This window comes from Rhinatrema bivittatum, chromosome 5 (assembly GCF_901001135.1).
Source record: "Rhinatrema bivittatum chromosome 5, aRhiBiv1.1, whole genome shotgun sequence".
In the NCBI taxonomy this organism is placed as follows: domain Eukaryota; kingdom Metazoa; phylum Chordata; class Amphibia; order Gymnophiona; family Rhinatrematidae; genus Rhinatrema; species Rhinatrema bivittatum.
In genome coordinates, this window is record NC_042619.1 from 88792907 (window position 1) to 89081264 (window position 288358).

At 44.2% G+C, this 288358-nt stretch overlaps 2 protein-coding genes across 7 annotated transcripts; one reads left to right on the forward strand and one right to left on the reverse strand.

Moving 5' to 3' along the window:
* The first annotated feature begins 14771 nt into the window (after positions 1-14771).
* Positions 14772-221684, forward strand: NUP58 (nucleoporin 58). Of its 6 annotated transcripts, none has more exons than XM_029602562.1 (16): positions 14773-15192; positions 32565-32710; positions 40066-40215; positions 46364-46498; positions 57842-57961; positions 59393-59417; positions 63504-63569; positions 77874-78048; positions 84867-84941; positions 129170-129249; positions 130763-130881; positions 170832-170914; positions 185643-185844; positions 189950-190048; positions 212238-212333; positions 220680-221684. In XM_029602562.1, exons 1-16 carry the CDS (start codon positions 15083-15085, stop codon positions 220847-220849), a joined length of 1851 nt encoding a protein of 616 aa, XP_029458422.1. In that variant the 5' UTR covers positions 14773-15082; the 3' UTR covers positions 220850-221684. The 6 variants fall into 6 exon arrangements, with proteins under 6 accessions (XP_029458425.1, XP_029458427.1, XP_029458422.1 ...); XM_029602563.1 differs by having other exon boundaries at positions 14774-15192; positions 46373-46498; XM_029602565.1 differs by lacking the exon at positions 189950-190048 and having other exon boundaries at positions 14772-15192.
* Positions 221685-222963: 1279 nt separating this feature from the next.
* LOC115092356 (piggyBac transposable element-derived protein 3-like) lies at positions 222964-224715 on the reverse strand. Its single transcript, XM_029603157.1, has one exon. The coding sequence runs from the start codon at positions 224713-224715 to the stop codon at positions 222964-222966; it is 1752 nt and encodes a 583-aa protein (XP_029459017.1).
* Positions 224716-288358: the final 63643 nt, after the last annotated feature.

Below are 288358 nucleotides of genomic sequence, written 5' to 3' on the forward strand. Positions count from 1 at the left end.
CTTTTGAAAGGCAGCACTTGAAGAATAAAGGTTATTCCGATGCGGTGGTGGCTACCTTATTGAGGTCGCAGAAACTGTCTACATCCTTAGCTTATGTTCGGGTCTGGACAATATTTGAAGACTGGTGCGCGGCTCGGGTAGTGGATCCCACGCGGGGATCGGTTTCCGACATCCTAGGTTTTCTTCAGGCAGGTCTTTCTAAAAGTCTATCTTGCAGTTCCCCCCGGATCCAGGTGGCGGCACTGGGTTGTCTCAGGGGTAAGGTTCACGGGATATCCTTAGCTTTACACCCTGATGTGGTGCATTTTCTTCGGTGGGGCTAAGCATTTGCGTTCTTCGCTTCGTCATCCTTGCCTTCCTGGAACCTAAACTGGGTGCTTTCGGCCTTATGTTCACCGCCTTTTGAGGGCGACGCTGAAGGATCTTACACTAAAAGTGGTGTTTCTAGTTGCGATTTCTTCGGCTAGGCGAGTATCCGAATTGCAGGCTTTGTCATGTAGGGAACCCATTCTTGCGGATCTCTGATTCGGGGGTGTCTTTGAGGACTGTTCCCTCCTTTCTGCCAAAGGTGGTGTCTTCTTTCCACTTGAATCAGTCTATTGAGCTCCCTTCTTTCCCCGAGGTGGAGCGGTCCGATCCTATGGCACGGGATTTACGGAAACTGGATGTTTTCAGGGTGCTGCTGCGATATCCCGAGGTTACGAATCCTTTCCGTGTGTCTGACCATCTTTTTGTGTTGTGGAGTGGTCCGAAGAGAGGAAGTGCGGCCTCGAAAACTACGATAGCTCGATGGCTCAAGGAGGCCATTGGGTCGGCATATTTGCTACGTGGGAAAACTGTTTCCAGTGGGCCTTCAGGCTCATTCTATGCGGTCTCATGCTGCTTCTTGGGCGGAATCTTTTCAAGTGTCACCTCAGGCAATTTGCAGGGCGGCTACTTGGAAGTCGTTGCATACTTTTGCAAGGCATTACCGTCTGGATGTCCAAACCTAGACTTCGGGTGGATTTGGTGAGGGAGTGCTCCGAGCGGGACTCTCTGGTTCTCACCCTCGGTAAGTTGGCTCTGGTACATCCCAGGTGTCTGGACTGATCCGGGTACGTACAGGGAAAGAAAATTAGTTTCTTACCTGATAATTTTGATTCTGATGCGATGTGTTGACGGACATCGGTATATAAGAGAATTTAAATAAAATAAATAAATAAAATAAATAAATAATTTTCGTTCCTGTAGTACCATGGATCAGTCCAGGGACCCACCCATGTCTGTATGTATTCTGAAGTAATGGAGAGTCCGCTCGTATGTTCCTTTTAACTGAATATTCGTTATATTATATTATCGTTCATTCCTTTGGTTCTGAGAGTTCTGTTCCAGTTGGGGGTTTGGACTCGGCCTTTATAGGCGAAGTATAGTTAAGTTAGGTAGTTTGGTTGTTCCATTCTGCTTTGACATTACGTAAGACTGAGAGGCTGTGGGTGGCACCCTGGTATATGTGGCAGAGCCCGTCAAATCTCGCTCTGTCTCCATCTGCTGGTGCGGAGGCAAAACCCGGTGTCTGGACTGATCCGTGGTACTACATGAACGAAAATTATCAGGTAGGAAACTAGTTTTCCTTTGAGATTCTGTGGGGGGTGTGCCTATTATATGTATGTCACCCCATTTGCAAGTGGTCATGTAAAGATCTTTTATAATGATTTCACTGAATTATGCTCACTAATAAATAACTATTCCCAGAGAAGGGAGTTGTCTGATTTTTGTTTCCCACAGCGGGCACAGAGCAACCAGCGTGGCTGCAACTCATCCTTCGACAATCAGCACAAGCCGCAAAGCAACCAGAGCGTTCGGCAGATGCAAGTAGCTGAGCACAAAGACTCTGGGGCCGATGCACTAAAATGCGTTCAACCTAGCACACAAGTTTACACACTTTTTATACCGTGCTAGACTAGCACCTGATTTAGGAAGGAGATTAGTGTGCCCAAACCAGGGGCAGATTGCAGGAAAATACCTGCCCTGGGAATTTTTTCCAAACTGGCCCATGGGGTACCTGACGCCGTCAATCACATTCCTTGCAGCACATGTGTCAACACCCAAAAGCATACCAAGTCAATCCTGGAAACTAGTAGAATTGAGTGAAAATATCTCCAAAATAAACGTCATCTTTTCTAAACAACTAAGAAGTTGAAGACATTCTAGATCAGGGATGAGCGGAGCTGCAGCCCCTGTTCCATCCATGCAAATTGATTGGGGTCCCGTATACATAATTCTTATAGAGATATATCCTGGATTCTTGCTTTGGTTCTTGAACCATTTGCAAGTAATGACACTGCCAGTAGTGTCAGACACTCAAGCAACAAGCAATAAAACAGTGGTTATAAGTTTAGTGTAATAGGAAGATTAGAGGTTAGATAGGGGAGCAGAGTAAAAGTAAATAAAAAAGGAGCTGCTTTTCTGTACTTTTTTAAAAGTAAAAAAAAATCTCTGCGGGCCCCTTTGAAGACCGATGCCTATATGCTTGGCATCAGTTTTCATAACCAGCTGACTGCAGTTATGAAAACCGAGGCCGAGTTTATCGGCGTTGGTGTTCAAAACCGGCAGACCACCTTTAACCGCAGGGTCGCATTAGCAAAGAGGCGCTAAGGTTGCGCTAGCGACCCTTGTGCCTCCTTGCTAGTGTGACCCCCTAATTTGCGTATTGCATGGCGCCCCCCTTGCGGGTGCCATGCATGTATTAAGAAAGTGGCAGCAACTGCTATTTAGCCATATAACTATAGTATTTATCTGTGGACATTTTAAAACTTTTCATAAACATTTTTTCCCCTTTTTAGAGGTTTTAACTGGCAGCGCAGTAGCACTGGAAACTTAACTCCAGCTCTGACCCACAGCTGCTTCCAGTGCTAAAAAAGGTGTGCTGGCCAGATGCAGTCTCTCTGCATTAGGGAGTACTGTTTAATGTCCTCATTTGCATGGGATTTCAATGTGAGGGTGCTAAGTAGTTCTCCCATTTAGAATCACACATTTTCTGTGCCCAAAACTCCTTGCTGCATTGGCAGTAAGTTTTGCACACAAAATGCACGTTGAAGTTTAAGCAGAAAGGAGTGTTCGGCTGAACTCACCTTTCTGCATTGGCCTGCATAAGAGCCAGCAGGTGCAGTGGGGGAAGGTTGAGTGCAAATGGTATTAGATATTGTTAGTTGTCCTGTCCTTTAGTGAGAGGAAGGATGGGGAAGGGATAGCTCTTACTTTATGTTAATGTAATCTACATCTTATTGTATCTAATATTTCTGCTTTTGTTTTGATATATTTGCTGTGCATGTATGAAGTATTTATGTATTTTAAATACATAAATATGAAGTATTTATGTATTTCTTACTGTAAGCCACCCTGGGCCCTTTTTGGAGGAGGGTAATATATAACTCAAAGAAAAAAACAAAATGAAAGAATACATATGCAGCAATTTAAATAATTTTATGTAAAGAACACAGTTTAAAATCTCAAAACAATGCATGCAAATAATTTCCTTCATCAATCCCACTAGAAGGCCTATGCACATAGTCCCCTGAGCTCAGATTTCCCAGTTTCCTCTGTCTGTCATCTAGGCAGTTGTGTGGATCCTTTCTCACTGGTGCCCTGGTCTTCCTTTGTGTCAAAGGAATGAACGAGGTGTGCTGCACCTCTACAGGTATCGATGTCTCATCCATTGATCCTTTAGTCAGAGGCTCTATTCCAACATCCTATCAACATCCACTCCAGAATCCTTTCATTTGTTAAAACTATCTTGTTACCATGTACATTCTAAATATAAAAAAATACTCTAGCATTAGGCAATATTTACACACAATAGGAAAAAACATGAAAATGAAACAAAAATCCAAAATGTACAGCAAACCTTTGCCAAGTATAAGGTCACAAGAAAAAAAAGAGAAAAACAAAACTGAAGCAAAAAAGAAAGGATGAGATTTATTACTTATATCAGAAAACAGAAGAAAAAAATTCTCAACAAACTAAAAAAAAATCCCAAATCCCTATTAATTTGCAAAAGGAATACTACAGAATAGGGATGTGAATCGTGTGATCGATCGTCTTAACGATCGATTTTGGCTGGGGGGGGGGGGAATCTGATCGTCTTAGTTTTTTAGGTTAAAAAATCGTTTTATCGGGGGAGGGCGGGAAAACCAGCACACCAAAACAACCCTAAAACCCACCCCGACCCTTTAAAATAAATCCTCCACCCTCCCGAACCCCCCCAAAATGCTTTAAATTACCTGGGATCCAGTGGGGGGGGGGGGGTGTCCTGGCGCGATCTCCCACTCTCTGGCCACGGCTGCGTTTAAGAGAAATGGCGCCGGTAGCCCTTTGCCCTTATCATATGACAGGGCAAAGGTAGCGCCGGCGCCATTTTGGTTCCTGTGACCCGACGTCACGAGTGCAGGAGATCGCTCCCGGACCCTCGCTGGACCCCAGGGACTTTTGGCCAGCCTGGGGGGGCCTCCTGACCCCCAAAAGACTTGCCAAAAGTCCAGCGGGGGTCCGGGAGCGACCTTCTGCACTCGGGCCGTATTGCCAATATTCAAAATGGCGCCGGCGCTACTTTTGTCCTCACTATGTCGACATAGTGAGGGCAAAGGTAGCGCCGGCGCCATTTTGCCCTCACTATGTCGACATAGTGAGGGCAAAGGTAGCGCCGGCGCCATTTTGAATATTGGCAAATCGGCCCGAGTGCAGAAGGTCGCTCCCGGACCCCCGCTGGACTTTTGGCATGTCTTGTGGGGGTCAGGAGGCCCCCCCCCAAGCTGGCAAAAAGTCCCTGGGGGTCCAGCGGGGGTCCGGGAACGATCTCCTGCACTCGTGACGTCGGGTCACAGGAACCAAAATGGTGCCGGTGCTACCTTTGCCCTGTCATATGGTAAGGGCAAAGGGCCACCAGCGCCATTTCTCTTAACGCAGCCATGGCCCGAGAGTGGGAGATCGCGCCGGGACCCCCCACTGGACCCCAGGTAATTTAAAACCTTTTCGGGGGGTTCGGGAGGGTGGGGGATTTCTTTTAAAGGGTCGAGGTGGATTTTAGGGTTGTTTTGGTGTGCCGGTTTTCCCGCCCTCCCCTGATTTACGATTTTTGACGATAAATTGGGGGAATTGTTATTGTATCGCGGCTCTAACAATTTTTGACGATTTAAAATATATCTGATGATTGTTTTAAATCGTCAAAAAACGATTCACATCCCTACTACAGAACAAAAGAATACACCATCATGGACTTCCGGTGATGATGTCACTGGCAAGGGAGGAAGCGATTTGAGCTCCGGGACCTCCCCGCCGGCCTTCCCTCGCAAGCCCCATGCCAAGGCAACGATACCTGCGGCACTAAGATTGGGAGTGCTTTTGCCATCGCCAGGCCCCTGCTGCAGCCACTTTCAGCGCTTGAGAGCAGCGGATGGTGGCAGATTTATCTGATTGAGCTGAAATTTTACAGAGAGTACTTTTACATGGATTGGAAAAATTTTGGGGGTTGGGAGATGAAAAATATTTCAGGTCACAAAATCATATACAACTAAGGGCCACCCTAATGTACATTCAAGACCCGGCCTCTAGAATGGGTCTCAGTATTGGGCCCAAGCCTAGGCTGAGTCCCCAGCACATCCAGGCCTAGACCTAGGCCCTGACATCGGATCTGGGCTTAGGCCAAGGTGTTAGGCCTGGGCCTATGCAAGGCCAAGGCATTGGACTGTCTCTAGGCCTCAGGCCAGCCGCTTCTGTGGATCCCCATGGACAGAGTAAGTGGGAGCTTAAGAATATCCTGATTCTGGCAATTTTTTGGGGGTGAGAGAGATGAGGTACAAGGTGGCCTGGGGAGGGCCCATTTTGGTTATTTTGTTTCATTTTATTTTTGCTTCTGCAAACTATAGAAACAAATATTAAATGAAATGAAACTCGGGGTAACACCCCCCCCCCCCCCAAAAAAAAAAAAAAAAGAAAAAATAATCAAAATATTTTTTCCTGGACATCTTTACCTTGGAGCAGTTGTGACAGGCTCTGAGCAGAAATCTGGTGTGGATTTCTAGTAAAAGAGAGTATTCTCCATACTCCTTGTTTCAGTGGAAGTTAAATTTGTGAGAGAAGTGGATTTACATTTAGCAGCAGATCAGTAGTGAAGACGTTCTGCATCAAGGAAGTAGCAGAAGCTGTACCAGTGTGAATTACCAGAGGATTCTCATTGGTGAAAACACAGGAGTGAAAAGATTCTTATTTCATTCTTTTGCAGGCAAAATGCCCTTGTGCATTTAGCTTGTATTCAGGTATCAGAAGAAGAAAGTTTGTGGCCTGAGATCTTTAAGGATTATCCTGATAGGGGTTTAGGAGAATCAGAGAAAGCTGTCTGCTAATGATTTGTACTGTATATGTGACTGTTTGGATTTATGTCTGGATATAGCCACCAGGAGCTTTGCTTTTGTGATTTGCCAAATTTTGGATCAACATTTGCTAATGTAGAAAGTGTATTTTTCCTGTGTAGTGACTTTGCCCTAACCTTTGCACCAAATCTGCCATTATATTGTGGAAGAGGATTAGATAGGGAACAGATTTATTTCAGGGTTAATTCAGGGCCGGATTTTAATTTTGGGCTCCCATAGGAAATGGGGAAGGGGTCCCCCCCCCCCCCCCCGAATTAATTGGAAGGTCGGGGTGATGACTCCCAATTCACCCCCTCAAGTCATCAGAATTATAGGAAGAGGGAAAGGAGGAGGATGTGGGGGGGAATTATTAGGAAGGGAATGGTGAATAAAACGGAAAATGTCATAATGCCTCTGTATCGCTCCATGGTGAGATCGCACCTTGAATACTGTGTACAATTCTGATCGCCGCATCTCAAAGAAGATATAGTTACGATGGAGAAGGTACAGAGAAGGGCAACCAAACTGATAAAGGTGATGGAACAGCTCCCTTATGAGGAAAGACTAAAGAGTTTAGGACTGTTCAGCTTGGAGAAGAGATGGCTGAGGGGGGGATATGTTAGAGGTGTTTAAATCATGAGAGGTCTAGAACAGGTAAATGTGAATCAGTTATTTACTCTTTCGGATAATAGAAGGACTAGTGGGTACTCCATGAAGTTAGCATGTAGCACATTTAAAACGAATCAGAGAAAGTTCTTTTTCACTCAATGCACAATTAAACTCTGGAATTTGTTGCCAGGGGATGTGGTTAGTGCAGTTAGTATAGCTGGGTTTAAAAAAGGTTTGGATAAGTTCTTGGAGGAGAAGTCCATTACTTGCTATTAATTAGTAGAGATGTGAATCGTGTGCCAGATCGTCTTAACGATCAGATTCGGCTGGGGGGGAAAATCTGATCATTAAGATATGTGAATTGGAATCGTTTTCGATTCCAATTCATATCGCTAATTTTTTTTTTAGGGAGGCCCGCACCGCTAAACCCCCCCCCCCCCCTCCAATACCTTTTAAAATTACCTGGTGGTCCAGGGGGGCCTCGGGGAGAGGAGAGATCCAGGGGGGCCTCTATAGGGGCTGATGAGTAAAGATGGCCGGCGCCATCTTTAAAGATGGCGCCGGCCATCCAGTGCTCCTACCATGTGACAGGGGTCGGCCAATGGCACGGATAACCTGTCACATGGTAAGGGCAAAGGGGCATCGGCGCCATTTTTTTTTAGAACAGCTGATGCCTGGGAACGGGAAATCTCTCCCCGAGACCCCCCTGGACCACCAGGTAATTTTAAAAGGTTTTCGGGGGGTCGGGAGGGTTTGTTGGTTTTTTTTTAGCGACGCGGGCCTCCCTAAATAAAAGTGTCGGGAGGGTGGGGGAGGCTAAGGGGGGTTGATTTAAAGGGTCGGGTGTTTTTTTTTTTTTTATCGGGCCATCGGCGCCATTTTAATTAGTGGCAGCCAAAATGGCGCCGATGGCTCGAGAGCGGGAGATTGCGCTGGGACCCCCCCCCCCCACTGGACCACCAGGTAATTTAACATTTTGGGGGGGTTCGGGAGGGTAAGGAATTGGTTTTAAAGGGTTGGGGTGGGTTTAGGGTTGTTTTGGTGTGCCGGTTTTCCCGCCCTCCCCCAAATAATTCCCGTGCTCTATTTAACGATACAATACAAATGCCCCTGACGATAAATCTGGGGCATTTGTATTGTATCGTGCACTCTAACGATTTAGGACGATTTAAAAATTATCTGACGATAATTTTAATTGTTCAAAAACGATTCACATCCCTATTAATTAGGAAGGAGGAATAGCCTAGTGGTTAGAGCAGTGGACTATGAACCAGGAGACCAGGGTTCAAGTCCTACTGTCACTCCTTGTGACCTTGGGTAAGTCACTTTATCCTCCATTGCCTCAGGTACAAAAAACTTAGATTGTAAGCTCTCTGGGGATAGAGAAATACCTATAGTACCTGCATGTAAACTGGTATGATATCTCAATTGAGATCAAATGTTGGTATATAAAAATAATAAATAAATACTCAAGTTGATTTAGAAAATAGCTACTGCTATCAGTAGCATGGGTTATATTTCATTTTTGGGTACTTGTAGCCTGGATTGGCCACTGTTGGAAACAGAATGCTAAGCTTGATGGACCCTTGGTCTGACCCAGTATGGCATGTTCCTATGTTCTTATGAGGCACGAAGGACCTAGTGGTTAGGGCAGTATGCTGTGAACCAGAGAACCAAGGTTCAAATCCTACTCTGCTCCTTATGACTTTGGATAAGTCCCTTCACCCTCCGTTGCCTCAAGTACAAACTTGGGACCTGATTTACTAAGACTTTTCTCCCAATCTGTATCTATGGGAAGATTGCTTAGTAAATGAGGATTCTAGATTGTAAGCCCTCTGGGGATAGGGACCTACCTACAGTACCTGAATGTAATCCTCTCTGAAGTGTCTGAAAGGAAGAATATAAATCATACAAATAAATAAAAATACCCTCTCCTCCAACCTGCTTATTATATAGAGCTGTGGCACCTTGACCCAGCTGCAGTAACTTTAGAAATGTAATTCAGCATGGGTCCTCCAGCTGCCTGTCACATGCTTAAGACCCTGCAGCAGCTCCCACCACCTCCTCTCACATGAGTTTCCTTTTATTATTATGAAAAACTGTGCTGAGGTGGGACAGAGGCAGGCCCTTGAGGGCTTGATGGGTGGCTGGAGGCCTCATGCTGAATTTCATTTTTGAAGTTGCTGCTTCCGCCAGATCGGGTCATTACCACTCTAGGTAACAGGTGGCTCAGAGACAGGCCTGGATAGAGGCAAGGCAGTGACAGCAACCTGTGGCTCCTATCAAAATTTGGCACATAGACTGTGGTCTGTCCCTAAATCTGGGCCTGGGTTATTTACCTCTTTAAATAGTATTATGATTAGGGAGCAACATGAAAGTAACTGATAGCAGGTTTAAAACAAGTCTAAGAAAATATTTTTTTCAGTCAACATACAATTAATTTGTGCAATTTATTGCTTCAAAGGATGCTGTCAAGGCTAATAGCACAGCCAGGTTTTAAAAAGGTTTGGACATGCTTCTGGAGGATAAGTCCATTAACAATTATTGGCCAAGCAGATGTGGAGATTGTTGCCTTTTCTGGGAGTACGCAACAGGAAAAGGACCTTCCTATCAGGAACCAGGGTAAAGATCACAAGTGACTCGTATTGATTGGACACTGTCAACGACAGGCGGTTGGACTGGTTTCAGGGCCAGTGCAAGAGTATTTTGGTGAGCTAGGTGAACCTTCAGTCATGCACCCCTTGTCCCCTCCCACATTTACCTAATGGCTGGAACTCCAACACAGCACTGTCTTCTTTGGCAGTACTGGCTTCCCTTCTCTGGGCCTTATGCTGGTGGGATTTTGCCATACCCAAAATTTTGGAGCTCTAGCTGACCACCTAGTTTGCCTAATGAAAGCACCAGTCCTGGTTGGATTGACCATTGTTCTGAAACAGAATGGCATTTTTTATGTTCTTACAGAGGTAATCAGTTAGTTATGCCCGTGGATAGATTATTTATTTTTTATTTTATTTTTTATTTAACAAGTTTTATATACTGTCATTCGGAAACGTCAAAATAACGCCATCATAACGGTTTACAAAATAAGGTTATAGGGATAAAGGGGTTAACAAGGGGTGTAAAAACATAACATATTATTAGGCTTAGTAGTAAACAAATTCATGCTTAAGATCAAAACGAGTTCATTCTTATTTTAGAAAAGTATAGTGCTGATATTCATTTAATCATGAGGTTGTAATGGAGGGCAGTGATGCTTAGTAGAGATGTGAATCGTGTGATCGATCGTCTTAACGATCGATTTCGGCTGGGAGGGGGAGGGAATCGGATCGTCGCCATTTGGGTTTTTAAAATATCGTGAAAATCGAAAACCGGCACACTAAAACATCCCTAAAACCCACCCCGACCCTTTAAAATAAATCCCCCACCCTCCCGAGCCCCCCCAAAATGCCTTAAATTACCTGGGGTCCAGAGGAAGGGTCCCGCTGTGATCTTCCACTCTCGGACCTCCGGTGCTTGTAGAAATGGCACCGGCGCTACCTTTGGTTTTTCCGTACGGAAAAACGATTCGCGGCAGGAGATCGCTCCCGGACCCCCGCTGGACCCCCAGGGACTTTTGGCCAGCTTGGGGGGGCCTCCTGACCCCCACAAGACTTGCCAAAAGTCCAGCGGGGGTCCAGAATGACCTGCAGTCGAATCATGTTGTCTACGGCCGGCGCCATTTTATTTATTTTTTATTTTTATATACCAATGTTCCTGTATAATATACATATCGCACCGGTTTACAGTGAAATCAAACTGATGCCTCTTGGGCAGCTTACAATGAAACATAAAAACTAACAATAAATAACTTGGACTGCCTCTTGGGCAGCTTACAATGAAATCAGAGTAACAATAAAGTACTTGGACAATAAGGAACTTGCAGAGAACTTACAATGAACAACAAGGCCTAATTAAACTGAGATATGGCACTATAAGAAACGTAAGTACAGAGGGAGAGGGGAATCAGGGTGTAAAGTGTCATTGTATTCCCCTGGTCTTAGTTCTCCGGAAGGCTTGGGCGAAGAGCCAAGTCTTTAGCTTCTTTTTGAATGTCCTGTGGCAGGGCTCTATGTGGAGATCCGGAGGGAGCGAATTCCAGAGAGGAGGGCCCGCCGTGGAAAGAGCGCGTTTCCTCAGAGACGTTTTTGCTGGCTGGGTAAGAAGTGTGTTCTTGTACGCATATCTGGTCGGTCTCTTAGAGGAGTGCTGTTGGAGTTGATAAGTAAGGTTGAGAGGGGAGATGTTGTGAATGGCCTTGTGTATCATCATAAGGCTTTTAAAGTGAATTCTATATTTAATCGGCAGTCAGTGTTGGTGCTGTAGGATGGGGGTGATATGCTCCCTTTTTTTAGTGTTTGTGAGAATTCTGGCTGTGGCATTCATGACCATCTGAAGTGGTTTGATGGTGCAAGCAGGGAGACCCAGCAGGAGTGAGTTGCAATAATCCAGTTTCGGGAGGATGATGGATTGAAGTACCAGGCGGAAGTCACGGTGGAGAAGAAGTGATTTTAATTTTTTTAGTACTTGCAATTTGAAGTAGCATTCTTTTGTGGTGTTGTTAACGAACTTGCTGAGGTTGAGTCGGTTGTCTAGTAGTACACCCAGGTCTCTCACTTGGGTAGTGCGGTCAATTGAGATGCTGGGACATTGGTTGGCGGTTGTGGGGAAGAGCGGGATGTAGTTTTCTGGAGCTATAAGAAGGATTTCAGTTTTGTTGGTGTTTAGTACCCGGTTGAGGCTGGAGAGTAGGGTGTTGATTGCTGCGAGGCATTTGGTCAAGAAAGACAAGGTTTTTTGAAGAGAATCCGCTATAGGGATGAGTATTTGTATGTCATCCGCATATAGGAAATGCATTAGCTTGAGGTTGGTTAGTAGTTGACAAAGTGGGAGAAGATAAATATTGAACAGAGTAGGTGACAGGGATGATCCTTGAGGTACCCCCATCTTTGAGTCACAGGGGTGAGACTCTTTACCTTGTATGACCTGTTTTCCAGAAACGATTTGAACCAATCTAGCGCTGATCCTGTGATTCCAATGTTGGCTAGACGCTGAATGAGGCAAGAGTGATTCACGGTGTCAAACGCTGAGGAGAGATCCAGTAGTGTGAGAAGGAACGGTTGGCCTTTTTCCAAATTAAGGAGAATGGTGTCTGATAATGTGGCTAATAGGGATTCAGTGTTCCTGGACTTACGGAATCCGAATTGGTTTGATGTAAGGATGTCATTTTCTTCTAAATAATCGGAGAGTTGTCGGTTTACCACCTTCTCCATGATTTTGGCAATCAAAGGAAGGTTGGCTATAGGTCTGAAGTTTGCTGGGTCTGTGGGCGGAAGGTTAGGTTTTTTGAGGAGAGGTTTGAGCATAGCCATCTTAAGTTGGTCCGGGACTTGGCCTTGCGAGAGCGAACGGTTTATGAGATCTGCTAAAGGTTTGGAAATGATGTTAGGGATGGAGAGCAGCAGATTGGAACGGATGTAGTCTAAAGGGTGTGACGAGGGTTTCATCTTCTTGAGGATGCTCTCTATTTCTAAGGCCGACGTCGGTTCGAAGGTGGAGAGAGCAACTGGGGTGGCGTTAAGTTGTTGGGGGGTTGGGTGCGATGGTTGAGAACTGGAGGTGGAAGTGAGATTCGGGTGATGGGAGAGCCCTTTAAGTGGGGTGACGAGTGAGGTAATTTTACTCTCGAAGTAGTCAGTCAGTTCATTGGCTTTGTTAGTCGCTTGTTCATCTGGAATGATGGGCGTGGCTGGTTTAGTGAGGGCTGAAACATAAGAGAACAAGGCTCTTGAATCGAAGACGAAGTGGTGGATCTTTTTGGAGAAAAATTCTTTCTTGGTTCTGTTGATGACATTTCTGTATGTATTAAGGCGAGCTTTATAGGCTAAGAGAGTTGTTGTGGAAGGGCTTTTCCGCCATTTGTGCTCCTTACCTCTAAGCTCTTGTTTGAGTGACTTCAGCTCGGGGGTGAACCAAGGTTTCCTGTTGTCTTTGCCCGGATTGATAGTTTTAGTGGTCAAAGGGCACACTTGATCTGCAACCTTTTTAGTGATGTTGATCCATGAGGTCGTGGCAGTGTTGGAGTCTGTTAGATCCAGGTGAACTAGTTCCTCGGTTAGATGTGCGCTAAGGAGATCTCTGGAGCAAGGTTTCCTGACTGATATTGAGATTGAGGGTGTTGTTTGTGGAGGGTGCTCCTTGATCTCTAGCGTAGACGAGATGATTCGGTGGTCTGTCCATGGTACCGGTAGGCAAGTTGGGATGGTGTGGGGCGAGATTCCTTCATTTATGAAGGTAAGGTCTAATGTATGACCTGCTTTATGGGTGGGCCCATTAACGATTTGTCTGAAACCCATATGGCTAAGTGAAGAAAGTAGGGTTTCACAGTTGGTGGAGCGCGGTTGAACATCGACGTGGAGGTTAAAGTCACCCATAAGGATGGCTGGTTTACCAATATTGAGGTATTTTGCCGTTAATTCAATAATAGGTGATGGGTCTGTCTCCAGTATTCCTGGAGGGGCGTAAATTAATCCGATTAGCAGATGTTTTGAGTTGAAGAGTGCAAATTCCAAGTTGTCTAAGGTGTTTGTAATCTGGAGGGTCAGGCCTAACTCTTTTTTTGGCTGCGAGGAGTAGCCCTCCTCCTCTTTTTTTGAGTCTCGGAATAGAGAGGAGGTCGTAGGTCTGTGTGGGCAGCTGATTTATAAGGACGGTGTCTGAGGTTTTTAACCAGGTATTTTTGCGCAAAATGGCGCCGGCCATAGACAACACGATTCGACTGCAGGAGGTCGTTCCGGACCCCCGCTGGACTTTTGGCAAGTCTTGTGGGGGTCAGGAGGCCCCCCCAAGCTGGCCAAAAGTCCCTGGGGATCCAGCGGGGGTCCGGGAACGTCTTCCTGCATGCGAATCGTTTTTCCGTCTGGAAAATGGCGCCGGCGCCATTTCTACAAGCACCGGAGGTCCGAGAGTGGAAGATCACAGCAGGACCCTTCCTCTGGACCCCAGGTAATTTAAGGCATTTGGGGGGGGGTTCGGGAGGGTGGGGGATTTATTTTAAAGGGTCGGGGTGGGTTTTAGGGTTTTTTTAGTGTGCCGGTTTTTTCGCCCTCCCCCTTCCCCTGATTTACGATTTTTTGACGATTAATCGGGGGAATTGTTATTGTATCGCGGCTCTAACTATTTTTGACGATTTAAAATATATCGGACGATATTTTAAATCGTCAAAAAACGATTCACATCCCTACCAGCAGGGCTGGCGTGTCCCAATAGGCAAACTAGGTGGTTGCCTAGGGCACCAGCTATTACAGAATGGCAAAGAACGGCCATATGGGGGCCGCGAGCAGAGCCTATCCTGCTGGCAGCCAAGAGAAGTAGAGACTCAGTGGGCCACGAGCAGCACCCATCCTGCTCAGCTGCTGAAAAATTCAGACACTGGGCAGTATCCATCCTGCTCGCTGCCGAGAGAAGCAGAGACATTGCAGGATGCAGGCAGTGCCCATCCTATTAGTGCCCCAGAGAAGCAGGCAATGAATGGTGCCTCTTTTTGTGTTTGAATGAGAGAGATTGTGTGTGTCGGAAAGAGTGAGGGTGCCTGTGCGAATGAGTCAAGGAACCTAAGTGTCTGTAAGGGAGGGGAGAGAGGTAAAAGGCAGAAGGTTCGCCTAGGGTGCCTAATACTCTTGCACCGGTCCTGCGTACCAGGGTCTGGTATCTCCTCACCTATCTTTTTTTTTTTGTAATATTGGCTGCGCAGGTTGCCTTGGTCCCTGTCCCTTTAAGACGTTGGCCGTGGACTCGGGGTTATTCAGTATCCCGTCATGCAGTGGGGCTAGTGAGTTCTCGGAAGCGCGCGGTGGACGCAGTTTGGAGCGTTGCAAGCGGCGCCTATTTTTCTCCTTCTGCTGTGCTCAGCGTTGCGGTGCTGTTATTTGCTCCGCGCCGCAATTATTGCGGCTTGTGACGGGGATCCGGCGCCCAGTCACGCTCCGGCTCCCCGTCACGTCCTGCGGCTGAAAGGCGGCGCCAAGGCTGCTTGCAGCGCTCCTGGCCCAGACATGGCCACCGGTTTCTCCTTCGGGGCCGGTACGGCCACTGCCACCCTGGGGGCTTCGGCGGCGGGAGCAGGCACTGGAGGAGGGTTTTCTTTTGGATCAGCGATAGCGAGGTGAGAAGGGGAAGGTTTCCTGATTGGGTGTAAGTAAACGGAATAATTAACTGTTAGGAGTTGCAGTAAGACCACGAGCCCAAGTTTTGAAGAAGCTCAGTTTTTGTTAGTTGTTTCCTTTTAGGATTTTTTTTTTTTGGAATTTTTTTGCAAACTGATAGCCGGGGTGGGGGTCTGTGACTCCTTCTTTGGTCTGAGGACGTTTTTTCTTGGAGCTAGTGTCAAGGCTTTGAAGAAACTGAGTAAGAATATGCAAAAATGGAAAACTAACGTGTTTTCTGATGGTGAATTATTAAACTAAATTACATTTTTTCAAAACTCGTTGTAGGCTGTTTCTTGTTTTTTCTTGGAGAATTGCTGCAGACGTGGTGGAAAATAGTGAATTTTGTCAGTTCTTCAAAGATTTGTCTTAGTTTTGTTTCAAAAATATTTTAGTTGTAGTAGAGCACGTTTTTCACCTGTTAGATTTTTCTGTTTAATACTACATGAAGGTATTTGCAAAAACAGGTATTATTGTTTGACATTCTTTTAGTTGATTTCCTAGGAGCAGCATTGTGGGGTTTTGTTTTTAATTTTGTAAATACAAAATCTACAGCAAATGAAGTCATTGTTCTTGTCTTAAAATACTGTGGTCCAGAGTTCTGCTTTCAACAGAAATAAATCTCCATTATTTTGTCTATGTTCAGATTAAAGTACTTTATCCATCTACTTCATAAGTCTTTCTTTTTATTGTAATTTCTAGACGTGTAGGTAGGTGTTTTTGTTTGGAGTATCACATGGACAAACACAGGAATAAAGTATACTATTTTATTTTGTTTATTGGATTAACTTAAAGTCCTCTCCTCTCAGTGCTCCCAATGCATAAGCGTTGGCAAGTTAAATGTAAGACATTGATAAAACAGGCTAAGAAAGAATTTGAAAAGAAGTTGGCTGTAGAGGCAAAAACTTTTTAAAATATATCCGAAGCAGCCTGCGAGGGAGTCAGTTGGACCGTTAGATAATCGAGGGGTTAAAGGGGCACTTAGAGAAGATAAAGCCATCGCGGAAAGATTAAATGATTTCTTTGCTTCAGTATTTACTGAAGAGGATGTTGGGGAGGTACCCATACTGGAGAAGGTTTTCATGGGTAATGATTCAGATGGACTGAACCTAGAAGATGTGGTAGGCCTGATTGATAAACTGAAGAATAGTAAATCACCTGGACCAGATGGTATACACCCCAGGGTTCTGAAGGAACTAAAAAAACGAAATTTCAGACTTATTAGTAAAAATTTGTAACCTATCATTAAAATCATCCATTGTACCTGAAGACCGGAGGATAGCTAATGTAACCCCAATATTTAAAAAGGGCTCCAGGGGCGATCCGGGAAACTACAGACCAGTTAGCCTGACTTCAGTGCCAGGAAAAATAGTGGAAAGTGTTCTAAACATCAAAATCACAGAACATATAGAAAGACATGGTTTAATGGAACAAAGTCAGCATGGCTTTACCCAGGGCAAGTCTTGCCTCACAAATCTGCTTCACTTTTTTGAAGGAGTTAATAAATATGTGGATAAAGGTGAACCTGTAGATGTGGTGTACTTGGATTTTCAGAAGGCATTTGACAAAGTTCCTCATGAGAGGCTTCTAGGAAAAGTAAAAAGTCATGGGATAGGTGGTGATGTCCTTCCGTGGATTACAAACTGGATTAAATGGACAATTTTCTCAGTGGAAGGGCCTCAGGGATTTGTATTGGGACTCTTACTTTTCAATATATTTATAAAAGATCCGGAAAGAAATACGACGAGTCAGGTAATCAGATTTGTAGATGATACAAAATTGTTCAGAGTAGTTAAATCACAAGCAGATTGTGATAAATTGCTGGAAGACCTTGTGAGACTGGAAAATTGGGCATCGAAATGGCAGATGAAATTTAATGTGGTTAAGTGCAAGGTGATGCATATAGGGAAAAATAACCCATGCTATACTTACAGTGTTAGGTTCCATATTAGGTGCTACCACCCAAGAAAGAGATCTAGGCGTCATAGTGGATAACACTTTGAAATCGTCGGTTCAGTGTGCTGCAGCAGTAAAAAAGGAAAAAATGTTGAATTATAAGAACATAAGAAAATGCCATACTGGGTCAGACCATACAATTCTGGTTGCCGCATCTCAAAGATATAATTGCGATGGAGAAGGTACAGAGAAGGGCGACCAAAATGATAAAGGTGATGGAACAGCTCCCCTATGAGGAAAGACTAAAGAGGTTAGGACTTTTCAGCTTGGAGAAGAGATGGCTGAGGGGGGATATGATAGAGGTGTTTAAAATCATGAGAGGTCTAGAACAGGTAGATGTGAATTGGTTATTTAGTCTTTCAGATAATAGACTAGGGGGCACTCCATGAAGTTAGCATGGGGCACATTTAAAACGAATGGGAGAAAGTTCTACGTCACTAAATGCACAATTAAACTCTGGAATTTGTTGCCACAGGATGTGGTTAGTGCAGTTTGTATAGCTGTGTTTAAAAAAGGATTGGATAAGTTCTTGGAGGAGAAGTCCATTACCTGCTATTAATTAAGTTGATTTAGAAAATAGCCACTGCTATTACTAGCAATGGTAACATGAAATAGGCTTAGTTTTTGGGTGCTTGCCAGGTACTTATGGCCTGGATTGGCCACTGTTGGAAACAGGATGCTGGGCTTGATGGACCCTTGGTCTGACCCAGTATGGCATGTTCTTAAGGTACAAGACAGATAGTGGTGAAATGATACCAGTCAGAGGAAATGCCAGAAATGTAACAGGGGTGCCTTGCGGAGGATTGTTCAGCAGAATTCTTCCAAGTGGCCACAGCCAGTGGCTCACAGAAATGCTCTCAGTCCTTGCTAAAGCAGCTTTCTAACCTTGAGCTGTGCAGTAATGGTGTCTCTGCAAGGAGCGTTTCCTCTGAAACGACCCTTGTACTCAGATAATGACATTTTGCCATTATCTGTCTCGTACCTTTCTCTTAATTGAATTTGCTGGTACCTTATTTTTCAGAATCACTGGACTAAAATTTATTTCACACGTCATCTTCTAGTTACATCAGTGTTCTCTGGGCCTCTGTCCCTCCCGATGCAGCCCATGTGGCGAAACATGGTCTGTGCCAGGGGACCGAATCCTCGCTATAAGGATTTCTGAATAAAAGGTGGAAATGCATGCTCTGTTTTCCAGTTTTGTGATTAAATTCATTACAAGGATCCGTGATTCTTTAGCCTTATACCAATTCTATTTATGGTTATCCCCTTTACGTGCTTACTTTTGTGACGCTTGCAATAGGGCTACGGATCCAGTGGAGTCAGTTTCTTCAGCCCTTCTCCACCACAGTCCAACTTATGGAACCGATGCGAGAGGACATTCGTTGGTGGCTACAACCAGAAGCATTGCAGGCTGGTGTTCCACTTTGGCTCCACACCAAGTGATTCTCACAACAGATACCTCCTCCAAGGGTTGGGTGCACATTTACAGCATTAGAAGGCACAGGGACTCTGGTCCCTCAAGGAAAGCACGTTTCAAATCTGCTGAAGCTCAGAGCGATGCATTACACAGTTGCACATTCCAACACCTGCTTCTAAAGAAGAATATCATGATCCATATGGACAATCAGGTTGCCATGTTTTACATCACAAACAGGGAGGCACCGGATCATGGACCCTTTGCAGGGAGGCTCTGCTAATCCAGGAATGGGCCAACTGAACTGCCGCCATCCTACAGGCAATGTACCTACCAGGTATTGCAAACATGGAAGCAGACATTCGGCAGAATATTTCCCCCGCACAAATGGTCCCTGTTGCAAAAGGTAGCTAATGGCTGGGGCTGCCCATTGGTTGACCTGTTTGCCACAGAAAAGAACCGGAAAATGACTTGCTTCTGTTTCATTTGGCCCAGCCCTCATCAGGAAGTTCAGGACACTTCTCTCATGGAAAAAGGGCCTACTGTATGACTTCCTAACAATACTTTTTTTTAAAATTCTTTATCAGTTTTTTAGCATACAGTGCGAAAAATAGTTTAGATCACTATATCAGCAAACTTAATTTCCACAAAAAGTTATAAAGAAACAGAAGAGACTGAGACATATAATATGGAACAATTCTGTTAGACGGTTACAATATTAGGAGAAGTGTAGCAGCTATTTATTCAATTATTCACCTGGTTGGTTAGGTATTACTGGCAACTTCTTTATACTCTCTAAATAATTTCTCATTTGTTCAGGTTTATAATAGGTAAACCTTTTCCCTTGATGTTGCATTAGACATTTACACGGATATCTAATGTTAATCTGTGCCCCAATCTTTCTGGCTTCTTGACTTAATCCAACAAAAAATTTTTCTACGAATCTGTGTATCCTTTACAATATCAGGATATATCTGTAGTTTTTGACCGAGAAACACTTTATTTTGATTTTTCAAAAAGGTTCTTAGAACAAAGTCTCTTTCTGAAGGAAAATTGAAAGAAACTAATAAAGTACCTCTCTGTTCAATTTGTTCTTCTGAAGGGGTTTCTAAATAAGCTGTCAAATCTAAATCAAGATTAATATTAGGGTAATCTTTCTTTCCTTCATTTCCATTTCTTACCAAAGGAATAAAGTAGATTTTTGAGATTTGTGGTAATTTATCAGGAGGTATTAATACATCCTTTAGATATTTTTTAAATTGTTCTTTGAGAGAAATCAATTTAACATTAGGAAAATTAAGAATTCTCAAATTCAAATATCGCATTTTATTCTCCATATTTTCTAACCTCCTTCTTAATCCTAACTCTGATTGAATCATTGTTTGTACCTTCTGAACAGATGTTATCTTGTTTGTAATCTCAACAATTAGCTCTACATTTTTATTTATCCTAGGTTCAATCAAAGATAACATTTCTTGAGAATTATTCATTGAGGTGACTAGTAAAGATATTGATTTTTCCATTGTTATTGCTTGTCAAATTGTTTCCAATGTAATTACCTTAGGTTTATCTATTTTAGGTATAATTATACCAGCACTTACCATCCCTACTCGGCAGGTTTCGGAAATCACTTGGATTTCCCCTGTCAAATCACCTCCCTCCTCCTCCATTGATTTTCTTGTAATTCCCACAGTGACTCCCTCTGCCTCCAGAATTCCTTTGGTACCTTCCCCAGGGACCTGGAGCAGTCCCTGTGGGTTTCCAAGAAAAGGGGATGGGGGGATGACCGGTGCACCTGGGGACAAAGATGTTTGTCCAAGAGGGGATAGGTTTTGTTCCTTCGCCAAACCCTCAGTGGACTGTTCTCCCGGTGTAGAAGCTGCAGCTGGGGTAAAGAAACCTTGTATTTTCGTTTGGATAGGGGAATTTTGGGCAGAGGCAGTGGACTCTGTCCTCAATCGCCCCTTCCGCTTAGTATGAGGCATAACTAAATAATTAACAGTAGATAGAGGCTTCCTACCAAACTCTTCTTCCTGAATTTCCCCAGAGTCTTCTGATGAGGAGAAAAACATTCAAAACACAAAACAAGCAATTTAAAAGAGAAAACAATAGAATTTATAAAAAGTCCAAAACAAAGTCGAAAATAAGTTGCGTGCGCCCAAGGGGCGCGCATGGCTTAGGCGATGCGCCGCAGCTTTACCGGGTAATAATGCCCAGCTGGAGTGACGTCACACGGGAGGGTGGGGCTTCGGGGACACCGTCGGGGCTAGGTCCAGCGAGACCTTACCCCCGGAGCACTGAGCAGTTCTTTTCACCTCCTTTTTGCAAGTTTCACGAAGAATTCTTTCTCCCCCTAACAATACTTTTTTAATATGCAAAACTGTTTAAAAAAATGTGTACAGGACCACACTAAATGTTCATAGCTTGGGTAATAAAATCCCAGGCTGTAACTTAAGGAAGGACAAAAAAGGGGGAAGAGTAGCTCTTTATGTCAAAAACAATATTCAAGCGATTGAACTGCAAAGAACATGGGATAGGGAAGAAACATTTTATGTATAGTCCTAAAAAAAAAAAAAAAAGGCTTCCATTTTTACGGGTGTGGTCTACAGACCTCCGATTCAGACAAAAGAACTGGGCAGAGATCTGATCAGACATCCAAAAGGTGGGAAAGAAGGAAGGAGTGTTGCTCTTTGGAGATTTTAATCTGCTGGGTATAGACTGGAGAATCCCTTCTGCAGAATCTACAAGAAGTAGAGGGCGTGGATGCCTTACAAGAGGCTGAACTCTAATGGTAATGGAACACACAAGGGATGGAGTTATACCTGACCTAGTGCTTAATAACGAGGATAATGTCTCTAACGACCAGGTGATCATCAGATGGTATGGTCTGATATCGCAAATAGGATACGGAGAGATTACACTAAGATCTGAGTTTTGAATTTCAAAAATATGGTCTTAATCGAAATGAGGAAGAACTCAGACTGGGAGAAAACATGGGAGATGGAACAGTGGAACAAATTTAAAAGGAGCTATTACAAAGGCAACAAATCTATATATTAGAAAAGAAAACAAAAGTAAGAGGAATAAGAAACCAATGTGGTTCTCAGAGGAGGTGGCTGAAAGAATAAAGGCAAAAAGAACAGTATTCAAGAAGTATATATAGGATCCCAAAAAGAGGAGCACAGAGAAGAATATCTGAATCTGAGGGAGATGAAGAAAAGTCAGGAAAGCAAAAGGTCATGCGGAAGACAGGCGAAGAAATGGCAGAAATATTAAACAAATGCTCCAGCTCAGTGTTTACTAACAGGCCAATACGGTACAGTGCGCTACGGTGGCGCGCACTGTTAACCCACGATTGGACGTGCGTTTTTGAGCTAGCTTTACCCCTTATTCAGTAAGGGGTAATAGCGCATTGAAAATGAGCGTCCAACCCCCCCCCCCCCCGAACCTAATAGTGCCCGCAACATGCAAATGCATGTTGATGGCCCTATTAGGTATTACCGTGCAATACAGTAAGCAAAATGTGCAGCCAAGCCGCATATTTTACTTTAAGAAATTAGCGCCTACCCAAAGGTAGGCGTTAATTTCTGCCGGCGCCGGGTAAGTGCACAGAAAAGCAGTAAAAACTGCTTTTCTGTGCACCCTCTAACTTAATATCATGGCAATATTAAGTCGGAGGCCCCAAAAGTTAAAAAAAAAAAAAAAAAAAAAAAAATGGGCCCTCGGGTCGAAAACCGTACACTCAATTTTGCCGGCGTCCTGTTTCCAAACCTGTGGCTGTCAGCGGGCTTGAGAACCGACGCCGGCAAAATTGAGTGTCGGCTGTCAAGCCCGCTGACAACCGCCGCTCCTGTCCAAAAAGAGGTGCTAGGGACGCGGACCCTAATTTAAATAAATTACTGTATCGCGTGCACAGGAGAGTGTCCCATGATTTTTACTGTATCGGCCTGTAAAGAAGACCCTGGAGGAAGGCCCGTTGCTGGTTGACAAGACCATAGATGGGAGTGGAATAAACAAAACTCATCCTTTTACGGAAGAGAATGCATGGAAAGAGCTAGGAAAATAAAGTGGGCAAGGCCATGGGGCTGGCTGAGGTACATCCCAGGATACTGAAGGATCTCAGATGTGCTGGTAAGACCACTGAAATGGGATTGGTGCCGTGAGATTGAAGGTGGTGGTCCTGCTTCACAAGTGATAGAGAGGAGGCTGGAAACTACAGGCCGGTTAACGCCACCTCTGCAGTGAGAAAATTAATTGAGACTTTACTGGAGGAAAGGATGATGAACTATCTACAATCCAGTGGGTTGCTTGACCAGAGGCAGCATAGATTCACCAGGGGATGGTCCTGTCAGACAAATCTGATTCAGATTTTTTGAGTGAGTAGAGAATTGTATCAGAGAAAAGCACTCTGTGATTTACTCGAATTTTGATTTAAGAGAGTTTGAAGTCTGGTTGAGTATTTGACATTGGGATTCATTGCCAAGAAGTAAGAGCCATGCATCTAGGGTGCAGTAATCCAAAAGAGCTGTATCTGATGGGCAGTGAAACACTAATTTGCACGAACTGGGAGAAGGGAAGTTGGGGTAATAGTGTTTGGCGATCTGAAGGTGGCGAAGCAATGTGACAAGGTGATAGTTAAAGCTAGAAGAATACTGGGATGCATAGAGAGGAATAACCAGTAAGAAAAAAAAGAGGGTGGTGGTGTTTTCCTTGTGGAAGGCTTTGGTGAAGTCTCACCTGGAGTACTGAGTTCAGTACTGGAGCCTATACCTCAAAAAGAATTGAAACAGGATGGAGGCGGTCCAAAGAAGGGCAACCAAAATAGCATAGGGTCTGTATCGGAAGACTTACAAGGAGAGGCTGGATGATCTGCTTATGTATACCCTGGAAAAGAGGAGGTGCAGGGGAGATATACAGACCTTTAGGTATCTGAAAGGTTTTAATGATATATGAATTTCAATTCTTTTCCTTTGGACAGAAAACAGTAGAACTAAGAGTTATTAAATGAAACTCCGTGGGGGACGACTCAGAACCAATATCAGGAAATATTTCTTCATGGGAAGGGTGATGGATTCCTGGAATGTTCTTTGAGAGGAGGTGTGAAGACGAAAACAGAAAAAGAATTCAAAGGGGCATGGGATAAACATTGTGGATCCCTAAAGGCTGGAGGATAGAAATGAAGAAAAAGGTTCATGGGGTAACCTGCTTGGTGTTGGTTACTACTCTTAACAATATGCATGGGGATAACTACCCTTAACCAATAAGCCTTGATGCTTTCGATGCAACTGCAACATTCTCTGACAGGGAGGGGAGGGGAATTGGATTCAGACAACTAACTTGGTCCCAGACTTTTACGTATGAAGTACTGATATGCATACATAAAGGGAAAAGCACAGGACTACTTCTGCAGCCAAGTCCAAAAGCAAAGCAGGTCAAGTAGCATTGTCTGAATTTTCAAGAAGACTCCTCATCCGGCAAAAATGTTTTGTTAATATATAAAGCTTGGGGGTAACCTGGACGGAGTGACAGTTACACTCATGTTTCTGTTAAGGATAGTAACAGATTAATACAAACAAAAAGCACACTTTGAAATGTTAGTATGCCAATGCAAGAAGTAAGATGGGAGAGTTAGAGTATATAGCAGTAAATGATTGACATAATTGGCATCACAGAGACCTGTTGGAAGGAGGATAACCAATGGGACAGTGCTTTTATCAAGGTACAAATTATATCGCAATGATAGGGAGGATCAACTTGGTGGGGGTGTGGCACTTTATGTACGGGAAGGTATAGAGTCCAACAGGATAAAGATTATTCAAGAGACTAAATGTTCAGTAGAATCCATATGGGTAGAAATCCCATGTGTTTTGGGGAAGAGTATAGTGATAAGAGTATACTACCGTCCACTTGACATAATAGTCAGGCAGATGATGAAATGGTAAGAGAAATCAGGGAAGCTAACCAATTTGGCAGTGCAGGTTTCAATTACACACAAACACGAAGAGCAACAACCCTGCACTTGAGCAGTTCGAGTCCAACACACTAGTGCAAGAACACATCAAAGTTCCACATAGATCTCTTTAGAAGGTGTATATTTATTCAGCAAGCTTATGCACGGCAACTCCATTGGTTTCAAACAGCAAACATCTTATAGAGCTCCCCCGACACGGACCAGTGTTTCGCCTGTTGGACTCTATGCCATCCCAGACATAAAGCGCCACACCGCCTCCCGGGTGCTGCTCTCTGTTGTTGTGATATAATTTGTACCCTGGTATAGCACTGTCCCATTGGTTGTCCTCCTTCCACCATGTCTCTGAGAGGCCAATTAAGTCTGTCTTTCACCGCTATACATTCTAATTCTCCCATCTTACTACTTAGGTTTCTGGCATTAGCATACAAACATTTCAGTCTAACTTCAGTTAGCCAACCAGAGTGACTCACTGCTCTCTTGATTAACTAATGTTGGTACCAAATCACACTACCTCAACACCTTTCCAAGGTGAGTAACTGAACTGAACTTTTCAACTTTTTATTTAGGTATACACTGCTCCTAGCTTATTTCTAGCTTCTGGCTACTTTTCTCTCTTTTTTTTAATTAATTAATTAATTTATTTATTTATTTTTTTAATATACAAACACTCCTTCTGCTTACTAGCTGCCTTACAGACTATTTAAAAATACAAACAGTCTAACTTCTGTTTATTTGCTGCCTTACTGACTATTAAAAGCACACACACTAAATAATATTCCCAAATAGTTAACTTTGCCCCAGTACTTTAAAAAAAAAAAAAAAAAAAAGACAATGTCCCAAGCAAAAACTTACTGATTCCTTTCAGCCACCAGCAAGGTGATCCTCTCCTCTCAGTGCTCCCACTCAGTATATATTTCTTCAGTTTTTTTAAATCAGTAATATAGCTTCAGAAGAATACTACAGTAGTTCTGAATATTCTTTAGTTTAATTTGAAACATTATGAGGAGAATTATTATACAACACAGAATAGCACAATCATTAAATAAACCATAGCAGTAAAGGAAATAATAAAATGGTCCTGTTCAAAAGTTTGCATACCCTTGAATGTTTGGGCTGATAATATACACTCAAATTGACCTACACAGGTTGAGATGGCAATCAAGGGTAGAATCCACACCTGTTCCTTGTTTGATTGTAATTTGTGGTTGTACATACATAGTCGATGGATTTCTTAGCTCTTGAGAAACCCTTCTGCATGTCATCCAGGGCTGCACTGACTTTGGTGGTTACTGGAAGCATGGGGAAAGCAAAAGAACTGTCAAAGGATCTGCAAGCAAAAGTAATTCAACTTTATAAATCAGGAAAAGGATATAAAAACATCCAAAGATTTGAAAAAGCTGATCAGTCAAGAAGTGGAAAATTTATGGGTTCTGTTACAACTCCCAGGGAAATTTGTTGGGACACAAAGAAAAACCTGCAGGCAACTTCTACTGAAACAAAATGGTGTTTGTGTTAAAGCAGGAACAATGAGGTTCTTGAACAAAAATGGACTGTATGGTAAAGTTGCAAGAAAAAAGCCATTGCTGCACTAAATCCACAAAACAGCACGCTTAAAATTCTCCAAACAGCACCTAGAGAAGCCTCAAAACTTCTGGAACAAAATAATTTGGAGTGATGAGACCAAAATTGAACTTTATGGCCACAATAATAAAAGCTGTTTGGAGAGGAGCCAGCAAGGCCTATGATGAGCAGCACACCATCCTTATCGTGAAGCATGTATCTCTGTTTTGGGTGGTGTGTGAGCTACAGCGGCACAGGGAAATTTAGTCAAAACTGATGGCAGGATGAATGCAGCATCTTATCAGAAAATATTGAAGGAGAATTTACATTCATCACCCAGGAAGCTGCACATGGGGCACACTTAGACTTTCCAACCTGACAATGATCTGAAACATAAGGCCAAGTTGACCCTTCAATAGATGCAGCAGAAGAAAGTGAAGGTTCTAGAGTGGCCATCACAGTCTCCTGACCTCAACATTATTGAGCCACTTTGAGGAGAACTCAAACATGCAGTTCATGCTAGGCAGCCAAAAAATTTACAGGATCCGGAGGCTTTTTGCCCAAGAGGAATGGGCAGCTTTACCACATGAGAAAATAAAATAAAGGGCCTCATTCACAACTATCACAAAAGACTGCAAGCAGTCATTGATGCAAAAGGGGGCAATATGCGATATTAAGAACTAAGGGTATGCAATGTTTTGAACAGGACCATTTTATTTCCTTTATTGTTTTGTTTAATGATTGTGCTTTTCTGTGATGCATAATAGTTTAATTTGAAACATTAAAAATAACAAATGTTTTTTGTCTGATCACTCATTTTATTAAAATGCTCCACATCTTACAAATTGTCAGGGGTATGCAAACTTATGAGCACAATTGTACATGTGTTTTGGCAGAGTTGCTCTTTTACTTCTGTCACTGCCACAAATGGGAACTTGAACTGTCTTTCTCCTACTTCCTCACCATCTTTCTCTTATCAGCTGTTTCTTCTTTTTTTTTTTTTATTGGCATTTCTTCTTACGCCATAGTTTTTCTCACATCTTCCAATGCTTGCATACCCCTTCACTTCATTTCTTTCCTACCCTTCCAACCATTTTTTCTTTGTTTTCCATCCCTTCTGCTGTTGCTTTCTATGCCTCTTAACTCCACCCTATCCTTCATACCATGTAACATTTCTTTGTTCTGCAGCATCCATCTCCCCCCTCAGGTAACCTAACTGAGCAACAGGAGCTCATTTCTCTGCTGCTGACCATTATGTACATTCTGTGCCAGAATGGCAAGCATCTTCAAAACTTGCAGACCAGCACTTTGTGGTGGCTTATTTCATGTATCATGATATGTGTAGTATCCCAGTGTGTTTCAGAAATCAGGACCAAGTCTTGAGACTGAACTAAACATATTAAAATGCTGTGCAATGGTCAGGGTAGCTGCTATCATGCTTTTTTGATCTACCTGTTTAGCATCCTGAACATTTTACCCCTGGTGGCTTGATGATGCTGTCCCCAAAACCTGAAGTGAAGCATAAGCAGAACTGTACTAGTAGGAAACATAGCTAAATCTTGCTCAGGACCACTAGGATATCTCTCTCAAGGATATTAAAATTAGTAGCCAGGAAGTGCTAGCAGTGAGTCTTAAATGCTCATGGTTCTGGCACAAACTGTACCTATGGGACAGGCTCCGTCCATGACTCTTAAATCCTGAATGGTGACTATGCAGCAGTCTGCGGTTACATTTACAGTGTGTTACCTCACTATACTCATCGTAGAAGAAATATCAGTCAGTAGCTCAGCACAGGAAAATATTGAGTACTAGGGGACTGGACTCCTAATGAACCAATCCTGAAGCAGGCTAGAAATACAGTAGCATAGTAAATGATGGCACAAATGCAAAACTCTGAACTAATCGGGGAATAGAATATGTGATTATATTTATCAGAATTAGACATTTGAGTAAATGATTTCTGTTCCTAAAACTATTTTTTCATAATTTCTCAAATATTTTATTAAAAATTCTTCTGTTCCACAAAATCCAAAATGTTTAATACGGACCTCAACCGTACATTCATAAAATATTTACAGACATATACAAATAATAAAACAGATCAGATTTGTAACTTAACAGGGATAGAGTTCCATGGCAATAGCGCAGCAACTGAAAAAGCTCTCGTAGCTGGATTTTTTTTGCAATCTTGCTCCCAGCTGATCTTTAGTAGCTGATCTTACCTGAAAACTGAATGCCAGATACTTGTTAACATAGTGAACAAATGATGTAAGTTTGTATTTTTATTTTCTTGGTGCCATTTTGAAATTTCAGTAAGAAATTGGAGTTAATTTTTAACATACACATTAGCATTTAGCTAGGCACAAACTATATAATGTGATTTGTTTACATCTGAGAAACAACTTTAACTGGGAAGCATGTTGATCATATAGGTCTCCCTGTGCTTACATAGTAACATAGTAATGATGATAGAAAAGGACCAGATGGTCCTTCTGGTCTGCTCAGTAAGCTTCTTATGGTAGTATCTGCCACTTCATGCAGGATACCCCCATGTTTCTCTTAAGCGTAGTAATTGCCATTGTGTGCAGTTACCCCCCGGCCTTGTGATAAGGGTAGTAATGTTTATAATCAAAACCAAGCAACTGTCAAACCCATAACAAACTTACAGTCAATGAAAATATATTTATTTATTTATTTATAATTTTTATATACCGACATTCTCGATACACATATCAAATCAGGTCGGTTACCATTGAACAAAACAGTCGCGGTAAGGTGTTACATTAAACAGAGTTTTTGAACATAAGAACGTAAATATTAAACAGTTTCTGAACAAATGAACTGGGTAGCCTATGACCTTGTAGCCTATGACCCAATGAACTTGTAGCCTATGACCCAATGAAATGGGTCATAGGCTACAATGGGTCATAGGCTACAATGAATATTGTAGCCTATGACCTATTCTATACAAGTGTATTTTGTCCTGTTTTGTAAAATAGGTTTTGATATAAAATTTAAATCAGTTTTTTTAATATAATTAAACACATTTGTACTGAATAAAAAGTGTGTGTATGCCATGTGCTGCTTAAGTTAAATTATTTCCATATTTTCCCCATGTTTTTCCTTCCATTCAAAATTTTTGGGGAATTTATATCTTTCTAATTAAAATATTAAGATCATTGTATGGGAGTTTTGAAAATGGAGCTGTTTTGATGGACTCCAAGAATGTGTGTGTGGGTGAGCTTTTGGAATGGGTGTGAACATCATTCTGAATACTGAAGACCAGATATGAGACTTAAGGAGGCTGCAAAAAAAAGAACATCGCAGTAACTAAAATGTAAATAAAAGCATGAATAATATAGCTTGGTAGAAATAGTAAATAAAGTGGTGACATGGATAGTATCGCACAGCTGATAAAAAGCAGGTACACAACTTTTTAAGAAAAATGAAACCTATAAGGTGCTGTTAGATCCAGGATGACATGGTTATAGAGCAAATTAAAGGAAATATTGGACTTTAGTTTGGAACTTTTGTGATCTTAGGATGAAATATTTGCTAATTGAGAGCAAAGAGACTGTTTAAAATGAGCAGTGCTCTACATTGTTTATGCACTTGCTGGTGTATAGAACCAAATTCAATTCATTATTTCCAAACATTTGATATTTAGTCATCTATATCTTCATGTAGTCTTAAAAATTTGTAGATCACCTTTCTTGATTACAGATCACACCAGGGTGTGCCCATTCATTAAATGTTATGAATTACTAATGCATGATACATAACAAAAAGAAATTGTAGATCATATAAAATATCAAGGACATTCCAAAGAGGGAAGGAAGTCGGTACCTACAGTGTGCAGTGTTAAATACAGAATAGGGAAATAATAAATCAATAAAGGTCATATACTCAAAGGAACAGCAGGGTCAGTGGTTAAAACAAAGATTTTATTTTTCCAGGAACATAGAAAATGCTTTTTAATTAACACAGAGAAGTTGAACAGAAATGGTTATATGCATTTCTTTACCCTGGCTTGGGAACTTTTGTGGTTCATTAACTCTTTGTTGCTTAGTACTAATAAAATTGAGCAAATAGCCTTTATCTTTTTGTCTATAAAAGTTTAGACACATCCAGGTAAGAATGAAAAAAAAAAATCTAAATTGTTCTAGAATGACCATTTGGGTAGAAGACAGGGAGAGTGCTTGTGTGCTCACTTATATGGAGCTTTAGAGGACTTAAAGAGGGGAGAATACAGGCCAATGTACAGAATGGTAAAACTAAGAACATAAGAAAATGCCATACTGGGTCAGACCAAGGCTCCATCAAGCCCAGCATCCTGTTTCCAACAGTGGCCAATCCAGGCCATAAGAACCTGGCAAGTACCCAAAAACTGTCTAGTCCATGTTACCATTGCTAATGGCAGTGGCTATTCTCTAAGTGAACTTAATAGCAGGTAATGGACTTTTCCTCCAAGAACTTATCCAATCCTTTTTTAAACACAGCTATACTAACTGCACTAACCACATCCTCTGGCAACAGATTCCAGAGTTTAATTGTGCGTTGAGTGAAAAAGAACTTTCTCCGATTAGTTTTAAATGTGCCCCATGCTAACTTCATGGAGTGCCCCCATGTCTTTCTATTATCTGAAAGAGTAAAAAACAGATTCACATCTATCCATTCTGGACCTCTCATGATTTTAAACACCTCTATCATATCCCCCCTCAGCCGTCTCTTCTCCAAGCTGAAAAGTCCTAATCTCTTTAGTCTTTCCTCATAGGGGAGCTGTTCCATTCCCTTTATCATTTTGGTAGCCCTTCTCTGTACCTTCTCCATTGCAATTATATCTCTTTTGAGATGCGGCGACCAGAATTGTACACGATATTCAAGATGCGGTCTTACCATGAAGTGATAGAGGCATTATGACATTTTCTGTTTTATTCACCATTCCCTTTCTAATAATTCCCAGCATTGTTTGCTTTTTTGACTGCCGCAGCAAGCACACTGAACCGACTATTTCAATGTGTTATCCACTATGACGCCTAGATCTCTTTCTTGGGTAGTAGCATCTAATATGGAACCTAACATTGTGTAACTATAAGGCATGGGTTATTTTTCCCTATATGCATCACCTTGCACTTATCCACATTAAATTTCATCTGCCATTTAGATGCCCAATTTTCCAGCCTCACAAGGTCTTCCTGCAATTTATCACAATCTGCTTGTGATTTAACTACTCTGAACAATTTTGTATCTGCAAATTTGATTACCTCGCTCGTAGTATTTCTTTCCAGATCATTTATAAATATATTGAAAAGTAAGGGTCCCAGTACAGATCCCTGAGGCACTCCACTGCCCACTCCCTTCCACTGAAGACTGGGGTAACCTGAAAAGACCAGCCACAGTAACAAGTTTTACATCAAGCATTTGGCAATTGAGTGTTCAGAAGACAGCTTTGGTAGTTTTGGTAGCTATTTGGATTATTACAAAGGTTGGTAATAAAACATGGAGGGGGCCTGAGTGTTGGAGTAAGTATGGGACTTGTAAGAAATGGAGGAACTTGACAAAGTTTTGAATAAAAAATTTATTCTGCAGATGGTCAAAGTTGGACAGCTCGGATGTATCCTTAAGAGTATGACAGAAATAGCCAGGCAGACTAATTTGCTCTTAAATGTTGTCATGTTCATTTATTGCAAGTGTTTGCAAATCTGTCCTGTTGAACCTCATAGCCAGTTGGATTTCCAGGATATCCACTGTGACTGCATGAGATTTAATTTTGTATATGCTGGACCTCTGCTGTATGCAAGGTCATCTCATGCACATTTAACATAGCTAATCCTGAAAATCCTATTGACTGTGAGGTCATCAGGATAGGTTTGAGAAACCCTGATTGTATGTCATGCTGAGAGGAAATATAAAGAGGTATTTTACCAGGAGAATGGCTTAACTGTAGAGCTGAAGACTAGTAATACAAGGAAATTTTAAACATACTTGGTATAGATATAGAGAAGTGGTAGAGGTTGGGATGGAGGCCAGAACTGTTGGTTTAAATAAGAAATTTTATATCTGCATCTACCCAAAAGTGGTAGAAAATTGGAGAGGAAGACAACTGATCAAGCTGGATGAGTCAGTTGATCCTTACCATCTCCTATATTACTGCGTTACCTTAAGTGAAAAATGCTCCAGTTACATGGGTGGAGATGTTGAGCTGAAATGATCAGGTAAAACAAAAATCTAGAATTGGGTGTGACATGTTCTGAACAGTAAATTGAATTGTAAGATTTAGTTAAAAGTAAAACTTTTTAATTCTTAAAGCATGACCCGCTACATGAAGTAAAAAGGGAAAAACAGGTTTTTGTCAAGTTGCTTATGCTACCAAGGTATCTTACTCAAATGAGAAGATTGCTATGTGCTTATTCAATATGTTTTATTACTAGTAACCCTGCTTCAACTGGAGGATTCAGTTTTGGTACCCTTGGGTCTACTACTACTCCATTAACCACAGTAGCAGCATCCAGTGGATTTGGAGGTGGACTTTTTGGAGCAAAACCAACTACTGGATTTACCTTAGGAACTAGTACAGGTATGGAATATCTGGTTTTAATTTTAATAGTTTAAATTTGAATTTTAAAGATCTACTTATCTTCCTGCTAAACTGTTTCATTTTCTACTCCTTCAGTGCTCTGTTCCTCTTTGACAAATCATATTGAACCTATTCTGATAAGTTTTACATACTTTACATGTAGGTGAACACTTGCAATAAATGTTTAAGTAAAAGTTATGGCATCAACAGTTCTTTTTCCACCTGTTTACTACTTTCGCACTTCACATGCTTCATTGAATGTGTATGGGAGGTGAATTAGAACACAACAAACCCACAAAGGCACCAACATGAACCCTTAATAAACAATGTATGGATCTCTCATTTCTACAGTTGAGGAAAGTGTTTACTTACTGTAAATGGTAATCTCTGTAGATGGTAGAATAAATTGGCCATGATGTGTATGTGATTTTGTCTTATGGCGCCAAACAGATCCATCTCTTTAGCTTAGTAGAGCTTTTATTACTGAGCATATGCAGAGTTCCCTTGCCTCATGAGTCCCTCAGTCGATTTTAGAGCTCAAAGTAGGTAGGTAGTTGACTCTTCAGGGAGGCGGGCAGGTATTAAGCATGGCTAATTCATTCTCTGTCTATGGAGAACACTATTTATGATAAGCAAACTTGCTTTCTCCATTGACAATTAGGGCTGAACTAGCCATGATGTGAGAAGTCCCAAGCTAAGGGTTGCGTACCGGAGTACTTACTGAATAAAGCAATCCAGCTCCTCCTTGGACAGATGTACAAAAACTGTGTCCCCAAAAATAATCTCTTCTAGATAAGTTGTTTGGTCGGTAGTGGACATACAAGTTGCAGCTTTGCAGATAATTGCAAAGGAGGCAGCTCTCAGGAGAGTAATGACATGATGAGCCTTGACAAAGTCTATTTTGAAGGCCAGCCAACATGTGGGAGTATACAATACAGCCCACTAGCCAGTTCTACAAGGAACAAATGGCAACTGCTACTCCTAGACTAATGTGATCGTAGAACATAGACAGCTGAGAAGTCTGATGTGGTGGAGGTCTTCTCTAGTAATATGCCTTGGCCCTTTCACAGAGCAGCAAATGAAGGAGCTCTGTCCTCTATGTATGTGGTGTGATTTTGGTGAAAAACAGAGACTGCTTGAGAAATTCAAGATGGGTGTATTGCACCATTCTTCTGTGAAAGCATTGTAGTCGCCAGCTCGTCTAGGCAGAGAGCGACTAGGAAAACCACCTTCCAAGTAAGATGCTTCAAAAGGCCAACTTTAGCAGCTCAACCTAGAGGTCCTATAATACCAAGAGGTCTTGAAACTTGAGGTTTTAATATCCACCAAACCCTCCATAAATTGATACTGCTCTCTCTTTTTTTCTTTGGTATTTCTTGTACTTGGAAAAAAACAGTAGTTATGGCGCTAAGGTGCAGTCTCATTGTTGAAATAGTGAAACTCGATAGCGAGAGGGAAAAATGAGTACTGAAGCAGGTCTTTGTAGAGTAGGTTAAGGGACCCAGAGACCTGCCTGGCACCAGGATGAAAATATCTGCCAACTAAACCTATACACCTCTTTAGGGTATGGCTTCCTTGACAAACAGAAAATGCTCTGGAACTCTTTATACAGTGAAAAGAGGAAATTAGCAAACATTAAATACTCTTGTCATCTGCTTGAGGAAGAGAAGATTTGAGGTATAGATGCTTCCCCTGCGGTAGGAGTGAGTGCTTGATTTTCCTGAGGAGACTGAAGGAGCAGCAACAATTAAATGAGGAAAAAACACCCTGACCATGATATGCTGTGACAATAAGGAAAAGCCTAGCCCAATCCTAAAATACATTCTGAACTGTTTTTGCCACTAATTACAGTTGTGGAAACACAGAAAGTAGGTATGCTCCCATGTTAGCCAAAAAGGGGCTGGAGCAGAACTTTGTTCATTCCATCAGATGGAACCAGTTGTTGCTTTTTAGTGTGAAAAGGTTGTGGGATGAGGAGCCAAAAGGCCAGCCTGTCTGTTAGATTGGGAGACCCTGTAAAGGTGATCCACTAATGCAGGGGTGGCCAACTCAGTCCTTAACAGCTACAACCAGGCCTTGTTTTCAAGATATCCATAATGAATATGCACAAGATTTACATATGGTGGAGGCAGTGCATGCAAATCTTTTGTACGTATTCATTGTGGATATCCTAAAAACCAAGCCTGTTTGTGCCTTTTGAAGGACTGGAGTTGGCCACCTCTGTGCTAATGAGTCAGCAACTTCAGGAGGGTCTGTTCCCTGAAGTAAGACTTCATGACTGAGAGCCCATACTTAATCTGCTGAGATTCTCAGCAGAAAGTCATGGACCTTGTGCCTCCCTACTTGCTTCATACGCCCATGTGTTCCAACCCTTTGTGGAGGCACACCTAGCCAGTCAGGTTTTCAGGATTGCCACAATGAATATGCATATGAAAGGTTTGGATACATTGGAGACACAGTGTATGCAAATCTGTTTCATACTTATTCATTACAGATATCCTCCAGGAGAGGGCTGGGAAACATTGTCATAGAATACCATTTAACTATTAGTATTTGGATCAACAATCTCATTCCTTGCATGAGATGGGAGAATACATTTAGCACAAACCAGAATGGCTTGCAACTCCAATAGGTTTATGTGGAAAATTGTGTTCTGTAATAGACTATGGTTCCTGAATGGAAGGAACTAGTGACACTGGATAAGGGATAAACCTGAAGGGGGGGGGGAGCCTTATCACCAACAGGTTTAGCTACTAATGAAGGGACATCAGCATGGAAAACCCAACATAGAGCATAAAAGATGTAGCATAACTGAATTCAGTGAGCGCAGAGGCCCCAGTAGAGAGTGCTCTGGTTTAGGGGCATAAGCAGACTACATTTATTTATTTATTTATTTATTTAACGTTTCTTTTATACCGATGACCGTTTGCACATCGCGTCGGTTTACAGCAAACACAAACCATTGGGCGGAGCCCTTACATAAAACAGAATATAGTGAGCTAGGTAACATATAACAAATGTTTGGGAGGAGCCCTTACATAAAACACACAACCACGGTTAGAAGCCATGGGTATATGATAAGTACTTGAACTATAACAATAATTATATACACAGTTGGTGCGCAGTACAAAATCGATAGGCAAGAGGCGTTCAAACCAGGATATCAGTGTAACATTCGTAGAGTAACATTCCTAGTGGGGAATTATGTAATGGGGGGTGTAGTGGAGTAAGCCTGCTGGAAAAGCCAGGTTTTAAGCTTCTTTTTGAAAGCGGGGGTGTAGGTCTCAGTGCGAATATCATGGGGAAGTGAGTTCCATAGCGTGGGGCCGGCAAGGGAGAAGGCTCTGTTCATTGTGGATGTGAGCTTAAAAGATTTGATAGATTGGGCTTGGAGTGTTCCTTGGAGTGCTGGGCGGGTAGGTCTCTTGGAAGTACGGGGTAAAAGGGGAGGGTTAAGCCAGTTGAGGTTGGAATTTAATAGACACTTGTGTATGATCGATAGAGTTTTATAAAGAATTCGTGACTGTATGGGGAGCCAGTGTAGTTGCATGAGTGTGGGGGTGATGTGTTCTCTTTTCTTTGTGTTTGACAAAATCCGAGCGGCGGATTTGACAAAAATCCGAGCGGCGGATTTGACAAAAATCCGAGCGGTGGCTCAAAACAAGTATTGACTAGATCTGATGGAAAGAATGGGAAAGTTTTGCTTAAACTCAATAGATAATGTAATGCCTTAATTATATATGTTTATAAGGATAAAGATCTTTGTCCCTAATTTATATTCTTGCTTCAAATCTACAAATGAAATCCAAGATTACTTTAAAAGAGCTACGGAGGTCTCTGAGCCTGGGGGAAGATGTTGACTTAATAATTTCAAGATTACTACAGAAACATGGTTTGTATGGGAGAATGACAAGAAGGGAAGCTCTGTTGAAGAAAAGCTATATGATCTGCCACTTAGTGTTTGCAAATAAACACTTAAAGGACATTGCATGCATGTGGCATAAGGTTTTATGGTCTGAAACCAAAGTGAATCTTTTTTTGATCTCAGTGCTAAGTGATGTGCTGTGTTTTACACCAAACATTGCCTGCTAATACCATCCCTGCTGTAAAGCATGATGGTTTTGAGTGTTATGTTGTGAGGGTGCTTTGCAGCAACAATGATAAAGAGGTTTATGAAGATTACTGGAAAAATGGATGGTTCAATGTATAGGAAGATCCTGTCGGACAACCTTTTCCAGTCTGCCATAGACCTGGGATTGGAGAGAAGATTCACCTTTCCACAGGACAATGATCCTAAGCAAATGCAACAATGGAATGGTTCAGAAAGAAAAGTGAATATCCTCAAGTGCTTAGTCAAAACCTAGACCTAAGTCCAATAGAAGATCTGTGGCAGGACTTGAAGACTCTGGCAAAAATGTGGAGAGAGTGCAACAGCACACTAGACATACAAAAGTCAAATGTGTGGCAGATACTTCTTAGATCTGTTCTTAAAGTAACTTCTCAAAAAAACTCCTTTTTAGAAAACCTGAAATGTTTTGATGAAGATTTTAGTCCTTTATTTTCCTCCTGATGCTGCCTCTGGGTGAAACAGACTATATCAGGGGACTGACCGCTACATCTTTGATTGCTGTTTGAATACACACATAGTTAATTATTTACACACATAGTTTATTGAAATGAATTGTTACCGCACTATGATGGCACATGATTAATTTGTAATCTATACCACTCACATTTTCATTATCGTGCCTTGCTGTAAACCGTTGTGACGGTTGTCTTACTTAATGACGGTATAGAAAAGTTTTTAAATAAAATAAAATACTTATAAAGGATTTGATATTCATTGAAACCTTCCAGTATTTCTAAAGAAGTTTTTTGAGAAGTTACTTAACAGATCCAAAATTTGAAGACTGCAATCCAGACTATCCCCCAGCCAACTTGAGCTTGACCTCTTCTGCCAAGAAGAATAGTCAAAAACTGTACCATCCTGCTGTGCAGAATTGGTAGACATTTATCCTAGACCACTCATAACTGCTGTTACTACAAAAGGGGTTTCTGCCAACTATTGTCAAGGGGTTTGAAGACTTTTTTGTACAGTCAAGACTTTTTTTAAATTACTTTTGGAATATTTCTATAATTTTTCTTTCACAATGAAAGTAGAGTGGTATAGATTGTTTAAAAAAACCAAAACAAAACCCCAAAACAAACAAAAACCTTACTTTAATGCTTTTTGATGTCTGTCTATAAGACAGAATGTAAAAAAACATACAAAGGTATGAAGACTTTTTTGCAAGGCACTGTAAATCAGAACCAATAGAAAATCCTTAAAGGGTACAACTTATCAATTAGTTCCCTACAGTTCCATCTGCAGTTCTGCACAAAGGGGCCTGCTTTGGTGCATTCCTTTGGCTGACCTGGGCAACATCCCACCTATAGCATGCCCTTGCATCAGATGAAAGGCCCCAGGCGACTTTGCCAAATGGGTGGATTATCTTAGTCCAAGGAACGCGCTTAGTGCTGTGCAAAATTACAGTTAAAGCAGATAATTTGGGGGTTGCCCCAGAAAGGGGCTAGTCTCACTTCATTATTTTTTCATCAGAAATACTGTGGCCTTCTCACTGCTGGAGCTTTCAAGACCAAATTTGTCCCCCCTCCCCCCCCCTCTCCCCTTCAGCTGCAATTGCTGCTTATATTTCTTTTGTTAACATGCTGTGATGTGTATCTGAAACCATGTTAGGAGAAACCTTAGGAGCCTTGGGACATGTGTTAATGTTCTGATGTGCCTGAAGAAAGTTAGCTACACCTCTTTAAAGTGTAGCTAAATTAGATCAAATATTACAGCTTTCTATCTCTGCCACAAACTTGCGATATTTGACTTGCATATTAATATGCTGATTTGCATGCAAATCTCAATTTAATACCACGTTGCGCTGTTTTTTTGAGGGAAAGATGATGCACAAAATTTTGAAATTACACACGTTACCTGTGTATTAAAGCATTTATTGCATGGTAAAGCCTTACCTCTGCTTGGTAAATCTACCCCTTTGAGTATAGTTCATAAAAGGCAAATCTCTAATGAATACTGAAACTCTCCAACAGCACCTGGCTATTGCCATTTTTAATTCTCTTGATTATCTTACAACAATCTTATTCATTTTTTTTTTTTTTTAAAGACCTGTTTGGTTTTGACATGAGAACAAATCTTGTCTGTCAGAGTGGCCTGCAATTTTCCCCTCAGTTCAATTAGACTCCACTAAAGCCTTTCCTGAGCTTCTCACTTTATGTAAACTTTCTAGCCTTTGCAATTTGCTGTTTTGAAGAGGGACATAGTGTAAACTTTCAAATGTTTGAAAGGATTCGGTAGGGAGGAGGAAATTCAGTGATGGGTGCTCATGATGTGAAGTTGCAAAGGGACTGTAGGGAAAACAAGATACTTTGAGAAGGCGGTGTCAACTTGGGAATGGAATGCAGGTCTAGCATTGTAAGGAACAGCCACATCTGTTGCAGTTGGACCCAGGTAAGAGAGAGAGCATTATCCTTAGGACCCATATTAGGGAACTCCAGGCCCATTGAGTTAAGATTACAAAGAGAAAACAAAACATTTTTAGAAAAAATCTAAAAACCTGGCTCTTCAAACAAGCTTTTCAAAAAGAGGAGAGAGAATAGTAAACCAAAGAAGCGCAAGGTACAATCAAAGAGCACCCGCACACACAACAGTAATCACTAAGTGTGCAGTTTTAAGTGAACCCTGCAGTAAAGGATAAAGTTACAATTATAGAATGAGTCCTGTACTCAAACTGCTATAGAAATTGACCTGGACATGTTTTACACTCTTCTAATAATTAATCTTGTTTAAAAACTGTTACCGAACCTTATGGCACCTATGTAAAATGAAAGATTATAATAGCATTACTTTTATGTGCCTTTATGTAAACTGTTGTGACGGTACCCACCTTAACGACTGTATAGAAAAGACTTAAATAAATAAATATTAGTTAAGATAAATGTGTGCTGAGATTCATTGGTGCTTTTTTCATTTTTTTTAAGGACATTTTATACACCAGACTGAAAATACAATAATGGGTAAAGCATCAATGCATAGTCACTACTCAAATAGCTTTTGCACATTATTTTTTTTTTATCTTTATTGAATATTTTCTGCTCTGGACTGTCAGTTTTTGACTACCTTAAGTCTTGTTCTCAAACTTTTATTGACCATGTAAACAAGTCTATTTGTGTAAATCCACTGAATATAAATTTTGATGGGAGATATTGGCATTACCATTGTATAAATTGGCATATATTTCATGTATCCTTAAACTGTAGAATTTCTGAAGACACCTACTTTGTTTCAGGAGCTCCTGTCAGTACATCTGCAACTTCTGGTTTCAGTTTGGGGTTCAGTAAACCTGCAGCTTCTGCCACGCTCTTTGCTCTGCCTATTACTTCTGCCTCAGCAGGCGGGCTCACTCTTTCATCTGCTCTGACGACAGCTCCAGCTACAGGTGAGGTGCCCCTGAGGACAATTGAAACAATATTTGTTTGCAAAGATTTGGAAAACTTGGTTTGTGTACTCTGAGGATTGTTAAAGATATAAACTTTAATGACTATTTTACAAATGTTATATTGTGATTAGTCCCAGAATACTCTGGAGCATGCTTTTAGATCACATGATTTAATCTCTTCTGGAGAGAGAATTTTTATATTTTTCCCAGGACAAGCAGGATGGTAGTCCTCACATATGGGTGACATCACAGAATGGAGCCCAATCACGGAACACTTTTGTCAAAGTTTCTAGAACTTTGGCCCCTACTAGGCATGCCCAGCATGACACTAACTCTGCAGCCAGCAGGGTTCCCTCTTTAGTATTCTCTTTTCCGCGCAGTAGTAGCCACGCAGTTAAGGAGCTCTGCAAGGATTCCTGACAGGAATTTTCCTCATGGAATTATTTAAAGTTAGATTGCCCCACAGGGGTTCCTCCGTTAACTTTTTCAGTCATCTGTACTCCAGTAAGTTTTTACCCGTTTTCCGTCGATTACAGTCTAGTTTAGCCCTCGATTTTTTTCTATGGCCATGGCGTCGGGGTTCCGTCGGTGCCCGGACTGTACTCGTACCATGTCCATTACAGACCCTCATAAAGTCTGTGTAATGTGTCTTGGACGAGAGCATGATATCTTGACCTGCACCAAATGTGCCCTAATGACACCAAAAAGGTCACAAGGCCAGAATGGAGAAGATGGGACTTCTCTTCCATACTCAAACCCTGACTCCGTCCATTGCATGGACGTCATCTGAACCGGCACAGTCAACGTCGCACCAGCATTGACCACCGACCGGTGACCGTCTGGCATCGACAACTTCTCGGCCTTCGACACCCTCTTCTCCCCCTCAGGACTGAGGGGATCGTAAAGAGAAACATCGCCACCGGCATCGAAAGTCTCGGACCATAGAGGGAAAGAAACCATCGACCTTGCCATCGTCTGAGCCACCGTCGAAGAAACCCCCCATCCAGAAAAGGCACCGACCTTTTCGGCGACCAGGTCACCGAGGCACTCCTCGCCCGACAGGGCATTGGGAGCCGTGACTCCGCCTTTAACGGTGGTCCCTCCGGTATTGCCTCTGCCTCCTTCTTCTGTTCCAGAGCCGGGGCTGCTTGTTCCAGGTCTCCGAGAAGAACTGGACCGGATGGTTCAGGAGGCCATTGACAAGGCTATGCACCGACTCCAGGTTCCCCCGGCATCGGTACCGATAGTGGAACCGGCTACTGACCCGATTCCAGCAGCCTTGGCACAGCTGCTATTGAGAATGGAAGTGCTTTATAGCCGCTTTTCCACCGATGGACCCCGGGTCACCGATGGCTCTGGTGCCCTCCCTGCTTACTTTATCATTGGGAGGAGAAACACCGTTCTGCATTCCTCCATCAGGAATTCTGCCTCAGCCATCGAGATCGGTGCCGATACCTCCATCAAGCCATCCACCGATGCCCTCGATGCCTGCGCTGGGGCCTTCATTGCTTTCATCGGTGCCTCCGGTTATTCCTTTGGAGCCTAGACCGGGACCTTCAGGTATCCAACTCCCCCGTCCCTCTCCAGTTCCTAGAGGGACAGGTACTGATCCTTATTATACCTGGACTGATGATTCCTCACCAGACACCGATGACTTGCCATCACCTCCTTCACCCACTGAGAGTAGAAAGCGTTCTCCTCCATAGGACCTTTCTTTCATAAATTTTGTGAAGGAAATGTATGAATTGGTCCCCTTCCAATTACTAACGGAACAGGACGACAGACATCAAATGATGGAGTTGCTTCAATTCCTGGATGCGCCCAAGGAAATCACCTCCATCCCTATCCACCAAGTTCTCCCAGATCTCCTCAAGAAGAACTGGGAACATCCTGGCTTCATTGCACCAGTCCACAGGAAAACTGACTCTGCCTATTTGGTGCAGTGAGCTCCAGGCTTTCAAAAGCCTCAGTTGAATCACTAATCTGTGGTGGTTGAATCTGCACAAAAGAGAGCGAAAAGATTGAAACCTCACACTTCCTTTCCCCCTGGCAAGGAACAGAAGTTTTTAGATACCATGTTTAGATACCAATGTTGATCCTCCGATTCTGCTTACCAACTCTATATGACCCAATATAATAGGGTCATTTTTAAGAAGATGCAGGAGTTGACAACCTCCATGCCTCAGTCAATTCCAGAACAACTCCACACCCTAATTAACAAGGGTTTGGAGGCAGGAAATCATGAGATCAGATCATGTTATGACATCTTCGACACTGCGACCAGAGTATCTACAGCAGCTATTTCAGTGAGACGATGGGCTTGGCTCAAGTCTTCAGACCTTCGACCGGAAGTCCAAGATAGGTTGTCTGACCTTACCTATATAGGAGACAATCTATTTGGCGAGCAGATTCAAAAGACAGTGGCTGAATTAAAGGACCATCATGAGACTCTCAAACAGCTCTCTCTGATACCTTCGGATTATCCTTCCAAACAGCCTTTCCGGAAGGGCTCTAAAAAGTCTTTCTACAGACCAAAGAAGTCCTACCCGCCAGCAGCCAGATGTCATTTTACGAGACCATTCTTCAAATCACAGTCTCGTCAGACCCGAAAACAAAAGCCACAGACAGCCCCCCAGCCGGGCCTTGCTTCTGGCTTTTGACTCTCACGTAGAGAGCAGCAGCCAGATTCCATTACCACACATACCAGTGGGAGGACTTATGCCATTTCAACAACATATGGCAATCAGTCACCTCGGACCACTGGGTCCAAGCAATAATTGCTCAGGGCTATCATCTCTATTTTCTTTCCATCCCACCGGATTCCCCGCTTCTAATGGCATGGAAAACATCCGACCATTCATTGCTCCTGGAGCAGGAGGTCTCCCTCCTACTCCAGTCCAAAGCAATAGAACTAGTACCATTCCCTCAGCAAGGTCTCTGGTTCTATTACCGGTACTTTCTAATACCCAAAAGATCGGGAGGTGTTCGTCCAATTCTGGATCTACGAGCCCTCAACAAGTAACTCCAGAGAGAAAGTTCAAGATGGTAACCTTGGGCTCGCTTCTTCCTCTTCTACAAAGAGGAGACTGGCTCTGCTCTCTCGACCTCTAGGACACATACACTCATATTGCGATAACGCCATCTTATTGCAAATACCTGAGGTTTCTCGTAGACCCCAAGCACTATCGGTATCGCGTGCTTCCATTCGGCCTAGTGTCTGCACCACGAGTCTTTACAAAATGCCTCCTCGTGGTTGCCGCTTTCCTCAGGACTCAAGGTGTTCATGTATACCCCTCTCTGGAAGATTGGTTAATCAGGGCTCAGACTCAGCAAGCCGCTTTGTCATCCCTACATCTCACCTTAACCACTCTAATTTCACTCGGATTTCTAGTCAACTACGACAAATCCTGCTTAGTCCCATCTCAAACCTTATCGTTCATTGGGGCAGACTTGGACACCTTACAAGCAAAGGCTTTCCTGCCTTGACAACGAGCCCTTACTCTCGTGTTTCTGGCGCATCAGCTGCAGTCTCAACGCTCGACTGCTCATCGTTTTCTCATCCTCCGAGGACACATGGCGTCCTCAGTTCAGGTCACCCCAATGGCTCGCCTGGCCATGAGAGTCATGCAGTGAACCCTAAGGTCGCAATGGACTCAATCCCTTCAGCCCCTGTCGACCATTGTCCACATCACCGACTCACTCCGTCTGTCTCTCGCCCGGTGGATGAATCAAATCAATCTTCTACAGGGCTCGCCCTTTCAGGCGCCAAACCCTCACATAACTCTAACCACCGATGCTTCCAACTTCGGGTGAGGAACCCATGTGGCCGATCTCCAGACACAAGGTTCTTGGTCTCCAGAGGAAGCCAAACACCAGATAAATTTCCTGGAACTACGAGCAATTCAAAAATGGGTTTATCCTCAAATAGACCTCTTTGCATCACCCCAGAATCGCAAAGTAGGCAATTTCTGCTCTCTCACTCTCAGCCAACATTATCCACCAAGAGACGTGTTCTCCCTCTCATGGGTAACTGGTCTCCTATATGCATTCCCTCCACTTCTCTTGAAGACTCTCGTGAAGTTACGTGAGGACAAGGGAACCATGATCCTGATAGAACCCCACTGCCCCCGCCAGGTGTGGTTTCCAATACTTCAGGATCTCTCCATTCGCAGGCACATTCCTCTGGGAACAGACCCGCTTCTAATCACTCAAAATGATGGGTGCCTCCGCCACCCCAATCTGCAAGCCTTGTCCCTGACTGCATAGATGTTGAAAGGTTAATCCTTCAGCCGCTTAACCTTTCCGATCCATTCTCTCGTGTCTTGATTGCTTCACAGAAGCCTTCCACGAGAAAATTGTATTCTTACAAATGGAACAGGTTCACGTCATGGTACCTGTCCAATCCCACAGTTTCTAGACTACCTCTGGCACTTGTCAGAGTTGGGTCTTAAAACTTCCTCCATCAGAATGCATGTCAATGCGGTGGCCACCTTCCATAAAGGTATCTGGGGTGTCCCTATCTCAGTACAATCCCTTGTAACACGCTTCTTGAAGGGCTTGCTTCATCTCAAGCCTCCACTGCATCCTCTGGCCCCTTCTTGGGACCTTAACCTGGTTTTGGGTCGGCTCATGAAACCACCATTTGAGCCTCTCCAATCCTGTGAACTTCGCTATCACATGGAAGGTGATTTTCCTTTTGGCAATCACTTCAGCTAGCAGAATTAGTGAGTTACAGGCCCTAGTTACCTATTCGCCTTACACTAAACTTCTGCAGGACTGGGCGGTTCTTCGCACTCACCCTAAGTTCTTGCCTAAGGTAGTATCAGAGTTTCATCTCAATCAATCCATTATACTACCTACCTTTTTTCCCAGGCCCCATTCCAGTCCAGGCGAGCAGGCTCTGCTGCATACCCTTGACTGTAAACAGGCTCTAGCGTTTTACCTAGACCGTACAGCTGCCCACAGAGAGAGCACTCAATTATTTATCTCTTTCCATCCTAACAAATTGGGGCAGCCAGTAGGTAAGCAGACTCTTTCCTCCTGGCTAGCGGATTGCATTTCCTTTTGCTATCAGCAAGCGGGCATTCCACTTCAAGATCGTGTTAAAGCACACTCTGTGAGGGCCATGGTGACTTCAGTAGCACACCTAAGATCGGTGCCGCTTCCTGACATTTGCAGGGCTGCTACCTGGAGTTCTCTCCATACTTTTACAGCCCACTATTGCCTAGACAAAGCCGGAAGACAAGATTCCATCTTCGGCCAGTCTGTCTTGCGTAACCTATTTACGACGTGCTGTACCAACACCCTTCCGCCTGCCCGGTGGGGTTCAGGATGCCATCCCCAAAATTCTATCCCAATTGTTGTGCATGTTGCACTTCTTGGATACATTTGGTGCATGTCCGGACATCCTTAGCTCGGTAGTCACCCATATGTGAGAACTACCATTCTGCTTGACCTGTGAGAAAGCAAATGTTGCTTACCTGTAACAGGTGTTCTCACTGGACAGCAGGATGTTAGTCCTCACGAAACCCGCCCGCCACCCCGTGGTGTTGGGTTCGTTTTCTTATTATATTTTTCGGCACTGCCTGTAGCTTTGTAACCAGACTAAAGAGGGACCCCTGCTAGCTGCAGGGTTAGTGCCATGCTGGGCATGCCCAGTAGGGGCCAGTCAAAGTTCTAGAAAGTTTGACAAAAGTGTTCGGTGATTGGGCTCCATTCTGTGATGTCACCCATATGTGAGGACTAACATCCTGCTGTCCTGTGAGAACACCTGTTACAGGTAAGCAACATTTGCTATTTCTACTTTTCAGGCACTTGAAAGCGGATTACATTCAGATACTGTAGGTATTTACCTGTCCCTAGAGGGTAAATAATTACCCATTTCTATATTAGTCTTTATATATTCAAACCACTAATGAAGTCATCAGTATGAAATGCGTCATTCTTTATGGAGGTTGGGTTTTCAGATTAGAGGGCAGGAATTTTTTCAAAAATGATGTTAATATTGTATGGAGTACAGGCACGCATGTGCCTAAGAAATGTCTGCTTTAAATAAAATATCCAAGACTTAAAATACTCAAGTTTTACAACCTGGCTTCTACATTTCCTTGCTGCTTTGCTGCTTTATTGTATTTTACATATTTTTCAGGGTCTACTGGCTTCACATTAAACTTGGGCAGTACAACGGGCACAACTACATCTGCATCAACAGGTCTATCTCTTGGAGGACCTCTGACTAGCTTAGGAAGTACCCCATTTCAGGCTGCAAGTACCTCAACCACAGGTATGAGCTTATTTGGATTGCTTCCTTTCAAGCTTGTGTAACATACTGCAAAGATTATTTTACATTTCTTTATGTGGCAGTCTTATTTAACTAAAAGTTGATTTCCCTTTCATGTTGCAAAACCTCTCTGAGAGACTCTTATATTAGTTTATCAACATATTGACATGTTTTTTTTTTTAGTCCCTTTAGCAAGAAATCTGCTTGATAGGAAATATTATTGTAAAAGCCATGTAAATAATAGACATTTTGTAACCTTCTGAACTACAGGATGCTTGCCTACTGCCCAGGAGGGAAGGGTTAGGTCTGCCGTCATAGTTGGTGATTCGATTATTAGGAATGTAGATAGCTGGGTGGCGGGTGGGCGTGAGGATCGCCTGGTAACATGCCTACCTGGTGCGAAGGTGGCGGACCTCACGCGTCACCTAGATAGGATTTTAGACAGTGCTGGGGAGGAGCCGGCTGTCGTGGTACACGTGGGCACCAACGACATAGGAAAATGTGGGAGGGAGGTTCTGGAAGCCAAATTTAGGCTCTTAGGTAGAAAGATTAAATCCAGAACCTCCAGGGTAGCATTCTCTGAAATGCTCCCTGTTCCACGCGCAGAGCTCCGGAGTCTCAATGCGTGGATGAGACGATGGTGCAAGGAAGAGGGATTCCGTTTTGTTAGGAACTGGGGAACCTTTTTGGGAAGGGGGAGTCTCTTCCGAAGGGATGGGCTCCACCTTAACCAGGGTGGAACCAGACTGCTGGCGCTAACCTTTAAAAAGGAGATAGAGCAGCTTTTAAACTAGAACAAAGGGGAAAGCCGACAGTCGCTCAGCAGCGCATGGTTCGGAGAGATGTATCTTTAAAGGATACTAATGATGCATTAGAATTAGGGCATCCCGACAGTGAGGTTCCAATAATTAGAAAAGTAGTCCAAGTGCCTGTAACTAAAAACTCACCTGAGCTAAAAAATTCTAACTTATCCCTATCAATTAAAAAGCAGAATAAAAATACAAACAAAAAACAAACTTTGAAATGTTTGTATGCTAATGCCAGAAGTCTAAGAAGTAAGATGGGAGAATTAGAATGTATAGCAGTAAATGATGACACAGACTTAATTGGCATCTCAGAGACATGGTGGAAAGAGGATAACCAATGGGACAGTGCTATACCGGGGTACAAATTATATCGCATTCCCTGTACGTACTAGGATCAGTCCAGACCGTGGGTTATGTCCCCCGTCCAGCAGATGGAGTCAGAGCAAACTTCCAAGGGTGCTGACATATAAGCCTGTGCACCCCCTAGGGATCCCCAGTATCTCTCTGACTCCAGCAGATGTGAGTGGGGGAACCTTTGCTTCCCCAGTGTGTGGCCTCTGCTACATTTTTTTTCTATCATCTTTTCTTTTTTCGGGACAGGATCAAGCAGACCTGGGCTTCTAAATTAATAAATAGACAAAACAAAAAAAAAAAAAGGAAAAGAAATTTTTCTTCTCACTTCAGGGAGGCTTGAGCCCCTGCCCGGGTCTCTCAGCCCTGGTCAGCGTGCCAGCGGGACTGGGTTTTTTCTCTTGCCTGCCTTTTTCTCTCTTCTTCTCTCTTCCGGCGGTGAGTGTTATCTTTTCTTTACAGGTTCGCCGTCGGACGGCTCAGGTGGATGCTGGTGGGGCCAGCCTCTCCCCTTCGGCGCGCCGCGATTCGCACCCCCTCCCCCTCGGCCCCGCGACGTTTCCATTCCCCGGGGCCGCGGCAGCAGGGAAGTCTCATTCCCCTGCTGCTCCTGAGGGGAGGGTGTGTTGTTGAGCTTGGGCGGACGAGCCCGCTCCTCCCGCGGCGCGCAGTGCTCGGCTCCGGCCTAGGGGCGGTCGCTGAGGGGACTCTTCTTCCCGGCCGCGCGCCATGCAGCGCCTTAAGGGATCTCCCGGCGCCGACCCGGGGCAGGGCGGATCGCGAGACGGGTCCTCCGGGGTTGTTCTCCCCGGGGGAGAGACCGGACCAGCTTCCCCGACTTTTTCGCCGTCAGGCTCCGATCGCCGCGGCTCCAGGGGAAGGGCCCCGCCCCCTTCTTTGGCGGGAGCGGCGGCCATTTTAGAGCTGGAGAGCGCGGCTGACTCGGAGGCGGAGGAGTCTCCACATGGTTTTTCGCCGCGTTTCAGGCCGATCCTAGCTCCATCGCCCCCCCCCCCCCATCGCTGCGGGCCCCTCCAAGGACCTCTCACTCGCCGTGCCTCCACCAGCAGGGGGGTTTACGGCGGACTTTGTCCTTTTGATGCATCAGGCGTACCTCCAGAGCCTGCAGCCGGCGGGGGGATCCCCAGGTGGTGCTCCAGCGAACCCCACGCCCGCGAAGATTCCCCGACTGGTGGGGGTGGGGGGGGGGGCAATCCAGCGCCCTCGGGGGGCGGCCATAAGACGCTTCTGGCTCTCCCACCCAGCGGAGTGGCTCCAACGCAGGATCCTGGGAGCGACCCGGCTTCGACGGCTGACGATGATTCGCTCCTGGCAGCGCACCTGGAGTGTGACGACCCAGGGGTGCTCCGGATCTTCCGTAAGGAGGAGCTGTCTGACCTCATCCCACACGTTCTCCAGGAATTGGATCTCGATCCGCCCGTCGAACCGCCGGGGCCCCCAGCCCCCTCCGTAGCCTCAGCTAGCTCAAAAGGGGACCCGGTTCTGGCGGGCTTACGTCCCCTGGCGCGAACGTTCCCGATTCATGAGTCTTTCCTCCATCTTTTGGTGCGGGAGTGGGACACGCCGGAGGCATCTCTCAGAGTGGGCAGAGCGATGGACAAGCTCTACCCTCTCCCCGGCGATTTCTTGGACCTGCTTAAAGTACCCAAGGTCGACTCGGCAGTCTCTGCCGTCACTAAGAGGACCACGATTCCCGTGACAGGGGGAACGGCCCTCCGGGATGTACAGGACAGAAAGCTAGAAGTCTGCCTCAAAAAGATTTTCGAGGTCTCGGCGCTGGGGGTCCGTGCTGCTATTTGTGGCTCTCTTACCCAGCGAGCCGGTCTTCGGTGGGTGCAGCAGCTCCTTACTTCACAGCAACTACCACCGGAGGAAGCGGCGCAAGCGGACCGGCTGGAGGCCGTCATTGCCTACGGGGCCGATGCTCTCCACGATTTACTGCGAGTCCTGGCAAGGACCATGGTTTCGGCTGTTTCCGCCAGGCGCCTGCTGTGGCTTCGAAATTGGGCGGCGGACGCTTCGTCCAAATCCAGCCTAGGGTCTCTACCTTTCAAGGGTAGGTTCCTCTTCGGTGAGGATCTTGACCAGATCATCAAATCCCTGGGGGAAAATTCCGTACACAGGTTGCCCGAGGACCGCCAGCGGTCTTATCGTCCGTCTACTTCCTTCTCCAGGAATCGGTCCCGCTCTCAACGGCGATTTCGGGGCTCCAGGTCTCAGGGTCCGAGAAACCCCTCGAACAGGTCTCAGTCATGGACCCGGTCCTTCGGGGCCGTAGACCACCCAGGGACTCTTCGGCGCAGGGCTCCTCCGGCAAGTCTACCCAATGATGTCAGGCCGGCTCACTCCTCCCTCCCGAGGATCGGAGGACGACTAGCCTGGTTTTACGAGGAGTGGGCCAACATCACCACGGACCAATGGGTCCTAGATATTCTAAGGCACGGCTACGCTTTGGATTTGCGGTATCTCCCCAAAGAAAGATTCGTCTTCTCACCCTGCGGGTCAAGTCACAAGCGCCTGGGAGTACAAAGCACACTGGACCGGCTCCTAGCCCTGGGGGCCATCTCACCCGTCCCCTCCGGAGATGTGGGCTCGGGTCATTATTCCATTTACTTCGTGGTGCCCAAGAAGGATGGATCCTTTCGTCCCATCTTAGACCTCAAGGAAGTCAACAAGGTCCTCCGGATACCCCGGTTCCGCATGGAAACCCTTCGCTCGGTCATCGCGGCAGTTCATCAGGGGGAGTTCCTGGCCTCCCTGGATCTGACGGAGGCCTACTTACACATTCCGATACACCCGGACCATCACAGGCTCCTCCGCTTCAAGATACTGGGGCAACACTTCCAGTTCCAGGCCCTCCCCTTCGGGTTGGCAACGGCGCCCAGGACGTTCACCAAGATAATGGTGGTTGTAGCGGCCGCGCTCCGAAGAGAGGGGATTTTAGTACATCCATACCTGGACGACTGGCTCATCCGAGCGAAGACCTTCTCTCAAGGGCAGCAAGCAGTCGACAGGGTGGTCGAATTTCTTCAGGCTCTCGGCTGGGTAGTCAACTTCGGCAAGAGCAGTCTCCTCCCGTCGCGGCAGTTGGACTTCCTAGGAGCGCGCTTCGACACCGCTCAAGGCAAGGTCTTCTTGCGGCCGGACAAGGCCCAGTCGCTCAGGGAGCAGATTTGCAACTTTGCCTCTCTTCCAGTCCCAACAGCGAGGGACTATCTGCAGATCCTGGGATCGATGGCTTTCACCATCAACCTAGTGCCGTGGGCCTTTGCACACCTGAGGCCTCTACAGATGGAGCTACTCTCGCGGTGGAAACCGGTCTCGCAGGACTATCAGGCGATACTACCTCTTCCGCCGGCGGCCAGACTCAGCCTTCGTTGGTGGCTGGACCCCAGGAACTTGGCACAGGGGTGCCCCCTGGAGTCGCCGGAGTGGATTGTGGTTACTACCGATGCCAGTTTGACCGGCTGGGGGGCCGTGTGTCTCCGAAGCTCGGCCCAGGGGCAGTGGACACAGGAACAGACGGCCTGGTCGATCAACCGCCTGGAGACCAGGGCAGTCCGGTTGGCGCTCATTCAATTCCTGCTCCTTATCCGACAGCGGGCGGTCCGCGTTCTCTCGGACAATGCGACCACGGTAGCCTACATCAACCGTCAGGGAGGCACCAAGAGCCCGGGTGTGGCCATCGAAGCGGCCCGTCTCATGGCCTGGGCGGAGCGGTTCCTCGACCGCCTGGCGGCCTCCCACATCGCAGGCGTGGACAATATTCAGGCGGACTACCTGAGTCGGCAGACGCTGGACCCAGGGGAATGGACTCTCTCCGACGAGGCAATGTCGCTCATCACTCGGCGCTGGGGAACACCCGCCATGGACCTCATGGCAACGTCTCGCAATGCAAAGGCTCCGCGGTTCTACAGTCGGAGAAGAGACCACGGGGCGGAAGGAGTGGACGCCCTGGTGCTACCCTGGCCCCCTCATCTTCGGCTGTACGTCTTCCCTCCGTGGCCTCTGGTGGGCAAGGTGGTGCGGAAGATAGAAGATCATCCAGGGCAGGTCATCCTGGTGGCGCCAGAGTGGCCGCGGCGTCCGTGGTTTGCGGATCTACTCAACCTGGTAGTGGACGGACCTCTGCGATTGTCACACCTTCCGCGGCTGCTCCATCAGGGTCCGGTATTTTCGGACCAGGCGGAACACTTTTGTCTCGCGGCTTGGCTTTTGAAAGGCAGAGTCTCCTGCGCAAAGGATACGCAGTAACCGTGGTAGACACTCTTCTCAAGGCACGTAAGACCTCCACTTCAGTCGCCTACGTACAGGTCTGGAAGGTGTTTGAGGTATGGTGTGCCGGGCAAGGAGCATCCGCGACCGCACCTTCGCTCCGTCAGGTCCTGGCCTTCCTCCAGGAGGGCTTGGAGAAGGGTCTCTCCTACAACTCCCTGCGTGTGCAAGTCTCTGCTCTAGCCTCCCTGGCTCGTACCACGGGAAATCCAGATCTTTCGTCTCATCCGGACGTCTCGCGCTTCCTCAAGGGAGTCAAGCACCTGCGGCCGCCGGTGCGGCACCCCTATCCCTCCTGGAATCTCAACCTGGTTCTCCGGCTCCTTGGACAGGCTCCCTACGAACCACTGCGGCAGGCCTCCCTCAAGGACGTCACACTTAAGACGGTGTTCCTGGTTGCCATAGCCTCGGCGAGGCGCATCTCCGAGCTTCAGGCGCTCTCGTGCCGGGAACCGTTTCTACGCTTCACGGACTCGGGAGTTTCCATTCGTACGGTCCCTTCGTTCCTACCTAAAGTGGTGTCCTCCTTCCACTTGAACCAGTGGGTGGAGCTGCCGGCCTTCCCGTCGGATGCGCCCCAGGCCCTCCGGCGTCTCGACGTGAAGCGCTCTCTGCTGCACTACTTGGAAGTGACCAATGAGTTCCGGGCGTCCGACCATCTCTTTGTGCTTTGGTCCGGTAATAAGAAAGGACGGCAAGCGTCTAAGACGACTATCGCACGGTGGCTCAAGGAAGCGGTGTCCTCGGCCTACATCGGCGCCGGGAAGGCGCCCCCGGAGGGAGTCCGGGCTCATTCGTTGCGTGCCCTGGCCACGTCCCGGGCAGAGTCTCAACATGTTCCCATTCAGGAAATCTGTTGCGCGGCGACATGGAAGTCGCTGCACACCTTCTCGAAGCATTACCGGTTGCAACTACCGGTAAGTGATTCGGGTTCCTTTGGAGACAGGGTTCTCCGAGCAGGGTCTTCAGGGACCCACCCGGTTTAGGGAAGCTTTGGTACATCCCACGGTCTGGACTGATCCTAGTACGTACAGGGAAAAGAAAATTATTCCTTACCTGCTAATTTTCGTTCCTGTAGTACTTAGGATCAGTCCAGACGCCCACCCGGGTTTGCTAAGTGCTGGTCAGACGCCTGCTCGTGTATGTTCTATCCCCTGTCTCTCATACTCCTACATCCTGATGTTTGTGTTGTTGCTTAGTTCTTTCACAGTTCTCATTGCAAGTTGCATTGGTTATTTGTTTTATGGGGTTACAATTTGATTGGTGCTTGATCCATCCTACTTTCCTGTCAAGTGTTTTTGGCTCTGGGCTTTGATATTCTCAATACTGAGGATCCCTAGGGGGTGCACAGGCTTATATGTCAGCACCCTTGGAAGTTTGCTCTGACTCCATCTGCTGGACGGGGGACATAACCCACGGTCTGGACTGATCCTAAGTACTACAGGAACGAAAATTAGCAGGTAAGGAATAATTTTCTTATGACAGAGAGGAGCAGTCGGGAGGAGGTGTGGCGCTTTATGTCCGGGATGGCATAGAGTCCAACAGGATAAACATCCTGCATGAGACTAAATACAAAATTGAATCTTTATGGGTAGAAATCCCTTGTGTATCAGGGAAGACTACAGTGATAGGGGTATACTACCGTCCACCTGGTCAAGATGGTGAGATGGACAGTGAAATGCTAAGAGAAATTAGGGAAGCTAACCAAATTGGTAGTGCAGTAATAATGGGAGACTTCAATTACCCCAATATAGACTGGGTAAATGTATCATCGGGTCACGCTAGAGAGATAACGTTCCTGGATGGAATAAATGATAGCTTTATGGAGCAATTGGTTCAGGAACCGACGAGAGAGGGAGCAATTTTAGATCTAATTCTCAGTGGAGCACAGGACTTGGTGAGAGAGGTAACGGTGGTGGGGCCGCTTGGCAATAGTGATCATAATAATATGATCAAATTTGATTTACTGACTGGAAAAGGAACAGTGTGCAAATCCAAGGCTCTCGTGCTAAACTTTCAAAAGGGAAACTTTGATAAAATGAGAAAAATTGTTAGAAAAAAACTGAAAGGAGCAGCTACAAAAGTAAAAAATGTCCAAGAGGCGTGGTCATTGTTAAAAAAATACCATTCTAGAAGCACAGTCGAGATGTATTCCACACATTAAGAAAGGTGGAAAGAAGGCAAAACGATTACCGGCATGGTTAAAAGGGGAGGTGAAAGAAGCTATTTTAGCCAAAAGATCTTCATTCAAAAATTGGAAGAAGGATCCAACAGAAGAAAATAGGATAAAGCATAAACATTGGCAAGTTAAATGTAAGACATTGATAAGACAGGCTAAGAGAGAATTTGAAAAGAAGTTGGCTGTAGAGGCAAAAACTCACAGTAAAAACTTTTTTAAATATATCCGAAGCAGAAAGCCTGTGAGGGAGTCAGTTGGACCGTTAGATGATCGAGGGGTTAAAGGGGCACTTAGAGAAGATAAGGCCATCGTGGAAAGATTAAAAGATTTCTTTGCTTCGGTGTTTACTGAAGAGGATGTTGGGGAGGTACCCGTAATGGAGAAGGTTTTCATGGGTAATGATTCAGATGGACTGAATCAAATCACGGTGAACCTAGAAGATGTGGTAGGCCTGATTGACAAACTGAAGAGTAGTAAATCACCTGGACCGGATGGTATACACCCCAGAGTTCTGAAGGAACTAAAAAATGAAATTTCAGACCCATTAGTAAAAATTTGTAACTTATCATTAAAATCATCCATTGTACCTGAAGACTGGAGGCTAGCAAATGTAACCCCAATATTTAAAAAGGGCTCCAGGGGCGATCCGGGAAACTACAGACCGGTTAGCCTGAGTTCAGTGCCAGGAAAAATAGTGGAAAGTGTTCTAAACATCAAATCACAGAACATATAGAAAGACATGGTTTAATGGAACAAAGTCAGCATGGCTTTACCCAGGGCAAGTCTTGCCTCACAAATCTGCTTCACTTTTTTGAAGGAGTTAATAAACATGTGGATAAAGGTGAACCGGTAGATATAGTATACTTGGATTTTCAGAAGGCGTTTGACAAAGTTCCTCATGAGAGGCTTCTAGGAAAAGTAAAAAGTCATGGGATAGGTGGCGATGTCCTTTCGTGGATTGCAAACTGGCTAAAAGACAGGAAACAGAGAGTAGGATTAAATGGGCAATTTTCTCAGTGGAAGGGAGTGGACAGTGGAGTGCCTCAGGGATCTGTATTGGGACCCTTACTGTTCAATATATTTATAAATGATCTGGAAAGAAATAAGACGAGTGAGATAATCAAATTTGCAGATGACACAAAATTGTTCAGAGTAGTTAAATCACAAGCAGATTGTGATAAATTGCAGGAAGACCTTGTGAGACTGGAAAATTGGGCATCCAAATGGCAGATGAAATTTAATGTGGATAAGTGCAAGGTGATGCATATAGGGAAAAATAACCCATGCTATAATTACACGATGTTGGGTTCCATATTAGGTGCTACAACCCAAGAAAGAGATCTAGATGTCATAGTGGATAACACATTGAAATCGTCGGTTCAGTGTGCTGCGGCAGTCAAAAAAGCAAACAATGTTGGGAATTATTAGAAAAGGAATGATGAATAAAACTGAAAATGTCATAATGCCTCTGTATCGCTCCATGGTGAGACCGCACCTTGAATACTGTGTACAATTCTGGTCGCCACATCTCAAAAAAGATATAATTGCGATGGAGAAGGTACAGAGAAGGGCTACCAAAATGATAAGGGGAATGGAACAACTCCCCTATGAGGAAAGACTAAAGAGGTTAGGACTTTTCAGCTTGGAGAAGAGACGACTGAGGGGGGATATGATAGAGGTGTTTAAAATCATGAGAGGTCTAGAACGGGTAGATGTGAATCGGTTATTTACTCTTTCGGATAGTAGAAAGACTAGGGGACACTCCATGAAGTTAGCATGGGGCACATTTAAAACTAATCGGAGAAAGTTCTTTTTTACTCAACGCACAATTAAACTCTGGAACTTGTTGCCAGAGAATGTGGTTCGTGCAGTTAGTATAGCTGTGTTTAAAAAAGGATTGGATAAGTTCTTGGAGGAGAAGTCCATTACCTGCTATTAAGTTCACTTAGAGAATAGCCACTGCCATTAGCAATGGTTACATGGAATAGACTTAGTTTTTGGGTACTTGCCAGGTTCTTATGGCCTGGATTGGCCACTGTTGGAAACAGGATGCTGGGCTTGATGGACCCTTGGTCTGACCCAGTATGGCATTTTCTTATGTTCTTATGCCTGTTGGCATGATTTGGGGGGTTTTCTCCTTTCATTCAGGGCAGTCTGTAGCTAGGGGATTCCCCATGTGTGAAGATTGTCATCCTGCTTGTCCTTGGAGAAAACAGATTTGCTTATCTGTAACAGGTATTGTCCAAGGACCTCAGGATGTTGGTCCTCACAAAATCAGTCTACCTCCCCTTGGGGTTGCTTTCTCCAAGTCTGAGCTAAATTATGGATTGAAAGGGCACTGTGTAGATGTTTGTTGTGCATGCCTAATAGGGCATGCTCAAATTTTCTAGAAACTTTGAAGTCAAACTTCATGCTAGGTCCATCTGATGTCACCCATGTGTGAGTGGACATCCTGCTGTCAGTGGATAGCATCTATTATGACACTACCAAGGTCACCTGATCTACATCCAGTTGAGGTAACATCTCTTCCATCATGGTTACCATGATGGTCTCTGTGCTGCTATGTGCTTTCTCTTTTCTGTTTGACAAACCCAACCTTGGCTCATTTCAGAGTACAGTTGATTTTGAAATAGTTTTATGCTGCATCTGCCCTATTTAAAAAAAATAAATAAATAAAATAAAAATTATAAAAGATTCTTGCAGTTGCTTTAGACAAGCCTTCCTTTCAGCTGGCCTGGTGGCTCAGTGGTAAAGGTGTACATTGCCATTCATGAAATCATCTAGCTTTGATTTTTTGCTCATCTTCATGGGTCTGCCAAGGCTAGGGATGCAGCAGGGGCGATGTCTATAGTCCCCCAAGGGAGTCCTAGCAGTTGGTTATGGTTTTTTTATTTATATGCTGCCTATGTACAAAACCCTAGGTGGCTTACAATGAAAATATACACAATAAGATACTTCAAACGAAACAGGAAGAGTAAAGCAAAATTGCAATAACAAATCAAGTAAAATAATCAATAACAATGATAAATATATCTAAAATAAGCAAGTCATCTGAAAAATGAGGCATTACCAATTGTGACACCATGAGGCTGAGTCACTAAAGTGTTACTACATAGCGACATACGTTATTTACTAAAGTTCCCATTATTTCTAATGGGGACCATTCATAATTATGTGTGGTAACATATTAGTACAGTATAGTAAATCAGCCTACAAGTGACTAGATTAATAGTTTGCACCCACTGAGTTCCTCAGAGAGCAAAGGAATGCAACTGATTGGGATAGGAGGCACAAGGGAGGGAAATTAGAGGCTTGAGCCTGAATATTTGTGAATAAAATTTCATTGCCACCATAGCCAGGGTTAAAGGTAGTTTCAGATTTGAGATGGAAGACCAAACGAGCAGGGTCATCTGTTTAAAAACTATTTGATGTTTTTAAAATTGTTCAGTTAAGATATCCTGCTGCCTCTTTTCAGCCCACTCTACCTAACAACTGAAGTACATTTCCCAATAAAAAGGGTAGCTGTTTAAAATGTTAGTAATTTGATACCTCTTTGCATTTACTTAAATTGACACTTAACTGCTTCATGATCATGTAATTACTTTAGAAAAGAAAGTTAAATGTGTTAATAGAATAAAATACCATTCACAAATAAAATATATATATATATAAAATCCAAATTAATATACCAGATTTATTTTTCTTTACTTCTAGGTCTTGGCCAAAGCAATTTAGGTTTAGGTTTGACGCTGGGAACAACTGCAGCCGCTCCAACTACCACAGTCAATGAAGGTCTTGGTGGTATAGACTTTAATAGTTCTTCAGATAAAAAGAGTAAGTCTTGTTGGAAAATTGTTTAAATTTTTTTTTTTTTTTTTTGCATTTTGTTGGGATAGAATATATGCTCACTGAACTAAGACTGTTTCCCCCAGTCTGGTCCTGCAGTCTTCCCTAATAGGTCTGCTTTTTAGGATATCCACAATAAGCTCAGATCAAATCAGGGACATTTGTTGGTTGCTCCCAAAGTGCGGGTGCTGTTCTGTGCCCATTACTGATCTGACTTTTTCAGTTGCAGCACCAGCCCAGTGAAAATAGCTTGCCACTACAGTTCAGGCAAGAAGTGTACTAGCTAGTCTTTATAAAACGTCAAATCATTGACTAAATGTCTGTGCTGCTTCAGGTTCTGCTACTGTTTTTCCTCTGTTTTTTGATGGGTTCTGTTTTTATTTTTTTCTTTTGTGTAGTCTGTTTTGTGAATATTTTGCTGATGTAATTTTTTGTTATTGTTTACTGCTTTGGGTGACTTGTGGGTCAAGGAAGGTGGTCTAGAAGTTTTTATAAATAAGATGTGGTTTGCATAAACAGGGTTCTAAAATATATAAATCCCATGTGTTTTGCTTGTAACTATCCTGAAAACCAGACCTGTTGGGTGAAGCTATAAGACCTGGTTGGGAAACATTGTTCTAAGTCCAGGGCCTTAGTGGTTTACTCTTAAATTTTGGATTTGTGCTTCCACACAAGGGATGAAAACTAAGATGGTATAAAAATATTTTGACTCAGTTTATTCTCTTGCAATTAGCATACTGTAGCACTTTCAAAGTTCTTGTAAGGATACTACAGAAAAAACTGCTTATTAAACATTTTTATGTTGATTGATCTCCATGATCCTCTTGGAAATTTAATCAGTTTCATATGTGTTCATTTAATGTGAAATTGTGAATGTGACTGATAAGCACATTTGAAACAGCTGAAAAATGAGGTGGGTATCTATTGTAAAGAAAGTTTCTCTGCTTTATGAAGTATAGCAAATGGATTGAACATTTGGTTTTGAGAAAACATTTTGCCCTCAGTTGAATTTTCATTAGGATTGTCTATTATACAATAGTATATTTTGTGTGTGTGTGTAAGTATATGTGTATATATTTTATATTCACTGGTAAAAGTATCTGGACAATTTCTTCTTTTGATTGTTTTGTAACACAGAGATAACGGATTCACATCTATAGAGATGTGAATCGGAACCAGAATCAGATCCGATTTCAGTTCCGATTCACATCTCTAATAGTTAGTGATATTTTTGCTAGGGAGCAAATAGTAAAAACATTGACTGTAGAAAATGGTGAATGAAATACTTGGATAAGAGTGAGCCTGTTCTTGAATGTTAAAAATGTGTAACTTTTGTTTGTGTTTAGGTTGCATTATTTTAAAGCTTTACAATAAATTTATAAATTTTGTTTCAGATATAGTATTTGATTTTTTTTTCAGGTGATAAAGCAGGAATAAGACCAGAGTAAGTCTATATTACAGCTCTTTCTTATTTGCTATCTTATTTTTCTTCAGCTAATTATATAATTTAAATTTTTCATTTTAATATTTATTCAAGATTGGCATACCTGGACTGAACATGTTAGCTTCCCAATTTATCATTACCAGCATTGCTCCATTTAATCTTTATTAAAGCTGTACTTGGAACTGTGTATTTCTTTGAAGTGACTGAGAGAGAAATGGCATAGAGATCATTGTACCATGATATATGCTAGCACCTTCCTTCTGAAATAGGACACTTTGTAATGCATGGGTGTTTTTATGCTTTCCAACATATGGCATATTGGAAAGAATTATGTAATATGGCTCATTATCTGTCTGTAGGCACAATAACTCAAAATGAGATGGAAAATCAAGTTGGGCATATAGGAAAAAAATGTGAATATCTCAGAATACTCTGAAAACTAGAAATACAAACTGTATTTTCAAAGAACAGAGCCTCCAAACAAAAAAAAATCCCTGTTGCCTTATATGGGAAACTATTTGAAACTGTTAGAAATCTGACCAGCAATTAATTCCAAACACCTGCCCCCTCATCCTATCAGAATTTTACCAGAGAGAGAGAAATGGGGAAAATAATTTAACACTGCAAAGGATGGCATGAAAAGGCACTTCCAAAATTACATATCCTTTTTCCACACACACTTCTTACACATCCCCCAACTTACGCACACACACACCCGTACACATCCCACATTCTTAAACCCCATACACATGCAGTTCCTTACCATCACCCATCTCTTTCACACACACACACACACACACACACACACATACTTGCTCCTAGCACCCACGCTTACACCAGTCCCACAGACAAGGAAAATGATGCAGCTTCTCAGTTCATCCTTTTATCTACTCACTTGCAGGCCGATACAGTACAGTGCGCTGCAGTGCTGTTAAACCCGCGTTTGGACGCGCTAGCTTTACCCCTTATTCAGAAAAAGGTAATAGGGTGTCGAAATCGCACGTCCAACCCCCCCCCCCCCCCCCCCCCGAAACTAATAGCGCCGGCAACATGCAAATGCATGTTGATGGCCCTATTAGTTATTCTCGCGCGAAACAGAAAGTAAAATGTGCTGCCAAGCCGCACATTTTACTTTCAGAAATTAGCGCCTACCCAAAGGTAGGCGTTAATTTCTCTCGGCACCGGGAAAGTGTACTGCTTTTCTGTACACCCTCCGACTTAATATCATGACGATATTAAGTCGGACGTTCCAAAAGTTAAAAATAATCAAAAAAAAAAAAAAAGAAATTAAAATCGGCCTGCGGGTTGAAAACCGGGCGCTCAATTTTGCCGGCGTCCGGTTTCCGAACCCGTGGCTGTCAGCGGGTTTGAGAATGGACGCCGGAAAAATTGAGCGTCTGCTGTCAAACCTGCTGACAGCTGCCGCTCCTGTCCAAAAAGAGGTGCTAGGGACGCATAGTGTCCCTAGCACCTCTTTTTACTGCTGGCCCTAATTTAAATTTTTTTTCTGAATCGCGTGCACAGGAGAGTGGCCTGTGCGCGTGCCGAGAGCAGGCGCTCACCCGCTCTCCCGCGATTTTTACTGTATCAGCCTGATATAGCCATACCCCACAAAAATACCACAACTCTCCATATACATACACAACCATGCCGCACATTAACTCCCCCTCCCCCCACAAAACCTATCCAAATACACATCCAGCCCCAGCACTTGCCCACTTACAATATCCTTCATATACATGAACATAACCCCTCCACACACACCCAATTAATATACAACCCTCATTCACAACATACCTCTAAAACACACCCCAAAACCCCCCATACACACAATCCTCCCAAAACCCCACAACCCATCCTTCCTGTAACGCCTTCCACAGATGCACATTAAACACAACCCTGTTTTCCACTTCACCTCCCATACCCTCTTCTAGAAATCTGTTGGCAAGCATTCCCAAAGCCATACCTCTACATGCTTTCCCAACTTCTAACTTTTAAAAAGTTTTTAATCTTTGTTCTCTGTATTTTACATTTTTTGAGAACACTTTTAGATATCCCTCTCTACTGTAATTTTAAATTGATTTTTTTAAAAATCTGGACTTCATGCCACTTCTGCTTCCTATCATATCCCAATCTATCTCACAGCAATGACTAGCGTGATTGGCACACTGAGGTTGTACAGAAATGAAGCATTCTGATGTAACAGCATGAAAAAAAGTATTCAGAAGGAAATAGATTTTGTATAGTCTATACTTTTACGTATCTAATTACTTTAAAGCATTCTGACTCCACAAAATCTATGTAGCAGGGCACACTAGACTTGTCTTCATTTGGAAGTTGAGCATATGGCATGGTGGAAAGTGGAAGCAAGATTTCACAGCTTAGCTTTTTATTTACCTGTCAAACATAGAAGGTGCTAATTAGCTATGTTTTTGTGCTAAGTCTGAAAATCTTCTCAAGTATTTCCTGCTCAAAAGGTGGCAAACAGGTCATCTTTAGTGGGGGATGCCACAATGGGTCAGTTTGTGACCATCTTTCAACTTCTTATTTGTCCATCCTAAGCAGGCAGATTTCAATTCCTTCTATTCAGAAAGGAAAACAAGACTCTGGCTACAAATTCCTTTCCTTCACTGGATACAGGTTGCCTTTATTACCTACAGATATACCAAGTTTTTTAAGAACCTTCCATGCCTCAATATGGTCTAAGGCCATCTTCACTTGGTGGAGCTGGCCACCATAGATCCTAACACATTGGAAATCTAATCACTCCTGATCTGTCAGAACCTTCTCCACCCTAGCCTTGAATCCATCTCCTCTATGACCAGACTATTGAGTGAGTGGAGTGTGACAGCTTCACTGTATACAAAGAAGTATCTCAAGTCTTGGCTGCTAGCAAGGAATCTGCTAAGTGATCTCAGACTTCAAATGAAAATAAAATTTGCCTGTGATAAGCAAGTATCTGAAAAATTTATTGTTCCATGCACAAACTGATTGCCTACTCTTGGAACCCGATTTAAATTCCATCTTCTTCAGAGCCCATTTCCATTGGTGATTTCCACATACCTCCAAAATGGTAAACAGACTTCTGTCCAGTTTTCCCTTGGCAAGTTTTTGCAGGCATCTGTGCAACACTTTCTCAAAGATCCTGATTAATCAATTGATATCATGACAAAATCTTTCAGGCCACTCACTTCTATATGCAGTCTAGAATATCCAATTTGGTGGTGGTCCTCTTCAAAACCTAATGACTGATTTTGCTCTATACTATATTTTGCAGAGACATGGTGGTGCTCTGCAGAATAATAAACTCCCATCTTCTTAGTACCCATTTTTGTTTTTTTAATAGAGGGTGGTTTTCTCTCTCTAAAAGTAAGTCATAAATAGGGCCCTATCTAAATTACAGGATGAACTTCAAATACTTATGGCTGCATAGCAGATAAGATGGACAGTTGTGGGAAACAGCCAATTGGTGACTTACCTGCAGGAAACCTGATTGGTAGGGCTGTATTTCAGTCACAATTTTGCGGAAATTATAGATCCTGCAATGTTAAGCCTCTACTGCAACTTAAGTAGGACCTTTTATCATAAAACCTCTATTTTTTTTCTCATATTCATAAATCAAAGTACAAATAATAAAATTATTATATTGGCATAAATGTAATAATTCCTAATTCATATGAAATTGTGATTTTTCTGAGCCATCTTGATCTTGGATCATGATCCAGAACCACACGCAAGTATTGTCAGGTGGTAGTTAAAAGATTGTGATCAAATAAAAATGATTAGATAAAATCAGTTTATAAATGAACTTTGGTCATTTTGGGCATTTCAAGATATAAAAAGAATGACTTCAGATCCTGATGATTAATCCTACCTAATGGAAAATGACCAGATTGTGCACAGGGTTTTGGAGCATGATTCTGGATGCCTTTGTTTGGTCCTTGTCTATATATAACGTTAAATCATATACTTTCCGTTCAGAAGTCAACCCTTTGTGTTTGCATATATCTCAAGTGTTTGTAAGTCTTCAGTGTGAAAGGTTCTATGTAAAATTACTAGTTAAAATGTTTTTATTTTTTTTAATAGGGATAGTAAAGCACTTAAGGATGAGAATCTACCTCCAGTAATCTGCCAAGATGTAGAACATTTCCAGTAAGTTTTGTGTTTTTTCCTTATATGCAACTCATGTGAATATGCATTCTATGACTTTTCTTTTAATATAAACTGATTCAATTTTAGGAAGCAGGCATGAGTTTGGCCATAATGAATGGCGACATCCACATGTGCACGTTGCCTTATGAGCCCCCCCAAAGCCTGTCTTTGTTTTTGTCCAAACTACCACGTGGATGCGTTTCCCAGACTTGCTAATATATTTAGCATTGTTTAGTCCTTTTTTTGCCTCAATTTAACACTTCACAAATCTTTCTCTTATTGCTACTTCAGTAGGCCCTTAACAGAATGTTTGCTTCTAACAAAAAAAAAAAAGCCCAAGGCCAAAAAGGCTGCATTTAGGGAGTTTGACATGCAGGCATGCCTGTCCTTTTGTCCATCAGACACCCATTCTCTAAGCTGTCTGTGCTTGATCCCAGACCACGATGCTCCCAATTGTGATCAAATGTCTGAGAGTGCAGCAGTACCGCACCTGCAAGATGGAGGCACTGTCGGGTGAGGGCAGGGAGTGAAGCCACTCAATTTTTGAACTCTTGACGATTCAAGAAGCCAAAGAGGGATTCAACTTATCTCCTGCAAGTCAAGGAAGGCTCCTCCCCAACACTGGTTGAGTGAAGTGTGGAAGACAGTGTTGCCAGGTGAAGTGCTGAGAAGAGTGCATAAACAGTGTGAGAGATCCTCCTCCAGAATGGTCTCCCTTGGTGCAGAAGAAGTCAGCACTATCAGTGTGGGGATCAACTGGAGTGGACCCTTCCTTAATGCTGAGAAAGACAGTAGCTTCCTTGAAGTAGGTGTCCTAACCTTTCCTGGTATGGAGGATCCCTGTGGCATCAAGGTATCTGTTTTATTCTGTGCCGGTCCAGGTGCCATCTGTCTCATCGTAGCAAAATATACTGTTATATTCCAAGATGCAGGCAGCCCCCTTGGCATGATACGCTAGGGTGCCTTTAACTTTTGTTGGAAGGAGGTGCCTTGGTATGCAGGGACAGGTATCCTTCAACCATGAAAGGTAAGGCCTTGGTGCAGAGACTGGCACTACTGGTGCAGATGATCAGTCCTGCAACCCGGAGAGGTTAGTTTGAGCTTTTCGTGTCCAAAATGGAGGCGCTTTTCCCACTTAGTGGAACACTACAGAGTCTACAAGTTAGTTGCCTTGGAATGAATCCCTGCCTTGAGGTGGTAGATACCTCATCTGAGGGTTAGAAGTGGGATTAGCTCATTCAAAGTTCCTACTGGTCGTTTCTCCCTCAGATCAGCAGAGATCTTATTGGTCTCCCTCAATATATGAGTCTTGGCTAAGGTTCCTTCCATAGTCAGGTGAAGAGAATTCTTCTACAGGGATGTGCCTCAGAATGTCTCCTCCGGAAGATCTTGGCTTCTTATTTCTGGATAAGTTAGCAAAGACATTGTCCATCAATGTGAGGAAGAAGCAGGGCCCAAGAATGGATGTTTTTAGTTAGTTGACATTTCTCCAATATCTGGCACCATCCTGATACTTAGCCACTTCAAGGATCTGCAAAGAAGGATGTGGCAACTCTGATCATCATGTCTTCTGTAACCCAAGAGATTGATCTGAAGTACAGAGTCCAGATGTCCCCAGGCTTTGAGGTAGTCGTGGTGGTGTACCACTTCATGGTGATGTTATGGGGTTAGCATTGAAGTGGGCAAAGCATCCTGGATCCTGGGGTTAGCATTGAAGTGGGCAAAGCATCCTGGATCACTTTAATGTACCTCCTGGAAAGGATCCAAAGGAGTTGAATATGTTTGGGAAGTAGGTCTTCCAGGGGTCCACGCTTAACTCTTGTATTGCTGTTTACCATTTGTTCATGAGGCAATATTTACTTAAATGTATGCAAAAACTGAAGCCTTTGGTATAAATTGTCAAGCCTGGGCAAGCAAATTTTTGCCAGGATGTGGAAAATGGTAGAGGAGAGTGAATAGCATTTCATCTACTCCACATATGAAGTCTTTGACACCATGGCCAGAATCTCTGTGGTCTCTACAGGAACCAAGAGACTCACTTGGATGCAAGTGAATGGTCTCTGTGAAGATATACATGACTGCCTAGCAGATGTGCTCTGTACGGTGGAAAATTTTATTCAGGGATAAGGTGCCTTGAGATTAAGGAGCATCAGTCCACTCTACAGGCGCTGTCTTCAACAGCAGGAAACCAGCTAGCTCCTACCAAATGCTATTACTTTGCTTACAAGCACCCATTATCAAACTCCTACTAGAGCTTGGTAGAGGGAGAGGCATCTGCCAGAGTCCTAGCAACAGTCACAGTGGAAGGCTAGAACCGGTTTTTCATGTCCCGGAGGACCATCTCACCATTGCCTCTGGTAATATGAAGGGTCTAGTCCAGGGTTGGCCAATTCCGGTCCCTGAGAGCCAGAAACAGGCCATATTTTCAAGATATTCACAATGAATTTGCATGAGACATTTGTATGCACTGCCTCCATTGTATGCAGATCTATCCCATGCATATTCATTGTAGATATCCTGAAAACCAAGTCTTTGTGGCTCTCAGGTTCCGGAGTTGGCCACCCTTGGACTAGTCCATCATCCCTAAGTTGGGTACTGAATCACCAAGGACAAGTTGGCCCTGAAAATTGTGGAATATGTCTACAGCTTGTGCTTCTCACCCTCCTCCAATCCAGAAAGTTTGTTTGGTTCTGACCTCTCTCATTCCACTTAACTGCAGTTGGAAGTAGCCTCTTTCCTTTACCACAAGGCAGCCAAACTTGTCCCACTTCAGGAATGTGACCGGGGGTTCTGTTCCTGTTACTTTCTAATCCCAAGAAGTCAGGGGGATTGAGCCTATCATAGATTTGCAGAAGCTAAACTGATGGTCCAAGAGGTTCAAAATGGACTCCCTCCAGACGATTCTGTCTTTCATTTAGCCAAGATATTCAGTAGGGATGGGCAGCCAGAAAACATTTTTTTATTCATAATTTTTTCTAGATTTTCATTTTAGTGTGATTCTTCTGATGCATCTGCACATGCGGGATCTTCAGTGAGCCCTCCAAGGCCAATTGTTTCAGCCTTTGTCCTACCAGATCTTTGTAACTCCTGAGATGCAAACCTCCCTGCAGTGGTGGTGAATGAACCCAAAGGCTTCGATAGTGGGTTTCTTGTTACACATCTTGGCACATCAAATGACCCTGTACACATCTTCTAGAGTGAGAGCACACACTGTTACCACTTGGACTCAAGAATCATGGTCCCTAGTGGAGAGTCACCTGCAAATCAACCCTCTGAAGCTGTGAGCCATCCACTAATTACTAAGGGCTTTCTCCCACTTGCTCTCAGGCAAAAGAAATCTTAATCTGAATGGACTACTAGGTAGCAGCCATCTATATAAATAAGCAAGGAGTCACATGTTCATATGACTCATCACAACATGTTTTCTACATGACCTAGCTTCTGGGAGTCCAGAATGCACTAGCAGACCATTTCAGTAGCATTGTACAACTACACAAGTAGTCCTTGGTTCAAGAGGTTGCAAACAACTTGTTCCGTTATTGAAGCACACCAGTAATAGACTTGTTTGCATCAGATGACAGAGGTTGAGGAGTTCTGTTCCATGCATCTGAGCAACTACAGATCAGCTTCTGATACTTTCATGCTAGATGGAATGTCTGTATGCTTTATTCCTATCTGCCAAAATATTTCCAGTTCTATTACCAGTTCATATTGCCAGAACTATCCAGAAGGTCTTTCAGGACAAGGCAAGGGTGATTCTCATAGCATCAGCTTGGCCATGGCAAGTCTTAGCCATCTGTCAGTTCAGACTCCCGATTCCCTTGGGGATGTCACCAGTTATCACACAGAAAGGTACGCTTAAGTATGGCAGTTTAAGAAAGATCTTTTATTGGAATATTCCAGAAGAGTGTGAGATTGCAAGTTAGGCAGTTCAGAAACAGTCTGAGAGCATTGTTTACACAATAGGCTAAATGTAATTTACACAACAACAATGAGCTAGTTTTTCATATTTTCATATTTTTCATATTTTCCTAATTGGTTATCATTAGCCTGGCATCCTCTTAATAGGATATTATAATTTTAATCTCACATTAATGAGATGGGGATTAGATGGATAATGTAATAGTTATCCATCTGAATGGCTTACCTGGCTGTATTTGGCTAAATTCCAGCTGGCTAATAGGTTAGGTGGCTAGAATTTAGCCAGAGAAGTTAGGGGCAGTCCAGGGCATTATTGGGAGAAGTTAAGCCAGCGAAGTTAACAGACTAACTCTGATATTTAGAATTAGCCGGATGACTTAGCCAGCTAAGTCTGAGTCAAAAAGCTGTCCTAAAGTTAGCTAACAAAATTAAGATAGCCAGCTATATTCAATAATGTAGCTGCACTATTGATTGTCTCCAAAGTTAGCCAGATAAGTTTATCAGGTTAGCTTTATCAGAGTGTGTCTTAATATATACTTTGTGATTTTTTTGTAAACTGAGCCCAGAAGACAGGAATGAATCTTAAGACTAAACTTAACATAGGTTTTGACTTTTGGCCTACATTCTAGCATTTCATCATATTTGTCATGTCGTAACCTTGAATAGTTTTTACAAGTTTGGTCAGTGTAAATTCACACTGCAATAATAGCTTTATGGGAAAAACCTTTTCAAAGCATCCTAACAGCAGGCTCTGCCATTGCTGTCACTCATGGCCTAGATGTTAAATGTGCAGTTTCCTCCTTGCACCTTCCAAAGTATCTGAGAATATACTGATTTCAACCAGGAAGCCTTCAATCAGAAAATCCTATAGTTTCAAATGGAAGGGGTTCTTGACATGGCATGGGACCAGTCAGCTGGATCCCCTCTCCTGTAGCCCAAGGGACTTACTTAAATACCTATTCTTTCTCTCATCCTCTGGCCTCAGCACCTCTTCAGTCAAAGTTCATCTCAGCGCCATAGCCACACATTATCAAAAGATGGAAGGAGCTCCAAGCTCCACCTTTTTGGTTTCTAAGTTCATTCTAAGGCTCCAGTCAGTATGCCTTAGTGCCCTGGAGTCTCAATTCATGAAATCTCCCTTTTGAGCCTCAAGTCAGTGGACTTTAAGAATCTTGCTTGAAAAACGTTACTTGTTGCTGTCTCTTCAACATGAAGAAACATATAGAAACATAGAAATGACGGCAGAAGAAGGCCAAATGGCCCATCCAGTCTGCCCAGCAAGCTTTCACAGTTATTTTTCTCATACTTCCCTGTTACTTTGACCGCTGAGGTCAGGGCCCTTATTGGTAATTTTTGTGGTTCTAATTTCCTTCCACCTCTGCCATTGATATAGAGAGCAGTGCTGGAGCTGCATAAAAGTGAAGTATTAAGCCTAATTGGTTAGAGGTAGTAACCGCTGCAATAAGCAAGCTACTCCCATGCTTGTTTACCCAGCCTGTGCAATTTAGTCCTTGTTGGTAGTTGTCTGAATGTAAATCCTCTTATCTTCATTCCCCCCCTGCCATTGAAGCAGTGAGCTGTGCTATATATGTATTCAAAGTGAAGTATCAGGCTTAATTGGTTTGGGGTAGTAACAGCCGCAACAAGCAACTATTCCCACACTTATTTGTGAATGTAAATCCTTTGTCCCACATTTCCTCTTACCGTTGAAGCATAGAGCAGTGTTGGAGTCGCATTAACCGTGTGTATGTTTATTGAATAAGGGTATTAATCACCAGGTAGTAACCGTCATTCCCGCAAGCCACCCCCATGCCTCTTCTCTTCCTTCACATCCTCAAGACTTTATGGATCCATAGTGTTTATCCCACGCCCCTTTGAAATCCTTCACAGTTTGTCTTCACCACTTCCTCCGGAAGGGCATTCCAGGCATCCACCACCCTCTCTGTGAAGAAATACTTCCTGACATTGGTTCTGAGTCTTCCTCTCTGGAGTTTTAAATCATGACCCCTGGTTCTGCTGATTTTTTTTTTTTTCAGTGGAAAAGGTTTGTCGTTGACTTTGGATCATTAAAACCTTTCAAGTATCTGAAGGTCTGTATCATATCACCCCTACTCCTCCTTTCCTCCAGGGTATACATATTTAGATTCTTCAATCTCTCCTCATAAGGCATTTGATGAAGACCATCCACCTTTTTGGTCGCCCTTCTCTGGACCGCCTCCATCCTGTCTCTGTCCCTTCGGAGATACGGTCTCCAGAACCGAGCACAGTACTCATGTGAGGCCTCACCAAGGACCTGTACAAGGGGATAATCACTTCCCTTTTCTTACTCTATATTCCTCTGTGCAGCCCAGCAATCTTCTGGCTTTAGCTATCGCCTTGTCACATTGTTTCGCCGACTTCAGATCGTTAGACACTATCACCCCAAAGTCTCTCTTCTGCTCCGTGCACATCAGCCCTTCACCCCCATCGAATACATTTCTTTCGGATTTCCACACCCCATTTGCATGACTTTACACTTCTTGACATTGAATCTCAGCTGCCATATCTTCAACCAGTCTTCCAGCTTCCTTAAATCCAGTCTCATTCTCTCCACTCCTTCTGGCGTGTCCACTCTGTTGCAGATCTTAGTATCATCCGCAAATAGACAAACCTTACCTTCTATCCCGTCCGCGATGTCGCTCACAAAGATATTGAACAGGACCGGTCCCAACACCGACCCTTGCGGCACTGTACTCATCACCGCTCTCTCTTCCGAGTAAGTTCCATTTACCATCACATATTGTCTTCTGTCCTTCAACCAGTCTGCTATCCAGGCCACCACCTTGGCACTCACTCCCAAGCTTCTCGTTTTATTCACTAGCCTCCTGTGCGGGACCGTATCAAAAGCTTTGCTAAGATCCAAGTAGATGACATCGAGCACTCTTCCTCGATCCAATTCCTTAGTCACCCAATCAAAAAAGTCTATCAGATTCGTCTGACAGGGCCTTCCCTTGGTGAAACCATGCTGCCTCTGGTCCAGCAATTCTGTTGCTTGTAGATAGTTCACTATTCTATCCTTCAGCAGCGACTCCAATACTTATCCTACCACCGAGGTGAGGCTAACCGGCCTGTAGTTTCCAGCCTCCTCTCTGCTCCCACTCTTGTGAAGAGGGACCACCTCCGCTCTTCTCCAATCACTCAGCACCACTCCCGTTACCAGGGATCTATTGAGCAGGTCACTCAGTGGAGCCGCCAGCACATCTCTTGAGCCCTTTCAGTATCCTGGGATGAACCTCATCAGGCCCGATGGCTTTGTCCACTTTGTTTTCCTAGCTCTTCCCATACATTCTCTTCCGTAAATGGGAGTTTCATCCATTCCATTCACCTCCAACTTCTTGTTAATTATTGTCTGTCCTTCTCCGGGATCTTCTTTAGTGAACACCGAACTGAAGTATTCATTTATTTCTGCCATTTCTTCATCTGTCTCTACCCATTGATCCTTTTCACCTTTCAATTTCACTATACCACTTTTGACTTTTCTCCTTTCTGAAAAATGTTTTGTTACCTCACTTTACCTCTTTGGCAATCCTTCCTTCTGCTTGACTTTTCGCTTTCTTGATTACTTTCTTTGTCTCTCTGTTTTACCAGATATTCTTCCTTGTGATCCTCCCTTTGTGATCTTTTATATTTCTTAAACACTGTTCTTTTAACTCTTATTTTATCAGCCACCTCCTTTGTGAACCAGATAGGTTTCATTCTTTTCTTGCTTTTCTTTACTTTTCTAACATATATATAGTTGTTTCCGTAATTGCTCCTTTTAGTTTGGCCCACTGTTCTACATCTCTCGTTTTCTCCCATCCTTCTAGTTCTTCCTCCAGGTACTTCCCCATTTCAGTAAAGACCGTGTTTTTGAAACACAAAACCCTGGTCTTTGTGTGACTTCTCCGTATCATATTAGTGATATGAAACCATACCGTTTGATCACTGGTGCTGAGGTGGGCACCCACCCAGTCATTATAGACAGACATCTCCATTAGTGAGCACTAAATCGAGTATAGCTGCCTCCCTCATAGGCTCCATGACCATTTGTTTGAACAGAGCCACTATCTCTCTACTACTGTTAGATTCCGCAGAAGGGATTCTCCAGTTTACATCCAGTAGACTAAAATCTCCAACAATCACCACTTCTCCCTTCTTAGTCATCTTTTTGATGTCTTCAATCAGATCTCTGTCTAGTACTTCCATTTAATTTGGAGGCCTGTAAACCACGCCAATAAAAACGGATGCCCCATCTTTTTTTAGGACGGCCCATAAAGCTACTTCTTTGCCCCATCTTCCCTGCAGCTCGGATGCTTGGATATTGTTTTTTACATAAAGAGCCACTCCTCCCCCTTTTCTGTCCTTTCTTAATAAGTTATATCCCGGTATGGTAGTATCCCAATCATGTGAATCCATGAACCACGTCTCCGTGACAGCAACAATGTCCAAGTCCGCCTCCTCCATTAGGGCTTGCAGGTCTGGGATTTTATTGTCCAAACTACGAGCATTTGTGCTTTTAACTGTGGTGTTTCCCTTGCTGAGAGTTCTCAGATTAGTGCCTCCGAGGACAGTAACCCAGCATAATGAGCTCTTTCCTTTGGTTACTGATTGTATTATGGAATTTCTGTATGCATTGGGTTTCTTCTTTCTTTTCAGATAACACTTCAATCTTTCTCAAGAACTTCTTTGGTATTTAATACAGAGAAGGCGTTTTGTACTTGTCACTTGATGCAGTGTGTGTTTCTGCATCACAGGTCTAATTCTACCAGAACCCACTGTAATCCGGTTGTTTTTTTGAGTTCCTTAATGCCCTGTGTGAGTGGGGAAGTAGACTTGTGGGCTGCACTGCTGTCAATAACTGGTGTCTGTGGATCACAGGTCTTATCCTACCTGAGCCCACTATAAATCAATTTTTCCTTGACTTTTGGTTTTTCTGTGGTAACGGGGAATTAATTCCTGAATAATATAAAGTGGGCAAAACTTTCTTTATTGCAACTAATTCAGCTTTAACTTCAGCCAGCTCATTTTTCAAGGAAGAGAGTTCTGAGCAAATGGGGCAAGCCCTAACTTTCCAGATGATTTCCCTCAAAATAAAGGCTCCACAATAGTTACATTGGATAGTCCTCATTTTAGTAAATTTATTTGATGGATAACACCTAAGGAAATATCAATTTACTAATTTATCTTGTTGCCAATTATTATGTATTTAGGCAGACTATATCAGAAAAATAAACCTAGGGGTGGGTGGGCAGGGGGCAGGGAGTTAAACAGTTAACCCTTGGTCAAGGTTGCTCTCAGGACTCTATATCTGCAATTGAGTTTAATAAGACCCTCCCCCTGATTGGCTTACAAAGTTAAACTTTTACTTTGCTGCACAAAAGAAGCTTTAGTGTTTCCTGTCTCCTGGCTAAGCATAGCCCACAAAGGATCAGATTGACCCCTGGGACAAAATAGCTCACGTTCAGGTTTCAATAGCAAATCTGCCCCTTACTAACAGAGCAAGGCACAATCTTTGGCAAATAGAAAGTTCTATTACATTAAAGTACAGGTGAATAAAATAAAATTGCACTTAGATTCAGCAGAGGTTCTGGTTCCTGAGAATCCCAGCTCCAAAGAGTTTTAGTTCGCCAGCACCAGAGTAAGCGAATTACAGACTCTGGTTTCATATTCACCATACCTTTGTTTTTTCATAATGGGGTGGTTCCGTGTACATATCCTAAATTTCTTCCAAAAGTGGTATCCACTTTCCACATCAACTAAGCTATTGTGCTACCAACTTTGTTTTCAAGACCATATGCACACAAATAAGAACAGGTTATTCACTCTTGGATTATGAGAGATCCATAGCTTAATACCTAGAGAAGACTCTGCCTCACTATCAAACTTCTTAATTGTTGATATCCTTTGATCTTAAAGTACAGTTGCCAAATGAACTCTGTGCAATTGGCTAGTAGACTGTATCACTCACTGTTATTCACGGACTGGTTTACAGATTACAGACTGTGTTAAATCTCATCTAGTGAGAGCCATAGCAGGTCAGACTGACAAACTGAAGAGTAGCAAATCACCTGGATCAGATGGTATACACTCCAGGGTTCTGAAAACTCAAAAATGAAATTTCAGACCTATTGATAACCTATCATTAAAATCATCCATTGTCCCTGAAGACTGGAAGGTGGCCAATGTAACCCCAATATTTAAAAAGGGCTCCAAAAGTGACCCAGGAAACTATAGACCAATGTCCTGGCTTCAGTGCTGAGAAAAATCGTGCTATTATAAAGAACAAAATCACAGAACATATAGATAGACATCCAGCATGGATTTACCCAAGGGAAATCTTGGCTCACAAATTTTTTTATTTTTATTTTTTTTAAGATGTGGATAAAAGTGAACCAGTAGATTTTCAGAAGGCATTTGACAAAGTCCCTCATGAGAGGCTTCTAAAAAAAAACAAAAAACTAAAGTCATGGGTTGGGAGGCAATGTCCTTTTGAGAATTGCAAACTGGTTAAGTCAGGAAACAGCATAGGATTAAATGGCTATTTTCACAATGGAAAAAAAAATAAACAGTGGAGTGCTTCAGGGATCTGCACTTGGACTGCTGCTTTTTATTATATTTATAAATGATCTGGAAAGGAGTATGATGAGTGAGATGATCAAATTTGCAGATGACCAAAATTATTCAGCGTTAAATCACAAGCAGATTGTGATAAATTGCAGGAGGACCTTACAAGACTGGAAGATTGGGCATCCATATGGCAGATGAAATATAATGTGGACAAGTGCAAGGTGATGCATATAGGGAAAAATAACCCATGCTGTAGTTGCTTGTTAGGTTCCAAATTTGTTATTGCCCAGGAAAAAGATCTGGGCCTCATAGTTGATATTACATTGAAATCGTTGGCTCATTGTCCTGGGGTGGTTAAAAGACCAAAGGGTGTTAGGAATTATTAAGAAGGGAATGGCAAATAAAATGGAGGATGTCATTATGCGGCTCTATTGCTCCATGATGAGACCACATCTTCAATGAATACTGTTGCAGTACTTGTTGCCGCATATTAAAGATATTATTGCACTGGGGAAAGTACAAAGAAGAATCATCAAAATGAGAAAGGGTATGGAATGGTTCCCCTATCAGGAAAGGCTAAGGAGGTTAGGGTTCTTCAGCTTGGAGAAGAGAAGGCTGAAAGGGGGGAAATGATAGAGGTCTACAGAATCATGAAAGAACTTGAACAGGTAAATGTGAATCGGTTATTTACTCTTTCAGATAATAAAAGGACTAGGGGGCACTCCATGAATTTAGGAAGTAGCACATTTAAAACTGGAGAAATTCTTTTACTCAGTGCACAAATAAGCTCTGGAATTCATTGCCAGAGGATGTGGTTAAGCAGTTAGTGTAGCTGGGTTTAAAAAGGTTTGGATAAGTTCCTGGAGAAGTCCATAAACTGTTATTAATCAATAGGGAGTAGCCACTGCTTGTTGCTGGCATTAGTAGCATGGGATCTGTTTAATGTTTGGGTACTTGCAGATACTGGTGACTTGGATTGGCCACTGCTGGAAACAGGATACTGTGCTTGATGGACCCTTGGTCTGACCCAGTAAAGTATATCTTATGTTCTTATGTAACTTCAGTGTCTCATCTCAGGACCACTTCCATGGAAGACATATGCAAAGCTGTTACTTGGTTATCTGTTCACACTTTGTCCCACTATAGTCTGGGCAGAGTGTCCCAAGGAGACAGTAACTGAACAAGCAGTTCTGCACATCTGTTCACCCAGTAGACCGCTTTCTACCTGGTGGGTCAGATTGTCTTAAGTAATTGCTCCACAATGCAACCTCAGCTTTGAGATTCCCCTTGTGTTATAGCTGATTCATGCCTATTTTTTATTTGCTTACCTGTCAACAGGGTTTTCCATATTCAGCAAGAGGAATCAGGCATTCTTAATACCTGCCCACATCCCTGGGGAGTCGACTACCTTGCTAAAGCTTAAACTCTGGAAGAGACTGAGACATTCATGAGGCAGCATGCATGTGCTGGAACTCCTGTGCATGATCAGTTAGACTTTTTCTGACCTCTGAATGTTGGGTCCGTGTTGGCACATTTGCTTTACTGGATGATACAGGAGGGCTGGAGAGCTTTCCCCAAGCCAGGTACAAAATGGCTGATCAACCCACTTATTAGCAGCAGGCAAGACAGAACTGACAATTGAACTTGAAGGCTTGGAACCTATACAGTATATTTATCGCTTATCGAAATCTAAGTGATTTACAAGTTGTATGTAACTCCTAACAGAAACCAAAAAGGATTTATCCACTACTGTGGGAGGGAGCAGAAAGTTGTGTAGAGGAGTGACGTTAGTAGAAAAGTACAACAGACTTATCTGAAATCAGGCCTAGAAACCTGGCATATGTTGGTAGCAAGCAGGGAGAGCAAAAGAGGAATTAGGGACTAGAGGATGCTAATGGGCATGAGGGAAAAAGGGAGAGGGATTGTAAAAAAAAGAGGACTAAGATAAAGCTGAAGGAAATCGGATAAAGAAAAATAACTGGCACAGTGAGGAACAGGAGGAATTACAATTCAAGAAATGGACATGTGAAACAAAGAGCAGACTGGATGGACCATTTGATCTTTATCTGCTGTCATCACTATGTTTCTATGTTATGTTAATGATTAGCTGAATCATATGATGTGAATGTTCAGCCAGCCCAGAGCTTTGGAATGGATTTCCTGAGCTGCTGAAAAGTGACCTATTTATTACAATTTAGAAAGCAGCTTAAGACATTTATTTTCCCAGGCCTTTCATAACCTTATTAGTCAATAGCTGTCTGGTGCCTGGGATTTGGTAATCTGTTCACTTTAGGATAGTTTACAGCAATATTTCCCAACCAGTGTGCCATGGCACACAGGTATGCCACAGAAAAGTTACCACTACCTGATGTTCAGATCCAAGCAAGCATCTGGGCTCTGCTCTTAACACTTCACAGCAACGAGAGATACTGGAGGTGGCTGTTAAACCTGTAGGAGCTCCTTTCTGAGGACATATTTAATAATGCATGTCTTCTCTTTCTAGCTTCCAGATGAACACCAATGTGTGGTAATTAATGGGCAGAGTGCAGGACATAGATAATTGGGCAATTCCTTTTGTATAGCACACACAGCACCGTCCCCTTTTTACGTCTCCTTAGCTCCTCCTTTGAGTCCTTCCAGTTTCTGTACTATTCCAGACTGAATGAGATGGTGAGTGTGCACAGAGCACTGTATGAGTTATGGGAATAGCAGCAATGAAGGCGCTTTGGCAGCCACCCTCTGTTTCCTGCACCACACAGACATCTCCCTTCTGAACTTGTACTGTATATGACGGGAGCTGGTCCATTGAGATGAGTTCACCCCCCCCCCCCTCCTTCAATCCCACCAAATTCCTGAGTGAGATGAGATGCCCTCTTCTCCCTATGTTTTAAAATTTGGAAGAGACTGTTGGGGCTTTCAGTGCTTACTCGGCTCTTTTGGTCATATGAAGCCTCTCCATGTCAGCCCTGCAGAGGCTGGTGGGCCACCTACCATTTTGGTTAATATAGGTGTGCCTTGAGCTTGCAAAGTTTGGGAAAAAACGGACTTACAGTTTAGGATTAGCAAATGGACCCACAACCTTGGCTTATTTAGAAAACATGAAAATATTTTAGATTTGGGTTAGGCGGCTAGTAAACCATTTTAGAGCTATAGTCTTCATAAAATGTGCATGGCTATCAGCCAGAGAATAGGCATTTTTTGATAGACAATTGACAGCACTTGAATTTAAATTAAGCTATGAATGTATCTGGATTGTTCTGATTATTAATACTGAGTGCTCTGGTTTGTTTTTTTTTAGATTTTGTAGTGTAATACTGTAATCCACCTAGTGTAAGATAGTGCAGACTATACATTTTTAAAATAAATGAGTGAAGCAAGGAGATGAGCTTAAGAATTTCTATTTTGGATCTGCAGTATAGTATTATCCTTTTTGATATCAGTTTGTAATGTAAGCCATAACTTCTCATTACTTTTGACACCCACATATATATGGGATAATATTCCATCTGAAACATCTGAAAATAATTCTGACTACTTTGCTTCAGACATTAATAACATTTCTAAAATACATGTTCAGTCTGAGTAAAATATTTGCCATGCATTGCATGAAGGCAAACATAAGATACATTCTAATTTTGCTGGGGCTGTTAACTTCTGACCTTTTCTGTCTATAAAAATAGTCACCTACTGAATTGTTTTGAGTTTTGTCAGAACTTGCCATGTTACTAACTTTGGTTTTTGAAAGGGCAAAACTTGACTTTGCTGTAGATGACCGTGACTGTATTTGTTTTCTTATAGGAAGTTTGTGAAGGAGCAGAAACAAGTTCAGGAAGAGATTAGTCGGATGTCCTCAAAAGCAATGCTTAAAGTACAGGAGGACATTAAAGCCTTGAAACAGCTTTTATCAGTGGCTGCTAGTGGACTTCAGAGAAATGCTCTTGCCATTGACAAATTAAAAATGGAAACTGCCCAAGTATGTGAGAGATTGCAGGATATATATTAAAATGTATTCCTTAACCACTTTTGTATCTCTATAGTCTTTGTATACAGTAAAAACCTCATCATCTGGCATGCATCGGATTAGGTGTTGCCATTTTACTAAATATGCTGGTTATGTGCTTATGGCTTCGGGCAGCAGCTGCAGGGGGGGCAAGAGGGGAGGGTATCATGCTTGAGTGGACTCCTTTGCTCCCTAACTTAACCCTTCCTCGGGCAGAGAAAAATCATTGTGCTCTCTAAACAAACACCCCCCTCCAATACCACCAAATTCCTGAGTGAGATGAGATGCCAGTTATTTGAGGATTGCCAGATAATGGAGCTCTTACTGTAATTTGCATGTCATTTTTAGTACCGTATTTAGTAATGTAAACAGAAAATTGCAAGCGTAATAAAATGTTAGTTGAATAAGTGGATAGCTTACTTTGAACTGTAGATATCCTGTACAAAAATTATAAATGATATGATTAGCAATCAGATGAGCATAATTTATAGTGTAATCTTATCTGATATTAGAACAGAGGTGGTTGTAGGTTGATCAGCATATAGAGTACATTCAGAGTAAGTTCTAGTCCCTACTGACTTATCCATCTCATTGTTGCGATTGGCCGGCAAACCGGTCCCTGCATCACGGCTGCTTCAAGGCTTCTCAGGCTGCCAGCGGCAGATGCAGGGCTCCTCGGTGCTCCCTACGGCAGAAACAGCAGGAGGCTGGCAGCACTGCTCCTGCAGGGGCGGCCTCTGTCGGATGCAGGCACTTGGCTCCTCCCCCCAGTTATAGGAGCCACGGCAGGAAGTCATTCTAAGCTCCCAGGAACCACTTCCTGTCCAGGACTATTTAAGGAGGCCACTGCCGATTCCACAGTGCCTTGCAATAGGTCCAGTTTGGTGTGTCTTCTGCCTCGCTTGCCTGCCTTTGATTCTGCTTTGGATATTGGATTTTGCTTTGCCTGCCGCCTGCCTTTGACCCTGGACTGTCTTGAACTCTTCCATACTATCTGCCTAGCCGCTGCTCAGCTGGCACAACCTCTTCATCTGGTTACCGTCCCTGAGGTCCATCTCATGCCAACGAACTGTGGTAAGCCCTTTAAATATCTTATCGTTGTGGCCCAAGGGTTCACAGATTCATTGAATCGTAACAGATTGCAAGGCCATGGACCTGATGGACCTCTCCTGTCTGCAGACTATTCCAGGCCTAGCTTTAAGAATACAGCAGCAGCAATGCCTAGACTCCCTGACGGCATCCCTATGTCTGAACTCCCGGTTAGATGCCTCTGAAATTCCCAGTGGACCACCAGCCGTTCCAACACCCAGCGCCTCTCCCATTCGATTACTGGCCCCTCCCCGGTACGCAGGTGATCCAGGACAATGTCAAGGTTTTCTCAATCAGTGTTCAATGCACTTTTTGCTGCAACCAGCGCAGTTTCCTTCGAATACAGTAAAGACTACCTTCATACTTTCATTGTTAGACGGCAAGGCTCTGACCTGGGCATCCCCGCTATGGGAGAGGAGAGATCCAATTCTTCAGGATCTTCAACATTTCCTCCAGGTTTTTAAATGAACCTTTGATCCCGGTTGTTTGGCGGCTACCTGGTCAGATAGTCTTCATCTACTTCAAGGTGCTCGTACATTAACCGGTTATGCCATTGAGTTTTGGACAATGGCTACCGAATTAAATTGGTGAGAGGACAGTTTACGGAGTATATTTTTGGAAGGACTAGCCACCTGAATCAAAGATGAGTTGTTTGCTCGATCTCCCTGATTCTTTGAATGATATGATTGATCTAGCTGGCAAAATCATCGGCGTCTTAAGCAATGCTCCAGGAAATTGCATAGGCCACGTAGACAAATCACTCTGGCACCCTCCTTCTCCAGGCCACTGTTAAGCTCCCAGCCTACTGCTGCGAGCCTTCAGCCGGAAGAACCTATGCAATTTATGGAGGAGTCCTTTAACGACCGATGAAGATGGTGTTGCCGAACTCAAGGCTTATGTTTATACTGCGCTGGAAAGGGACATTTTCTGGCCAATTGTCCTGAGAAAGGGGGAAACTTCAGAGCCTAGAACCAATTGGGGAGATGGTTCTAGGTTTTACCGGCTCTGCTCCCCAGCTTATTCTTCCCGTAATGTTGATTCAGAACCAGCAAGCATTCTCTACCTTGGCTCTTCTGGATTCCGGGGCAGGAGGGAATTTTATTATGAGTAATCTGGTCGAATACCTTGGTTTACTTACTGCACTACGAGAGACACCGTTGGTACTTTCTTCTGTATCTGGAAATCCACTTCCTGGACGAATCCTTCGGACTACACTTCCGGTGCGCCTCAGGACTGGTATACTACATATGGAAAAGATCTCCCTTCATGTCATTGACAAGGCCGTTCATCCAGTCATTCTAGAGATGCCTTGGCTCCAAAAACATTCCTCCATGATCGATTGGGAGACACTTCAGTTAACCAAATGGAGCTCACGATGTCAACAGCAATTCCTTCTTCCAGTGACACGTCTTCTCACCGTCTTGTCTTGCTACCACCTCAGGAGATTTCCCTTCACAATACTCCAGTTATGCTGCTGTATTATCCAAAGAAAATGCAGAAATTCTACCTGAACATCGGTAGTTTGATTGTGCCATCATTCTCACAGGACAAGCAGGATGGTAGTCCTCACATATGGGTGACATCATTAGGATGGAGCCCAATCACGGAAAACTTCTGTCAAAGTTTCCAGAACTTTGACTGGCCCCCCTACTGGGCATGCCCAGCATGGCACTAACCCTGCAGCCAGCAGGGGTCCCCCTTCAGTCTTTTTTTTTCCGTGCAGCAGTAGCCTCACGGTTTAGGAGCTCTGAAGAGATTCCTGACATGAATTTTCCTCACTGACTTAATTAAAATTACTTCGCCCCACAGGGGTCCCTCCTCTAACTTTTTTCAAGCTGCGGTACTCCGGTAAATTTTTCACCGTTTTTTCGTCGATTACCGTCGAGTTTGGCCCTCGCGGCCTACTGGCCATCGACCGTACCGCGGCTCGATTTTTCTATGGCCATGGTGTCGGGTTTTCGTCTGTGCCCGGGCTGTACTCGTACCATGTCTATCACAGACCCTCATGGAGTCTGTGTAATGTGTTTAGGCCATGAGCATGATGTTCTGACTTGCACCAAATGTGCCGTTATGACACCGAAAGGTCGCAAGGCCAGAATGGAGAAGATGGGACTCCTTTTCCATGCTCACACCCCGATGCCATCCATCGCATCGACGTCATCGGAACCGGCACCGTCGAAGTCGCACCACCATAGACAACCGTCCGGTGACTGCCCGCCATCGACATCTTCACGGCCATCGACTCCCGTTTCTCCCCCTCAGGATCGAGGGAATCGTAGGGAGAAGCATCGCCATCGGCATCGTAAGTCTCAGACCTCGAGGGAGCGAAATCATCGACCTCGCCACCGTCAAAGAAGCCCCGTCCAGGATCGGCACCGACCACTCCTGCGACCGGGACATCAAGGCCACCCTCACCCGATTGGGGTTTGGGAATCGCGATTCCGCCTGTAAAGGTGGTCCCTCCGACTGTGCCTCAGCCTCCCTCTTCCGTCACGGAGCCAGAGCTGATTGCCACAGGTCTCCGAGAAGAACTAGACCGGCTGGTCCAGGAGGTCATTGACAAGGCGATGCAACGACTCCAGGTCCCTCCAGCACTGACACCGGCACCGAGAGTGGAACCAGTCATCGACCCGATTCCAGCAGCCCTGGCACCGCTGCTATCCCGGATAGAGGCGCACATGACAGCCCCGCTCCCCGATGACAGCTTCATCAGGAGGAGAAAACACCGTTCCGCATTCCTCCTTCAGGGGTACTGCCTCGGCCATCGATGCCAAGTCGTCCCTCGCCACCGATTCATTCATCGGGGGCGAATACGCACATCGGCACCATCGATGCCAGCACAGATGCCCCCGGCGATTCCTTCGATTTTCTTGGAGCCTCAGCCGGGCCCTTCGGGTATCCAACCCCCTTCTCGTCCTACAGGTCAGCCTGCTGATCCTTATGACACCTGGGGTGATGATACTTCCACAGACACCGATGACTTACCTTCACCTCCTTCTCCTACTGATAGTAGAAAGCGTTCTCCTCCAGAGGACCTCTCTTTCATTAACTTTGTGAAGAAAATGTCGGAATTGGTCCCTTTTCAGCTTCAGACGGAGCAAGATGATAGGCACCAGATGATGGAGCTTCTCCAATTCCTGGATGCCCCTAAAGCGATCACTTCTATTCCCATTCATCAAGTTCTTCTTGACCTCCTCAAAAAGAACTGGGAAAATCCTGGATCTATTGCCCCCAGTACACAGAAAAGCTGACACTACTTATCAAGTACAGTCAGCCCCGGGCTTTCAAAAATCTCAGCTTGACCACCACTCAGTTGTGGTAGAATCAGCTCAGAAGAAAGCAAAAAGGACGAAGCCTCACCCCTCTACCCCTCCTGTCAAGGAACACAAGTTCCTAGAGAATATTGGTCAACGAGTGTTCCAAGGGGGCAGGCTCATCTCCAGAATTGCTTCTTACCAGCTGTACATGACCCAATACAATAGGGTCATTTTCAAGCAAATACAGGACTTCTCTGAAACCCTGCCTCACCAATTCCAAGTACATCTTCAAACCCTTGTCAACAAGGGCTTTGAGGCAGGGAAGCATGAGATACGAACGGCTTACGATATCTTCGACACCTCCTCTAGAGTGTCTGCAACTGCCATTTCGGCAAGATGCTGGGCCTGGCTCAAGTCTTCTGACCTTCACCCAGAAGTACAAGACAGGCTTTCTGACCTGCCCTGTATAGGAGATAATCTATTCGGTGAACAAATTCAGCAAATTGTGGCTGAGTTAAAGGACCATCATGAGACCCTCAAACAGCTCTCATCAATGCCTTCTGACTTCCCTTCTAGACAGCCCTTCAAGAAGGACTCCAAGAAGTCATTCTTCCGTCCAAGGAAGTACTATCCCCCACCAACAAGGTCCCGAGTTACGAGGCCTTATCAAAAATCTCAGCCTCGCCAGCCCCGGAAGCAAAAGCCACAAGCAGCTCCCCAGCTGGGGCCTGCTTCAGGTTTTTGACTTTCACTTGGAGAGCAACAGCCTGATCCCTCTGCCAAGCATACCAGTGGGAGGCCGATTATGCCACTTTCATGGAATATGGCAATCAATCACAACTGACCAATGGGTGCTGGCAATCATTGCTCAGGGTTACCATCTGAATTTTCTTGCTGTTCCACCAGACTCCCCACCTCTACAAGCGTGGGGAGTAACCAACCACTCTGTCCTTCTGGAGCAGGAGGTTTCCCTTCTTCTCCAGGTAAGAGCAAATTTGGGGTTAAACTGGATTTTACCACAGCCCTACAACCCCCAGGCCAGTTGACAAACTGAACGAACTAACCACACATTAAAGACCTTTTTAAGAGCCTTTGTGAACGAACGTCAGGATGATTGGGCCGACCTTCTCCCATGGGCAGAATTCTCCCATAATAGTCATGACAACGCTGCTACGGGATCCTCACCCTTTTTCTGTGTCTATGGGAAACAACCACTTCCTCTTCTTCTGATACCTTTTATCTGTTCCTTCCCCGGCTGCTCAGATGACAGCACAGGATCTCCATGCATTATGGACTCATATTGAAACCATGATCTGCCAGGCTGCTCAATGAACAAAGAATACCACAGATAAACATAGACAGCCAGCACCTCAACTTAAGGTTGGAGAAAAAGTTTGGCTTAGCACCCGCAACTTACAATTATGGGTATCTTCCATGAGGCTAGCCCCACGTTACGTGGGTCCTTTCCCGATTCTGAAACAGGTCACTCCTGTCACTTATCAACTGCGTCTTCCTCCATCATTTAAAATCCATAACGTTTTCCATGTTTCCCTTTTGAAACCGGTGATCCTATCATGGCCTGCTCCCCAGGAAATATCCGCAGAGGAGGAAGAAATGTACCAAGTAAGAGAGATCCTGAATGTTCGCCGTTGAAAGGAGGCGTTGGGAGTACCTCATAGCCTGGGAAGGGTATGGCCCGGAGGAAAATTCATGGCAACCCATGAAGAATATATTGGACAAAAAACTCCTTGTGGATTTTCATACCGCTCATCCGGGAAAGCATAGGCCTCCAGGAAGGGGTCTTAGAGGAGAGGGTGCTGTTGCAATTGGCGGTGGCCGATCCCCTAGACCAGCCGCACTTACTGGAAGCGACAGCCGTGGCAGGGAACTGGCAAACCGGCCCCTGCATCGCGGCTGCTTCAAGGCTCCTCAGGCTGCCGCCGGTAGTGGCAGATGCAGGGCTCCTCGGCACTCCTCACGCCACCATCATCAGCAGAAACAGCAGGAGGCTGGCAGCCCTGCTCCTGCAGGGACGGCCTCTGTCAGATGCAGGCGCTTGGCTCCTCCCCCCGGTTATAGGAGCCATGGCAGGAAGTCATTCTAAGCTCCCAGGAACCACTTTCTGTCTAGGACTATTTAAGGAGGCCTTTGAGGGTTCGAGAGTTCCTTGCAGTAGGTCCAGTTTGGTGTGTCTTCTGCCTCGCTTTCCTGCCTTTGACCCTGCTTCGGATATTGGACTTTGCCTGGCCTGCCGCCCGCCTTTGACCCTGCTTCGGATATTGGACTTTGCCTGGCCTGCCGCCCGCCTTTGACCCTGCTTCGGATATTGGACTTTGCCTGGCCTGCCGCCCGCCTTTGACCCTGCTTCGGATATTGGACTTTGCCTGGCCTGCCGCCCGCCTTCTACTCTGAACTGTCTTGATCTCTTCCATACTATCTGCCTAGCTGCTGCTCCGCTGGCACGACCTCATCACCTGGTTACCATCCCTGAGGTCCATCTCCCGCCAACGAGGAACTGTGGTAAGCCCTTTAAACATCTTATTGTTGCAGCCCAAGGGTTCACTGATTCATTGAATCCTAACACTTATATTAAATTTCTTCATAACAGGGTGCTACTACACATTTATCATAAGTTCCTGCCTAAGCTGGTGCAGGGGTTCCAACGTAACCAGTCACTTGACCTTCCCATGTGTGTGTTGTTTTTTTTCCAAGTCTCTATCTTCATAAAGCTGAACAAGCCCTGCATAGTTTGTTGCAAGAAAGACCTTGCCTTGTAGTCCATCCAACTTTGTTTCTTTTGACTCCAGCAGACTTGGAATTGCTATATTCAAATGGACAATTTCTAATTGGATAGCATATAACTCTAGAAGGGCATGTCCAGAGCTTATAATGTTAGAGACAGGGTAGCAGCAGTGGATGATCTAAGACTGACCTCAGTTGAGATTTGCAAGGCTTTGACAGGGCATTCATTTATATATTTTCTTCCTGTTAACTGTTAGACACTACTGGTGCACAGGTAGATTAGGTCAATCTGTTTTCCAAGGTCTCTCTTGGGGTGGAATCCAACTGCATTCCACCAAGGGCCCATTATGTGTTAGGTTTCCAAATCTCTCCCTCATAAAACATGAAAATGGTTTGTCACCAAAACATTTTGCTGCCCATTGGCAGCCTTGTTTATTCCCCCCTTTTTTCGTTTAAAAGTAACATTTAGCTAGGTATTCCCAGATACATGGTTCATTCTACTAGGACAAGCAGGCTGGTTGTCCTTACACATGGGTGACATCATGAGATGAGCCTGGCACAGAAAACTTGTCAAAATTTCTAGAACTTTGACTGGCAACTGAGCATGCCACTATCCACACGTCGATATGGGGTCCCTCTTCAGTCTCTTCTTTTCTGCAGAGCTGTCGTCTCGTAGGTGTGGTGCTCGTGCTCTTTTTTTTTTTTTTTTTTCTTTTGGAAAGTGTTTTCCTACGCCCGGTCCCTCTCCATTCCTCCTGGGCTTAGCCGGCAGCATGGAAAGTTCTTACCTTCTGTGCAGTCGATTCCCGGAAGCGATGTCTCGTGTCCGCTGGTCATTGACTGCTCGCCAGTTGCCTTTTCGTCATGGCGTCGAGTTTTTGTTGAAGTCCGCAGGCACTGGGGGCAATGTCCCTTACGGATCCGCACGAGGTGTGTATCCTTTGCCTGGAGGCACTGCATGACATCCGGGGCTGCTGTTTGTGAGACCACATGAACCCCAAGGGCCGGTGTGCCCTTCTGGATAAGGTGGAGAAGCTGTTTGGATCCAGAAAGTCTGAATCCTCGATGCTGGCATCGGGGACATCAATGCCGAAGGGGTGGGGAGAACCAGTGGACACCATTCCCCTGTGTCCACTTCTCCGGGGCTTCAGGTGGAGAGGGGTGCCAGAGAGAGGCCTTCTTTAGACTCATCTCACTTGAGGACTTTGGGATTGCCTCCTTCATCCTCTGTGCCAGGGAAGGTCTGGGCTAAGCACCATGGGAAGTCCTGGAAACATTGTCACCAATCTCCATCCTTGCACTGTGCCAAGCTCGGGCTGGCAGTGGCGTCTGCTGTGGTGCCCCCGAAGCGACCCCATGGCGAGGAGGTATCGCCCTCCCATCGATGCTGGGGGTCTGAGGCATTCCCTACTGATTCAGGTGCCGGATGCAGAATCTCCTCGGGGGGGCCCCGAGGGTGATCTGGCTTCACTGCCGCCTTCTCAGGTTGTCCTGTCCTCGATAGCCTTTGAGGAGGAACTTGAATGCAGGGTGCAGTTGGCGGTTGTTCAAGCCCTGCAGGACATCGAGCCACTGGTACCAGAGCCTGCCCCTTTGATGCTGGCACCACTGCTGGAGCACCTTGATGTTTTGCTTGGTGTTCTCCCCATGCAACTGATGCCAGTGGCCAGGGTTCCATTGATGCTCCAGTGGCCACCGGTGCCCCCTCCTCCTGATGCCATCCCCATTGTGGGGTCTTCAGAGCAGGGAGGGGCTGTCGAGGCACTCAATGCCGCGGCTAGTGTTGACTGGTCTGGTTCCAGGTCCTTCGGGGCCGTTTGTGTCCAAGCCATTGGGCCTAGAAAGGCCTTCCCCATGGGCGTCTCCGGTCAATCTTAGCGCTGACGCCCCTTGTGACCCGTGGGGGGGATGATGCCTCCGAGGATTCTTCTGATGACTCCGGCAACCTTCCCTTAGACCAGTCTCCCACAGGAGCGATGCCAGTCCCCGCCTGAGGACTTAACCTTCACTGGTTTTGTTCGAGCTATGACTGAGGCCATTTCGTTCCAACTCCTTACAGAGGAGTACGCCAGACACAAGATGCTGGAGGTTCTCCAGTTTGTGGATGCCCCAAAGGAGGTGGTGGCAGTTCCCATCCATGAGATTTTCAAGTAGCTGCTCCCTAGGATTTGGGAACACCCTATCTCAATGTCTCCGGTGAACAGGAAGGCCGATGCCATGTATTTGGTTCAGCAGGCTACGGGATTTGAAGAGAGTCGGCTCCCTCACCAGTCTGTTGTGGTGGAGTCTGCCCTTAAGAGGGCCAGGCGCACTCGTACCTATGCCTCTGCCTAACCAGGACAGGAGCATAGGGCATTGGATGTGTTAGGAAGGGTTTTGGGGCGCCATGCTGATTGCCCGGATTGCCTCCTACCACCTTTATATGATGCAGTACTCTTGGAACCTCTGGAAGCAGATCCAGGAGCTGACAGAACGCCTGCCTCAACAGCAGCAGGACGTCTTTTCAGCCGTGGTCCAGCAGGTTCTGGAATGCATTCCACTTATGTGTTTGAGATGGTGGCGAGGATAGCGGCTGCAAGAATTGGTGCCTGCCAAATGGCCTGGCTTAGAGCCTCAGACCTCTACCTGTTGGTGCAGAAGAGGCTCGCAGACCTGCTCTGTAATGGCAACAGTTTTGGTGAAAAAGTGAGGGATGCTGTGACTCAGTTGAAGGACCATCATGAGACCCTGCAGCATCTCTTGGGCAGTATGTCGGATCTGTCGTCTTTGGCCAGGAAGTCCTCACGTTGGGGACCAAGAAGATTCTTCTACCGCTAGAGGAAATACTATCCTTCAGCTTCTCGCACTTGGGGCCAGTGGGTAGGCTCTAGGAGCCGCTCTAGACAGCAGCAAAACCCCCAGACCCCAGCCAGCACTCCAAGCCAGTCCCGCTATGGGGTTTTGACTGCCTGCCCACACCCTCGACGCAGAACCCTCCTTGGGGGCTGACTGGTTCTTCATGGACAGTTTGCCCAGCATTACGTCGGACCAGTGGGTCTGTCCATCATGCTTCGAGGGTACCACCTAAACTTTCTGGGTGTCTCTCCGGACTCCTCCTCCCCCCCCTAGTGCTCCTTCTGGGGTCAGTTCTTACATCAGTGAATACTGTTGACTGAGCTCGCTGCCCTTGTAAGGGCCAGGATTGTTGAACCGGTTCAACTGAGTCAGTGGGGGTGGGGATTCTTTTTTTTTTTTTAATTTTTAAACTTTTTATATTTTCAATCAAATATATATAAAATATTTGACAAATAGGCAATTTACATAATACAGCAATAAGAAAAGCAATAAAAGAAAAAATTGTATCAATGTAAATTGCCTGATTAGATCTCAATAAAAAAAAAAGGGAGGAACAAGAAAATAACCCTGGGGAAAGGCTAGAATACAAATTGAAATGCAAACATAGTAAGGATGGAAACAGCAAAACAGAGTACTACCCTATCAACAACATCCACATTGGCAGGGGGGAGAAGAAACCAGAACCCCTCATCTGGCATCCAAAAATGTTTTAACTAACTAGGATTAAAAAAAATAAATCTAGCAGGATAACTAATACATGAGACTCCTAAAGAAAGAACTGAATCTTTTGTGGCTAAAAAATTTTTTTTCTTCGTTCCTGTGTTGCTCTGGATAGGTCAGGAAACATCCAAATCTTTTGACCTCTAAACAAAACATTTTTATTACGAAAGTGTAGATGAAAGATGTTATGGTCTTGCATAAAGACAAAGGACACCAATAATGTAGCATGATTGATCACATTTCCTTCATCAGAATTTTCAAGGAAATCTGTTAAATTGGAGGAAACATCTATTGTATCATAGTCCACAGGTCTTCTAGGAACTGGAAGGAAAAAGATCTTCTCTGGGTTCTTTAATACTACTTTCAAATAAACAGAAAAGAGGTCAGGAGTACTAAGAGATCCATGGAAAATTAAGTATTCTCAGATTTAAAGATCTGTGAGTTCTCGATCTCAATTCTACGAGAAGCAGAGGATAAATCCTTGATGATAACCTGAGCATCTTGAACCTTTGCTTTAGATGTTTCTCCCTCAGACACCTTCTGTACCAGAGAATTTAAACGAGATTCATGAGATTGAAACTTATTGTGCAAATCAGTATTCAGAGAAATCAAAGATGAAACTGATTGACACCATAACAAACCAAAGACTGTTCAGATTAATAACTGCAGGTTTAACGAAAGGTGCAGGAACTTGTAGAGCTATTACAGGAGCCCTAATAGGCAAAACAGAATCTGCCAGACCTGCTGCAGTTGTTCCAGCCAATGAGAAAAGTTGCAGGATTAATCCCTCTGCAGCCAACTGCACGTCCCGAGGCTCTCCAACTAAGTCCCGATGCTGCAACTGCATCAACAGACCGGGGGAAGCAAAGCCAGAAAAGAAATGGAGCTGTCCAAAATCCCAAGCTCTTCAACAGAAGCAGCATTCCAGCAGGAGGACATGGAGTGGGATGGCGGTCAAGGCTAAGAGAAATATCCTCCACCAACAGGCTGGCGTCCCTGAAGGTCAGCCAAGCCAACAACCACCACTGTACTATGAGTAGGTAAGAGTTACGGCATTGTTTGGCGAAGGGGGATTGGCAGTTCAGCTGTCTTACCCTTCCTGATGGCTCCTTTCTGCTTCCCCATTCAAGAAAGAAATATAGGCAAAGTTCAAAGGGAAATTTCTTCAGACGTGGCTCTGGAACCTGTCAGTTAGGCAGTGGCCATCTTGGCTTCTCCCATCTATGCTGCGGGGGGGGGGGGGGAGTTCTACTCCTGATATTTCCTGATTCCAAAGAGAACAGGGGTCTCCGTCCTATTTTAGACTTGAGGGCCTTAAGTTCAAGTTAAAGATTTCTCTGGGCACCCTGATTCCCTTCCTACAAAGAGGAGATTGGCTTTGCTCCCTCGATCTAAAAGATGCCTACACCCACATTGAGATCTTACAGGAAGTATCTGCGCTTTGGTTGGCGAGCAGCATTTTCAGTACAGGGTGTTGCCGTTTGGCCTGGCCTCGGCCCCACATGTCTTCAAGTGCCTGACCTTGGTGGGTGCATACCTCCACAGGTTGGGGATGAATGTGTTCCCCCTACTTGGAAGATTGGCTCATGAAGAGCCCCACCCAGGAAGGAGAGGAACGGTCTCTTTGCTTGACGGTTCAGGTGTTAGTCCCTGAGGTTTATTATCAACTACCCGCAGTCTCATCTCAACCAATCGCCTCAGATGAACTTTTATCTGCTCGGGGCTGAGTGTATCTTCCCCACGAACGGACTCTCATGTTGAGGTCCATTGCAGGAGTGGTCCACCAGAGCTGGCAGGTCTCGGCATGCCGCGTGCTGCGACTCGTGGGGCATGGTGCATTGCACAGAGTTCAATGGACCTTGCAGTCCTGGTGGCGGCAAGCCACACAGGACCTCCACGTCTGCATCCTTTTTACTTTGCCTCTCTGGGACTCTTTGTCTTGGTGGGAGAGTCTGGCCATCTTGGAGCAGGGTGTGCCTTTTCAAAGTCCCCCCTGCCCAGATTGTGCTCACTATGGATGTGTCCAACCTGGGGTGGGGTGTCCATGTGGACACACCCAGGGCTTGTGGTCTGCCCACGAAGCACAGTGTCAGGGATTGGCTGATTAACAAAATGGTTCTGATCCAGACCGACAGTCAGATGGCAATGTGGTTCATCAACAAACCAGAAGGTACGAGGTTGTTTCCTCCCTATGCCAAGAAGCCATTCAGATCTGGTCTTGGGCTTTGTCACAGGGTATGGTGCTTCGAGCCATGTACCTAGCTGGGATGGAGAATGTAGTGGCAGACAGGCTGAGCCAAGCCTTCCGGCCCCACGAGTGGTCCCTGAAACAAGAGGCGATGGATCCGATCTATGGGGGACCCCAGATGTGGATCTGTTCCCTGCAACAGGAAGGTAGATCAGTCTGCTCCCTGTCCAGGGGATGGCAAACCAGCCTCAGATGCCTTTGCCCGACATTGGGGCAAGGGCCTTCTGTATGCATATCCTCCACCTCCTTTGGTGATGAAGACTTTCCTGAAGCTCAGACAAGACCAGGGAACTATGATCCTCATAGCCCTTCATTGGCCAAGGCAGATCTGGTTCTCGATCTTGCAGGGGCTCTCCATTCGGGAACCAATCATTCTGGGGACTTCCCCAGACCTCATCACACAGGATCAAGGAAGACTGCATCATCCCAACCTCTAAATAAAAACATAGAAATAATGGCAGAAAAAGACCAAATGGCCCATCCAGTCTGCCCAGCAAGCTCCCACACTTATATTCCCATACTTAACTGTTTCACCGACCACCAAGTTCAGGGCCATTGTTGGTAACTGATTCGAATTTCCTGCCACCCCCTGCTGTTGATGCAGAGAGTAATGTTGGAAATGCATCAAAGGCAAATCATAAGGCTGCATCAAGCAAGTTACCCCGGTGCTTGTTTACCCAGACTGCACAGATCAATGCCTTGTTGGATGTTGTCTGAATGTAAATCCTCTTTTCCACATTTCCCCCTGCTGTTGAAGCAGAGAGTAACGCTGTATATGCATTCAAAGTGATGTATCAGGCTTAATTCTCCATGAAGAAATACTTCCTGACATTGAGGCTGGTGGATGCCTCGAATGCCCTTCCGGAGGAAGTGGTGAAGACTAAAACTGTGAAGGAATTCAAAGGGGCATGGGATAAACACTGTGGATCCATAAAGGCTGGAGGATGGGGAACAAAGAGAAGAGCCAAGGGGCTGGCTTGCTGAAGGCCTTGATCTGATGGCCTAGATGTTGAGAGGTTGATTCTGCAGCCCATCGACCTCTCTGATGTGTCTAGAGTCCTGGAGGCTTCCAGGAAGCCTTCCACTAGGAAGTCTTATGGCCTGAAGTGGAAGAGGTTTTCCATCTGGTGTGAGGATCACGGCCTGGATCCATTCTCCTGTGCTACACCGAAGCTGCATGATTACTTCCTTTTCTTTGCGGATGCTGGCTTAAATTCCAACTCCGTTAGGCTGCATCTGAGTGCTATCAGTGCCTACCACAGGGTGTGGATGGTTTGCCCATTTCTGTGCATCCCATTATAGGTTGCTTTATGCGTGGTCTGTTTCATTGAAGCCTCCTCTGCAGCATCCTGTGTTGTCCTGGGATCTTAATGTGGTGTTGGCTCAGCTCATGGAAGCTCCTTTCAAGCCGCTGCGTTCTTGTGACCTCAAATACCTGACCTGGAAGGTCATATTTTTGGTTGCGGTCACATCAGCACGCAGAGTCAGTGAACTTCAGGCCTTAGTGACGTATCCACCCTACATGAGGTTCTTCCATGATAGGGTGGTTCTGCGCACACCCCCTAAGTTCCTACCTAAGGTGGTGACGGATTTCCATCCTTAACCGATCAATTGTCGTCCTCACTTTTTCCCAGGCCTTATTCGCACCAGGGAGAACAGGCTCTGCACAGTCTGGATTGCAAGAGAGCCTTAGCTTTTCTACTTGGCATGAACAGCAGACCATTGGCAGTCTATGCAACTCTTCATCTCTTTTGACAGGAATAGATAAGGAGTTGTGGTTGCTAAGCAGACCCTGTCCAACTGACTGGCAGATTGCATCTCCTTCTGCTATACCCAGGCGGGACTGCAGTTTGGCCATGTCAAGGCTCATTCTGTCAGAGCCATGGCAACTTCTGTGTCCCACTTGAGAGCGGTCCCCGTGGACAAGATCTGCAAATTTGTGACGTGGAGTTCCCTCCACACTTTTGCCTCTCACTACTGTTTGGACAGGGATGGCCAATGAGATAGCAGCTTCGGCCAGTTTGTCCTTCAGAATCTTTCAGCTGTAAAACCCAACTCTTCCTACCTATGGCCATTTTTCTTGGGTTTAGGCTGTCTCCCTCTGTTATCAACAGCACCATTGTTGTTGTGCCCGTTGGCACATGTTAGGTGTCTGGTCTTTGTCTTTGGGGACAGCCCATAGCTAGGGATTAACCCCTGTAGGAGGACTAACATCCTGCTTACTTATAACAGGTGTTCTACTAGGACAGCAGGATGGTAGTCCTCATGAAACCTGCCCACAGCCTGTGAACTAGGGTTTTGTTATGTTTTTATTTTTTCGTAATTCTGTGTTATGAGACTGAAGCTGGACCCCGCGTGGATATGGCATGCTGAGCATGTTCAGTGTGCCAGTCAAAATTCTAGAAACTTTGACATAAGTTTTCTGTGCTGGGCTGCATCCAGTCCTCTCACATGGGTGACACTAACTTCCTGCTGTCCTAGGAGAACACCTGTGTCTCATCGGAAAAAACTAAGTTGTTTACTTTTAATGGTTGTGTTCTTTATATAGCAGGATAATCGGCCACACAAACCCACCCTCCTCTTTTGAAGTTGAATTCCTTTAAGCTATTATGTTGGATTGAAGAGTTCCCTGTGTAGAAGTTGATAGGCAGACACTCTCTATAAAAGCCTTCTAGGCTTCCTCACAGCTTTCTAGGAAAGTCTCTCCTTCCCATCATTTGACATCAGTTGTGTGGCTGACGATCCCTTTTACAGAAAACATCTGTTATAAATAACTTGTTTTCCAAGTGGGAGTGATTGTAGGAATAACTTTAAACACTGTTTTTGCAGGAAAAAATAAAAATAGCAAAAAGGGTGTCTTAAGTTTTAACTGCAATCCAGATTAGTTTAAAAAAAAAATTAGTACAATTGTAAATGAGCAGTTATAAAGTATATACAAAAAAACATTTGAATTAGAGTAGTGTTTGAAATTATCACTTTTGTATAAAGCAAAAAAAAAATGCTTTCAGTATTGTGGGAAGATTATTAAGTATTATAAATATTCAAGTTAAGTATTTCAGCATGTAAAAAAAAAAAAAATTTAAAATTAATGCAAGACTGGTTTCAGCCTTTGGAAAGATGTCTTACTATTACTTGTAACTGCAGCATTGGTTTTGTAGTGCTAGATATCAATCTAGAGGATTATTATAAACAATATTTTCCTAGCTTCCAGTCAGATGAATCCAGATGGAAACGGAGCAAACTGATGTCACAGTATATATACCCCTGCAGTGACATCAGCCTGGTAGTATTTTCCGTCTCCAGCAGATGGTGGACGTGCATCTCCCTTGTGGAGATTGCTTTATTTTGTAAAAGGAAAATTAAGGATATTACATTGCCCCACTATCCTGTGGTAATACCAAAAGGTCCCTCCCCCAGTTGAGAATTCCTGAGGTGATTTTTATGGTCCCATAGATGAGTGCCTTGGTCCAGTAGCTGGTTTTTCAGCCGGCATGGACTTAGCTGTTTGAGCAACTGAAGGTAGCAGGTGCAGGAAGCCGAGCGCAGCAATGATTGCATATACCCTCTCCCCTCGCTGCTGGAGACAATCTCTGTACTTAGCTAGGTAAGGCTGAGCTCAGGTAAGCTTTTTAAAAAAAAAAAAAATATATATATTTACAGAGACGAAAAAGGAGGCTTTTGTAGCATAGGACATCCTCCTTTTTCCCAATCTCCGTGCTCTGTATACCATTCCGACGTTCGTCCCGCTCCATGGGAGGTCAAGGGATGTGGGCAGCCTGGCATGTTGAACAGCCTCTGTAGGCTAGGGCCCCGCTCTAAGAATTTTTGACTGCGCACCACATGGTAGGCTGCAGTGGCATTTCATGCGCTTTTCTAGGTGCCCTCTACAGATTTGGCGCATGTGTCTAGCTGTATGTCCAAGTTGTGTCCAGTTTTTGGACGCTTAGTCGGGCCTTGTATTCTGTGCGTCTAAATTAAGCGGCGCCTTAAGTGGCTGCATGCTTACCTCAGCACCCAAGTTATATTGTGTGCTTAAATTGTTTTTTCCTAGCGTGTAGCAGATGGACTCAGAACAAATGGGTATAGTGTGCTCGTGCTAGCAGTTGGAGACGGATCTGACGTCAGCACGTAGTACATATACCCCTGCAGGAAGTGCAGAAGCTCAGTAATTTCCATCTCCAAAGCAGTTTGGAGCTACCTTACGCTCGCTGAGCGTTTTTCCAAATTCTAACGACTAAATTCATAGTAGAATACCTGAAGACGAGCCCCGCACTCCTGCGGTGATACCCTCGGGTCCCTCCCCCAGTTGAGTTTCCCGAGGTGATTTCTGTGGTCCCTCGGAGGTAAGAAGCCTCGGTCCGGTGGCCGAACCGCGGCAGGGACCTAGCCCCGAGTGAGAAGGGCTCGGGCGTGGCACAGAGGCAGCCTCTGTTCCGATCCGTTTGCGGTGAGGACTTGGCCCCTGAGCGAGACGAGTTTGGGCGCGGCTTAGAGGCAGCGGGCACACTTCCTCAAGCGCGGCGGTGTCTGTACTCACCCTCTCCCCCCGCAGCTGGAGACCGCCCGGGTCGCAGCCGGGAAGCGCCGAAGATCAGGTAATGCGTACATCTTTACTTTCTGGTCTCTGAAGAGCGAGGATTAGTGGGGTCTGCCTACGTGGAGACCCGCCAAGGAGGTCGCCATCTTGCCTGCCTGCTCACCGTCGCCTTCCGCCCTGGGTCGCCGCTGCGATCGAGCACTCAGATCAGATTAAGCGCACAGGCACCGGGCGCGTAGGTTAGGCGCCCGAAAGTAGTGGGGCGCACATTGAATTGATAGGCGCTCATTGATGGGCGCACATCTTCCGCGCATAAGCCTCACGCGTAGAGGTAACAGACGCGATGGAGCGTATGAGAGCCCATGCATCCACAGAGCCGGCACCTCCAGAAGCAGGCATAAAAGCTCTAGGCTTCTGCTCAGCATGCCACCTCAGAGGAGGCCCTGGGAGTTCCAGGCCAGGGTCGGTCTCAGCCCAGATTAATTGCAGTTCCTCAGGGATCACCCCGGACCTAGCAGGCCAAGGCGAGCAGCCGGGGAACCCCAGAGACCTGGTGCCCCTAAGGCTAGAACCTGCTTCGCTCTCCTGGGTGGAATTATTCAAGCGGATTCATGCCTTTGTTAAGATGCAGTCTGATCCTCGAACGGACCCATATGAACTGGATGACCCTGCCCTTGGACCCTCAAGACCTAGGCACGGACCCCCGCCACCCGAAAGCCCCACTTATGGGGATTCAGATTGCTCTGAGGAAGAAGGCGAGCTCCCCGAGGAGGGAGAACTTCCCTCAGGGATAGAGCCATATCGAACCATGAGACGCTTCTTCCTTAAGGAGGATCTCCCAGACCTGGTCTCTCAATGCCTGTCTGAGCTGGCTATCCCAGGCCAAGGCACCCCAGGGGAACCTAGAATGAACCCCCTGCTAGAGGGCCTTCGTCAAACGGCTCACCATTTTCCCCTCCTACAAGCAGCACAGCAGCTATAATCGATCTGGAGTGGAATGCGCCGGAGGCCTCATTCAAAGGGGGTCGGGCCTTATCTAGCATGTACCCCCTGGACCCGGCAACCAAGGAAATGCTGGCGTGCCCCAAGGCAGACGCCATAGTTTGCGCAATTGTGAAGCGCACCACCATTCCAGTGGAGGGAGGGGCAGCCCTCAAGGATGCACATGACCGGCGCCTGGACGCCATTCTGAAATAAGCCTTTGAGGTGGCAGCTATATCCCTACGAATCGCGACCTGCTGCACCGTGGTGACACGTTCCTGTTTATCAGAAGCCAGGAACAACACCTCGAGAGAAGAAATGGAATCAGACCTCTCATTCCTCACTGACGCTGCATCCGACCTAGTCCGTACGGCAGCCAAGGGGGTATCATCCTCAGTGGCAGCCAGGAGACAGCTCTGGCTACGAAATTGGTCGGCCGACTCCTCCAAGACACGTCTTACAAGAATGCCCTTTAAGGGGTCCCTCCTGTTCGGCAGCGACCTCGAGAACCTGGCTAACAAATGGGGCCCCTCTCCATTTCCCCGTCTGCCAGAGGACAAGTCAAGGAGGAACCAGCGCCCTTTTCCTAGGCCATGCAGAGGTAGAAGCTCCCAACGCTTCAACCCCTAGAGGAATAGCTACCAAGCACCTCGTTCTCAGACCAGGAATCAGTCCTTTCGGACCAGGCGCAACAAGAGGGGAACCGGCTCGGGTCCGGGCCCCGGCCGCACCCCACAATGAAAATCAGCCGACCCATCCGGGGGAAGAAGCCATAAGGGGGCAGGCTAACCCTATTCTACCGCAGATGGGTCGAGATTACTTCGGACCAGTGGGTCCTCGCCATCATCCAAGAAGGGTATTACCTGGACTTCCTTCGTATCCCTCCGGACAAGTTTGTGGAATCTCCTTGTCCACCCCTCAAGAAGGCAGCACTGGAAGCTACCTTGTCGAGGCTCCTGTCCCTAAAAGCCATAATCCCAGTGCCTGCATGGGAGATAAATTCGAGGCATTACTCCATTTATTTCATCGTACCCAAGAAGGGGAGGTCCAGGACAGGCACTTTCAGGCCCGTCCTGGACCTCACGTCAGTCAACAGACACTTAAAAGTCCCAGGATTTCGTATGGAAACTCTGCGGTCAGTCAGAAATGCAATACAGCCAGGGGAGTATCTCACCTCCCTGGATCTGTCAGAGGCCTACTTGCATATCCCAATTCATCGGGATCACCAGCGCTACTTACACTTCAAAGTCCTGAACCAACACTTTCAGTTCCGGGCTTTACCCTTCGGGTTGGCCACCGCGCCGCGGACCTTTACCAAGGTAATAGTAGTGGTGGCGGCATCACTCAGGAAGGAAGGAATTCTCATCCATCCCTACCTGGACGATTGGCTGATCAGGGCAAAGTCACCGGAGGAGAGTCACCGGGCAACCAACAGAGTTATATCTCTTCTGGAAAGCCTAGGATGGGTAGTCAACACAAACAAGAGTTCACTACAGCCTTCCCAGTCGCTGGAATACCTGGGAGTCCGATTCGACACCCAGGAAGACAAGGTCAGCCTGACCCCCAAGAGATCAAAACTCCGGAATCATTTACAGGAGTTGCTGAGCACCACCCGGCCCACAGCTTGGGATTACCTACAGGTCCTCGGACTAATGGCACCCACTCTGGAAGTAGTATCATGGGCACGGGTTCATATGAGGCCGTTACAACGCGCCCTCCTATCTCGGTGGAGCCCACGGTTACGGAACTACACTGTGCATCTACCTCTACCGGCCAGAGTGCGGAATCAGCTACGGTGGTGGTTGCATCCCGGCCATACGAGCCGGGGGTCAAAATTGTCCTCCCCAACCTGGACACTGCTCACCACAGATGCCAGCCTGAGCAGCTGGGGAGCACACTGCGAAGAGCTAACCGTCCAGGGGCGGTGGAACACAGAAGAGTTGGGGTGGAACATCAACTGACTAGAGGCATGGGCAGTCAGGTTAGCCTGCCTGCGATTTGCCCACAGACTTCGAAACAGAGCAGTCAGAGTGATGTCTGACAACGCCACCACGGTGGCATACATCAACCGTCAGGGTGGAACCAGAAGCCATCAGGTATCCTTAGAAATAACCCCTCTGATGGCTTGGGCGGAAGCAAATCTCCAGGACATCTCCGCCGTCCACATCGCCGGGAAGGACAACACCACGGCAGACTTCCTCAGCAGAGAAAGCCTAAACCCGGGGGAATGGCAGCTGTCATCCATGGCCTTCCAGATGATTGTGAATCAGTGGGGGACTCCGGACATGGACCTACTAGCAGACAGGTCCAACGCTCAAGTACCCAGATACTTCAGTCGCAGGCGAGATCCTCTATCCCACGGGATCGACGTCCTGGTGCAGCCATGGCCTCAGGGGGTCCTGCTATATGCCTTTCCCCCATGGCCCCTGCTGGGCGCCATTATACATAAGATTCAGCGGCACAGAGGCCTAATTCTTCTGGTGGCCCCGGACTGGCCAAGAAGACCCTGGTACGCGGACATGAGAAGACTACTGGCAGGGAAGCCACTACCCCTGCCCCCTCACAGGGACCTGCTACGACAAGGTCCCATCCTCCACGAGGATCCAGCTCAATTCTCTCTTATGGTCTGGCCATTGAGAGGGCCCGACTGAAGAAGAAGGGATACTTGGGGTCGGTAATAGATACTCCTCCGAGCACGAAAGTTCTCCACATCACTAACTTATATAAGGATCTGGAAAGTATTTGAAGCCTGGTGCGAAACTCGTAGCGCCAATCCACATGCCGCTAGAATCCCCATCATTTTGGATTTCCTACAAGATGGGCTCCAGAAGGGTCTGTCCCTCAATTCAATCAAGGTTCAGGTGGCAGCGCTATCCTGCTACGGCCCCAGGAGTGACGGCAACAACATTGCCACACACCCAGACGTTTCATGTTTCCTGAAAGGAGTCAAACACATTCGCCCGCCACTGAAGTGGCCGGTGCCCCTGTGGAACCTCAACCTAGTTTTGAAATTCCTAGCGGGACTCGCCTTCAGACCCCTCCGAGGCCTGTCCCTCTGTTTATTAACCTTGAAGATGGTGTTCTTGCTGGCCGTATGCTCAGCGCGCCGCATCTCAGAGCTACAAGCGCTGTCCTGCCACGATCCATATCCTGCCACGATCCGTTTCTCAGAATCACCCCAGGGGCTATCCATCTTCGCACGGTTCCTTCCTTCTTACCCAAAGTTGTCTCGCACTTCCACCTCAACCAAACCATATCCTTGCCAACCATGGAAGGTTTGAAGAAATTGGAAGCAGGTCGAATACTGCGTCATCTCGACATTGGCAGGCTGCTGTCCAGATACCTGGAAATGTCGGAAGCAGTACGAAAGACGGGACCATCTGTTCGTCCTTCACAGTGGGAAGTGGTAGGGAGAGAAGCAGCCTCGCGGGCGACTATTGCTCGCTGGATCAAAGAAGTTATAAAGGCGGCCTACGTAGACGCGGGAAAACCGCCACCTCTACGGGTGAAGGCTCACTCTACCAGAGCACAAGCGGCCTCCTGGGCAGAAACTAGGATGCTGTCGCCTGCAGAGATATGTAAAGCGGCAACGTGGTCCTCCATCCATACCTTCTCCAGATTCTACCATCTGGACGTCCAGGCCAGGGAGGACACAGCATTTGCGAGGGCAATCCTAAACGGACCTCGGGCAGCCTCCCACCCAGTCCAGGAGTAGCTTTTATACATCCCATTTGTTCTGAGTCCATCTGCTACTCGCTGGGAAATGGAGAGATTACTTACCTGATAATCTCATTTTCCTTAGTGTAGGCAGATGGACTCAGCATCCCACCCGGCTGCCGATACACATGGGGATTCACCCATTCAAGATAAGCCATGTTTTTCTTACATAGGGCATCCACCCTGCCAGGTATCGATGCCTTCCGGTTGAGAACACTGGCAGTCTCCAGCTACTGTCAATCGGTCAGGTTAATCCTGTTAAATTGATCAATCGGTCAGTCACACATATATCCATAATGCTTTTGCAAGGAAGATTATTGAGCTTCTGCACTTCCTGCAGGGGCATATATACTACGTGCAGACGTCAGATCAGTCTCCAACTGCTAGCACGAGCACACTATACCCATTTGTTCTGAGTCCATCTGCCTACTAAGGAAAATGAGATTATCAGGTAAGTAATCTCTCCATTACGGCTCTTAGTTCTGGGATGCCTAAGTTTTGGAAGCCTAGGCGTGGGATACCTAAGTGTTGGAAGCCTCCGGCTGCTGCTTAAGCGCACTGTCAGCCTTAATGGCGCCTATGCCTAAGAATCCTAACGCCTTTCTCTTTGCACTGCCTATATATTTGGGCATCTCAGCCAGGAGTGCCTGCTAACTTGTGCCAGCGCTGTTTGGAGGCTCAGGGAGAGTTGCCTTCTGATTTCACTAAGCCTGGTTCTTCCCAGCCGGATATAGGCCTGGGTACAGATGAATCAGGTGAGGCGCCTGATTTTGAAGCTCCCTTAACTGGTTCCTAAGCAGGGGATGGTAGCTCAGAGTGTATGCCTCAAGTACCTCCTGCATTTGCTTCTAACTTTTTGTGGGTAGAGTTTTTCCAGTAATTGCATTCCTTTCTACAGGCGAAATCTTCAGCCCTCTCTAATACTCCCAGAGCAGAGTCCCAGGTAGGAACCTTGCTGGGACCTACTGTTAAGCGCAGGAATACTGCTGGTGCGGCAGCAGGACTACACGACGGAGGTCCGGATGGCAAGGATGATGCCAATCCAGACTTCCTTGAGAATAGTGAAATTCCTCCAGGATTTAGAACTGTATAGAACTATGCTACAGTACTTTAATAAAGATGAGCTGCCAGTTCTGATTTCCCAGACTTTGAAAATCTCGGAGTTCCTGGAGCAGATGCTGTGACTGAGCCAAAGAAAAATCCCATTTTGGTTTCCTTGCATAAGGTCCCTTCCGCCCCCCCCCCCATATGATGGAAGCCATTCAAGAATTAATTGAGTTTGAGTGGGGTGCCCCAGAGGCTAATTTCAAAGGGGGTTGGGTTTTGTAAGCCCTGTGCCCTTTGGATCCAGTGGCAAGAGAGCGCTTACGTTTTGCAAAGGTAGATGCTTTTTGTGTTCAGTCTCCAAGCGGACAACTATTCCTGTGGAAGGAGGAGCAGCCTTGAAGGATGCTCATGATAGGATTGAGACTCTCCTTAAGCAAGCATTTGATGTAGTGGGAATGACCTTGCAGATCACTTGTTCCCTGGTGCCTCAGTCTTGTTTACTTCTCTCCCAGGAGGTCAGTGACTCTGATGTGAACTTCAGGGCAGTTATGGAGCCAGCTGCTGCTTTTCTGGCAGATGTGGGCCGTGATTTGGTCTGCTCTTCAGCCAGAGAGAAGTGGCTTCCATTGAAATGGTCAGGCGTCAATTATGGCTGAGAAATTGGTCGGCTGATGCGACCTGCAAGGCTAACCTTACTAAATTGCCCTTTAAAAGTTCACTTTTATTTGGGAGCGAGTTGGAAAAACTGGCCAGTAAGTGGGGCAAATCCCTGGTTCCTTGTTTGCTAGAGGATAAGAAACAGATACCACTCTTTTAACATGAGAGGTCGTACTAAAGGATCCGGACATTTTCATCCCTATAGAGCAGGGGTCAGGAACCTTTTTGGCTGAGAGAGCCATAAACGCCACATATTTTAAAATGTAATTCCATGAGAGCCATACAATATGTTTAAAACTAAATACAAGTAAATGTGTGCATTTTATGTAAGATCACACTTTTAAAGTACAATAAGTCTCTGAAAATATTACACCAGGCCTTAAGACACCAATACATCTCCTATTAGGAAAACGGACCAAGTCAGGCTGCTATAGAGTCCTACACAGAAACTACACGCCAGCAGAAAACCTCACCTGAATCACGTGCTGTCCCTCACCTAACATAGAATAAAAAGACCAAAACGCATAACAAGAAGCATGCAGAAAAAACTGAATTGGAAACTGCAACAAGCCAGAGTCTCTGTATGCAGTGTAACAAAGGAAAAAAGAAACATCACCCATCCTTATAAAACAAATCAAGAAATATAAAATCATCAGCAGTAAAACTGTACTAACAAAAAGAACATATTTCGAAACAGCTGATGAGTGGAATATCCAATAATTAAAAACTCATATAAAACATTTCCAGATACCAACAAAATATTTCAAAATAGCAGACACAAAGACCCAGTAATGAAAAATAATAAGGATACAAAAATTTTTTTGCTCTGCATACCTGGGAACGTTTGATATCCAGGTGTCCTGAGATTGTTCTGAATTAGCAGGAGGTGGGGTGGTTTGCTTGGAACTTTCTCCTCTCTCAGTCACATACCAGCGCTCTCTCTCACACTGGCTCTCAATGACACACCTATACACACATGCTCTCAGTACTCACATATACACATGCTTTTTCTCTCTCACTTATATAGGCTCTTAATTACACATTTACACACATGCTGTCTATCTTTTCACGCTTACACACACACACAGGCTTTCAATCACATAAATACATGCTGTCTTTTTCTCTCACACACAGACTCTCATTCACATGCTTACAAACATGTCCTCTCTTTCTCTCATTTACACACAGGCTCTCAATCACATACTCACATGCTCCCTCACCTAAATCAGCTCTCAATCACACACTCACATGCTCCATCACCTAAACCAGCTCTCAATCACACACAGACACACATGATCTCTCTTACTTATACACCCAGGCTCTTAATCATACATACACATGATCTCTCTCACACACAAAGGATCTCAATCATACACACATACTCTTTCACACAAACAGGTTTTCAATCACAAACTTACACATACAGGTTCCCAATCGTAAACTTACATTCATGCTCTCTCTCTCACAGACAGGCTCTCAATCCCAGACATACTCTCTTTCACATGTACAGGCTCTCAATCATTCACATACATGCGATCACACACACACACAAGGCCCCCAGGCTCTCAATCATTCACATACATGCAATCACACACACACACACACACACACAGCCGCCCCCCCCCCCCCCCCCCCGCGGCCCGGAAGAGGAAGTGGAGAGTATCGGGTGCCTGCGCGGCAAGAAGAGGCCACGCTAGTGCGCTCGGCATCGGCCCGAAGAAAAGAAGACTGCAGCGCGGCTCGGAGGAAAATGAAGAGGTTCAGCCGCGGCCGATGGGACTCCGCCTCCGCGAGGGCTGAAAATGAAGAGGTTAGCGTTGGGAGGAGGCTGCTGCTGCCGCGAGTTCCCGGGGTGGGGGAGAGAGAGAGTGAATGAGCGAGCAAGCTGCTCTCTCTCTCCCTCACCCCGGGAACTCGCGGCAGCAGCAGCCTCCTCCCAACGCTAACCTCTTCATTTTCAGCCCTCGCGGAGGCGGAGTCCCATCGGCCGCGGCTGAACCTCTTCATTTTCCTCCGAGCCGCGCTGCAGTCTTCTTTTCTTCGGGCCGATGCCGAGCGCACTAGCGTGGCCTCTTCTTGCCGCGCAGGCACCCGATACTCTCCACTTCCTCTTCCGGGCCGCGGGGGGGGCGGGAAGAAGAGAGCACGCCGGTGCCGCTGACTCCAGTTGTCCTGCCGCGTTCCGCTCGGGCTGACAGCATTTTAAGCCCGGGCGGAGGAGGACCGGGGAGCAGCTGGGTCAGCGGGAAAGTGTGGCGACTGTCTGCGAGCCAGATGCAGCCCTCAAAAGAGCCATATCTGGCTCGCGAGCCATGGGTTCCCGACCCCTGCTATAGAGGAATGATCCTTCAGAGAGCGCGACCTTTTGGTAGGTCTCTGTGCCTTCGTCCCTGACAGCCAAAAAGGGGTGTGGGTTCGGGTAGTGGACCCTCCCGACCCTCCCAATGATGAAGTTTTGCTGACCCACCCCTGGAACAAGAGATAGGAGGATGCCTCTCTCTCTTATCAGAGGTAGGTTGAGATCACATCGGATCAATGTGTCCTAGAGGTGTTACCAGAATGATATGCGCTGGAGTTTTGCAGAGTTCCTCAGGGACATGTTCATGGTGTCTCCCTGCCACTCACCACAGAAGAAATAGGCAGTGGCAACTACATTGGCAAGGCTCCCCAGTCTGAGGGCTGTGGTTCCAGTGCCCAAGTTTCAAGAAAATTTGGATGGTGGTTCCATTTATTTCATTGTACCCAAGAAGGAGGGCTCCTTTCGTCCCATCCTGGATCTCAAAGGTGTCAACAGTCATCTGTGGGTGACGCATTTTTGCATGGAAACGTTGCATTTGATAATTTTGGCTGTGCATTCTGGGGGAGTTTGACCTTTTTGGATCTGTCCGAGGTATACATTCATATTACCATCTGACTAGAGCATCAACGCTTTGTGCGGTTTGCAGTTCTAGGATGCCATTATCCGTTTCAGGCCCTGCATTTTGCTCTGGCCACCGCCCAAGGGATCTTTTCCAAGGTAATGGCGGAAGAATTGAGAAAAGATGGGGATCCTCGTACACTCATATTTGGATGACTGGCTGATATGAGCTAAATCACTAGAAAACAGCTGCAGAGTGACCCACAATGTGATCTCCCTGTTGCAGGAGCTTGGCTGGGTGGTGACCCTGAACAAAAGCAGTCGTCAGCTTGCTCAGTTGTTGGAATACCTCTGGGTTTGATTTGACACGAGGCAAGGCAAAGTTTTCCTGCTGGAAGCACGCATTCAGAAGTTGATGCACAGTTCAGTTTGTTTTTGAACATTCTGTGCTTGACTGTATAGTCATACCTGCAAGCACTTGGCTTAATGGCAACGACCCTGGAAGTGGTCCGTGGACGAGGGTACATATGCGTCCTCTTCAGTGCTCCCTGCTATCTTGATGGAACCCGCAGTCTCTGAATTATTCGACTTGGCTCTTCCTGCTGATGGAAGTCTCCTCTCAACTGTAGTGGTGGCTGCAGGAGGATCATTTAAGGAAAGGAGTTGCCCTAGTGCCACCAGACTGGCTAGTACTGACAACAGATGTGAGCCTCCTTGGTTGGGGAGCTCACTGTCAGGAGCTGATAGCGCAAGAGCACTGGAATACAGAGGAATCTCTCTGGAACGTCAATTGTCTAGAAGCCAGGGCGGTTCTGTTGGCATGTTTGCAGTTCAGCGACAAGCTGAAGGGTCGATCGGTCTGGATAATGTCGGACAATGCAACCACTATGGCTTACATCAGTCAGCAGGGAGGAATCAAGAACCAACAAGTGTCACAGGAAATAGATCAGCTTATGGAATGGACAGAAGGGCATCTCCAGATGATCTTAACCTCATACACAGCAGGAACAGACTTTCTCAACAAGGAGAGTCTGGACCCAGGAGAAATGGGCCTTGTCAAGTGAAGCGGTTCAGCTGATTCTGTATCGCTGGGGTCCCCCGTTCCTAGACCACCTGGTGACTTCTCGCAATGCTAACGTTCTGCATTTCTTCAGTCACAAGAGAAATCTGAAGTCATTGAGGATTGATGCCCTAGTGCAGGAGTGGCCGGAGGACAAGTTGCTGTATTCCTTTCCTCCATGGCTCATGTTGAGCAGATTGATCAGAAGGATCGAGCACCACAGAGGGATGGTGCTCTTGGTTGCTCTGAATTGGCCCAGGAGGCCATGGTATGTGTATTTTTGGCGACTCCTAGGGAACTCTCCCCTTCGACTTCCGGCACACAGGAACGTGCTAAGTCAGGGTCCAGTTTTTCACGAAGATCAGACTCTGTTTTGTCTTGTGGTATGACCCTTGAGAGAGCTTGATTGCTGAAACGTAGATACTCTGTGGTAGTGAATTCCACTTTGTTTAGGGCTAGAAAGTTCTTTATTTCCTTGATCTATGTGCGAATTTGGTGATTGTTTGAGGTCTGGTGAGAGGATCGAGGTTCTGTACCTCATTCGGCCAAGATCCTGCTCATTTTGGAGTTTTTGCAGGATGGCTTGAATAAAGGTTTGGCCCTTAATTCCTTAATGTACAAGTAGCGGCTCTCATCTGTTTCAGGGGTCAGGCAAATGGTGGTTCCTTGACGGCTCATCCTGATGTGGCCCGTTTCCTGAAAAGAGTGAAACATCTTCGTCCTCCCTTGTGGTTTACAGTACTCTTATGGAGACTAAATTTGGTCTTGGATTTCTTAGTGGGTCCTACATTTAGACCGTTGCGTATCCTATCCTTGCGGTTACTGACCTTAAACTACTTCTTATGGCAATTTGTTCTGTGCGGAAAGTTTCTGTGCTGCAGGCCTTGTCTTGCCAGGAGCTTTTCCTCTGGGTGACTCCAGGGGCGATACAGCTGCATATTGTTCCTTCTTTTTAACTGAAGGTGGTCACTAAATTTCACTTAAATCAGTTCATCTCCCTGCTGTCTCTGGACAGAGTGAGAGATGTAGAGGAGTATAGTCTGTTGCGACCCTTTGGATGCAAGAGACATAGCTAGTATCTGGAGGTTACTGAAACTTTACGGAAAACAGATTGCCTGTTTGTTCTTCACGGTGGTACTAAAAAAGAACTGGCCTCAGGGCTAGAATAGCCCACTGGATTTAAGGAGGTGTCATGGCAGCATATGCTGATGCTGATAAGCCGTTACCTAGACAGGTTAGGGTTCATTCCACTAGGGCTGAGGTGGAAGTTATGTTGCTGTTTCCCATTGACATTTCCTGAGCTGTGACGTGGTCCTTACACACCTTTTCCAGGTTTTATCTTGTGGATGTGCAGGCCCAGGAGGATGTAGCCTTTGCATGTGCGGTTTTGACTGGACCTTGGGTAGCCTCCTGCCCTATTCAGGAGTAGCTTTGGTACATCCCATTTGTTCTGGATTCATCTGACTGGGTACTAAGAAATGAGAAATTACTACTTACCTGATAATTCCTTTTTCTTTAGGACAGTCAGATGAATCCAGCTTCCCTCCCATGGCTGCCAAATGTTTATAATATGATCCTACTGTGTGACTACGTATTACAGGGATTACTGGTAAGTGTTGGTCCAGTCCTTAGACTAATGTTATTACATTCTTATTTATTTATTTATTTTTAATTTTTCTATACCGAAATTCCTGTATGAGATACAAATCAATCTGGTTTACAAATAACGGCAACTCGCCCGGGGCTTGATTGGCCGGGGCTTATTACATTAAACAGTTAAATACGGCTTAAATACATTAAACAGCTAATTACGATTAACATCTTATCTGAACTCAGTGTTGCCTGTTGGCCGACTATTGAAATAGTTATCTGTTTTTAATCATTTTTTGCTAGGCTGTCCACAGTTGATTTTGAAGAGAATACTGGCAAGCTGATGTCACTGCAGGGGTATATATACTGTGATGTTGATTTGCTCAGTCTCCATCTGCTGGTAGAGGTGCATAACCCACTTGTTCTGGATTCATCTGACTGTCCTGAAGTAACTGGAAGATATCAGATTCGCTTGATGTCCTTCTCCCCCCACCCCATTTCTCCCTTTTTCCCCATTACCCCTTCACAAATGACAGGAATCTTTGTTTGGAACAATAAAGGCCGCAGTTTATTAACCTTACCCGAGCCCTCAACCAATTCATACAATACATAACCCCATTTTACATTTATTTATTTCGAGATTCTTATATACTGTGGTACGTATAGAAATACATCACCTCGGTTTACAGACAACATTAATTTTAGCAACAGGCTTTACATTAAACTGTTTATACAAAAATTAAACAGTCAAAAAAATAAATTAGTAACAGATTTTACAATTAACAGTTTTAAAGAATATGTAAACAATTAGCAGCTTTAAGCTTTACATTAATCAGGTTTCCCTATACCAAAATATAACTATTGTAACTATAATCAACCAATAAAGTTTAACATAAGAGAAAGAATATGATAGTCATTTAATTAATTTAAGCCATTAATCTGATGGAGGAGACATTAAGAACAAGTTCAGGTGGCTTCCCGGAAGTTACAAACATGAGAAGGATGGGGGATGTGGAAAAATGGGATAATTGAGAAACAAACATGGGGAGTGGGAAGAACATGATGACAACATGATTCCGGTGAGAATTAATACAATAAAATTGAATTTTACTGTATGCCCCCCACCTCTTCCAGTGGTAGAGCTTAATTGATACAATCCTCTGAGCATCGGCCCCCCTCCTGCTCATTGTCAATCTCGTGTAGCAGCCCCCCCCCCCCCCCGCACCACACGAGATTCCCCCCTTTCTGCCAACTTTTAACCATTACATAAATTCAAAACCTTATGGGCTCGGGTTTACCGCCACAGGAACAATGATTATTCCCTTATCATTGTTCCCCCCCCCCCCCCCCCCCCCCCCCCCACTGCGGCCTCCAGTTTCATTATCATTTGTTCCAAACCCTCCTGTATGTCATTATTAAACAGATCAATGCCTATATCAGATAAATGCACGCAGTCTGCCCGGAAGAAACCCGGAATCACCTCCCATGCCCATTCATGTTTTACCCAAAACCCCCCTTGCTTTACCACCCATTTCCCGATTTGTTTGTTCATCTTCTTCACACTCTTGCACCATAGCGGTATTCCCAGGAATTTTATCCTCAAAATGATATCTGACCACCCCAATGTTGTTTCCGGCATCACATTGAACAATGTACTGAAGTCCTTCTTGATTTTTGCAATCAAGTCCTTGCATGCCCCCTGTCCAAGATCGTTGCCCCCCAAATGTATTAACAATTTCGGCATCTGCATCTCCAGCACGCAGGTTTGTAAGAAAGGTAGCAGACCATCCCATTTCATTCCTCGACGACTGAGCCATCTGACCTTCCAATGCTGACTTTCCAATTCCAAATGCGTTCCATAAGGTTGCTTTTCAGCTCTATGTTGTGCCCAATGAATAAAGGAATGGCCCACAACCCAGGCCCATTCCTGCTCCCCTTGACACTGTCTCCTCTCTGCAAGAAACACATCAATGTTAATACTGGCCCTCAGCACTGATTTTTTTTTTTTTTTTGGTATACCCCACTTATTGATCCTTCCGAACATATGTCAAAAAGGCATTGGACTTCCATCGCCCTATGGCTTGTATGGCACTTCTCGTGAGACCCCGCTCTGCCGCTGATGTCGCCGCCCCAATCCTGAACGAATGGGAAGTATACCGCTGTTCATCCCAACCCACAAACCGCAACACTTTTTTCAGAACTTGTACAAACTGGTAAACCGTAACCGGCGAACCATCCTGGTGTAACAACAATAAACCGCCCTTCCGAGGCCTTACTGCCACACAGCGCTGCAAACTCCGTACCGGGCACACCAGTTCGTCCACCGCCGGAGCTAATGTTACTACTTGCCCTTTTCCTAACTGGTCCACCTTAGAACGATGAATGCAAAGAGTCACGGACTCGTGACAGATCCACACGTTCTCTGCTAACAAGCCTGTTTCAGAATCACTCCTTTTAGATGTAGCAGCCAACTCATTCACTCGCATAGCGCCAAAAAATGCTAACACAAACGCGGACTGGAATAAGAGCGCTTCATAACTGGATACACAAACCGCCTGCAAACTGCCGACCAACACTCCCAAATCTTCATAACGAATGGGAAGTCTCCGATCGGGCGCCCATCCCTTCTCTCTTTTCCACCCTCTTAACACCCGTTGCAAGAGAAAACTCCCCCCGGGATTCCCCCATCCCCTCAACCTCTGAAAAAATGAAAAAACCCGCCAAATATGAACGCACTAGTGCCACCGAATAACCCCTGGCCTTTGCCCATAATACGAATTCCACCATCCCCTTATCCTGCACCGGACCTCCCGTCCAACCCCGTCCTTCCAAATACTGACTTATCACTCCACATCCTCTCAGATACGCTTTCCAAGTAGCGGGCACCAATGACTTCTCGATCAACGTCCACGTGAAAACCTTCCCAGTCTCCACAGGTGCTCTGGGAACTGCTCCCCTTTGGACCTTGCTCCTGGCGCTAGTGCTCTGAATTCCTGCCACTTAAAACGAGAGAGTGCATCCGCTATTACATTCTGCTCCCCCGGCACATGCCTCGCTCTAATAGTGACATTCAAAGTCAAACATTGGAAAACTAATTCCCGCAATAATTCCGATACTCTGGGACATTTTGCAGACAATCGGTTAATAACTTGAACAACGCCCAAGTTATCACACCAGAACAAGACTTTCTTATTAGCTAACCACTTTCCCCAAATACAAAGCGCCACTACAATGGGGAATAGCTCCAGAAAATTTATGTTCTCAAGCAAACCATCAGCCCTCCACTCTTCCGTCCACTGTGCAGCGCACCAACGTCCTTGAAAATAGGCACCAAAGCCTATTCCCCCCGCAGCATCTGTAAATAATTCTAACTCCCCATTGGTTACCTCCCTGCTTTGCATAATGCATACACTGTTAAATGTCTGAAGAAATTCCTCCCAAACCCTCAATTCCTCCTTTACCTTCCGCGTCACCCTGATGAAATGACTGGCACGTATACCCACTGTAGTACCCGATAACCGCCTAATAAATGCTCTACCCATGGGGATCACTCTACAAGCAAAGTTCAACGCACCTATCAGCGACTGCATTACGCGAAGCGTAACCTTCTTTTCCCGTCCCACTCTCGTGACTAAACCATGTAATCTCCGCACCTTTTCTTCCGGTAAGCGAGCTTCCATTGTCACGGAATCAAGCTCAATACCTAAGAATACCAAACGCGATACAGGCCCTTCAGTCTTCTTCTCCGCAACCGGTACCCCAAACTTATTAGCGACCTGCAAAAAACCCATTAACTGTCTCCGACAAATGTCCGACTTAGCGGGGCCCACAAATAAGAAATCATCTAAATAATGGACAATTCTGCCCAACCCGTTACTTTGTTCGACCACCCAATGCAAGAATGTGCTGAACGCTTCGAAAAAAAGCGCACGACGCAGCACATCCCATCGGCAAACATTTATCTATATAATATTTTCCCTCGAATTGAAAACCCAACAAAGGAAAGCAGCTCGGGTGAAGGGGGAGCAATCGAAATGCCGATTCGCTATCAGCTTTCGCTAATAGCGCCCCTTGTCCTGCTGACTGAACCAAGCTCACTGCTTCATCGAACGAGGCGTAGCGCACCGAACAAAATTCCCTTGGTATCTGATCATTCACAGAGGAGCCTCTAGGATGAGACAAATTTAATATAAACCGGAACTTACCCTCCTCCTTCTTCGGTATAACCGCTACCGGAGATAAGTACATATCGACGTATGGCCGCGACTCGAACGGCCCTGCCACCCTCCCTAACCTTATTTCCGTCCCTATTTTATCCCGAACTATCTCCGCATATGTTCTGGCGGACCTAGCGTTCCTACCCCTCCCCCCATGATTCGAACCCACGAATGGGATCACAAAACCTTCCTTAAACCCATCCCTTAAAAATTGCCCTACTTCACCCTTAGGATACTTGGCCAACCATGAACTCATTGCATTCAACGATACCGGCGAAATGGCCAAATCATTCAAACCTTCAAACCTTTCCACTTTTTCCTGTCTGCCCACTACCCTGTCCGCATTTGAGGGCAGAATGAGCTCCTCCGCAGGTAGCACACATGTGTCTGAACTTGCAATCTGGGAATAAACAGGCTGCCCTATTAAATCTCCAGCACACGTCATTCCCTCCCACCTTAGGCCTAACTCCCTGCAATCCCTTCCCGGCCACTCCCCCCGTCCGAAAGGGCTGCCCTGCCTCGCTACTACCTCAAAACCCCTTAACTTCACTAACCCCACTATTCCCCACACTAACTGCCCTCTGCGCCCTCACACCTTTATATGTCATTTGTGTTAACCACAAATTGATATCTTGCGATCCCCACGACATGACCCTATTCCCCTCCATCTTATCCCGAAATTTCTCGTCATAGTTGAGCCACGCCCAACCTTCGTAATCCCGAAAAGCACCTAATATGCTATCAGCATACGCTAATAAAGCCCCATACTGTGACGAGTCGTAATGGCCCACTACACTTGCTAACCTCAAGAATCCTCTCACCCAATTGACTATATTCTTTGCAACCGTAACCCCACCTAACTTAGTCTGTTTCTTTTTATCCTTTTTACTCTTCTTCACACCTCTCCACCCTTCCAATAACCTAAAGATATTCACATACCTTCTCTTACGAATCCGTCTCCTCAATTTCCTAGGAACTCCTCCCACAGCTCAGCTAATGTTGCACACGCGGACTGCCCTGCCCCATGTAACGGCCCTTCTGCCAACACCGCAGGATATTTCGGACCTGATTCCGAAGACTCCTCGGACGAGTCAGAATCACTATCCGACGAACTACTCGAAACCTTCACCTTTTTCTTCTTTGCCTTCCCCTTGTTAGACTTTTTCCTTTTTAATGCCTCACCTGAACCTTGGGCCGTCTCCCACACTCGCTTAGCAATTGTATCCCGACTTCCCTTCTCCGATCCTGCACCTCGTCCCCTTCCTTCGTCCTCGAAGTCCCTGTCCCTCCATGCTTCTTGCCGCGATGTCCCCGGCCTTGCATCTTCCTCCGCCTCTGAAAGACAAAATACCTCCCTTCCACTCTCTTTACTAGACCTTGTCCCACACCAACCATGCACCTCCCTATTTCCCTCCTTACTAATATTAACCTGAAATGACGGGCCCTCCAAACCACTCCGTGACGCTAAACCCACCGGACCACTACTGGGAACCTGTACCCTATTCCCCAAGCTATCCTGTTCCCATGCCCTCCACCCCCCGAAATCCTGTCCTTCATACCTATTAATATCTCTCTGAATCCCCATCCCCTGCCACCCATACGGAACCTCCCCTCCCTTGCTGGCCTCCAACGACCCTCCCCATCCACTCCTAACCTCCCTGCCTTCCTTTCCTGTTATGCCGGCCCCAGCGCTGCTCCTATGGCACTCCTTACTGCCCCTTACACTGGACGGGCTTGTGGGATACGCCCCCTCCCCTTTCCTAACCCACCCAGCTCTGCCAGCTACTCCTCCCATCCTCCTCTGATTAATTCCCCGAGCCCCTCGGGTCGGGAATTCCATCACCCTGCCAGCAATCCTGCCTCGCCACCCACCCGCAGCTCCCCGGGCTCTCCCCCTACCCCTACTCGCTGCTCTATTATTACACGAAGGGCTCTGCGTCCCCTCGGCAGGGCGAACAGGCGATTGCCCCGCCCCCCTGACGAGCACGGGCGGCGCTTGCGCCGGGCTGGACGCCGGAGCAGCCGCCGCCTCATCAAAACGCCTGCCGGGAGGAGAGGAAGGCACAGCCGGATCCCAAAAACTGAAGGACAAAGCGGAGGCGTTCAGGGACACCTCCGCTATGTCCTCGCTTGCATCGGCCCTGGGGGGCGGGGCCGCGTCCACGACTGCGCCAATGTCATCGGGCTCGGGGCCACTCTCGCCAGAATCGGCAGCCGCGGCCTCGAGCAGGCGTTCTGAGTGATGGGCGAGCAACCCATAGGAAACCGGAGGCGAAGGGACACAGGAGGTATGAGGCGCTCTCTGCGGCGGGGGAGGGGGGCGGGGGGCGCACGCAGACTTGAGGGTACGCAGCTGAGGCGGCAGGCACGACGGCAGGGAGAGGGCTCCCGGGGGCCGCGCGAGAGGCCGACCATGAGCGGGGGGCCCTCTTGGGCATGGTCACGGGGGGGGGGGGGGAGAGGCACCGGTGCTGAAATCAAGAATTTAACTTATGGGAGTAAACAGAATAAATTTCTTTATGAATCGAAATAGAATTATATATATATATATATATATATATTTTTTTTTTATATAAAGCACAAATGGGAAATGTCCCCTATTGCTAGGCACTAGCCGGAAGCTAAGAATAATTCTTCTTGTCCCTTGAATTGTTTTTGTTATTATTATTTTTTTTTATAAGAAAAGCACCTACTATAATTTGCCTCAACGTTGCTCCCTAGTAAGGAAAAAAGCCTCTGCCCGCTGCCTCAGCCATTCCTCTCAGACTGAGGCGCAAAACCGTTTTCCCTTTATATCCTCCCCCTTCCACCAATCGCTGTCTCTCCATTCAAAATATTCTTCTTCTATTGGCTAACTTCACCCTTCCCCCTTTTGTCCCTTCATTGACCTTTTCATCTCCTCTTTTAACCCCTACCGCTCACTTTACTTCCATTACCAGCGTGGAGCTAGACAAGCTAACTCCACTTCATAAAAGGAAATTATCAGGTATGTAGTAATTTCTCATTTTCTCTTCAGATAGTCTAAATTCTGAAACACCTAAATTGAGAATTAGTTTCTAAAGGAAGGAGGAGATCAGATGCCATAGATGGGCTCCATAACACACATCTTTCAAATGAGGTGCAATCAAGTTTTAATCATTTACCCTCAAGGGCTTTTTTAAAATGGTTATCCAATAGATCATCTCTGCTTCCAAATATTATTAAAACTGTTCCCAAGGATAGTTTGTTAAAAGAATTTTAATATTGTCTGTGTAATCTTCAGTCTATTCCTGCTTAGTTCATCTTCATATTTCTGAATTAAACAATCTCTTGATCTGTTTGTAATCTCTCAAAGTCAAGACTAAATGATTTTTGACAATACTGACAAACTAGATTAATTTTACCACACTTCAGGATGTTAATACTTTCTCTATTGCTATTAGTAGGAAATTCTTTCAGCATTTCTTTTACTCGTCAATCTGAATTGACATTATCCCAGGACAAGCAGGATGCTAGTCCTCACATATGGGTGACATCAGTAATGGAGCCCTATACGGAAAAACTTCTGTCAAAGTTTCTAGAAACTTTTGACTGGCACAGTGTGCCCACTGAGCATGCTCAGCATGCCATGATATTCTTGGCCACAGGGGTCTCCCTTCAGTCTTCTTTTTTCCGCGGAGCCATTAGCCTCACGGGTATTAGGAGTCCTCTGAGGTGAATTTTACCTCATAAAAAAGTTTATAAAAACTTTAGAACCGCAGGGGTCTCCCGTATTTACCATCGCGGTAAGTTTTTCTATCAGTTTTGTCTGTTCCGTACCGTCCTTTTGGCCTTCAAGTCATCGGCTGTCCGACTTAACTATGGCCTCGGGTTTTAAAAAATGACCGATCTGCTGCTGTAATATGTCCATTACGGACCTGCATTTAGAATGTGATATTTATTTTATTTATTTGCGTTTTTTCTATACCGGCATTCATGGTTAGAAACCACATCATGCCGGTTTACATGTAACAAGGGGTGAGAACAGAGAACGGAACATAAGTGCAAGGAGATCAAAAGTTACATTACAACAAGGGTCTTAAAGAGCCGAACTGTAAGGATTACATTATTTACATTATATACATTATACTGTGAAATCTCTTGTATGATTTGCTACCTCCTATAACATTTACTACCTCTTATAAAATATAATTTACTACCTCTTATAAAATTGATATGTGTCTTGGGGAGAAGCACGACGTGTTAACTTGTGTAAAGTGTGCCGAAATGACGCCGAAAGGGAGAAAACTCCAGATGGAGAAAATGGAGCACTTGTTCCATTTGCAATTAATGCCGTCGACGTCAACATCCACAAAGTCGTACTAAAAAAGTGAGCACCGGATGAAGCAGGGGATAGGGCATCGCCAACCCCATCTACGTCTTCATTCAGGTTGGTATCAATCATCGAGAAGACCGCCGAAAGTAAGCAAAAACATCTGCATCAGAGGTAACACGATCCGGACATCGACCCGATACCCGGTGATCCATCGAGGGTTCCTGGATCGCAACCTAAGAAACCTTGGAGAGACGACGCGTCACCGAGGCTTTCTAAGCCGAGGCGATCCCCACCAATATCGGTGCCGGGAACCGTACTTCCTCAGGGCTCTGGGGAAGTACCAGAATCACCTTCACTGCCTCCCCCCATAGCTGCTCTGGTCTCTCTAGCTATGCGGGCAGAACTGGACGACTATATTCGCCAGGCAGTACAGGATGCGCTCCTCGGTGCAATGCCAACTCAGCCATCGAGACCAGCGCCATCGCCAATACCATCGACATCACCGATGACGTCGGTTCCCATGAACTTGCCGATACCGTTGACATCACCGATTCCACTGATGCTAGTTCCCATAAACCTGCCGATACCGTCGACGATTCCATCAATACCATCGCTGATACCACTAGCGCCACCCGCCCTCGATGCCATCAATGCCACTGCCTGATTTATCTTTCTTTGCACCGATTTTGGCAAAACTAGACACTGTTATTGGTGCCATTCCGATAAAATCTCCAGAACCAACAATACCACCACCCACTGGAGAGGATATTCCAAGGGAACTACCACCTTCAGAGCCAATCCCCGGTCCATCGGGGATTACACACCCTCATCCACCAATATCACCATTACTCCCATCAAAACTGTTGGAACATTCATCGAGGCCAAGGGAGTATACACCTTCTACACCTCTTCATCCTCATACACCGGACACTTGGAAGGATATAGATACGGACACATCCTCAGAGGAAGTCCTCTCTGAACCATCTCCTCCAGAAGAGAGAAGACGTTCTCCTACGGAGGACCTCTTATTCTCCAATTTTGTCAAGGAGATGGCAGACACCATCCCTTTCCAATTACACACCGAGGATGATTCCAGATAAAAGACACTAGAAGTGCTGCAATTTGTGGACCCACCCAAGGAAGTTTTGGCAGTTTCAGTCCACGAAGTCCTGGTAGAGTTATTGCACAGGTTATGGGAACATCCCTGCTCCATACCTCCAGTCAACAAGAGAGTGGATGCAACATACTTGGTCCAACACATCCCAGGGTTTCAAAAAACTCAATTACCTCACCAATCAGTGGTAGTTGAGTCAGCGCAGAAAAAAATCAAAAAGAGTAAAATCTCACTCTTCAGCCCCACCAGGCAAAGATAATAGGTTCCTAGACAACATTGGTAGAAAAATGTTTCATGGTTCTATATTGGTATCCAGTATTGCTGCCTACCAATTGTATGACTCAGTACCAACGAAACCTATGGAAACAAATACAGGAACTCTCTGAGGATCTCACCCAGCAACTTCTAGAATCCTTTTCAACCATAATTCATAAAAGCCTAGAAGCAGGCAAACATGAGGTTCGTGCAGCGTATGACTCATTTGAAACTGCATCCAGGATGTCGGCCACTGGTATCAGTGCTCGACGATAGGCCTGGCTTAAGGCATCTGACCTAAGATCTGAAATACAAGACAAACTAGCAGATCTCCCTTGTGTAGGGGAGAACTTATTTGGGGATAAAGTTAAAGAAGCTGTTTCTCTTTTGAAAGAACATTCAGAAACTCTAAAACAATTGTCATCTATGCCTCAAGAGACTCCCAAGGAAAGAGTCTAAGCGTCCTTACTACAGGCTGAGAAGATATTATCCTCCTACATGTGGGCGTTCATCTAGACCACCTCAATGGTCACAACCCAGACCACAACTCCCTCCACAGACAGCATCCACATCGGGGTTTTGAAGTGATTCCAGGGAACAGCAGCCTCTCTACCAATCCGACACCTCACATACCAGTGGGTGGGCGGATCACATTCTTCCATCACAATTGGTCATTCATCACCACAGACCAGTGGGTAATTTCCATCACATCTCAGGGGTACCACTTGGACTTTCTCACTATACCAAACGACACTCCTCTCACTTCAACGACCAATCCACTATTCTACAAACAGAACTATCCACCCTTCTGAGAGCCAGGGCCGTGGAACCAGTTCCCTGGCCTCAGCAGGGCAGAGGATTCTACTCCCGTTATTTCCTCATTCCAAAGAAAACCGGAGGCCTACGTCCAATCCTAGACCTCAGAAATCTCAACACATTTCTGAGAAGAAAAATTCAGGATGGTTTCTCTAGGCACCATGTTACCTCTACTTCAAAAGGGAGATTGGCTCTGTTCTCTGGATCTTCAAAACGCTTACGCTCACATTCCCATATTCCCTCCTCATCACAAATATTTATGATTCCTCGTAGGTACTCAACATTTCCAATACAGGGTACTACCATTCGGCCTTGCCTCAGCACCTCGAGTGTTCACAAAGTGCCTAGCAGTGGCAGCAGCTCACTTGCACAAGCAAGGTGTGCACGTGTTTCCTTATCTAGATGATTGGCTCATCAGGAGTCAAACACAGCAAGGAGCTCTCAATTCTCTCCAGCTCACAATAAATCTTCTCCAATCCTTGGGATTCCTCATCAACTACCAGAAATCCCACTTCACACAGACTCACAGGTTACAGTTCATCGGAGCAGAGTTAAACACCATAACAGCAAAAGCCTTCCTACCAAAGGACCGTGCACAGACACTAGCCTCGTTAACCGGCTCTCTTCGAGCACGCACGCAAATAACCGCGCATAAATGTCTCACCCTATTGGGTCACATGGCCTCCACAGTCCACGTCATTCCTATGGCCAAATTAGCTGAGACTCACTCAATGTACGCTCAAGTCAATGGATACAAGCCATTCAACCAATGTCTTTCCCTATCCGAGTAACTCAAGAACTATACTACTCGCTCCTCTGGTGGACAAACATGGAAACTTGCTCAAGGGCCTACCTTTCCAACAACCAATTGTGCAAGTGACATTAACTACAGATGCATCCACCTCAGGCTGGGGAGCACACATTGGCCATCTGCAGACCCAAGGTACTTGGACGAAACTCGAAGCAACTTTTCAGATAAACTTCCTAGAGCTTCGAGCTATACGTTATGCGCTACATGCGTTCAAGGACTGCCTTTCGCAGAAGACTGTTCTCATACAAACAGACAACACAGTTGCCATGTGGTACATCAACAAACGGGGAGGTTCGGGCTCGTATCTCCTGTGTCAAGAAGCTGCACAGATTTGGGACTGGGCCCTAACACACTCAATGTTTCTCCGGGTCACTTATCTGGTAGGCATTCACAACGTAGTGGCAGATCGCCTCAGTTGTCACTTCCAACCTCACGAGTGGTCTCTCGACCCTCTAGTAACAACCAAGATATTTCAACGTTGGGGACAACCAACCATAGACCTCTTTGCATCTCCTCTGAATCACAAAATGGACATATTCTGTTCTCTACACAAACAGAAAAACCAACCATCCAAGGACGCCTTTGCTCGCCCTTGGAACTCAGGCCTTCTATATGCGTATCCTCCAATACCGCTCATAACCAAAACTCTAGTGAAGCTACAACAAGACAAGGGCTCCATGATATTCATAGCCCCGTATTGGCCTCAACAAGTATGGTTTCCCAAACTTCTAGACCTCTTAGTCAGGGATCCAATTCGTCTGGGAATAACCCCCACTCTCATAACTCAGGATCAGGGGCGGTTGAGCCATCCCAACCTTCAATCCCTATCCCTAACAGCATGGATGTTGAAAGCTTGATTTTACAACCACTTAATCTTTCATCCAATGTATCTCAAGTGCTTTTAGCTTCACGTAAACCTTCAACACAAAAGAGCTACTCTTCGAAATGGAAACTGTTTACTTTGTGGTGCACGCAAAAGAGTATTGATCCTTTCTCCTGCTCTACAACTTCCCTACTAGACTATTTATGCCATCTTTCAGACTCTGGTCTCCAGACTTCATCTGTACGAGTACATTTAAGTGCAATCTCAGCTTACCATAACAAGATGGGAGATGCACCTATTTCAACCCAACCTCTTGTCAGTAGATTTATGAGAGGTTTAACGCACCTTAAACCACCAATTCGACCACCAGTCACAAAATGGGACCTGAATTTGGTTTTAACAAGACTCATGCGTTCTCCTTTCGAACCCATAGATTCCTGTGATCTCAAATTTCTCACATGGAAAACTATCTTCCTCATAGCCATTACATCGGCTAGAAGGGTAAGCGAGTTGCAAGCGCTTGTCACATGCTCACCCTATACAAAATTCCTACATGACAGAGTGGTTCTCCGTACACATCCAAAAATCCTTCCCAAGGTAGTTACGGAATTTCACTTGAACCAATCCATTGTTTTACCCAAATTTTTTCCAAGGCCTCATTCTCATCAAGGAGAACAGGACTTACATACCCTGGACTGAAAGCGTGTGCTAGCATTTTACTTAGACCGCACTACAGTCCACAGGAAATCCACTCAACTCTTTGTATCTTATGATCCAAACAAACTGGGTAAAGCAGTGGGTAAACATGCTCTATCCAACTGGTTAGCAGATTGCATACAGTTTTGTTATGAAAAAGCAGGCCTTCCTCTCCAAGGACGAGTAAGGGCACATTCAGTAAGGGCAATGTCAGCCTCAGTAGCATACTATCGTTTAGTGCCAATCCTTGACATATGTAAAGCAGCAACATGGAGTTCTCTTCACACTACTGTCTCGACAGGGAAGGATGACAACATTTAGCCTATGGACAATCTGTCTTAAAGAACTTGTTTCCAGCATAATCCAACTCCTTCCGCATCCAACCTTTTATGATTTCAGGCTGCCTCATTTTTCCCAACAGTATGCCAGTTGTTGTGCCTGTTGCACAAGTTGTACACTGTTGATCCAATACAAGGATGACTCAGCCTGTAGCTTGCTAATCACCCATATGTGAGGACTAGCATCCTGCTTGTCCTGGGATAAAGCAAAATTGCTTACCTTGTGATAGGTGTTATCCCAGGACAGCAGGATGTAGTCCTCACAAAACCCACCCGCCACCCCGCGGAGTTGGGTCCGATACGTTTTATTATTTTATTTTTGGCTATCGCTCATTGCTACAAACGAGACTGAAGGGAGAGACCCCTGTGGCCAAGAATATCATGGCATGCTGAGCATGCTCAGTGGGCACACTGTGCCAGTCAAAAGTTTCTAGAAACTTTGACAGAAGTTTTTCCGTATAGGGCTCCATTACTGATGTCACCCATATGTGAGGACTACATCCTGCTGTCCTGGGATAACACCTATTACAAGGTAAGCAATTTTGCTTTACTTAAAAGGCTATTGGTATTTTTATTTTCAGACTGTTGCTTACTAATTTGCTTGCATAGTCTCTTAATTTTCCCATGAATACTTTAATGTAGGTATAATGAATGCATTAGTTTTGCCACTCTTCAGAATGTTACTAGCATTTTAAACTTTTTTAGTTTGTTCCTGTACTCTGTGGTGGTCAAAACTCTCTCTGCATTACTTTGTCTCCAGTCTGTTCCGTTCAGAGCTCTCTAATATTTCTTTGTCTCTAATATGTTCTGGCCATGGACACTATTTTGGCAATGCCTGTCTTGGGGAAAAGCTTTTCAGCTGGAACCAGTTCTATAGATCTGATCTGCAGTTCTGATATTGGCCATTCATTAAAAGCATTTGCAGTTTCATAGAGGAGCTGAATGGAATATTCTGCTTCCTCTGCATTCAAGCAGGTCATTCCCCACAAGTGGGTTATTTATGCACCTTTACCAGCAGATGGAGACAGAGTAAAAGCTGACATCACAGATACAAAGCCCTGCCCAGACAGCCCATCAGTATTCTTAAAAAAGTCAAACTGTGGACAAATTGATTATCACTTGAAAATGCTTATTAACAATCAACCACTCATGCTTCCAACCAATAGAGAGAACACTTAGCTCAGACAAAAAACAAACAGTTACTAAACTGAGGGGCTGGTTAAGGTCCACTTCCCTGTCCTCCAACGAATAGCAGGAAGAACACACTGCATCATCCGTAGCTAAAGGGTGAAGCAAAGGTTAACAGCCAAGGATGGATCTGGGATTGGCTTGCCTTCCTTAGAGGAAAGAAAATTATCAGTTAAGTAGTAATTTCTCCTTCCTCTGCACGCAGGCAGGCTAATCCCCACAAGTGGATTGTACCAAAGTTACTCTCGAATAGGGCAGGAGACTGCCCGTGGTCCAGTGAACACCGCCTGTGCGATTGCGGAATCCTCCCAAGCCCGAACATCCGCAAGTTTTTGAGCCCTTGAGTTCCAGGGTTCAGCAGACTTAGGTGAATCCCATGGGCAATCCAATAGAAAAGTCCAGGCAAGTGTGAGCTGAGGCAGGCAGCAGACAGCAAAACAGGCTAGAGGTCAGGCAGGCAGCAGAAGGATGGAGGCCAGGCCAGGGACAGGATCCAGGAAGTCAATCCAAGTCAGACAGGACAAGCAAGGAAAGGAACAAGCAGGGACTAGAACAGTGGTTCTCAACCCTGTCCTGGGGACCCCCCCAGCCAGTCGGGTTTTCAAGATATCCACAATGAATATGCATGAGAGAACATTTACATGCACTGCCTCCATAACATGCAAATTTTCTCTCATGCATATTCATTGTGGATATCTTGAAAACCCGACTGGCTGGGGGGATCCCCAGGACAGGGTTGAGAACCACTGGACTAGAACAAAAGCAGCCTGGCAAGAATCTAGACCAGTGTTTCCCAACCCTCTCCTGGAGGCACACCTAACCAGTCGGGTTTTCAGGTTTGCCACAATGAATATGCATGATATAGATTTGCATATGTTGGAGACCCAGGGTATGCAAATCTATTTCATGCATATTCATTGTGGCAAACCTGAAAACCCGACTGGTTAGGTGTGCCTCCAGGAGAGGGTTGGGAAACACTGATCTAGACAATAAACGGCATAGAGGAACAAGGAACACAGAACAAGGTACAAGGCAGGAACAAGACAATGATAGCAACACACACTGGAACACAAGGGCACCAGGAGACATGTTGCTGAGGTGCTTGCTGGTTACAGGTGACTTCCTTATATATTCTTGGAGGATAGGACATCAGCAAGTGCCACAGGAAGTCTCTGCTTGGGGACCTATAAAGGCAGTCCAAAGTTGGATGAAGTTCTCTCCTGGGTCCTTAGAACAGCATGCTGCTGGAGGCTAAGCTGGAATCAATTTGAATCAGAGATGAGGGGGCGTGACATTGTTATTTTGACCAATATTTTGCAGAATTTTAAATTTTTGTACACAATTTTTAATTTTTGTTCGCAGAATTCCCCTAGGAGTATATACTGTAGAGTCAAGATTGTAGCCTGAACCTTTGTAATTATCATACCTAGAGGCCTAGGAGAAGGGTACAGGGCAAAAGATACCTTTAAATCAGAGGGAAGCTACATCTTCACATAAGAAGTTAAGTTAAGTCATATGTTAAGTTCTTAAGTGTACATGCATCCTTAACATCCTGATGCATACCTATTCTTAACATGGATAATCATCATCCAGTTCGTTGTACAAAGTTGTATCCCTGCTCGTTGACTCTCTCTATCCTCGTTCATTGTAATTTCCTTTCTCAGTTAATTGTGAACCGACATGATGTGTCCTACGAATGCCGGTATATAAAAATTGTTAAATAAATAAATAAGAACATAACAAAAGAAATTCCTTGCTAGGTCAAACCAAGGTCCATAGAGCCCAGCATTCTGTCTGAGAGTAGCCTGTCTGGGTTGCAGATCCTATAAAGTAGATCTGTTTTTGTCACTCACAAGGATAGCAGCTTTCTTTAATCTACCTGGCTAACAATGTTTTATTGGCTTTTCCTCCGGAAACTTGTCCAAAACTCTTTTAAACCCTACTAAACTAGTTGCCTTGGCCACATCCTCTGGTAATACATTGTGAACAGAATGAAAAAAGTACTTTATTAGATGTTTCATTAAGTGCTCCCTTGTTTTAGTATTTTTTGAAAGGGTAAATAACATTTTATTTGTTTCTCTCCTCTCATGATTTTATAAAGCTTTCATGTCCCTTCTTGGCCATCTCTTTTCTAAGCTGAAGAATCTTAACCTGTATAGCCTCTCATAATATAGAAGCCATTCCATCTCCTTTATAATTATTGTTCTCTGCACCTTTTCTAGTTCCGCTATCTTTTTCGAAGTGGGATGACCAGAACTGCATTCAAGGTGCTGTTGCACCATGGCTCAGTAGAGGCAGCATATTTTCTGTTATCGTCTCCATTTCTTTTTGGTTCATTGCTGACCATATATTGCTTTTTTGACTGCTGCCACATTCTGAGTTAAAGATTTCAATATATTGTCTACAAGAATTCCATGGTCCATTTCCTAGATGGGGACTCCCAATACAGAATCCAGCATTGTGTAGCTGTATTTGGGATGATTTTTCCCTTTGTGTGTCATTTTGCACTTTTCCACATTAAATTTCATCTGCCATTCAGATGCCCATTCTTCTAGTCTCACAAGGTCCTTCTCAATTCTTGAAATCTGCTGCTAGCAACTTTGCATAATTTTGTCATCTGCAAAATTGATCACCCTCACTTATTCCCTTTTTCATATCATTTATGGATATTACTCAGCATATGACCCAATACTGATCCTTGTAGCACTCCACTGTTTATCTTTCTTCATTTGGAAAACTGACTGTTTAGTCCTACCTTCTGTTTCCTGTTTTTTTAAAACCTGTTACTAGTTCATAATAGGACACTGCCTCCTATGCATGACTTTTTAATTTCCTGGGGAGTCTTTCACGGGAGACTGTCATATGCCTTCTGTAAGTCCAAATCTATTATATCAACTGACTCATCGTTATCTACATGTTTGTTTACATCTTTGAAAAAACTGAGGCTGATAAGGTAAGACTCTTTCCTATTATGCCATGTCTGTGCATATGGCCAGTAATTTTGTTTTTAAGAATAACTTTCATTTTGTCATGTGCTACACAGTCCAGGTCAGTCCATATGAGTGGATTTTGTCCCCCTATCAGCAGATGAAGGCAGAGAACAGTGAATTCTTCCATAACATCATTGCCATTGCTTATAGATGATGCAGCCCAGAAGAATCCAGTATTCTCTGCCTCCAGGAGATATTAGGATTCCTGGTAGTGCAGCAAGGTTTGGATTGGAACAGCCTGTACTAGTCTGAGGGCTAAGCTGTTGCTTAGCCCAGCAGAGCGAGCTCACTGGTAGGCTTCCCAGTCCCAGAGGAAATTTGATTGATCCCGGGAGGAAGAGCGGAAGAGCCTCTTGAGCCGAGACAAAGTCGAGAACAAAGTTTCAGGAAGGTTTGTTTTGCAGCCTTGCCTTAAGCTTCTGACTGAGAGAGATCCTCCCCCCTAACTCTCTCGCTTACTGCAATTCAGAAAAAATAAAAGGAATTAAGAAAAGGAAAGTGTTCAAGCAAAAGGTTTTCCTGGCATGGAGAGACACAGAATGAGGCCACTTAACTGCATGTCTTATGCCTGGCCTTGGGCAAAGGAAAATAAATATCCTGATAAACTAGGTGGGTATATGTGTGTGTATGTGTGTGTGTGTGTAGATATATATAGATATAGATAGATGTGTATGTATATGCAAATATATTTATTTAGAAATTTTTATATACCGGTATTAGTGGGGACATCATACCGATTTACAGTTGAACAAAAGAATTGAAAGTACATATTAACAGGGGAAAATAAAAACATGGGGGGGATAAACAAGAGGCAGTATGGAAGCGAAAGATTAAAATAAACAAGAACATAGCATAACATATCAATATAGTAATATCATTAAAGCCTTAATATAAGGAATATGCGAATATAGCACATTTGAAAGCAACATAGATACCTTCATATGACAGAGATTTTGATGTTTGCTATAGTGCTGTTCCTATACTACTTAGGAATGCTTAGCGGTTTTTGGAAATCTCAAATATATAATCATTGGTCTCTTAAATTTTTTAAAAACTGTTTTCCTTCCACATCCACTTGTGGTGCAAACGATTACCCAACTTGTGAGTTAAACATACAAGTATAAGGTGGAAATGTGCAGTTATGTTTAAAAAGCAGCCGCTCAAATGTCCATATTCAAATGTATGATGAGAATGAACAAACATTTTATGTAGACCAGAAAGAATGCCCAGCGTTTCGGCTCTTCATCAGGGGCATCGGGAGTTAGATTAGTAGCGTTTCAGACTCCTTGAAAGGCAGCTAATTTTTGGTCTAAGTCACATTTGGGCAAGCTCCTTTTTAAAGGCAGATTGCATTGGTGTGGCCAAGGAACAAAAAGTAAATGATCTGGAGTGGACCACTCAGAGCCCTGAACACAATCTAATCAAGTCTCTGGCATAACTTGAAAATTGCTGTCCATCATTGCTCCCCAACGAACTTGATAAAGCTTGAACAGATTTATAAGAGAGAGTGGTTGAATATAGGTAAATCTAGGTGTGCAAATTATGGAGACCTATCCCAAGAGATTCGCAATTGTAATTGCTGCCAAAGATGTTTCCACCAAGCATTGACTCAGATGGGGGGGGGGGGGATGGAGACTTGGTCAAGGAACATCAGTTTTTTGGATACATATATGCTTTGATCCTCAATACATTTTTGGCCCTGAAAGTTATGTAGTATGGTGTGTTCCTGAGTGGAAAAAACCTCAAATGCATGCAAGTCTGACGCACGTACGCATCAAAATATGAAAAAATGTTCAAGGAGGTGTAACTTTGAATAACCACTGCATGCTGAGTCCTTGGTTTCCTGTGATGCTATGGCAGTGCTGCAAAATCTGACCTTTGCCATAGGCTGTCATTGTCCAGTGAATCATAGGAAACCTGCAAAACAGAAGAGCCAAATGGGAGGAGAGGGAGAGGATGGACAGATGATTAGAGGCTTTTTTGCTGCATTTCCCCACTCCTGATCCTCCTATCCTGGCCTTTATTCTGAACCAGCGTTCTCTCATCACCAACCAATAAGTAGGTGTGTGTTAGTGCTTCAGCCTATATTCTCCTCTTCTGCTGCCTGAGGCTCAACTCAATGTTGAACCATAGAGCACTACTGGCTTCTGCATGGTTTAAAATGTGAAAATGGTTCCAATCAGCAGAGGAAGAGGAATATGTGGTCTTGAGTTGCCAACGCTCTCTTTCTGTGGGCTGGAGGATAGAGGGAATCGGCAGGGCCATAGGGGATTGGTAAGTGAAGAGAGGGTGTGTGGGGAATTGGAGTGGTGAGAGGGGGAGGATTGGCAGCAAGGATAAGTCTCCCTTTTCACTTTCAACTTTACCCGAACCAACAAACCTTCTAAGAAAAGTGGTTGGACACCTGGAACAAACTTCCAGCAGAGTAGACAGAAGCCAAAACAGTAGTAGAATTCAAGCATATATGGAACAAAAGCAAAGGGACCTTAGTGGGAGACAGAAGACCACAGATTGCCTACTATGCTGTTCAGGTCTTACTCAGGCTGGCTGGGCCAAGTCATCCTTTTCTGCCAGTTTCTGTTTCTAAATTGAGCCATAGCTATCAAAGCTTCTCAGATAGATATAGATAGTCTGTAAGGAGAGAAGCATCATCTATTGCTTCTCCCAAGAGCCAAGTATTTTGTAAATTTAGGGTTGCATTAAACCTGTAACTGGAAAGAAACTACCTACGAATCTTCTGACTTTAAGGCTTTCCCTCTCCATAGGTATTTACTTTGCAGTACACATAATAGTTACCTAGATGCTCTGTGGTGCTATGTTCAGGGAAGGGATATGGGAAACAGCAAGCACATGATGAACTGTTCCATTTAATTGTAATCTAGTTGATAGTCTGGAGCAAGGCTGCCCAGACCAGTCCTCAGCTGCGCCTCCCCTTCCCCCCCGCATGCTGGGTTTTCAGGATTTCTCTAAAGAATATGCATGAAATATATTTGCTTAATAGGAGGTAGTGCATGCAAATAAATCTCATGCATATTTATTAGATATTGAAAACTTGGCAATTTTCAGTATCTCTCTAACCAAGGACTGGTTTGAGCACCCTTGGCCTACGGTAGTAAAATTAAATGCTAAATATCATCATTTGGTTCCCTTTTACATCATATTGTGAAAGCTAGAGCTCAATTATGGTAGTTTTAACAAATCCAGAAATACTTACACTGTTGTAACCCGAAAGGATTAAAAACTTCCTTCAGGGCTTATTCTTCAGGGAAGACCTGTTCTTGCTTTTATACTCCACCCTCCCAAAGAAAATCATGCTCTTCTTTGTCAGCCCCATTAGGATTGGGATGCTCTTCCCAGACCTGATCAAGCCAAAGAGGCTGTTGATATCTTCTGACCCTCTCTAACCCTGCTCGCCTGCTGAGATGTAGATTTTGTGAAATTCTGGTTGTCTATCTACTCCTTTGCTCAGCAGGGCAGGTGGAACTGATGAATTTGAGTCCCAGTGACCCAATAAGAAAGAAAAGCTACTTTGGCTCCCATACATTTTCCCTATCCCCCTTCCCCCTGCGCATGCTGTCCCTTTGCTGTCTACCTGAGCCATGTTAAGATAAAAGCCTTATATATCAGAGGTAAACACATGCGCCATGTAATTATGCCCCGAGTGTTGCATCTGTTGACTTGCATTAACATTGCCTACATATGTGAATCTATACCATGTCCTAATAAAGATACTTCTAAAAGTTCAGTTCCCTGTTATGCCATGGTTAAATACAATGCTTATGCTTTGTGTATGTCAAGAGTGCCATATTGGGTATTATGGACAATGCCAGGTTTCAAATTTATTAAGGGATTTGATCAAACTAATTTGACTTTTGTTTGAATTTGGATACATAAGCCAGAATAAAAGTGAATTTTGGTGAAAATGCTTAAAACTATTGAAACTTGTTGCATGACAGCTTATCAGAAAGGAACTTGGGCAAGTGCATTTTTATCATTTAGCTGTGATTGGTTGTTGGAAAGCATTACAGACCCCCTTTTCTCACTGAGTATCAGAGGTTCTTGTTTACCCATCTCTGCCCCTCCTAAAGGTACACTGTATTAAGATGAAAGGTTCACATTGCATGTTTGTTTTTTTTACATATGCTGATGGAGATTGTTACATTTTTTTTTTAATTTTAAGGTAGTACATTGTAGTTTGGTTTGTATTTTTTTTAGGAGCTGAAGAATGCTGAAATAGCACTAAGGACACAGAAAACACCACCTGGGCTTCAACATGAAAACACAGCTCCAGCAGAGTAAGTTTTTATTTAAATAGTGTATTGGTATAAAATAAATACATGTACACAGTGGATCTATTGTATACTTTTGGCATGTATTTGATAGCTGTTGAAGCTAATATAGATTACAGCAGGACTTGTTAAATAAAGAGCAGATATTTTATGTACAGTAATCTTGGGAGAAGGATGGTTATAAGCAGGCTAGTAAGAATGAACCACAGGGGTTGCCAACTCTGGTCCTCGAGAGCCACAAACAGGCCAGGTTTTCAGGATATCCTGTTTGTGGTTCTCGAGGACAGGAGTTGGCAACCCTTGCCATAAGAGCTGTCCTGATTGGTTAATAGAGTTGAGTGCAAGCCCACCTCTTGTGAATATACTTAATATATATCATTTGTATAGCACTATTTGACATGCAGAGCACTGTATAATACTGCTAAGTATTTGGTACAAGTCCCTGCCCCAGAGCATTAACAATCTAAATATGTATGTGAGGCAACAGGAGATAATGACTTGTCTAAGATTAAAAAGTGTCAGTGGTCTGAATGGGATTTTATTCTAGGTTCCCTAGTTCTCAACCCATTGCTCTAACTAGTAGGCCCCTCTTCCAAGGAGTGAGCTGGTACTGATAGCAGCAATGTATCTCAAATAGGAAGAGGTTTCTTTACTGTAACACTTTCCACTACAGATTTGTAAAATGATTTAACTGTGCTGCCATCAAAAGATATAAAATAGCAATGTTACTTTCCTTTTCTGGCAAAAGTATGATTAGTCTGCAATATTTATAAATGCATAACTTTTTGTCTGGAATTAGTTTTTTAATGTATGTGCTCTTTTGAAAATCTTAAAGTAGGAGGATTTATAGAGTTGAGATGCCTGCCAGAAGGTAAGAAATAATCTGCAGGTTAAAGTAGTGTTTTTCTTAAATCCTTCCCTAAACCCCTTACACTGTAGCCATCTAAAAGTGCTTAGGATTTCTAGAAGGCCTGTGTCTTATGTATTTTGCAATGTAAGACTATTCAATTTCAGTGGACCACAGCTGCCTATCATCTTAGTAGGTGAAAGATGCCTAAGTAGATTGGAGTTGTGATTGAGCAATGAAAGTACTGTAACATGTATCCTGACCTTTCAGACCTCTCTATCTTGAATATACCAGAGTCACATGAACCTTTTTAATTGGCCTTCTGCTAAGAAGCTGCATTCCACTTTTTAAAGTAAACTTAATTTTAAGGTTTGAAGACAAAAGGATGCTTCTAATAATGCTAAACATTATTTGAGTACTAAAGTGGGTATGGAGGGAGAGTTCTGGTCATGGAAAAAGGGGTTAGTGAGTGACTAATTCCAGAAACATAAGTGTTGCAAATTGCCATGACAAGTTTGTGTTGTGTTTTTTTGATGTTTTGTTTTTTTTTTCCATTTTGTAAGAATCCTGAAAGCAAATTTTTTTTATCTCAGTAATAATTCCAATAGCAAGGTTTGTAGGAAGGTGTTTAGTTGAGCAAGCTGTAAACTGACTTTATAACAATTTATCTAGTTATTTCAGAACCCTGGTTGAACAGTTTGAAGTACAGTTACAGCAGTATAGACAACAAATTGAGGAACTGGAAAATCATCTTGCCACTCAAGCTAACAATTCACATTTAACTCCACAAGGTAACTTAGTTTTATTTCTGTTAATTTTATTTTTTTGCATGAAAATCTACACAGAAAAGTATATACTGACAGGACCCTTTACCTGCCGCATACATAACCCATTTCCCCCTCCCTTACCCCCCTGTCCCTTCCTATTCAGCACTTGTTCCCTAGAAAAAATCTATCTACTGTAAATCCCCCAAACGTATATCAATTTTTGTTCCTCTACCAAACACTTATGTTATCCCTATTACGTGTATATTATTGATATAATTTGAAAAATGATTCTAGTTCCAAATTGTCTGTAAAGCCTGTTGAATGTATCAGTTTTTGTTTAATACTTTTGTTTAATACCTTTATTTAATATTCAATATTTTATTGTAAAGCCTGTTGCTGCATTACTGTTTAATGTAAACTGAGGTGATGTTCTGAACGTGCCACGGTATATAAAAATCCCTAAATAAATAAATATACGTGTACATTGGACAAAATGTTAAGACTCAAAAAGGGATTGAATTAACGCAAGTTTGAAACTTGTGAACAGTAGCACTATTACTCACAAGTTTCAAACTTGTGCTAATTCAAATTCATTTTGTGTCTTAGAAAATCTAATATAGTGTATTACAGGGGTCAGGAACATTTTTGGCTGAGAGCCATGAACGCCACATTTTAAAATGTAATTCCATGAGAGCCATACAATATGTTTAAAACTAAATACAAGTAAATGTGTGCATTTTATGTAAGATCACACTTTTAAAGTACAATAAGTCTCTGAAAATATTACACCAGGCCTTAAGACACCAATACATCTCCTATTAGGAAAACGGACCAAGTCAGGCTGCTATAGAGTCCTAAACAGAAACTACACGCCAGCAGAAAACCTCACCTGAATCACGTGCTGACCCTCACCTAACATAGAATAAAGAGACCAAAACGCATAACTAGAAGCATGCAGAAAAAACTGAATTGGAAACTGCAACAAGCCAGAGTGTCTCTGTATGCAGTGTAACAAAGGAAAAAAGAAACATCACCCATCCTTATAAAACAAATCAAGAAATATAAAATCATCAGCAGTAAAACTGTACTAACAAAAAGAACATATTTCAAAACAGCTGATGAGTGGAATATCCAATAATTAAAAACTCATATAAAAAATTTCCAGATACCAACAAAATATTTCAAAATAGCAGACACAAAGACCCAGTAATAAAAAATAATAAGGATACAAACAATTTTTTGCTCTGCATACCTGGGAACGTTTGATATCCAGGTGTCCTGAGATTGTTCTGAATTAGCAGGAGGGAGGGGTGGTTTGCTTGGAACTTTCTCCTCTCTGTCACATACCAGCGCTCTCTCTCACACTGGCTCTCAATTATACACCTATACACACATGCTGTCAGTCACTCACATATACACATGCTTTTTCTCTCTCACTTATATAGGCTCTTAATTACACATTTACACACATGCTGTCTATCTTTTCATGCTTACACACACACAGGCTTTCAATCACATAAATACATGCTGTCTTTTTCTCTCACACACAGACTCTCATTCACATGCTTACAAACATGTCCTCTCTTTCTCTCATTTACACACAGGCTCTCAATCACATACTCACATGCTCCATCACCTAAACCAGCTCTCAATCACACACAGACACACATGCTCTCTCTTACTTATACACACAGGCTCTTAATCATACATACACATGATCTCAATCATACACACATACTCTTTCACACAAACAGGTTTTCAATCACAAACTTACACATACAGGTTCCCAGTCGTAAACTTACATTCATGCTCTCTCTCTCTCACAGGCAGGCTCTCAATCACAGACATACTCTCTTTCACATATATAGGCTCTCAATCATTCACATACATGCAATCTCTCACTCACACACACAGGATCTCAAACACACATGCTCGCTCATTCACTCTCTCTCCCCCAGCCCCACCCCGGGAACTCGTGGCAGCAGCAGCCTCCTCCCAACGCTAACCTCCTTCATTTTCAGCCCTCGCGGAGGAGTCCCATCGGCCGCGGTTGAAGCTCTTCTTTATTTTCCTCCGAGCCGCACTGCACAGTCTTCTTTTCGTCGGACCGATGCTGACCACACTAGCGTGGTCTCTTCTTCCCACGCACGCACCCGATGCTTACCGCTTCCGGGTCGCAGGGGGGGGCGGGAAGAAGAGAGCATGCCTGTGCCGCAGACTCCAGCTATTCTACTGCGTTCCGCCCGGGCTGACAGCATTTTAAGCCCGGGCGGAGCAGGACCGGGGAGTAGCTGGGTCAGCAGGAGACTGGAAAGTGTGGCAACACACTGATTTAGATTTGTCTGCGAGCCAGATGCAGCCATCAAAAGAGCATTATCTGGCTCGCGAGCCATGGGTTCCCGACCCCTGGTGTATTATGTGTGTAAAGCAGGTATTAGAGGATTATTGAGCTAAAAGCTTATGGGAAATTTTCAAAGCCAATTCTGCAGATAAAACTAAGTCTTTTTGAAAAGCGCCTACCCTCTTTGTACGTTGTTAAACATGTATTTATCTTGATGTGAAGTAATCAGGATTAGTTTGGGGAAATCGAGAATGCACATGGTTTTGGATTTTTGAAAGAAGGCATGTTTTTCCTAGAAAGCTTCTACAGAAAAGGCACACATCTCCATGGGTACTTTTTTTTACAGGGGCAATAAAGGAAAACTACCAACATAATTCTGCTTTGGTTACTGGTGCAGTTTAAACCCTAAGAGTGTAAAGTACTGTTTGCCCCAGTTTGGTCAGTTTGATTATTAAATGAACAGAAAAATTCTCCAAATCCCAAAATAATTTGTCAGGGTTTGGAGAACCAAAACCTGGTCCCTTACTGTCGAGAGATGGTTCCGGAACTACTGAAGGTAGCTCCCCGGACCTTTGCATCTCCTACATGGCTTCCCCACAGGAGGGCACTTCTGGGGCCCCTACTCTGACTCCCCCTGGGATTAACATGGACCCAGGGACCTTCTCCTGGTTGGAATTTTTCCAAGGGCTGCAAGCCTTCATTCAGGCGCAATCAGCCCCAGCTGCGCCCCAGGCTCAATCCCAGTCGGAAGCACAAGATCCTCCCTGCCCTGTTCGGATGCCTTGAGACATGCCTCGCCTAACCAAGAACTTCCCTAACAGGGACCCAGATACCTCAGATGATGAGTGACTCCCTGGAAAAAGGAGAAATCCCTCCAGGAATGGAACCATACCGAACCATGCTTCACTTCTTCCACAAGGACGAATTACAAACCTTGTTTCCCAGACTCTGAAGACGCTAGGTATTCCTGGCACGGACCCTATGGCAGGAACCAAAGAAGAACCCCATCTTGGTGTCCCTTCGTAAGGCCTCATGCTACTTTCCAGTGATGGAGGCCATCCAGGAACTGATTGACCTGGAATGGGATGCCCCGGAGGCCGGCTTCAAAGGGGGTTGGGCCTTGGAAGCCTTATACCCTCTAGAACCAGCGACCAAGGAATGCCTGCATTTTCTGAAAGTGGAAACTATGGTCTGTGCCGTCTCAAAGCGAATGATGATTCCCGTTGAGGGAGGGGCTGCATTGAAGGACACTCAGGGCAGACTATTGGAATCCATCCTTAAGCAGGCCTTCGACACAACAGCAAAGACACCGCAGATTGCTTCCTGCTGCTCACTGGTGCCACATTCCTGCTTGCTCTTCTCGAGAGAGGCAAATAACTCTGGAATGTATACCGGTGAGATGATGGAACCTGCAGCAGCCTTCCTCACGAACGCAAGCTCAGACCTGGTACGCACCTCACCCAGGGGCGTTGCGTCGGTAGTGGCAGCCAGAAGACAACTATGGCTATGGAATTGGTCTGAGGACGCGACATCTAAAGTGAGTCTCACAAGAATGCCTTTTAAAGGATCTCTCTTGTTCGGAAGCGAATTGGAGAAGTTAGCCAGCAAATGGGGCGAATCCCCGGTGCCTCGGCTACCGGAAAATAGGAGTAAAAGATCTGTGTCCCTCCCCCAGAAGAACCAAGGGCAGAGCATCGCAATGCTTTTTAGACCCTACAGGAGCTCGCAGTTCCAGGCACCTCGTCCCTCCGGAAAGTCCCAGCCCTTTCGGAACAGACAGACTAAGAGGGGAGCAGGCTCCAGCCATGCTCCACAATGAGAATGGGCCAACCCATCCACAGGAAGAGGATATAGGGGGTCGACTTGCCCTTTTCTACCAAAGATGGGTCGAGATAATGTCGGACAAATGGGTTCTAAACATCATTCAAGAAGGTTAGTCTCTGGAGTTCCGCAGCATCCCTAGAGATAAATTTGATGTCACCCTGCCACTCCCGTTCCAAGAGACTGGCAGTAGAAAACACTCTACCAAGACTACTCAGTCTGAAGGCAATAACTCCGGTTCCCACTCCCCAACAAAATATGGGGCGCAATTCCATCTATTTTATCATTTCCAAGAAGGAAGGATCTTTCCAGCCCATCTTGGACCTCAAGATCATCAACCGTCATCTGCGGGTTCTACACTTCCACATGGAAACTCTTTGCTCCGTAATAATGTCAATACAACTGGGAGAGGTTTCTAACCTCCCTGGACCTTTCCGAAGCCTACCTTCACATCCCAGTCCATCAGGATCACCAGCGCTTCCTGCTCTTTGCGATACTGGGTCACCATTACCAGTTCTGAGAAATACCCTTTGGCCTAGCAACTGCCCCCAGAACCTTCACCAAAATCATGGTGGTCGTGGTGGCAACACTGAGGCAGGAAGGGATCTTGATACACCCTTACCTGGATGACTGGCTAATCAGGGCAAAGTCTTCGGAAGAGAGTTGACAGGTGATCAGCAGAGTCAAGAGCCTACTGCAGGAAGGAACTCTGGCCGTGATCACGGGCAAGAGCAGTCTGCAGCCCTCTCAATCGCTAAAGTACCTGGGGACCTGCTTCGACACAAGACAGAACAAAGTCTTCCTCCCTTCCCCAAGGAGAAGGAAACTGATGGAACAATTACGATGATTGATGACCAATGCACGCCTCATGATGAGTGGGCCTGGACAGAAAACCAACACGGAGAAAGAAAAACTCCCAGAATCCTCGGGTTTCTTAGCCTGCTTTGGCTGAATGAACTCACTGACTTGCTGAGAATGACTTGCAGAAAGCTCATGATATCTGGACATGCAAGTAACCTGGCTCTAAGAAGAAGCTTATTCATAAGCTCATACAAAGAAGAAACCAACGGCGGGAGCGTGAGGCTATCCGGTCACAATAAAAGGCAGGTTTCTATAAACACAGCCACAGATATGTTAGAATCTTGCTGATCAAGGCAATTAACAGAACAAAGGACTACCTAGAGAGTGATTGGTAAATGGGCCCCACCTAATGAGCCCCACCTCCTGGGAAAACTAATCAGGGCAGTTCAGAGATAGTCACATCATGCTGTTGCCATGACAACCTATGTAAATGATTCTTTGGGCAGTCACGCACACTAGAATCTTCCACAATATTGAATGTTATCTATAAAAGAAGGATCACTTCCTGTATACTATGAGATGCTGGTGGACAGGTTGTCAGAGACATGGCATCAGCATCTCCCAGGAATACTTATATTGTTCAATAAATTATGCTTTCTATAAAAATCTGTTCTTGTCTCCCTGGCCATAAGCATCATAAAGAATGGCATGGCGCTTCACACCCAACGTATGGGACTATCTTCAAGTCCTCGGCCTCATGGCATCAACCCTGGAAATCATCCCTTGGGCAAGGTCCCATATGCGACTGCTTCAGCGCTCCTTACTGTCACGATGGAACCCACTGTCCCAGGACTACTCAATTCATCTCCAACTACCAGTAGAGGCACGTTCTCAGCTCCAGTGGTGGCTACAGGAAGACCACCTAAGCAGAGGAGTAAGCCTATCCCCACCGAACTGGATCTTGCTCACCACGGATGCAAGCTTGCGAGGGTGGGGAGCCCACTGTCAGGAACCGATGGCCCAAGGACAATGGAACAAGGAAGAGGAGGAATCGAAAATAAAACCCACCTGGAAGCTCGAGCAGTTAGACTAGCGTGCCTGCAATTCAGCCACAGACTCAGAGGCAAAGCAATTTGAGTAATGTCTGACAACGTGACAACAGTTGCTTACATCAACCGCCAGGGAGGAACTAAGAGCCAACAGGTGTCTCTGGAGATAGACCTGCTCATGGCATGGGCGGAAATAAACCTTCAAGGGATCTTTGCCTCCCACATCGCAGGAAAAGACGACGTCTCAGCAGACTTCCTCAGCAAAGAGAGCCTGGATCCGGGGGAATGGACGCTGTCTACCACAGCCTTCCAACTGATAGTGAATTGCTGGGGCCTCCCAACTATGGACCTACAGGCCACCCGTTTCAGTGCCCAAGTCTCCAGGTTCTTCAGCCGCAGACAAGAACCACAATTCCAACGAATTGACACTCTCGTCCAGACTTGGCCAGAGGAAGACTTACTGTATGCCTTCCCCCCCATGGCCACTACTGGGCAGGGTCATCCGCAAGCTAGAACATCACAGGGGACTATTCTACTAGTGGCCCTGGATTGGCCAAGATGACCATGGTAGACAGACATGCAAAGACTCCTTATGGGGGAGCCCTCTGTGCCTACCTCCACACAGGGACCTTCTCCGGCAGGGCCCGATTCACCATGAAGATCCGTCTCTATTCTCTCTTACGGTCTGGCCCTTGAGAGGACTCGCCTGAAGAAGCCCGGTTACTCAAAGGCTGTGATCGACACCCTACTCAGAGTGCACAAGCTCTCCACATCCCTGTCATACATACGGATCTGAAGCGTATTCGAAGCCTGGTGTGAGGACCGTGGGATTCTCCTGCAGACAGCCAAGATTCCCATGATTCTGTAGTTCTTACAGGACGGTATGAAGAAGGGGTTGTCACTCAACTCCCTCGAGGTCCAAGTAGCTGCATTGACCTGCTTCAGAGCAGAAGTGGATGGTATCTGGCTATCAACAATCCATCCGGACTTGTCCTGCTTTCCTGAAATGGGTTAAACAACTCCAACCATCCCTAAAGTGGCCAGTGCCTCTATGGAATCTCAATCTAGTATTAGACTTCCTAGCTGGGGCTTCCTTCAGACCAACACATGGTCTGTCACTACACCTCTTAACATTGAAGTCAGCATTCCTGGTGGCAATATATTCAGCTCGTCTCATCTCCGAACTACAGGATCTATCCTGTCGGGAACCATTCCTCAGGTTCACACCTGGAACCATACAACTGCGCCCTGTCCCCTCCTTCCTTTCAAAAGTGGTTTCTGAGTTTCACTTGAATCAAATCATCTCGCTACCAGCTCCAAGTGAACATACGGACTTGGAAGACTCACGCCTTCTTCGTCACCTGAATGTCGGCAGACTCCTGGTGCGATACCTGGAAAGATCGAAACCAGGCTATTGGAATAATATCGGCTTTACAAATATGGTTGAAAAGCCCTTTGTCAGCCAGAAAGTAATCTATCCTAGAGTGAGATAAATGAGGGGGAATAATAGGTATATGATCTAGTGTTTGGGAAATGAGTTCTCCACACATCTAATAATTGCCAGCTGTCCATTAACTCCTGCAATCGAGCTCTGTGTGACATGGGAGCAGTAATACTCCTTTTTGAGGCATCTATTACTGGTGACCTAACCAGATTAAAGTCTCCCCCTAGTAGTAAGGACCCTTGAATGTATGTGTTGAGGAGTTGGTGTAACTTAGTGAAGAAAGTGCCTTGGTCCTTATTGGGGGTATAAAGATATACTAAGGTATATGCCACCCCATTGACCAATATCACTTATATAAGATATCTGCCCAAAGGATCTTTGATACATAATTGGTGTTTGAACACAAAATGTTGTGTAAAGAGCACCCCTACTTCTGCATATTTCACAAGTTTAGAACTCGGGGCATAGAACTGTTGGGGGTAAGCCTGGGATCTCATTAAGGTTTCATAACATGCTTTTAGATGCGTTTCTTGAAGAAAGATGACATCTGCATTCAAGTGTTCCATTTCTTTATAAAGCAAACATCTCTTGAAAGGGGTATTGAGGCCCTTTACATTAAGAGAACTTATACGAATAGAGGCCATGATAGTCATATAGTCATCCGCTCCCCTCATGCGGATTTATAACTGGCATGGTATCTTATGTAAACTCATCATGAGTAGGGGAGACAGTGGCCGTAGCTATATAATAGTTTGGCATAGCGCTATGGCATTGATTGCTAGAGTTCCAAGTTATGAGCATTAATAAAAAAGATAGCTCTAAACATGGTTGGTTAATACAATTCCCTCCCATCCCCCAAATCAGATCTGCATACACCTCCCCGCAGATCCATGACTCCTTGTTATGTAGTGGAAGATACTATCTAACATCATACACCCTGTTACCCGCTTGCAGATATTTCAACAGGAAATTGAAAGTAACACCATAACACATACTAAGAACAAATCTCACGTTCGTTCTGAACCAGTCATTCCAATAAGCAGTGTCTTATGACCTGAGCCCGAAAGCAACTTGCAACATGTAATAAAAGTACATCATCGTACAGCTTATGTCCATACTTACGGTCATGGGGCTCCTTTGGCCCGGGCATTTGAGTCTGAATTCCTTTTCAATCTGCTGTTGTGAGCGCTAGCCCTTTGCTAGCACGGATGTTGGTCTTTAGGTGTAAATTTCCTGGTGCCTGGGCCTGCTGTGGTCGTTGTAGTAAAACCTCTTTCTTTTAAGATGGCCGCTGCCTCAGTCACGGATCGCAATTGTGAAGTTACCCCATCCCACGTAAAAGTAAGCCCAAAGGGGTGCATACAACGATATTTTACATTTTCCTTGTGAAGGAACTGGGTAACCTCTCTGAGATCAGATCTATTTTGCAAGGTCGCTTGGGATAAATCCATGTAGACCAAAATCTCTTGGTTTTCCCACAGCCATCTAACTTGCTTTCTAGCGGTATTAGCCATTTTTTCTTACTGAGAGTATTCGTGAAAGACAATAATGTCTCTTGGATTATTAGTGCCCACAGGTCTCAATGCACGGTGTGCTCTGTCCAATTTTATATCTATAATGGAAGCAGGCTCGCCTTTTCCCTCTGGATCCATTAAGAAGTTGCAAAAGCGGCTGATTACTTTCTCGCTATCAGCATTTTCTGAATTCTCAAGAAATCCTCAAATGCCTCCGTGCTCTATTCTCTAGGTCTGCCATTTTGGCTCTCATAGCAGCATTATCTTCTTGGAGCTCATTGTAGGCCTCCTGTAATTGCTTAGTAAGTTCTGAATGGCTATCTAGTCTAGTATCAATTTCATCCACCCTGTGGCCCATAGAGGTGATCTCCTCATGGAATTCTTCTAACATCTTGTGGATTTCTTTTATATAGCTTTTCAAGTCCTGTCTTAGACCACAAAACCAATTTCAGAATTCCGATTGTGTTGGGGCCTCCTCGGAGGCTAAGTTGAATGCGTAATCCAGCTCACTCTGTTCCGGAAGGGGCCCTGCGTCCGCTCCATGCGAGCTATCATCTGGGCCGGGCTTCCCCAATTTGCCATATGAGAAGCATTGGAAATCCACGGATTTTCTTTTCATGGCCATGTCTGCCAAATACACGGGTTCTTAGAGTGTCGGCTGAAGTAAATTTAATCAGTGTAAGCTCTTGTAAACGATGAGAAAAGTCAGGTACGAGGGAGCTCGGGAGTTAGGCTGCTATCTGCTAAGATGACGTCACTTCCTCCGTGACAGGCAGCATTCTTCCTGTCTGTGCAGTTTCTGTCAAGCCAGAGTTCTGCCATCGTCGCATCATGGTCTTGGCTTTGCGATGCAGAACTGACACTTACTCCAGCAAGTGGATACCACTGTATGAGTACTGGTCAGCATGTTTCACAGCGAAGGGCTCGTTTTCCAGTTGCCCTCTGCTGTATGGGTATATGTGTGTGTGTTTCCCTTGTGGCAAGCACAACCGGTTGTGCATCTCAGCCACAGGACTATCTAGGACTGTGTTCCTGATTGAACTCTAAGGGAGTGGACATCGGGAGGGTAGAGTCAGGAATCCTCATCTCCCTTGGAAGAGAATGTCTCTCAACCCCTCCCGTGTCCCAAGCCCCTGAGGTTCCGCCCCTGGCATGTTTATCTTTGAGATGGAGTCTCGATTCTTGAATTGGAGCATCTCCTGGGAGGCCAGGGCCAGGAAACAGCAGAGGCGGTTGTTGGACTGTTTTTGCTGGGGTTGATTATTGTGGCCCATCCGTCTGAGGGTAGTTGCCAGTGGTAGATTGGTCACTTCTGAATCTTAGCAATCAGCTATTGGACTTCAACTCTCCTTGGGAGAATTGAAGGTTCTTGGGATCGGGAGGTCCCGATTCCCATTGCTCCTCTCCCTTCAAGGTGGGGAGATTTGCATGGGTTCTAGGACAGCCTTTTGGGCTCCCTTCTGGATGCTCGATTGTCCACCCCTACAAGGGGTGTCCTTTGTTTTCTGTAAGAAGGGATATCACTGCTTTTACTGGCGGTTGCTCTCTGTTCCCTGCAAGTTCCAAGACCCAGTCAAGCAGTAGTGCACTCCTTAGGTTGTTCTCTGGCACAGTAGGTCTGTTTCATGAGGGAGCCTCTCCAGAGTATCTCCCAGGTGAGCCTTAAGGGTCTCTCCCATCCATGCCTGCTGAGGGTGGGAAGTAGGTAGACTGATTTACATAAGGAAGCATTTCCTTGTAGAAATGGTGGTGGATTCATAAAACAGCCCTTCAGTGGGTATGGTGAGGGAGGGTACAAAAATGGTAATGAAATTATGGAAAACATGAGAAAAAGCACAGAATATATTTTTGATGGGGACATGAGGTTAAAACTGGAAATAAAATAGGCTCTGCACATAGCATTAGGTTATGAAATGGGCAAACTGGATTGACTTTGGAATTTTTAATTCCAATCATATTTCATGCATCTATTTGCTGTTTTCAGTATGTAAAAATAAGAGTCCATAAGACATTTAAGGGGGGATACCTTTTTTATAGGACAGATGCATTAATTTAGTCCAACAAAAAGTTATCTACAGCGTACTTGTTTGACATTTATTTCTTCATATTCAAGCAGATTTACATGGCAACCAAAGTATTGTTCTCAATAAAATGTGGGTCCAAAACTAATTGTCAGGCTTGGGAAAATTTCCTCAAGATCTAGAAGCCATCTTCAAAATATGAGCTTGAATAACCATCAATATCAATCATCCTGAATCACTCCAGTCCCTTCTCCCCCTGCCATCTCCATTTTTTAACCCCTCCCAAGATTTCCATCTCCCAGTACTATCTTACTCCCCCCCTCCCCCCGAAGTGCCTTTCTTCCCTTCTCTATTTCCTTTACTCTACCTCCATGCTGTTTGGAGCTTCTTCTATACTCCTTACCCTTCCTTGACTTCCAATATTAAAAGATTCGAACAGCAAGTTTTTTGTTCACTTTTCCAGCTGTAACAAGCAGAACAATAAGAGTACAAAATAACCAGTATAACATTTAAAATAGGTTGATAAAACACGGAGGTAGGCGATCTAAAAAAGCCGTGGGGGCAAAACAAACGATAGATGCCAAGGAATGTCCGTTAAGATTCTTTATTTGGAGACTTGTTAATCCAATAAAAAGACGCCAGACTCGGGCAGAGTTTCGCCCCCACACTGGGGCTGCCTCAGGGGCTGTATGAGAAATCTCTTATGTACGTATGATTATCTTGTGCCAATGAATTTTCCAAAAAGTCTGTGAATTAGAGTGGTGTATGAGCAGCGTAACCGGTCTCCTTCAAGACATGATTGAAAGTTTGATAGAGCATTAAAAATTTCTGTCTTTATGATGCGCGCCAAGGCTACTATCACTCAAGGCTGTGGGCGTATGGATCACAAATGTTTGTCACACTCCGCGTCGGTCTCCTTCTGCGTGCGCGCAGTTTTAAAAATCTGCCCCTAAGGGTAAGAATATTAAATTTTAGCCTGTTCAGTTGGCAGCCAGTGGAGAGATCAGGCAAAATACAAGCCTCTAGTTTTAGTCATGGTTAATAACCTGGCCACTGCATTGTGGGTTAATTGTCATCCTATTTAATACATTTCTGTGACAAACCAAGCCAATGAATAAAGAATTGCAAAGGTCATTTGAGAGAAAATAAATGCCTACAACAAGGTAACAAATACTGGTCTGTGTATGGGTGAAGAGAATAAAGTTTCCTTAGAGGAAAAAATGCCACATTTACAATAGAAGCAATCTATGGTTCCATAAATTAACGGTAGTCCTAGGTTCAAAATTAATCTTCAGGCATGATCCTAGAAAGATAATGTTACCTGTTCCAACAAAAAATAAAGGCAGATCTGTTGATGGGTTCATATTGTCAAACCAAATAACTTCTGTTTTACCAGATTAAGATGCAGTCTGCTTGCTTTCATCTCTGATATATCTTAATGAATCATTAGTTCAGTTCTGTAGCCTTATTTGTCCCCAATTTTGACAAAATGCATACATTGTACATCTCTGTAAAAATGGAATGATACCTAAAATTTCCAGAGATGATCTCCCAGATGAAAGTACTCTAAGAGCATGGAACTTAACAGCTGATGAGTTCATAGGTCTTGCAGTTATTCCATCCCTCTGCAGAGTCTCCTGCAAAGCCCGTAGAGGAAGAAGGGTCAGGGCTTGTGAGTGCACTAGGTCACTTACACAGTTATTCCTATGAAAGGGTTGTAGAAAAATTAGTGATGGAAATGACCACTGAGCAGATCAGACAGGAGTGCATCAGTAGAACAGATTGTTAGGTAAGCAGATTTAACTGGTCATGTGATCTGACATTCTGTGAGAGGGAGGCTACAAACTATAGGATTAGGAAGCAGCATGGCTAAACCGTATTAGAATGAGTGAATAAGATTCACATTTTTAGCTATAAATAAATTGTGAAAAATTGAAGCTTTTTTTAATCCAATAGTGTTAAATCATAAGAATTTTTCCCCATGTTTGGTCACTGTTAAGACCCCTGAGTGCTTTATAAAGGATAACAATAAATGAGAATTGAAGTAGTTTGAGCTACCAGCATATTAGTGGAGGTAGAGAGTAGAAAAAAGATACGCGAGAAGGGAAAGATAAATGGCACAAAATGGACTAAGGATTTCATGGGGAAAAAGTTGAGAATCACATGAATGAAGGTCTTGTTTCTTGGAAGGTGGAAGCATATACAAAAGTAGAGGTGGAAGATTAAAAACAAATTGTTCAGAAGGGGAAGAGACATCATTTGAGTTTATAAGATAATCTTGCATGTTGTAGCAATCTGTAGGGAGCAGGAAATAGAAGTGACAGAATATGAAAAGGTTCTGCATTGTATGTTTATGATCAATGATATAAGATTGATATAGCAAGGTAAAGCAAAATAAAATGTCAAAATGACACACGACTGCAAAGCACATGGTAGAGAGCTGTAATTGCATGCAAGATATGAGATAAGGATGTAAAATGAGATCAAAGAACCTATCGTTAATCCTAAAAATTGGAGGGTGATCAATATAATGCTATTTATTTTAAAAAAAAAAAAGCTTCAGGGGGTGATCCAGGAAACTACAGACTGGTGAATCTGACTTCAGCACCAAGAAAATTGTAGAAATTATTCTAAAGATCAAAATTTACAGAACATGTAAAAAGACATGGTTTAATGGTATATGGCCAATGTGAATGTATACAAGGGAAATCTTGCTTCTCCAGTCTGTTACATTTATTTTGAAGGGGTTAACCAGCATATGGATAATAATGAGCTGGTGGATGTAGGTATTTGGATTTTCATAATGTTTTAACAAAGACCTTTATGAGTGACTACTGAGAAAATTAAAAAGTCATGGAAAAAGAGGCAATGTCCTAGTGGGAATTGTGAACTGGTTTAAAAATAGGACACAGAGTAGGATTTAATGGTCCATTTTCTCAGTAAAGGAAGTTAAACAGTGTGTTCCAGAGATCTGTACTGGGACCGGTGTTTTTTAAATATATTTAGAAATGATCTGGAAAAGGAAACATGCAAGATAAAATTTGCAGACATGGCAATTATTCCAAGTTGTTAAATCACAAGCGGATTGTGAGAAATTGCAGGAGGACCTTGGGAGACTGGGCATCACATGGCAGATGAAATGTAATGTTGACAAGTGCAAAATGATGCACATAGGGAAAAGTAATCCAAACTGTAGTTGCATAATATTGGTTTCCATATTGGGAGTTGCCCAAAAAAAGGATCTAGGCGGCAACGTAGGCATTACTTTTGAAATCCTCAGCTCCTTGTGTAATGGCCAAAAAAAAAAAAGCAAACAGGATTTAGGAAAGAAATGGAGAGTAACAAAATGTCATATCTCTGTATTGCTCCATGGTGAGACCATACCTAGAGTACCGTATCTGTTTGCTTTCATCTACTGGTCACTGCATCTCAAATATATTGCTGAACTGGAAAAGATACAGTGAAAACAACAAAAACAGTAAAGGAGATGGGACAGCTCCCCTGTGAGGAAATGCTAAAGAGGTTAGGGTTGCTCAGTTTGGAAAAAACAGCTGAGAGAGAAATTATTTATTTTTATTTATTTTTAATTTTTCTATACCGATGTTCCTGTAAGAATACAAATCACACCGGTTTTCAATATAACTGCAAAAATTCACTAAGGAGCATTACATAGAACAGTGAAGGCAAATTAAATAAGGAAACGTGTTATAAATTAACATATCGTAACTGTAACTTGTCATATCATATATCTTAACATATAGTAACATATCATAACTATAACTTAACATATGGTATAACTCAACTTATCGTCATATTTCGAACAAACAAGGTGTCTTAGAAGAGCACTTAGGACAGGTAACTGAGACAACATAACATATAGAATGATAGTCTATGAAATCGAATGAAATAGAGTAAAAATGCCAATCAGTTTTTTACTCTTTCAAAAAAAACAAGGACTCTGGGACACTCCATAAATTTAGCAAGTAGCGCAAATAAAACTAATTTGAGAAAATATTTTTCTTACTCCGTGTATTATTAAGCTGTGGAATTCATTGCTTGAGGATATGGTTTCACTATCCCTTGCATTCATCATCCCCTCTCCAGACTTCGCTCCCCCCACCCCCCCAAGCTACCCCCATTGCGCAAATCCCTGGTCCCCATCCTCACTTCCCCCTTGACACAGCTTTTAGGCCTCACCACTCTCTTCGTAATATTATTCAATGCGCAATCCCTTTCAAAAAAAATTCCCATATTCGACGACATTTTAACTGACTGCAAGCCAGACATCTGTGCAGTCACTGAAACCTGGCTAAAAGACTCTGATGTCGTCCTCATTAACCAACTCCCCTTGTCTACATACGAGATATTCTCCATCCCAAGACCTAAGAAAAGAGGAAGCAGACTCCTCCTTGCAGCCAAGAAATCCCTTAACCTCAAACGTGTCCACCTAGATACGCCATCTAAACTTGAAATTGCCTTGTTCAAATCCCCAGACTTACAAGTCTGCCTAGTCTACGCTCCACCCACCTTTCTTGAATCCAACCCCTCACCCCTCATTGAACTTATTGCTGACAACATTGACATTGGTACCCCTTCTATCGTCCTTGGAGATTTCAATCTTCATGTTGACTCCCTACCTCTGACCTCTTCCTGTGAAACCTTCCTCAACTCCCTCCATGCAATAGGATTTCAACAAATCATCTCCTCCGCCACCCACAAAGCTGAGCATACTCTAGACATGATTTTCATTAATTCCAGCATTCAATCTACGAGCACCCCCACCTGCACTCCAGTTCCCTGGTCTGACCACTTTCTCATTGAATCCCACCTCTCTCTCACCCCCTCGTCCTGCAGTAAATCCACACAAAGCTCTGCCATCATCTCCAGAAAGACTTGTGCCAGCGATGAGCTCATCTCAGCCCTCTCCACCTCCCTGCCAAAACTAAATTGCTCTGACCCAGAAACTGCCCTTGCCTCTTGGACTGACATTACTTTGGACATTGCCAACAAACTTTGTCCCACTTTCAAACGAGTGCTAACTCTGGACTCCAAACAATCTAACCCTTGGTACACGTCTGAGCTTAAATCAATGAAAAACAAACTCAGACAGAAGGAGCGGATATGGCGCAAAGATCCTTCCCCTCAACACATGTCCAGCTTCAAATCAGCCCTACATTGCTACAGGATCACCACCCTTAAACACAAATGAGACTTCTATGCATCCAAAATCCATGAATATAGGTATAATCCCAAGGCACTCTTCTCATATGTTGCAAGTCTCACCAAATCTATCCCTGACGCCGAAGCCGCTATCAAATGTGAAGAAATAGCCCTCTACTTCCATAGTAAAGTAGAGAAGCTACTCTCCAGATTCCCCAGCAATCCGCTCCCACCACCACTTTCTATCTCACCCCCTACCACCCTTGCATCCCTTGACCTCACATCCTCTAAGGAAATCGAGTCCATTCTAAAAAAACTTAAACCTGCCTCCCACCCTTCTGATACCATTCCCACTAAAGCACTCTTAGGTATCCCGAACTCCATAGCCAAAGCGATCGCCAACATCATTAACTGCTCACTCTCCACAGGTATAGTCCCCGACACCCTCAAGCAGGCAGTGGTTAAACCCCTCCTCAAGAAGCCTTCACTAGACCCGAAAGACCCTGCTAACTTTCGGCCCATCTCTAACCTCCCTTTCCTTGCCAAGATAATGGAAAGAGTAGTCAACACACAACTTATGGACTACCTCGAAAATCACAAGATCCTTCACCACTCACAATTTGGTTTCCGTAAATACCTCAACACGGAAACCCTCTTACTTACTCTATCTGACCACCTCCTCAGAGGAATGGACCATGGGCAATGCTACCTCCTTGCCCTCCTTGATATATCCGCTGCTTTTGACACCATTAGTCACAATCACCTCCTCTCCCGCCTATCTGACATAGGCATCTCTGGCCTAGCCCTCCTTTGGTTCAAATCCTATCTTTCGAACAGAAAGTTTTCTGTCAAAATAGGTAATACCATGTCCACCCCACACTTACTCTCTCAAGGAGTCCCACAAGGCTCCTCTCTCTCTTCCATCCTTTTCAACATTTACCTTACACCACTCTGCCACTTACTTTCTGACCTTGGTCTAAAGTTCTATCTATATGCTGATGATGTCCAAATCATCATACCTATTCACAACACTCTCTCTGATGCCTTAAAACACTGGGAAACCTGCCTCTCAGCTATAAACTCTCTACTCACTAACCTTCACCTCGCCCTCAACACTAACAAAACGGAACTCCTCTTCATTTTCTATCACACCACACCGAAAACTTCCCTGGCTAATGATCCCTTATTTAAATCTGTCTCAGCGCAACACTCTGTAAGAGACCTTGGAGTCACCCTAGACCAACAGCTAAATCTGAAGAAATATGTCAGCTCCATCCTCAAAGAGGGTTTCTTTAAACTAAATGTTCTAAAAAAACTAAAACCCTTATTACACCCCCACGACCTCCGCACTGTCATACAAGCCACCCTCTCCTCCAAACTGGACTACTGCAACACCCTCCTACTAGGGCTCCCCTACTCGACCATCAAACCACTCCAAATGCTCCAAAATGCCACTGCCAGAATCATCACAAACACCCGCAAAGCCGATCATATCACCCCCATCCTTAAAGATTTACACTGGCTACCCATCCCCTCTCGTATTCTCTACAAAACCCTCACCATCATCCACAAAGCCATATACTCCCACAACTGAAACTGGCTTGAGCTCCCCTTCAGCCTTTCTCACCCCAATCGACCTACCAGAACAAACTATAAGGGAACTCTTCATGTGCCTCCTCTCAAAATAGCACAACTATCCACTACCAGGGATCGTGCCCTCTCCATTGCCGGCCCTACATGCTGGAACTCTTTGCCCACAACTCTCCGCCTTGAACCATGCCCCTTTAAATTTAAAAAGAAACTAAAAACCTGGCTATTTAGACAGGCCTACCCGGACTAACCCCACTGTTCACTTCTATCTGTAATACCAGCCAATGATCCCTGTTTTTGAACTATTGTACATAACTCCTGCTACCTCCAGCAGCCAGACGTTATCATATTCTTGTTCATATTTATACTTTTGATGTTAATGACAGTATATTATTTGTCACTATACGAGCATTTATTATTATTATTATTATTATTATTATTGCCTTATGTTGTTAATGACTATTCTGCAGTTTAAACCTTCCTTCTCCTCTCTATCCTTTCATCCCCTACCCCTCGCCCTTGTTTGATGTATTTCTTTTCTTTTCCTTTCTCTAGTTACAATGTGAACCGGCATGATGTACCCACTAATGCCGGTATAAAAAAGTTTTTAAATAAATAAATAAATATGGTAGTTTAGAGTAGTTGGCTTTAAGAAAGTTGTGTACAAGTTCTTAGAGGAAAAGTCTAAACTGTTATTAACCAGGTAGAGTTGGAGAAAGCCACTATTTACCTCTGGGTGTTAGCAACATATATTATTTAGGATTGTGATCTGGATTGGCCACTGGAAACTTTGGTTTGACCTAATATGGAATTTATTTTATGTTCAAGTGAAGATGTAGAATGAGATATTGGCACCACCTTACCCATAGGAGAGGGAAGATTCAGACAATATTTAAATGAAAGCTGTGATGGTAACTGAATTGCCAAGGTCAGCCCAAGAGTAGGTTTGCTTTACAATGCTGCATCAGTTACAAACATTTGCCAAGCAGTGTTCCAGAATGCAATGCATGTAAGACTAAAGGAGCATGTGGAACTTGAGTAGTGCAGGGACTGGATACAATCTGAAATAGAGAATGCTGAGCAAGAGTAAGGGAGTGGAGAGTAGGCAAAATGGAATCTGAGCATAACAATTTTCCATTGACAAACAGGATTAAATCAGCCATAGCCAGTGGATGACTTTATCTGATTCTGCTGACATGGACTCAGCTCTGAGCTCCAGAAGTTTTTCTGAAAACGTGTGGGAGTTTCCATCCATGGTCGCTGCCTCATGAACCACCCAGTCTTTGTCATTAGCTACTTCACATACAGATTCCCAGTCTGTTTTGCCCTAAGTTTTACTTTTTGCTTGAAGTTGCAAATTTACATTTTTCCCTTTGATAGCAGGGCTGAATTAGCCATGCTGTCATGGGATCTGTCAATCAGGTCCAGGAGGCGGAGCTTTACCAAGCAGAGATTAGATTTTTGCTCTCCGCGGCTGCGCGTGTGTTTCCGCACAGGAAAGTAATAGATTCTCCTCAGTCTGTTCTTTCCGCGCGCGGAGGTGATTTCTCCTCAGCGCATTTTTGTTTTTGACAAAAATGTCTAAAAAATCGGGCTTTAAGCCCTGCAAATGTGGCAAAGTAATGTTTGTCACGAATGTCATGACCGATGTTACCGATGCCTCGGGCCAAATCATAGTCAGACTGTGAGTATTGTGCCCGAATGTCACCAAGGGCCCAAAGATAGCGGGCCTATTGGATGAGGGAATTAAGTTTGTAGAAGCCTTCGGAGGCTCACTCCTCACCAGGGCCCTCAACAACACCGGCTCCATCGTTAAAAAGAGCAGTGTCGTGGGATCCTCGACCCTCCAGGCCTGAAGGTAGGGACTTGCCAAGACAACCTAGACTATCAGATCAGGGACCTGATCCGAAGGAACGGGAAAGGGATTCGGCGCTCTTAAAGATGGCACTGTCCGCGCAAGACGCTGGGAACGGTGCAAGTGACACAGACAGCATTGACAATGGCGCAAGCGCCGCAGATACCAATACCGAAGACATCTGCGCACATGGTGCAAAGGCACAAGAAGCAACTGACGCATAGTGCGTCAAGTAGCCTGGCGCCACAAGAATACATTAAGACGCCGACGGCGCAGAAGGATACGACGCCACAAAATACGACGCCACAAAATACGGCGCAAAGGGGCGCAATTAGCAACACCATTGAAGCAAAAGTCGGCACATAAATCCAAACAACTCATTTCACCCACTACAACATGGGTCAAAGAGACGACATGAGTCTCCAGAAGTATCTCATTCCACCTCTAATGATTCAACACCAAACCGCTCTTGAACTTCATGGTCATCAAAATCCACTTTTAAAGGATACAGACCAAAACATAGAAGACTATTACCTTTGGAACACAGAGTCCACAAAGGAGCATAGTCGGACCATCACCATAGGCATTCACATCACCCACACCATAAAAAGACTTCCCAATCAAGTAAAGCGTGGGAAGTAAGCCCTTCTACTTCTATTTCGTCTCATGCACAAGGTACCAAAACCTTACACAAATCACGCAGGGAAGTAATACACGTTACTTCCTCCAACGCATCTACATCCTCAAAAAATTCTATTAGGACTGCAGATGGCAATAAAGGAAAGAAGAATGATATCCCACATACTCTACCTCAGCCAACCCTGATGGAGCCTAAAGCACGTGAGACACCTAAGCAGACCGGTCGTTCAGCAATGCCTCCTCAAACAAAAGAAAGCATTTTTTCAATTATCTCAGTCATTAGCAGGGTTTTATGAAAGCCTTGAGTCATCCTTTAAGATGTCTAACGACCCATCTGCAGTTCCCCGGAACCCAGTATACATGCTTTCAGGGAACCATCGGTGGAGCCTCCGTCATCTCCATTAAGATGTTGCCCAACTTCACCAGTTCAACCATCAGATACCCCAATAGATTCCATGTCTCCTCAAACGTCACCATCCTCATCTACCGGATTCCCATCGGACCCACAGGAACAACCACAGGAACAGTATTCCCCTCCAGAGGACCTTATGTACCCAAATTTTTTAGAAAAACTCAGTACAATATTGAACCTGGAAGTCCAAAAGGAGACTGATCCTAGATCAGAGACCTTGGGACTCCTAAAAATGTTTCATGCTCCAGGAGAACCCATGTCTCTTCCACCGCAAGACGTCTTACATAGCGTCTTACAAAAATCCTGGGAAACACCATACTCTCTGCCAGCAGTTTCACGGAAGACAGATATCAAATTCCGGATGCGGAAAACTCACCCTATTCTATGCCACAATTACCTCATGCATCGATTGTGGTAGAGTCTGCCATGCAAACATTTAAAAAAGCAAAGACGCATACCTAATATCCACCAGGTAAAGACAACCGATGTCTAGATGAGTTTGGCAGAAAGATCTACCACAATGCAATGTTAAACGCCCGCATTATGCACCATCAATTCTACATGGTAGAATATCTATATGAGTGCATACAAGCCACAAAGGGCATGCTTTCCTCGACGGCAAACCAGGTACCACCACCTCTTCATGATATGGAAGAGTGTTCTCTACACCTTCTCAGGGCAATATATGAAGGATTTGAAACGTTTTCCAGGGCGTCTGCTACAGCCATTGCGGCCCGCAGGATGGCATGGCTGCGTTCCAGTACTATACGGGAAGATTTGCACGAGAAACTTGCTAACCTCCCGTGTACAGGAGAAAACTTATTTGGAGAATGGTTTCAGGAAACAGTGGGCAAATTAAAAGATGAAGCTCTAGCACAGGGGTCAGGAACCTTTTTGGCTGAGAGAGCCATAAACGCCACATATTTTAAAATGTAATTCCATGAGAGCCATACAATATGTTTAAAACTAAATACAAGTAAATGTGTGCATTTTATGTAAGATCACACTTTTAAAGTACAATAAGTCTCTGAAATATTACACCAGGCCTTAAGACACCAATACATCTCCTATTAGGAAAACGGACCAAGTCAGGCTGCTATAGAGTCCTACACAGAAACTACACGCCAGCAGAAAACCTCACCTGAATCACGTGCTGTCCCTCACCTAACATAGAATAAAGAGACCAAAACGCATAACAAGAAGCATGCAGAAAAAACTGAATTGGAAACTGCAACAAGCCAGAGTCTCTGTATGCAGTTTAATAAAGGAAAAAAGAAACATCACCCATCCTTATAAAACAAATCAAGAAATATAAAATCATCAGCAGTAAAACTGTACTAACAAAAAGAACATATTTCGAAACAGCTGATGAGTGGAATATCCAATAATTAAAAACTCATATAAAACATTTCCAGATACCAACAAAATATTTCAAAATAGCAGACACAAAGATCCAGTAATGAAAAATAATAAGGATACAAAAATTTTTTTGCTCTGCATACCTGGGAACGTTTGATATCCAGGTGTCCTGAGATTGTTCTGAATTAGCAGGAGGCGGGGTGGTTTGCTTGGAACTTTCTCCTCTCTCAGTCACATACCAGCGCTCTCTCTCACACTGGCTCTCAATGACACACCTATACACACATGCTCTCAGTACTCACATATACACATGTTTTTTCTCTCTCATATAGGCTCTTAATTACACATTTACACACATGCTGTCTATCTTTTCACGCTTACACACACACACACACAGGCTTTCAATCACACAAATACATGCTGTCTTTTTCTCTCACACACAGACTCTCATTCACATGCTTACAAACATGTCCTCTCTTTCTCTCATTTACACACAGGCTCTCAATCACATACTCACATGCTCCCTCACCTAAATCAGCTCTCAATCACACACAGACACACATGGTCTCTCTCTCTCATTTAAACACAGGCTCTCAATCACATACTCACATGCTCTATCACCTAAACCAGCTGTCAATCAGACACAGACACACATGATATCTATCTTACTTATACACACAGGCTCTTAATCATACATACACATGATTTCTCTCACACACAAAGGATCTCAATCATACACACATACTCTTTCACACAAACAGGTTTTCAATTACAAACTTACACATACAGGTTCCCAATGGTAAACTTACATTCATGCTCTCTCTCTCATAGGCAGGCTCTCAATCACAGACATACTCTCTTTCACATATATAGGCTCTCAATCATTCACATACATGCAATCTCACTCACACACACACACACACAGGATCTCAAACACACATGCTTGCTCGCTCATTCACTCTCTCTCTCCCCCACCCCGGGAACTGGCGGCAGCAGCAGCCTCCTCCCAACACTAACCTCCTTCATTTTCAGCCCTCGCGGAGGCGAAGCCGGAGTCCCATCGGCCGCGGTTGAAACTCTTCATTTTCCTCCGAGCCGCGCTGCAGTCTTCTTCCCGTCGGACACTAGCGTGGCCTCTTCTTCCCACGCAGGCACCCGATGCTCTCCACTTCCTCTTCCAGGCCGCAGGAAGAAGAGGAAGTGGAGAGCATCGGGTGCCCGCGCAGGCACCCGGCTGACACCCGATGACTCCCGCGTAGGTACCCGAGGACTCCAGCGCTGGCACCCGGCTGACACCCGATGACTCCCGCGCAGGCACCCGATGACTCCAGCGCAGGCACCCGGCTGACACCCGATGACTCCCGCGCAGGCACCCGATGACTCCAGCGCTGGCACCCGGCTGACACCCGATGACTCCCGCGCAGGCACCCGATGACTCCCGCGCAGGCACCCGGATGACTCCAGTCGTGCCGCTGACTCCAGTCAGCGGCACCGGCGTGCTCTCTTCTCCTCCCCCCCCGCGGCCCGGAAGAGGAAGTGGTGAGCATCGGGTGCCTGCGCGGAAGAAGAGACCACGCTAGTGTGGTCTCTTCTTCCCGCGCAGGCACCCGATGCTCTCCACTTCCTCTTCCGGGCCGCGGGGGGGGGGGGGGGGGAGAAGAGAGCACGCCGGTGCCGCTGACTCCAGCTGTCCTGCCGCGTTCCGCCCGGGCTGACAGCATTTTAAGCCCGGGCGGCGGAGGACTGGGGAGCAGCTGGGTCAGCGGGGAACCGCGAAGTGTGGCGACACTTGTCTGCGAGCCAGATGCAGCCCTCAAGAGCCATATCTGGCTCGCGAGCCATGGGTTCCCAACCCCTGCTCTAGCAGTTCAGTCCTTGACATCACAACCTCACTATTCAGCTACAGGTAGATATTATGGTTCTAATTGTCGGCAATTGTATGCCCGAAGACCCTACCATTGTTATCAATCATTTCGTACACCGGCGTACCCAACTTACCAGTGTTCTCAGACACAACAGACCCCAACTCATCGTAGGGGTAAACCTAGGAACCGGCGACAGCTGACCCAACAACCGGCGGCTGCAGCAAAATCAACACTATCTTTTTTAATACCGCAGCCACCACCACAGCATCAACCACCACCGGGCAGAATTCATTCTTGCCTAGCGGCCTGGGAAAAGATAACATCCGATCAATGGGTTTTAGAGATTGTACGACACTGTTACCAACTTCAATTTACCACAAAGCCTACACTACCTCACCTTTCCATTCTAAAGCCTCAAAGGTCCCAATCACAACTCGGGGAGGAGATTGCTCTACTCCACAAACAAGCAATTCAACTGATTTCCCCGAAGACCAAAACTTAGGGTTTTATTCCCCATACTTCCTCATTCCCAAGAAGGCAGGTGGCCTTCGTCCCATACTGGATCTTCGTGAATTGAACAAATACCCGACCAAAGAAAAATTCAAGATGGTATCGTTGAATTCGATCCTACCTCTGATCCAACCCAACGATTGGATGTGTTCCATCGATCTCAAGGATGCTTACACACACATTCCAATCCATCTGTCCTCTTGGCGTTACCTATGTTTTCGCTACAGGCGTCAACATTACCAGTACAAGGTTCTATTCTTTGGACTATTGGCTGCACCCAGGATTTTCACCAAATGCATGGTAATGGTGGTGGCTCATCTCAGACAACAGGGTATGACCATCTTTCCATATCTGGACGATTGGTTGATAATAGCCTCGACACCGCATGTCTTGATCGATCACCTCAACAGTCATAGCATGCTTACAGGAATTGGGGCTGGTGATCCATTTTCAGAAGTCAAATCTACAGCCAACACAAAAACTACAATTCATAGGAGCATGCCTGGACACCACTCGCAACCGGGCATAGCTACCAAACGACAGGGCAACACAAATGCGTCACCTCCTCCATTTGTTGAACCAAACTAAAAACCCTCGGCGAGACAAGTTTTAGTAGTCCTAGGCCACATGGCAGCAGCTATTTTCACGGTTCCAAACACCAGGCTACACATGAGACGCCTGCAGTTGGGATTAAAACGTCAATGGAAACACTCGCAACCATTGACACGCAGCCTCTCACTTACATCCGAGATGAGAAAGGACATAGCATGCTGGCTCCTGGACTCCAACCTTTCCAAGGGAGCATTGTTCTGCCCTCCTCCTTACAATGCAGTCTTAACCACTGACGCGGTTAAGACTGGTGCACATCTCGATATTTACGAAATGCAAGGGTTATGGTCAATCGCCGAGCAAACCCTGCAAATAAAATTATTGGAACTCAGAGCGATTCGAAATGCACTACAGGTTTTTCAAGATCACCTGAAGGGCCGCAGGGTCATGATCTACACGGACAATCAAGCGGCGATGTTTTACATCAACAAACAAGGAGGGTCCGGTTCACGGTCCCTTTGCAAGGAAACCCTGATAATCTTCGAACACCGACATTGCATACATTTGCAAGCAACTTACCTACCGGGAGTAGCAAATACAAGAGCGGACAGGCTAAGTCACATCTTTCATCCTCTCGAATGGGCACTCAATTCGTCTGTAGCCCAAAACATCTTCATACAATGGGGGACACCATCGATGGATCTCTTTGCAATAGAAATCAACGCTCAAGTTCCCAAATTCTGCTAGATAAGGCCCAGCCCGCTCAGGATGCCTTCCTCATCCCATGGACAACAGGCCGCCTCTATGCCTTTCCTCCCATACCATTCATTACCAGGACAATTCAAAAGTGCATAGCAGACAGAGCTCAACTGATACTCATAGCCCCAGCCTGGCCCAGGCAACCGTGCTACAGTTTCCTTCTCAGACTCTCCATCAAAGACCCAATTCGATTAGCGAATCGTCTAGATCTACTGTTCCAAGACCAGGGGACACTCCTGCACCCGCTACACTCATCTCTCCATTTGACAGCATAGAGATTGAGAGGCTCCTTTTAACAGAACAAGGAGTTTCCACTTAAACACAGTTCATTTTGTTAGAATCCAGGAAGCTGTCAACGAGGAAAAACTATAGCTATAAATGGAAGTGCTACTCTACCTGGTGCATTTCCAAGGGCATAACACCAACGGACTGCTCACCTGAGCTACTCATGGATTATCTTCATACACTATACGTAGCTGGTCTTGCAACATCATCCATTTAGAGTTCATCTCAGTGCCATAGGGGCATATCATAGACCAGTTAACAATATTCCTATATCCAATCACCCCTTACTATCTCGTTTCATTAAGGGGTTAACTCACCTTCGTCCTCCGATCTCTAAGCCTCCAGTTCCGTGGAACCTCAACATAGTTCTTGAACAGCTCATGCTTTCCCTGTTTGAACCCATGGACTCTGCACATATTAAATACCTCACATAGAAGGTTGTATTCCTGGTTGCAGTAACATCAGCGCGACGAGTCAGTGAATTACAGGCCCTAGTCCATTATTCTCCATATTTACAGTTTTATCACCAAAAGGTGGTTCTCAGGACTCACCCATCCTTCCTGCCAAAAGTGGTTTCTCAATTCCATCTCAATCAAACCATAGAACTACCCATCTTTTTCCCTAAACCTCACGCAAATGATAGGGAAAAATTACTGCATACACTAGACTGCAAAAGAGCTTTAGCATACTACAAAGAAAGAACAAACTCTGACTCCCATGTTTCTCAACTCTTTGTCTCTTTCGACCCCAAGGCACCTGGACTACCAGTGGCTAAATGCACCATCTCCAACTGGATAGCACAGTGCATCAAATTCTGCTACAACAAACAGAATTTACAGCTACATTCTGTTCCTGAAGCTCACCAAGTCAGAGCAGTGGTGGCCTCCTTGGCACACCTTAAAAATGTACAACCCATAGACATTTGTAAGGCAGCTACATGGTCATTGCTCCATACCTTCACCTCTCACTACTGCCTTGATCAACAAGCAGCCACTGATACGAAGATAGGGCAAGCAATCCTGCAATCTCTATCCTCCTCTCCACGGTGACTGCCACACTGTTAATGATCACGTACAACCATATATATCACAAACAACATGATCGGGAGCTTTGGACTCCCATGACAGCATTGCTAATTCAGCCCTGCTGTTAACGGGGGAAAAAGCAAGTTTGCTTACCGTAAACAGTGTTTCCGTAGATAGCAGGATGAATTAGCCATGCTGACCCTCCCTGGCAGTCTCTGTCTCTTCGACTACATTACAGCTTAATCACAGACTGAGGAGAATCTGTTACTTTCCTGCTCGGGAAAACACGCGCAGCCGCAGAGAGCAAAAATCTAATCTCTGCTTGGTAAAGCTCTGCCTCCCGGACCTGATTGACAGATCCCATGACAGCATGGCTAATTCATCCTGCATCTCTGCTTCAGCAGCCCCTCAAAAAGAACAGTTAAGTTCTACCAAAAAAAGAAAAATTAGCCTGAGAGATCAAAGGCAAAGAAACCCCAGTGAGCGAGTTCAGTCTGTACATGTGGGCACTGGATGTCTATCAATGGGCATCTACACTGTTTGCTGTTGGGGCCCAAACCTCTATGCCCCTAATTGCAGCAGGATGTCTCCAGGGGGGGTACTTCAGACCCATATTTGGAAGATGGAGGGCCTGCAGAAGACAGTCTTGGATAAGGCACCGAAGCCTTGTAGTGAGGCCTCTTAGGAATCCTGGCATCATAAGAAGCATCAGAGATCATTGGGATTTGGCATCCACCTCTCGCAAATCTGCTAAGAAGACTCCCCAGTTGGCGTCAGCTTCTGGATCCCACACCAGGTCAGGTTCTGAGCAAAAGCCTAAGATAGAGTACCTAAGCATTATGAGAGAATCCCTTTGAAGCAGTATACCTCAGCATTAAAGAAAACAGTCAGTGCAGATATCTGTTGGGGCAGACCCTGATTCACGAATAGCACTTTTAACTTCCTCGATGTAGATTATATAGCATACTGCTATGCACTGGCTAGTTTACAGATTAGATTGTCAGGGCTCATCAAGTAAGAGCCATGGCAACTTCAGTGGCTTATCAGAAGGCCACTTATATTGAAGACACATGCAAAGCTGCTACTTCGTTGTCGGTTGACTCCCTCACATCCCACTACTTTCCCAAAGAGACATTACTTTATTTAGATTACTGTGTACAGTTCTGGAGACCACACCTTCATAAGGAAATAAACTAGTTAGAATCAGTCCAGAGGGTGGCTACTAATATGGTCGGTGGTCTTTGTTCAAAAGCATATGGAGACAGACTTAAAAATCTAAACATGTATATCCTAGAGCAGTGGTTCTCAACCTTTTTTCTGTCGGGACACACCTGACAGATGGTTCTCACATGCGTGACACACTGACCCATGATCGTCACAGGGCTAGATGTAAATGTACAGTTTGCATCCACGGGAACCCCCCTGATCCACAATAATGGATGTAAAGCAGAATTATGACATTCCCCGTTCAACTCACTCTACAAAAAAGATATTCTGGTTCTGGTGTCATCTCAGTAACAGCAACTCAAACTCCTTCTACTTTCAGGCTCAATAGCCCTACTTATGAAAAGACAGCAGTTTACCACCAATGCATGTCCTCTTGAGAAAACGCAACAAATAAGACTGATAAAACACTTACATGCTAGTAAAATATCTCTGTAACAGACACAGAACCGACCTAACATACTCCCAGGATCTGTAGTAATGCACATAAACTAATCCACACACAGTTACACCTGTATTATGGAATACACTCAAACAGGAGCAACCCTATCTATGAAAAGGCAACACTACAAATATTAAATCAGGCCCTAAAAACCAATACACCTCTTATTAGGAAAACAGAACTAGCAAGCAGCTATAGATCCCCACACAGAAATAATTGTAAAACTATACTAATAAGCAGAATAAATGTTTCACAACAACTATGAACAGAATAACATCCAACAATTAAAAACTCATAAAAACTATTAAAAATTCTCCAAACACCAATAAAATATTTAAAAAAAAGCAGACACATCACATAATATTAAATAATTAAAATAGCAGTCAATCAAGAAAAATAAACTTAAAAAGCCACCTTTACTTACCCCCTCCAGCAGCTTTCCTACTCCTCTTCTATGCAGGCTGTAGTACACACCAGAAGCAGCAGTAGTGGCTAAGCTCTATACTCATGGTCCTCTTCCTTAGGGCCCATGTCTCTCACACACACACACACCATACCAGTCATGCCCCCATGACCAGTTTCTGTTTCTCACACACCAATCATCTCCCAGTCTTTGACAAACACACCAGTCACCTTCCTGAACAGTTTCTCTCATGCCATACACACACACAGGCTTTCCACTCCCGTGTTCCACTTACATATATGGGCTTCTCACTCTCATAATCACTTTCTCTTTCTCACATACACTCACCAGTCTCTCACTCCCATGCTTGTTCTCTCCACATGCACAGGCTTCTCATTCCCATAATCACTTTCTTTCTCTCCCACATACACACACACCAGTCACCTGATCTCTCTCATGCATACACACACAGGCTTCCCACTCCCATGTTCTCTTTCAGATATACAGGCTTCTTACTCCCATGCTGTATCTCACACACTCCCAGCTTTCTCACTCCCATGCTCACTCTTCACATGTACAGGCTTCTTATTCCCATAATCACTTTCTTTCTCTCTCTCACATACACGCAAACACACACCAGTCACCTGATCTCTCTCATGCATATACACACACACATAGGCTTCCCACTCTCATGTTCTCATTCAGATATACAGGCTTCTCACTCCCATGCTGTGTCTCACACACACACAGGTTTCTCACTCCCATGCCCACTCTTCACCTGCACAGGCTTCTCATTCCCATAATCACTTTCTCTCTCTCTCTCTCTCACACACACCCGTCACCTGATCTCTCTCATGCATACACACACACACAGGCTTCCCACTTCCATGTTCTGTCTTACATACACAGGCTTCTCCCTCCCATGCTGTGTCTCACACACACCCAGGTTCTCACTCCCATGCTCACTCTCTTCACATGCACAGGCTTCTCATTCCCATAATCACTTTCTCTGTTACACACACACACACACACCCAGTCTCTCTCTCATTTCCATGCTCGCTCTCCACGTGCACAGGCTTCTCATTCCCTGAATCACATTCTCTCTCTCACATTCACATACACACCAGTCACACCGTCACCTTACCAACCAGTCTCTCTCATATACATGCACACACACAGGCTTCCCACTCCCATGCTCTCTCACATAATCAGGCTTCTCACTCCCATGCTTTCTTTCACATACACCCCCACAACACCAGGCTTCTTACTCCCATGCTTTCTCACATACCCAGATTTCTCACTTCCATGCTTTTTCTCTCTCTCTCTCTCACACACACACATCCCTGACTGTCTCACACTCTTACATACACATCAGTCATCTCCTTGAGCAGTCACTTTCATTGTCTCTCACATATACACATACATCAGCTCTCTGACTAGTTTCTCTCAATCACACACATACTCTCGATCAAATACATTCTCTCACTTACACACAGGCTCTCAATCACACACATTCTCTCACTTACACACAGGCTGGCTGGCTGCTTCTCTCTCTTTCTGTCACTCACTTCCTTCCCCCCCCCCCAGCACAAACGGTAGCTGCTCCTCCAGCCCCCGCAGGCCAAGAAGGAAGAATTCCATCGATCGCGGAAGGCTCATGCTGCTCTCTCCTTTCCCTTCCGCTTTCTCCCCCAGAGCAGGAAGATCAGCTGCCTCTCCTGCTGCCACCGGACTCCTGCTATCTTCGGGCGTCCGAACTTCCTGTCGGGGGGGGGGGGGAGTAGCGGAAACGCAGCGCACAACGTCCGCTTCCTCCCCCCCCCCCCCCAAGCAGGAAGATCGGCGGACCATACGGCCCGACGCCCGAAGATAGCAGGAGGCCGGTGGCAGCAGGAGAGGCAGCTGATCTTCGTGCATTGGGGGGAGGAAGCGGAAGCTGTGCACGACGCTTCCGCTCCCCCACCCCAAGCAGGAAGATCGGACCATACGGCCCGACGCCCGAAGATAGCAGGAGAACGGGTGGCAGCAGGAGAGGCAGCTGATCTTCCTGCATTGGGGGGGAGGAAGCGGAAGCTGCACGCGGCGCTTCAGCTCCCCCCCCCCCCCCCCGAACAGGAAGACCGGTTGGCCATACGGCCGCAGCAGCGCTTCCCCATGTGTGCCGTGATGGCGCGCAAGGCGTGGGTTCTCTTGCGGCACGGCCTTTCTTCTTCCCGCGCACCACTTCCTGTTCCGGGTCCGGGGGGGGGGAATGCAGGCGCGGGAAGAAGAAAAGGGCAGCCGCGGATGCCACAGCTTTTTTTTTTTTTTTTTGCACCGCTGCTGTTCCCGCTGGGCTTGAACGTGCTGATAGCCCGGCGGCAATGGCAGCAGGGAAGAACGAGCAGCGGGAGGGACCGGGAGCCACGCGACACACCTGCCGGTGCTTGGCGACACAGTGTGTCGCGACGCACCGGTTGAGAACCGCTGTCCTAGAGGAAAGGTGAGGTAGGGATAGTATAGAGACACTTACATTTTTCAGAGATTTCCAGGCACAGGAGATGAGCCTCTTGTAACACAAAGGAGGCTCTAGAATGAGGTGTCATGGAATGAAGAAGAAAGGGGGTAGACTCGGAAGTAATCAAAGGAAAGGTATTATAACTGTTTTAGTAGCAAATATTTACCCTTGTTAAGTTATTTAATTATGTACGCGAGACGGAGACACCCTCAGGTAATTTACTACAAACTGTTATATCTATTTTCCCCAAAAAGGATAGGGATTTTTTGGACTGCTCTTTTTACCGTCCAATTTCACTTATTAACACTGATATTAAATTTAGCAAAAGTGTTCCAGTGGAGAGTAGAAAAAATTGTACCTATGTTAGTGCACCCAGATCAGACAGGTTTTATCAAAAGACAGTCTTCCTTTAATAACACTCAAATTATTGAATTTATTGCATTTAGCAAAGAAAAAGAAAATACCAGGGTTGGGTATATCACTGGATGCGAGAAGGCGTTTAATAGTCTGTCTTGGATCTTTTATGATGACTACACTTCGAAAGTATGGATTTCCAAGCATTTTTTTGAATGGATTGTATTTCTATATGAGAATTCTGCAGCGCAAGTTGTGACTAATAGCATTCTGCCTACTCACTTTGTGATTCGTAAGGGAACCAGGCAGGGGTATCCACTTTCACCATTTTATTTAATTTGGCATTAGAACTCCTTACTTTTAAGATCTGTAACAAGGAGACAATTAAGGGATTTCAATTTTGGGATTCTTGTCACAATCTGCCTTGTATGCTGATGTATTGCTGTTTCTTGTTGATGTGCAAAAGTCTGGTCCGGCCTTGCTTAAGATATTGGCACAATATAGTTTAATGTTGGGTTATAAAATTAGCTATACAAAATCCAATATTTTTTGCATTGGCCCATTTTGTAGAATACAAGTTGTCTGGGACACTTTTCTGTTCCAGAATCTGGTATAAAATACTTAGGAATTAATATCCCACCCAGCTTTAAAAATCTCTGTTTAGCAAACTGTCCCTGAGCATTAGCAGAAATTAAAGCTGATCTAATTAGATGGACCCCATTGCCTATATCCCTGGTGGGTAGGGTTAATTTGATAAAAATGGAGGTGTTACCTAAACTTATATATTTTTTTTAACAGCTCCTGGCAGTGTATTTACTCAGGGGTTAGATTTCTTTTTTTTTCTATAGCATAATAAAGTATTTATCAAATATTTCACTGTACAATTACCTAAAGATAGTGGTGGTCTTGAACTACCTAATCTAAATTACTATTTCATTGCACACATCTTTCATGCTTGAGGGGGTAGAAACAGTGGCTAGATGGTACGATATGAAAGCGGATCAAGCTGGAAGACACAGCTTGGGTGTACTTCTGCAGTATAGTTCACAAAGCCCTACTATAACGGGATTGGGTAGGAAGGCATCAATTTTAGTGCATTCCCTGAAAATCTGGCATAAATACCGTAAAATATGTGGGGTGATAGATGAGAGAGATTCACTAATTTCACCATTGATTGCTAATGCACAGCTCTCTCAGGTTACATTTTCATTAGATATGCTGTTATGGGAAAAAACTGGCCTATAATATTTGGGACAGATTTGAGAGGGGGACGTTAAAAAAAAAAAAAATTCCAGACATTGCAAGAGAAGTTTGGTGTTCCATATCATGCCAAGGACATTTATTTTCAGCTGAGAAGAGATATTTACAGAGATCCCTCAGGCATTACCCTGTTGTGACAGAAGATGAGGGTGGAAAATGTTAATGCAGTCTCTTGTCGCTCCCAAGCTCATTACACAACTCTGTCGCTCCCTTGTATATAATGATGATGATCAGGCTATTAGCACTGATTTGATAAGTGGAACGCAAGCTTGGATACTGATTTTGATGAAACTGATTAGATACTGGTATGGTGTTCCATATTTATTTTATCCACCTGCAACAAAAATCAGGAATGATGTATTGATTGATTGCTACACTGTGCATATCAATACCTCACTTTCTTTTCTCATTTCAGTAATTGTAGTCCCTTGTGCTGGAGGTTGTGTGGTGAGCAAGGGATCCATATTCATATGTGGTGGGGATGTAGTACAGTACAATTTTGGGAGAGAATTCATGGATTAATTAATATTTATAGTGGAGACTGACGTGCTATCCCTTAATTATTCTTGTTAAATCGATGGGGTAACATAACTTTGTCAATCGGACAAGCAGTTAACCTCTCATTTATTATAGGCTGCTCATCTAACAATTACCTATTTTTGGAAATCCTCACTGCAAATTTCTGTATGGCGAAACAAAGTGGTCGAACTGGCTATGCTGGAACATTTTACTTTTACCTTAAAGAGCAAACTTAAACAATATGAAGCCATATGTGGAAAGTTTTTTGGAAATGGCACACGCAGATTTAGAATGTCATACTTCCATGATATAGCGAGACTAATTTATTAAAAATATTGTATTATTCTACCTATTTGTCTTCGAAGTGCGGTTTATGTAGGTCTTTGGTATACTTTCTAGTCATACACTTTTTTTTTTGTATTTGATGACGTTGTCATCTCCTGTCCTGTATCTGCTGGAAAATAAAAAGTTTAAAGAAAAACATTCTCTAAGACAAACAGGTCTGCACAGCTTATTCACTTGCTACTGAGTGGGGTCCAGGCTGTCTATTAGGTGCTCTGCAATGCAGCCCTCAGCTTGGGACTCTCCACTGCTTTTCAATGGAGAAATCAATCTTGCTTATCTGTAAACTTAGGTATTGCATAAACAGGATAAATTATTGATACGTTTATCAACCCGCCTTACTGAAGAATCGACTGTTCCTTGCCGTGGATCAACCAAATGCTTCATATTTATAACCCCCCCTCGACAACTGCGATCTTGTCAAAGTGGGTTAGTAGAAGTCCTATCTGTTTATCTAATATGTCTAGCAGACTCTTGAGAGAACTTTTTCTGTATCAAGTCTCATGCTATGGAACTTGCTTATTTATGAGATGATTAGAGTGCACAAAATCTTTCAAAAAATACTGAACTCATCTGTTTTGACAGCATTTGAATGCTAAGATGAGGGTCTGTTTTACAACTCGTGTTTTCAAGGCATTTGATTGTCATCTCTCTGAACTTAATATACTTACTGTTGAGAGATGCTGTTTGTCATCGTAGGTTGATGTTTTATTTTGTATGTTATTTTATAAATGTATGAATGTGAGCCGCCTAGTACTGGGTATAAGCGGCATATAAATACTTAAAATAAGCTGAAAGCTTTGGAGGAGACTGGGCTCACAAGACAGGGACTGCACCCAGGAACTCACTCATGCTCAGATTTTAGAGCTCTGAGAGCTAGGTCCATGTTTGTACCATTGGATCTTATCACGCCACTGACTGATTTTATCCTGCTGGCTACAGAATGTACCCAGTAAAGTAGAGAATGCTTTACCGTGCCATGTACCTTAAGAACAAATTACAATAGTACAACTTGAAATGCCAATTAATCATGCCAAGGAACCCTTCTTTCTGTTTGCGTTTTTTTAAAGAGATAGGTAGATTGGTTAAGATTGAAGATTTTTTGGTAGCTGCTCTCTCCTTCTGGAATATTCTACTTTGGATGATAGAATGGAGCAGAATTATTTTTCTTTATGAAAAAAAGCTGATGCCAAGGCTTTTTTCCTAATGTAGATGGTACTAGGGAGATCATATTTTTTTTGTTTTTCTTGTCTTGTGATATAGCAGAGTGTTAGATTTGGAGTCAGTTGATAAGGAATTATTGTTGAGCAGAATGGCTGAAATTTTCGTAGTTTTTTGTGCAGAAGTGGCATTCCTATGTGTTGGGTTGGTGAGGCATTATGTGTTGGCAGAGTCAAAAGGCCAAAATGTTAATGTTTAAACTCTTTATTAAAGAAATCAGTAGTACAAATCAATATGTAGCGTGTGTTAAAGGCCAAAATTTTAAAATGTCATTGTGTTCTCTGTTCTAATTAGTGGTTGTTTTTGTTTGCTTATAGAATTCATTTTTCTGGGTTTTATTTTATTTTAGATTTATCTTGTTGCTTTATGTATTGTGACTTTTTTTTTTTAGAAATTTTGTATATATTTAAACATTTTTTATACAGTCATTCCATGTGAGAATCACTAGTTACATGTAAAACATTCATAAATAAGTGTTACATGATAGATATTCTTAGATAAACAAACCAAAAAAATTACTGTGGCACCACAATTCAACAACCTCGAGTGAGGAAAAATCATTTTTATCTTCATATACCAGACCTCATAAACAGGCATAGTTGGTAATGCTAAATAGCATATAACGAGTCTGCCAACTTTTATAATCATAGGTCATTGATACATCTTTTTTTATGCTTTTGTGAAAACAATGCACCAAATAATGTGAATAAAAATAGTCTCTTATTAGCATCAATTATGAAAACATATCTTGTTTCTGTTTCTTTTTCTTTTTCTTTTCTTTAGTCAAAATGATATGAACTTAGCTTAGTTGTAATGGTGAAGAAACGCCATGTTCTTCATACGAGGCTAGTGTAGAAAAAGCCCGACACTGGATCCGTGTTTCGCCTTGTGCCTTCATCAGGGGCCGAAATAGCTGTCAATGCAAATGTACATCGTTACTAGGAATATTCAACCAAAAACGAATAAATACTTATCAATTGTAGTGGGTAAATTCAGTACACGAACATGATATGGAACGGCTTGAGGTGGCGGCATCTGCCGGAGATACGTTTCTTCAACCCAGAATGAATGAAAGCGCGCCCTTTCTTAAACAGGCTCACAGCCAATCATGATGTTCCACGTCAAAGCTGATGTACAGATGGCATTTAAACCAGAGAAAACCATTCCACCGCAATATTGAGACCCTGCGGTTGTATAGTATTTAGTTTGAAAATCCATTGTTGTTCTCTAACATTCAATACTTTTTGTGGATCACCTCCCCTCCCTGATAGTTGGATACAGTCTATCACCCTCCATCTTAGATCCACGAACTGATGTTTTTTTAAAAGGCAATGCGCTACAATCGAGGCTTGCATCTTTTGAGTTTGTAAACAACTTTTATGTTCAATAAGTCTCGTACGTATGGGACGTTTAGTACGGCCAACGTATAGCATATCGCAGGGACATTTTATGATGTATATCACATGTGCAGTCTGACAATCTAAATGGGTTCTACCCGACCATCTTCTTCCTTGAGTATCAACCCAGTCAGGGCCTGTTAAAGTGAGTGAACACAAAGAACATTTTTGACATGGCCAATAGGCAAGTCCGGCACAACGGTGTTTAAAGACGAAAAAAATGAATGAGTTAAAATCTCTCTTAAATTTCTGCCACGACTGTACGTGAATATCGGCAACTCAGAAAAAATAGTGTGTATCTGCAATACATGCCAATATTTTCGTATAATCGATGCTATTATGGCAGATTTTGTAGAAAAGCGTATAGTGTATACAAGAGGATGCTCTTCAGAAATAAGTGGTTCTTCTAACAATAACCATTGATGATGTGCATTGGACGCTCGTTTCCATGCTTTTTTAATAATACGAGATGGATAATCACGTTGCAACAAGTTTGTTGCCAATTGTTGAGCTTGTAGAAGGAATTCAGACTTCTCAGAGCATAGACGTCGTAACCGGAGAAATTGTCCGATGGGCAAATTCCCATTCCAGTGTCGGGCTTTTTCTACACTAGCCTCGTATGAAGAACATGGCGTTTCTTCACCATTACAACTAAGCTAAGTTCATGTCATTTTGATTAAAGAAAAGAAAAAGAAAAAAAGATATGTTTTCATAATTGATGCTAATAAGAGACTATTTTTATTCACATTATTTGGTGCATTGTTTTCACGAAAGCATAAAAAAAGGTGTATCGACCTATGATTATAAAAGTTGGCAGACTCGTTATATGCTATTTAGCATTACCAACTATGCCTGTTTATGAGGTCTGGTATATGAAGATAAAAATGATTTTTCCTCACTTGAGGTGATTAGCAATTTTGGTTGTGGAATTGTGGTGCCACAGTAATTTTTTTGGTTTGTTTACATTCGCTGTTACCACACTGCTAAATTTTGAAGAGAGTCTTTAACGTTTACAGATATTCTTAGATGCCTACCTTTGTGCTACTACCGTTTCTAAAGCAGAAACAGAGCTAGATAAAAAGGGTTAGTGTGGGGAGGTGGGATATTGAACCAGAATTATTTGTTATCTGAGTCATGGGGGCTAGGTGTTAGTCAAGTAGAAGGCATTTTTGAATAGCCAAGTTTGTTGCTTTTGAATTTTTTTATCTTTAATGTTCAAAGTTTTTCTGGCATGGAATTTCCATAGTTTTGGGCTGGCAATTGAGATCATTCTATCTCTAATTAGTATAAGATGAGTGCCTCTTAAATTCGGAATTTCAAGGAGGCCTTTGTTCTGTGATCTGAGAGTTCTCGGTATGTGAGGTTTGAATGATATTCCCAACAGATCTTTGTTGTTCAGGTTGTTTATTATAGTTAGAATTTTATAATCTATTCTTGACTGTACAGGAAGCCAATGTAGAGCCATCAGAATTGGGGGTGGGTAGCCTTGTTAAGGTTGAAAAAGTGGTTTAAAAGAAATATTAAGTAAATATTTCGATTGAGGGAGGAATTAGGAAAAGCAGTGTACAGATTTTTAGGCCAGAAAGACTATTCAGTGTATCCTGGGCAATCTTGTTAAGTTTGGTGAGTGTAAATCTTAATTCCCTGTTTGGATATGGCTTCAAAATGATGGTACACTAGACTTAGCAGGAACTGATCACAGGATTCTGAGAGCATTCTCTCTTGCTTACTGTATGCCAACTGAATGAGTTAGTTTATTCTTAGATTGTTCCACTGCCACTAGACCAGAACCACTTTGCAGAATTAAATTGATAAAAAAAAACAGTATATGCGGATTTATTATCACTTTTTAACAAAACTCATGCAAAAATCAATCTTATTAGATACAAACTTTCTATCTATAAATACATTTCTTTTATACCATCGTGCAGCATTTAAAATCACGACACTTTAATTGGCTACGATTACAAAAAAAAGCAAAATCTCCAGAGTTCTAAACAATACTGCAAACTGTGTCTATTTGAATATCACTTGATTGTAGTCTGTAAACTTATTGATGAAATGTCACCGGTGAACTTATTAATAAAATGTCTACTCAATTTGCTACATACTGGCTCAATTTATTTCTCTTAATTTCAAGATAAGGTTATTACCATTACAATATTAAATTATTTTCATGAAACCACTGTTTGTGACTGAAATCATGTGAAACCAAGGTCTCTTTTCAATACTTGAAGTTCTTTTGGTTTTCAACCACCACAAATTGCTATAGTATGTTTTTCATCACTCCAAACAGAAACCACACTTAATATAATTTTCTCCCAAAATCTTCCGTTTTGTTTTTTTGTTGTTTTTTCTTTAAGATGCTTGATCTTAAATTGCTCCCCACTACATAGGTTCACTTCTACAGCATACCATTCTAAGTTTCTCACTAGTGGTCTGTTTTGAATATCTCCCTCAAGAAACTTGGTTTTAAATGACTCCCCGTTACTTCAATTCTCTTCTAGAACATGCTGTTCGGAGTTGGTAATCATTATAGCTAATTACTGTCATGATTTTAAATGTGCAGTGGTATAAAGGATATTTACTTATACATAGAAAGTTTGTCTAAGATTGGTTTTACATGAAGTTTTTAAAAAGTGATAATATGGATATTCTGGGTTTTTTGTATTTTTGATTTAAGTATCTGGAACTGTATAGCGGTTTATATAGCTTTTTTTCATAATGTATAAGAAACTAATGCCACTGTGGGGAAGTAGCTTGGAACACAGGCACAGATACATGGTGGAAGACTAGGTGCTAGATCGACTGAAGAAAAGAACTAAACAGGTTACAAGAATTTGACAGTCTGTGGGGTAACATTGCACAATTATGTTGGCCTCAGGAAACTACTGCCATAGGGACTTGAGTGCACCTTTCCCCTTCCTCATCACCTAATTTTACTTTGACTTTTTACTTCCTCAATTATTGCTGAGTTAAAAAGATTTTAACCTTTATGTTTCTGCTCATGGCAGTATCATGTGTATTGTACAGAATGGGCTTGTCATCCTTTTATCTGATGAATAGAAAGTCTGGAACCTTGGCTCAGGAATGCATTTTCACTGAGCAACAACTGGAGAGGATGCAACATTTAACTGCAAAATTGAACAGACATAACCTGGAAATCATAGAATAGAGAATTATAGGAAACTAACCACATTTTCAGAAAATGACTTGTAAAATGTTTCTACATGGTTAAGAAAACAGAACAGAAGACAAATATATGAAAATTAAATATTAACATGAGTGAAGTGATGACATAAATATTGTTCTACAGATTTGTCTTTGGCAATGCAGAAGCTTTACCAAACATTTGTGGCTTTAGCTGCTCAACTTCAATCAATACATGAAAATGTTAAGGTAAGTGCTTTATTCCTCATTACAAAAAATGTTTTTGTGGTTTTGGATAATTCTAAAGCCATCTTTGTTCTTTAAACATTTTGTCTTGATACAATTCAACTGGTGAAGCTATGTCCATGTGATTTTGTCAGTCAAATTGAGAATTTTCTGATTTCTATTGATTAAGCCCATGACCTTTTTCAGAAAGTATGCATGCCTGTTCTGTTACCTTTCAAAACCTACTGCTGTACCAGTGATTTGCATAACCTCATTTTATCAGTGCAACAAACTAATTTGTATTTCCCATTCCTCCCACCCCTAGCTTATCCTTTAATTTATAGGCAGGTACTATTTAAAAAACAAAAACAACCCCCCCCCCCCACACCTTATTGAGAGTTTGATCATTACCCTGTAGGCCACTACCAGGCATAATAGTGAATTCATTAATACATTTAAAGGACATTAGACACATTCCTACTCCCATAGCAACCTAAAACTTAACTAGGAACCGAACAAATTTGAGATGAAGACAGCAGTCCAGCAGAAAGAGGGGGGGCTTCCCAGTCTTTTGCATCGAGTGTCACATGTATGATTTTTTTTACCCGCCGGTGAGAAATTGTACATGTGCATGCGATGCAAAGAGCTCCTGTCTCTCAGAGAACTAGTCACATCTCTGGAGGCTAGAGTGGCAGGCCTGGAGGAGCTGAGGCAGACAGAGGTATATAGATGAGACCTTCAGGGACATAGTAGCCAAGTCCCAACTTCAGACTGGCAACCCTGGTGCTGCCTTGGAGGAAGGTGGTCTCATGATCGGAGAGCATCAACCTGGTGCAGCAGGAAAGGATCCTGTGGCAAGGACCTGCTTTCCAGGTGATGCATTGTCCTTTTGCACCAAGGATGTGTCTCCAAGGTCTACTGCACAGGAGGGAAGGGTTAGGTTGGCTGTCATAGTTGGTGATTCGATTATTAGGAATGTAGACAGCTGGGTGGCTTGTGGGCGTGAGGATCGCCTAGTAACATGCCTACCTGGTGCGAAGGTGGCGGACCTCATACATCACCTAGATAGGATTTTAGACAGTGCTGGGGAGGAGCCGGCTGTGGTGGTACATGTGGGCACCAACGACAGGAAAATGTGGGAGGGAGGTTCTGGAAGCCAAATTTAGGCTCTTAGGTAGAAAGCTTAAATCCAGAACCTCCAGGGTAGCATTCTCTGAAATGCTCCCTGTTCCACGTGCAAGTCCCCAGAGGCAGGCAGAGCTCTGGAATCTCAATGCGTGGATGAGACTATGATGCAAGGAAGAGGGATTCAGTTTTGTAAGGAACTGGGGAACCTTTTGGGGAAGGGGGAGTCTCTTCCAAAGGGATGGACTCCACTTAACCAGGGTGGAACCAGAATGCTGGCGCTAACCTTTAAAAAGGAGGTTTGGAGGGAGGTATCTTCAAAGGATACTAATGATGCATCCTGACAGTGAGGTTCCAGTAATAAGAAAAGTAGTCCAAGTGCCTGTAACTAAAAACTCAGCTGAGCTAAAAAAAATTCTAACTTATCCCTTTCAATTAAAAAGCAGAATGAAAATACAAACAAAAAAACAAACTTTGAAATGTTTGTATGCTAATGCCAGAAGTCTAAGAAGTAAGATGGGTGAATTAGAATGTATAGCAGTGAATGATGACATAGACTTGCCATCTCAGAGACATGGTGGAAGGAGGACAACCAATGGGACAGTGCTATCCCGGGGGACAAATTATATCGCAATGATAGGAGCACCTGGGAGGCGGTGTGGCGCTTTATGTCCAGGATGGCACAGAGTCCAACAGGATAAACATCCTGCATGAGACTAAATGCACAATTGAATCTCTATGGGTAGAAATCCCTTGTGTGTCGGGGAAGACTATAGTGATAGGAATATACTACCGTTTCACCTGGTCAAGATGGTGAGACTGATAGTGACATGCTAAGAGAAATTAGGGAAGCTAACCAAATTGGTAGTGCGGTAATAATGGGAGACTTCAATTACCCCAATATTGACTGGGTAAATGTATCATCGGTACATGCTAGAGATATAAAGTTCCTGGATGGAATAAATGACATTTTTATGGAGCAATTGGTTCAGGAACCGACGAGAGGGAGCAATTTTAGATCTAATTCTCAGTGGAGCACAGGATTTGGTGAGAGAGTTAACGGTGGTGGGGCCGCTTGGCAATAGTGATCATAATATGATCAAATTTGAATTAATGACTGGAAGGGGGACAGTAAGCAAATCCACGGCACTAGTGTTAAACTTTCAAAAGGGAAACTTTGATAAAATGAGAAAAATTGTTAGAAAAAAACTGAAAGGAGCAGCTACAAAGGTAAAAAGTTTGCAAGAGGCGTCGTCATTATTAAAAAATACCATCCTAGAAGCATAGTCCAGATGTATTCCACACATTAAAAAAGGTGGAAAGAAGGCAAAACGATTACCGGCATGGTTAAAAGGGGAGGTGAAAGACCTGCACAGTTAAGCTTTTGCGGGTCATTGCCAGAGGATGTGGTAAAAGCAGTTGGCATAGCTGGCTTTAAGAAAGGATGAGTTAGTGAAGTCCATAAAATGTTATCCCATGCTATTAATGCCTGGTTCATCTATCTGTTGGGATCTTGCCAGGAATTTGTAGCCTGGATTGGCTACTGCTTGAAACATGATACTGGACTAGATGGACCCTCAGTCTGACCCAGTGTAGCAATTCTAATTTAACCAACTGCTCCTGCAGATATAACTGCCTCAGCTCAGGCAAACCTGGATAGGTTTGTGCCCTGCTTCCAATTGGGTATTGCTGATCCAGCTCCCTCCCAGATCTAGTCCAGTCAGTTTGCAGCTGCATAAAAAAAATAGAAAATTAATTTCCACTAACTTTATTTTGGACTATTCAAAACAAGCTGCGACAACTTTTAAGAGGTGCCAATATTTGACACCGATTCCCCATGAGTCTAACCATTCGGTTGTGGCTCGCCAGGCCCCAGCACAGTGTGCTACGGGGGCTTTAGATACCCTCATCGATGCAGTGCCAGTTGGGTTGAAGAGCACAGGCTCCAATCCAATGGACTGCCCGCCCACTGGAGTTTCTGACCAGCAGGGAGCTAAAAGCCGATGGGGAAGTGGTGAGGCATCTGGGCCACATTGAGGAACTAAGGGGGGGATAGGAGCACCGGTAGTTCTGGTGCAGCGGTGAATATGCTACGGACCCCAGTTGGCACACCCCAAGATCAGGTGGTTCCCCTTCCTGAAAGGGTTCTGCTGTCTATTGCCATCATAGTGCTGAAGATGGATGTGCCAGTCCAACACCAGTAGCACCTTCTGAGCCCAGTGTTAAAAGTACTCACAGCCCAAGGAATGAACAGCATCTGTGATCCCCCTCATGACCGGTTTCCCATTCATCTGAATGGTTTAATGGAAGCACCAGTTCTCTATATAGATACTATCCCAAGCGCAGTTATAGAGGATATTCCCCAGTCAGGCTGGGGAATATCCTGGGATCCATCTTATAGCCCCATTGCCTGCTCCCCGCACAAAAGGGTTCCATATTACTTGCCATCAAGATTCCTTCCTTCCTAATACTATTACCTGGAATACTCCCCATATCAAGGTAGTAGGAGCTACAGAGAGCGCAGGGACTATTCCCATTGCACATGAAATGTATACACAGTGGCCACCGGCATGACCATAGAGCAGCCTCATGTGACTCACTGCAAGCCGTGTCTGAGGATACGTGCAGCTTTTGTTTGCACACATTGATGGCGCGCATAACTGGGCCACACCAGAGCAATGAGAGCAATAGATCCCAAGCATTGGCACCTATTACGGCCAGCAGCAGTGCTGAAGTAGCAGCAGCTCAAGTACTAGCATCCCTGGCAGCTGAGAAAAAAGGTGAGTCTGCTTCTCAGAGTGCGGGTGGTTTGGTGCATGGGGAGCGCAGGCAAAAGGGCAAATGTAAGTGGGTGAGCTGTAAGCAGTCTCCATCCTCTTCCTATGATGGGTCGTCTAGCTCTTCGTCCTCCCCTTTCAGAAATTCTTGGTCCTCCATGGTAACAAGATTAGACTGGGAGGACACCACAGGGCCCTCAGGGTCATCTGGAGTAGAACACGAATTGTGAGAATTGGTGCTTAAATCACTGCAACATCGCATCAGGCAAAGGTATTATATTGATATCTTCCGATTGCTGGAGGGACGGGAGAGGAAGCGGGAACTGGACGCAGCTAAGCTGCCGCAGAGATAGATTATTAACTGGGTGCGTGCCTTTGCATGAATGACCTCCATGATTATTTATGCAGAACCCTCTGCAGTACAGCCTTTGTTTACTTACGTGGACACCATCTTGGGTGCTTATAAGGAATATAGTGGGTTTGCATGGCTAAACTATGATGAGGCTTTTCGTGAGAGGATGACCAGCAAGACTGCAATGTCCAGGGGAATCAAGACATTAGCCTATGGCTCACAAAGATGACAACTCGAGCGTTTGACTAAACCAACCCACGGTCCTTTTGGACCTTTCACGCACATGAGGAGCTGTCCAAGCACACACACATTCCCACTGATGTATGTTGGAGATATAACTGAGGAGGATGCTCAGCAAAGGACTGTAGGTATAAACATATCTGTAATTGGTGTGCAGCCCTTACTTGGCTAACAAACATACATGAAAGGACAAGGCCAGGTTATCGTGCTAACCCTGGTGCATTGACGAGAGATGCTCCCTTGACTAGCGTACCTTCCCGATAGGGAGGGAGCGAATACTATACTGAGCAGTTTCCAGGAGGGTTTTGTTATTCCACACATGGGCCAATTGCACTCTGGTAAGGTGGTCAGTGCTGCTGGGGTAAATTTCTGCCCATTTGCCAAGCCCCTACTTTAGCCTCTGATCCTATCCCCATTGGTGGTCATCCCAAAAAGGGAGTCTGGCAAATAGTCATACATAACCTTTCCTTCCCTGAAGGGTTTTCAGTCAATGACGTTATCCCATCGGAGTGCTGCTTGGTACAGTATGCATCCTTCAATAGTGCGTTAGATCTACTCAGGTCTTGTGGGCAGGGGGCACTCATGGCAAAAGCAGATATAGAGAGTCTGCTTTCTGGCTATTGTCAGTCCACCCATGCAGGTTCCCGTTGCTTGGATTCCATTTTGAAGGGGCATATTATTACAAGTGTCTGCCAATAGGATGCTCTATATCGTGCGCCTACTTTGAGACATTCAGTATTTTCCTACATTAGGCTACAGGGGAGGCAGCGGGCCTGAGGTCATTAGTTCATTACTTAGACAATTTCCTGTTTGTAGGAAGAGGGAGAACATCTAGGTGTGTTAGGCTGTTTGATTTCTGTGAGATGGCGCAAAGGTTCAGCATCTTCACGTTCCTGGGGATTGAGCTGGATTCCACCTGCATGGAATCTAGATTCCCACCCAAAAAACTGGTGAAATTGACTGATTTGGTGGCGATTGCCATGCGCAGCTGGAAAGTCACGCTGAGACATATGAGGTCCTTGATAGGAAGCCTGGCCTTTGCAGTGTGAGTTATTCCTATGGGCAGGTTATCCTTACACCGCCTAATTCGGTCCACATTTGAGTGAGTTCGCAACCACTACCATCTGTGCATCAGCAAGCCCATTAAGAAAGACTTAGTTTTGTGGCAGAGGTCCTTAGGGACTTCAACAGCATTTCAGCATGGCTTCCTAGGCCGGTCAGCAGCAGTGACCTGCTTTCTGCTCCTGAAGCTTCACTCTGACGCTTCAGGAGGCATCTGATTTCAGTGTTTACTTTGGATCTTGGTGCATGCAGCCTGTTGGCCAGATCATTGGGCAGCGAGTGATTTAATCAAGAACATCACATTCCTCAAGCTCTTTCCTGTCGTAGTTGCCATTCACATATAGGGCAAGGCACTGAGATGCCGGCAGGTAGTCCTGTGGTGTGACAACTCAACAGTAGTTCAATGCATAAACAGATGCCTCCTGGTGTCAGAGTTGCTGAGGGAGTTTGTTTTTTGTAGCTTGCATTGGAGTATTGTGGTGCGAGCAAAGCACCTTCCTAGGGCACTTAATGAGAGAGCGCAGTGGTCCCCAATCCTGTCCTGGGGGCCCACCAGCCAGTCGGGTTTTCAGGATTTCCACAATGACTATGCATATGAGAAAATTTGCATGCACTGCCTCCATAATATGCAAATTTTCTCTCATGCATAATCATTGTGGATATCTTGAAAACCCGACTGGCTGGTGGGCCCCCCAGGACAGGGTTGGGGACCACTGAGACAGCGGACTCTTTCTTATTGCAAGTGGTCTCTGTTCAGGAAGCTGGTACCGTAGGCAGAGACAATTGGAAAAGAGATCCTGGCGCAGCTATGGTCTTTTGGAACTGGACAACATGTGAAATGCTGTGAAGATTGTTCACACCATCCAAATGTAAACACCTACATCCAGAATTACAGCAAAGTGACAATGTTCCCATTTGAGAATGGTGGGAAGATATCGAGCCAAATTAAATCAAGTCGCCAAGGCTCTTCAGCACATTGGGGCTGATGCAATATTATTCGCGGAAAGTGGGTGCTGACTTTTCAGCGCCCGCTTTCTTAATGCCCACAAGGGGGGGGGGGCGCCATACAATATGCAAATTAGGGGGTCGTGCTAGCAAGGAGGTACTAGGGTCGCTAACGCGACTCCTCGGTTACTGACGGTCTGCAGGTTATGAACACAGACAATGATAAACTCGGCGTCAGTTTCATAACTGCAGTCAGCCGGTTTTGAAAACAGACGCCGAGCATATTGGCATCTGTCTTCAAAGTGGCCTGCAGAGATTTAAAAAAATTTTTTTTTACTTTAAAAAAAAAAAAAAAAAGTACAGAAAAGCAGTTTTTTTTGCTTTTCTGTACTTTTTTTCAGTGCGCGCAGCTATTAACGCCTGCTTCAGGTAGGCGTTAAAAGCTGAACGATAAATGTGCGTCTGAAAAGCACATTTAGTTTTTTGCATTTGGAGTGAATGAGTAATAGCCTCATTCACATTGCATTTGCATGTGATAAGCGCTAACTCATTCCCTCCGCGTCGGACGCGCATTAAATAGGCACTAGTCTCCCTATTGCAATAGGGGTGGATTAGTGCCTATTTAACCCGTGTCAGACAGTGGTTTAAACAGTGCGCTCAGCTGAGCGCACTCTATTGCATCGACCCCATTGGCAGGTAGCACATGAGACACAAGGGGGTAGATATTCACTGTGCAGGTGCTAAAGACATAGTTCATTGCCCATATTTTATAAATGCACTATTTCTACAAGCCATTCAGAGGTTGATCATTAATGTGGATGCATGAGCTTTAGCCTTTTGGTTTGGGGGGAGCTTGTGCATGGGCCGGATAATTCCTACCCTGGCCCGCGCATGATGAGATCCCTGTGGTGGCAGCAGCAGAGCCCAGGAGTGGAAATGAGAGACAAACAGGATCCAATAAAGGGACTAGGGAGGTGCCAGTAAAGGAGAGAGTGGGCTAGGGCCACACCTCACAGCGGATGACCAAGATGGGGAATATCAGGCCTGGGGATTGACGTGTCGACAGCCGGATATGACTTGGATGGGCTCTGGTGGGCCTGCTGCGTGGTGGTCCGCACAGGAACCCTCCGGGGGGGGGAGACTGTCCCTATGCCCGTGGGGCTTGGAGTGAGACCCCACATTATCTGCTTGGGCGGAGGAGAATTGGAATTTATCAGCACCTGTCCTGAAGTGCAAGAGCAGGCAGAAGTCACAGGACTCGATTCTTAAAAATAGGCTCCCCTGTTAGGATCATACATCTAAAAGTTATAGCATTACGTTTTTTGTTTGTGGTGTTTCTTGGGGCATTACTCGAGCAGAGGGGGAAGGGGAAGAGCCACAGGTGTCCGGGCTGCCCCAGTTAATAGTGGGAGTATTAGAAAGTAGAGATGTGTATCATACCGGTAATCGTTTCCAGTTTCGTTTTCGTAGAACCGCGGGAAATTTTTTTTCCCGTGGTTCTGACCATTTTTTTTTTTCGGCTGTCTCGATCCAAAAACCCCCCCCCCACCCTGATCCTTCAGATTTAATTATTTACAATGCCCCCCACAAAACTTTCCTAAAGTCCCTGGTGGTCCAGCAGGGGTCCCGGGAGCAATCTCCCGCTCTCAGGCCGTCTGCTTCCAGTAAACAAAATGGCGCCGGTGACCTTTTGCCCTTACCATGTGATGGGGGCTATCGGTGCCATTGGCCGACCCTTGTCACATGGTAGGAGCAATGCATGGCCGGCGCCATCTTAAAAAATGGCACGGGTCATCCATTGCTCCTACCATGTGACAGGGGCTGGCCAGTGGCACTGATAGCCCCTGTCACATGGTAAGGGCAAAGGGCTATTGATGCCATTTTGATTAGTGACAGCCAAAAGCCTGAGAGGGGGACATTGCTCCCGGGACCCCCCGCTGGACCACCAGGGACTTTAGGCAAGTTTTGGGGGGGGGGTCGGGAGGGTGAGGGAATTATAAATAATTAGATCTGAAGGGTTGGGGGGGGTCTGCGTGCCCTTTCTCTCCCCCCCCCCCAAAACGATAAGAAAACCACACGAAATTTCGTGGGGTTTTCCTATCCTTTTCGGGAACCCCTGAACCGCGACGAAATAGGAAATATCGTCTATATTTCCTATTTCATCTAAAACAAATTCATATCCCTATTAGAAAGGTCATCTACATCACTAAAATCTGTTAGTGATTTTAGCTGACTTTAAATTCCCAGAACAGCTGGGTAGATCTAGGGGAAATTTCTTTCTTCAATGAGAAGATAGCAAAAATGGTGGCAAATAATTCTGCTGTAAAGTGCGTGATAAACATACCGTATTTTCCGGCGTATAAGACGACTTTTTAACCCAAGAAAATCTTCTCAAAAGTCGGGGGTCGTCTTATACACCGGGTATCGTCTTATAGGGCACACCTGCTCTCTTACCAGTTTCTCTCAATCACACACACATGCTCTCAATCAAATGCATTCTCTCACTTACACACAGGCTGGCTGCTTCTCTCTCTCTCACTCACTTCCACTCCCCCCCTCCCCAAGCACAAATAGTAGCTGTAGCAGCTTCCTCCTCCAGCCCCCGCAGGCCAAGAAAGAAGAAACCCATCGGCCGCGGGAGGCTCATGCTGCTGTCTCCTTTCCCGATTACCAGCTCCTTCGACTGCTCGGGGCCGTTCCTGCTGTCGCCGCTGCAATTTTTTCATTCGGCACGGCTTTCTCCTTCCCGCGCACCGCACTGCCGTTGCCGCTGGGCTATCAGCACATTCAAGCCCAGCGGGAACGGCAGCGGTGCAAAAAAAAAAAAAAAGCTGTAACATCCGCGGCTGCCCTTTTCTTCTTCCCGCCCCCCCCCCCTTTGAACCGGAACAGGAAGTGATGCGCAGGAAGAAAGAGCCGTGCCGCGTGAAAAAATTGCAGCGGCGACAGCAGGAACGGCCCCGAGCAGTCGAAGGAGCTGGTAATCGGGAAAGGAGACAGCAGTATAAGCCTCCCGCGGCCGATGGGTTTCTTCTTTCTTGGCCTGCGGGGGCTGGAGGAGGAAGCTGCTACAGCTACTATTTGTGCTCGGGGAGGGGGGGAGTGGAAGTGAGTGAGAGAAAGAGAAGCAGCCAGCCTGTGTGTAAGTGAGAGAATGCATTTGATTGAGAGCATGTGTGTGATTGAGAGAAACTGGTCAGCGAGCTCGTGTGTGAGACACAATGAAAGTGACTGCTCAGAGATGACTGATGTGTATGTGAGTGTGAGAGAGAGAAAAAGCATGGAAGTGAGAAATCTGGGTATGTGAGAAAGCATGGGAGTAAGAAGCCTGATTATGTGAGAGAGAGCATGGGAGCGGGAGGGCTGGCTGTGTGTGTGTGTGTGTGCGCGCGTGCATGAGAGAGAGACTGGTTGATAAGGTGACGGTGTGTGTGAGAGAAAGAGACTGGTGTGTGTGAATGTGAGAGAAAGAATGTGATTCAGGGAATGAGAAGCCTGTGCACGTGGAGAGTGAGCATGGAAATGAGAGAGAGACTGGTGTGTGTGTGTGAGACAGAGAAAGTGATTATGAGAGTGAGAAGCCCGTATATGTACGGTAAGCAGAACACGGGAGTGGGAAGCCTGTGTGTGTGTATGGCATGAGAGAAACTGTTCAGGAAGGTGTCTGGTGTGTGTGTCAGACTGTTTGGGAAATGATTGGTGTGTGAGAGACAGAAACTGGTCATGGGGGCATGACTGGTATGGTGTGTGTGTGTGAGAGACATGGGCCCTAAGGAAGAGGAAGAGGAATAGGAGAGCTGCTGGAGGGGGTAAGGAAAGGTGGCTTTTTAAGTTTATTTTTCTTGATTGACTGCCATTTTAATTATTTATTATTATGTGATGTCTGCTTTTTTGAAATATTTTATTGGTGTTTGGAGAATGTTTAATAGTTTTTATGAGTTTTTAATTGTTGGATGTTATTCTGTTCATAGCTGTTTTGAAACATTTATTCTGCTTATTAGTATAGTTTTACAATTATTTATGTGTGGGGATCTATAGCTGCTTGCTAGTTCTGTTTTCCTAATAAGAGGTATATTGGTTTTTAGGGCCTGATATACAGTATTTGTAGTGTTGCCTTTTCATAGATAGGGTTGCTCCTGTTTGAGTGTAAAATTATTTTTTTTCTTAAAAATATGTATTAAAAAAGGGGGGGGGGGTCGTCTTATACGCCCAGTCGTCTTATACGCCGGAAAATACGGTAGTTCCTTTTTCTTATTAGAAGGTTGTTAAATCCTCGTAAACAAATGGGGACTTGCGGCTGTTTTTTTTTTTTAATTTCTTGATGATACAGTATAATCTCTACAATAATTTAAAGACAATTATCTCTTCTCCATCTCCTCTCATGATAATGGACTTGTCCTTTAATAACATCAGGCCTACATGAAACTGCTGAGCGTTAAACTGGGTGTTCTATCAAGGGTGTAGATTTGTTACACACTTTGCCGAGAACCCAATTCCATTTAGTTACTTGAGCATCTAATTGCAAAATCCTCAGAAAAAATCTGCTTTCTCCCTGCAGTAATATGAACATATTATGGAAGCTTTGTTATAAACACCAAAAAGGTAGCACAAGTTGGAAATGTGTGAGCAATAAGCATGCTCAGTTCAACTTCTTTGTGTCCGTTTTCCTACGTCCAATATACGTGCATGCATTTTCCTGTTCTAGATTTTCAGTTACTGTATGTTCAGTGAATTAGGAGGATAGCAGATGAGATCTTCAATGAATTTAGGGGCTCTACCTGAGATTTTTGTGACCGTCCTGAGCAGGAAGAATGGATTACTGAACATCTTCCCTTCCTTGGTAGCCAATAGCTTAAAATTCAGAAGAAAGTGTTTGATTCTCATAGTGCATTCTCAGAGACTGGTATGGTTCTCTTAGAGATGGCTCTCTAAATCTAATCTTTCAGACAATCTTGTCCATCCCAGCATTCAGTTCTTTTCGGCCTATTTTCTGTTCATGATCATAGGTTGACAATGGGAGGATATGCTTCCCATGCTAGCAAGTTGCTATGTATATAGGAGTAGCCTGGTGGTTGAAGCAGCAGGCTGAAACCAGGGAAGCCAGATTTCAAATCTCGTTGATGCTCCTTGTGACCTTGGGCAAATCACTTTGCCCTCCATTGCCTCTGGTACAAACTTAGATTGTAAACTTTTTTTAGAAACAGGGAAATAGCTGCTGTATTTGAATATAATTCGCTTTGATCTACCGCTGAAAAGAGATAAGCTGAATCTAAATAATGTAAATCCATAACCCTTGCAACTATGCTGAGGAAACTAGTGGATTGGGGTGTGTTTAAGGAGGTGTTTTCAATCCTGGTAGCTTATAGAAAGGAGTTGACCAGGTGGACAAATGTTTTTTCTTCTAGTGTGAGGACAAGTCTGTGCCCCTTTTCTTTTGCCATCTTCTACTTTCAAAGTCTGACTTAAAAAAAAGAAAATAAATAAAAACCCTCCATTAGGATCCATTCTGCTGAGTTTCGGGAACTTGATTTCTGCACAATCTTCAGTTGTCAAACTTATGTGGAGCCAGCTTCCTATAAAGGACACTGCATTGTCATGAGACATGAATATAGTTTTATCACTAATGAAAACCCTTTAAGTCTCTTGACTCTTGTGAGATCAAGTACATGATTATATTTTCAAGATTATCAAGTACAAGATTATATTTTCAATGGTGGTCACTGGAGCCCTCTGGATCCGTGAGCTCCATGCGTCGTTGACTGTACCAATTTACACTAAATTTCATCATAAGAGAATGGTGCATCCCCTCTAAATTTCTGCCTGGAGAAGTATTGTGGGTAGAGCAGCGGGCTGTGAATAGTGAAGCCAGGGTTCAAATCCTGTCACCGTTCTTTGTGACCTTGGGCAAGTCACTTTACACTCCATTGCCTCAGGTGTACAAACAGATTGTAAACCCTCTGGAGATAGGGAAATATCTACAGCACCTGAATGTAATCTGCTTTGAAGTGCCAAAACACAAGATATAAATCAAATTAATTGTAATCGGTCATCTATTTTCACTTGAAAGCACTATAGCAGTGATTCAGTCCTGTCTGTGAGTTTCAAACCTCCCATATCTGTGAACCAATCGGAGCCAAATTTTTGGGGGAAAGGTGGAATATAGTTCAGGCACTTCTCTTTTGAAAATTATCTGAATCTAAGTGTGAGGCCTTCTTTAATCGGGTAAAAACTGAAGAGTTCTAAATTCATATATATGCACAGGGCTTCTCATTTTAAGTGTTTATAAATTATAAATCTAATTGTTTATTTTCGAGCTAATGATGGGGGGGGAGGGTTATCAAAAATTGTTTTTTATCAATGTTTCAGCAGTGCAGGTATTATTGGGTTCCCTACAGATCAAAAATGCCCAAACCACCTTAACAAAAAGTAACATTCAAACACAGGTAGGTGAATCAAACAAAGCTTCTCGGCACAAATGTGTAAACCAGAATGTTAATCACAGTTACAGAATACTGGATACTTAGCTTGTAAGTACCGCATTCATACTCAGTATATTTGTCTCAAAAGGACATCATCTTAACTGGAGTATCTTGAAGGAACCCTTGTTGAAACAGCAAACACTAATATCCAAGGTCCACTATTGACAATCCTTGCTACTGATAACGGTACACAGACATTAGTTTGATTCACCTACCTGTTTTGACTTTTGTGTACCTTTCCTGGTTGAATAAAATACATACATTTGTGCAGCTGAGGAGTCACTAGCATGGAAAAGGGTCCAGGGTAAGCAAAGGAGGGATCTTAGAGTGCTGGGGGAAATGGTGCTTTTCCGATGTTTATCTAATTAACACTTTTTTTTTTTTTTAATTTTACATCAATATTTTATCTGTTAAAACCAAAAAACAGAAGCTGTTCTCAATTGCTTCCTTATCCTTAGGTTTATAAGAGAGAAGCTTTCTCCATTCAGTTGATAAGCAAGCTTGTGACCTTTTGTCTGATCAGACTAAAGACTTTAAAAAGTTCACACATGAATTTTGTGGTGGTCTGAGGACTGGAAGCTCACTTTCCCTGCACTCTACTCCCCCCTTCACTTGCCTGCAGGAGCTATCAAGGCAGCAAACCTTCCTTGTCTCCCCGGGTGTGAGCACTTATCTCTGCAGTGTGCCTAGGCCTGTAGGGACAGCACAATCTCTAGTTAAATTGTATTTCTCATTATTTCCTTGCAGGGTTGACTTTGGAAGGATGTATCAGAGTCTTTGCTGTTGTGGCAGTGATGCTGGTTGCCATTCTAAGATCAAACCACTTTACGTTTGCATGGCTGAGACATGACTAAAATACAGCCTACACTTTAGTAGAGCCTTTTTCTTTTGGTTTCAGTATTTTTTCCCTGCCTTCTGTATGTTGGCAAATGTTCATTTTCATGAAAAATATAAAAATTCCACCTTTTTTCTGATGAACATTTTTGGTTTTTTTTGCTGCCTTGTGGCATTAAGACATCCAGTAAGCAACTATTCCCATGTATGTGCCTTCTTTGAGGCTGCTTGTCTTCAGAGGAAGTGTAAATTGGCTACCTGCAATGTTCATTTTCTGATTCTATCATAATGGAATCATTCAACCCAGCTGCTGCCTCCTTTCTGACTTTGCTAATTGTTAAAGTAAAGGACTGTTGATCTGGTACCACAGTGGTCCCTTCCTGCATGTACCTCCAAAATTTATTCTGGAAAGCTCTCCAAGCATTTCCTCTGGATTTGACAATAGTCACATGACCTATGGTTAACAAGAAGATCACCAGAATGAATATGTAAATGTTTTACTGTTGTGCACTGACTATTGAAATATCTCATTCTCCTTTCCAGAGTACATCTATTGCAACCTTAGAACTTCTTAAACTCTGTATATCCCTCCTGAAATAGAGAGACTAAAACTACACGAATTTCCAGATTGCAGCTATAATATAATTTTATGGTAGTGTTGCATCCTAAATTTTGTGTATACTAATATAGTAGCTATTGGTAGATGACCACTTCATAGGTTTGCAGTGAGCAACCAGATATTTCTTTTAGATATTTCGTTACCTAATTATGCAAGGCAGCCTAATTTTTTTTGTTTCCTGCAAATATAGTATTTGCAGGAAATACAAAAAGGACGGTATTGCTTTTGTGTACAACAGCTTTGTATAAGTGGTAACACAAATTGGCACTCGTTTTGTTGCTTTGGATGTTGATTCTAAGTAAAATGCGCTTTCCTCTAGATGCTCAAGGAGCAGTACCTTGGCTACAGGAAAACCTTTTTGGGAGATGCCACAGAGGTCTTTGAGGCAAGACGATCTGAAGCCAAGAAGTGGCAAAGTACCCCACGAGTTACGACTGGGCCCACGCCTTTCAGCAGCATACCAAACGCAGCAGCCGTTGCCATGGCTGCAACACTTACACAGCAGCAACAGCCTGCTACAGGTCTGAGTGCATTCAAGTTATAGATTATTAGTGTTAATCTCTTTAGTAAATCTGTGTAAACTTCTGCTTTGAGTCTTCCTTTGTGTTAGAATATGAGTCAAAAATTGTTATGAACTAACTTATAAATACATATGGCTAATAGAAAATGCAGGGTAGACTTAGCAATAACTAGACTATAGTTAATCATGTGAACCTGTGTTAGTGATGAGTACTATATTACTCTAAATACCCTTTGGAGTATGAGCCTTCTCTATTAAAGTGCATCTCAGACCGTGCATATCATTTTTCAAATGTATGGTTACATTAAATATGTAGCTGAAAAGTAATATGAATACACATTACTTTTTATTTATTAAAAAATTAGTCTAAACTGTTATATACAGTTATGAATATAAAATGTAGCATACGTTACATTGTATCTTTTTAAAAACTAACTTGAGGGGAAAGGGTTCTATAATAGTTTATTCCTTATTGTTTACATTGTTTGTGGGATATTTTTCTTTTTAAAGTGACCTAATGAGTTACCGTTCTTGTCCAAAACTTGAGACATCACATTTGTAGGTAGTCGTTCATAATTAGTTGTTCTGAAAGAGCTTAGTTAACTTAGATGAATTTTACATCTTACATTTGTTCTGTCATCTCAACATTAATTTGAGAGAATAAGGAAGATTTTAATATGATCTTACAGGGATAAAATAAAACTTATATCTAAAATTGCCAGACATAGGTCTTAACATTTTGTGATGTGTAATCTAAAGTATCCTGTGTGGCACCAATTTTTTTTATTTTTTTTTTTTTTGAAGGTACATTCGTCTTTGCATTGCTTGTGTGTGAAAAAGTGAACAAAGTATTCACTCTAGCAGGGAATCCTGGTCACTTGCTCTGCTAGTTTTCATTTGCTGAGCTAACATGTATCTTACATTTATGCATGCTTACTGCAAAACGTATTGTGTAAAGTGATTTTTATCAAAGTATTTTTTCATTTGTTTTAAAAATGATTGATAGGAACAATAAGTGATAGGGTATCTGACAGTGCTTTAGCACTTGATGTGTCTAATTTTTTGCTCTTTCAATAATCAGTACATAATGTTGGAAGATTATAATATATCCAGATTCTGTGGTACCACACATCACTGGTGGAAGCGAATCATCAGCCTGCTATGTTATTAGAAAGTAATTTCAGTTTCAGGTACCAGTTTCTGCTTGCCTGATCCTTCATGGTTGGCGTTTAGAATAATTGTACTATATTATTACTAACAAAACATGTTTGATAACTAGCTCATTTTGGAGGCCTAGGGAGTATCATTTTGCTCTAAGGTCTTCCACCAATAGTGCCTCTTTATTTGTAGTATATAAAGTTGATGCACTCCCTGTACAGCAGCAGCTTACCATAGCCAAAGCACAGACTTGCATTTTCTGCCACAGTTGTAGGAAAGTAGCTTAGAAACAAACAGGACTGAGGGCGAGTCCCCATGGCTGAGGTTGTATACTGTACACTGACAATACAGATGCAAGTTGGAGTCTGCTGTCCATCTGGGCCAGCAGGGCTTCAGGGTCCTGTGAAGGCAATGAGTGCAGGCACTAGGAGGGAGGCTGGTGCTACTATCAGCAAGAGAGCAAAATTTGAGGAATTAGTTTTGGAAGCTGATAAGTTCCTGAGTGTTACCTGGACTTGGTTAAATTTTGGGGATGGTGGTGTTAATACAAAATACTGAAGAAAATTTGGGGGACAGAATTCCTGTAGTATCTTTTGGTACTACTTTTTCTCTGCTCCATAATGCCCTCAAATTGCTCTTTTATCTCTACTGAAACTATTTGAAATAAGTTTATAATGCTGGCTCTGCCATGTACCCTATTAGAATGCAGAGAGCAAGGCATCTGGAGTTACTCTAGAATTGCAATAGATTTCCTTATTTCAGCAGCTTTTCTTCCCCAAAAGTGCATGTTTTAGTAGCTCATTTTAACAGATTTGAGCAGGCGCTCTGAAGAGGAAATAGAGATGAATGTTTTCTCTATGTATCAATCTTTTCTGTAATATACAGTGGTGTCTCTTTTAATAATCAGATATTTTTAGGGGAGCTACCCAACTAAATATTTTTATGCTTCAGTCAGCTGAAGTAAATAGTATTAAATTGAAGATAATGTATAATCTTAGTATTCTAATGGCGTGCCATGGCTACTAGCAAGCGACATGATGATTTGTTTAGTTAGTGTTTTCTTTTTTTTTGATAAGTCCAATTTCTGATCAGGGTCAGATAAAACATTTTTAGATGCTTATAATTAGGTAACACTACATTCTGTACACAAACCTCATTCTACATTGATCACTTAAGGGCTCTGAATCGCTCTTAGCAAAAGTGCTACACCATTTATACGTTCTGCTTCAGTCCTTCACGATTTAATGCACTTATCACTGTTTGAAAAAGAGGGGGGAGGAAAGAACTGTACTGTGAAAACTGTCAAAAATTATCAGTGTTTTTTAAATTATTTTAGAAACTAACAAGTTGTAAATTTTGGTGAAGGATTATTTAAATAATAAAATTTTAGCATGAGACTATCAAGTTGATTTTGTCCTTCACAAATTAAGAATTAATTTAAAAATATTTAAGCTTGAACTAAAATGCGTTTTTGACAGTTTACAATTTAGAGTGAACATGCAGGAAGACTATTCTCTGGAAAAGTCATGAGACACTTCTGAATTTCATTATTGAGATTTTGAATGTAATGAATTGGTCAAAGGTGCACAAAACTGTGCCTTCTTAAATGTCTATAAATCTACTATAAAGTAGGTGGTTTGAGTATTTTATCTTGTAGAATGATGTAATGCAACAGTTTATTGAGTAGAACTCAGTTATCACTTTGTGTGAACAAATTTGAATTGTCATGTTACTGTGTAATTGACTTGCTTTAAGATGAACAATAAATTTAATGAAATAAAAGTTATTGTCCTGTTTTTTATCAACTTAAAAGTACTTGTTTGTACAAAATTGGATAAAATATTCTTACATGAGAAATTATACCTACTTCTCATAACCTAATTTTGTGGGTTCCTGCTTTTAATAAATTTAAAATTTGGTAACATGATGGTTTTCTGTCATGTTAGTGTCAGCTCCATTTTTATGTTGGGCCCTGACATTAACAGTCAAAAGATTTGAGAGTAAATAACTTTTGTATGTTCTCTGTTTGCACAATGAATCTTATGGGAAATTAATGCATCATAGAGAGAGATGTAAATTTCTTGAGTTTTGAATTGAGGAGGAAAATCATGAAGAAATGGGGAAAATTAGGAAATAAATTGTACTTGAGCAATATAGTGAATGGTGTAAACATGCATTTAAACTATTTTCGTATGAACGATTATGAAGAAATCTAATGCACAAAGTTTATAACAAAAACAGTATTACAAAAAAAAAAACAGACATGAAATACACTTGTATAAAATGTTATAGGCTATGACAGTATATTTTCGAAATGGGTTGCACGTGGAGAGGCATATGTTTGACATGATTAAAGCAGTTTCTAAAGAGCACAGGGTGGTTAAAACATTCAGAGGAGGATTAGTGAGCTTTGCCCATCTCATTGATCCACTATTCTGCTGAGTCATGCATCTTTCAAGAATATTCAGAACTACAGTAGTAGTCTTGTGAAGGTATACTACTGATTTTATAAAACTGGAGAAATGTATACCAATTCTTGAGATAAACACATGCATCAAAATTCCCATTTTTCCCAACCTGTATTTCCCCTCCCCAATTTAATTTTTCCATCTTTCGTCAGAATATAAGCTTGTCAGTTCTGATTTGGAATGCTTACCATGATTCCTCTGGTATTTTCTCAGTATTGGTATTATACAACAATAATGTACCAATACTGGCTAGCTTTCACTTTACATTTTGTACCTTATGCTCTTAAGTTTCTGCAGTGGATATAAGAAATGGTGTGAGAGAAAAGTAGTTTGAAGTTTAAAAATATTTTTGAGAAGTGTTAAGTACTACTATCATGAAGTAAACAAGATAAAGGATTTCTAAATTTTGAGAGTAAGGCAAGCTTTTTTTGTTTGTTTTTTCTTTTTTTTTTTTTGTTTGTTTTTCATTTTTTATACCAGGGCAACAGCCATCCCTGGGAGTTAGTTTTGGAGCACCATTCAGCTCGGGTATTGGCGCCGGCTTGCAGGCAGGCGGCTTAGGTTCTTCCAGCCTTGGAGGTACAACTTTATTATTTCTAATATTTCAATGTTATACTGTACATTTTAATCAAAAGCTTTCACTTTACTTGGAGGGCTATCTACTCTGCCAACACTTTACATACTGGAATTACCACTGTTTGTTATGAAACTTAATACTGTGAGTGAAGACTAAAGCCACAAGGTGACAAGTGTTAGAGCTAAAATGAACAATGATGTGTAATAGTCATAGGTCAGCGGTAGAAGCAGTAAAGACAAATTTGTAGCTTTTGGTAAATCTTACACTAACCATACTTTTTGAAGATGAAAATTTTTAAAAGAACATTTTTTTAAAAATAGAAAGTTGTTGACTTTTATGGTCTCCTTGCTGCTGACTCAAGTTGTTGGATCCAATCAATGAAACTTGTGGGCACAAATGTACTTAACTTGACCCTCAGGGATTCATAGATCTGTAAGGGGGAAGAGGATAGACTTTTGAGACTTGTACATGCAAACTTTTTGTTGGTTTGTTTTTTCAGATGTATAACGTAATGCATCTATGTATCAGCTGTGCATATCCAGTGGGGGCTATGTTCAGCTTCTGCTTTAAGTCTTTATACTTAGTGTTTTAAATTAGCATGGGATCGGCTTCTTGAATTTCTGCAAAAAGTTCCAGTACTATGACAGAAATAAAACATACTTGGGACAGATATAGAAAGCAGTGGGAGGAATAGGATCAGGAGACTGCTGTATTACAAACAACCTTTGCTTCCTTAAGGGGAGAGGTGTGAAGAATTTAAAAAACAAACAAACTGGGGGTGGGGGGGAGAACATGGATAAAGGAAGTACAACACAGGCCACAAGAATGTTGGGTTGATACCAACAGACTACAATGCCTCAAACAAACCAGGTTGGTGATGGCCAGGTGACATCCAGCAAGATGGTGGTAAAATAAGACCAGTACAAGGTTTCTAGCCCTGGGTGGGGGGATTCAACATTTGGTACCACTTCCCTCCACTCCTACCCATGGCCGCTACTACCCTTAACAGAAGGCTTGGGGGAGTAGCCTGCACAAAGCAGCAGGTGCTGCTCCCCCTAAAAAAAACAAAACTTGTTGGGCAGACTAGATGAATCTTTTTGGTCTTTATCTGCCATCATTCAGTATGCCACTATGTTGCTGATGCTTGCTTTTTACCCATCCACTCCTACCGTTCATGCTTCTCACCAGATCTCCACCACTGCTAGGATGTTTAGTTCAGGGGTGACCAACTCCTGTCTTCAGAAGCCACAAACATGTCTAGTTTTCAGGATAATCCATAATGAATATGCACTGCCTCTAATGGGTGAAAATCAGTCTCCTGCACATTCATTGAGGATATCCTGAAAACCAAATCTGTTTGTAGCTTTTGAGGACAGGAGTTGGCCACCCGTGGTTTAGTTCCTCAGAGATACTCTGTGCCTGAATACCGGAACTCTGAGCTGCCACGTGCTGTGACAGTCCCTGCTGCCACCATACCCAGGAGAGAGAAAAGGCTGCGCTGTGGCATAGCAGAGTTTGTATTTAAAAATCCATAGCTTGCATTATTTGTTGCACCATGAGGAGCTAGCAAGTGTCCAAAGGGGCAGTAGTGAGAAATTGGAAGATTGTTGCTATGAGGGGGTTACAGTAGAAGGTGATTTTGCCACCCCTTGCCCCATGGGATGTGCTGGCCCTGAGAATGAATTCTATAATGCATATTCAAACTCAGATAATGAACTTCAGGAAAGCAGGGGAGAGAGAAGCATATCATTTCCCCACCCCAAAATTATAGGATAGCGCTAACAAGAGTAGAACACAACCAGTGTCAGATTATTACAGCTAGAATTTTAAGAATACATATAACTAAAAAACAAAAAAAAAACTTTTCAAAGTGATATTTAAATTGAAGAAAAAATAAAACATTTTTACCTTAGCTTGTTTTCCCCACATATCCCTCTCTTCTGTTTTTGCACTTTCTGGGCTCTTTTCCTTGTTTCTACCTTTTTTTTTTTTGTTCCCCTCCTGCTCCTTTGTATGGTCCAGCTCAGTCAGAGCCAGGCCTGGAATGTATTGCCCATGAGTCTTCATTTGCAAGTGACTGGAGAATTTTCCCTTATTTTGTATCAGCCCCCAGAATACCTGGTCTGGTCATTGCAGTGATGGTCCCAGACTGGGGCCATGCAACGGGGCTTCTTCTGGAGCCCTGCAGTCATGGTCCTGGAATCTGACCACCAGGTTTCACACTTAAGCAATGAACATGACTTCCTCCTCTAGGGGGCTTTGAATGCTGCATCCCAGCTAACCCAGGATATGGAATCTAACCAGAGACCTTCCCCCAAATCTCACCAGCTCCCTTAATTTCTTCTAGCCTTCCATTTTTATCTTACTCTTGCCCTTTCTTTTGTGACTCATTTGCCTTCCTTCCCACTCCCTTCCTTGTGCTGTTTCTCACTCCCATGCACCTTATGTCTTCCTAGTTTCCTTGACTCTCCCTTCCCTCCTTTGTGGTTCTCCTGTCCCTTTACCTTCTCTCCCCAGTGTGCCTTCTGACACATTCTTCACCTCCTGTAGCATCCATGTGCTCTTCTCCTGTGGCTTCCCTCTGTCCCTCTCCTTTCACTACCTCATATCTCCTCTCTGCCTCTCCCTTATGGCTCTGTATTATCCTCATCCTCTCCTATCCTCATGCCACCTCTGTCTATTGCATCTCTCCTTTTTTTCTTAGTCCAGGGGTGCCAGGTTTTTCAGCAGCAATAAGCCCTATTGGCTCTAGAGGTAAGCAGTTTAGTTTTTATAAGGCTATTATAATAAACCAGCAGGAGGGCAACACTCAAGTCACTAGTTCACTGGGGAATCCTATACAGTTATGGCAGTTAAGAAAAAAAAAGTTACAGGGATATAAAGCAGACTAGGGATATTTAAAAGAAGCCCTATAGTTTGTTAAACTACTACTTCTTCAGTGAGCGCAGCTGATAAAGGGAAGAGAAGAGTCCATGAATTACAAGCTACAACTTTTCTATGGTCTCCCTTTCCAGGGGAACTTAACCTTATACATTGTCTCTGCGAATAGTATATAACTGAAAATTAGCAGCTCAGAATCCTATCAGATACAGCCACTAGGACTTCCATTGAGCGCCATGGTCCCGTCCCCCCCCTCAACACCATTGGAGCCGCCCTCGATGCCATCAGTGCCCTCAAGTCCACCGAGATGCATGCATGGCTGCCTTCTAGGTCTAGGCCAGTGGTTCTCAATCTTTTTCCCATCGTGACCCGCCTGACAGACCACACTCACGTGTGACACACTGCTAATTACAATTCACGGTGGAAAAATAAATAAAGGTCCAGTATTTTTATTAAGTATGACACAAGGGAAAGATGATTATCCCAGGACAAGCAGGATGCTAGTCCTCACATATGGGTGACATCATTGATGGAGCCCTATTGCGGAAAACTTTCTGTCAAAGTTTCTAGAAACTTTTGACTGGCACTCTGAGCCCACTGAGCATGCCCAGCATGCCATGATATTCTCAGCCACAGGGGTCTCCCTTCAGTCTTCGTTTTTCCACACTGCTGTTGGCATTGCAGAGCAGGAGCCTGTGTTAGTTTTCTCACAGTTTGTCTGACTAAAAATCAGATTTTAAAAAAAATTAATTCTCTCCTATATTGGAGTCTCTCGTGTTACCACCGGTTGGTGAGTAAATTTAGTCTCTTTTTTTTTTTACTCTTTGAGTACATTTTTTCCCCTCACGTTTTCTCTCGCTTTCATTGATGGCTGTCGGCGAAAAAATATGGCCACAGGATTTAAAAAATGTCCCAACTGTAATCGGACAATGTCCATTACAGATCCCCACCTCGAGTGTGTCCTTTTAGGTCAAACACACGACGTAACAACCTGTCCCAAGTGTGCTGAAACGACTGTGAAGGGAAGAAAGGCCCGCCAAGAAAAGATGGCGCATTTATTCCATCTACAGCTTCTGCCATCCCCTTCCACATCGACTTAATCGTCTCCGGCTGGAGTCTCCAGACGTATAATACTGAAAAAGCGTCGTCGGGAAGGCTCGGGGGATCATTCATCGCCGACACCATCAATAGCAGCGACGAAGTCAGCGACTGAACACGGTCCGAAGCATCGCCATCGGCACAGACACCCATAGATACCAGAGGCGCTTCTCTCTCCGGAGGAATCGACTGCGAAACTGCCTAGACTCCAGGAAACACCGGTGCCGTCGACGCCGAGGCCTTCACCCCATATCGAAGCACCAATCGTCGAACCCCCACAGGGCCCTTTGGAAGGACCATCGACACCGCCACCACGTGTAGCTGCTCTGCCCGCACCAGCTATCATGGAGGAATTGACAGATTTCATCCGTCAAGCGGTGCTCCAAGCATTGAAGGATCAGCAGACATTGATGCCGGTGCCTGCACAGATGCCGGTACCACAACCGAAGTCTATACCGAGGCGACCATTGATGCCGATTCCATCGCCGATGCCCGACCCGATACCATCGATGCCGATGTCACCTGGAGCTCCAGGACATCTGGAGTTCGCACTGTTCCAGCTTCTAATGAACAAATTTGATGAAATAGTCAGTGCTCTTCCATCGACTCCATCCAAATGACGAGAAGAAGTCCCTGGACGGATACCTTTAGATGATCCTCAGCCACGTCCTTCAGGGCTTTCTCGTCCACCAAGGTCGTCTTCAGCATATGGCAGACACCATACCGTTTACTCTGGTAGCTGAAGAGGACACAAGACAGCAAATACTGGAGGTCCTCCAATTCGTGGACCCTCCAAAACAAGTCTTGGCTATACCTGTCCACGAAGTCCTCCTAGACTTACAACACAGACTCTGGGAGCACCCATGCTCAGTACCATCCATAAATAAGAGAGTGGACACTACTTATTTGGTACAATCTGTCCCCGGCTACCAGAAAGCACAACTGCCACATCAATCAGTTGTTGTGGAGTCTGCACAAAAGAAATCTAAACGGATAAGTCCTCATTCCTCCACTCCTCCAGGCAAGGATCATAGATTCTTGGATTCCCTGGGCAGGAAAATTTATCAGGGAGCCATGCTAAACACAAGAATTGCATCATATCAGTTATACATGACACAATATCAGAGAAACCTGTGGAAGCAGATGCAAGATTTTTCAAATTCATTACCACAGCAATATCAAGAAGCAGCCCAAGCAATCATAAACAAAGGACTTGAAGCTGGCAAGCACGAAGTCCGAGCCGCTTATGATAATTTTGAAACGGCCTCCAGAGTAGCGGCCTCTGGTATAAGTGCGCGTCACTGGGCATGGCTTAAGGCCTCGGACCTCAGGCCTGAGGTCCAAGAAAAATTGGTTGATTTGCCATGTGTGGGCGACAACCTTTTTGGCTCTAAGGTAGGAGGATGCTGTAGCACAATTGAACACAGCAACCCTGCGTCAAATGTCATCAGTTCCACAGGACTCTGCTACACCATCATCTCGCTGACCTCCAAGGAAGGAATCTCGACGACCCTTCTATAGACAGAGGCATTATTACCCTCCAGCATCAAAAGGCAGATCTTCTAGGCCGCAGCAAAGATCTCAGCCCAGGCAACCTAGAGCTACTAGGCCTCAACCTCTACCGCAGACGAGCCCGGCTGCAGGCTTTTGAGGCCATCACCAGAGACCAAAGCCATCTCTACAACCCTCAACCAGATCTACCGGTAGGAGGCCGAGTATCCTCCTTTTACAACCATTGGGTACAAATAACAGACCAATGGGTACTCGCAATAATATCTCGAGGATACCAACTCAATTTTCTCTCAACTCCAAGAGATTCTCCTAAGCTAAGCGAAAATCACATAATCCATCTACAAGTAGAATTATCCAGCCTTCTGAGAGCCAGAGCTGTAGAGCCGATGCCCCGGACTCAGCAGGGCAGAGGATTCTATTCCCGTTATTTCCTCATTCCAAAGAAAACCGTAGGCCTACTTCCCATCCTAGACCTCAGAAATCTCAACAAATTTCTGAAGAAAGAAACGTTCAGGATGGTTTCTGTAGGCACCATGCTTCCACTTCTTCAAACAGGAGATTGGCTTTGTTCTCTGGATCTTCAAGACGCTTATGCTCACATTCCAATATTCCCTCCTCATCGCAAGTATCTGCGCTTCATGGTGGGTCATCAACATTTCCAGTACAGAGTACTACCATTCGGACTTGCATCAGCTCCTAGAGTATTCACAAAATGTCTGGCAATAATAGCAGCACACTTACACAAAGAAAGTGTCCAAGTCTTTCCTTATCTAGACGACTGGCTCAGCAGAAGTCAATCTCAACAAGGAGCTCTGGCTTCCTTCAGTCGGACTATTACTCTACTTCACTCCATGGGCTTTCTCATCAATTATCAAAAGTCCCATCTCATTCCGTCTCACCTGCTTCAGTTCGTAGGAGCAGAATTGAACACCATACTTTCAAAAGCTTTTCTACCCGAGGATCGGGCAGACACACTTTCCCTATTGGCAAACTCGCTACACTCAAAGAAACAAGCAACAGCTCATCACTTTCTAACCTTACTAGGCCACATGGCCTCCACAGTTCATGTCACTCCTATGGCAAGGCTAGCCATGAGGGTAACCCAATGGACTTTAAGATCACAATGGATCCAAGCCATTCAGCCACTGTCCTCTCCAATTCAAGTGACCCACCAGTTAAGGTCATCTCTACTTAGGTGGGTGAACAAGGACTACTTGTGCAAGGGCCTGCCCTTCCAACAACCAGTCCCACAGATAACTTTAACTACAGATGCATCCACCTTAGGTTGGGGAGCTCACATAAACAATCTCCAAACCCAGGGTACTTGGACAAAACTCGAAGCAACATTTCAAATCAATTTCCTGGAACTTCGAGCTATACGTTATGCGCTGCATGCGTTCAAGGACTGCCTTTCACACAAGACTGTTCTGATCCAAACGGACAGCACAGTAGCCATGTGGTTCATCAACAAACAGGGAGGTACGGGCTCGTATCTCCTTTGTCAAGAAGCCGCTCAGATTTGGAGCTGGGCCCTAACACACTCAATGTTTCTCTGGGCACTTATCTAGCGGGCATCCACAATGTAGTGGCAGACCGTCTCAGTCGTCAGTTCCAACCACACAAGTAGTCCCTGGATCCCTTAGTAGCGACCAGGATCTTTCAACGTTGGGGGCAACCAACAATAGACCTCTTTGCATCACACCTGAATTACAAAGTGGACAAGTTCTGCGCTCTGCACAGACAGAGACACCAGCCAACCAAGGACGTCTTTGCTCACCCTTGGAACTCAGGTCTTCTATACGCGTATCCTCCGATACCGCTCATAACCAAAACTTTAGTGAAGCTACAACAGGACAAAGGGTCCATGATACTCATAGTCCCGTATTGGCCTTGACAAGTATGGTTTCCCACACTTCTAGACCTCTCGATCAGAGAACCAATTCGCCTGGGTGTAGCTCCCACTCTCATAACTCAGGATCAGGGTCGGTTGCGCCATCCCAATCTTCAGTCCCTATCCCTGACAGCATGGATGTTGAAAGCTTGATTTTACAACCACTCAATCTTTTAACCAATGTGTATCAGGTGCTTATAGCTTCACGTAAACCTTCAATACGAAAGAATTATTCTTCAAAATGGAAAAGGTTTACTTTGTGGTGCATGCAAAAGAGTATTGACCCTTTCTCCTGCCCCACAACTTCTCTACTAGACTACTTGTGCCATCTTTCAGATTCTGGTCTCCAGACATCATCTGTAAGAGTACATTTAAGTGCAATCTCAGCTTACCATAACAAGATGGGAGATGCACCAATATCCATACATCCTCTTGTCAGTAGATTTATGAGAGTTTTAATTCACCTGTCACAGAATGGGACCTGAATCTGGTCTTAACAAGACTCATGCGTTCTCCCTTTGAACCCATGACTTCCTGTGATCTTAAATTTCTCACATGGAAGACTATCTTCCTCGTAGCCATTACATCGGCTAGAAGGGTTAGTGAGTTACAAGCACTTGTCACGTACTCACCCTGTTCAAAATTCCTACATGACAGAGTGGTTCTCCGTACACATCCAAAATTCCTCCCCAAGGTAGTTACGGAATTCCACTTGAACCAATCTATAGTTTTACCCACATTCTTTCCAAGACCTCATTCTCACCAAGGAGAACGGGCCTTACATACCTTGGACTGTAAGCGTGCGCTAGCATTTTATTTAGACCGCACTGCAGTCCATAGGAAATCCACTCAACTCTTTGTATCTTATGATCCAAACCAACAGGGAAAAGCAGTGGGTAAACATACTCTCTCCAATTGGCTAGCAAATTGCATACAGTTTTGCTATGAAAAAGCAGGCCTTCCTCTCCAAGGGTGAGTAAAGGCGCATTCAGTAAGAGCAATGTCAACCTCAGTAGCACACTATCGTTCAGTGCCAATTCTTGACATATGTAAAGCAGCAACATGGAGTTCTCTTCACACCTTTGCAGCTCATTACTGTTTGGACAAAGAAGGACAACAAGATTCAGCTTACGGACAATCTGTCTTAAAGAACTTGTTTCCAGTATAATCCCAACTCCTTCTATATCCAACCTGCTGTGATCTTCGGCTGCCTCATTTTCACCAACAGTACTTCAGTGTTGCTTCACTACGAAATGACTCGGCCTCTAGCTTGCTAATCACCCATATGTGAGGACTAGGATCCTGCTTGTCCTGGGATAAAGTAAAATTGCTTACCTTGTAATAGGTGTTATCCCAGGACAGCAGGATGTAGTCCTCACGAAACCCACCCGCCACCCCGCGGAGTTGGGTACGATAGGTTTTATTTTATTTTTGGTAAAGCTTACTGCTACATACGAGACTGAAGGGAGACCCTTGTGGCTGAGAATATCATGGCATTCTGGGCATGCTCAGTGGGCTCAGAGTGCCAGTCAAAAGTTTCTAGAAACTTTGACAAAGTTTTCCGCAATAGGGCTTCATCAATGATGTCACCCATATGTGAGGACTACATCTTGCTGTACTGTCTGAACAAAAATTGCATAAATAGTAAACATTCCATAGCAAAACAGCAATTTCCAGCACTCAAACAGTAATCACCTTATCTAAGAAAAGGCAACACTGAAAATATTACACTAGGCATTAAGACACATATACACCTCCTATTAGGAAAACGGACCAAGCCAGCTGCTATATAGCCCTACACAGAGACTACACGCCAGCAGAATACCTCACCTCAGTTACATGTGGAGACCCTCACTTAAAGAATAAAGAGACCATAAAGCATAACTAGAAACATGCAGACAAAAACTGAACTGGAAACTACAACAAGCCAGAGAGACTGTATGCAGTGTAACATAGGAAAGAGAAACTTCACCAGTCCTCAAAACAAATCAAGAAATATAAAAGCAATAGCAGAAAGACCAAACTATCAAAAAGAACAGATTTCAAAATAGCTTTTGAATGGAATATCCAATAATTAAAAACTTCTAGATACCAATAAAATATTTCAAAATAGCAGACACCAAGCCCCAGTGAAAAATAGGGATTAAAAAAATGCTTTGCTCTGCATACCTGGGAACATTTGATATCCAGGAGCTCGCGCTCTCACACTGGTTCTCAATCACACATGTAATATGCTTTCTCTCTCACACATACAGGTTCTCAATCCCGCACGTATACACATGCTTTTTCTCTCACTTTTATATAGGCTGTTAATCACACATTTACACACATGCTGTCTGTCTTTCTCTCACTTATACACAGGCTCTCAATCACATACTCACGTGCTGTCTTACCTACACCAGCTCTCAATCACTCTGACACACATGCTCTCTCTCTTATATACACAGGGTCCATCAAGCCCAGCATCCTGTTTCCAACAGAGGCCAAAACCAGGCCACAAAAACCTGGCAATTACCCATTAATAGCAGTGGCTATTCCCAAGTAAAATTGATTAATATCCATTAATGGACTTCTCCTCCAAGAACTTATCCAAACCTTTTTTGAACCCAGCTACACTAACTGCACTAACCACATCCTCTGGCAACAAATTCCAGAGCTTTATTGTGCATTGAGTGTGAAAGAGTTTTCTCCGATTAGTCTTAAATGTGCTACTTGCTAACTTCATGGAATGCCTCCTAGTCCTTCTATTATTCGAAAGTGACAATAACCGAGTCACATCTACTCGTTCAAGACCTCTCATGATCTTAAAGACCTCTATCATATCCCCCCTCAGCCGTCTCTTCTCCAAGCTGAACAGCCCTAACCTCTTCTAAGGAAGTAGTCTCCACACAGGAGCTTTACACGACATAGCTTCCCCTCCTGCTTGCCAGTGTTGGCAGTATAGTCTCCTTGTGAGAGAGGATGAGAAGGAGCCCGGGTGTTGCTGCCATACCTTTGATGCCATGTCCAGTGTCAGTTGCCCATGCATGTCTGTGCCATTGTACCAATGGTCTGACACATCGATATCAGGACTGCTTTGGGGGACCAAGACTGCCATTGAGCATCATGGTCACCCTTGACTCCAAGGTGCCAGAGTGCCCTTGATACCATCTTGGTGCATGACAGCCCTCAGTGCCGTAAGGGCGTCTTCGAGTGCCATTCATAGTCTATTATCCTGGCTGCGAGAGGCTTCTGCGCCATAGGCATCGGTGATGTATTGCTCTCGATGTACTGGAAGAACAGCATTGACCCAAGCATCATCAAGCGCCATGGGCCTTGATGTAGTGGAGTAGCTGCATCGATCTCAAACATGGAGAAATCACGTTGAGGTCAGGACCGTGTCGGGTGCTTGAATTGCCATCAAGTGCCATAGTCACCTTTGATGCCATCGAGGGTAGTGGCTGCTATCGGAGGTACATGGCCACCATCAAGCACCATAGAGGTCATCGGATGTGTTTGCTAGTGATGCTGTTTGTGGCCATCGACTGCACTGAAGCCCTCAGGCAACAGGGGCTTTGGGCCTTGGACATCCTCGGTGCTATCAAGCACCTCTGGGGTCACCATTGACCCCAGGCATCCAGGTTGTGCAGTGGTCTGGTTCCCTCAAGGTTATTGAGTGTTGGGGTACCAATGAGCCCCTATGTGGTGTCCAAATGGGGCATAAAGGGGCATTGTTGTCCTTGGCCATCGGGTGCCGTGGACGCCAACAGTCTTGAGGGCCTTGAGCTGCTGGGGTCGTGGAGCATCGGAGACCTTGCTGGGCTTCAGGCACCATCATGCTGATGAGCACTGGGGTTGCTGTCAAGGCTTCTATCAGCCAAGAGTGCTGGCAAGAGACACTATTGAGCTTGCAGCGACACATGAGTCGGGAACATGTGTGAGCTGAAGAGAACTATTGATGGCTCCAGCAGTAGTCTGTTCCTTTAGGCACCATTGCAGTGTGTTGGTGCTGTGGGGCACCCTGTGGTACGTTGGGCCCACAGAGCCTCTTCCTTCATGTACTGCTGACTTCATCAGTACTGCCGGTCCATAGACTCCTTCGGGCACCAGGGTCTCCCATCAGTGCTGAAGGCTATGGGTACTGCCAGGCTATGTCTGCAGGTACCTGGTGCACCATCAATGGCGCTGTATACCGTCGAACTTGTCAAGCCTGCATCCATTGAGGTGAGCACGAGTGCTATGGGCACTGCGGGTGCTGTTGCAAAAGTGGGCACCAGTGGACATGGTCAGATGCCACAGGACACCACCGCAGGGCACCCTGGGCACAGTCTGTCACCATGGTCTTTTCCTGCTGCCGTTACATGATGGAAAGGGTGGTGAGCTGTTCACTGTGCCACTTCAAAGGCTGTATTCAGCTTTTTGGAGAGTTATGTATCGTGGTACCATGGAGGCCATGCATCGCACCATAATCAGAAACCCCTGTGTTATGGGGACAGCGTTGTCACACTGTTCATATAACTCCATTAGGAATTAAAGTGACAGTGGAGTGCAGCGTGCATGGCCGGGTACAGATAGGGTAGTCTACTCCTCCAAGCGCCTCAGGTGCTGGCAGGTGGCATTCTCTCAATTGGTGCAATACACAGCTGGGCCAGGAACCCCGCATCGTTGCATCAAGGTATCAGCCTCTTCATCTCTTCTCACCATGGAGTGCTAGAAGACACTGGCAAGGAGTGCACCACCACACACACTGTGATTGCTTTTTGATAGTATGCACCCACCAACTCCAACAGGTAGTACTTGGTCCTTGCTGTGTCATGAGATTCTACCCACAAACACAGCGATTGGGTGCATATGTGCATCATCTGCAGGACAGGGTGCGCTGTATGAGTACTGGTCATTGCACTCTTAAATAAAGGGCATTATCCTTCCAGTTGCCCTCTAGGGTATGGGTTTCTGTGTTTCCCTCATGGTGAGCACAGCTGGTTGTGTGCCACAACCACAGGACTGACCTAAGACTGCGTTCCTGGTTGAACCCCTATGGGAGTAGATCCCAGGAGGCTAGTATTGGGAATCTTCTCCTCCCTCAGAAGAGGGCCTCTCTTCAAGCTCAATAGTGTCCCTTGCCAGCGCCCAAGGCTGATGAGCCCTGGGGTTGCTGTCAAGGCTATCATCAGCATTATGGTGCCTGAATCCCAGCAAGGCCTTCGATGCCCCACGACCCCAGCAGCTCAAGGTCCCTTAGATTGTTGGCATCCTTAGTCCTTGGCCGTTGGGTGCATTGATGGGACACAACCATGTTAGCTCGTGTTTGAATCTCCTTCGTGAGGAAGCTTCAGTGCCTCTATCCTTTGTAGGTTCATTGCCGAATTGGAGCCTCTCTCCTTTTGAATCTGTGCATCTCCTTGCAGGCCAGAACAAGCGGACACTGAGGGATGGCTGCAGCAGTCGTTGAACAGCTTTTACTAGGATTACTGTGGTGGCCTACCCTGTCTGAGGGTGGCTGCCATTGGCCAATTTGGTCACATAGGAGCCTCAGCGGTCAATGACTGTAACCCCTCTTACCTGAAAAGTAGGAAATTCTCGGAGGACAAGCAGGATGGTAGTCCTCACTCAGGGGGTGACATAATCAGATGGAGTCCAGATGCGGAAAACTTATGTCAAAGTTTCTAGAACTTTGACTAGGCACACTGAGCATGCCCAGTATGCCCTATACCACGCGACCACGTTGGGTCCCACTTCAGTCTCTTCTGTTCTGCGGAGCTGTAAGCCTCACGGTCCGATTGAGCTCACTTTGGCTGTTTCTGGCCAGGTGGAAAACTTCTATTTTCATTGCTGTTTTTTGCGGTTTTCAGTATTGTTCCATCGTTGGGTCCTTCTCAGTGCCTCCCCTTAGTGTCCTAGTCAGGGTTTTCGGTGTTTCTGGTAAGTTTTCTTTTGCAGTTGATTCCCCCCGTGGCAGCGGTGCCTGCAGACCATCGACGACCACCTCCATCATCTAGTGTTTACAGACCCTTTTCTTTTGTTCCATCATGGAGTCCGGTTTTCGTCGATGCCCCCGGTACCAAGGACCAAGTCCATTATAGATCCTCATGAGATATGTCTCCTCTGCCTGGATGCATTGCTTGATGTCTAGGGTTGTCGCTTGTGTGCCCAAATGACCCCAAAGGGACATCTGCTTCGACTTGACAAGATAGATCAGCTTTTCAGACTGAGGAAGTGCGAGCCATCGGTATCGATGGACACTGGAGCCGCACCAGTGGACACCATGCCATAGACATCGGTGGGACAGTTGGTTCCATTGGCGGATAGGGGCTCCAGAAGACCGATTGTTGATCTTCTCCAGGCCGAGGATGCCAGGTTCATTGTCTTCGGTCTTGACACCGGGGAAGGGCTGGGCTGCACATCGATGGAAGCCTAAGAAGCATTGGCAACCGGTCCCTATCAATGCACAGTGTCAGGCATGGGGATGCACTGGCTTTTGCCACAATGCTCCCAAAGCAACCTTGCAGAAAGGAGGGCCCATCCTTTTATTGGTGCTGGGAGCTCGCGACAGTCTCCACTGGTCCCGGTGCCAGTCACTGATTCCCCTCACAGGTCCGAAGTTCTGGCCACCCCTTCTTCCTCCCAGTTGGTGTTGGCATTGGCAATGTTTGAAGAGGAGCTGGAGTGTCTAGTCCAGCTGGTGATTGGGCACTGCCTATGGCACTGGAGCGGTGCTGCCCATCATCCTACCGCTTTTGGAGAAGCTCAGCATGCTCATTGGTGCATTACTAACCCAGCTGGTGCCGGTTCCCGGGACCGCATCAGTAGCAAGACACCCTCATGTGTCTAGTGCAGAAGGGCCTGGAGTGTGGAAAACACAATGTCCATGCGACCTATGATGTTTTCGAGACAGCATCAAGAATCTCTGCAACGGGAATCGGCGCCCGCAGAATGACATGGCTGTGAGCCTCTGATCTCTGGCCAGAGGTACATGCCGTGTACTGAAGATAATCTTTTTGGAGATTGTGAGGGATGCTGTGGCCCAGCTTCGGGACCACCATAAAACCCTCCAACAACTCTGGCAGTACTCTGGACACGTCCTCCAGGAGGAAGTCGAGGCAGGGTCTCAGGATCTTTCACCAAATAAAGTACTATTCTCCAACTCCTTGGTCCCATCAACACTAGCTCCCGCAGAACTATGCAGCATAGAGCCTCCAAGCCCCAGCTGGCTCCTCAGTCAACGGCAGGGACAGGGTTTTGACTGGGCCACAGGGAGTTTAAGCCATTCGCCTGTACCTGGGACGATGGATCCTCCAGTCAGGGACAGGCTGCGGTTCTTTGCAAACCAGTGGCTCAGTGTAACCTCGGACCAGTGGGCTCTGTCCATCGTCTACCAAGGGTACAATTGAATCCATTGGGTGTCCCGCCAAATGGCCCTCTGTGCCCATATTGGGGGCCGGTAGCGCATCAGGAGGTACTACTAGTGGAGCTGTCCTTCCTTTTAATGGCCAGAGCAGTCAAACCCGTACCACCAGGGCAAAGAGGGCGGAGATTCTACTCCAGGTACTTCCTGATTCCAAAGAGAGCAGGAGGACTCTGTTCCATTCTAGACCTAAGGGCCTTGAACGAGTTTCTAAAAAAAGAAAAGTTCAAGATGGTTTCTCTGGGCACCTTGATCCCCCTTTTGCAAAAAGGAGACGGGCTATGCTTTCTTGACCTAAAGGAAGCATACACTCATATCAAGATTTTCCCCAATCATAGGAAGTATCTCTGTGTGGTGGGAACACGGCACTTCCAGTACTGGGTATTGCCGTTTGGGCTCACATCCGCACCACAGGTCTTCACAAAATGCGTGGTGGCGCACTCCGCAGACTGGGAGTTCTTTTCCTGTATCAGGATGATTGGATAGTCAATATGTCTCAGGCAGGGGCCATCAGGTCCATGCGCTTGACCATTTGGGTGTTGGGGTCATTATGGTTCGTTCTCAACTACCCAAAGTGCCATCTCATCCTGTCACCTCAGTTGGACTTCATAGAAGCCCTGCTACATACAGCTTAGGCCAAGGCCTTTCTGCTTCACCAGAAGGCCGTTGCTGTGGTGATCATTGCGGCAGAGAGTCAACGTAGCCAGCAGATGTTAGCCTAGCATATGTTGAGGCCGCAACAGTCTGTTACTCCCTTGGCACATTTACACATGCGCAGAGTCCAGTGGATCCTGAGGACTCAGTGGTGCCAGGCCACTCAGAGCCTCCAGGATTGCATCTGAATCATCCTGTCTCTCCAGCACTCATTGACCTGGTAGCAGGTGCTTTCCATTCTGGAACAGGGGATCCTTTTTTGGTGTTTCCCTACTCAAATTGTCCTAAATATGGATGCATCTACCCTGGGGTGGGAAGCTCATGTAGTTGGGCTTGGATCCCAGGGTCTTTGGTTCGCTCAGGAAAATTCTTGTCAAATCAACTTCCTGGAACATCGAATGATCAGGTACGTGCTATGGGCTCTCCGAGAATGGCTGTCTAACAAGGTTGTCCTGATCTCAACACACAAGACCAAGGCAGGCTGTGGCATCCCATCCTTCAGGCCCTGTTGCTCACAATATGGATGTTGAAAGGTTAATTCTGCAACCGCTTGATCTTTCAGATGATATGTCTAGTCCTGATGGCTTCTAGAAAGTGTTCCACTAGAAAGTCCCATGGACTGAAGTGGAAGAGGTTTTCCATGTGGTGTGAACCAGATGGCCTTAGATTCCTTCTGCCCCACACAAAAACTGCTTGATTACCTTCTACACCTATCAGAAGCTGGCTTAAAAACCAACTCTGTTAGGGTTCATCTTAGTGCAATTGGCGCATACCACCAAGGTGTAGATGGTACACCCAACTCAGTACAGCCTATAGTTGTACTTTTCATGCGAGGCCTGCTTCAATTGAAGCCTCCCCTAAGGCCCCCTTGCTGAGTCTTGGGAAGTCAATGTGATGCTCCTTTTGAGCTGCTGGCACCTGTGACCTGAAGTACCTGACCTGGAAGGTCATATTTTTGGTAAAGGTCACTTCAGCACCCAGGGTAAGCAAGATCCAGGCCTTAGTGACTTACCTACATTATACCAAGTTTTATCATGACAGCGTGGTCTTGCGAATGCACCCTAAGTTCTTGCCTAAAGTGGTGATGGATTTCCAGCTTATCCAGTCATTCGTCATGCCATTATTCTTTCCCAGGCCCCATTTGCACAAAGGCGAATAAGCACTGCACAGTTTGGACTGCAAGCAAGCCTTAGCCTTCTATCCGGAGCAGACAGAAGCCCATAAACAGTCCATCCAAATTGTTTCATTTGAAAGGAATAGGGTGGGCGTTGCTAATCAGATGCTATCCAATTGGCTAGCAGGCAGGTCTGCATCTTGAGGGCCATGTCAAGACTCATTCTGTCAGAGCCATGGCAGTGTTGGTGGCCCACTTACGAGCAGTTCCCATGGAGGAAATCTCCAGTGCTGCAACATGACGTTTTCTCCACACATTCCCATCTCATTGTCTGAATAGGGATGGCCGATGCGACAGAAGATTCAGCCAGTCTGACCTTCAGAACCTGTTTGAGGTGTAGAACCTTACTCTCCTGTCTAGAGCCCATTGTTTGGGTTCAGGCGGTCTCCCCCTCTGTTACCAACAGCACCTGTGGTGGTGAGCCCATTGGCACTTGGTTGGGTGACTGTTGGTCCCCTTTTTTGTTGGGGAGCAGCCTTTAGCTAGGAATTCACCCATGTGTGAGGATTACCATCCTGCTTGTCCTCAGAGAAAGCAGAATTGCTTATATGTTACAGGTGTTCTCAGAGGACAACAGGATTTTAGTCGTCATGAAACCCACCCACCTTTCCATGGAGTTGGGTTTCTCCTTTTTTTTATTTTATTTTAATCTTAATTCTATGTTATGAGACTGAAGAGGATCACTGCGTGGTATAGGGCATGCTCAGTGTGCCTAGTCAAAATTCTAGAAACTTTGACATAAGTCTTCCTCATCAGAGCTCCATCTGATGTCGCCCATGTGTGAGGACTAACATCTTGCTGTCTTCGGAGAACACCTGTTACAGGTAAGCAACTCTGCTTTTTTTTTTTTTCTTTAGAATCTGGAGGCCCTGAATCCTGTTGCTGCATCCCTGCTTCCTGTCTCTTGGTGGAATGTTTCTGGATTTCTTCCCCCGGGGGTTTGTTCTCAGTTTTAGCTGTTCCTATCAGGCTTAGAGGTCTACCTTGGGGGGGGGGCAGCGGCGGAACTTCCTACTGGAATTGTAAGTATGTTATTTGTTGGGATTGAGATATACAGCCTAGCGGCTTTTTCTTACCACTGTAGCCCCAGGGTCTGCCTCCTTTGTGGGGTTCATTCCTTCCAACTTTCAGTTGGAATGTTGGGAGAGGGTAATAAAAGCTAGGGCATTCATGGTATATCTTAGTGTATACCTACAGGAAATTGAGCCCTGTTTTTTAGCCAAGTACTCTTTAGTTTTTCATACTTTGCTGTGTTGGCCAAAGTGCCTTCCTGTTTATCTGAGCTATCCTATAGACAGGATGGATAAGCTTACCCTTGACAGGGTGCAGTGTGGGTGAGCTTCAAGCCTAGCTTAACTCCCTGCTCAGGGGTTTGGGTTAGCAATCCCATTCCCCTGATGCTCTTGACGCTGAACTGGATGGTCAGCTCTGTCTGGTACGTTGGCAGGTAAGGTCTGCCACAGACTCTGCCGTTGTTGCTTATTCTTTCAAATGTTGCTTGGGTTTTTCTGCCTATTGTACCTATCAGCCAATCATGGGCACACTTCTGCAAATGTTTTCTGTCCTTCAGATGCCAGTGGACTGCATTTTCTTTTGGGAGGGATCCCTGGCCCCTGTTTGTCTTTTGATTGTCTTTGTGACACAGGATACTGTGCAGTCCTTGTCCAAGAGTTCTTCTCTTGGTTGCTTCTCTAGGCTTTTCCTGTATCTAGGAGGTTCTAGAACTATCATCAGGGTTTGCTGATCCAAAACTCTAATTGTAATATTTTACGTGATACGAAGTATGCTTCTTGCTGACATTCACATTATTCCCCTGCATTAGGCGCCTCTGCTATACATCAGGATTTTGTATCTCTGTCCTATAGAACCCAACTCTTTACCCACCTAGACCTGTTTTTGGGTTCGCTGCCTCATAGGCAAAAGGGAGAAAGATGGTGCTTTCAGCACTGTAGGGTTCTCTGCTTTGTCCTGCTCGAGCAACCTTTTAACTTGGGAATTACCCATGTGTGAGGACTGCCATCCCTTTTCTCCTCAGAGAAAGCAGAGTAGCTTACCTGTAATAGGTGTTCTCCAAGGACAGCAGGATGCAGCTTCTCACAAAATCCACCTGCCTCCCCTGTGAGGGATGCTGCCTAGGTGGCTGGGTAATAACTACTGCTGCACATGCTCAATAGATAATGTTTGAAAGTTCTAGAATCTTTGAGATCAAAGTTTCGGGCCAGACTCCCTCTGGTGTCACCCATGTGAGGACTGGCATCCTGCTGTCCTCTGAAGAACACCTGTTACAGGTAAGCAACTCTGCTTTCCCGTCCAACACAGAATAGAAAAACATATGTATTTTTCATACAGCAGAGGCATTTTGAAAGAGGAAAAAAATCAATCTCTGGATTTAACTGTGACACTGAAGAAAGGGTTTCATATACAAATATAGCAGGTATATGCAAAAAAAGAATCGTGGTCTACCTAGTTTTCCTGTTTGGCTTTCATACTGTACTTTCATAGGTGTTACTTGATTAATGGCAGGGGTGGCCAACTCCGGTCCTTAAAAGCCACAAATGGGCCTGGTATTCAGGATACCCACAATGAATATGTATGAGAGATTTGCAAGCATACATATCTCCTGCATATTTACAAGCATATATATCTCCTGCATATTTTTTGAGGATGACCTGAAAACCAAGCTTGTTTGACTCTGGAGGATCGGAGTTCGCTACCCTATCTATGGTGTTATACCCCCTCCTGGCACAAAGGTCTCTCTCTGTCTATCTGTTTGAATTCAGCCACTGTTTTGGCCCTTGTAACCTGTGCTGAAAATGTTCAAAGTGTTGCCATTTTGTCAGTGAAAAAGCATTTTCTCATATTCCTTTTGAGCCTGAATTTTCAGGCTTCAGTGTAGAGCAGTAACTGTAGCAAAAAAGCAAACTAGTAAGTTTCAATTTAATTTTCAAACTCTGATATGCATAAATTTCCTAACCCTTACATTCACCTAAGAGTTTTAGCAAAAAAAAAAAAAGGAAAATTGAATTTTACAGCAAAGTTTTTATTGGATTTTAAACCACTTAAGTTAAAAGTTGTCTCTTGTATTGTATGATATCTGTGATGATGTTTTTAGGTATTTTTTTTGCTGTGTATTCAGCTAACTTATATTTGCTCTCTCTAAGGTTACATCATTCCTCTTACTTGCAGAGAATTGGTTTGATAGTCTTCAAGGTAACTTGAAGCTTGGGCCAACCTACAGGCCGATACAGTACAGTGCGCTCCACGGGCTCAGAAACCCGATGCCGGCAAAATTGAGTGTCCGGTTTTCGGCCCGACAGCCATGGGCAGAATTCAAAATTTATTTATTTTTTTTTTTTTTTACTTTTCGGGACCTCCGACTTAATATCGCTATGATATTAAGTCGGAGGGTGCACAGAAAAGCAGTTTTTATTGCTTTTCTGTGCACTTTCCCGGCGCCGGAAGAAATTGGTCGGCGCTAATTTCTGAAAGTAAAATGTGCGGCTTGGCTGCACATTTTACTTTCTGTATCCCGCGCGCATACCTAATAGGGCCATCAACATGCATTTGCATGTTGAGGGTGCTATTAGGTGCCTCGGGTTGGACGCGCGTTTTCCTCCCCTTACTGAATAAGGGGTAAGGGAAAACGCGTGTCCAAGAGCAGGCTACCAGTGCGCTCCATTGGAGCGCACTGTACTGTATCGGCCTGCTAGTGTATGGCTTCCAGTGTCAGGACTATTGCTTCAGTGATCAGACTGGAAATGTTGGGAGGATTGTAAATGTAGCCACTTTGGGTCCCTCTGGAATAAGGTGGTTGTGGAGGGTATAAAACTAAGAATAGTGAGGAAATTGGGAGAAAGTCCCTGGGTCGTTAATATTCAAGTTCCAAAGGTTCTGACTGAGCTAACGGAAAAAGAAACTAACAGGCCAAAAAAAAAGGAAAACTTGAAGCTTAAATTGTTGACTAACTTTCTTGTATAGCTGCAAATAACTGCAGTTTCGACAGACTGAATCTTGGGTGTACTTATGCAGACTTTTTAATTTTCAAGATAGCATATAGGCAGAGAGATAGCAGTTAAATATAGGAAAAAAGTAAGTCGTGAACTATTTGTGAATTAAAAGAAAATCTAAATAGTATTGTATTTGATGTTGGAGATGAAGGAAGTTTGCATAATTACGTTTAGATGTTATATCAAAGTAGTTGAGGGGCCAAATATATTAAAGGGTTTTTCATTTTATCTGTGGGGGGAAAAATACTTAGTACCACCTGGCCCTTAGTTTGAAGATCGATGTTATCAAAAAGGATGGATGGATGTGTGGTTGATATGACTTTCATCTTGTACTGCTGCCTGTTTCAGTCCTGATTATTCTCCCCTGTTAATATATATAGAGAGAAATTTTCAAAGGTTTCTGTAGGCAAAACTGAGTTTTCTGCAGAAATGAACTTTCACAAAATTGCTCATCTGATATGCAGGTAAACTTACCCACGTATGCCCTGTTCATGAGTAAGTTTGCCCAGACTGAGTGGAGATGTTGAACTTGTGCACATTGTAAATGTGACAGTTGTGGTGATGAAGATGTATTTATTTATTTATTTTATTTATAATTTTTATATACCGACATTCAAATGGATATCACATCGGTTTACATAATAGGGGTAACAATTTTACAGTTGGAAAGGAAAATAATAGTTACATCTAACAGGGGATTCAAAGGAACGGGATAGAGAGCAGAATGGTCAGAGGGACCTAGAGAGAGGAAGATAGTTACAGAATTTAGGAAAAATTAAAAAATAAAGAAAAGAAATACCGAAACTATATTACTATATATTAAACTATATTACATTACAGCAACATTATAATGTGGTATAATAGGAGTGTATTGTTTTACAGTATCCGAAGTTATATTACACATTCAATACCATCTTTATTACAAGGATAAGTGGTCCAGGGTATGCTAGGATTGCGTAAATGCCTTTTTTTTTGAAGGTTGTTGTGCAATGCTCTAGGCGTAGGTCGGGTGGCATCGAGTTCCATAGAGATGGTCCTGCTATGGAAAAGGCTCTTTCTCGAGTGGAGGCAAGCTGTGAGAGTTTGGTTGAAGGGGTTGTCATTATGTTGTTATGCGATTAACACAATAGATGAGCAGATGTCATAGATGTGTCAGTAAAAGAAATCAGTAACAGGAAGCAGGTAAGGCATTGCCAATCAGCTCACCAGGAATGCTCTGAGTAATAAAATATCTTCGTTTGGGTTTTGATGGTTTTCTAAATATAAGCGGTTTTTATTAAAGGTCATCTTTTAGTTTGAAGACTTGCTCAGCTCAGTTGTCTTTGTCTACCTCATCCCTCTCTTTAGCTCACAGATTGCAAAGAGAGGATACATTGTTGACATGAAATTAAAGGCTCTAATATGTTCAGTTGATGTGAACTCTTCTGTCATATTCTGAGACAACAATTTACCCAAAGTCTTAAAGCTAATCAATAAGCTAATCAATGTTTCTTTTAAGGTAGAGTAGGCATTGTCTTTGCTAGTAATATAACTGCAATATGTGTTTGTTTCCTTTGATTTATGCGTTGTCACTTTTTTTTTTTTTGGCTAGGGTTTGGAAGTAGCTCTGCTTTTGGAAGCAACACCACAGGCTCCTCTTCCTTTGGATTTGGAACTACTACTAAACCTTCTGGAAGTCTCAGTGCAGGTTTGTATATAACAGATTTTTTTATCTGAATATTTTAAAGCTACAAGTAATAAGTGGCCTTTAAATGGTAAGAGAACTTGTTTTCTCCTAGATCAAGCAGGATGGTAGTCCTCACAAATGATGACATCATCCGATGGAGTCTGCACAGATTTCTAGAAGCTTTGACTAGCACACTGAGCATGCCCAGCATGCCACTCACTGAGCATGCCCAGCATGCCACTATCTGCACGTCCACGCGAGGTCCCCCCTTCAGACTCATCTTTTCTGCAGTGCAGTTGCTCGTGGTTTGTGGAGCTTCTCTTGTTTTCTCAAAAGTATCTTATTTTCCCGTTTTTCCATCGTTGGGTCCCCCTTCGCGATCGGTACCTCCTTGGCGTGGTAGATTAAATTGTTGTTCGCTCCTTGCGGTCAGTTCCTGACACCTTGCCTCATGGTGACCAGCAGTCATCAACCACACACCGGGTAGCTTTTATGGCGTTGTCCGGTTTTCGTCAGTTCCCACGGACCATGTCCATCACAGATCCACATGAGGTCTGTATCCTTTGCCTGGGGGCCTCGCACAATGTCCGTGGGTGTCTGAGTGATCAGGTGACCCCCAAAGACTGTCGAGCACGTCTTGATAAGATGGAGAAGTCTTTTTGTTCTTCCAAATCTGCTCCATCCACACCCATGTCGGACCCCTCGACACCGAGAGGTCACAGGGAGCCCCTGGATACGTTCCCTCTCGCTGTTCCTCACTCCACTTCTTCAAAGGATCGTGGGGACAATGACAGATCCTCCATGATCTCACTGGTGTCCCGGACATTGGGGTCCTCATCCTCTGTGCCAGGGAAAGACCAAACTGAGCACTGTGGGAGATCCCGCAAGCCTCACCACTGGTCACTGTCTGCACAGGGCTCTGGTTCCAGCGTTACCTCTGCCATTGGAGGTCCCATCATCTGATGGTCCCAGGTGTTCCCCATGGATGTCTATCTGTACTGGCATTGTGCTACTACGGTGACCCGAGTAAGAGCCAGTGACACCTCATCCCCCTCCCTCAGTCCTGGCCTTACTGGACTTTCAGGAGGAGCTGGAGCTCAGAGTGCTTCAGAGCATCGAGATGCCCGCTCCACTGGTCCCCATGCCGGTGACCAAGCCTCCACCGTCAATCCTAGCACCCCTGCTGGAGTATCTGGACATCTTTTAGGCGCCTACCAATGCAACCAATGTCCAAGGGGCCTTCGATTTCCCCCAGTGGCCACCGATACCCCCCATTGGAGCGATCCTAATCATTGGGTCCTCCAAGGAAGAAGATGCGGTTGGTGCCGTATTCCCGAGGCCTCTGTTTCCCAAGCCCTTACCGGGTCCCTCTGGCCTCTCGCGGCCTCCAGCCCCCTCAATGCCAAGGGAGCCATAGATTTCCGCAGTGCCCTAGAGGCCTCCGAAGCTGTCTGAACCCAGGGCTGATATCCCACAATGACCTTGCCCACACCACGCTGGCCCTAGTGAGGAGGAAGGGCCTTACGACTCTCTGAGGCCTCCCCACCTGAGGAAAGGTGACAGTTGCTCCCCGAGGATCTGTCCTTCGTGGCCATAGCCGCGGCTATCCCCTTCAATTGCTCATGGAGGAGGATGTGCGTCATGCTGGAAGTACTACAGTTTGTCAACGCTCCTAAGGAGATTGTGCCGGTTCCCATCCACGATATCTTCAAGAACCTTCTCCTTCGGATGTGGGAGCACCCGATCTCTATTTCGCCTGACAATAGGAAGACAGATGCCACCTATTTGGTGCAGCAAACTGTGGGGTTTGAGAAGTGGCACCTCCCCTACCAGTCTGTGGTCGTAGAGTCCACCTTGAAAAAAGCCAAGTGCTCCCGTACCCATGCTTCTGCCCCCCTGGGGTGAGAACATAGGGAGCTCAATGCCTTGAGCAAGAAGTTCTTCCAGGGCCCTATGCTGATCACCTGTATTGCTGCCTACCAGCTGTACATGACTCAGAACAGCCAAAATCTCTGGAAGCAAGTCCAGGACCTCGCAGAGGGTCTGCCTCAGCAGTAACAGGAGACTCTCTCTGCCATCGTCCTGCTGGGTTTAGAGGCTAGCAAGCATGAGGTGTGGTCCACCTATGATGTCTTCAAGATGGCAGCCCATGTCACTGTGGTGGGCATAGGCACCCGTAGGATGGCCTGGCTCAGAGCTTCTGACTTCCACCCAGAGGTACAGGAGAAGCTAGCTGACCCTCCCCTACACAGGTGACAACCTATTGGGATAAGGTCCGAGATGCAGTAGCACAATTGACAGCCTTCAATGACTCTCCGCTAGTGTTTCTGATGCCCTATCCTCGACCAGGAAATCCTCCAGGCCAGGATTCTGGACACCCTTCTATAGGCAAAGGAAGTATTAATCTCTGGCCTCCTAGGCTTGCAAGCCACGCACTAGCTCCAGGGGCCGCCCCCACCAGCAGTGAGCGTCTAGGCCTCAGCTGGTGGCGAGGGAGCATGAGTCAGTTGAGCACGCCCCTGATGATGGATCCCCTAGTGGGAGCCAGGCTCTTTGGCTTCACCCATTGCTGAGAGGGTGTCACTTCGGACTGGTGGGTCCTTATCATAATCCGTCAGGGGTACCGTCTCAACTTCAGTCTACTCCTAGGGACCTCTCCCCCATGTCCATTGTGGGGTTCATCCACCCAGCAGATCATTCTTCAATCGGAACTCTGTCTTTCTCACAGCAGGCGCGGTAAAGCTGGTCTCTCGCCTCCAGCAGGGCTGAGGGTTCTATTTGAGGTATTTCCTAATTCCAAAAAGGAACAGCGATTTACGCCCCATCCTTGACCTCAGGGCGTTGAACAAGTTTCTCTCAAGAGAAAAGTTCAAGGTGGTCTCTCTGGGTACTCTGATTCCCCTCCTCAAAAGAGGAGTCTGGCTCTGCTCCCTCAATCTGAAGGAAGCTTACGCTCACATAGCCATTTTCCCCGGCCACAGAAAATACCTCCGCTTCGTGGTGGGGAAGGCTCACTGTCAGTACAAAGTGCTGCCTTTTAGGTTGGCCTCAGCCCCTCTCGTCTTTTACAAATGCCTGGCGGCAGTGGCTACGTATCTCAGGCGTCGTGCGGTGCATGTCTTCCTGTACCTAGACTGGATAATCAAGAGCGATACCCGCGCAGGGGCGCTGAGTGCTCTAGCCCTGACAGTGTGGATTCTACAAGCCTTGGGGTTCGTACTCAACTACCTAAAATCTCACCTCTGCCTGTCTCCTCAGCTGGACTTCATAGGCACAAGACTGGACATGGTGCAGGCAAAGGCGTTTTTGCCATGCGATCAGGCTCTTGCCCTCGCATCGCTGGCGACCGCCGTCCGCAGCAATTGGCAGGTGACTGCACGTCTTCTGCTCTGTTTGCTGGGCCAAATGGCGGCTTCTGTCCATGTTACCCTTCTTGCCTGTTTATGCTTGCGGAGGCTCAGTGGACCTTGTGGTCACAATGGCGACCGGCCTCTTAGAACCTAGAGACTTGCATTGCAGTCATTGAACCTCTGCAGGCATCTCCATCCTGGTGGAAACACCTCTCCAGTTTGGAGCAGGGGATTCCCTTCCAATCTTCTCAGGGCTGGGGAGCCCATGTGGACAGCCTCCACACGCAGGGTCTCTGGGCCGCTTATGAAGCCCGCTGTCAAATAAACGTTCTGGAGCTTTGGGCAATCCATTATGCCCTATGGGCGTTCAGAGATCAGTTGTTGCACAAGGCAGTCTTGATCCAGACGGAGAACCAGGTGGTAATGTGACAAGGGCTCATTCCTAGTCTGTCATGAGGCGGTGCAGGTATGGACTTGGGCCCTGTTTCAGGGGATGTCATTACGTGTGACGTACCTGCCTGGGATTCTGAATGTGCTGGCGGACCAGCTGGGTCGCTCCTTCCAGCTGCGCGAATGGTTTCTCAACCTGGAGGTAGCGACCAAACTGTTTCGTCGATGGGGGACACCAGCCTCCCCACGCAATCACAAGGTGAGCAGGTTCTGCTCCCTATTGTTGGGGGATGGGCATTTCGCCTTCTCCCTCCACTGGGGGAGAGGTCTGCTGTATGCGTATCCTCCTCTACCATTCCTCCTGAAGACCCTGCTGAAGTTTCAACAGGACAGAGAGGGACCATGATCCTCATGGTGCTTTTTTGGCCTCGACAGGCCTAGACCCTCTACTGCGGGACCTGTTCATCAGGCCCCCCATCCGGCTGGGGACCACACCCAATCTGATCATGCAGAACCAGGGCACCCTGCGCCATCCAAACCTCCAGGCGCTGCCCTGATGGCTTGAATGTTGAGCGCCTTGTCCTTCAACCCCTGGCCCTCTCGGACAGTGTCTCCCAGGTGCTGGTGGCTTCTAGGAAGCCATAAGAAATTCAACCAGAAAGTCCTGCAGCTTGAAATGGAGAAGATTCTCCATCTGGTGTGTGGGGCAGGGCTTGGATCCATTCTCATGCCCCCTTCCCCAGCTGTTGGACTACTTGTGGCACCTTTCCGAATCTGGGCTTCAAACCAGCTCAGGGCCAATCTCAGCGCTTTGAGTGCATACCATCAAGGTGTCGCTGGCACACCTGTATCTGTGTTGCTTTATGAGGGTCCTGCTCCAGCTGAAACCACCTCTTCAGCCTCCTGTTGTGTCCTGGGACCTCAATATTGTCCTGGCTTGGCTCATGTGTCCTCCCTTTGAGCCTCTGCATTCCTGCAACACGAAGTTCCTCACCTGGAAAGTTATATTCCTGGTGGCAATTACTTCGGTTCGTAGGGTCAGTGGGCTTCAGTTCTTGGTTACATACCTGCCATACATGAGGTTTTTTCACTATTGGGTGGTCTTGTGCACGCACCCCAAATTTCTGCCTAAGGTTGTGACTGATTTTCACCTTAATCAGTCCATTGTTTTACCCACCCTCTTTCCTATGCCTCATTCCCACCGGGGGGAATGGTTTCTTCATACCCTGGACTGCAATAGAGGCTTGGCTTTCTATTTAGATTGCACAACCAGTCACAGGCAGCCCACTCAGCTCTTTGTATCCTTCGATACAAACTGGCTGGGAGTGGCATTGGTTAAACAGACCATATCCAACTGGCTGGCGGATTGCTATGCGCAAGCTGGCCTTCCACTGGCCGGCAGAGTTAAAGCTCACGCTGAATGGGTCATGGCGACATCGGTGGCCATCTGCGAGCAGTCCCCATCATTGAAATTTGCTGTGCCGCCACATGGAGTTCTCGTTACATGTTTACGGCCCACTACTGCTTGGACAAGGATGGGCGTCAGGACAGTGCCTTTGGTCAATCTGTTCCAGACCTGAACCCAACTCTTCCGGCCTAGTACCCGTGTTGGGAGCCAGGCAGCCCCCTGCTGACCAACAGAACTGCAGGTTTTGTTGTGCCCATTGGCACCTTGTTCAGTAACTGTTAGCCTGGAGCTTGGTACTCACCCACTTGTGAGGACTACCATCCTGTTTGTCCTAGGAGAAAACGCAGTTGCTTACCTGTAACAGGTGTTCTCCTAGGACAGCAGGATGTTCGTCCTCAGAAATCCCGCCCACCTCCCTGCAGAGTTGGGTTCTCCTTCCGGTTTATTGTTTTATTTTTTCGCTCGTATTTTTTCTATGTTACGAGACTGAAGGGGGACCTCGTGTGGATGTGCGGATAGTAGCATGCAGATCAAAGCTTGTAGAAACTGACAAAAGTTTTCCGTGTCTGGCTGCATCGAATGATGTCACCCACTTGTGAGGACTCACATCCTGCTGTCCTAGGAGAATACCTGTTACAGGTAAGCAATTGTGCTTTTTCCTCTTTTGTGGATGCCTGCTGACGTACCATGCTAAAGATCTGTTGAAATGTATTACTAATTTATAGTTTATTCTTGGCATTTAATATTCTATGTATAAATGCTAATCACAACATAACATTCAATGTCAAAGAATTAAATGAAAGGGCATGATAGAGGATATCAGTAAAATAGTACAGTCTCTGCTTGCACAAACTGTAACATCATTGCATGACTTGCAGCAAGGAGAAAAGGCAAAATGTGCTTGTGCGCCCCTGAAGTTCTTTAGACCTAGAATTGGATGGGCAGTGATGCAAATGTAATCTTCAGGTTTCACTGTACTAGGGACATGCCAAGCAGGGCCATGAATGATTTTTATTTTATTTAGTGCTTTTTTTATACCGACATTCATGATACAGATCATATATCGGTTTACATGGAACAAAGGGTTATAACATAAACATAGAGAGGCAAAAAGTTACAATAAAACAAGGGTACTGGAACTAGAGAGAAGAGGAGCCAGTAGCAGAAGGTAACTCTGTAATTATAACAATAACAAATCATTTACAATATCGGTAATGGAGTGCATTGAATAGAAGGCATTGGTATATGACTATAACTGACATGGTGTGGGGCACTTTAGCCTTCATTCTCTAGAACATTGGTTGTATAACAGATGTTAGATATTCTTAGTTCTTCTCCATGAGGGCAGCTATTACATATATGCCATGTATAGATCAGCTTTTACAAAAAGCTGTGACCCCCAGTTTAAGAAATACTGGGTTTGAGGCCATTCAAAGGACAGGCTCCAAGATGTAGCCTAATCTGAAAACCTGAATATGTATGTTCTAGGGTAGAGGAATTGATGTGATTGAGATGTTGAAAGGAGGTATAAATAATGCAAAAGAGGCAAGCATTTCTTTGGTGGAAAGGAATTTCCAGAACAAGGGAATCATGATATGAGAGGTTGGAAGGCGGTAGACTGAGAAGTAATCTGAAAATTGTTTTATTTGAAAAAGTGGTAGATGCATGAAACAGTTTCTCAATGAAGGTAGAGGGAGCAGTAATATAAAAATTCATAAAGATGAATTCTAAAATAAAAATGAATTTCTTCAAGTCTTTTTTTGTGATATATATTCAACCAGCTCGCTTGAAATTCTGATGACCTCAAGCATTTAGATTATAAAATGATTAGTAGAAAAGCCCATCAAATATGGTGTGGAATTGCAGCCCCTGCCCCCCCCTCCCCCCCAGCATTCCCACCTCGGGGTCAAGAATGCTGCCCACTCACTCCTGCCCAGACGGCCGCAGTACTAAAATGGCATCGCCTGCAACTTTCCTGTTCACTGCTATTCATTCTAGTGCACGCTTGGAGCGGCACCCGGTAAAACAAAGCCACCACTGCCACAATCCAACTGCTTTTTATATATGTTTTGTTGAAACGCATATCGTTGCATGCGTCTGATGACAGCGCAGTCATACTACTCAGTTATCAACAATCAGAATAACCAGAATTCTAAGAACTTTTTCAGCAGCCATCTTTGAAAGTCAGCCTCCTAAGTATGTTTGAGACCTGGGGGCCATGGAGTGACCTTTAAAATAAATATCCCTTTAGAATACTTTAATACTGCACTTGGCCATCTTGAGGTTCTGGTATCTTGAACTGCTTTGATAAACAAATTTTTTTGTCCTTAGCTGAAATTCATTGCTGTTCACTAATGTAAGGCACTTACATCTTCATGTTTGGGACTATAAATGTTACTTTGCTTCACACACAGTGCATAAAGTAGCTAATGTATGTTAAATGCTGATTTATTCTGACTTTATGTGAAAATTATCCAAAAAATGTTAAACACAGAAAGCTTCAAGGAGCAATTTTTTTCTTATGGAAGGAAATTAATTTTCTAATCTGAAAAATCTGCTTTTTAAAATTATAATCCATTTTGTAACCATTATGCTTGTGTGCCTGATAAACGATTACTGCACTTCCCAATTATAATGCACTTGGCTTTTCTGCATGTCCTGTGCATCGCAGAGATGTACAGGTATGTCTTACTGCCCTACCATTCTTTAACAGGTAAATTTTCAAAGGAGTAGAGTTACATGTAAATGTAACTACTATTGCAGCAGTTTTCAAAAGCCAATTACATACATAAAGTGCACTTATGTGGGTAAATCCTATGGACAATTCAATAGTATATATTGTAGCAATTTTCAAAAACCCACTTACACGGATAAAGTGCATTTAAATATGTAAAACCCAGTTTTATGCATATAAATGATTTTGAAAATCAGGCCCTTAAGGGGTGGTATTAGCCAGGCACTAAACAAGTCTGACTCATGATTGCATGTCTAACGGATCATTTTGGGTTTTGTTTCTCAACATGGTTGTTAGAGTATAGTCCATTCTAACCATGCATAATGCTCTAAACAGGAATATCAAGTTTGCACGTACATGCTTCTGGAACAAAATACAGACGACTCAGATTGACCTGAGTATTTTGTGATAAATTGTTTTTGGTGATTCTGCATAATTAATCTTCATCTACTAATTGGAAATACTTTACTGTTTCCACCCCCCAGGCTTTGGCAGCTCAAGTACTTCTGGGTTTAACTTCAGCAATCCTGGTATCACTGCATCGGCTGGCTTAACATTTGGGGTGTCAAATCCTTCATCTACAGGTTTTGGGACAGGAGGGCAGCTTCTTCAGCTAAAGAAACCTCCAGCTGGAAACAAGAGAGGGAAAAGATAGACATTTTAGGAAAAAATCGTTATACCAGAAATATCTATTTTTCTAAAAGGGTGCAGTAACAGTATCAGAGGAGATTTATAACATTTTGCTATTTTTCCCTACTCTGGAAGATTAATTTTGAAATTGAACTATGTTTGTGAGAGGAAAAACTGGTATTTTCTTGTCAGCTGAAAATCCACTTATGTATTTTTATTCCCTCTGTTCCTTATTAAAAATGTTGTTCTGACTGGGTTATTGCAAAAACAAATATTGTTAAAAGCATATAGATAACCTAAGTATAATTGCAAAAATATCTGTTACTAGGCTATAGGCTATATAAATATGTACACATTTCTTTGTGGTTTAGACACAGCATTTATTGTAGATATTACTCTTAGAATTCACCTACCTACTACATGCTGCTGCCTTTTGAAATAATCTTGTGGGGGCATTTTGTTTGTCTTTAAGTACCTGTAATTGTAATGCACACCTTGTTAATGTCAGTCAGTATACTTACATTTGTGTGTGTGTGTACAATAAGATTGGACTGCACTAGGAAGCAAAAATAGGAAAACTTGCTCTGGAGAGGAGATGATAGACAGTGGTGGCCAAAGTGGAAAGGCTTCATCTCATTGAGATTGTTTTATAAAGCATGGGTTTAAAACCTCCCCTAAATTTTCAATTCATAAGGAAAAGCATAACAGGATATGACTTGCACGGTTTAAAACAAAAACTCCCTGTAGATTACAAAGTGTAGTCAAGCGTCTTCAGTCATTTCTCATGTGAGTTATTGCAAATTTCACATCTGTGGTGTTCTCAAATACTTATGAAATAAAGACAGTTTAGGAATTTTAAATAAGTAGAATGGTTTTTGTGTTTGAAATTATGCAGAAATTCAACACTTTTTTTTTTTAACCATTTGAGAAATGTGAACATATGCATAACATGGCTCTTACATTAAATACTGCATGCAGTGCTGTTCATATTTAGATATCCTACATGTATTCAGCAGTAATTTGAACTGTCCTCTGTTTCCACATGATGTAATTATTACTCCGAACTAAGAGAAATCCTTGAAATATTAGTTTCTTTTTACCTTTTTTGTGAGAGTGGAGTTCTGCGAGGCCTTAAGCATCTTCTTTTAATGTGCAAACTGCCAAGTGGAGCATAAGTATTCTAGTGCAAGACAAGTTCAAGGGTGACTGCTTTGGAGGAGGTCTTCCAGGATGCCATTAAAATATCCATTCTAGGTATTTGCCAAAAACCCAGCCTGCCACATACAGTTCTGCTAGCCTTAGTTCATAATTATACTAAGAACTTGTATGGAAGAGCCTTTTAAGGAAATGAGATACATACAAGATGTGAAGAAACCACCTGATTTATCATACTTTTATCATAATCTGGAACAATTGGCTTTTATCTGTGCACACTTTCAGGAAAAAGTATGATGAGAATACTTTCTGCTGCATGTATAATACCTAAACATGAGGATTCAAGCAGTATTTGAATGCAGGAGTTATGTAAATTAATATGTACACATATGCATATTTACACAATGCACCTTGTTCACCAAAGCTGCTTATTTTAGATTTACTTTTGCTAGATTCAAACACTTCCATGGCTATAAGAATATTAACTGGTAATCGGGTGTAATGTACTTTGCTATTCCTTATGTAATGGATTCCAAGTAATATCTACAATTTCTTATTTGTAAGGGCACATCATTGCCTGTTCTTTCTTTGCCTTTTCTGTTCTAGTAAGAATTTTCTTCATATAACATTTTGAATTTGAAATAAACTAGTTGTCTGGTGTCAACTACTGATAGTTTTGTGTCTTAACCTTTTAGATCCCGCTCATTGAAGGACTTATTTCCTGATGCCCCTTTTTACATATCTTAGTTAACTAGACCCAAATATGGTATAAAAAATTTTTCAAGGAAATCGGACTATGGGTTTTTGAGAAAAATGCATGTCCACTAGTGGAACGTTGGGATCTACAGGAGTCAAAAAGTACTTTTTCAAAAATTCTTTATTTTAGGTAATTCTTGTAACATTTCTTTATTTTAGGTAATTCTTATAACATACTGCAATACTACAGCTGATATCATACATAAGAATGAAAATTAGTCAAAAAAATCAAGCATGATAATCTGGAAAACATTTTTCATGTAAACGTTTACCACAAAATTCACACCACTTTTTTGTATTTTTGGAGCAGACAGCACATCGGCCTTGGGAAGTTGTGGACAAGAAGTGAGGCTGTGATGCCTTTACATCAGCACTTATGGATGCTGTAGGACCTCCTTTCCGGATGCGGTAGCTTGAAAGGCCACATTTCATTGCTACGGTAGATACTTCACGTAGGAAGTCCAAGTGGCTCATTGCTTCTTTTCCAAGCAGATGGCAGTGAATTTTCCAAGCTGCCACAACAGCCATGTTCAAGCCATTTGAAAATAAATTCCACCACCACTTTTTGGAGCGAAGTGTTGGGCGGTAAGCTGATAAAAGCCGGTCAAGTAGATCACCACCCATGCCTTGATTGTAAGCACCAATTATTTTTGGTTGCTTTATTAGAACTTTTTTCTTTTCTTTGAGAGAATAGCGGCTGGCATTTTGAAGTGGAAATGGCTTCATCCAGTTGGACATGACTGTGACCACACTGCTGTCATTCCAGCGGACACAGATGATGTCTCCATCACCACGATAATCAAATTCCCCACGATCTTTCTTGCGCAGTTCTTTAGGTGCCATTAGGGGACATTTCCCAGTTCTGTTTTCTCTGACAGTGCCAATTGCTCGAAATCCCTTTTCTTTCAGTTCCACCATCAAGTTGTGTGATGTGAAGAAATTATCAAAGAAAAGGCAATGATTTCTTGGCTCTTGAATGACTGAAATCAGATCCGAAATTACTCTTGTACCAAGTGGAACTTTTTCAGTTTTATCAGTGCCTGATTCTTCTGGCTGATATTTGGCACCTGTATAAATCTGCATTGAAAATGGAAAACCATCTGGACTGCACATCATCCATATTTTGTATCCAAATCGAATTGGTTTTCCTCGAAGGAACATTTTGCAGCTATGATGACCATAATATGGTACCATTGATTCGTCAATGCTCAGGCTTTCACTAAAAACACCTCCGATCTTCAAAAACTGAGCAGATAAATGGGTATAAAATGGCTCAATTTTTGCAGCTTTTCCAGGTGGTAGTTGCAAATTGTCAACAATATGAAAATAGATTTTCAGGTCCTCAAAGCGTTTTCTTGACATGATTTTTGGCACAATTTGGTTGCTCAAATCTTCTGCAGTTGACCAGTAATGCTTTTCTTTTGGAACATGGTGATAGCCACTGTGCAAGAGTATTCCGAAGAAACGAGTGATTTCGTCAGCATTTGTGTCAATGCTTGCCAATTTCTGCCTGGCATATATATTTGTCATGTATGCTAATTCTTCTAAATAATCTTCACCCATAATTTCTATGAAAAGTTCAAATGGTGTCTTTTGAAGAAGATCTGGACGAATATCAGCCAACTTTGTTGGGGGATGCTCTTCCATTGTGGTCGTGAAATCATCTGTCTTGATCCATCTTGGCTTTGGCTTCTCTGGGTTTCGTTTTCCTTTGGTATCTCCTGATTCTTGACAATAGGTTGATAGCAATTTGTCATCCTCATCCACTTCCTCATCGCGTGACTCAACTGCAACTTCCACTTCACCACACACATCTGCTGGTACTTCTGGTGTTAGGTCTTCGTCATTGATATCTTCGATATCTGAGTCTTCTAAATTATCTGATGGTGGTAAAATCAAAATATCAGCTTCTGTAGCTTCAGAATCGCCCAAAACTTGTTCAACTGCTTCTTCAACAGTCAAGTACTTCTGAGTTTTCATTGTATTCCAAATTAGGAAATGAACAGGACCGTCGCGGAGCTAGTCTCGCTCGTGCAGCCCGAGAAGAGGACGGCGTCGCGGAGCTAGTCTCGCTCGTGCGGAGCTAGTCTCGCGGGGCCCGAGAAGAGGATGCCATCACGGAGCTAGTCTCGCTCGTGCGGAGCTAGTCTCGCGGGGCCCGAGAAGAGGATGCCGTCACGGAGCTAGTCTCGCTCGTGCGGAGCTAGTCTCGTGGGGCCCGAGAAGAGGACGCTGTCGCGGAGCTAGTCTTGCGGGGCCCGAGAAGAGGACGCTGTCGCGGAGCTAGCCTGTTGTGCTCAGTCCTTGCATCCTGAGATGGAGGCCCAGGAGAGAGTAAGATTCCTCATATAGTGTATGGGAGTGATAAGCCTGTGTGTCTGTATGTTTGAGAGAGAGAGAGAGAGAGGGAGCATGGGAGTGAAGCCTGTGTATGTGCTTGAGAGAGAGCATGAGAATGAGAAGTCTGTGTGTATGTGTATGCATGAGAGAGAGCATGGGATTATATGTAATTTACCCTTTTTTTAAATATTTGTGAACCGTTTTTTGCATTTTTATTCATTTTTCAAAAATGTGTATATTTTGACCCACAAAGATCCCAACGTTCCACATGTGGAACATGCAAACATAAATTGGTGCTGATCAATTTGTATCTTACCTACAAAAGAAAGATTTATGCCAACATGATCAGAAAACCCTTGGGAACTTGAATATATCACACAAGTCCTTTATTGACACTCAGTATCATACCAAAAGGTGAAAAGGTCATACTATGTCAAAACTTCAGTTTTTGACCTACTTTGCATATTCATATCTTTAAGAGTATTCATCTTGGAACATCACATTTTTGGATTTAGACTGTTCAAGTTCTATACTCTCAAGCTAAATGGTTGAAAATTTGATTTTCTTTAGGTTTGGAGTAATTAAAATCATTTAAAAAAATGTTCCACTTGTGGCACGTTGGGATCTAAAAGGTTAAGAGACTGAGAGGTAGGTGAAAAATTGGAATTTCCCAGCCACAGATTGCTTGAGCCTGTGAATAGCCAAGATTTTAACCTCACTTTGTAGATCATGGATAGCAACTCCAATCATTAAGTGTCACAAGTGGATCTGGTTTTAGGTTTCCATGTATGCAAATCTGTCATATATATTCATTATGGATAACCTGAAAACCAGATTGTTTGTGGCACTTGGACTGGAGTAGCCTACCCTTGGTGTAGATTATAGCTGCTGTTGACTCTTCAAGTATTTTCTTTCTTGGTCCTCTCACCACAAGCAGCTCATTAAATAGTTTGCTAAAGTAGCTTGAATTCTCCTAGGACAAGCAGGATGGTAGTCCTCACAGATGGGTGACATCAGATGAAGCCCAGCACAGAACTTTGATGTCAGTTCACTGAGCTTCATTGCTACTAAATGAAAAAATAAACAGTTACTCTTAGGGAAAGCAATTTTGAGTTCAGTTCAATGTTTGATCTTTACAAATACAGATGTTAAATTTAATATGCACGTTGAACTCTATCACACTGATGTATAACTTCTTGTAAAAGAAAATATTGCTTCCATAATGTGCATAAAGTAAATATTTGCAGAATCATTCAACACTTGCAAGATTTTCCCTTAAAATGTTTTGTAGTATGGAAGTCTGTTGCTTTACGTTGTAAAAATATTGTCAAGTAGCAATTGTATGTTCTACCATTTTTGTCCACAAAATACAGGAGATTTTGGTGATGCAGTAAAAAGGAAATATTTTTTTTTTGAGCACAAAACTTGCTTGCACTTTTCTACATTTGTTCATCACAGCATCAAAGGCTTGGGTTTTTTTTAGATTAAGAAGATGTACTTATTGTGTTTTTGAAAAAGCAGATGTACAAAAAGGTGTAAGTTCACTTATAGAACTTTTAAAAAAAAAATAAAACTGTTGCTAAGGGTTGCAGTCATTCTAATGTTTGTGTTTTGGTGGAGATTACTGCTTTTTTAAAACTTAGTTGCGTTTGACATGCTGAACCACTGAGCATTTTTGTGATTATGTAAAGATAATTTTTAAAAGGTTATTGTCCACAAACATGCAACCTGTTGTAAAATAAAACTCATTAAGTCAGTGATAAAATTTTACTTGCCCTAAATGTTCATTCTTGTGAATCTTTTTTGCAACAATCTATAATATGAATGTGGCTGTGATGGCTGTGTCTGCATGGAAAGCACAGCTATTCTTGAGCCAGACAGGTGTTATGGGAATTCTTGTAAATGTAATAGGGATTTAGCAGCAAACCATTACACAAGGTCACTGGCACAATTTTGAATTTTGGCAGTGGCAGGGAAAAGGGGAGAATGATTCCCTCCTGCTGTGCCTTGGTTGATTGATGGATTGGGGGTAGACTAGAGAGGAGGACTTGATTGGGAGTGGGAGGATGAACTTGGATGCAAGGTGGGGAAAAGGAAATAGGGAGCCCACCACTCATAAGAGCATGAGACTTTCCATACTGGATCAGACCAAAAGTTCATCAAGTCCAGTATCCTGTTTCCAACAGTGGCCAATCCAAGTCACAAGTACCTGGCAGGGTCCCAAGAAGTAGATGGATTCCATGTTGCTTATCCTAGGGAGGATTTCTGCAACTCCAACTTAATAATGGTTTATGGACTTTTCCTCCAGGGACTTGTTCAAACCATTTTTAAACACAGCTGCACTAATAGCTTTCGCCACATCCTCTGGCAAAGAATTCTAGAGCTTCATTAGTTGATTAAAAATATTTTCTCTTATTAGTTTTAAATGTATCACCTAATATTTGTACTCTTTGAAAGAGTAAACTGATTAACGTTTACTTGATCCAAACCACTCATTATTTTATAGACCTTATCATTATCTTCCCTCGGCAGTCTCTTCTCCAGACTGAAAAGTCCTAATCTTTTTAGCCGTTCCTCACAAGGGGAATCATGCCATCTCCTTTATCATTTTGGATGCCCTTCTCTGTACCTTTTCTAATTCTGCTATATGTTTTTTGAAATGTGGTGATCAGAACTACACACACTATTCAAGATGAGATCGCTCCATGGAGCAGTTCAGAGGCACTGTGATACTGTTTTATTCTCCTTTTCTTTTCTAATAATTCCTAGCATTCTATTTGCTTTCTTGGTTGCTGCTGCACACCAAGAAGAAGATTTCAACATAATATCAATGATGATGCCTAGATCCTTTTCCTGAATGGTGACTCCTAATGTGGAATCTTGCATTGTGTAGCTACTATGTGGGTTATGCTTCCTTAAGTGCATCACTTTGCACTTGTCCACATTAAATTTCATTTGACATTTGAATTCCCAGTCTCCCAGTTTTGCAAGGTTGTCATGCAATTTATTACAATTTTCTTGTGATTTAACAACTTTAATTAAATGTAAGTGGCAATTTCCTAGCATGTAGCAGATGGACTCGGGACCAATGGGTATAGTGTACTCCTGCTAGCAGTTGGAGACAGATCAGATTTCAATCTGACGTCAATATTTTCCGTCTCCATAGCAGTTAGGGACTATCTGCACGCTCTCGTTAGATCAAATTTAAAGAAGAAAACCTAAAATTGAAAGAAGAAAACCTTCCTGAAGACCAGCCTCGCTCTCCTGCGGTGATACCCTTGGGTCCCTCCCCCAGTTCAGATTCCCGAGGTGATTTCCGTGGTCCCTCGGGGGTGAGCCTCGGTCTGGCGGCCGATTCGCGGTGAGAACCTAGCCCCCGATCCTTCGGGCGCGGCTGAGAGGCAGCGGGTGTACCCTCGCGCGTGGTGGTGAAGGTATTTGCCCTCTCCCCCCGCAGCCGGAGACTGCCCGGGACGAAACCGGGAAGTGCCGAAGACAAGGTAAGGTAGAAATCTTCTACTCTAATCCGGTCTCTGAGGGACGAGGACGAGCACAGGTCACCGACCGGGACCAGTGCCGATGGGTTGATCTGCCCTAGCAGGGCCAGGCCCCGGCTATTTCAAGAGTCTGCCCACGTGGAGACTGTCTGTGGGGGTCGCCATATTGCCCGTGTGCTCGCCGTTGCCATCTTGGCCTACTCACCGCGCCGTTCGCCTCCGAGTGCACATTTCCGAGCCAGGCGCATAAAGCACTTGTGCGCATAAACTTACGCGAGCATAATTCCTTGCGCACATAACTTGCACGCACATAGCCGAGCGCATATCTACGGCACAGCCGTGTGCACAACTTACACGCTCAATCTAAGCATACCGGAGCGCACAAGATTTACGCGCCAACAACCATGGCACCCCCAGGAACAGAAATTAAAGCGCAAGGCCTCTGCCCAGCATGCCACATCAGAGCCGCACAAAGCGAGGAGGCTGACACCCTGTGTACGCAGTGCAAGGAGGCCCTGGGAGATCCAGCTCAGGGCCAGTCCCACCCAGGGCTGAGTTCCAGCTCCTCAGGGGGCACCCTGGACCTAGCCAGGGGGACCCCTTCACAGACGGGGACCCCCAAGGAACCAGCGCCCCTCGGCTTTGATCCAGCGTCCATATCATGGGTGGAGTTTTTCAAAGGGATTCATGCCTTTGTTCAAATGCAAACTGAACCTCTGACTGTCCAGCCACATGCTCCACTGGAGGATCCACAGGCTCCAGGCCCCTCAAGACCTAGGCACAGGCTCCCATTACCCAGAAGCCCCACCTACGGGGACTCGGACACCTCTGAGGAAGAAGCCAAACCCCTAGAAGAAGGGGAGCTCCCCCCCGGGGACAGAGCCTCACCGAACCATGAGACGTTTCTTCACAAAGGACGAGCTCCCGGACCTGGTCAATCAATGTCTGACGGAGCTCGCTATCCCGGGCCCAGGTACTTCGGGTGAACCGAAACCGAACCCCCTGCTGGAGGGTCTTCGACAGACTTCTCGCCATTTCCCTCTGTTACAAGCAGCACAACAGCTGATTGACCTGGAATGGAATGCTCCGGAGTCTGCATTCAAAGGGGGACGAGCCTTGGCGGCCCTGTACCCCCTAACCAAAGATCTTCTTGCATGCCCAAGAGTGGATGCTATGGTCTGCGCGGTCTCTAGGCGCACCACTATCCCAGTGGAGGGAGGAGCTGCGCTCAAAGATGCACATGACCGACGTCTGGAGTCCATCCTCAATCATTTGACGTCACCGCTCTGTCTCTGCAAATTGCGGCCTGCTGTACCGTGGTGACGTGCCTGCCTATCACAAACCAGGAACAACACCCTGGGAGAAGACATGGAACCAGCGGTATCATTCCTAGCTGACGCTGTCTCCGACCTAGTGCGCACAGCGGCCAGAGGAGTGTCCTCTGCGGTGTGGCTGCCAGGAGACAACTCTGGCTCCGAAGCTGGTCGGCCGATGCATCTTCCAAAACGCGCCTCACAAGGATGCCCTTCAAAGGATCCCTCCTGTTCGGCAGCGAACTAGAGAAACTGGCTGACAAATGAGGCGAGTCCCCATTGCCGCAACTGCCAGAAGATAAGACAGAGAAATCAGCGTCCCTTCCCCAGGTCCTCCAGGGGCAGAAGTTCGCAGCGCTTCAATCCTTACAGGAACAACTATCAAGCGCCCTGCCCTACGGGCAGGAACCAGTCCTTTCGAACCAAGCACAACAAGAGGGGAGCCAGCTCGGGTATGGGCCCCAGCCGCACCCCACAATGTGATTCAGCCGACCCATCCTAGGGAAGAAGCCATATGGGGCAGATTAGCCCTATTCTACCACAGAAGGGTCAAGATAACCTCGGATAAGTGGGTCCTAGCCATCATTCGGGAGGGGTACTACCTGGGTTTCCTACGAACCCCTCCGGACAAGTACGTGGAGTCCCCCTGCCACGACCCCTCCAACAGGGCGGCAGCGGAAGCTACACTGTCCAGGCTACTGTCACTCAAGGTCATAACCCCCCAGTACCTCCACAGGAAATAAATACTGGCCATTATTCCATTTATTTTATCGTTCCCAAGAAAGAGGGAACATTCAGGCCCATCCTGGATCTCAAGTCGGTCAACCGCCACCTCGGGATCCCTCGCTTCCGCATGGAAACCCTACGATCCGTTATAAGGGCGATACAACCAGGAGAGTTTCTCACATCCCTGGATCTTTCGGAGGCCTACCTGCACATCCCCATTCATCAGGAACATCAGCGCTACCTAGGCTTCAAAGTCCTGAACCGTCACTACCAGTTCTGGGCACTACCCTTTGGGTTAGCTACAGCACCCCGGACGTTCACCAAGGTAATAGTGGTAGTGGCAGCAACACTGAGGAAGGAAGGAATCCTTGTTCACCCCTACCTGGACAATTGGCTGATCAGAGCAAAGTCACCCGAGGAAAGCCACCTAGCAACCAGCAGAGTCATAACTCTACTGGAAAGCCTAGGATGGGTAGTCAACACAAACAAAAGTTCCCTACAGCCCTCACAGTCACTGGAATACCTAGGAGTCCAATTCGACATCAAAGAGGACAAGGTCAACCTGACCCCCACAAGGAGATCAAAATTGTGGAACCGGCTACAAACCATGCTGGACGATCCTCGTCCCACAGCATGGGATTACCTCCAAGTCCTCGGGCTGATGGCATCCATACTGGAAGTTGTGCCATGGGCATGAGCTCACATGAGGCCCCTACAGCACTCACTCCTATCACAGTGGAGCCCACGGTCCCAGAACTACACCGTACGTCTATCACTCCCGGGCAGAGTTTGGACCCAGCTACGGTGGTGGCTGCAGGCCAGCCACATGAGCTGGGGATCAAAACTATCCTCCCCAACCTGGACTCTACTCACCACAGATGCCAGTCTACGAGGATGGGGAGCACACTGCGAGGAACTAACCGCCCAAGGGCAGTGGAACGCAGAAGAGGCGGGATGGACCATCAACCGCCTAGAAGCGCAAGCAGTCAGACTAGCTTGCATGCGGTTCATCCACAGACTTCGAAACAAAGCGGTCAGAGTAATGTCTGACAACACCACGACAGTGGCCTACATCAACCGGCAGGGGGGAACCAGAAGCCAACAGGTGTCCCTAGAAATAGACCCCCTGATGGTGTGGGCGGAAGCAAACCTCCAGGAGATCTCCGCCATCCACATCGCTGGAAAAGACAACATCACGGCAGATTTCCTCAGCAGGGAAAGTCTAGACCCAGGAGAATGGAGGCTGTCACCCACAGCCTTCAAACTCATAGTGGATCGGTGGGGGACACAGGACATGGACCTTCTGGCAAACAGATCCAACGCCCAAGTATCCAGATACTTCAGCCGCAGGCGGGAACCTCAGTCCCAAGGGATCGATGCCCTGGAAACTCTACTATTCACCTTCCCGCCGTGGCCCCTACTGGGCGCAATATTTCACAAGATACACCTACACAAGGGACTAGTTCTTCTGGTGCTCTGGACTGGCCAAGAAGACCCTGGTATGCAGACACGAGAAGACTGTTGGCAGGGAACCCCCTACCCCTGCCCCCACACAGGGACCTACTACAACAAGGTCCGATCCTCCATGAGGACCCAGCTCAATTCTCTCTTACGGTCTGGCCATTGAGAAGGCTCGCCTGAGAACGGGTACTCAGGGGCGGTAATCGACACCCTCCTCCGAGCACGCAAGTTCTCCACATCACTAACGTACTTAAGAATCTGGACAGTATTTGAAGCCTGGTGCGAAGACCACAACATCAAACCACGCTCATTCACGGTTCCCGTGATCCTGGAATTTGTACAGAATGGACTACAGAAGGGCCTGTCCCTCAACTCCATCAAGGTACAGATGGCTGCCTTGTCATGCTACGGCTCCAAGAGCGACAGCATAGCCTCTCACCCGGGCGGGTCACACTTCCTGAAAGGAGTCAAACACATTCGCCCACCACTAAAGTGGCCGGTACCTCTGTGGAATCTCAATCTCGTTTTGGACTTCCTAGCGGGAACCGCCTTCAGACCCCTACGAGGCCTGTCCCTTCGCCTGTTTTTGCTGGCGGTGTGTTCAGCCCGCCACATATCGGAACTACAGGCACTGTCCTGCCATGAGCCTTTCCACAGGCTCACCCTGGGGTCCATCCAACTACGCATGGTCCCCTCCTTCCTCCCCAAAGTGGTCTCACACTTCCACCTTAACCAGACCATCTCGCTACCAACGACGGATGGCCGGAAGAATTCTGAAGAAGCCAGTAGTCTCCACCACCTCAACATCGGCAGACTCCTATCCAGATACCTGGAAATGTCCGAGCCCGTACGAAAAACGGACCACCTGTTCGTCCTTCACAGCGGAAAGAGACAAGGGGAAGCGGCCTCACGGGCAACCATCGCCCGCTGGATCAAGGAAGTAATCAAGGCGGCTTACGTAGAAGCTGGAATAGACTTAGACTTAGACTTAGACTTAGACTTAGTTTACATGGAATAGACTTAGTTTTTGGGTACTTGCCAGGTTCTTATGGCCTGGATTGGCCACTGTTGGAAACAGGATGCTGGGCTTGATGGACCCTTGGTCTGACCCAGTATGGCATTTTCTTATGTTCTTCTTATGTTCTTATGTAAGCCACCACCTCTACAGGTCAAGGCCCATTCTACCAGAGCCCAGGCAGTATCATGAGCAGAAACTAGAATGCTGTCACCTGCTGCCAGGATACAGCATTCTACATGGCTACATGTAGATACTACATGGCTACATGGTCCTCCATTCATACCTTCTCCAGATTCTACCATCTGGATGTTCAGGCTCGGGAGGACACAGCATTTGCAGGGGCAATACTAAATGGGTCATGGGCAGCCTCCCACCCGCATCGGGAGTAGCTTTTATACATCCCATTGGTCCTGAGTCCATCTGCTACACGCTAGGAAATGGAGAAATTACTTACCTGATAATTTTGTTTTCCTTAGTGTAGACAGATGGACTCAGCATCCCACCCTTGGCTGCCGTCACGCAGGGCCCTCAAATGTTCAAGGGTAAGCCATGTTTTTCATTTACCTAGGGCATCCCCCCTGCCGGGTGTCGACGATTTCCGGTTGAGTATACTGGCGGTCTCCAGCTATAGTCAATCAACCAGCTCAAGTTAATCAAGTTTAACGTTTAACCAAGTTATGAAGTTAGCCAAATTATTAAGTTAATCAGTCACACATATATCCACAAGGCTTTTTGAGGAGAATACTGAAGAGCTGCACTTCCTGCAGGGGTATTTGTACTAGGGGATGATGTCAGATTGAAATCTGATCCGTCTCCAACTGCTAGCAGGCGTACACTATACCTATTGGTCCTGAGTCCATCTGTCTACACTAAGGAAAACGAAATTATCAGGTAAGTAATTTCTCCAATTTGATTGCCTCACTCTTTGTCCCCATTTCCAGGTCATTTATAAATATATTAAAAAGCAGTAGTCCCAGAATAGATCCTGGGGCACTCCACTATTCATCTTTCTCCATTGGGAAAATTTACCATTTAGCCCTAATATTGAGGATATTACCACCATGGGGCTTTGATTTTGTAATACTATTTTCTCACAGGACAAGCAGGATCGTAGTCCTCACATATGGGTGACATCACAGGATGGAGCCCAATCACGGAACACTTTTGTCAAAGTTTCTAGAACTTTGGCCCTTACTGGGCATGCCCAGCATGGCACTAACCCTGCAGCCAGCAGGGGTCCCTCTTCGGTCTCCTTTTTTCCACGCAGCAGTAGCCACGCAATTAAGGAGCTCTGTAAGGATTCCTGACAGGAATTTTCCTCACAGAATTATTTAAAGTTAAATTGCCCCACAGGGGTCCCTCCGTTAACTTTTTCAGTCCGCAGTACTCCGGTAAGTTTTTACCCATTTTCCGTCAATTAGTGTCGAGTTTGGCCCTTGCGGCCTACTGGCCGTCGACCGTACCGCGGCTCAATTTTTTTCTATGGCCATGGCGTCGGGGTTCTGTCGGTGTCCGGACTATACTCGTACCATGTCCATTACAGACCTGCATAAAGTCTATGAAATGTGTCTTGGACGAGAGCACGATGTCTTGACCTGCACCAAATGTGCCCTAATGACACCAAAAGGTCACAAGGCCAGAATGGAGAAGATGGGACTTCTCTTCCGTGCTCAAACCCTGACTCAGTCCATTGCATCGATGTCATCTGAACCGGCACAGTCAACGTCGTCCAGCATCGACCGGTGACCGCCCGGTGTCGATCACCTCTCTGCCTTCGACACCCTCTTCTCCCCTCAGGACCGAGGGGATTGTAAGGAGAAACATCGCCATCGTCCGAGCCGCCGCCGAAGAAACCCTGTCCAGAAAAGGCACCAACCTTTTCGGTGACCGGGTCACCGAAGCAATCCTCACCCAACAGGGCCTCGGGAGCCGTGACTCCGCCTCTAACGGTGGTCCCTCCGTCTATGCCTCTGCCTCCTCCTTCTGTTCCGGAGCCGGGGCTGCTTGCTCCAGGTCTCTGAGAAGAACTGGACCGGATGGTTCAGGAGGCCATCGACAAGGTGATGCATCGACTCCAGATTCCCCCGGCACCGATATCGGTACCGATAGTGGAACCAAGCACAGACCCGATTCCAGCTGCATTGGCACCGCTGCTATCGAGGATGGAAGCGCTTAGTGCCGCTTTTCCTCCAGTGGATCCCGGGTCACCGATGGCTCCGGTACCCTCCCCGTTGACTTTATCATCGGGAGGAGAAACACCGTTCTGCATCCCTCCTTCAGGAGTTCTGCCTCAGTCATCGAGATCGATAACGATATCCCCATCGAGCCATCCACCGATGCTGGGGCCGTCATCACTTTCATCGGTGCCTCCGGTTATTCCTCCGATGCCTTCGGATCCTAAACCGGGATCTTCAGGTATCCAACTACCCTGTCCCGCTACAGTTCCTAGAGAGACAGGTGCTGATCCTTATGATACCTGGACTGATGATTCCTCACCAGACGCCGATGACTTGCCTTCACCACCTTCACCCACCGAAAGTAGAAAACATTCTCCTCCAGAGGACCTTTCTCTCATAAACTTTGTGAAGGACATGTCTGAATTGTTCCCCTTCCAGTTACTGACTGAACAGGACGACAGACATCAGATGATGGAGTTGCTTCAATTCCTGGATGCGCCCAAGGAAATCACCTCCATCCCCATCCATCACGTTCTTCTTGACCTTCTCAAAAAGAACTGGGAGCATCCTGGCTCCATTGCACCAGTCCATAGGAAAACTGACTCTACCTACTTGCTGCAGTCAGCCCCAGGTTTTCAAAAGCCTCAATTGGATCACCAATCTGTGGTGGTTGAATCTGCGCAAAAGAAAGCAAAAAGGTCCAAAACTCATACTTCCTTTCCCCCTGGCAAGGAACAGAAGTTTTTGGATACTATTGGTTGCTGAGTCTTTCAAGGATCAATGCTGATCCTCCAAATTGCTGCTTACCAACTATATATGACCCAATATAATAGGGTCATTTTTAAGCAACTACAAGACTTGACAACCTCCATGCCTCAGCCAGTTCCAGAACAGTCCCACACCCTACTTAATAAGGGTTTGGAAGCAGGCAAACATGAGATTAGGTCATGTTACGATATCTTTGATACTGCAACCAGAGTGCCTGCAGCCGCTATTTCAGCAAGACGATGGGCTTGGCTAAAGTCTTCAGCCCTTCGTCCAGAAGTGCAAGAGCGGTTGTCCGACCTCCCCTGCATAGGAGACAATCTCTTTGGTGAGCAGATTCAAAAGAAGGTGGCTGAGCTAAAGGACCATCATGAGACTCTGACAGCTCTCCGTTTCCTTCAGATTATACTTCTAAACAGCCTTTCCGAAAGGACTCTAAAAAGTCTTTTTATAGACCAAAGAAGTCCTACCTGCCAGCAGCTAGATGCTGCTCTGCGCGACCATTCCTCAAATCACAGTCTCGTCAAACTCGAAAGCAAAAGCCACAGACAGCCCCCCAACCGGGCCCTGCTTCTGGTTTTTGACTCTCGCATAGAGAGCAGCAGCAGATTCCATTACCAAATATCCCAGTGGGAGGCCACTTGTGCCATTTCAACAACATATGGCAATCAATCACCTTGGACCACTGGGTCCTAGCAATAATTGCTCAAGGCTATTGTCTCAACTTTCTCTCCATCCCACCAGATTCCCCGCCTCTAATGGCATGGAAACATCCGACCATTCATTGCTTCTGGAGCAGGAGGCCTCCCTCCTACTCCAGTCCAGAGCAATAGAACCAGTACCATCACCTCAGCAAGGCCTCGCGTTCTATTCCTGGTACTTTCTAATCCCCAAAAGATCGGGAGGCGTTCGTCCAATTTTGGATCTACGAGCCCTCAACAAGTACCTCCAGAGAGAAAAGTTCAAGATGGTAACCTTGGGCTCCCTGTTTCCTTTTTTTCAAAGAGGAGACTGGCTCTGCTCTCTTGACCTTCAGGACACACACACTCATATTGTGATAACTCCATCTCATCGCAAATTCCTGAGGTTGCTCGTAGGCCCCAAGCACTATCAATACCGAGTGCTTCCATTTGGCCTAGCATCTGCACCGCGAGTATTTACAAAATGCCTTGTCGTTGCAGCCTTCCTCAGGACTCAAGGTGTCCACGTCTACCCCTATCTGGATGACTGGTTAATCAGGGCTCTGACTCAGCAATCTGCTTTGTCATCCCTACATCTCACCTTACACACTCTAATTTCACTTGGATTTCTTGTCAATTACGACAAATCCTCCTTAGTCCCATCTCAAACCTTATCATTCATTGGGGCAGACTTGGACACCTTACAGGCAAAGGCTTTCCTGCCTCGACAACGAGCCCTCACTCTCGTGTCTCTGGCACAACACCTGCAGTCTCAACACTTGACGACTGCTCATCTTTTTCTCAACCTTCTAGGACACATGGTGTCCTCAGTTCAGGTCATACCAATGGCCCCCCCTGGCCATGAGAGTCATGCAGTGGACTCTAAGGTCGCAATGGACACAGTCCCTTCAGCCCCTGTCGACCATTGTCCACATCACCGACTAACTCTGTCTGGCTCTTGCCTGGTGGATGAATCACATCAATCTTCTACAGGGCTTGCCCTTTCAAGCGCCAAACCCTCAAATAATTCTCACCACCGATGCTTCCAACTTCGGGTGGGGAGCCCATGTGGCCGATCTCCAGACACAAGATTCCTGGTCTCCAGAGGAAGCCAAACACCAAATAAATTTCCTGGAGCTTCGAGCAATAAGATATGCTCTCAGAGTATTTCAGGATCGCCTGTCCAATCAAGTCATCCTGATCCAGATGGACAACCAGGTGGCCATGTGGTACATCAACAAACAGGGAGGGACAGGATCCTACCTTCTGTGTCAGGAAGCTGCTCAGATATGGGCAGAGACCCCCTCCCATTCAATGTACCTCATGGCCATCTACTTGCCGGGCGTGGACAGCGTGTTGGCAGACAAGTTGAGTCTCAACTTCCAACCGCCCGAATGGTCTCTAAACCCCTCAGTAGCGAGCTCCATCTTCCAAAAATGGGGTTATCCTCAAGTAGACCTCTTTGCGTCTCCCCAGAATCGCAAAGTAGGCAATTTCTGCTCTCTCACTCGCAGCCAACAACCACCAAGAGATGCATTCTCCCTATCATGGTCAACCACTCTCCTATACGCATTCCCTCCACTTCCGCTTCTCTCGAAGACTCTCGTGAAGTTACGTCAGGACAAGGGAACCATGATCCTGATAGCACCTCACTGGCCCCGCCAAGTGTGGTTTCCAATTCTTCAGGATCTTTCCATTTGCAGTCATATTCCTCTGGGAACAGACCCGCTTCTAATCACTCAAAACATGTGCCTTTGCCACCCCAATCTTCAGGCCCTGTCCTGACAGCATGGATGTTGAAAGGTTAATCCTTCAGCCACTTAACCTTTCTGATCCAGTCTCCCGTGTCTTGATTGCTTCACGGAAGCCTTCCACGAGAAAATCATATTCATACAAATGGAACAGGTTCATGTCATGGTGCTCTTCTCAGGCCCTTGATCCCTTTACCTGTTCAATCTCGAAGTTTCTAGACTCCCTCTGGCACTTGTCAGAGTCAGGTCTTAAAACTTCCTTCATTAGAATGCATCTCAGTGAGGTAGCCACCTTCCATAAAGGTATCGGCGTTGTACTGAGATAGGGATACCCCCTTGTTACACGATTTTTGAAAGGCTTGCTTCCCCTCAAGCCTCCACTGCGTCCTCCGGCCCCTTCTTGGGACCTCAACCTGGTTTTGGGTCGGCTCATGAAACCACCATTTGAGCCTCTCCTGTGAACTTCGCTATCTCACATGGAAAGTGATTTTCCTTCTGGCAATCACTTCGGCTCGCAGAGTTAGTGAATTACAGGCCCTAGTTACCTATCCTCCTTACACTAAACTTCTGCAAGACCGGGCGGTACTTCACACTCACCCTAAATTCTTACCTAAGGTAGTATCAGAGTTTCATCTTAATCAATCCATTATACTACCTACCTTCTTTCCCAGGCCTCATTCCAATCCAGGAGAGAAAGCTCTGCATACCTTTGACTGCAAACTGGCTCTAGCGTTCTATCTAGAGTGTATGACTGCCCACAGGAAGAGCACTCAATTATTTGTGTCTTTCTATCCTAACAAATTGGGGCAGCCTGTGGGTAAGCAGACTCTTTCCTCCTGGTTGGTGGACTATATCCTTTTGCTATCAGCAAGCGGGCATTCCACTTCAAGACAGGGTTAAAGCACACTCTGTGAGGGCCATGGCGACTTCAGTAGCACACCTACAATCGGTGCCACTTCCTGACACTTTGCAGGGCTGCCACTTGGAGTTCTCTCCATACTTTTACAGCCCACTCTTGCTTAGACAAAGCCGGAAGACAAGATTTTCGGCCAGTCTGTCTTGCGTAACCTTAACCTATTTACGACGTGATGTACCAACACCCTTCTGCCTGCCTGGTGGGGTTCAGGATGCCCTCTACCAAATTCTGCCCCAGTTGTTGTGCCTTTTGCACACCTTGGCTACATTTGGTGCATATTCGGACAACCTCAGCTCGGTACTCACCCATATGTGAGGACTACCATCCTGCTTGTCCTGTGAGAAAGCAAATGTTGCTTACCTGTAACAGGTGTTCTCACAGGACAGCAGGATGGTAGTCCTCACGTAACCCGCCCACCACCCCGCGGTATTGGGTTCATTTTATTATTTTTCAGCACTGCCTGTAGCTTTTAAATAAGACTGAAGAGGGACCCCTGCTGGCTGCAGGGTTAGTGCCATGCTGGGCATGTCCAGTAGGGGCCAGTCCTAGAAATTTTGACAAAACTGTTCTGTGATTGGGCTCCATCCTGTGATGTCACCTATATGTAAGGACTAACATCCTGCTGTCCTGTGAGAACACCTGTTACAGGTAAGCAACATTTGCTATACCTTCCCCCATTTGTCAGACACAAATAAACATTAGATTTCCTCTAATATAAATCACAATATATGATTGTTCATAATTTGGATGCTTTGTAGGTGGTAAGGAATTTAACTGAACAAGTTTAGCTTTACATTATAGAGCATTTGTATGAGCTGAATTTTTTTTCCTATGGCAACATTCTCCTGCTACTGTACACTTTTGTCCCATTATCCAACATGTCTACATCCCTCTCTGAAAGTACTTACTAGCCTCAGATTCTTTTGTAATTTAACTAAACTATTTGGAGGGTGTCAAACACTGGAAAGTGTGTTATCAATTTTCCCAATTTGCTTTTACCTGTGTATTGATTTTTATATAGAAATGTTTTTCTCCACTAGAAAAGAATGCTACATCAAACCTAAAAAATAACCAAAATCATCAAACCAGCAGACAAAGGGGGGCTCTGTGGTGATTATGGACACAGAAAACTACATACTAAAGGGATGCAAACAATGCAAAAAATACAAACTACAAAAGCCTGACATAGGTACTGAGTAAAATGATAGAAGTTATTGTTAAAAAAAAATTGTTGGCCATATGGCTAAACATGGCTTTAATGGGTTAGAGCCAGCATGAGTTTAGCAAATGGAAGTCAATGTTTACTAATTTATTAGTATTCTTTAAAGATGTGAGTAAATGTAAATAAAGGTGAGTTGGTCAATATAATGTATTTGGATTTTCAGAAAGAATTTGATAAAGTCCTTATTAGAGGCTCCTCAAGAAAATAAAAAGTTGTGGGAAAAGAGAGAATGTCTACTGTGGTTTGATAACTGATTAAAAATTAGAAAACAAAGAGTAGGACAGTTTTCTCAGTAGAAAGATTTAAATAGTGGAGGGTCTCGGGGATCTGTATTGGGTTCAGTGCCATTTAATTTATTCATTAACAATCTGGAAAAGGGAGCAATGCGTGAATTGATCAGATTTGTAGATGATACAAAAATATTTAAAGAAGTTAAAACATAAGCGTAGGTGAGGAATTGCAGAAAGACTGTCAGAATGGGGAACTGGGCATCTAAATGGCAGATAACATTTAAGGTGGATAGGTGTAAAGTGATGCACATAAGGACAAAATAATCCTAATTACAGGGACACAATGCTATGTTATATATTAAAAGTCAACTCTCAGGAAAAGGATCTAGGAGTCACTGTGGCCAATACATTGAAATCCTCATGCAGTTTTGGTCACTCCCATCTAAAAATACACACATATATATATATCTATCTATCTATATATATATATATATATATATATATATATATATATCTATATATATATTTAATATTTATATCACTGAACTAGAAAGGTACAAAAATGACACAAAATTATGCAGAGTAGTTAAATCTCGAGTGGATTGTGATGAATCACAGGAGGACCCTGTGAGACAGGAAGATTGGGCTTCCAAATGGCTGATAAAGTTTAAAGTGGACAAATGCATCTCAAAAAAGATATAGTTGCGATGGCGAAGGTACAGAGAAGGGCAACCAAAATGATAAAGGGGATGGAACAGCTTCCCTATGAGGACAGGCTGAAGAGATTAGGGCTGTTCAGCTTGGAGAAGAGACAGCTGAGGGGGGATATGATAGAGGTCTTTAAGATCATGAGAGGTCTTGAACGAGTAGATGTGACTCTGTTATTTTCACTTTCGAATAATAGGACTAGGGGGCATTCCATGAAGTTAGCAAGTAGCACATTTAAGACTAATCGGAGAAAATTCTTTTTCACTCAACGCACAATAAAGCTCTGGAATTTGTTGCCAGAGGATGTGGTTAGTGCAGTTAGTGTAGCTGGGTTCAAAAAAGGTTTGGATAAGTTCTTGGAGGAGAAGTCCATTAATGGCTATTAATCAATTTTACTTAGGGAATAGCCACTGCTATTAATTGCATCAGTAGCATGGGATCTTCTTAGTGTTTGGGTAATTGCCAGGTTCTTGTGGCCTGGTTTTGGCCTCTGTTGGAAACAGGATGCTGGGCTTGATGGACCCTTGGTCTGACCCAGCATGGCAAGTTCTTATGATGCATATAGGGAAAAATAACCCTTGCTGTAGTTACACAATATTAGGTTCTATCTTAGGAGTTACCACCCAGGAAAGAGATCTTGGCGTTATAGTGGATAATATATTGAAATTGTTGGCCCAGTGTACTGTGGTGATCAAAAAAGCAAACAGAATTTTAGGAGCTATTAGGAAGGGAATGGAAAATAAAACGAGGGATGTCATAGTGCCTCTGTATTGCTCCATGCTAAAGACCACACCTTGAATACTGTGTGCAATTCTGGTCACCGTATCTCAAAAAGGATATAGCTGCACTGGAGAAAATGCAGAGAAGGGTGACCAAAATGATATGGGGCATGGAACAGCTGCTTTATGAGGAAAGGCTAAAGAAGTTAGGGCTGTTCAGTTTGATTGTAAGCCCTCTGGGGATAGAGAAATACCTACAGTACCTGAATGTAAACCAGTGTGATATCTCGATTGAGATCGAATGTCGGTATATAAAAATAAATTATAAATAAATATGATAGAGGCTAAGAAAATCTTGAAAGAACTTGAACAAGTTAATGTAAATCGGTTATTTACTCTGTCAGATAATAGAAGGACCAGGGGGCACTCCATGAAGATACAAGTAGTTCATTTAAAACAAATTGAAAAAAAATATTTTTCACTCAGCGCATAGTTAAAACTATGGAATTCATTGCCAGGGGATGTGGTTTCAGCAGTTAGTGTTACTTGGTTTAAGAAAGATTTGGATAAGTTCCTAGAGGTTAAATCCATAAACTGCTATTAACGGTAATTAATAAGCATTAGTACTTGTGATCTGTCTAATGTTTGGGTACTTGCCAGCTACATGTGACTTAGATTGGCCACTGTTGGAAACAGGATGCTGGGCTTGATGGATCCTTGGTCTGACCCAGTAAGGCACTTCTTATGTTTCTAAGAGCAACAAAAATGATATAGGGGATGGAACAGTTCTGTTATGGAGAAAGGCTGAGCAGGTTAGGGCTCTTCAGCTTGGAGAAGAGATGAATGAGAAGGGATATGATTAGAGGTTTATAAAATCACGAATGGGGTATAAAAGGTAAATAGGAATCAGTTATTTTTCCTTTGAAACAGTACTAAAACTAGGGGACATTGAAGTTAATAGGTATCAGGTTCAAAGTAAATTAAATAAAGTATTTTTTTCATTCAAAGCACAGTCAAGCTGTAGAATTTATTGTTGGAAGATGAGGTTGAGGCATAACTGGGTTTGAAAGTGATTTGGACAAGTTCCTGAACAATTATATCCTAGGTAGACTTGGGAAAGATCTTGTTTATTCCTAGAAATGAGCAACAAGGAATGGATTTCTCCTTTTGGATCTGTCAGGTACTTGTGACCTGGATTGGCCACTGAGGGACAGGATGCTGGTCTCAATGAACCTTTGATCTGACCCAGCATGGCATGTATAATGTTCTTCGATTTAATGAGGACCTTAAACAGAAATTTATTTATTTAGTCACATATACTAAACAGCTCAAACATCTTGTCAACACATTTCCAAAGTAAGTATTGTCTAAGCAGGAAAACTTGATACCTATCCATGCTTCTGTTGGTACCTTCTATATGTTGTCTAAAATCCACAAATCAATCACATCTACTATTGATGCATTCATAAAGGAAATATCTGGATTCTCAAAGCGGTAAAGCACAACACCAACAGCTTCATACCAGACTCCACAGACTTTCTGAACAAGTTAAGGAATATCGAGCAGGTACTGTCTTCTGGCCATAATGGATGTATAATGTGGAAGGATAGCTAGAGGTTAGAGCAGCAACTGGGAACCAGAGAAGCCATGCTTCAAATTCTGCTGACACTCCTTGTGACCTTGGGCAAGTCACTTCCTCCTCCATTGTCACAAGTAGAAATTTAGGCCTAAATTCATCAAAATACAATAATTATGCATGGATAATGCCTGTGATAAGGAAAAGGGGTGTGGCTAGATAATTCAAGAGTTATAGTGCTTTGCATAGGTACTTTTTTGCACCTTGCAATATTTGAACTTTATAGGTTGTGAAGTACCCAGGCATTTCTCACAAGAGCGAGAGAGAGAGACTCTTTCAAAGGCGCTCATAGTAGTCAATTATATCACTATAGAAGGGCCAGCTAGTAACTCGAGGTGAGGTTTTGGTGGTGGTCTATGGTTTTGGGGCCAGTTTTACAGCAGGGTGAGCCTCCAAGAAAGAACTCAGACTGACCGCACTCTCAATCAAGACAAAGTCCAAATTGGAAATGGGTCTAGTCAAGTCAAAACATCTACAAATACTCTTAGTCTACGCTCCCCCGGGAGTTCTAGAAACGGACCCGTCACCCCTCATAGAATCCATCGTGAAACATATTAACTCAGACCTTCCAACAATGATCATGGGGGATTTCAACCTCCATACAAACGCAACACCTCTTTCTGCAAACTGCGAAGCCCTCCTCACCACCTTCAGCGCTATGGGATTTACTCAGACCATCAACAGCCCCACACATAAAGCTGGACACACTTTGGATCAAATATTCATCAACTCCAATTTCACATGCACTATAGAACCTTCTTGTACCCCGATCCCTTGGTCAGATCATTTCCTGATAGAATCTTCCTTCTCCACACACAAACAGACACACACCGCCCCACTCCTTTCCACCATTCAATTTAGGAAAGCATGTCCATCGGATACTCTCAGCGATCAGCTCTCCAAAGAACTTTCTAACTTAGACCTAGCTAACCCCGACTCAGCCCTATCCTCCTGGCAAAAGATTACAGAAGCGGTCGCAAACAAATGGCGCCCTTTAGTCTCCAAATCAATCAACCCAACAAAAAAGGGAAATCAACCCTGGTTCAGCGCTGAACTTAAACAAATGAAACAGACCTTACGCCATAAGGAAAACAGATGGCGAAAAACCCCTAACACTTCTACCCTTTCTACATACAAGGGATTCTTACATCACTACAGGACCGCCATTCTACAGAAAAAAAAGGAATACTATGCAAACAAAATACACCATTTCCAATATGATGCCCAGGCCCTATTCGCCTACGTGACACAAATCACCAAATCTACCCCCCCACCTATTCCAGACGAACAAGCTCTTTCCAAGGCTAATGAGCTCGCTACATTCTTCCAACAGAAGATCTTAAATACACTCGCCCTCCTGCCTTCAAATACTACACCTCCCAAGCCAGGTGAGAATCTCCAGTCTCTTACTAGACCCAAATTTGACAGTTTCGAGTCAATCTCCACTAAAGAGATTGAATCCCTTTTAAAAAGGCAGAAACCATCAAGCCATCCGGCTGATAACATCCCATCGAGACTCCTGCTTCTCATCCCAAATGTGATCTCAGGACCTCTGACCGGCATCATAAACAGCCTTCTAACGCAAGGAAGCTACCCAGACAGTCTAAAAACCGCCTCACTCAAGCCCCTCCTCAAGAAACACAACTTAGATCCTAATGTACCAGCTAATTTCAGACCCATCTCTAACCTCCCATTTGTTGCCAAACTAACGGAGAAACTGGTAAACACCCAGCTTTCTGAATATCTTGAAGACCACAAGATCCTATTCCCATCGCAATATGGGTTCCGTAAATCACGCAACACGGAAACCCTTCTCATTTCACTTACTGACCATATTATCATGGGGTTGGACAAAGGACACTCCTTTCTGTTGGTCCTGTTAGACATCTCGGCGGCATTTGACACCGTCAACCATACCATCCTGCTGGATCGCCTAACAGACATCGGCATCTCCGGATCTGCCCACAACTGGTTCAAGTCCTTCCTCAGCAATAGGACTTTCAAAGTCAAAATCAACAATAAAGAGTCACCCCTAACTAAATCAACTCTTGGCGTACCTCAGGGTTCCTCCTTATCTCCTACCCTCTTTAATATTTACCTCCTCCCCCTCTGCCAATTGTTAACAGACCTCAACCTAATTCACTATTTGTACGCAGACGACGTGCAGATTCTAATACCGATAACAGAATCAATCTCAAAAGCGCTCACCCATTATTGGAACAACTGCCTTCTATCCATCACTAATCTACTCAACAGTTTAAACCTGGTTCTTAATGCCTCCAAGACAGAGCTGCTCCACATATCCTCAAACGAAATCAATATCTCCCCACCATCTCCACACATCTCTCACATTACTTGCAAGCAGGTTAGAGACCTTAGGGTAATACTAGACAATCGTCTAAACCTTAAGAAAATGGTCAACACAACCTCCAAAGACTGTTTCTTCAGATTACAGATTCTAAAACGACTTAAACCACTCTTATTCTTCCACGACTTCAGGACAATCCTCCAAGCGCTACTGTTCGCCAAAATAGACTACTGCAGTGCCCTTTTCCTAGGCCTTCCCAAATCCACTACCAAACCACTGCAGATGTTACAAAATGCGGCTGCGAGATTGCTGACCAGTACCAGCCGCAGCGAACACATCTCTCCCATCCTCAGGAACCTACACTGGTTACCAGTTAATTTCAGAATTCTATACAAATCAATCACCGTAATTCATAAAACTATCCATCATCATCTTCAACTCGACCTGGAAATCCCATTCAAACTCCACTCCTCTAACAGACCAACTAGAGATACTCTCAAAGGCACCCTGAAATTTCCCCCTACTAAAGCTTCACGCATCTCGATGACCAAAGACAGAGCTTTTTCGATAGCTGGCCCATCTATCTGGAATAGCATCCCTTCAAGTCTCAGAGTGGAGCCTTGCCTGTTAACTTTTAGAAAAAGACTTAAAACCTGGCTCTTTCACCAAGCCTTCACCGACCCACCAGACAATCACTAGTTGTCCTTCACGCTTACCCGTTATGATGATTATACTCAAGAATGGACTCTGACTCTCCCAGGTTAAAGCACCATTAAGCTTTAACCCGTACGCCCTATGGCATCACTTCATATTTATTTCCTGCCTTAGCTTCTTTCCAGCTTGTTGCAAGCTTCCAAGTTCTCTTCCCTGTTGATTGTAACTTTGACTCATTCCTACTTACTGTTTATCTTTCGTTTACTTGAATAGTTACCCCAGTTTTTTTTTTATTCTTGTTAATTGTAAACCGATCCGATATGGTTATTTACTATGAAGGTCGGTATATAAAACTGTTAAATAAATAAATATGAACAGCACAGTAAACTTCAGTGAAGATTTGATGTGATTTGGAGTGAGGAAAGTCAGACTAAGATGAAATTACTTCAAAGTTCTCTCACCCTAGATTGGTAGAGAGTCCATCAAGCTAGGGTGAAAAAGCATTTATTTATTTTTAACTTTTATATACCGGCGTTCCTGTATGACATACAAATCAGGCCGGTTTACAATGAAACTGCAACTTCGCACGATGGCAATACATAGAACAGGAAATACGAGTAACTGGGACAAAGGAACTCAAACAGTATAATCTATACAATGAATCGGTCCAAGAGACCCTCTAAATGATTACAGAAGCATAAATATAATCATAAAAGCGCAGGTAAAATAAATAGAGTAGTAGTTACATTCCTTAAGCTACGGGAATGGGTAAATACATTTGGGAAAAGTAATCCAAGGAGCAACATTAGAAACAAATCGTGAGTTGTATTACATGGGTAAACTTTTGACAACGCCAAATATAATGCTTAACATACAAGTGTATGGATACTAAATTAGAGAAGGACCAGAGCCTGGAAAACTGAATCTAAAACTGAATCTAAATCTCATCTTTGTATGACTTTCCTCACTCCAACTCACATCAAATCTTCACCGAGGTCTACTGTGCTGTTCGTATTTCTCACACTGCATTCAAAACTGGTCCCCAAACCCTAGACCACCACCAAAACCTCACCTACAGTTACTTGCTGGTCCTCCTATAGCAGCATAAATAGTTGACTACTATGTGTGCCACCCCAGAGGCTCTCTCTCTCTCTTCACTCCACTCCTCTCCAGGCCCAAAAATGCCCGAAACAGAATTTGTGATATTTATCGCAAATTGCTTTTCGGGCATATCACACAGCTTAACGCCAGGAAAAAAGGTGTAGTTATTTATGGCGTTAAACATGTGCGATAGTGTGCATTACACTATTGCATGCTACAATACAGGAACACCGGTATATCATCAAATCCCCTTCATGTCTGACAATTCCTTGGTCTGATCACTCTATTATCCATACCACCCTCGCAATACCACAAACTTCTCCTACCCACCCATCACAACCCCTATCCTTTAAATACCGCAAAACCTGCAGCTTGGACACTCTCACACAAGCATTATCTGACATTGATAACCAACTTGACCTCTCATCTCCAGACAGCGCCTTCTCCTCCTGGGTCGACCTCACCAGCAACATTGCTAACAATCTCTGCCCCTTAACAACAAAAACTATCAATCCCGGCCGCTCAAATAGAAAACCCTGGTTCACACGTGATCTCAGAAATCTCAAAACACACCTGAGAGCTGCAGAAAGGTCCTGGCGCAAACACCCATCTCCAGCAACCAAAACTACTTATTATCAATGCATGCACGAATACAGAAACACCATCCTCCGTACTAAACGAGAATACTATGCTAAAAAGATACATGGTCTGCAATACAATCCGAAGGCCCTTTTTTCTATGATCTCTGACCTGACCAGCTCCCCCTCTACGCAACCTCTAACAACTACCTCCAAGAATCTCTGCAATGAATTAGCCTATTTCTTTAAAAATAAAGTTTCCTCTCTCACTGCTCAATTTTCTCACAACCGCAATAATGTGACTCTTCCTATCCTCAATTTCACAGCCTCACTGTCCTCTTTTGACTCTTCTTCCTCGCTGGAAATAGAGAACATCCTAAGAAAGATGAAACCATCCTCACATCCCTCTGAAACTATCCCCTCTAAACTTCTATCTATCCCCAAAGAAATTGCCAAACCCCTGTCTAACATCTGCAACTGCTCCCTGGAACAAGGCACAGTCCCCAATTTTCTCAAACAAGCAGTGGTTAAACCCATCTTCAAAAAACCCAATCTTGATCCCTCCACCCTTTCCAACTTCAGACCTGTCTCCAACCTACCCATCCTAGCTAAAATCCTTAAAAAACTAGTCAACTCTCGCCTCTCTCTCTTCCTTGAACAACACAATATTCTTCCCTCAATGCAATATGGTTTCAGGAAGCACCTTAGCACAGAAACCTTACTAATCTCACTTACTGACACATTAATCAAGGGTATTGACTCTGGCTCCTCTTATCTGAATGCCATGTTGGACATCTCTGCGGCGTTTGACACCGTCAATCACAATATCCTCATCAACATCCTCAGAAGCATTGGGATATCTGGAACTGCACTCTCCTGGATACAATCCAACTTCAAAATCGTTACTTCACCGTCCTAACTAATAACACTGAATCCGAACCTATCAACCTTCTCCAGGGCGTCCCCCAGGGCTCATCTCTGTCCTCTACCCTCTTTAACATCTACATGCTTCCTCTTACCACACTTCTCACCAATCTTGGTATCAAGCATTTCATCTACGCAGATGACGTGCAAATTCTCTTCCCCTTTTCTGACTCCCTACAATCCGCCCTCCAAAACTGGGAAGCATGCCTTTCCTCCATTAACCAGCTCCTCACTGACATGCACCTTGCCCTTAATCCTAAAAAAACTGAACTCCTCATCATTTCCTCCAAACATCCTCATCCCCCTATCCCCCTCTCTCACTTCACCACATCCTTCCCCTCCCACACTCGCAACCTGGGTGTTCTCATTGACAACAATCTCACTTTCAAACCCTTTATAAACTCTATCATAAGAGACTGCTTTTTCAAGCTACAAACTATTAAAAAACTCAGACCTTTACTACACTTCTCTGATTTTCGCACAATTCTTCAGTCTGTTATTTTTTCTAAAATAGACTACTGTAACTCTCTCCTCCTTGGCTTCCCCTCAACATATACTAAACCATTACAACTCTTACAAAACGCCGCTGCACGTATTCTTTCATGCTCCAAAAAAAGAGACCACATCACTCCTACTGTCATTGAACTTCACTGGCTTCCTATACAATCATGCATACTCTACAAAGCACTCTCCCTCATCCATAAAAGCATTACAAATGACAACCTCCAATGGATCAACCCCCCGCTCCTTCCTCGCACAACCACAAGACCTACTCGTCCCGCCCTCCAAGGAACACTCCGCACCCCTTCAATCAAATCCATCAAACTGACTTCTACTATGAACAGAGCCTTTTCCTTTGCTGGTCCCACCTTATGGAATTCCCTACCCCCTGACTTACGCACCGAGACCTCCACTCCTAAATTAAAAAAAAAACTAAAAACATGGTTGTTCCTTCAGGCCTACCCTCTACTCCCTTCCCCCTCCACGAATAATACCTGACAGCCAGTAAGTTATTCCTTAATAACTTACAACCCTTCTCTCCCCCTCCTGTCATCTATACTCCCCTTATTGTTACCCTTATCTTTCCCACTCCCAATCTCTCTTTACCTTGTATTATAGTTTATGTATTATGTATTATACAGGGTATAATTTATGCATAACATACCCGTTTTATTGCTCCTCCTTTCACGTTATATATAGTTTGTTTTGCTTCCTTTTTGCTATTGTTCTATGTAAGGGCCTTGCCCAATAGTTCTTAGTTGTATGTACACCGATACGATGTGCAAACGATTATCGGTATAGAAGAAATTCGAAATAAATAAATAAATAAATACAATAATGCCCCTCATTTTTGTTGATCCTGTCTAATCCTGCTCCTTTGAATAAATTTGTAAAATTTGCATTCATGCCACACATTGCGATATCTATCGTGTGTGATATAGTGTTATCATGTACCTCTGGGGACAGGGAAGAACCTACTGTACATGAATAGAATCTGCTCTGAAGTATCATGAAAGGCAGACTATAATTCCAAATTATTTATTTACAGCCACATGCCCCATATAGATGACAACTGTTATGTTACCAATTTCTAAAGGCATCTGCTCTGGACCAACAATACGCACCAGAAACTATTTCAAAATCACTATCTACAAATCATGGGTACTACTATGGGCACCAGGAAGGCACCATGGTCTACCAACTTGTCCATGGCAGAATTGGAAGAGACATTTTTTAATGGTTGCCAAGCTAGACTTTTCAAATATTACTGATATATTGACATTTTTATGATTTGGACTCAGAAGAGAATCTCAAACATTTTTACAATTCTTTTAGAGAGAGATTTTGAAAAGATTTTACCCCAGTAATAAAACAGTTACCCAGGTAAAATTAGGGGCTAAAAATTGCCCTTCCCCTCCAGTCAAAAGTAGAGTAGGGAGACCCCCAAATATTGTGCACTTTTTTTGTTTGGCATCTGTACAAGAGGCTCTGGGTGGGAGAGACCTCCTTGTGTCCATGTTAACCATGTTTGAAAAATATTTTATGGATCTGTTGTATGTAGTACTATGAAAAGACCACTGGATGGCATTTTATATGAGTGAGCATTGTCTTTTAATGTGATGTTGGGGAAATAGTGTGTATGTTCCCTTAAAGATTTGGGCTGTTATGATTGAGTGATCAGGGTAACGGGAGCTATAAAAGTGGGAATATTTGGAGGATTTTTGCCGATTGGTTCATACCTTTCCAGAGTAGACTGGGTAACAGGGACTATCATAGATGTGACCTGTTAGAGTAGCCGGCCTGTGGGAGTGGGACCCTGTAGGGGCTGTTTCCCTCAAGGGGAGAGCCATGAATGAGTGAGTTTTTTTCCCTCCTCTCGAGGGACTAACCAAGAGGAGGAAGAATGGACTAGGAGGTGACCTGGCTTCCCTCCCTCTGAGGGAATGATGCCAGGGAAATGAAGAGTGTTCCTGGAGTGCGATGGTCCAGGGAACCTGCCCTGGGAGGATGGTGGTGTGGAAGCCAGAGGAAAAGTAAAAGACAATAGAAATGTGAGTAGATCATGTATTTATGTATGTATTTGAAAGTTTTTCTATACCACTTTAAAGCAAAGCGGTTTACATAGTAACATAGTAATGATGGCAGAAAAAGACCAAATGGTCCATCTAGTCTGCCCAGCAAGCTTCCCATGATAATAACTGCCACTCTGTGCAGGTTACCCCCAGGCTCACTACCCCCATGCTTTTTTTCATTCATTCTCATCCTCTAGCCTTTAATGATCCACAGTGTTTATCCCATGCCCTTTTGAAATCCTTCACGGTTTTAGTCTTCACCACTTCCTCCGGAAGGTTATTCCAGGCATCTACCACCCTCTCTGTGAAGAAATATTTTCTGACATTGGTTCTAAATTTTCCTCCCTGGAGTTTCAAATCATGACCCCCTAGTTCTACTAAATTGTTTCCAATGGAAAAGGTTTGTTGATGACCATAGATCATTAAAACCTTTCAAGTATCTGATGGTCTGAATCATATCTCCCTTGCACCTCCTTGCACATATTTAGGTCCTTCATCCTCTCCTTATAAGGCAATTGATGAAGACCACCCACCATTTTGGTTGCCCTTCTCTGGATCACCTCCATCGTGTCTCTGTTCCTTTTGAGATTCGGTATCCAGAACTGAGTACAGTACTCCAAGTGAGGCCTCACCAAGAACCTGTACAAGGGAATTATCACTTCCCTTTTCTTACTAGATATTCCTCTCTCTATTCAGCCCAGCATTCTTCTGGCTTTAGCTATAATTAAAATACAAATCCAGCATAGCTCTCTGCTTCAACGGCAAGGGAGAAGAAAAACTGATACTTCACGCATATCCAGCATAGCTCTCTGCTTCAACGGCAGGGGAGAAGAAAAACTAATACTTCACGCATATCCAGCATAGCTCTCTGCTTCAACGCCAGGGGAGAAGAAAAACTAATACTTCACGCATATCCAGCATAGCTCTCTACTTCAACGGCAGGGGAGAAGAAAAACAACCAATAAGGGCTGAATAACATAGTCTGGGTAAACAAATAAGTATGGGTGTAGCTTGCTTGTTGCAGCGGTTACTACCCCTAACTAATCAAGCTTGATATTTCACTTGGATGCAGTTCCATCACTGCTCTCTGCATTAATGGTGGGGGTGAAAGGGAAATAGAACCAAGGGTTGCTAAGAGCCAAGAGAAACAGATAAGTATGAGAGGAAAGAAGTGTGAAGCTTGCTGGGCAGACTGGATGGGCCGATTGGTCTTCTTCTGCCGTCATTTCTATGTTTCTATGTTTCAACAGAAAATAACTCATCAGTGGCATTCTTCATCAAACATCACATCTGAAACATCAATAAATCACTAAAGTCACTTACCAACTAAACAATTTAGGTATACTCAACACTTAAATCATCACATTAATTTAAAAGTTTATTGTTGTTTCACTAAAAGCCTAATGAAATAGCCAAGATTTGTACCCTTTTTAAAATAATTTTCTATCAGCCAGTAACCTTAATACTTCATGCATTTTGTTCTACAGAATCAGTCCTGCCACAGAAATTGCTCTTTCCCTTACTTCTCCTAAGTATGCTATTAGATAGTAGGGATAGTTAATAGAGCCCTATTCACCAAATGGAGATTCCTAGGTGGAGTATAAAGGTGCAACTTAATAAGTAAAGAAAGTACTTTATATTGAATCCCGTATTGTATTGGTAACCAATGCAGTTTATTCAAAACTGGTGTTATATGATCATAGTTACATGTGCCTGAAATTTATTTATTTATTTATTTAGTTGTGGTTTTTATATACCGCTCATCGTTTGGAACATCTGATCGGTTTACATTATAACAGTCAAATTCAGCAACAAGCTTTACATGTAACTTTGTGGAAACATAGAAGGGAGAAGATAGGATAAACAACAATAACAAAGTGAGAGGGTAGGAGGAAGGAGATAACTATCTCTGAATTATATACAAATATTTACAGCTGGCAGATGGCAAAACAGGTATAGCAATATAAAATTCAATTTGAAGGGGGGTAAGGGAGTTAAGTGAATGCTTACCTGAAGAGCCAGGTTTTGAGGTTTTGTTTAAACTTTTTGTAGCATGATTCTTGTCGCAGGGTGTGAGGCATGTTGTTCCATAAGGAAGGGCCAGCAATGGATAGGGCTCGGTTTGCGGTAGACTTCAGTCTGGTCATTTTGTAGGAGGGGGTGTGAAGTATGGCTGCATGTTGTTTTCTGTGGGGTCTACTAGAGTCGTGGAAATATAGGTGCTCACTGAACCATTGCATGTCGTTGTTGTAGAGGGATTTGTGGATGAGGGAGAGGGTTTTATATTGTATCCATGAGGAAATGGGAAGCCAGTGCAAGTGTTTGAAAACAGGGGTGATGTGATCGTTCTTATGTACGTTGGTAAGAATTCGGGCAGCAGCGTTTTGTAGGATCTGTAGGGGCTGGATTGTGCTTTTTGGTAGGCCTAGTAGAATGGCGTTGCAGTAATCGATTTTAGTTAGAATGATGGCTTGCAGTATGGTGCGAAAGTCACTGAGGTGTAGAAGGGGTTTGAGTTTTTTCAGTGTGTGTAGCTTGTAAAAGCCCTCTTTAAGGGTAGAGTTAATGAAGTTTTTTAGATTGAAATGAGTGTCAAGAGTCACACCGAGGCTGCAGACGTGGGAGGAGAATGGGGTGGGTGGTGTAGAAGAAGTCGGTGGAGTACATGTAGCGTAGCTAGTGTGTTGAAGGTTGTTGGAGATGGTGTTTGGGGAGATGGCAAGTAGCTCAGTTTTTGCTGTGTTGAGGACGAGAAAGTTGTCAGTGAGCAAAGAATTAATGGTGGAGAGTGCAGATTCCCAGGTCTTGAGGGCGTTCAATAGAGTGTCTGTGATAGGGATAAGTATCTGGATGTCGTCAGCAAATATAAAATGTGGACGACCAAGGTTAGATAGGAGACGGCATAGAGGGAGGAGATATATATTAAATAAAGTGGAGGACAGAGAGGAGCCATGGGGAATACCTTGAGCTAAATTATATGATCTGGATTCGTGATTTCCTATTTTTACTTTGTATTGACGGTTACAGAGAAAGGAATGAAACCAGAGGAGGGCAGAACCTGTGACTCCGATTTCCTGAAGGCGTTTGAGTAATATATTGGGATTAACCGTGTCAAAGGCGGAAGAGATATCCAGTAGTGTGAGGATGTAAGATTGGCCTTTATCTAGTGCTTTCAGGATATGGTCGGACAGCGAGGTGAGGAGAGTTTCCGTACTATGTAGTTTCCGGAAGCCGTATTGTGAGGGGAAAAGGAAGAGGTTGTCATTCAAGTAGAAACATATAGAAACATAGAAACATAGAAATGACGGCAGAAGAAGACCAAACGGCCCATCCAGTCTGCCCAGCAAGCCTCACACATTTTTTCTCTCATACTTATCTGTTTCTCTTAGCTCTTGGTTCTATTTCCCTTCCAACCCCACCATTAATGTAGAGAGCAGTGATGGAGCTGCATCCAAGTGAAATATCTAGCTTGATTAGTTAGGGGTAGTAGGGGTAGTAACCGCCGCAATAAGCAAGCTACACCCATGCTTATTTGTTTTACCCAGACTATGTTATACAGCCCTTATTGGTTGTTTTTCTTCTCCCCTGCCGTTGAAGCAGGGAGCTATGCTAGATATGCGTGAAGTATCAGCTTTTCTTTTCCCATGCCGTTGAAGCAGAGAGCTATGCTGGAAATGCGTGATGTATCAGTCTTTCTCCCATGCCGTTGAAGCAGAGAGCCATGCTGGATAAGCATCGAAAGTGAAGTATCAGGCACATTTGGTTTGGGGTAGTAACCGCCGTAACAAGCCAGCTACTCCCCGCTTTGTGAGTGCGAACCCTTTTTTCTTCTCCCCTGCCATTGAAGCAGAAGCTCTGCTGATGTGTGAAGTATCAGTTTTTCTTCTGCCCTGCCGTTGAAGCAGAGAACTATGCTGGATATGCATTGAAAGTGAAGTAGTCTGTTAATTGGCGATTGACAATTTTTTCAAGGATTTTGGCTAGGAATAATTCTTGCTGTAGAATTCTGTAATAGCTGAAGAGGCTTAATAATCTTATTTGGGACCCCAAATAGCAATGAATTGCAGTAGTCCAGGCCTGAAAAGATCATGATTTGAAGTACTAGCCTGAAATCTTCTGCATCTAAAAACGGCTTAAGTCTCCTCAATATTTTCAATTTTTAATAGATAGATTTAACTACATTTTTTACTTGATCTATCATTAACCCAGACACCCAGATCTCATACCACTGTTGAATGGCTATTTCCTGGCACTCAAAATGAAACTCTGATAATATTTCAGTCTTGATTTTCTTAGATACAAGAATAATTTCTGTTTTCTTGATACTGAGAGCAAGTCTATTCTGATATAACCATCTTGAGATAGCCAACATGTAAATCTCAAGTTTCTGTAAGGCAGTAGCAACTGAGGACCCTATTGGAAATGAGAACTGGATATCATCCATATAGATCTGGAAGTTAAGCCCTAAACTATCAAGAAATTTGCAGAGAGAGGCTAAATAGATATTATGTTTAAATATCTTTAGCTATGACCAGAAAAAAAAATGCATAGAAACAACTTCCATCATAATAAGAGAGACCATAAATGTACAAAAAAAATAATATACAGTTGTACAAAAAAGAACATCAGATAAATCGACGAACAGTGTCCATTTTACCCCCCCCCCCCCCCCCCAATTAGGCTCACAATAATCAGGACCACAGCATTACTCAACTAAGTCAGACATCTTTTTCTGGTATATCTGAACTGTCTTCAACAACAGAACCTCCCCCCTCCCCTCCCTCTAATCCCACCAACTCTCTCGACTACCGAAGACATGACCTAAGCAGTATGGAGAAATCAGAGTAAATTCTCTTTACAGAGTATTCAGGATTAAACTTCTGGCTTTACTAGAAAGACCTTGAATATATGGTTCCCAAATGTCCAAGAACCTAGTCTTGGAATGGAAAGATGAATGAGCAGCCATATATTACCTAACCATCATATTATGTACAGCATTATGCCATTGCCAATGTGATGGTGGCAGCACTTCCCTCCATGCTAACAAAATAGAATAGCTAAATAGATATTAAACAAAGTAGCAGACAGACTTGATCCCTGAGGGACACCAGATTTAAGGTTTATCGATACAGGGCAAATAGATCCAATTCTCACTGCAAATTTCTTGTAACTCAAAAAAGAATGAAACCAGCTGAGTTAAGATATTATGATCAATGGTATCGAAGGCAGCAGAGATGTTCAGCAATACCAGAAGAAATCTCTGACCATATTCAAAGCCTCAGAAAACGCTGTCTGCCCAGGATAACAAAAGAGTTTCTGTACTTCTGTTTTTCCTGAAGCCATATTTCCTAGGAGGCAAAAGAGCATTATCCTCCAAGTAGTCACATAATTGCTTGTGCACTGGTTTTTTAATGATTTTGGAAAAACTAGACATCAGAGATGGGTCAATAGTTTGTGAGATCCATTGGGTCAGACTTAGTATTCTTAAGAATGGGTGTCACTATGGCTGTTGCGATCCCCCCTGCTGCTGTGCTACAGGAGGTCTCTTACCTTCCCCTGGAGGCCACTCTGAAGCCAGGGCCTCGCCTGCGCATCATCCAGGACTTGCTCCAGGGCCTGAGAGGCCTAGCTGCTCCTGAGGCATGCCTGTGGCTTGCAAGCCTCAGCGTTTGGACTTCCTGTTTGGCGACGCCCTTCTCCTAGGGGCTGGCCCGCAGCTCTCCACCTGACTTATAGGACCAGCGGTGGGCGGTCCTGGCAAGCTCCTCCCAGGGAGTTGCCTTCTGCCTCCAGTATTTAAGGACTGCCTGTTCACTTGCTAAGGGCCTTCGATCAGGCCTTACAGTTGGCTGTAACCGTGCTGATCCAGGTCTTCCATGGTTCCTAGTCCAGTGTCTTTGCCTGATGTCTGCTCCTGTTTCTGCCAGCCGAGGGGGCTTCGGATGTGAGTATCCCAGCATCGGAGTTCCTGTTCGCCTGGGTCTTCCCCGCACCCTCCTTCTCAGCGTGGTCCGCGACCAGCCTTCCTGGGCTGTGTAGGGCGTGTCTGGGACAGGGTGGTCCGCGACTCAGTCCCACGGGTGGGCTGAGTAGGGCGCCCTGATGGACAGTGCAATGTTTCCGTCCAGCCTTGTCTACAGTGTCTGCTTCAGCCCTTGTCCGGATGTCTTCCTGTCTCTGCCTTGACCTGGTTCCTGAGCCTTCTGTCCTGTTGGGCCCTGGAGTGGCCAACAGGAGGGATTCGTCCCACGGGCTCTTGAGCTTCTGCCAGCCGAGGGGGCTTCGGATGTGAGTATCCCAGCATCGGAGTTCCTGCTCGCCTGGACCTTTCCTGTGTCTCGCTTCAGCCCTTGTCCTGATGTCTCCGTCTTGCTTCAGCCTGCTTCTGCCCCATCTGATGTCTTCTGTTTAAGGACTCTGTCTGCCCTCGCCTCTGTCCGGCCTGCTGCCCATTGCCGTTCCCTGCGGCAGGTCCGAAAGGGCCGGGAACAGTCGGAGGACCGTTCATTAGTCAACTTCCCCGTGTTGGCTACCATGGGCATGCAGGTCCGGCTGAGGGTCGGACTCCCTGCTTCTGTTCCTGCCTGCCTCGCTCACCATGCCTGCTCAGCTCACCTCCCACGGTGTGGCCTTGGGCTCCTCCTGGGGTCCTGCCGTGGCCCAAGGGCTCACCACCCGCCCGAGACGACCGCGCCCGCGCGCGCTCGTAACAATGGCCTTTTTTAAGGAGTTTGGTATCATGCCTTTCTCCAAAGATAGGTTGACTATTTTAGTGATAAAAGGGGAAATGTCGTCAAACATTATTTTAAGAGTATTAACGTGAATTAAGTGTAGTAAACAAAAATTCTCAACAAAAATGAAGCAAATTTGTCATGACCTATGCATGATATTTTGGAATTCTGAGTATAGGAATCATGTAATAGACTATCAGTGAGGCTTCTCATTGTAGAGAAAAGGACTATAGCATCAAAACCTGCATTGTGAATCTTAGATGAAAAATATATTTTTTATAGCTGAAATTAGGTTATTGATGAAAGCAGAAAGTTGCTGTTGAAACTCAGTCAAAACCAATGATGATCTTTCCTTACAACAATTATGTTTAAGAGATCCTAATTTCTGTCTTTCCAAACCAACTCTTTAGAGAGCACTGCTGAAACTTCTTTATTTTCATCCTATCACTAATAGGGTTCGAAGGATATGGTGACAATTTATTGGCTAATTCTAGTGTGACTGAGTTCCACTCTTCAACACAGGAAGAAATAGATTCAAAGTTCAGATTCTCCAGTCTATTTGAGAGTTTAGCTTTTGATTTGTCTCTTTCTATTGGCTTCCTCCTTATACAAGGAGTATCCTGAATATCTAGCCCAGTAGGTATCTGAGCTGAGAAAGAGGCAGTGATTGAAAGGTGGTCAGCTCAAGCGACTGCATCTATCCACATGGGCAGAGCTGGTATAAAGGTATCAGTGTTAGCAAACATTAAGTCAGGAGAGTGACCGACTCTCAGGGTGGATCCCTGTACTAATTGTTCCCATCCTAGTGCATTCGTAACTTCTAATAATTAGCTTTAAATAACAGAAATATCCTCGGTACAATATAGTAGTTGTATCCATTCTCAGAACCTGTTTTGTATTAGATACTATTTAGTTTGTTTTTTTTTAAGGTTTAATAATTACATCAATATTTTAATTGCATGTTATACATTATTGGATGGTCCACAGTCTGTCCAGCCTGTTTTCTGTCAAAACTGTTATATCGATTTTAGTATATGTAATACCTATTAATAATGTCAATGTAAAGCCTGTTGCTATGTAATACCTATTAATATATGTAATACCTATTAATAATGTCAATGTAAAGCCTGTTGCTAAGTTATTGTTAAATGTAAACCGCGGTGATGTATCTCTTTACGTACTGCGGTATATAAAAACCCTTAAATAAATAAATAAATAAATAATAACATCTCGCAGGATGGAGAATGAGGAGTCATATTATAATGTTGATTAAAATTGCCTAGTACAAATGTATGAACATGCTGAATGTCCAAATCTGTAAATGGAAATGGAAAGTAAATGGAAAGTTGCATTTGGTCCCCATCGAATGTGATTGTTGATATGGGTATGCTACTAGGTGAAACCCATTCCTTAAACGGTGTTGAGAAATGATGTAAGACTGAGGATAGTGCATACCAGTCTGCTCCCACCCACCAAGGCAGAGGTGAGCCAGCTAATTCTGACTTGAAGATGAGGCCAGTACTTTGATGGCTGGGGAGGCAGAAAAGGAGATTTGTTGGAAAGGGTGATTTTCCAGGTTGACGAGGGACTCGAGGCTCATCAGGAATAAAGGGTTAGACGTGGGGGCTTTAAGACTACTGCTGGGGGTAGGAACCAATGGCGAATTTATAGGGCGGAGTTGGGGATGGAGGATCAGAGCAGAGAGGAGGGAGGTATTAGAGAGAAAGAGCCCCATTCTCTCTATGTACCTTTTCCTCCTTACCTTAACAAATGTGCTCCTATGTGAAAGACACCACTGAGGTTTTGAACAAGCTAGAAAACTTAAGTCTGCCTTCATCTTCAACTTTACTAGTAACAATGGATGTCATATCCTTATATACAAATGTGTCCCAGGAGGTTGCGCTTACTACCATACAAGATTGCTTAAAAGACAACTTAGAAGGAAAATGTATCCCTTTCAAATTTATATTTGAGATTGCTCAATTGGTGCTTTGGCGAAATTACTTTCAATTCAATGGCAAATACTACCTGCAAATACATGGCATCACTATGGGGTCTTCAGCGGCCCCATCAATAGCCAACTTAGTGATGGACCGTTTTGAGAGACAATTCATTTATACCTCCACCTGGTTTTCTCATATCCCTTTCTGGGTGCGCTATATTGATGATTTATTGTTTTTTTGGACTACGGAACGATCTGCCTTGAATGACTTCAGTCAGTGGATCAACAGTCTGGACACCAACTTACAATTTACAACACAATTTAGTCATGAACAAATTGCGTTTTTAGACATACAGATCCATAAGCAAGGGGTCCAGTTATATACCACTGTCCATCGTAAACCCATTGATAGGAACAATTTACTAATGTACAACAGCTTTCACCCTTGTGCCTTTAAAAATGGTCTCCCTGTGAGCCAATTTTTTAGAATTCGTAGACTGTGCTCAACCATTTATGAATTTAAGCATCAAGCACAAGTACTTGCCAAAAGGTTTTTTGATCGTGGCTACCCTTATTCAACAGTACTCAAGGCTTACAAACGAGCATATTACTCCCCTTGTGAGGCACTGCTGCAATACCAACCCAAATCACCCGTCACAACAAGCATTTGCGTGCTTCAGCATACGGACAAATCTTATTTGATAGCACAGAGCATCAAAAAACACTGGCATGTGTTACAACTTCACCCAACATTTGTGGAAATGCCTTTAATAGTATACCAAAGAAGCAAGAACATCCGCGACCATGTAGTGCGGGCATCTCTTACGCCGAACATTTCAGTACAGTTTAATGGGACTCATAAACAATGCGGAAAATGTGACATGTATATCACCACCGTTGAAGGGACTGAATGGAGTCACCCTATTACTGGACGCACTTACAGAAAAAATAATGATACTACATGCGAATCCGCCCAAGTTGTTTATCTTGGGCGGATTCGTAAGTAAGAGTGATCGCGGCAGAGATCTTAGTTATCAGCTCAACTACTGTGAGCAATGGTGGATTTTTACCCTTGCCACCAAAGCACCAGATGGACTAAACGATAGTGTTGAATGGTCTACTTTGACTTAGAATTTGATTGGCAGTCACAACCACTCCCCCAGAACCGATTGGCCTATCCTGGACTTCCGGTCTAGTTTAAAAAGACAGTTAAGAGCAATGGCGGGTCGCTGCTAGTTAAAGCTGAAACCGAGTAGCAGTGCATGCAGAAAGACAGAGACAGAACGTATGTTAGCTGGTATAGTATCTTGGACTGTTTCTCAAGTTTACTAAAAAGATAAGTATAATGCTTTGTTTTTGTATTATAGACACCGCATTGAATTTCCACCCCTGATGAAGCCCACGAAACACGTACCGTGTCGGTTTGGGTCAGTGTTCTCAAATACTGTCCAAGCAATGCTCAGATAAGTGTCTGGTTTCCTCTGCAAAAATATTCATCAAAAAATCAAAACAATTTGCAAAAAACAATGTGGTCACCAATGATTAGAACATTGGGTGCACAGTCAAAGTTAAGTTAATTGACGTGCATAGCAGCTTCTAAAACGCTGCACACCCTTGGCATGAGGCATTCAGAATTAAACCCGCGTAAATTTATGAGGTGTTCACACAATTAATTACATTATTCCTCAGCTTATTCATATGGTGTTTCAGTGGTTTCTTGGTTAGAATATACATCATATATTTATACAGTTTTTGTTCCTTTAAGCATTGAGCATATTAAGCATGTGAAGAGTATGTTCAGGTATGTGTGTGTGTGTGTGTGAGAGAGAGAGGTCAGTCCTGGTCCTGCCCATCTCGGTCCCCTCTACAGTTCCATTTCCTTTTTGTCTACAAATTAAGTCCTGACATATGCTACCCGCCATTTTACAAATTTGCCCTTTTAATGCACTCTATCTTTCAATCAGATCCAAAATTGACTACTCCATGAAAAGAGTTAACTTTTTGGATATCACAGTCTCCATCAATAATGGCCACCTACAAGCATCTTTATAGAGAAAACCAGCTAACAAATGCAGCTACCTTCATAGTTTCAGTTTTCATCCCTTGCATACAAAAAGGTTTATTGTACATTGCCAAGCCAGATGGTATCACCAGAGCCATTGCAAGAAGTGGCCAAGAAGGGTGCCTGCCCTGGGTGGAAGGTGGGGGTGGGGGGGTCACCACAGCACCCTGTTGAGTGAGTCTGTGGGCACACAAACCCAAAAAGGAAGGAGGATGCAGGAAGCAACCCTTACCTGAGCAGCCATTTTGTCCAGCAACTGCCCTTGATATCACCTTGTATGTTCTGAGCCAAAAGATAGGGACAAACACCTCAAAGTACTGACTGAATCCTTTAAACAAAAAGGCTGCAATCTTAAATCATCTCCAGGAAGATTGCAACTTCATTTAAAACACTCAGGGCAAACCTGCTGCAATACAAGGAAAGTAAAACCACGGAACAAGTACCCCTTGTAAAAACCTTGAAAGAGTACAACCCAGAGTTGGAAAAACTGAAAAAAAAAATCATAAAGACATATGGCCATTACTTCTGGAGGATGAATCACTAAAAGAAATAATTCCTGCACCTCCAATGCTGACCTCAGCAACCATCAAACCTAAAACAAAAAAATTGTAAGGAAAAAACTTCAAACAAAAACTTTGAAAGAAGATCATAGCACAAAACCCAACACATATCACAGGATCCCACAGCTGCCCACATGGAAAAGGCATTTAGCACAAGGGGATCCTGCTATTCATGCTCCTCCTCTAAAGCAATGTATATGATACAAATCAGAAAATGTGAAGAGGGATGCTATGCTGGAGAAACAGGCCAGAAACTGAAGGCAAGAATAAACCTTCACAGACACAAAATTACTCATCACAGAGAAAAGCAAGGTAACACATCTAGGAGTGAACATTTTTTGAGACCAGACCACTACAGTAATGATCTTATGATCAGGATACTAAAAGGGAAATTCAGAGAAATCCAGGAACACAAGACATTTGCAGTTAAAATAATCAAACACTTTAATAGTAATATAAAAGAATGTCATAGAGACTTAGGTTTTTTAACTTACTACTTAGACATAATCCTACTTTCCATTTGTCATCTTTATATCAATCTAACACATCAAATCCCCCTTCAACCCCTTTCACTAATTACCATTGTAATGTAATCTATGGTTTATGTATAGTTTCTAGCAAAGTCATATTTTACTATGACCTGCTCATTCTTTTTGGATTTGAGAAAGGGAGTGTCAGTTCCCAAAAGCTATTAAAGAAATGTATTGTTTGTCCAATAAAAAAGGATCTGCCTTAACATAACACTTTATTTATTGACCTTTATTTCTGTGCATTCAGGTGGATGAACGCAGAAAAGCCAGGCTACTTTATCTTGGACTAGGGAACTATGGCAGTGGTACATCTGTGCTCACAGCAGGTGGCAGAAAAGAACTTTCAAAGTTTGGCAAAGCTTCCTTTCACCACTTCCATACAAATCTTTCATTTCTGCACCCATTTATCTGAAAACGTCTACCACTTTGTTTGCCTCACCCAACTTCCCCTCTCATGAAATCCCATCTCTAAACTCACTTCTCTTCCTCTGGCTGTTTTGTAATTTTAATATTTGTACAACTTTATTGACTTGTGTTCTATTTTACAGTACTAGTAATTGTAATAATTACACTGTTTTGGGACACATGAAAGACAATGTGGAAAACTATTTTGTAAACTGTTATAAGCCTCAGATAAAATGAGTTGCATTTTCCTAAGCTGTTTGAGCATATATTCAAAGCATGTTGATAATGTCTACTGATAGAATCCTGTTTCTGTTGGTACTAAACATTTATATAATGCTGCTGAGGACAGTCCTGCCTGGCCAGGCAGCATTCTTCCTTGAGTTTCAGTCTGCCAGTCATTCAGAAGAGTTTATGCAATATTTCTGTAAAGGGATTTTCTTATAGCCTCTTGATGTCTGCTTCAAAATACATTTTTCACTCTTCTACAAGAATGGCATCATTGAAACCTAAAGACTTCAGATAAGGTGATCCTTTCTCCCCTCCATAAATTAAAAACAGGGAAAGCAGGGCGAGGCACACTATAGCCGTTGACTTCTTCTTGTGTCCTTCCAGCAAATCCATATTTATTTTCACCGATGAGTACATTTCGGTATTCGTGAGTTGACCTCAGCAAGATCCCACACCATCTTCAAGTAGTGTGGCAAATCAAAAGATGTTGCATGGTCTGCTTCTTACCACAATTGCAGGTCTCAGGTCTAGTAGAGTATCCTCATTTTCCTGTATCAGCTCTTATTTATTTCTCTATTTTCTTCAATTTGATATTCTGCCTTCTCATGTAAACCACGAAACGTTATACAAAGCAAAAATATAATACAGCAAAAAATAATAATGCATAGTAAAAATGCAAACACAGTATTAAACAATATAAAATGCAATGAAACATGAAATAATATACAACCCACCCCCTCCCTCAACCATTTCTACCATTAATATCGCTGACAACTTATGACAACTTACCATTAAAATCGCTGACAACTTATGCCCAATTATTCAAAAAACAATCACACAAACTAAATCATCAAAAAAAACCCTGGTATACCCAAACACTCAAAACCCAAAAAATCCAGCTTAGAGCTGCAGAAAGACACTGGCGCAAACATCCCACCACTGCCACAAAAACCATCTACTACCAACTCATGCATTCATATAGAAACGCCATTCAAACAACAAAAAAGGAATACTATGCCAAGAAAATTCACCACCTCCAATTCAACCCACAAGCACTATTTACCCTTGTCTCGAATCTTACCAAATCTAACGTGTCTACACTCCAAGTCCCCTCCACACAGACCCGATGCAATGAAATTGCCCTCTTCTTCAAGAACAAAATATCTAACATCACCGCTAAGTTTACCCCCAACACCAAAAATTCCCCTAACACTAATAGGTTAACCCCCCCCACCCCACACACTCCCAACATCCTCTCCTCCTTTGAACCTTCTTCAACACTAGAAATAGAAAACATCTTAAAAAAGATGAGACCCTCCTCCCACCCTTCAGAAACCATCCCTACTAAACTACTACTCGCTATTCCCAAAACAATAGCCACCTCACTCTCCAAAATTGTGAACTGCTCCCTGGAACACGGCCTGGTACCTAACTCCCTCAAACAAGCCGTGGTCAAACCCATCCTAAAAAAACCCTCCCTTGACCCATCCAACCTATCCAACCTCTGTCCCATCTCCAATCTCCCTTTCCTCTCCAAAATCATTGAGAAACTAGTTAACGCCCGTCTCTCTGACCACCTAGAACAATCCAACATACTCCCACCAACACAATATGGTTTCCGAAAACACCTCAGTACGGAATCCCTACTCCTCTCCCTTACAGATACCATCATCAAAGGAATGGATGCTGGTAACTCCTATCTTATTGCCATGCTAGATATTTCCGCCGCATTCGATACCGTAAATCATAACATCCTCATCAACACTCTCACCAGTATAGGAATCTCAGGTACTGCTCTCTCCTGGATAAAGTCCTTCCTCCAAAACCGCACCTACACAGTCCTCACCGACAACTTCACATCCCTCCCTGTTAATCTCGACTGTGGCGTCCCCCAAGGATCCTCCCTCTCCTCCACACTATTTAACATTTACATGCTCCCCCTCACAAACCTCCTCTCCAACCTTGGCATTACGCACTTCCTCTACGCAGATGATGTGCAAATCCTCATTCCCTTCACAAATACTGTACTCACCGCTCTCCATAAATGGAACACCATTCTCGCATCCATTAACCAACTCCTCACCGACATACACCTAGCCCTTAACCCACAAAAAACTGAACTCCTCCTCATCTCCTCCAGACATGCACCCAGTCCCTGTCCCTCCACTCTCCAGCCCCTTAACTTTCTCTCAGACACAAGAAATCTGGGTGTTATACTCGACAACCAACTAACCTTCAAACCATACATCAAATCTATCCTTAGCAGCTGCTATTTCAAACTCCAAACCCTCAAAAAACTCAAACCCCTTCTCTACTTCCACGATTTCCGCACAGTTCTCCAATCCCTAATTTTTTCAAAAATAGATTACTGTAACGCACTCCTGCTTGGACTCCCTGCCACCCATATCAGACCTCTCCAACTTCTTCAAAACGCTACTGCACGCATCCTCACCAATGTCAACAAGAAAGATCACATCACCCCCACCCTCATTAATCTCCATTGGCTTCCCATCCACTCACGAATCATATATAAGACCCTTACCCTCATCCACAAAAGTATTACTAACGAACATTACAACTGGCTAAACCCACCTTTCATCCCTCGTACCTCCACAAGACCTACCCGCTCCTCCCTCCGCGGAACCCTTATTCCCCCCTCCATAAAATCCACAAGACTCATCTCCACCACTAATAGGGCCATCTCCCTCGCAGGCCCATCCCTATGGAACTCCATGCCTCTTGACCTTCGCACCGAAACCTCCACACCCACCTTCAAAAAGAAACTCAAAACCTGGCTCTTCCTCCAAGCATACCCCCAAGCATCATCGTCACCCACCAACACCCTAACCCAACTTCCATCTTGTACCAACACCCCCACCACAGTACCTACACCTCCCTCTCGAAATAAACACAAACCCCTCATGTAACATCCTGCACATAATAATTTATCACTTAGTAGAACCCGTACACATCCTCTCACCTCCTTCACTGTTGTTTATGCGCTTATACAATACTCGTATAAAACCTATGTACATATCACTTGCCCATTGATTCCCTGTACATATCCCCTGTACATATTCCCTGTACATATTTTTTCCTCTTGTATCTGTCTTACCCTCCCCCTGCTCCCCCCTCTGTCTCGATCATCCCCACCCCTCCCTCCCCTAGTTACCTAGTTATTACTCTGTTACTATGTTTATGTTACATACTGTTCCTTGTAAAGGCTTTGCCTACATATAATCTGGTTGTAAGTTATCTGTAAACCGGCACGATGTGCAAACGGTTGTCGGTATATAAAACTAAATAAATAAATAAATAAATAAATAAAATCATATAACTATGGTAGAAGACAAAAACTTCTACCATAGACCTATCACAAACTTCATCACAACTTCATCAAAAAGTCAGCCCCTTAAATCTCTAAATCATGGCTCAATACAAGTTCAGTTCAACTAGGTAGAAAAAAATTGAGAAAAGAACCATATTTTTACACATTTTTAAAAAAGGAAGATAATGGGATCCATTATGAATATCAAACAAGCAAATTCTTGGCCTGCTGCGTTAGGTATGCAGGCAATTTAGATTCTTTCAGGTGGTCTATTCCTCCTCCACATCTGTAAGAAACTGTTCAATCACTCTGATACCCATGCTAATCCCAGCAGCAAGATCTGGTAGCCTATTCCAGCAAGGATATGCAACTGCTGAGATTAGATGTTAAAATTGTTTAAGACAATGTGATAATTCAGCAGCTGGATTTCAGGGATTCATATGGGCAGAGCATTCCCAATCCAGGCAATCATACTCAGCACTGGAGTAACAGAGGGCAAGAACAGAACTTCTTTTACTTTTTGACCCAGGGGCCTCCAGCTAAATCTGATTCAGAAGAGCCAGTGCTTCCACTAGGCAAACTAGGCCATCGCCTAGAGAGTCAAACCTCAGGGGAGGAGGGGGAGGGAGTGGCAAAATCCTGCCATGTCAACATGGAGTCTAACATGCCAAAGGCTAAAGAGAGAGACCCTGGGGCCGTCGGCAAAGCCCATCCCACCAGCAGTCTAAGTGAAGAAAGAGGATATGGGCCACCAGTGGAATCCATCCCACTGGCAACAGAAGAGGAGAAGCAGAGAACCAGCATGAGTGAGAATGTCTGAGAGTGAGAGAGATAGGAAGTGTATGTGTGTGAGAGAGAGGGAGAGGGATTGTGTGACAGACAGTGAGTAAAAGTGAGCATGTGTTGTGAATGAGAGAGAGAGCGTATGTGAATGAGAGAGAAAATATGAATGTGTGTGTAAAAGAGAGGGGGAGTGAATGAGTGATTATGTGAGAAAGAAAATAAACAAGTGTTTTAGAGAGTGTGTGCATATGAGAGAGGAGAAAAGTTTATCCCCCCTGCTCTCCTGTTCTTCCCCCCATTAAAAAAGAACAATCTGAGGGAGACTGGAAATCAAAAATTTCCAGGTGTGAAAAATGAGGAATTATTTTATCCTTATTAGTTGTGAATATTGAGTGTTATTTGATATGTGTGCTGTTTTGAATTTTATTAGTGTTTGGAAGATTTTTTTAAATTTTTATGTTTTTAATTATTGGATGTTCTGTTCATCAGCTACTTTGAAATATTCATTTTTTTTAATTCATCTTTATTGAGTCACTAAATACAAACCCAAAATATAACCACAACACAGCCAAAAACAGTTTCATTGTCTCACAATACAACTGTAATGATCCAAGTTTTTAAATTCCCCCCCCCCATCCCAAACAGAAACAACCCACTATAATCATAAATCCATTCGCAGCCACAGACACGCCCACTCATAATCACCCATACACACACCTACCAAGTACAGCTCACATCATACTGAAGGATACAGAATGGCACATGTGTCCAGACTCCATTGACACTTTTAATAGGTAAGAAGGACCTTATCCCAGAGAGTAAAATAGCCTTTCAGGAAGAGAAAAGCCTTTTGGGTTGCCAAATCTCTTTTCTGAAATAATTCCAGCTGCACTATATGATGCATCAGTTCTTTCCACTGAACAAATGAAGATGTCTCCTCCGATTTCCAATTCGTCAAAATAGAGTTTTTGGTGAGGAGGGTGGCGACCATGAGGAATTTCCCTACCCCCCCTGGGGTAACAGACTCCCTTTATCCCAGAACATAGATAGACTGATTCCCCAGGCCAAGAAATATTACAGCCCAGCAGCTTATCTAAATAAGTCATAATTTGATTCCAGAAAGGCTGTAATTTAGAACATCCCATGAACATGTGACAAAGGTCATGCGGAGCAGCTTTACATTTCAGAGAAATATCTGAGTCCCACAATTTCATCAGGACTCCTCGAACCTTAGTAATATAAGTTCTGTGCAATAATTTAAACTGAATTTCCCTCATAGAGACAGCTAAATAGTTTCTATAGACCACCTTAAAAGTTCGGACATTAGATCCGGTGAAATCTCAATACTGAGATCCATGCTCCACTTCCCAGCTAAGCGAGACAGGTATGGGGCAGACAAGTCAGAGAGGAGCTGCCTCATCCATATAGCAATTTTATTAAATCTGGGTGGAGTCTCCAAAAAACTTTCCTCAGCATCAGTTAGGATTGAAATATTCATTTTATTAGTATGATTTTATTATTGTGATTGATATTTTATATTTCTTGATTTTATTATTTGATGTTTTATGAGGAATGGTAATGCTTCTGTTTTTTCATTGTTGCACTGCATATAGAATCTGGGTTATCGCGGTTTCCAGTTCAGTTTTTCCTGCACGTTTCTGTTTATACCTTATGGTCTCCTTATTCTGTGTCCAAAGTGTGGTATTCTGCTATCATGTAATTTCTATATAGGGATCCATAATAGCCTAGCTTATTTTGTTTTCCTAATAGTAGGTATATTGATGTTTTAGGGCTTGATATAATATTTGTAATGTTGCCTTTTTGCTGTTTAAGTACTGGCAGTTATTACTGGGTTTTTTTATGGGAAATTTACTATACTATAATTGTAATTGAGTTTACTTATGGTTTTCTGAGTGACAAGCACACACCCAATATGAGTTATAATTGTACTAATACCATATGAGTTCCAAGTACCTTTTTTGATTTTTTGTACAGTTTTCTGATATGCATCACAGCAATGAATGTAAATATATCTATAATTTGAAAATGATATAGCTACCTCAGAAGACTGTACCTTGAATGCACTTTTTCATGTAAAATCTGTTCCTATAAATGCAGAATTTTTGTGTGTGGAGAGGGCTGTGAGGGGGAAGGTATGGCCATAGAAGGGCTTAGGTTGCCTACTATCCTTGCACCGGGATCCTGGTGCCACTGCAATTAATTTTCATTCATAACTAGCAGGGAATATTTTCCCCCTATTTTATAATCTTTCTCTTTCCTCTCCCCCAACCCAAAGTACTAAGTCCAGTCATTGCACTAACAGTCCTCACCAAGGGGCCATGTACCTCCTAGAACCATGCTATCATGGGCCCTGAATCAGCCACTTGGTGTCACCCTTCAGCAATGACCACAACTCCCTCCACCCCGCCTCTTCAGGGACTGTGAATGCTGCCTCTGAAGCATCGTTGACTCAGAGAGCAGAAGACCAATTTTGAGGATCAAACCAGGGATCTTTAATGGTCATGCACTGCCCCTGAACCACTGGGCCAACTTTGCAAGCACATAGTAACTAAGTGCATTCCCCATTTTGAATTTGCAGGCTTATGGATGCTGTTTTAGCAGCTGAACTAACTTCTTGTTTTTCTTTGTGGATCTTAAAACAAAGTCTGTGGTGCAGGGTTACTGAGAGGAGTACTGGATTCATGCAGTGAGCAGGGACAGATTTAGGATTTTGCCATCCCTGGGCATTTTTGGTGCTTTCACCTTCCCACCTCCTGTAAGAGGATGTTACAGGGTATCCCAGGGTTGTTCTTTGCTGAATGAGATTCCACAGAGCTGGAAGGTAGCAAATCTTAGCCAGCCTGCTGCCCCTAAATGTTTGCCTCCCTAGGCACAGTCATAATGGGTGCCTATTGACAAATCCCGTGCTGGTAGTGAGTCAAATGCGCACCATTCCAAATAATGTTTAGATCTTTATTTGCATCATGATTGCATAGGTGGAAAAGACTATACCATGCCTTATTTAGATGAAATTGATTAAAGGTATAGTGGTCAATCAGTGTAAGTAGTGCAATTATCGAAGTGTGCTCAACCTGGGCAAAATCTTCTGCTTGCGCCACTGTGCTAGTAACACCCAAGAGGGTCTCATTTTGCCATGCTTTCAACTTTAGAAAAACTAACTGGAAGAATTTTGCCATATAAATAGTTCCTTTATCTTTTCGTATCAAGCATTCTTTAAAAAGCTGAACTATGAGTTTAAAACAACATTTAATAATTATATTTTAAATTCCTCCACTACCCCTGCAGGAAAGTACTCAGTTGCTCTGATACCCATGCTAATCCTATAATTATGTTGTCTTAAGAACCTAGTTCTGCATTTTTCCCATGACTATTATCAAATGGGCACAGGATTCAAACGTTTTAAGGCATACATGTTAGAACTTTATTCAACAGGCAGAGGTCATGAGATGGGAGGCTGCTGCATTGTCATGTGAGGAGAGTGCTCCTAGGACAAACATTTCTTTTTGCCCAGAAAAAAGAACTTCGCCCCTTCAATATTCTCATCAGTTACTAGTCTCCTAGTATTTTAATTTAATACATTCTTAAGGTTTCTCTTTTTCCAGCTGAATTCAGCTTCCTAGTTCATGGTCCTTGTTATTATGTAACTTTCTTACTTTTCTGCTTTACCTCCACTAATTATAAAAAGTTGTTCCTTTGTTATGTTATGTTACACTGATCTACCCCTGTTCGATGTAAACCGACCTGATATGGTATTTAACCTTGAAGGTCGGTATAGAAAAATGTTAAATAAATAAATAAAAATAAGATTGACCTTGAACTTTTATTAAACTCACAGTTTGACTAAATTTATATGGATGTATTTGAGCTGAGAAATCCTGAGTATGGCTGCTAAACTACAGAAAAGGGGAAAGGTAAGACTGCTGAAGTTAAAATGGTGGCAACAGAAATGGAGGGAGCAGATAGGGATGTACGATTGTTTTCAACAAATGTGTAATCCACAACGAATAAGTCCCTGTTCGTTTGATTTGTGGGTTCACGAAACGCATGGTGATCCCCCACAAATGAAACATATCATATTAGTTTCATTCTTTTGGTTCGCGTACTTTCTTAGCAGCCGTTTGAAATAAGAGAAGGCCATGTGGGAATATCCATAGCAACAACCAGCCCTTTCCTGTGAGTCATAAGTGACCTCACAGCCCTGTCATAGAGTGAGTCAGACAGGTTGGCAAGGAGACCAGAATGCTAATATATCAGAGCGAAGCATTTTTCTAATTCAGCCAATCGCTGCTCTCAGTGCTCTGTGATGCTGTTCCTGCTATACTATTTCTACCTTAAGCAAGTGGCGTGCCACACACTTACTTTTTGGATTTTGTCTGGGGCGGTGGCTTTACTCAGAGCTCGTCTCTGAATGTCTCAGATCTGTATTCATTTGCTATTGCTTGCTACTTTGATAGAATTTTCCATTGAAAAATATATTTGTTCATTTTTGCTGCTGTGCCAGCCAGGCTTTTTTTACTGCACTTTTTTTTTTATTGAACTCAGACTGTCTCTCTGTCTCTCCCACTGTGACAAGCTGCCAGCAGTGGCATTTTGCTGCTGATCTTACCCCCCTGGGGTAGGTTGCAGGCAGGGTATGGGTGGTGTGAGTGGGAGATAGTGTGAGAGTTGCAGTGGCTGTCTGGGAGTTGGTATTTTCAAACAACAAGCAGCATCACTAGGAATTGTGCTTGCTCAGGCTTCCAGTCTTTTCTCTGGAGTTTCATTTTTTTGTGCACACAGAGCAGTCTCAGTTGTAGTGTACAGCAAGGCACTGCACTGTGTGTGTGTAGTTTTCCACACTCACATATATTGGTACAGCAGTGTTCTTTTAATCCAAATCCCCAGTAGGCAACTGGAGTTTAAAATTTTTTTGTGCGCATACAGCAGTCTCACTGTGTGTGTGTGTGTGCGTGTGTGTGTAGTTTTCCCACATTCACATATATTGATACAGTGGTGTTCTTTTACTCCAAATCCCCAGTAGGCCTCTGGAGTTTAAATTTTTTTTTTGTGCACATACAGTAGTCTTAGTTGGTGTGTACTGCAAGGCACTACACTGTGTGAGTGTGTATAGTTTTCCACACTCACATATATTGGTACAGAGGTGTTCAGTCACCAATAAAGAAATAATTCTTTTAATTGAAATCCCTAGTAGGCAATGACATTAAATCCATGATGTCAGTGAAAGGTAGACGTGGTTGAGTGATTGGGACTGGCAGAGGAAGCACTTCAAAAGGCAGTGCCAGTCCCCCTTTAAAGTTAAAAGGGAGTTGTTCCATTCTAAAATCTCTGGAGGGGCAGGCAGTTCCATCCGGAAAAAACTGAAATTTAAAAATGTTGCACCACCACCACCTGTTTCTGACCCTGTTGTTTTGGAGGTGAGGGAAGGGGAGACTGAGTCATGCAAGACAAAAGGGCAAGACCCGAAAGCAGCAGTGTGACAGTAGACTCTAGTTAGCGCTTACAATGTAGCGCAGACACTGCTTCTGATTCCGATGAAGAATCATCTTGTGTGAGATTCTCAACATCAGAAATGGAAGAAGTAATAGCTGAAGAAGGTTTAGGAGGATTAGTTAGTTCTGTCTTAGCCTCCACTTCAGTGCTGGAGGGGAGAGATGAAACTGATGATGATGAGGAGGAAGATCAGTCAGCGCAAGCACAGAGTGTGACTGATGCCCCTGGCATTGCTTCTCAGGGTGCACCCACTACTTCAACTCCAGTGCCAGCATCCACCCCGAAGGCTATAGAGAAGGGATCACGAAGGAAATTTGTGATCTGGAGCCACTTTAAAGTGATGAAGGACCCGCGTTTTGCTCAGTGTAACTACTGTGCCAGGGCTATTAGCAGAGGCAAGCAAATGGGACATCTAACTAATTTTGGCATGATGCATCATATGCAGAAGCAACACCCACAGTACTGACATCTAGGGATGGTAGCAGTACCAGTCAGGGGACCCCCTTTTTCCAGGCAGTATAAAGTAGTTGAAAAGGAGCAGAGTCATCCCATACCCTCAGCCCCTTCAGGCAGTCAGGTGGCAGGCCAGCAGCCCTCTGCCATGTATCAGAAGCGACAACCCACCATGGAGGAAATGGGGTGGTGTTCAGTAACGCTATCCCGGGGAAGGAGGCAGGCAGCCTCAAAGTTGTAACCAGGAGCATTGGGGAAATGATTGCACTTGATGACCAGCCCTTGCAGGTAGTGGAGAAAGTGGGTTTCAAGCATTTGCTGAAGGTCTTAGTTCCAAATTACATAGTCCCCTCCAGAACCACATTTAACAGAAAGGTCATCCCCAGCCTGTACAACCAGTGTCGCAGTCGCATCCAAGCGCTGCTAGCTAAGGCAAAGGAGAATGTTCATTTCACCTGCGATATCTGGACCGCCATGAATGCTGTACATTCTTACCTCACCCTGAGAGCACACTGGTGGGACTTGGCTGAGGCAGGGGCAGGCAGTAGCTCTATTAGTGAAAAGTATCAGGATGGAAGTGGGCTTTACTGCACACCTACCTGACGGACGATGCTCATACCTCAGCCAATATTCTAGCAAGCATCAGACAGATGCAGGTGGGCTGGCAGCTACACCAGCGAGAATGGAATCTTCAGGCAAACAAAGAACCTTTGTCATAGACAATGGTGCAAATATGGTAAAGGCAATATCCGACGGGCGCTTTCAGAACATTCAATGTTTTGCACACACTCTGCACCTGGTAGTAAAGTCAGCTCTGGGGTTGGAGTCCAATCACCAAGAGAATGAATACCTGCATATGTTAATACACAAGTGCAAGAACATAGCAGCGCACTTCCACAGAAGTGTGAAGGTGGGGCAGGTTCTCCGTGAAAAGCAGACTGATCTGAGGATGCCTCACAAGTGTCTCATTCAAGACATTGGCACCCGGTGGAATTCCACCTATATGATGCTGCAGAGGTTAGTGGAGCAGCAGACACCCCTTCATGACCTTTCTGTGGAAATGGACATAGTGTGCAGAGTCCCCTAAGGCATCATGATTGGTTAGTCATGAGTCAGCTGGTAAAACTCCTGCAGCCCTTCAAGGATGCCACGGAGGAGCTGAGTTCCAGAAATGCCACCTTGGCTGACATCATCCCTATAGTTAATTTTCTGGAGGAAAATTTGGAGGGCTTTAAACAGGAAGAAGGAATGACAGCAGAGGTGCTGCATTGTCTGAACGTTTTGCAGAAGCAGGTGCAAGAGATATTAAGGCCTTTAACAAAAGACCACAGATACATGCTCGCCATAGTCTGTGACCCCCCCGTGTGAAAGGGAAACTCACAGCCCAATTGTCTCACATTTGTGAAGGACCTGCTGTTAGTAAATGTCTGAGAACAGAAGCGCCATATGCAGAGACAGATTAGGCATGAAGCAGAGGAGGAAACAGCGGACACTTCAGAGAGTAGTGCAAGCCCAAGCAGGAGCAGCACTCTGTCAGCGATAGCTAGTACTTCCTCCTCCACTTCAGTATGCCAAAGCCATGTTGCCCCTAAAAAATCATCTGTTCTGGAATGGGCTAGAGCGAAAGCAGCTGGCAAGAAGGACTCTCAGCCCACCCAAGCAAAGGAGACACCAGCACAAATTTCAGTGAACACGGTATCTCACAGAGCCCATAGAGGACATGCAGACAGATCCACTGGCATATTGGGCACACAAGTCCACTGTCTGGCCACACCTAGCCAAAGTGGCTCAGCGATATCTGTCATATCCACCAACCAGTATGCCCAATGAACGTGTATTTTCAATGACAGGGGATATCATGAGCCCTCATTGCTCAAGGCTGGCACCAGAGTTAATGGAAATGCTAGTGTTTTTGAAAATAAACATGCCTTTGCTTGGGTTTCCAGATTTTCCCTGTGAATGACAAGATGAATAAAAGCAATGTAAAGCCTTGCAGCAGCTCCAACTGCCTCATATGCTCCAGATAATATCAGCACATGTACCTGACCTCAACTGCTGTGCCTGTCTGTCCAGCCCAGCCCTTACATCACTACAAGGGCCTGACCTCAACTGATGTGCCTGCCCATCCAGCCCTTACATCACTACAAGGGCCTGACCCCAAACTCTGTGCCTGTCTGTCCAGCCCTTATGTCACTACAAAGGCTTGACCCCAAACGCTGTGCCTGTCTGTCCAGCCCTTATGTCACTAAAAGGGCCTGACCCAAAATGCTGAGCCTGTCAGAGTTTAGTTCTAGTATCTCTAATTTCAGTTTCATGTATTTGAAAATTCTATTTCCTGTTTTGCAACATTTGGAATGTAAGAACATAAAAAGCTGACTTAAGATGTTTGGAGCTCACATATTTCATATGCTCAATAGTTTTCATGACCTTCATAATATGGGCCATTTCCCCTAAATCTTCCTTAGGTGCCAACATTAATGTTTTTAGTACTATAGAAAACTGGTGGTAGTTGTACTCTAGTTCATCCTCTGTGTTCCCATAGTTTGCAGAGGCACTGTGTAGGGTATAAAGTCAACATAGGTTGATATTGTAGATTTGGACTTGAATAGCAGATTTCTTATTTCTGAGAGCTAAAAAAGTTCCTTTGTCATCAGCTGAAGTGCATAAGTACAGTTAGTTTCTGGGTATTCACATATAATCTCCAGCTCAGTTCTTGCTTCACAAATGGCAGTCTCTATTGCTCTAAAAGCATCCTCTTGAATTATCTTTCACAAATGAAAAAGCCCATTTTCTTCTGGCAGTGAACCAGTTCAGGAAGAAGTGACAGATCATACCACAACATACCTGCACAAAGGAAAGGGAACTCTCCCCGGGTGTAGCCTATCTCTTAGTACCCACTGACACATGTTGAACCGCTGTTCACATGGAAACCTCCTCCACTTTGCCACACTTTGAAAGCTCGTGCCCCACTCTTGGGGCGAACCCATTTCAGGGAGCCCTTTCCTGCGCAAAGGAAAGGGAACTCTCCTGGGTGTAGCCTATCTCTTAGTACCCGCTGACACATGTTGAACCACTGTTCATATGGAAACCTCCTCTGCCTCAGCCTTCAAAATTCTCGTTTGTATATCTGCTACATCCACCAGATTTTAAAAGACCAGCGAGAGCTCACTAGATGCCAATGGAACCACCACACTCTAGGGGCGAACCCATTCTAGGGAGCTCTTTCCTGCACAAAGAAAAGGGAACTCTCCCCGGGGCTCTTGTTTGAATATTTGCTGCTACTACTACCAAGATCTGCATCCGCAGCAGCTCCACCTCACCCAGGCATAGTTCATCATGTTTCAGGTCCTAGCACGTGTGTTAGACTCCTTGGTCCGTGTTTCAAGATGGGTCAGGTGGACAGTATGCCCGGGTTGACAGTCGCGCCGAATGCAGGGGGCCCCGTCCCCCTTCACCCCTTCACCCCGCTCCCCTCTTCTTGAGTTCTATCTGAGAAGCTTGTTTGCTGTTTGAGCTCTCTCAGAGTATCTCAAATCTTTATTCAATTGCTATTGCTAGTTTGCTACAATTAATTTTCTATTGTGAAAAAGATATTTGTTCTGTTTTGCTACTGTGCCTGCCAGGCAGCCAGGCTTTTTTTTACTGCACTTTTTTTATTGAACTACTTGTTGACTATCGGTCTCATGCCGGTATTTACCACCCACTTTTGGCTATATTCACAAACAACCCGACTCCGAGAAGACCTGGTCCCAGTGTGCCAGGGGCCACTACTACCAACCTAACACCATCCGCGGGCTGAGCCTCATCTTGTCTTGCCTCCTTGTCGTTCCCCTATCAACACCACAGTGACCTGACTACCTCAGCTCTGCCAGCCTGTCTTGCCCCTATCAAAACCACAGTGATCTGACTACCTCAGCTCTGCCAGCCTATCTTGCCCCTATCAAAACCACAGCAGCCTGACTACTTCAGCTCTGCCAGCCTGTCTTGCCCCTATCAAAATCACAGCAACCTGACTACCTCAGCTCTGCCAGCCTGTTTTGCCCCTATCAAAACCACAGTGACCTGACTACCTCAGCTCTGCCAGCCTGTCTTGCCCCTATCAACTTTCTGCCACTCTGCCTTGCTGCCATGCACCAGATGACTCACTCTACTCCTTGTGGTGTTCTTGCCACTATCATGGTTCCTCAGTGTGTTGGTGCTAGTCTTTCTGCTGCTTGTCCCTTATCGGCACCTTGTGGTTTTTTTCTGACACTCATTCTGCTTGCTATGTTCCCCCTTCATTGTGCTGTAGGATGTTGATGCCATTTGCTTGCCACTTTGCCTGTCGTGCTACCTTCGAGGGTTCATTCAACTGTTATCGGTGTTCTCTTTTGAAGCTGTGGTGTGTTTTTGACACTCTCACTGCTGCTTTGCACCTCTGTTAAAGCACTCTTGCCACTCCTGGTACCCCTTTGCCCCTTTACAGTGCCTTAGGCTATTCATGCCACTTTGGTGCCACTTTGCCACAGTCTAAGTACCTTGGAGCTCTTTTCTTGTTCTGATGATTGCTCCCCAGAAGTTTCATCAGAATTGATAAGAAAACCCCAATTTTGCAGCCAAAAATAGGCTGCAAATACTTCCCAATTGACTTTAATGGAAAATGAAAAATGAATGAAACTAATAAACGAATTGTTTTTTTCCCCTATGAAACTAATGAAATGAATTTGGGTCCCGGCAAAACGAAAACCGAAACGAAATGATTTTTTTCCTTCTGCACATCCCTAGGAGCAGATGCCATAATTTTGGAAATCATGTACAAACTGATGAAAGAATAAACAAAACTGAAGGCTTGCTATAGAACATTAATCAGCAGCTTGCAGAGCAAGGCAATCAGATAAAAGCAGTGGAGAAGGAGAGAATCTCCACTCAGTTACACAGCTCAGTAATGTGGTTGAGAGACTTACTAAGGTATGCCTAGTTTTGGAGCAGAGAGCTGAGGATACTGAAAATAGAAATCTTAGAAATAATTTATAATTACTTGCTATTCCTGAAAGTAGCAAAGAGGGAGGATTGCTGGAAGCATGTGCAAAGCGCTTGCTGGAAGAAGGATTAGCCTTTATGGGTTCAGCAAAGGAAAAAGTCATTGAAAGAGCTCAGAGGATGGGTACCACGAAAAACACTACCAAAAAACCCAGGCTGGTGATTAGAAAACCATTCAGCTTCTTAGAGACAGCTAAAATCCTGGGGGTGTGTAGGAAAAAAGATAAATATTTCAATGCACAAAAGGCTCTGATTTTCCAATAATTTTTGGCCAAGGAAAAATACGGTGCCAGTATATACAGAACTGTTTAAGAAACATTAGTCAACCCAGCAAAAATGTGGGTGTTTGCAGAGTGCAGAAGCAAACGCATCATAAGATGTGCATACACTTTGAAGCGGTTGAGTTTCCTCTTGCTGTGATGCCTTGTTACTCTTACTTTTGGTTTTGACTGCACAAGAGACATGGATGCTCTACCAGAACAAATATTAAAATGACTAATTGTCGGATTAAGTGTTTAAGTGGCTAAAGCTATTACTATCAGACAACTGATTACCATTTGGTGGGCTTGTTCCTTCAGGGCCCATAAGAAATCTGTTGCATTAATATTGGAATAGAAATAAGCGAACCAGGTGTTTTCACTGATTTGCCAGAGGAAGTAAAGCCACCATCCTGTTGTGTTTTTGATCAGTCTAAAATGGTCATAGCACAAGTTAACAGAGTTTTAAGGTAAATAGCATCCTGGGCGAAAATTGTTGATGGAGTTGCCCCCCCCCCCCCCTCATTCCTTGGTGAGGATTAGTGTGCATGGGGGGAGGGGAAGCTTTTTCTACCCCATCCCCCAAATTGACATGGGACAAGGAGGGATGGACTTTCTCTCCCACTTTCCACCACCTCCAAATCGCAAACTCTCAATCTCATACATTTGTTTATTTATTTAAGGCTTTTATATACCGACTTTCTTGATACAGATCAAATCAACTCGGTTTACATCGAACGAAGCAGAACTAGTCATGCTTTCTCTCGTCCTCCTCTGTACCCAACAATCACAGATTCCTGAGTCTGAGCACTGGTTTCACATTACCAGTGGTATCTGAAGACGGAAGTATTTAGTGGGCAAGCTAGGTATGCATAGGGCCAAGCCAAAGTGACCTGTCCACACATCACCCCCCCCCCCCCCCCCCCCCCTGCCCAAGGCTCACCCACTATCGTCTTTAAAATATCTATAAAAGACACTACAAGAAAAAGTCCAAATGGTTTTCTCAGCATAAAGAAACCCTTAACAAACATTAAAATGATTTGATTGCATCATTCGACCAATTCTTCTATCTGAGATTGAGTCTGGAGTCTATGCAGGACGGCTCAGAATCCCATTATAAACCTTCAACTTCCAGTTCTGCAAAACACACTCCACATTCACCAACAATGGAGCTAGGACATCTCCTCTTACAACTGTCCATACAAAACAAGTCTGGATTTGCATGGCAATTTCAAAGAAAGTGTTTAATGACTCCATGGCCTCATGGGTATGTCATGCTGCTGTTCATGGGTGGGTGGGTGGGGAAAATATAGGATATCCCACACTCTCTTACACCCTTTCTACTCCACCTCACCCCATGATCTCTCCCCCACCCCTTCCCACAATTTCTACCCTACCCCTCACCCCTGGCTCTTTCAGCCACCTCCTACACTCCCCTAATCCCTACGTGCTCTCTTTCCTCTATTCCATTTCACTCCATTACCACATTCTCCCACTCAATCTTCCCCCACGTCATTCTCCCCTCATGCTCTTTTTCTCCCACTCATCTACCTCCCATGCTCTCTCCAACTCTTCTTACCATCTGCTCTCTTCCCCCACTCACCTTTTATTCTTTCTCCCCCCCTCAATCACTCACCCACCCCTCATGCTCTCTCCACCTCTCTTACCGCCCCTCACTCATCCCCATGCTTTTTCTCTCCCCTACCTGTTTCCCTCATTTTCCCTCCCTTAATACCCGTCACCCCCATGATTTATCTCTCTCCTACCTCCACTACTGATTGAACAGCAGGCAGTGCAGTTGGCAGCCAAAAAAATGCTTCAAGGCAGATGGTGATAGCAGTTAAGGGCCACTCACTAAGGAAAGCCATGGCTCCTCTGGGTTTTTGCCAAGGGGAGGAACTCTGGGGATTCCTGCTGATATTTTTCCTTCCCTTGTGGGGCTCCTTTTCTTTCTTTGGGCTGTAGACCAGGCTGCCTCTTCATTTTCTCCAGTGCTGGGTTCCTTGTTGGCCCATGGGGCCTGGGCTCCTCACCAGGAATTTTTTTCTGGTGCTCCAGACCAGCCCAGTGGACAATGCTGACAGTGCCCAGGGTGCTTCTCATCTCACACCACCCAGCTGGACCTGAGAATGACTTAGTGTGAACCCAAATATCTACATGCAACAAAGAGTGGGAAGTCAGTTGCTAAAGATAACCATAAAGGAGCAAAAAGGCAAACATTTATTTTAATATTTGGAGTATATGGAAAGGATGAGAGGAAATGTACTATAGTGTGTCTGAAACAGGACTGTATATGCTTAAGTATGTATGGACAACTGTGTTGGAGAAATGTGATGTTGCAGAACTTGTACCAGTTTTGAAAGATAAGGAGAAGCTGCGTTTGTGAATCATTATATGAATGTGAAAGGAGTGACATTTGAGAGATTTAAGTGAGTAGTAGTAGAAGTGAAGATGATTTGAGTGAACATTGCTACAGAGAGGAAAGGAGAGCAGGATTAAAGTCCAAATCATATCACAGTTCACAATTTCAAAATGAATGAAGAGGAAAATGGCCCAAATTCCCAAATTTTCTTCTGTATCACCATTGCATATATCTTGCGGTTTGTGTTTTCAAAATTGGAGAAAAGAGAATAACCCTCAATGCTTGGTGATGGAAAGAGATTTAATCTGTCTTCTTGCCAAGTAGCATATTCCAGGGATGGTTCCTACAAAAATTGTTAATGAAAATGTAGTATTAATATTAATTTGCAGATCATTTTGGAAATTGAATGAGTCATTGAAACTCCCAAAATGCTCCTGTGGTACAACCCAGTGTTTAAAATGTACAATTCTTGCATTAATTGGTCTGGGCAGCAAAGATAGGTCATATTGTTATTGGATCAGGCATTAAAAGGAAAAGAGCCTATGACCTTTCAAGAGTTAAGGTTGAGGTTGAATTTAGCAAGTTCTCAAAGATTATAAGACTTCAATTGAGGTAATGTAGATTCAGTGCCAGTGCAAGGGTATTAGGCAGCCTAGGCAAATCTTATAGTCTTACGCCTCCACCATAGTCCCAAACTCCTCCCCTCCTGGCTCACCCACACACAAAATTATATATTTATAATAACATATTTCCGGTAAAAGGGATGGACCCAAAAAGCAAAGCGGAAGCCGATCCAGTTGGCTGTGTTACAGTAAAAACAATAGGAATCGGGTGATCAAAAGAAGCCCTTTATTTCAATGCCCGACTCTGGTCGAGTTTCGCTCATAGAGCTGCCTCAGGGGCAACTAGAAACAAATAAATATGTAAATAAACACAATTAAATAATTAAAACCAATAAAAACATAACATACATGTATAGGTAAACATACTTAAATCATAAAATCAAACACATGTATGGGTGTTCAAACTACAATTAAATGATGTATATGTAGACAACACAATTAAATAATTTAAAATCATAAAATCATAAAATACATGTATAGATGTGCAAACTCAGAACATGAAATAATAAAATACATGTATGACTATGCAAACTCATAGATTCCAAATAAATGAAACTTTAAAATGTATTTGGACATCAAAAAGGTGTAGACAGAAAAAATGACAATTACATAATTAAATGAAACTGGAGGGGCTGACTTTTCGTGATTATAATTAGTAATCAGAAACTATGGGGGAGTCAGTATTGTTAGTGATAAAATAACCAACAATAAAATTATTGATTATTCCAGTGATGTTTACTTCAATTAGCAGGACTTAAAATATGCCTGCTGGGCTGTTGTCACAAGGTCACAATACCACGCACGAACATACATTCATTCCTAAATGAAAATCAACAATAAATAAAACACAAACTCAAACAAACCTTGGAGGATTAAAGAAATTAAATATCTCCTATATTTACAGCTACAAACCCACTATTTATTGCATTTACTTACTTAGCACTATGTTACTCAAAAGCAAATGCATATTTAATTGATAACACAAATAACTTTTGGTTAAGTAATATTTGGAATATATATCACTAGCAGTGAGATAAAATATTTGTGAGAGGTCTGTTATAAATCTCAAAATAACCATAAATTGCCTACCTAATAAATGTCTGTGGTATATGTGCATGCATCTAGTGAAAACACATTTTTTACAGACTTTCTGTATTTGTCAATGATTTTCAAAACTCATGTAACATTAAAAGAGCATTATAAATTGACAAATTTTCCTGCACCACGTTTTCTATTTTTAGGTCATTGAAATCTCCCATTATTACAGCACTGCCAAATTGGTTAGCTTCCCTGATCTCTCTTAGCATTTCATCATCTGTCTGATCATTTTGGCCAGGTGGCCAATAGTATACTCCAATCACTATAATCTTACCCAATATACACGGGATTTCTACCCATATATTTATATATATTTATATATATATTTATATATATTATATATATATATATATATATATATATATATATATATTATATATATATATATATTATATTATATATATATTATATATATATATATAATATATATATATAATAGATATATATATTTATATATATTATATATATATATTTATATATATTTAGACAGAACTATATGATAGTTCTGTCTAAAAAAAAAAAAGAGATTCTAATTGTTTGATGTTTAAATATTTATATACTTACCTTTGTTAATTGTATAACGCCTATATAACTCTGTTAAATGTATAACGCTTTGGCGTAAGTTCCTGTTTACTGTACACCGACGTGATATCTTTGATGAGCGGCGGTATATAAAAATTTATAAATAAATAAATAAATAAATATATTTAGTCTCTTGTATGATCTTAGTGCTACACCCCCACCAAGTTGATCCTTCCTATCATTGCGGTATAATTTGCAACCTAATATAGCACTGTCCCATTGGTTATCCTCCTTCCTCCCCTGGGTCTCTGAGATGCCAATTATGTCTATCTCATCATTCACTGCTATTCATGCTAACTCTCCCATCTTACTTCTTAGACTTCTGGCATTGGCATGCAGACATTTCAAAGTGCGTTTTTGTTTGTATTAACAACCTGCTTTTCAATTGATATGGATAATTTGGAATTCTTTAGCTCAGGTGATTCTTTACTTATAGACACATGGGCTACTTTTGCTTTTATTTGGGATGCCCTAACTCTCCTGTTTCATTAGTATCCTTCAAATATACATTCTTCTGAACCATGCACTGCTGAGTGATTGTCGGCGTTCCCCCTTGTTCTAGTTTAAAAGCTGCTCTATCTCCTTTTTGAAAGTTAGTGCCAGCAGCTTGGTTCCATTCTGGTTAAGGTGGAACCCGTCCTTTTGGAAAAGTCTCCCCTTTCCCCAAAAGTTTCCCCAGTTCCTTACCAAACTGAATCCCTCTTCCCTGCACCATTGTCTCATCCACGCATTGAGACTCCAGAGCTCTGCCTGCCTCTGGTGACCTGCGCGTGGAACAGGGAGCATTTCAGAGAAATGGGCCATAAGCGAGAGCCTTCCCTCATAAAAAGAGTCCCCCCAGGGATTAAGAGTCAGCGTGGGAGTGAATGATTTGCTGGAGCAGCCCCAAAAGATATAAATTAGATTGGTGCCCATGGGACTTAAAACACCCCCCTAAGGTTTACAATAACTTCTCTCCCCCCTCCATGTAAAGAGTATCACCAGGCTATGGTGCTTGGCTGTGGTACCAAGGTGCTAATTTAAAGAGGCTACAAGGCCCTATAACAGTGCTCCCCACCAGAAATGCCCTCCCCACCCAGCCCATAAATTTAAAACAAAGTTAGCAAGGCTTATGCTCCTCCTCCTGTGCTTCAGGAGGAGGAGCCATAAGTGCCTCCTTCAGAAAGCCTACCCTAGCCTTCCCTCCTAAATCTTGTTGATCTAGAAGGGACAGGAGCAATCCTTGCTCACTCTTGCCATAATGGCGCCATCTGATCCCCATGTGCACCTTTGTCCTTCATAGGAAAAAATGAAAAATGGAGCTGGGCGGGGGGGGGGGGGGGGGGGGGGAGGCAGGAGTGACTGGGGATTGCTCCTGTCCCTTCCAGATCACCAGGATTTAGGTGTATGCCTGGACAGGCTCTGGAGAGTGGGCTGAAGTTGGGCGTTCTTTAAAAGTTTTATTAATTGTTTTATTGTATAATAATTACAAGTACATCAATGCATAATTTCTATAGGTCTATAAAATTAATACATCCAGCAAACACAACACTTAAAATACAACTCCAGGAAAAGTGGCAATACCAGAAAACATATATTTGAGACAAAGCCTTTTAGGGACTTAACTAGATCAAGTTTATTCATGATAGTTTTCTTTCAGTCAAGTTTTGGCCAAAGTTAATAGTCAAACATTTACCAGCATTCAGGACTTTTTTTTCTGCTAGTATTTTTAAAGGTACTGAGTACTAGCATCAGTTTTCCCCCTCTTCATCAGGTCCTCTGAAATGACAGGAGAGGAAGGGCTGGATTAGGAAGCAGAGCAGCTCTTCTGTCTGCCCCGTCTCACTCCTCCCCTCCTGATCTCTGCAGGTTGCTGTCTGGGAGGGAAGGGGCTGGATGGAGAAGGAAGCAGAGAGCAGTTCTCTGCAGGGCACTGGCAAAGAGCCGGGGCATCAGACTTGTAAGCTGTGACCCGAGAGGGCACCAGTCCATTCTATTAACCATTCTGCACCCTGTACTTTTAATTATTGCTATTAGCACTATTATGCATTTTTTCTTCTTTTCTTTATACTCTTTTAACCACTTTATGTATTACTTTGGCAACACATGTACAAATCTGAGAAAAGCACCTGTAGGGGAAGGAGAGCAGGCAGTGAGAAAAGTATTTAGTAGGGGAGGGAAGGGGGAGAGGAGAAAAAAGCACCAGTGGGGCCTTTCTCTCTTTCAACCTCTCTCCTCCACTGGTGTTCTTCCCATCCCATCACAGTGCCAGAGCAGGTACGACAGGTAAAAGCACTTCCCTCTTACACTCCCTTCCAGCGGGAGGGCACCTGGGAAGGAGGAGGAAGATGCCATGACTGAATCCTGCAGCAAGTTGCAGGGAGTGGGTCTACTGTAGAAGTGGGGTGAGGGAGTGCGGGGAACTCGGCTTCTGCTCTGAATTCCCCTACTCTCCCTCTTAAGAATGGGTCTGAATTTGAGTACTGGCACAATTTTTTCTAGATAAAAAGCACTGTGAACATTAATTTAGCATTATTCACTTTTTTTTGGCTAAGGGGTGATGCTTGAAGCATGGGGGAAACAGGATTTAAGCACCACTAACTTGAAAAAAAAAAATAAATTTACGGGCCGGGTGGAGGTGCAGAGGGAAATAGGAGAGGTTCAACCATAAACCACAGGGGAATTTTTACCTGATTGGAGGAGAAAGGACTTTTACAGGTCCTTGTGGCCCCTTTAATAGATGGAGGTCCTGACATTGTGCAGAACATTCCTGTATGATATATTAAACAGTGGTACTCCAGATACCACAGTTTAGTAAATCCTGCAGGGCAAAATAGCGCAAGAATGGGCTGTTTTCCCGTGGATGAGTAAATAGGCCTCCAAGTGAGCGAGGACCAGCGGAGTTATTTCTGAAGCGCTCAGCATAGCCAATCAGTTTGGCAAAGCAGTTGGAAAAGCTAATCATACCCTTGGGTGGATAAAGAGCAGGCTCTTTAGTAGAAAGCGGGAAGCAATGTTCTCTCTCTACAGGGCCCTGGTGAGACTCCACCTTGACCACAGTGTGTGCATTTCTGGAGACCACCTCTACGGAAGGACATTGACAAGGTGCGTGAAATTCAAAAGAGGGTCTGAGAAGATAGTGGACCCTGGAACAGATTTCCAGCGGAGAATATGGGAGCCAAAACATTGGCAGAATCGAAGTAGGCAAATAAGATCAAACAAGACCAGTGACAGCACAGTAAGCAGGTACCAGTAGGCAGACTGGGTGGACCTAAAATGGTCCTTTTCTGACATCTTCTGTATTTCCATTGTCTAATGAGAAGATTTTCATGTATAAGATTTATGTGCTAAACATTTATGCTCATTCTTTTTTTTTTTTCCCTGAGATTGTGTCTAGAATTTCCAGTGTACAGCCTTAAGTGGTTCTTGTTAGAAAAAGATTTCAACCGTGTTCCAGACCCAGAGATTGACATGAAACCCACACAAAAGAGTCCTCTGATCCACTTTGACAGGGGGCGGCATCGACTTTCCAAAAAATCTGTATTTGTCAGACCCCTGCCGTTTTTTGAAACCTACAGTAATAGACTTCGCATTCTTGTCTAACCCACATGGGTCTATGTCAAGACTCAATTATTTTCTTATATCAGAACACATAAGCTACAGAACTTTTAAGACAGAAATTGGTGCTCCAAGTATTTCAGATCATGCCCTGGTATATTTTCCTTTGAAACCCTCCATTAAAGAATATAAACTATCTCCTAGAATTTCCTCTCTCTGTCTGTCTTTCGCTCTCTCTCTATATATATATGTATAGAAACAAGAGTTTTGTACAATTTCTGAAGTCAAAGTGTGATAAGTTTGCCATGAATGTTT

Bases quoted from the DNA above. Each gene is read 5' to 3' on its own strand.
- NUP58 (XM_029602562.1), top strand. From the start codon at position 15,083: ATGGCCACCGGTTTCTCCTTCGGGGCCGGTACGGCCACTGCCACCCTG. The intron at 59,418-63,503 runs GTAAGTCTATAT...TTTTTTTAATAG, and splicing joins AAAGCAGGAATAAGACCAGA to GGATAGTAAAGCACTTAAGG. The intron at 212,334-220,679 runs GTTTGTATATAA...TCCACCCCCCAG, and splicing joins TTCTGGAAGTCTCAGTGCAG to GCTTTGGCAGCTCAAGTACT.
- LOC115092356 (XM_029603157.1), bottom strand. From the start codon at position 224,715: ATGAAAACTCAGAAGTACTTGACTGTTGAAGAAGCAGTTGAACAAGTT.